Here is a 239,750-nt window from a genome sequence, read left to right as displayed (position 1 = left end):
CCGTTTTCTCCAAGCGCCTCCTGTCTCCATCTTTTCCATCCCTTGTTTCTGACCCACAAAATTGAGTCCATGTCAAAACGGCAGCTTTAGTGGACCCTGCTTCCTACGTGGAGGTGAGACGGTGGAGCCGGGTCGGGCCCCCGGACGCTTCCCGAGGGTCAGCCTTCAAAGCTTGGCCGCTTCCACGTGGACGTGAAGAAGAGAGAAAATGCCCCCTAGCCCCGCGTTGTCTTAGCTGACCCCTGCTTCTCTGCACAACTGGCCTTCGTTTCAAACTCCTTTCATGGACGAAGGCCTGGAAGAGCCTCTGTGCCCCACGCAGCTCCATGGGAGGCCTCGAAGAGGCCTTAGAAACGCGGGTGGGAAATCTGTGTGATGAGAAAGCTACATGGAATTCAGATCTTTCCGCACCAAAACAAACACCTTGTAATTACTTTTTCCCCACAAACTTTTGGAAGTGCTTTTGTCAGGCAGGTAACCAGGCATGAGAGACTGGGGAGGAGCCACAGACTCTCCTTCAGGGGTCAAACCAAGGATCCTGGGCTCCCTACCCCCAACCCCTGCCAGGACTCAGCCAACACTGCCCACTGTGCCGGTTCACTAGGGTTAAAGTACCCTGATAAAGTGGAGTTCAGCCAGGAGCTGGCGTTGTGGCCCGGCAGTGCCATGTGAGCACTGGTGCAAGTCCACGCTGCTCCACTTCTGATCCAGCTCCCTGCTAACGCACCTGGGAAAGCAGTAGAAGACGGCCAACAAGTGCTTGGGCCCTGCACCCACGTGGGAGACCTGGCCCCAGCCCTGGCTGTTGCGGCTGTTTGGGGAGTTAGCCAGCAGAAGGAAGATTCTCTCTCTCTCTCTCTCTCTCTCTCTGTGTGTGTGTGTTTACCTCTGCCTTTCAAATAAATGTTTAAAAGGGGGAGAGGGGCTTAGACCAGATGTGCAGAGAGCCCAAAGATAGGCAACTCCCTGATGTCAATCACAAATTTCAATCATGAGCATCATGGCCAGCTCACCAGTGAATGAACACCCTAAGCTTTAGGGATAAAAGCCTCAAACCAGGGAGCACGGGTGCCGTGTGCACCCTCAACTGGCCCATTCTTTCCTTGGACTACACGTTAATAAACTTTGCCTTCTTATCCCTACTTCCATCTGCCTGAACTGTAGCTCATTCTCCATCGGCAAAAAAAATCACAGGAAGCCAGCCGCCACCGGTGACCCCCTCATATCGCCTCTCCCCGTTGTCAGCACCACCCAGTGCCTTCGGGGAGAGCCCAGCAAGACCATTAGAGAGCATTTTTCTTCTACAAGGTCCACGTGACTCGCAGGAAAGACGCATCCAGGAAAGGACTGGACTAGAGTGTGCCTCGAGATCTCTCTCTCTACCCTCCCACCCCTCTGTCATCTTCTTCCTCTGAAATACAGAAGGGACCCACTAGCAGCAGTGCCGATGGAACCGGTCGCCAACAAGGAAGGAACACGGTGCTCCCCTTCCGGTCGGTTCCACCAATACCTGGGAGAGAGAGTTGCACAGCCTCCCTCGGGTCCGTCCCTTCCCTTCAGGTGCACCGTGCTTCCCGCGAGACTGACGGCCTCCTTTCGTGCCTTCCCCTGCCTTCCCAAACAGACTGGGAAGGAGGGAATTGAGCAAGTGTTTGGGGGAAGCGGGGCTGGATCTGTGAGTTTGTATGGAGTCCTGTGGAAAGTGGCCCCAGTGCTAGGTGGTTTTTGTTAGAAGGTGGGGGGCTGTGCCTGTCGTGAGCCTAGGTGCCAATTCTGGAACCACAGGAGAGGGCCATGAAGCAGCCCTAAGTGGTTTCCATGGTTCTCAGCGGTAAGGGTTGAAGTGTGTGTTCCCTACACTGCCAGCACTGCTGGTCTCAAAGCTTCAGCTCAGTCACTCTCCAAAACTCCCCTTAGTTCAGGAAAACCGCCCTGCCCCAGGTCATTCATGCTCCATTCTCGGGGCACCGCGAATTAACAACTCATTGATCCAGGAAATGAAAGCTGCTTCCCTCACCGCAGTTTAGGACTCCGAAGGACCCTTCCACCACGGCATTGGTATCCATTGCTGTGTAACGGATTACCCCAACATTTAGCAGTTTAAATAACAAACGTTATCTCCAAGAAGCTGTGGGTCAGGAATGCAGCCATTGGGGCCATTTGAGGAGTGAGGCAGCAGGTGCATGACCTTCCCCTCCCCCCATAAACAACCAAGCCGCTGTCCTATTTCAGTGAACTGAGCCTGATCAAAACTACCAAAACTCTAACCACCTGGCAGTTAGACGAACTTCTCCAAAATGTTAGATCAAGGAAGACAGCAACAAGAAAAATACCCTAAGTGGCAAAAATTAGCAACATGTGAATCCTTCATACCAAGACCTATACGGTGGGGAGTGTGGGGGCTGCCAAGTAGGACCACCTGGGACACCCACATTCTCTATCGCAGTGTCTGGGTTTGGTCTAAGCTCTGGCTGCCAATTCCAGCTCCCTGCCCTGGGAGGCAGCAGGTGATGGCTCAAGTTCTTGGGTCCCTGCCAGTCATATGGGAGACCTGAACTGAGTTCCTGGCTCTTAGCTGCCATCTGGCCCAGCCCCAGCCCCAGTCATTCCAAGCATTTGAAGACTGGGACAGGAGATCGGTTCTCTCTCTCTCTCTCTCTCTCTCTCTCTCTCTCAAATAAAATAAAAAAATGAACACCTTAAGAAAAACATATGACATACAGCCAAAGAAGGGATCCTCTAAAAAATTATTAGAAAACAGTTTGTAAATGCTGTATCTGGGACTTGCTTCAAATAACCGCAGGAGGAGAAAAAGGGGCGGGGGGGAGTTTCAGCTGGGCCCTGGGATACTGGAGGCAAGTGGTGCTCACTGCTGAACTGGGTGTCGCCGCATGGCTTGTACTGCGGCATCTTCTCCATCTCTTTGTTTACTTGAATTCCATCATAGCAGACAAGACACATGCACAGGGGGTCGATGTTTTCAAGAGATGAAGCTAACATATATTTTTAATTCCTTATAATCTCTGGTAGGTGCCCCCAACTTTCCCTCCACCAAGTTTGCACTCTAACTCACAAAAGGGGTGCTAAAGAACACTTTTTCTAGCTGGGAAGATGACCCAGAGGTCAAAGTGGAAGGCGTGTGGACAGCTGCGGGAGCTGCAGAGGATCCAGGGGCGTGGTCTGCCTGCCCGTCCCTGCAGGGCTGTCCCAGCTGGGACAGGACTGAAAACCCAGAAAACTCAGTGGGTGCAAGGCCGAGAGGTGGGCAGGATGAGGAGACCCTGGGTCAGCTGGGGGGTGCTCAGGTTTACTGTGGCACTCCCATCCGCGCCGTGCTGCCAATTAGTGCAGTGCGGGCACTGGCAGACCTCGCGTTTTGAACCATACCCCCCTCTAGCCTGGCAGAACACATTGAGGTGGAGTTTGGGGAGGGAAAGAGAAGGCAGAGAAAAATCCTCAGCCTAGGGTCAGCGCTGTGGAGCAGCCAGTTATCACCCTAACTTGAAGCGCTGGCGTCCCGTATGGGTGCTGGTTCGAGTCCCGGCTGCTCCTCTTCCAACCCAGCTCTCTGCTGTGGCCTGGGAAAGCAGTAGAAGATGGCCCAAGTCCTTGGGCCCCTGAACCCGCATGGGAGACCCAGAGGACGCTGCAGGCTCCTGGCTTTGGATCAGCGCAACTCCAGCCATCGCAGCCATCTGGGGAGTGAACCAGCGGATGGAAGACCTCTCTCTCTCTGCCTCTACCTTTCTCTGTAACTCTGTCTTTCAAACAAATAAAAATAAAATCTTAGAAAAAGAAAGAAAGAAAGGAAAAGCCCCGGTCAGACTGATCTTCCCGCCCTCAGCAGAAATGTTCGCTGGAGAGCAGAATTAGGTTAATTTATAGAGAAATGAATACTGTTCCTTCCCGGCCATTGCTGTGTTGTGCCTGTCAATTTTAAAACAGCTGCATATACAACAATTAATAGGCATTTTATTTAATAGCAACAACCAGTTAGAAAATAGAATGGAGATAGGACATGTAAGAATTATTGAGAGAGAGAGAGAGAGAGAGAGATCTTCCATCCACTGATTCATTCCCTAAATGGCTGCAACAGCCAGGGCTGGGCCAATCCAAAGCCAGGAGCCAGGAGCCAGGAGCCAGGAGCCAGGAGCCAGGAGCCAGGAGCCAGGAGCCAGGTGTTTCTTCTGGGTCTTGCATTTGAGTATAGAGGCCCAAGTACTTGGGCCATCTTCTGCTGCTTTCCCAGATGCATTAGCAGGGAGCTGGATCAGAAGCGGAGCAGCTGGGACTCGAACCAGCGCCCATATAGGATGCCGAAACTGCAGGCAGCAGGTTTATCCACTATGCCACAGCACCAGACCCATGTAATATAATTTTTAATGAAGAAATTTCATGAAATTGTGGCAAAATTCTTCTGAAAAAATTAAGGGATGTTTAAAGATTACATATTTTTTAAAAAGTTGACTGTAGAGGAGACAGCCATAGTAGACTAAAATACTAAAGCTATGAGAATTAAAACATCACTGGACAGAACACATTGCTCAGAACAGATCCTAACATTTTAATGTATAAGATTTTATTTTTGGTTGTATGTATAAGTTTTTCAAAATGATTTATTTATTTGAAAGGCAGAGCACCAGAGAGAGAGAGTGAGATCTTTCATTTGCTGTTTCACTCCCCAAATGCTTCCAACAGCAGGAGGTGGGCCAGGGGGAAGCCAGGAGCCAGGAACTCCATCTGGGTCCAGCATGTGGGTGCCCAGGCCCAAGCGCCTTGGCCATCTTCCACTGCCTTCCCAGGCACGTTAATAGGAAGCTGGATCAGAAGTGGAGCAGCCAGGACTCCAACAGGCACTCCAGCATAGCTTACAGACATCCCAAGCAGCTGCGTAACCCATGTACCACGGTGCCACCCCTAGTGACTTATACTTAATTGTAGCTAAGATTCTTATAGGTGGAAAGTGACACCACAAAACTATAAAGAACAAAGGACCGGGGTCTGCGTTTTGTGGTGGCTAAGTTGCTGCCTAAAATGCCGGTATCACCATGGGCACCAGTTTGTGTTCGGGCTGCTCCACTTCCGATCCAGCTCCCTGCTATGACCTGGGAAAGCAGCAGCAGATGGCCCAGGTGATTGGACCCTTGCCGACCTGTGGGAGACCTGGAGGAAGTTCCTGGGTCCTGGCTTTGGCCTGGTCCAGTACTGGTTGCTGCGGCCATTTGGGGAGTGAACCAGCAGGTGAAAGATCTTGCTCTGTCTCTGTCCCCACCCTTGCCTCACCCCGCCATGACTCTGCCTTTCAGATAAATAAAATAAATCATAAAGAGATAGAGAGAGATAGAGATAGAGAGAGAGAGAGAGAGAGAGAGAGAATTAGGGGCCTTTGCTGTGGCTCAGCTGGTTACACAGCGCCGGCCCTATCATGCCATACCCTTGGATACGATGGTAGTATTAAAGAATGTTACATCTTCCCTACTTAATTTCTAAATTTAAAGCAATACCAGGGGTGGGCATTTGGCCTAATGGTTAGCAGCCTGGTTGGGATTCCCACCGTGCCATGTTGCAGTGCCTACGCTGGAATCTCAGCTCCCCTCCAAATTCCATCTTCCTGCTAATGCACAACCCAGGAGACGGCCTGTGACACCTCAAGTACTTAGGTCCCTGCCACCTGTGTGGAAGACCTGAATTGAGTTTCTGGCTTCTGGCTTTGGCCTGGCTGAGCTCCAACTGTTACAAGCATTTGGATAATGAACTAGCAGATGCAATCTCTCGTTCCTTCTCTCTCAAATTGTATAATTTTTAAAAATAAAGGCATCCTAATAAAGTGTTATCTTTTTTTTTTTTTTTTGACAGGCAGAGTGGACAGTGAGAGAGAGAGATAGAGAGAAAGGTCTTCCTTTGCCATTGGTTCACCCTCCAATGGCCGCCGCGGCCAACGTGCTGCGGCAGGCGCACCACGCTGATCCGAAGCCAGGAGCCAGGTGCTTCCCTGGTCTCCCATGGGGTGCAGGGCCCAAGCACTTGGGCCATCCTCCACTGCACTCTCTCCTGGTCTCCCATGGGGTGCAGGGCCCAAGCACTTGGGCCATCCTCCACTGCCCTCCCGGGCCACAGCAGAGAGCTGGCCTGGAAGAGGGGCAACTGGGACAGAATCTGGCGCCCCGACCAGGACTAGAACCCGGTGTGCCGGCGCTGCAAGGCGGAGGATTAGCCTAGTGAGCCGTGGTGCCGGCCAAAGTGCTATCTTTATTTCTAGAGAATAGTAGGTTGATTTTAAAAGTTTATTTGGAGGGGCCAGTGCTGTGGCGCAGCACATTAACGCCCTGGCCTGGAGTGCCGGCATTCTATATGGGTGCTGGTTCAAGTCCCGGCTGCTCCACTTCTGATCCAGCTCTCTGCTTTGGCCTGGGAAAGCAGAGGAAGATGGCCCAAGTCCTTGGGCCGCTGCACCCACGTGGGAGACCCAGAAGAGGCTCCTGGCTCCTGGCTTCAGATCGGTGCAGCTTCTGGATGGAAGACCTCTCTCTTTCTCTCTCTCTCTTTGCCTCTCCTTTCTCGGTGTAACTCTGCCTTTCAAATAAATAAATAAATAAATCTTTATTTTAAAAAGTATAAATAATAATGAATAATAAATAAATAATAAGAAATAAGCAAGAATAGCTGGGATAAGTCCCAATAAGAGTTGAGCAAGTGGAGAGGAAGGAGCCGGGGGCTTGTTGTACAGAGAGTGACACATGTGACTCACTTGAACCAGTTAGCCTGCAGCCAGAGTTCTGGGCATTTAAGGGGTCTGGGGACTTCTGCTTTCATGTTTGGGAGCCCAGAGTCTCTGATGCAGAGACTACAAGGAAGCACCACAGGAGAAAGGCCCTAGACCATGGGAGAGAGAAATGAAAAGGGGTGGGGGGCGCTCCAGGACCCAGCATGTGAATGACACCATCTTGGAATTTCCACTCTCACTGTATGGTTGTGCCAAACGTGAAACCAGCCAGAGACCCCTCAGCTGGGTCTCAGTCAACCACAGAAGCGTGGCAGGGGGTAAAAATGGCTACTGTTTTAAACCACTGAGTTTTGAGATGGTTTGTAATGCATGATCAAATAATGATTTCCTAGAAGGAGGGACAGGGCAGGGTAGAGGGTATGGGGACAGAAGCTAGACTGCTCTGAATACAGCGTGTCTTCAGATCTGGGTGGCGGAACCCTGTCGATGCTTGAGTTCATTGTTGAACCTCACTGGACTGGGACTGCGATGCAGGTGCTTAAGCTGCTGTTTGGAGTGCCAACATCCCATATCAGACCAAGGCCCCCTCAACTTCCAGTCCATCTTCCTGCTGATGTACACCCTGGGAGGCCGCAGGTGATGGGCCAAGTAATTGAATTCCTACCACCCATGTGAGAGACCCAAATGAAGCGCCTGGCTCTTGGCTTCAGCCTGACCCAGCCCTGACTGCTGCAGACATCTGGGGAGTAACCTGTAGACGGAAGATCTCTCTGTGTCTCTGTGCTCTGTCTCTGCCATTCAAATAAATGCGTGCATATATAAATAGGTCCTTAAAAATTAGACCTCACAAAAATCTAAAAGTACAATTGCAGATTTATTTATTTTTATTTTTTCCTAACTATTATTGAAGTATAAGTGACAAACTTGTAAAAATTTAAGGTATACAAGGGGATGATCTGTATACATATGTTATAAAATGATTGCCATCCTTATAACTGAATTTTTACAGTCTTCAGTGGTGTTGAGGCTGGGGTTCTAACTGGAGACTGACAAAAATATCACAAAGAAAAAATAATCAGCTTAATATATAAAAATTTGGGGAGCCAGCGCTGTGGCATAGCAGGTTAAGCCACCACCTGCAGCGCCGGCATCCCATATGGGCGCCAGTTTGAGTCCCGGATGCTCCACTTTTGATCCAGCTTTCTGCTATGGCCTGGGAAAGCAGCAGAAGATAGCCCAAGTCCTTGGGCTCCTGCACCTGCATGGGAGACCAGGAAGAAACTCCTGGCTTCTAGCTCCTGGCTTCAGATCAGCTCAGCTCTGGCCATGGTGGCCAATTGGGAAGTGAACCATCGGATGGAAGACCTTTCTCTATTTCTCTCTCTCTCTCTGCCTCTCCTTCTCTCTTTGTTTAACTCTGACTTTCAAATAAATAAATAAATCTTTAAAAATGTATTTTATTATACATAAATGGGAAAACTCATGGTAAAAAGGAAAGGACATAATGAGGAATTTATGTAAAAATAAGGCAAGCAAAGGGCAAAACACCTTGATTATGGAAGGTGTACATGCTATATTTTATAGCTGCACTGCAAGTTATCACAACCTAGTGACTTGAAACAGCACCCGTTAGCAGTCCGCAGTTCTCTGGGTGGGTTCAACTGAGGTCGTGCAAAGCTGAGCCCGCAGTGTCTGCCAGGCTGGAAACGCTGAGGGAGGCACCCACTTCCAACTCATTCAAGTCACTGGCTTCCGGAATGAAGGTCCTGTGGTTGCGGGATGGTGGCTGTCAGCAGGGACCCTTCTCAGCATTTAGTGACGGCTCTGGTCCTTGCACCAGCCCCTTCTGTCATCCGACTCAGCCACGGTGTGGAGAATGCTTCCGGCGCTTTCTGTGGCTGCTTCCTTTCCTCCCCTCCTTGCTGCTACCACACAGAGGAAAGTTTCTGCTTTTAAAGGGGTTGTGATACTAGATTAGGCCCACCTGGAAAATTTCTCTATTTTAAAGAAATGCATGCTGTGTATAATGCAGTCTTGGGAGTGGTGCGTCATCCTGTTCACAGCTTCCACCCATGCTCAAGAGGAGTTGATGACCCAGGGGTGAAGGTCACTGGGGGTCGTCCTTGGACTTTTCAGTACCAGTCTATAAGAACTGTAAGACTCAGCACATAAATAAGTTTGCAAAACAGGAAACCAAGTGCTAGGCAGACATGGAAACACATTTAACTTTAACAACAACAACAAAAAACAACTAAGAAACGCCAGTAGAAATCTTCTATTTCACAGACTAAATTAACGAAAATACCTAATAATGGCAGATTTGTGGGGCCAGCGCTGTGACACAGTGGGGTAAGGCCCTGGCCTGCCGCATGGGCATCCCATACGGGCGCTGGTTCGAGTTCTGATCCACCTCCCTGCTAATGCACCTGAGAAAGCAGTGGGGGATGGCCCAAGTCCGTGGGCCCCTGCACCCACGTGGGACACCCAGAAGAAGCTGGCTTCTGGCTTTGGATCAGCTCAGCTCTGGCTGTTGTGGCCATTTGGGGAGTGAACCAATGGATAGAAGACCCCTCTCTCTTTGTGTGTCTCTACCTCTCTCTATAACTCTGTCTTTCAAATAAATAAAAATAAATCTTTTTTAAGAAAAAGATTATCTCTTTCTCTTCTGTAACTGTGTCTTCCAAACAAATAAAATAAATCTTTTAAAAAGATAATGGCAGATTTGTGACCAAACAGGTATTTTCATTCACTGATGATAGCAATGTGAATAGTACAATCCAGGTAGAAATAATTTGAAAGTATATACCAAAACCTTTAAAATATTTATATTCTTTGGCCCCATTTTCTGGTGACTGTGGATCTATCTAAAGAAAATAATTGTAAATGGGGAGGGAGTCTGCACTCTAAACACCATGATATTCACAGAAAAGTATTAATAATGAACAAAGGAAGCAAAATGGGTGTGGGGAGCAACTCGGACTAGACTAAGTTACTGGAATTAAGACTTATTCTATGCATCTGCTCTCCCACAATATGGCGCTGGGAGAGGAGAAAATAGCTTCTACCCAGCTGCCTCTCACCAACTTGACAAGCTGCAGGACCTGCTCCTGATTGGAGGAGAGCAGCGTACTTGGCGTGTGGGCAGCCGAGTTGGGATTGGCGGAGGAGGACTATAAAGGAGGAGAGAGACGGCATGCACCAGGAACATCTAAGGGGAACACCTGTGCAGCCCCCGAGAGAGCCGGCCGGCCGGCGGTGTGCCACTCCCCCGCGGAAGTGGGGAATGCGGCAGGGGGAACCGCCCTTCCACGGAGGTGGAAGGGTCGGTAGCCAACCCGGGAAGAACCAGCAGCAAACCCGGGGAGGGCCGAGCAGACGAAAGAACAGCGCAGGGTCCTGTGTCGTTCCTCCACGACGAGGGGGAGCGACAATGGGTAATTGGTAAAATGGGTGTACGTTGACAGATTCAACCCAAAGAGGTATAAAGTAGATATTAAAACCACGGTTATGAAAACTTATCATGTTTACAGAGCACAAGACGCAAGATGCCAGTTGTCCGCTTGGTGCAATCCCGTTTAGTAATCCCTGTAGCCATTGCTGGGGGGGGGGGGGTGACAAACTAAGATAAGCATCGAGATGATCGCGCAAAGGACCTGGAATAGTTGACACAATTTTGAAAAAGACCAGAACCGGAGATTTTCCAACGCTCGACTGCAAGACCTCATATACAACAACGATGGTCACGGCTCACAGACAGGAAGTCGAGAAACAAACATGAACAAAGTCATACATGATTTCAGAGGTGCTGAGGGAGTCTCCTAGAGAGAGAAGCTTTTCCCCTGGATGGTGCTGGAACCAGATTCCCACAGGGTGAAGCAGACCACACCTCTCAACTCACACACACACACACACACACACACACACACACAACAATTAGCTTGAAATTGATCACAGACCAAAAAGCTAGCACTATAAAGGCCCCTGGAAGAACACAGCAGAGGCAATCCTCCTACCTTTGGGGTAGACAAGGAAATTCTTAAGACATAAAAATAATTAATTATGAAAAAAAAATCAGTAAATTCAACTTCCACTCTTCGAAATATACCATTACTGCAAGCAACGAACTGCGAGGAAATAGTAGCAGGGCACGCACCTGACCCAGGAGTGTTCAGAATATAGGAAAAAACTCTCCCAAATCAACAGCAGTCGCATTAATACATGGTCAGAAGATTTGAGAAGACTTCACAAAGGGAGAAATGGGAACAGCCAATAAGCCCGTGGAGAGAGGCTCAGCCCTGGGAGCCGTTTGGAACGTGCCCCTGGGAATCACGCTGAGATCCACCACGCAGGCTGGCATTGAAAAGTCAGAGGAAGTGGAGCAGCTGGGACTCTGACGTACTGCGGGTGGGAGTGCAGAACGAAGCCACCCCTCTGGAACACAGCTTGGCACTAGCCACACTGGCCACATGGCTCAGCACGTTCAGTCCTAGGGGTTTACCCAAGGAAGTGAAAACATATGTCCAGGCGCATACTTGTACTTGTTCATCATGGCTCACAACAGACAAAACCTGGCAAAAAAACAAAGGCTCAGCAGGTAGTGAACGGACGCAGTGCAGTGTGTCCGTAGAACCGAACACTACACGATACCAAGCAAGAGCTACTGAAACACACAGCAGCCTGTGTGAACCTCGAAACACTCTGAGCTACGAAGCCAGCCATCAGACACTATGCACTTTCTAGACCTGGTCTGTTACATTCCAAACAGGAAGCAGGAATCCCGAGTGACAGGAAGCCATCCACATGGATGCCTGGGAGGGGGTTGGGTGACTGGCTACAATAGGTCCAGACAGAATTTGTCCGGTTCTTGTTGCGGGCAGCTGAAACACAGATGATTCCCTAGTTAAAACCCAGCAACCTGTAATGGGTGTTTTCTTTTATATAAAATTTACCTCCTTAAGTTAACTTCAGAAGCTGAATAATATATCTATGAAGACCATTTTCAAACATAGCAGATGACTGTGTTAAATAACAGCTAAAGAAGGACACAGAATCATTTCAATGATTATAAATGTGAAAAATAGACAGCAAAGAAAATACACATGGTGTAAGTCTATAAACACACACACACAAGGATACATCAGAAAGCTTCAGGGAGAGGGGCCGAAACTGTGGCGTAGCGGGTGAAGCCACCGCCTGCAGTGCCGGCATCCCATATGGGCGCTGGTTTGAGTCCTGGTTGTTCCACTTCCAATCCAGCTCTCTGCTGTGGCCTGGGAAAGCAGTGGAAGATGGCCCAAGTCCTTGGGCCTCTGCACCTGTGTGGGAGACCCGGAAGAAGCTCCTGGCTTTGGATCTACAGCTCTGGCCATTGTAGCCATTTGGGGAGTGAACCAGCCGATGGAAGAGTCTCTCTCTCTCTCTTTCTCCCTGCCTCTCTGTAACTATGACTTTCAAATAAATAAATCTTTTTTTAAAAAAGTTCATGGAAAAATGAAACTAAAAGAGAAGTAGGGTGGGCATTCAGCTCAATAGTCAAACCCCCCCCCCCCACACACACACACTGGAGTGCCTGGTGGGAATCCCCTCCTGCTTCCTGGAAGACAGCTGGTGATGGCTCAAGAACTCAATTCCCTGCACCTGTTGGGGAGATCCAGCATGATTTCCTGTCCTCTGACTTCAGCCTAGCCCTGTCCTGGTTGTTGCTGGCATTTGGGGAGTGAACCAGCAGATGGAAGACCCCTCTTTCTCTTTTTCTCTGTCCTGTCTGCCTTTCAAGTAAAAAAGAAAAAAAAGAAACATAAAAATATTTAAATTTATGTATTTGTGCTGCAAAAATTTTAAATCTATGTGCAGTTTTTTCTATAATACTCATATTCTGTGAACTTGTTTTTAAAAGATGTATTTATTTTATTCGAAAGGCAGAGCTACAGAGATAGAGGGAGAGACAGAGATATCTTCCAGATATCTGGTTCACTCCCCAGATGGCTGCAACAGGTGGAGCTGGGCTGATCTGAAACCAGGAGACAGGAGCTTTCTCTGGGTCTCTCATGTGGTTGGCAGGGGCCCAAGAACTCGGGCCATCTTCTACTGCTTTCCCAGGCACATTAGCAGGAAGCTGGAGAGGAAGTGGAGCAACCAGGGCTGGGTCCAACACCCATATGGGATGCTGGCATCACAGGTGGTGGCTTTGCCCGCTATGCCACAGTGCTGGCTCCATCTTGTTAAATTTTAAAAGAGTGAAAAGAAATTAACAAGGGCACAGTTAGGATTATTTCCACTGCACAAGCCAGAAACCCAAGGTCTTCAGCAGAATGGTCGTATTGGCATCCCTCACTGCAGCCGGGTCCAGCGTGGAGCTGATTTCAGTCCAAGCAGACACAAAATGAAGTCGCTGGCTTCGGAGACTGCTCCTTGCAGAGAATCTTTACCATTTATAGGAGAGACATTTAAGCATCCCTGCTGTCTAGTGGTTAGGATTCAGCGCTCTCAAATAAATAAATAATTCTTGGGGCCGGTGTTGTGGCATAGTGGGTAAAACCTGAGCCAAGGACGCCCTGCACCCAGCATGTTCACGAAAACCAGCAACACTGACAAGGAACGTGGGTAGATGGAGCCCAATGTTAACCTTCCACAAGTTGAGTTATTGTAATCTGTGAGAATGAAATCCATGCAATAGAGAAAATACATGGTTTTGACTGTTGTCCTTGGCTTTGGAGATGGCGTTCTGTGTGCTTTGGAGAGCCTGCCAGCCACTCCCACCCCGCCCGAGGGCTGTACGTTGGCGTCCTAGGCTCAGGCTCCCACGGAAGGCCTTGATAAGTAGCACAGCCCAAATTCACCAAAAATATACTTGAAAACTCTGTGCTATGGGCTATAGCTAAAAATGCTTTAAAAAATAGAATGCATCATTACGAGGAAAATTTCCAAAGTGAAATTGCTCATGAGTGCCTAGGAACAGGTCAGGGAGTGGGGCTTACTGTGATTTGAACCTGACCATGGTCAAGTCCTGGGGACAAAAACACATCACAGAGTAGCCTGAGCCGATCCCAGCTGCTGCACCTAAATCCTCCTCCCATCACTCAGAATGGCTCATTAGCCTGCACTTCTGTTTTCCTTCAAGGACCACTGGATTTTCCAAGAAATCCAGGAAGCCCAGGAGGCAAATTGGAGTCACATGATACCCCAAGCCCGCAGGGAAACTCCAGTGTTGGCCCCCGATCCACCCAGGCTGTCTCTGACCCCCAGGGTGCTGCCCCCAGGACTTCCCACCAGATAAAGTGCCCTATGTTGCCTTCAGTTCTGGTCTATAGCTTTATTTTCTGCATTGTCAGAGAGCTCTTCTTGAGCAGTTTCTGTATCAATCCTAAACTAACAAGTGTTTTATTAGATAGCATTTGCTAAATATAGTTATAAATTGAATACAGGGGAGGATTTGGAATAAGAAATGCCAAAAAACCACACATGGCTCCATGTTTTAAATTCCAGATTTAGGGGCAGGTGTTTGGCCTAGCAGGTAAGTCTCCTGCATCCCCATATCATAGTACCGAGGTTAGGTACCTGGTTATGGCTCCTGAATTCCAGCTTCCTGCTAATGCAGACCACAAAGGCAGTGGTGATGGCTCAAGTAGTTGGGTTCTTGCCACCCACATGGGAGACCTGGATTGCGTTCCTAGCCCCTGGCTTCCATCCCAACCCCGCCCTAGCCATCCCAGATATTTGCGGAGTAAACTACCAGCTGGGAGCTCTGTCAGTCTGTTGGGGGTGGAAATCACAATAGAATCATTTACTATATAATTTATAGGTATTAAAAATAACACTCTTCCATTTGGTCAGTTTTCCTACAACCATTTCCTGGATGCCAATTATACATCATGTGAAATCCTGAAGACTTAGTGAGGGGAACAGAGCCGGCCTTGCAGGGGAGAGAGGTGGTGTTGCAAGCAACCCCAGCAGGGCGGGTAGCACTGGGAGGGCGTCTTTGTGTCAGTGGTGGTGTGGTCTCTCCCCACCTCTGCCCAGTTCACTGGCTCCCTCCTACCTAGGAGCAGAGCCTCTACCCAGGCCGTCCTTAGGCGGTGACTTCAGTTCTGCCCATTGGGCAGCCCTCCGGCCAGATCCCAGCTGGTCCCAACATGGGCTAGGAGCAGGTGTTCAGGGGATGCTTAAGCTGTTTAAGGCTGACGATGGCCAGTCTCAGTTTTTCATCCACCAGTTACCAGTTGCTTTTATGAGCTAAGGGGTATGTCTTAATAAATAAACAAACAGCACGTGGTCTTAGCACGTGTGAAGCTTTCCCGGATTTCTGTGGTGCCTCCATGTGTTGCTGAACTTCTGCGTGTCTGTCATGGCACCTCCTTCCTGGTCCCGCATGAGACACACTTGCATCCTGGGAAGGTAGCGTATTAGATTGACAGGTGAAGGGATAAAGTTACCAATGCAGCGCCAGCAAAAAATTCCAGCTCATCTACCCATACCCACCTCCCTGCCTACTTTCCCCACACCACTTCTTCCGAATAAGGTCAAGTTTGCTAGCTCTAAGCGGACATGCCATTCTGGGGCAGGGTTGGGGGGAGCACCGTTCAACCCATGAGAGGTGCATATGCCCCACAACTGAGAGTCTGGCAGCACACACAGCCTTGTTAACACATATGGACTGGCTTTGCCAGAATATAATTGCCTGCTTCCTGAGTACAAACTCTCCCCTGGATCTCCAAATCGTCTGTCCAGATGACCCGGCTAAATGATTTCTTCCTCTGCTGTTAAGGAAATCAGACTGGACTGCAAGTGCAGGTGACGCAGCAACTCCTCACACGCTCCCAAATCTGTTTAGCAAGGTGCAGCCTTCCAGGCTCACTTCTGATGTGGCGTTGAAAAACGCGGGGTGCAACCAGAACAGTGGACAAGAGACTTGGTCCCAGAGCCTTATCCTGATGGGCTGACCAAGGAATTTACTGCTAGATAAATGCCCTCGCCACTCCTGCGAGGTCAGCATCACCTCCAGGACCAAGGATAAGTTTGGGGGATTCCCAAGATCACTCTCACTTTCGGTAATTCAACAGAAACTCACACAGGAGTCACAGAAGGCTGTGGAACTCGGGGCTCTCATTTCTACAGCCAAAGAACATGCAATAAGATCAGCAAAACAGGAACACGGGGGACAGAGCTCAGGAAAGCTCGCAGCACAGAGCTGCCACTGGCCTCTCCCTGTGAAGTCACGGACAGCGTTGCCTTCTTGGCCCCCGTTATGCTGCCAACAGAGACGCTCACCCAAGCTTGGAGTCCACAGATCTCATGTAGTAATGATCGATTTCCCAAGTGACTGATGTCAGTCTCCAGCCACTCTGGGGGCTGAGCTAATCATCACACAATCCCAACCCCAACTCCCCTCCCCCAAATCACACTGTTTCTGCTGCGGCCAGCCTCCCTCCTAAAAAACAAAAACAAAAACAAACAAACAAAAAAAACCAAACTCCCATCAGGCATCGCTTTCCAAGGGCTTACAGATCTCCTACTAGCAGCTTAGGGCAAAGATGGGACTTCCCTTTGGGCACTGTGAAACACTTTGCCACAGAGATGCTCTTCAATAATGGAACCCCAACTTCTAATGGGGCCCCCAGAAACTAGAATCTCAACCTCGACCTCCTGTGACCAAGCGACCAAACGCTAGCCATGGGGGTGTAAGGGGAGGCGGTATTTGCCATTTTTGGGAAGTGTCCTAAAAAGGACGGGGTTGGCTCAGCTCTGACTTCTTTTCGCTGCCCATGTGGCTTTGAGGAGCCACCTTGGCCCACAAGGTGATGCTTGGTGGAGCGACAGGTGGAAGGGAGCTGGGTCCTTGTGGACTGAAGTGCCCTTCACACGAGCATTCGGCTGCTGAACCAAGGCCATCCTGTTGGTGCCACCACTGCCTTGGGGTTTCTGTCACTTGCAAGAGAGATAATTTGGACATTTGTTTGAAACTTGCATTTATATTGCCTACATCCAGGTTAGCAAAATTCTGCTCATCGCTCTTAGATTCCATCTTTAATCCAGCGAGTGCTCACGCTATCAGGTCATTGCTCCTTCATGGTAACTCTTGCTTCTCGAGAACACTGGTCTTGATTTCAAGCCTTTATCACACCCAGGCATTTCATTTTCCATTTATAGCTGAGGCATGAGGACGGCCAGGCATTGTTGTCTGGTTAAATAACTGTCATACTTTCCCTTGGCTAACCAGCTAGGGGTTAGACTGAATTTTACTTCTAAACTTTATCGTATTATATAAACTTTCAGGTCAACTTTCTTGATATACTTCTGAAAGCTGAATAACAAATACTTTAAAAATCAAAATGGCGATTTATAGACCTGATATTAGCAAAATGTGTTCGGTTGCTTTGCATTGTGCACACAGAGAGCAGGATAAACACTGAACCTTAGCTCTTTATTATTTTGATTTTGTCATTCTTTTCCTTCTTGAAAATCTTGTTGCAGCTTTTGCAAACATCTCTAAGAAATTCATCGTTAGTCTGCAAAGGACGAACAGGTACTCCTTTGTAAATATCCCTTCCCTCACTTAAGAGCCACAGGATGCGGGGACATGGACAACATATGACCTCTGTTGCCGCCTTCACTGCCCATGGCCTTGGACTTGGAGGTTGAAAGAGAATGGAAGAAGGGGTCTGAGGACCCTAAAGACCCACTCTCCTCTCCCTACATTAATGCTCTGATTTTCTTTCTTATCTTCATGGTGAAGAGGGATAAATATGAAAGTTAATGTTCTCATTACCACCTAAACAACACCAATGCTCAAAACTTTAATACGCAGAGGGAGTGGGAAAGGGGAGGGATGCGGGTGGGAGACACGATATGGGGGGGAAGCCATTGTAATCCATAAGTCGTACTTTGAAAATTTATATTCATTAAATAAAAGTTAAAAAAAAACTTTAATACGCATCAATGACTTCTTTCTTACTTTCTCCACTATAGAGAGAAAAGTTCTATGGGTCTGACACCTGAAGAATGGACAAGTCTTCAAGCCTTAGTAGAGTTATAGCAATTACTTATTTATTTAATCTATTTTGGAAGATAGAGAGATGTAGAGAAAGAGAGAAAGAGAGATCTTCCATCCACCAGTTCACTCCCCAAATGCCTACAACAGCCAGGGCTGAGCCATACCAAAGCCAGGAGCCAGGAACTCCTCTGGATCTCCCACATGGGTGACAGGGACCCATCCACTTGAGTGATCACCTGCTGCCTCCCAGGGTGTGCGTTAACAGGCAGCCGAGCCAGGACTTGAACCCAGGCCCTCCACGGCATGGGGTGCAGATGTTAGGCAGCTTCTTAACCACCGTGCCCCTCACCTGCCCCCAGCAGTAACTATTTTGAGCAAGAGACTCTTGCCAAGGAATCATGTTTTCAGTGAAAAAGGCCTTATGGGATTTTCTTGTTGAAAGGAACCCAACAGTCCTCTGCTTTTGCAGATGAAACAATCAAGGCTTTGGGAGGGGGAAGTGCAAAAATGCACCCTGCTTGTTTGCCACAAAGCCAGACTCCGCCCCCGAGTTGTTCTGGCCCCTGGGTCAGATTCTCGATGACCATCTGTGTCCTCTTCGTGATAGCTGCAGAGGTAAGCCTAGATGGACGATCTCGCGAGTGGCAGAAGTGCTTAGAAGCGCCCTCAGAAAACAGCTGGGACCAAGCTCACTCTCTTCTCATGGGAAAGAAACTTAGACTCTGGGGAGGCAGAAGGTTTCCGACCCCAGAGCAATGCAGAAAGTATTTTTCTACCAAACCAAAACAATGCATGAAGATTTGGTTTCCCAAGTTCATCAACCATACACAGATCACCTCTAAGGAATAATGCCAAAATCCTCTCTTCTCTTGTAGGTTGCCAATTCCCTGAAGATGAGAATTTGCAAGTTTGTGTCTCGCAGCCCTAGTTGGTGCTGAAACGTCTCTCTAATGGATGAAACATACAAATCATTGCTTTACACCTTGGCACTGTGCCCTTCTGAAAGGGAGCACTTCACAGACATGTGTCTAAATTTCCTGTGCTGTCAGAAACATTATTTAATCGGGCTGTTAAAAATAAAGAACTCCAGGGCCCACTGAATTAAATTCTCCAAACCGCTAGCTGCTCTTTCCTCTTTGGGCGGCTCAGCTGTGCAGGCGGAAATGGAAGGTGGGGAGAGGAGCCACCACTCTTCTGCAAATACCCTGGAATGTTGGCTATGTCAGGAAGTGTTTGCAGAATGCCCTGAAAGCTGAGAAAACATTCCCAAAGCAATAGACACGCAAAGGTATTTGAGCCAGAGAGCAAGCACTCAGAAATAGATGTGCGGAGAACATTCGCAGACTATCAAGTCGTCACCAGGGTTAGGAGCTATAGGCCAATGCTCTGAACCCGAGAATTAATTCAGGTAACTGTAGAGCGTTAGGTGCCACACATGGTTATGCTTGCAAGAGGTCGCTAAGCTTTGTATTGGTCTTCCTAAGGGAAAATGCATGTAAAATTGTAATTAAGCTCACAGATGTGTTATAAATGTAAACTGAGAAATGATGCTAGCATGTCGCATTAAAACAAAACAAAACCAAAACCAAACTCTGCCTAGGACCTACTGTGACGCGGTGGGTTAAGCCCATATCAAAGCATCAGTTTGAGTCCTGACTGCTCCGCTTCCTGTCCAGCTCCCTGCTGCTAACGGCCTGGGAAAGCAGCAGAGAATGGCCCAAGTCCTTGGCCCATGCCCCCCACACTAGGACCCAGATGGAATTCCTGGCTCATGCTTCAGTTTGGCCCAGACCTGGCTACTGAAGCCACCTGGGGAGTGAACTAGTAGATGTAAGATCTCTCTCTGTCACTCTTTTTTTTTTTTTTTTAAAGATTTATGTTTTATTTATTTGAAAGTCAGAGTTACACAGAGAGAGAAGGAGAGGCAGAGAGAGAGAGAGAGGTCTTCCATCCGTTGTTCACTCCCCAGTTGGCCACAATGGCTGGAGCTGTGCTGATCTGAAGCCAGGAACCGGGAGCTTCGTCTGGGTCTCCCAGGAGGGTGCAGGGGCCCAAGGACTTGGGCCATCTTCTCCTGCCTTCCCAGGCCATAGCAGAGAGCTGGATCAGAAGTGGAACAGCCGGGTCTCAAACCAGCACCCATATGGGATGCTGGCACTGCAGGCGACAGCTTTAGTGGTTACGCCCCAGCCCCAGCCCCTCTTTTTTTTTTTAAAAAAAATAAGATTTATTTATTTATTCAAAAGGTAGAGTGACAGAGATAAAGAAAGAGAGACATAGAAAGAGGGAGAGAGAGATTTCCATCTGCAGGATTACTCACCGCATGGCTGCAATGTCCAGGAACGGGACAGGGTGAAGCCAGGAGCCAGGAGCTGCTGCTGCTGCTGCTGCTTCTTCTTCTTCTTCTTCTTCTTCTTTTTTTTTTTTTTTTTTTGACAGGCAGAGTGGACAATGAGAGAGAGAGAGACAGAGAGAAAGGTCTTCCTTTGCGGTTGGTTCACCTGCCAATGGCTGCCAAGGCTGGTGCGCTGAGGCCTGTGCACCACACTGATCTGATGGCAGGAGCCAGGTGCTTCTCCTGGTCTCCCATGGGGTGCAGGGCCCAAGTAATTGGGCCATCCTCCACTGCACTCCCAGGCCACAGCAGGGAGCTGGACTGGAAGAGGGGCAACCGGGACAGAATCCGGTGACCCGACCAGGACTAGAACCTGGTATGCCGGCGCCGCAAGGCGGAGGAGTAGCCTAATGAGCCGCGGCACCGGCCAGGAGCTTCTTCTGGGTCTCCCACTTGGGTGCAGGGGCCCAAGCATCTGGGCCATCTTCCACTGCTTTCCCAGGCACATTAGTAGGAAGCTGGATGGTAACTGGAGCAGCCAGGACTCAAACTGGTGTTGATATGGGATGCCAGTACTGCAGGCTGGGGTTTTAACCCACTGAGCCACAGCACTGGCCCCATAAAATAAATCTTAAAAAAAAAGGAGGGGGCAGCGCTGTGGCATAGTGAGTAAAGCCGCCACCTGTCGTGTTGGCATCCCATATGGACGCCAGTTCGAGTCCTGGCTCCACTTCAAATCCAGCTCTCTGCTATGGCCTAGGAAAGCAGTAGAAGATGGCCCAAGTCCGTGGGCCCCTGCACTCATGTGGGAGACCTGGAAGAAGCTCCTGGCTCCTGGCTTCAGATCGGCGCAGCTCCAGCCATTGCAGCAACTGGGGAGTGACCCAGAGGATGGAAGACCTCTCTCTCTCTTTCCCTCTGCCTCTCTGTAACTCTGCCTTTCAAATAAGTAAATAAATCATTAAAAAAAACTTAAAACTTTCATAAACCATTATTTCTTTGTAAAAAGATATATAATGACTTTTCATTGTAAAGTAGGTACAACAAAGGAAATCTAAGAACACAAGTCAAGGAATGAAGAAACCTACCCTTCCTCTTCTTTTTTTTTTTTTTTTTTTTTTTTTTGACAGGCAGAGTGGACAGTGAGAGAGAGACAGAGAGAAAGGTCTTCCTTTGCCGTTGGTTCACCCTCCAATGGCCGCCACTGCAGCCGGCGCACCGCGCTGATCCTGGCAGGAGCCAGGAGCCAGGTGCTTTTCCTGGTCTCCCATGGGGTGCAGGGCCCAAGCACCTGGGCCATCCTCCACTGCACTCCCTGGCCACAGCAGAGAGCTGGCCTGGAAGAGGGGCAACCGGGACAGAATCCGGCGCCCCAACCGGGACTAGAACCCGGTGTGCCGGCGCCGCAAGGTGGAGGATTAGCCTATTGAGCCACGGCGCCGGCTTACCCTTCCTCTTCTCCACCAACCTACACATCACAATGGTAGGCAGGGCGCCTGTCCACTAATAACACTGGATAGTAAGAAATCATCTAGGTGTGGGTCTGGCATTGTGGTGCAATGGGTTAAGCCGCTGCCCTCAATGCCAGCATCCCGTATGAGTGCCGGTCTGAGTCCTGGCTGCTCCACTTCTGACCCAGCTGCCTGATGCTGCACCTGGAAAACAGCAGAACCCAACCCTGTGGAAGGTCTGGATGAAGCTCCTGGCTTCAGCCTGGCCCAGATCCAGCTACTGAGTCCACAGGAGAAGTGAACCAGTGGATGGAAGATCTCTCCTCTCCCCTCCCCTCCCCTCCCCTCCACCCCTCTTCCCTCCCCTCCCCTCCCCTCCCCTCTCCTCCCCTCCCCTCCTCTCCTCTCCCCTCCTCTCCTCTCCCCTCCTCCCCTCTCCTCTCCCCTCCTCCCCTCTCCTCTCCCCTTCCTTCCTCTCCTTCCCTCCTCTCCTCTCCCCTCCTCTCCTCTCCCCTCCTCCCCTCTCCTCTCCCCTCCTCTCTTCTCCTCTCCCCTTCCTTCCTCTCCTTCCCTCCTCTCTCCTCCCCTCCTCTCCTCTCCCCTCCCCTCCCCTCCTCTCCCCTCCCCTCCCCTCCTCTCCCCTCCCCTCTTCTCCTCTCCCCTCCTCTCCTCTCCTCTCTTCTCTTTCTGTAACTCTGCCTTTCAAATAAATAATCTTGAGAGAGAGAGAGAGAGAGAGAGAGAGAGAGAGAGAAATGGTCTAGGTTTGGCATTTCTAGTCACAGGAAAGTTCCAGCCATGGCAATCTATTTTTAAAAAATATTTTATTTATTTATTTATTTATTTATTTGAAAGGCAGAGTGCAGAGAGAGAGGGTGGACCAGATGGCTGCAAAGGCCAGGGTTGAGACAGGCCAAAGCCAGGAGCTTCATCCAGGTCTCCTGTGTGGGTAGTAGGGCCCAAGGACTTGGCCCATCTTCTGCTGCTTTCCCAAGTCATTAGTGGGAAGCAGGATCAGAAATGGAGCAGCCAGGGGGCCGGCGCCATGGCTCACTTGGTTAATCCTCCGCCTTCGGTGCTGGCATCCCATATGGGTACCAGGTTCTAGTCCCGGTTGCTCCTCTTCCAGTCCAGCTCCCTGCTGTGGCCTGGGAGGGCAGTGGAGGATGGCCCAAGTGCTTGGGCCCTGCACCCGCATGGGAGACCAGGAGAAGCAGTGCGCCGGCCGCAGCGGCCATTGGGGGGTGAACCAATGGTAAAGGAAGACCTTTTTCTCTCTGTCTCTCTCTTTCTCTCACTGTCCACTCTGCCCAGGAAGAGGCACCTGGCTCCTGGCTTCGGATCGGCACAGTTCCAGCCGTGGCGGCCATTTAGGGGGTGAACCAACGGAAGGAAGACCTTTCTTTCTCTCTGTCTCTCTCTCTCTCACTGTCTAGAACTCTACCTGTCAAATAAATAAAATAAAATTTAAATAAAAAAAAAAAAAAAAGAAGTGGAGCAGCCAGGATTCAGACCGCTCCCACATGGGATGGTGGTGTAGCAGCTGGCAGCCTTACTCACTATGACGCAATGTTGGCCCTGCCATGGCAAAGTAGAGCATTCTGTTTCACTCCAGAGTTAAAGAGCAAATCAAGATCTTAGAAGGGTGGCCGGCGCCGCGGCTCACTAGGCTAATCCTCCACCTGGCGGCGCCGGCACACCGGGTTCTAGTCCCGGTTGGGGCACCGGATTCTGTCCCGGCTGCCCCTCTTCCAGGCCAGCTCTCTGCTGTGGCCTGGGAGTGCAGTGGAGGATGGCCCAGGTGCTTGGGCCCTGCACCCCATGGGAGACCAGGAAAAGCACCTGGCTCCTGGCTTCAGATCAGCGCGGTGCGCCGGCCGCAGCGCGCTGGCCACGGCGGCCATTGGAGGGTGAACCAACGGCAAAAGGAAGACCTTTCTCTCTGTCTCTCTCTCTCACTGTCCACTCTGCCTGTCAAAAATAAAAAAAAATAAAAAAAAGAAGGGCCCACTCATTGCTCCTGTGTGATGAAAAGGATTGTCTCTGTGTGCAGCAGAGTGGGTGAGCCCCAGATACGTGTGCCAAAGGAGAAATGTCAGACACAGAAGACCGTGTAGGGGACAGGTGCATTGATATGGGAGATCTGGAGAAGGCAAGACTGAAGAGACATAGACTGGGCCAGTGATGGCCTGGAATCATGGCTGGGATGTACCTGGCCCAGAGGAATTCGTAGAGTGGGTAGAAGTGTTGGGAGACAGGGCCAAGGCGCTGGCTCCTGACAATAACAGGTCAGGAAAATGCATCCAACCATGCCCTTACAATGGGTCACATTTACCATCTGTCCATCATACCTCAACAAATCTGTCCTAAAAGAAAAAGGATTTTTAAAAAGAGCTATCCAGAGATGGCTTGGACGAGCAGGTGGCCTCCCGGCTCACATTCATGATGGCCTTCCCACTTCCCCAGTGTGGGAGACTCTGGAGCCGGGGAGCTCACAGGTACAGATCAAGATGCTGTGACATCAAACCAGGTTTGGTGACATTTCGAATATCACAATCAACAATTTCTAAACACAATCGCAATACCCACACCAGGGCCAAGAATACCAGTCCACTCACTGGGGGAAGCAAACAGCATTGCCTGAATTTGGGGTGGGGGGATGACAGGGAGCCAGGGCCAGCTTTGTGAGCTTTTCTTGAACTCTGCAGCTGTTTAGGGCAGTGCCTGGCACGAGCGGTGGTATTTAGGGTGTAGACTTAAATGCCTTCCCTAACAACTGTGGTATTGCTGACTGCACACATCACCGTCACCGCAGAAATGTGGGCAAATTATATTAGGAAAATTCATCTCACTCAGGGGCAAAAGAATGAATGGAACATTCTGGGTCCACCTGACTAGCGTTTCTGTCCACAGCAAATGGGTCTCCAACGGGGGTGTGCATCCACGTCCTTCTGACTTGTTCACCAGCCAGATTCCTAGGCCAGGCCCCAAGGCTGCAGAATTAAAGGTCTGGGCACAGAGGGGCAGCGTCTGAGCTCTGATGAGCCCCGGAAGTGATTAAAACACAACTCCAGGAACCCTGGGCTGCAGAAACAAAGCCGAAGAGCCTTGGCAGGCTCCTCTGTGTAGGCTCCTTGGCTGCATTTCAGATCGCTCCCTTCCAACTCTCTGCCTTTGTCTCACAGCGCGTCCCACGCTGCGCCTCGGCCCTCACCTGCCCCATACCTTTGATTTCAGGTGCAGGAGTCCCACCGTGGTGGACTAGAGACAAACAGGAGAACACTTCAAAATTCATGAAAAAAAATCGAATTAAATGGTGCAGCCAGTTAGGGCGCCAACTCCTACATTGCCTGCATCCCACATAGAGTGCAGTCCGAGTCCTGGCAGCTCCACTTCTCTTCCCGGCCCCAGCACCGGGGAAAGCAGCAGATGACGGCCCCAGTGCTTGGGGCCCACCACCCTCGTGGGAGACCAGGGTGGGGTTCCAGGCTCCTGGCTTTGTCCTGGCCCAGCCTCAATCGCTGTGGCCATCTGGGGGGTAAAGCAACAGAGAAGAGATCTCTGTCTCTCCCTGTCTGTCTGTTACTCTGCCTTTCAAATAAATCAAGCAAGTCTTTCACAAGTAAACAAACGATACGTTTATTTTGGTGCAAATATGTTTTCAGGAACTTTTGGAAGACTCCTGGTAGGAATGGATTTCAAATTTCGTGCAGCAAAATAAAGCAAAAAGCTTACTTTTTGACTCTATTTTCTACAAACTTTGTGAAGTACCCCATTACTCTAGGGTTTTCTCTTGCATCCTCCACTACAGGGCAAGACCATTTTTTTTTTTTTTTTGACAGGCAGAGTGGACAGTGAGAGAGAGAGACAGAGAGAAAGGTCTTCCTTTGCCGTTGGTTCACCCTCCAATGGCCGCCGCGGCCGGCGCGCTGCAGCCGGCGCACTGCGCTGATCTGATGGCAGGAGCCAGGAGCCAGGTGCTTTTCCTGGTCTCCCATGGGGTGCAGGGCCCAAGCACCTGGGCCATCCTCCACTGCACTCCCTGGCCACAGCAGAGAGCTGGCCTGGAAGAGGGGCAACCGGGACAGAATCCGGCGACCCGACCGGGACTAGAACCTGGTGTGCCGGCGCCACTAGGCGGAGGATTAGCCTAGTGAGCCGCGGCGCCGGCCTAGGGCAAGACTATTAAAAAAGAAAAAAGAAAAGACCTTTGAAAGGCAGAGTCTTACAGAGACAGAGACAGAGACAGAGAGAGATCTTCCATCTGCTGGTTCACTCTCCAAATGGCTGCAAAGGCCAGAGCCAGGCTGATGCGAAGCCAGGAGCCAGGAGCTTCGTCTGTTTTTCCACGCGGATAGCAGTGACCCAGAGACTTGGGCCATCTGCTTTCCCAGGCACATAGCAGGGAGCTTGGATCGGAAGTAGAGCAGCCGGGACTCGAACTGGTGCCCATGTGGGATGCCAGTGCTGCAGGCCGTGGCTTTATCTCCTATTCCACAGCACTGGCCCCAGAGTTATCATCTTTTAAAGGCTTAGTTCTGGTGAGCAGTTAGTTTTCTTGAATAATGCCGAGGGCAGGATTACTCCAGAGACTGATAGAGCCTCTGCCCATTGGCTGGTAGGGTGGTTTTCTCTTTGGAGCCACCAGAGAGGAATCCACAGGGGAGTCTTGGTTCTAAAAGCCCGTTGAGAGTGAGGGAAGTGCGGATGTGGCTAAATTTGACCTCGCAGCCCAGGAGAGCCCTGTGCAGTCACCTGCTCTCTTGTCGCGTGGGGAGAGCGCGATGGCTTCCTGCCTGGGTGGCCTGCACTCATGCTTTTCTTTATATTTATTTATTTACCCATTTGAGAGGCAGAGAGAACGCCCATCTGTAGGTTCACTCCCTAGAATGCCTGTTGGGGCTGGGCCAGACCGAAGCCTGGAGCTGGGGATGCAGCGTAAGTCTCCCACGTGGCTGGAGGAACTCGATGACTTGAACCCCTACCGTAGCCCCCCGGGGTCTGTACCAGCAGGAAGCTGGAGGCAGGTGCAAGAGCCGCATCCGATGTGGGTGGCAGGCGCCTTGATTGGCATCTTTACTGCTACGCCAAATGCTGGCCTAGCTCATTTTGGTTCCTAAGCTCCTGAGATGCTCTGCTCTGAACCCTTGGCAGTGGCACAGCCCATAACAGAAGCCCTTGATTTTCTCTGGGCGAGTCCACCCGCCCACCCCCGTGGGTATGCCGTGGGCAGCCATACTTGTAATGTGTGGCCTCAGTCACTGTCGATTGGACCAGGAGTGGCGCTCACTCACACGGAGCCCCTTTTCCTAGAAACTTGCCATTATAAGTAAGATGTTTCTACCTTGGCACGGGTTAGTTTACTCAACAAAAGAGTAGGAAAAATTCAGAGGTTTTGGGATTGCTCTTCAGCCCTGAGATGCAAGCAGTGTTAAATCAATGGTGCAGGGAGCCCTTGTTTGGGACTAAGCTTCTGCACTGGGCCCCAACACACCAGGCTAACAGTAAAGATGGAGTCACTCACGCCAAGGTTCCAGGTCGCCAACGTGAAACTGAGTGGCTACCTGAGCTTCTGAAACTCAGGGTTTGCGAGATAACAGTGAAAGTTCCCTAACCGGCCAGAGCCCAGGAGCGTGGGGACGAAGCTCCCAGCTCACTCCTTACACAGAACGGTGACCTGAAGTGACCTGACGCTTACCAAGCGCTTCTGCCTCCCTGGCCCACCTGACAGCAAGGTAGCCTTGAAACAAGCATGTTGTTTTTCTGTTCGTTACTTTTCCTTTTGTCAGCCCCGTTCTGTCGGTAAACCTAACCTGCCCGGCCCGTCCGGACACTCGCTCCACCTGCAGGACCCAGCGTTGCCTGAATCTCCAGTGTAGATTAATGTTGGTGAAGATTTCCACCCAGCAGTGCTGCGGTGTCCCTCGGCGGGCACCTGGGAGTCCCCAGGAGAGAGGCCCAGTGTGCAGAGCTGTGTGGGGCACAGGGTGGCCCTGGTGTCAGCACCACGTCCCACAGCGGGCCCCACAGGCGCCCGTCTGAGTTCCTGAGTTCATCCCGGTGTGGTCGAATAAAGGGTCTTTGATTGTTGTGGCCAGGCCTGAGTGGCGGTCAAAGAACCCTCGCTCACACAGGGCGATCACGTTTCCCTGCGCGTACCTGTCCTCATCTGAACCGGCCCCCCTCCGTCTGCAGACAGGATGGCAAGCCACATTGTCTTCCTTATGGTGCGAAATGGAAGTTTGCCGCAAAAACAGATTTGGTTTGAATTACCGACTCCGTTTGTGACAGTAGGAAATCAGTACTAATGTTTAAGTGCAAAAGTAAAAACCATGAATAGGCTTTGCTTTTTAAAACGTCCTTGTCTTTTGGAGGTAAATATTGCAATCCGTGTGCCTAAAATGAGACGATGGCGAGACTTATTGCAAACCAATGCCAGAGGACAGGGATTGGCTGCCGGTACAGGTGCAGCATGGCTGAACCTGAGTGGCTGAACTCGGTGATGAGAGTTTATTGCAAGTTCTAGTCTGCTGACTTTTGTATATGCTTGCAATCGTGCCTGATAAGAAGTTTTCGGGCTGGGGTTGTGGCATAGTGGGGTAAAGGGGCCACCAGCTACGCCAGCATCCCATATGGGTGCTGGTTCATGTCCTGCCTGCTCCACTTCTAATCCAGCTCTTTGCTAATAGCCTGGGAAAAGCAGTGGAAGATGGCCCAAGTGCTGGGCCCCTGCATCCATGTGGGAGACTAGGAAGAAGCTCCTGGCTTCTGCCTGCCCCCTGCCCCGGCCATTGCAACCATCTGGGGGAGTAAACCAGTGGGTAGAAGATCTCTTTCTCAGGCCAGCGCTGCGGCTCACTAGGCTAATCCTCCACCTTGCGGTGCCGGCACACCGGGTTCTAGTCCTGGTCGGGGCACCGGATTCTGTCCTGGTTGCTCCTCTTCCAGGCCAGCTCTCTGCTGTGGCCTGGGAGTGCAGTGGAGGATGGCCCAGGTGCTTGGGCCCTGCACCCGCATGGGAGACCAAGAGGAAGCACTTGGCTCCTGGCTTCGGATCAAATAAATCTTAAAAAAAGAAGTATTAAAAATATTGATTTGGGGAATACCTGTGAAATAAAAGGAAACCACGAGTGTTCAAACACAAAAAGAAGCTGCTTAAATTGGAGATCTAAAAGTGTGCTTCCACAACTGCTTCCCTCGACAGGCGCGCTCGTGCACTGTGCTCTGCTGGTGTGCGAACAAAGACACAGAGGCTGGGGTGAGCTTTTGGTCTAGCATTTGAGATACCCTGGCCTGCAGTGCCGGCATCCCATATGGGCGCTGGTTCGAGTCCTGGCTGCTCCACGTCCTATCCAGCTCTCTGCTGTGGCCTGGGAAAGCAGTGGAAGATGGTCCAAGTCCTTGGGCCCCTGCACCCACGTGGGAGACCCGGAGGAAGCTCCTGGCTCCTGGCTTTGGATTGGTGCAGCTCCAGCCATGGTGGCCATTTGAGGAGTGAACCAGCAGATGGAAGACCTCTCTCTGCATCTATCTCTCTCTCTAACTCTTTCAAGTAAACAAAATAGATCTTAAAAAAAAAAAAAAAAAAAGGAAGATACCCACACTGGGGTGCGTGAGTGGGATTCCCGGCTCCAGCTCCTGACTCCAGCTTCCTGCTGATGTAGACCGTGGGAGGCATCGGAGCTCCAGCAGTGGGTCCCTGCCACCCACGTGGAAGATCCAGTCTGCAGCTTTGCCCCGCCCAGCCGCGGCTACTGCAGGCATTTGAGGAGTGAACCTGTGCTTGGAGGGGGGGCTCTCTCTCTCTCTTGCTTTCTCTTCCTCTCTTTCTCACATAAATAAATAAAAATAAAAATAAAAACTCCCAGCAGGCGTGTGTCCCCTTTCCTTGGATGAACACAGCAGTTATGGCTTTGTGTTTAATTCATCTCTCATGTCATGATCCAAAATGAATCTAGGATTCAGCTTTCTTTTATACTAAACACGTATGCAGGCACACACACACACACACACACACACACACACACACGCACTTCACCATCTACTCTAGTTCTTACTTTATTAAAAATTCCTTGGTAGGTTTAAGAGTGGGAGCATGCCTAAGCTGAACATTTCCCTAATAGGTTTAAAGCATATGTGTAGAACACAGAGCATCTTGGGAGTTCTCCAGAAGCTATAAACAGCGTGATGCATCTAGGCAGACCTTATTTAGGAGACCCGTGGGAGGGAGGAGGTGGTGGGTGCGTGTCGAGTAGTTGGGAGCGTCTGAATGATTTGTAATGTATTCATTATGCCTAAGAGGGGTCTTTCCTGGGGAGTGTGGATCTGAGGGGAAAGCATCAACGCTTTGCTTTTACACTGGTGGGGTCCATGGCACAGACTTCCTGCTCATTCTCGAGTTCTGATCCTGCGTGAGGACCCAAGGGGCTCACTTGCTCCGTGTATCCTGGTCACGGTTCCACGGTTCACCTCCCTCCGAGGGCACTTCTAGGAGCTCACCCTTGAGAGCAGGAAGCCCTGCCCGCTCCTCTGATGTCCGAATGCCCGTCCTTTTCGTCGATGCTGGACCGTAGCTCCATCAGGCCTGTTTGCCCCTTCTCGCCATTCCAACCGCAGCATCCTGTACAAGGCAGTGCTCCGATGCTCTTCCCGGAACCCATATTGAAAGGTACCTGCCACCGGCAAGGTACCGGGAGGGGTGTCTTTAAGAGGTGGCTGCGTCACGGGGGCTCCCCTTTCACAGTGGGTTAGTGCGGTTCTCTCCAGAGCGGGTTAGTTATCTAGGGTGTGGTTCTGTTAGAGAAGCGAGCTGCTCACCATCTCTTGTTCTGCTCTCCCCCGTGGGTGCCTCCTCCACGGGATGACACAGCAACGAGGCCCTCAACAGGCTCTGTCCTTCGAGACTGCACTTCTCAGGCTCCAGCACTGCGAGAAATAAATGACAGGTTTTTAAGAATAAATGATCCAGGCCGGCGCCGCGGCTCACTAGGCTAATCCTCCGCCTAGCGGCGCCGGCACACGGGGTTCTAGTCCCTGTCGGGGCGCCGGATTCTGTCCCGGTTGCCCCTCTTCCAAGCCAGCCCTCTGCTGTGGCCAGGGACTGCAGTGGAGGATGGCCCAGGTGCTTGGGCCCTGCACCCCATGGGAGACCAGGAAAAGCACCTGGCTCCTGGCTCCTGCCATCGGATCAGCGCGGTGCGCCGGCCGCAGCGCGCCGGCCGCGGCGGCCATTGGAGGGTGAACCAACGGCAAAGGAAGACCTTTCTCTCTGTCTCTCTCTCTCACTGTCCACTCTGCCTGTCAAAAAAAAAAAAAAAAAAAAAAAGAATAAATGATCCAGTCTGTGGTATTCTGTTACAGCAGCAGAGAGCAGGCTAAGATATGCACCTTGACTGGACTTGCGATAATCCTTTTCCAACTGGTGTTTCTACTGGGGCCTCCTGCTCTTACAATACATGAGCATCCAGAGCGAGGCATCCCCTCTCCATAATGGGGCCTCCTTTGGGACCTACTCCCTGCCTCACGGGAATGAGAGTTTGTTGGTAAGAACTCTGCTCCATCTGGTGTGGTGGTGCGCCAGGTTAAGCCACCACCGGAGGTGCCAGCATCCCTTAGGGGCACTGGTTGGAGCCCTCGCTGCTCCACTTCCAATCCAGTCCTTGCTAATGTGCCTAGGAGGGCAGCTGAAGATGCTTCAAGTGCTTGGGCCCCTGCACACCCGTGGGAGACCCGGATGGATGTTCTAGCTTCTGGTTCCAATACTGACAGCCCCCATCAAACTGCTGGTGGCTGGAAAGGGATCAGAAGGGGGCCAGCGCTGTGCCGTAGCAGGTAAAACTGCCGCCTGCAGTGCTGGCATCCCATATGGGCACCGGTTCGAGTCCTGGCTGCTCCACTTCCAGTCCAACTCTCTGTTATGGCCTGGGAAAGCAGTAGAAGATGGCTCAAGTGCTTGGGCCCCTGAACCCACGAGGGAGACCCCAAAGAAGTTCCTGGCTCCTGGCTTTGGATTGGCGCAGCTCCAGCCATTACAGCCAATTGAGGAGTGAACCAGAGGATGGAAGACTCTGTCTCTGCTTCTCCTTCTCTCTCTGTGTGCTGACTTTCAAGTAAATAAATAAACATTTAAAAGAGAGAAAGAGAGAGAGAGAGAAAGAGAGAGAGAGCAAGCAGAAGATGATGCAGGTGCGTGGGCCTCTTTCACCCAACCTGAGATCTGGGTGAAGTTCCTGGCTCCTGCTCTCCGCCTGGCCTGGACTTGCTGTGAAGGCCGTCTGGGGAGAGAGCAGTGGATGGAAGATTTCTGTCTCTTCCTCCCTTGGTACAAAATGTCTTAAAAATCTTTAAAATAATAATAGAAACCACTACTCATTAAAATATTTGAATCAAGAATCCCATTTGTCTACTCAGGGGCCTGGGGAGCCTCCCCCTTGTGCCCCCAAGTGCCCATGAGTTACAAGAGACTGAAGGTTTGGAAGGACTGTAGTAGGTGACCTTTTGTTACTTTAAAATACCTGAGAGGAGTTTCTTAGGAAGCAAAACGGTTGTGAAGGTTCGCAGCCCACGGTCCATCAGTGCTGTTGGTTCAGGCGTCTGGGGAGACCTGGGAGGGGTGGAGGGACGACCACGCGGCGAGGCAGGAAGAAGAAACACGGGGGGAGTGTGGGCTTCCTCCCTGTCCGGCGTCTGCTGCTGTAACCAACACGATCTGATCACAGAGCTCACCCCTAGCGACCTAACTGAACCCAGCAGTTCCCAAGGCCCCGCCTTCAGACTCCAGATTGGGGGGAGGCTCCGCCCTAATCCATCGACTATTAGCGTTAAGCCAATAACAGAAGACTTTGAGATTTAAATGCCTGCATGAGTTTGGGGAGCCAAATCCTATACAAACCATAGCAATTACAAACATGGTATTTAAAAATATTTGATATCTAAATAATAAAAACGTTTAATATTTTTAAAGTAAAGTAAATAACACAGCTGAGTCATGGACAAGTTAATAGATGACTTTTTTCATGAAGCCGTTTCTTTTCAGAGAAGGTGTTACCAATAAGAAGTAAAACTGAGCCCAGGCCACTCATCACTTTGTCCCCAACTCAAGTTAACTTCTGTCTGAATTGTACATTTAAGACCTTAAAATAATGCTTCATTTAAAATAAAATGAATAAATAATAAGTTTAAAAGTTCAAAGAAAAATGCAAAGCCTTTCAAACCACAATTTCTTCAATGGATTGAATCTCCACACATTTCTACGAGACAAGGAACTGAAATTATTTAGAACATAGGACAGGGGCTGGCAATGTGGCGTAGCAGGTAAGCCGCCGCCTGCAGTGCTGGCATCCCTTATTGGCACCGGTTCGAGTCCCAGCTGCTCCACTTCTGATGCAGCTCTCTGCTATGCCTGGGAAAGCAGTGGAAGATGGCCCAAGTGTTTGGGCCCCTGCACCTGCACGGGAGACCCGGGGGAAGCTCTGGCTTTGGATTCACCCACCTCCAGCCCTGGTAGCCGTTTGGGAGTGAATCAGCGAATGGAAGACCTCTCTGTCTCTCCTTCTCTCTGCATCTCAAATAAATAAATAAATCTGGTTGACCACCTGCATGGCCTCTTTAAAACAAACAAACAAAAAGAACATAGGACAATGACTTAAAGTTAGACACAACAGCAATTTTGCTGAACCTATTTATTATATGAAAAAAATAATTTTATATATTAGATGAATAGATTTTTTTAAAAATTATTTATTTATTTATTTGAAAGGCAGAGTTACAGAGAGAGGAAGAGACAGAGAAGAAAGAGACAGAGACAGAGACAGAGAGACAGAGAAGTCTTCCATCCACTGGTTCACTCCCAGATGGTTCCAATGGCTGGAGCTGGGCCTATCCGAAGCCAGGAGCCAGGAGCTTCTTCTGGGTCTCCCACATGAGTGCAGGGGCCCAAGGACTTGGGCTATCTTCTACTGCTTTACCAGGCATAGCAGAGAGCTGGGTTGGAAGTGGAGCAGCCGGGACTTGAACCAGTGCCCATATGGGATGCCGGTACTGCAGGTGGTGGCTTTACCTGCTTATGCCACAGCGCCGTCCCAAAAAACACATGGTTTATATAGCAACAACACAAATATATTTTATATACAAATAAGTACATTAAACTATACAAGGAAATAGTTAACTTTCTACCTAAATATTCAGATATTTCCATTATATTCTTTTCTTCCTGTTAAATGTTTGTCATGACCCCAAAAGCTGGTTTCACAACCCACTATTGCAAAGGCGCAGTTGGAAAGCATTGCTTTTGTTGAATACGGATCTATAACAGTTAGTGAGAGCAAACAGCCATGTGGTCATCACCCGGCCCTAAGAGACCCTAACACTTTGCCATGCCTGCTGTGAATTGCGCTTTTAGATGGTGGGCGAGGCCGGCGCCACGGCTCACTAGGCTAATCCTCTGCCTTGCGGCGCCGGCACACCGGGTTCTAGTCCTGGTCGGGGCGCCGGATTCTGTCCTGGTTGCCCCTCTTCCAGGCCAGCCCTCTGCTGTGGCCAGGGAGTGCAGTGGAGGATGGCCCAAGTGCTTGGGCCCTGCACCCCATGGGAGACCAGGATAAGTACCTGGTTCCTGCCTTCGGATCAGCGTGGTGCGCCTGCCGCAGCGGCCATTGGAGGGTGAACCAACGGCAAAAGGAAGACCTTTCTCTCTGTCTCTCTCTCTCACTGTCCACTCTGCCTGTCAAAAAAAAAAAAAAAAAAAAAAAAAAAAAGATGGTGGGCGAAGGTTCCCGTGTATCCCTCTGGGGTCCAGTAGATCTCCGCTCTGGGCAGAGGCAAGCACTATGGTGAATTTGGTGTTTGTTGACCTCATGCCTGACTGTATATAATTACAGTCCCATGTCACCTAATATTGGGGGCACATCCTGCATTGTTAGGAATGCACTGTTATGGGGCCGGTGCTGTGGCACAGCAGGTTAACGCCCTGGCCTGAAGCACCAGCATCCCCTATGGGCACTGGTTCTGGTCCCGGCTGCTCCTCTTCTGATCCAGCTCTCTGCTGTGCCCCTGGGAAAGCAATAGAAGATGGCCCAAGTCTTGGGCCCCTGATCAGCACAGCTCTGGCCGTTGCGGCCATCTGGGGAGTGAACCAGCGGATGGAGGACCTCTCTCTCTGTCTCTACCTCTCTCTGTAACTCTGCCTTTCAAATAAATAAATCTAAAAAAAAAAAAAAAAAAAAAAAGGAAATGCACTGTTAGGCAATTTTGTCTTTGTGCAGACCTTGTGGAGTGCACTCACACGAAGATGGCTGTGACATCACGAGGCAATAGAATCTTGTGGCTCACTATGGTAGGTATATGCTGTCTGTCATTGGCTGAAATGTCATATAGGGTACATGACTGTATTATAGATATATGGATCTATGGGCCATATGCGACACCTGTTTTCATGTTCAGAGATTTAAAACAAAGTTTCTATTTTATTGCAACATTTTTTCCCCGCGTGTTAAAAGTCTTCAAGAAGCTCATGGAGAATGTGCATTATCTTAAATCCTTTTTTCCAGGAGATATCTATTTTTTGAGAGACAGAGAGAAAAGGAGACAGACAGACAGACAAAAAACGCTCATCCTTGGTTCATTCCCCAAATCCCCCAACAGCTGGCAATGGACCAGGCTGAAGCTTGGAGGCAACAATGCAATCCAGGTCTGCCGCATGAGTGACAGGAGCCCAAAGACTCGAGCCCTCACCTGCCAACTCGCGGGGCGCTTGTTATTAGGAAGGTGAAATTGGAAATTGGAGCCAGGACTGGGATCCAGGTGCTCCAATAAGGGTTGCAGGCACCCTAACTGCTAGTGCACACACCATGAACTTTTTGAAGTACACTCATGTTCTGTGTTTACGATTTTCCTGTGTTGCTGCATTGTTTTAGTACATTCATTTGAATTGCTCTGTGATGTTCCACTATGTAAATATTCTATGCTTCATTATCCATTCTTCTGCTAACGCCGTCTTTCAATTGTCTATTTTATTATAACAAACAATGTGGCAAAAGCATTCTTGTGCATGTCTCATTTTGTATCCAAGATACATTTTGCAAGGATACAGACACAGAAGCCAAATGGACGGATAACAAAGTGACCTGCTACTGCCTGGGTGTGAGCTGCCACTTCCTCTACATCTCAACCATCTTGCAGAGTGTGTGCCTCTGGGTCACTGTGCCGGCTGTGGCCTCAGCAGAGAATTCCCACTTGCTATCCAGCTGAGTGCTTCTGGATGGTGTGGGACGTGATTACATTGGCTTTCAGGGTTATGGTCCACTGTGCTCCTTTTCTGCTATGAAGAGGATCCCTGGCTGGATCGGTATTCCATGGGGCTTCTTATCTGTAGATTAGGCACACACTAACCCCTGGTCAGGGGTGTGGGCTGGGGCTCTGTAAGTAGGAAAGATAAACATATGCATAGGGGCCCGGCGCCATGGCTCACTTGGTTAATCCTCTGCCTGCAGCACCAGTATCCCACATGGGCACCAGGTTCTAGTCCCGGTTGCTCCTCTTCCAGTCTAGCTCTCTGCTGCGGCCTGGGAGTGCAGTGGAGGATGGCCCAAGTGCTTGGGCGCCTGCACCCGCATGGGAGACCAGGAGGAAGTGCCTGGCTCCTGGCTTCGGATCGGTGCAGCTCCAGCCGTAGCAGCCATTTGGGGGGTGAACCAAAGGAAGGAAGACCTTTCTCTCTGTCTCCCTTTCTCTCTCTCTGTCTGTAACTCTACCAATAAATAAATAAAATCTTTAAAATCCATACACATAGTAAGAGCCATGCCTGTGAGACTGAATCACTGAGTGGAAAGGACCTAGTGTAGACCGTCGGCCGCCATGAGAGGGGTTGCTGTCTTTGATGAATGATGTCAGACTAGGGGCTCAGCGTTGTTCTCCACAGCTGGCTACTGGACAGCTAGAAGTGGCGATCGCTTGCCTGGCCTTGCTATGTGGGAGGCCATGCCATTGGATCCTCATGTAGCCTCTTCTTATGCCAGACGCTACTCTTGTTCAGGTTCCATTGCCGTGGACTGATCAACTGTGTCTCTCAACCCGCAGTGTGTGATGGTGTGAGGAGGTGAGGGCTTGGGAGAGGATTAGGCCACGAGTGGGGCTGGCAGATGAGTGTGATTATCATGAAAGGTTGTTGCATTTTACCAAATGCTTTTGTTAATTTTTTTTTCTGCATGAGACAGGGAGTAAACCAGTGGATGGAACCCTGCCTTTCAAATAAATAAATAAATAAAATCTTTAAAAATACAAAAAACTTGTGGGCTGCAGAGAATTTTATAGTAAGAAATGCATATGCAAGTATCATAAAAGAAAAACATCTAAAACCAATCATCTAAGCTTCCACTTTAGGAAACTAGAGAAAGGAAAGACTAAAGTAAGCAAAAAGGAAATGCAAATTAGGTGAGAAAGTAATGCAAGCAAAAGTAACAGGAAAGCAACAAACCCAAAACTGTGTCTCTGAACAGTCAATAAAACGATGAACTTTGAACCAAACTCACAAAGAGAAGAAAGGGAGGTGGGGAACCCCAGTTATTAATATTAGAAATAGAAAAGGAGCCATCACTACCGATCTTCCAGGCAACAAAAGACAATAAAGGAATACTATAAACAGCTCCATGCCGTGAATTTGATAACTTAAATGAAATGCATTAATTCCTTAAAATACACAAATTACTAAAATTATGCCAGAAGAAATAAATACTATGAGTAGCTCAAGAAACTGAATCAATAACTAATACTTTCTCCCCCAAAAGCCACAGGCCCAGATGGTATCATTGGTGAGTTCTAGATGTTTGAGAAATGATACCAACCCTTTGCCATCTCTTCCAGAAAATGGAATATACTGTTTATTTATTTTTCCTATTTTATCTTTTAAAAATTTAAATCTGGGGCCAGCATTGTGGAGAGAGAGGTCTTCCATCTACTGGTTCACTCCCCAAATGGCTGCAATGGCCAGAGCTGCGCGGATCCGAAGCCAGGAGCCAGGAGCTTCTTCCGGGTCTCCCACACAGGTGTAGGAGCCCAAGGACTTGGGCCATCTTCTACTGCTTTCCCAGGCCATAGCAGAGAACTGGATTGGAAGAGGAACTGCCGGGACTCGAACCGACGCCCATATGGGATGCCAGCACTGCAGGTGGTGGCTATCCCCGCTATGCCACAGCACTGGCCCCTAAAAGGTTTTTTTTTATTTGAGAAGGAGAGAGACAGAGTGAGTCAGACAGACAGTGTTCCAGTCCATTGTCCTACTCCTCAAATAACTGACACTGCCAGGCTCAGAAGCCAGGGGCTGGGGACTCATTTCTCATGAGTGGCAAGGGCCCAGCTACTTTTTTTAAAAAAAGATTTTACTTATTTATATGAAAGGTTGAGTTGCTGAGAGAGAGAAGGAGAGAGAGAGAGAGACAGAGACAGAGAGACAGAGAGAGACAGAGATCTTCTATCTGCTGCTTCACTCCCCAAATGATTGCAATGGCCAGGACTGGCTCAGGCTGAAGCCAGGAGCTTCTTCCAGGTCTCCCACATGGGTGGTTGGGCCATCCTCTGCTGCTTACCCAGGCACATTAACGGGGAGCTGGGTTGCAAGTGGAGCAGGAGGAGTTGAACTGGCCCTCATACACGACTCTGGTGTTGCAGGCAATGGCTTGACCGGCCATGCCACATGGCTGGCTCCGACCCAGACACTTGAGCCACCACCTGCTGCCTCCCAGGGTGTGCATTAGCAGGAAGCTAGAATGGGGGGCAGAGCCAGGGCTCAAATGCAGGCACTCTGGTATGGGATGTGAGTTTCCTGTGGGGAGCAACTGGGAGCAACTCGGACTAGACTGTTACTGGAATTAAGACTTATTCTACGCATCTGCTCTCCCACGATATGGCGCTGGGGAGAGGAGTAAGCTTCTACACAGCTGCCTCCAGTTCAACCAATAAGCAGCAGGACCTGCTCCTGATTGGAGGAGAGCAGCGTACTCAGCGTGTGGATAGCAGAGTTGGGATTGGTGGAAGAGGACTATAAAGGAGGAGAGAGACAACATGCACCAGGAACATCTATCTGAAGGAACACCTGTGCAGCCCCCGAGAGAGCCGGCTGGCGGCGTGCCGCTCCCCCGCGGAAGTGGGGAAAGTGGCAGGGGGAACCGCCCTTCCACGGAGGTGGAAGGGATGGTAGCCAACCCGGGAAGAACCAGCAGCAAACCCGGGGAGGGCCGAGCAGACAAAAGAACAATGCAGGGTCCTATGTCGTTCCTCCACGAAGAGGGGGAGCGACATTTCCCAATTAGCAACTGAATTGCTAGAGCAATGAACCACCCTCGAAATAGTCTTAAAGGTAGAAGATTCTATACCCAATAGACACAAAAAGCTGAAAACAAGTCAAAGTTCAACAAGAAATGTTTGAGACCCGTGAGAAGAAAACTGCTGGCATCGCTGGAGGACTCTGAGCATCTGAGCGAGGCGTCTCAGTTCTTGGGTGGGAAGGTTACACTTCCTGCACACTTGCTATGTGACAGGCTCTACGTGACTCACTCTGTACGCATCATTCCATTTAATTCTCCTAATAACCCCATGACCTGTGTGCTATTATTACTTCTGCTTTAAAGATAAGGAAATAGTCGATTCCCAAGATTAACTGCCTTGTCAAAGCAGAAGAGTTGAGTGTCTAGTGCTTGTCTTTTATTGAAATCTTACTTGAGCAGGAGAGAGAGAGAAAGAGAGAGAGAGAGAGAGAGAGAGAGAGAGAGATCCAGTTTGCTGGTTCACTCCTCAAATGCCCACCATGGTAGAGGCGGAGGCTGAAGCTGGAAGCCAGGCATTCTATCCAGGTCTCCCAGGTGGGTGGCTGGAACCCAGTGATGGAACCCATCACTGTTGCCTCCCAGGGTCTGCATTAGCAGGAAGCTGGAATTGGGAGCAGAGCAGGAACCTGTAGGCTAAACTCCTCCCCAAGCATGTATTTTTTAAACCATTGCGGCGTCATCCTGGCTTCTCCTTTCTCCCTAAATTGTTATAGATTCAATGTAATTTCTACCAAAATCCTAACAGAGAGTTTTTCTTTTTTATTTTTAAAGATTTATTTTATTTATTTGAAAGGTAGAGGTACAGAGAAGCAGAGAGAGAGAGAGAGAGAGAGAGAATTTATTGAGGTCCTGGCAATTGCTCTGGGGCTGGACCAGGCCATAGCCAAGAACCTAAAACTCCACTCAGGTCTCCCATGGGAATTAGTGGCAGGGGCCCCAGCACTCGGGCCATCCTCTGCTGGTTTCTCAGCTCCCAGCAGGGAGCTGGATTAGAAGTGGAGCAGCTAGAACTCTAACCTGCACCTATATAGAATGGTGGTGCTGCAGGTGGTGGCTTAACGCACTAAGCAGTGCCAGCCCCAAATGAATTGAAATTCTAAACAAATAAATAAGACCACTGAGGGAAAATATGCATAGGAATGGTCTGTCCAGCTCTCAAACCGGCGGCCATATGGGATGCCGGCACTGCAGGTGGTGGTTTACCCTCCACGCCACAGTGCTGGCCCCTCCTTGTTTTTTGTTGAGTGGAAGTAGTTACAGAAAGGACAGTGGAAAAGCTTCCTAAGTGCTTCATGGCCATCTTTTGGTTATTTACAACATGGGGATAATAATTCCTACTCCATAGAGTTGTTGAATATGAAAAACCAGATTCATAAGTTTTCAGCAGGACACTGGACAGCTTATGAGCAGCAGTATATGTTTTGTTCTTGTTATTGTTACCAGGAACACAGATTATTTCCTAATGATAAAGAAAAATATGCCTAGAAACATACAAGGCAGGAAGACTAGTGGCAAAGAAGTTATAAGGAGAGAATTTGCTAGAACACTAGGGCAGGTGACATGGCTGCTATTTTGAACTTGGTGAGTATGGAAAAAGCCCAGGCATTTTTTGCCAACCAATTTAACCTGGGTTATGCTGTCATCCGTGGTCCAGAAGCCACGTGGGTGTTCATCTGTCTCCTCGGAGGTCACTGGAGTTTATCAGCTGTTGTGTACACTTGGCATGACTCAGGAGGGTTCTGGAGGAATGTCCTTCTCGTTACAAGCACTGACAATTCAGTTCGACGATGAATAAACACAACATAACCCACGCGCAGCGCGCCCCGTCCCATGCAGAACGCGTCTTCCAGAGGGTGGAAGGCTCCGGGGTCGTCTTTATTTCTTCGAAGGATTCTTTGTTATTCACGAGCCGGGGAGCGAGGACAACTTGTTATGCCTGACAGCAGATTTCAGGGCTGGAATTTTGCGGTGTGATTCGTGGAGCTATATTTAATGTTTGCAGAGTCACAGCGTGACCTGTCACAGCCCAGCAAAGCCTCCCGCCACCCCGGGTGACTCCCTAACCCGGCACAGGCTCTGCTTAGAGACCCTTGGAGGGTGGTGCCGGGTCCCTTCTTGCTCCCTGCGGTGCTGGTCCTAGCACCGCTCCAGCGTGCAAACGCACCGGCGGCTCCCCATCAACACACAAACGTTGATAAGAATTTACTGCTCTTGACCTTGTTCAAGGCCTGTAACCAGTTCAGAATTTTTAACTCCCGGGGCCTCTGGAAGTTTCCTGAGCTCAGAGGGCAGAATCCCGGAACAAGAAAAAAGGCAAAGAAAAATCAGATTTTTTTTTCCAAAAATGTGTGAGCCTGTGAGCCTTAGGAGAGGATGTTGTATTGAAACCCACTTCTAACGTACTTGTAAACATGGATGGCATAATATTTAAATAGCAAAAGACGTGGCTTCCTGGGTTGCACTTTAAAAGCTTTCAAGGAAAGAGATAAAGGGGTAATGTGGCTGATAAAGTATTAGAAAGGAAAGAAGCATTTTCTTTTTGGCTTCACAATCCGCCTGGAAGCCTGGGAAATAAAACAACACAAAATAAAATAGCTGGGTGGCCTCAAAGGTTTTGTGTTTTTTTTTTTTTAATTTTTTTTTTTTTACCCCATACCCTTCCCCAAATAAAAACTAAGAGGGGAAATAAAATTGCTCAGAATCATCACAGGGGAACATAGGGAAGAATTAAAATATTGTAACTAGACGTTCAGGCTGCTTTTCATGCAAAGCCAGAACAAGAAATAAAGCCATAAGATAAACTCATAGGGCAATAAGCATATTTTCAGAGATAAAATACAGTAAATACAAAAGCAGCATAAAGGAGACACGGAGTCGGATGTCACTTATGACAGCAGAGATACCAGAGCTTTTGCAACAGCAAATGAGATGTGAGATGTGATTCAAATAGGTGACAATATTTGCATTATTTTGCGAAATACATTATCAAGTTTCCTCTCTCTTCTCCAGTTTCCCGTTCCTTCTTTTTTGCCTTAAAAATGCAAGCGTTTATTTCTACCCAATATACCTGGGGGGGAGGGTTCCTCAAGTGAAGGAACACCCACAAAGCATGCCTTCTCCATCCTCGCTTACTGTCCAGTTAGGACGAGATCTGGCCGCCCTGGCTGTCACTTCCAACAGCCGTGTGGCACTGAGAAAGAGAATATCACCATAAACTCCGGGCGCCCATCCCTGGGCGTCCTCCGCCTGCAACCCCTCCCATCCCCACTCAAAGTGTTTGGAAACCAACACACACATTGTATCATTTCAGAAAGAAGGCCTTTCAAACCAACACCCACTGCACTGCACCGCAGTACCGTCACGGCCGCTTGCAACGACAATTCTTTCCCGTCAGCAAAATCCAGTCAGTGTTACACTTGCCTGATGGTCCTATAATTTTTTTTAAGATTTATTTTAGGGGCTGGCGCCCTGGCATAGTAAGCTAAGCATGGGGGAGTGAACCAGTGGATGGAGGACGTTTCTCTCTCTCCTTCTCTCTCTCTCTGTAACTCTACCTCTCAAATAAATAAATAAATCTTTAAAAAACAGATTAAAAAAAGATTTATTTTGCTTGTTTGGAAGGTGAAGAGACAGAGAATGAGATCTTCCACCCGCTGGTTCCCTGCCCCAGTGGCTGAAATGGGTGGAGTTGGGCCAGGCCGAGCCCAGCAGCCAGGAACTCCACCTGGGAGAGAGACGTCAGATGGGGTAACAGGCAGCGAGTGGAAGTTGGGGCGCAGAGTGCTTGCTTTCCCCAAGGGGTCTCTAGCAAGCTCACCAGCGCCTGCCTGCCCTCTCCTTGGGCTTCCAGTTTTACCGTGAGAACCCAAGGGCGTGGCCATTGCACCCTCCAGAGCTCCTGCTCAGTTTATTGGGAAAACAAGTGGCCTCTCCCACCCTTCGGGATGGCTTTTTTGTTTTATCCTGAGCAAACCAGACGGGATAAAGGATTGTAAATCACGTCTTTTGATGCATTTTTGTCCCTGCCTTATAATCGAAAGTCCATCTGATTGTCAAGTTTTTGTGCTTTTTTTTCCCCCAAAAATTGTGCTTAAAAATCTCACTACTGCTGGCTACTTCAGGTTTTTCCCTCTCTTGGAACTCCCCCACCCCACCCCCCCACCCCCCACCCCCCACCCCCCGCTTCATGCTGCTTGTAGCTGGAGGTCTTTGATGCTAATAAGTCTTGCTTTTAAATCTCTCTGTGCACTTGGAAATTCTTCTCCGGAGCCATCTTCTGCAGCTTTCCCAGTCGCATTAGCGGGGAGCTGGGTTGGACACGGCTCCTCTATATTTTTTTAACTAAGTTGGATGCAAAAGAGGTCCATTCATGGTGATGGAAAAACTGGGGGGACTGACATGGTCCCCTACACTGTCCCCTGTAGCTCCCTCTCCCCCGCCCCCTACCCCAAGGCCAGCACGTCTGACCCAGGACCCAGGGACACGTGGCCACCTCAGCTGTGGTCTCTGACCTTCTTCCCCGTCTCTTCTCTCCAGACACTTGGAGGACCTGGCAGAGATTGGAGGACCTCGCAATGAATGAGACCATCTGAATCACGAAGGGGGTTTTCACACTCCTACTCCGAGGCCTGGATCCTTCGCTGGTATCAGGAACATGAAAATCACTCCTGCGGAAATTTCTCTGGAAATAGAAAGGAGCCCTGTCGGTAATGGCATCCTTGGAGGATACCGTAGAGGGGCAGATCTTTGCAAAACGGAATCATAAGCAATTTATGTTATTACCTCCAGGGTAGCCATAAATTAAGCCAGATAATTGTTCACGGCTCTGAAAACTCCAGGACGAGAAGTGTGGCTGGGAGCCAAGCAAGAAACAAGCGGATGTGTTCCTGATGTCCACTTAAAAGAGGAAAAGCGATTAGGGAGCAGCCTCTGGGCCTGAAGGAAGGTGGAGAAACACTGTTCAGGCCACACTGGCAAAGCCGCACCGGAAGATGACCGCACAGCGAGGCAGAGAGCATTCTCCTGCCTCCCCCTCCAAAGTTTCAGAAATCACCGTGTGGAGCGGTAGAGAACTGTAGAGCCAAATTAATCTAGCACCCCCATCTCCACCCTTTTCATGGATGAGAGAATGGGGGCCTAGGTGGGCTATGAGGCATGCCCAGCATCAGTCACTTAGGAAGAAGTGAACAAGTTCATGGGAAATGTGTGTTATGAAAAACCATGCCGGGGCCGGCATTAAGGCATAGTGGGTAAAGCCCCTGCCTGCAAAGCTGGCATCCCATATGGGTGCTGGTTTGAGTCCTGGCTGCTCCACTTCAGTCCAGCTCCCTGCTAATGCACCTGGAAAGCAACTGAAGATGGCCCAAGTGCTTGGACCTCTGCCACCCACATGGGATACCCAGTTTCTGGCTCCTGGCTATAACCTGGCCCAGCCCTAGCCTTCACAACCATTTGAGAAGTGAATCAATGGATGGAAGATCTCTCTCTCTCTCTTGCTCTTTTTCTTTCTATTTGTTTCTCTCTCTCTCTCTCTCTCTCTTTTTAAGATTTATTTATTATTTGAAAGGCAGAGTTACAGAGATGCAGAGGCAGTGAGAGAGAGAGAGAGAGAGAGAGGGAGAGGGAGAAAGAGAGGTCTTCCATCTGTGGGTTCACTCCCCAAATGGCAGCAATGGCCAGAGCTGGGCCAATCGGAAGCCAGGAGCCAGGAGCTTTCCAGGTCATAGCAGAGAGCTGGATCGGAAGAGGAGCAGCCAGAACTCAACCAGCGCCCATATGGGACGCTGGTACTGCAGGCGGCGGCTTTACCTGCTACACCACAGCGCTGGCCCCTCTCTCACTCTTATTCACACTTTTGTTCTCTCTCTACCTGGCAAATAAATAAACAAATACATCTTTAAAAGAAAGAAAGAACAACTATGCAAGGATTTCAAGGTTTCTTTTGGGGGGCAGGATCAGAATAAAGTTACCTTTTTTTGATATTTAAAAAAAAATTAATTGGGACACACACACACACACACACACACAGAGTTCCCAGATACTGATTCACTCCTCAAGCATCTGCCATGGCTTGGCTGGGTTGGGGAGGAAGTTGGGAGCCAGGAACTCAGCTCAGATCTCCCAGGTGGGTGGCAGGGGCCACCTGCTGCCTCCCAGGGTCTGCGTTGGCCTGAAGCTGGAATCAGGAGGAGCCGGGAATTGAGCCCAGCCGCTCTGACACAGGATAAAGGTGTCTTCTTCCTTCCACTCTTCCTTTCTCTCTTTCTTTTTAAACATGCATTTATTATTTATGTGAATGGTAGAGTTACAGAGAGAAAGCTCTTCCAACTGCAGGTCCACTCCCCAAATGGCTGCAATGGCCAGGACTGGGCCAGCCCAAAGCCAGGAACCTGGAACTCCACGTGGCTGGCAAGGGCCCAAGCATTTGAGTCATCTTCCACTGCTTTCCCAGACACATTAGCAGGGAGCCGGACCAGAAGCAAAGCTCATAGGGAATGCCGGCCTTGCAGGTGGTGGCTTAGCCCACTGCACCACAGCACCTGCCCCAGGACGCAGGCGTCTGAACCACTAATTGCTTTTGCCCACACGCTTTTTGAAGTCCCCTCGTAGATCAGCTGACACCTAATCCAGGACACTGTCCATCTTTTCCCCCTTGTTCCTCTCAGATTCTGGGAGAGAATGTACAACAGGTTTGTCACAATTTTGAGGCGCTAACACTAGCAATAACGTCACCTGCCATCACCGACGGTCTTGAACCTGGAGTGCGGGGAAGAGCACTTCGGTCTCCCAGGCTGTGTCTCGGAGCATGGTCACACCTTGAGGTTTCTTGCACACTCGCTGCTGAACACACGCATGCCATGCATCACTGGCATGACCTCGAACCCTGACCTTCTTTGCAGCTCCTTCAGAACCGTAGCTTGAAAAGTCCCTTTCTTATCACTTATTCTAGTGCCTTCTTTTCTAGATAAGAACTCTGGAGCCTGGAGAGCCGCCAGGCTGGCTCAAGGTCACCCAGATAATGAACAGCAGGTCCACCGCGCTCTGCCTTCGGATCTGGTTCATCCTGCAGGAGAATCAAATCTACCCAGCTCTAGGGGATTTGGGCCGACGCGACTTCCATTTGTGGAGGAGATAACTGACACTCTAAGAGTTTTCAGTAACAGGATTTCTTGGGTAGATGAAGTGGGGAAAAAATCCCCACTGGGAACAAATGTAAAATGAAAAGCTGTGAAAATGCACGCATCTCCGAAAAAAAGGTGTTTAACCTCCTTCGTGGAGTGACTTGTATAGGGAGCGGGTTAGTAAGCACATGCTGACCCAGTTAACACAGGAAGGCATGCAGCTCCAGCCCCAGGCAAGCTGAGAGAGGAGTCTTCTCTCAAATACATGTGCGCAAAGGCCATCCTCGTGTCTCCATGTAAAGCTATTTATTAAAGTAATAGATGCACCTAGGAGCAGTTCCAACAGGAGCTTGAGTTCAATCCTGGGGAAACACCCAGCCTGGGAGCCACTGTGCAACGTGATGTCACTTCTCTTCAACACTGCCAACGGCACAGGAAACCAAAGCTGGCCGTGGAGAGCAAGGGACTCCCACATACTTGGAAAAGTCCAAAGACACCAAACAGCCAAGTGCAAAGTGTAAAGTGTGACTGCATCCTGGATGGAAGGGATGATGTAGACGGGCATCTGGGGCCCTCCAGGAAGCTGGGCTGTACATCACAGATCGCGGGGGGCTGACCAAGCATCCCTCCCTGTGACGAGGCCCTTCTGGGCGTGGGGTCTGTCTGGTTGTTGGGACACACCAGCTGGAGATTTATGAATGAAGAGTTGTGATGATCTCAACTCCCTTCAAATGGTTCTGGGGAAAAAAAAAAAAAAAAAAACATGGGAGAATCCATGGGTAAATGGCTTCATGGTATTATTCTTTAACTTGTATATAGACGTGAAACATTTCAAAATAATTGCCGGCGGGGAGGGGGGGAATGTCTAGTGCAGAGGAGCTCTGTGCAAAAAACGAGATGGCCCTCCTGTTCCCTAGGAGGTCTACGTTCAGTGTAGCTAGTTGTTTCGCTGGTATTTACCGCCAATTAAAGATAAATGCAAATATTGCTCTTTCTTGTGCGTAGTAGGCAACAGTTTAGGTCTTTTGTGCCCCTGTTTCTTTTTTTGACAGGCAGAGTGGACAGTGAGAGAGACAGAGAGAGAGAAAGGTCCTCCTTTGCCATTGGTTCACCCTCCAATGGCTGCCGCGGCCAGCACGCTGTGGCCAGCGCACCGCGCTGATCCGATGGCAGGAGCCAGGTGCTTATCTTGGTCTCCCATGGGGTGCAGGGCCCAAGCACTTGGGCCATCCTCCACTGCACTCCCTGGCCACAGCAGAGAGCTGGCCTGGAAGAGGGGCACCCGGGACAGAATCCGGAGCCCCGACCGGGACTAGAACCCGGTGTGCCGGCGCTGCAAGGCGGAGGATTAGCCTAGTGAGCTGCGGCGCCGGCCTGTGCCCCTGTTTCTTTCACTCAATCCTTCCAGGATTTTTATATCAGGTTTTATGTTGGGGGGCAGCACTGTGGCTCAGCAGGTTAAGCTGCTGCCTGTGATGCCAGCATCCCATAGGAGCACCAGTTCGAGTCCTAGCCGCTCCACTTCCAATCCCAGTCCCTGTTAATGCACCTGGGAAAGCAATGGATGATGGCCCAGGTACTTGGGACCCTGCCACCCATGCGGGAGTGGATGGAAGGAGTTCCAGGTTCCTGGTTTCTGTGGGCCCAGGCCTGGGCAAATGTGGCCATCTGGAGAGTGAACCAGCAGATGGAAGATCTCTTTCCCTCTCTCTCTCTCTCCCTCCCTGTCTCTAAGTTTGCCTTTCAAGTAAACAAAATAAATCTTTAAAACAATTTTTATGTTTCAATCCATACTCAATGTTTTTATTGTAGATAAACTATTTAAGATCGTATAGTGATTAACAAAAGAGTACACAAAATGACTATATTTCCTTTATTGTAAAACCTGATTTTTAAAATAAAACTTAACAGTGGAAGATGGCCCAAGTGCTTGGGCCCCTTGCACCCACGTGGGAGAGCCAAAAGAAGCTCCCGGCTCCTGACATCAGATTGGCTTAGCTCCGGCCGTTGCAGCCAACTGGGGAGTGAACCAGCGGATGGAAGACCTCTCTATCTGTCTCTTTCCCTCTGTAACTTTGCCTCTCAAATAAATAAATAAATAAATAAATCTTTTTTGAAAAACTAAACTTAAATAGTTTATTTCTTTTTGTTAAACGTTCCCTCATTTACAGGTAACAATTCTGGGGCAAGTGCTTGGTTTAGTACAATGCCTGCATCAGATACTGGAGTGCCTGGGTTTGATTCCTGGCCCAGCTCCTGACTCCGGCTTTCTGATGCTGCAGACCCTGGGAGGCAGCAGTGAGGACTCAAGTAATTATGTTCCTGCCGTGCACATGGGAGACAAGGACAAAGTTCCAGCCCCCTAACTTCAGCCTGGTTATTGCTGGCATTTGAAGTGTGAACCAGCAGAAGGGAGCAACTTAATCTCTCTTTCTCTCTCTCTTTTTAAAGATTTATTTGATGGGAAGAGTGACAGAGAGGAAAAGACAGAGAGACAAATCTTCCATCCACTGGTTTATTCCCCAGATGGCCACGACGGCTGAGGATGAGACAGGTTGAACCCAGGGGAGCTAGGAGCGCCATCCTGTCTTCCACGGGGTTGGCAGGGACTCAGTTACTCGAGCCATCATCTTCCGCTTCCCAGAAGCATCAGCGGGGAGTTGATTCGGAAGCAGAATAGTCAGGACTCAAACTGGCACTCTGACATGGTGCGCGCGCATGCCGAACTGTGCTCAACTCAGAGTCACACCGCCTGCCTCCCCCACCCATCTCCCCAGTAAACAATCAAAAACCAAAAGCCAAAACAAGAGTAGTTCTGTTTAACCCCACTCAATGTCATTTCCACGGGGATCATCCCCATCCGTTTCACGAGTCTTCTGAGTCCTCTGCCATGGAGCCCTCTGACCCCGCCCCGGGCTGGACTGTCGCTCACCACAGCGCTGCACAATGATTAACTGGGGCTTTCCTTCACCACCACCCCCGGGAATTCCCATGGCTCTCTCCTGCTTTATCCCTGAGAGTCTGGGTCCCATGCTCTCCCGGCTTCCTGATCTTACAGGTGTCAGTGTTTGGTAGAGAAGTCAAATTCCATTCCAATTCCTGACCCTTACTCTCTAAAAATTCTTGGGATATTTTCTTCTGTCTGATGTCCTGAAATGACACCCTGGTCTTCTCCGGGGTTGGCCGTTTTCATTCACTAGGCGCTGAACACCTGGCGGCCTTTGCATTTGGAAGGGCGTGTTCTTCAGTCCTGGGGAAAGTCGCTGAGCTATTTATTCAATCATTTCTCCTTCCATTCTCTCTGGTCTTCATGTCATGGTGCTCAAGTTTCTGCTCGATGTGACATCAGCTCAAGAGCTAAAATAGCGTCAGATCGTGGAGCATTTAGCATTTGCAGATCAAGGACAGTCGGACAGTATGATCTATGCAAATGTTCCGAAACTGGAAACACTTCTGGTCCCAAGTGCTCCAGATAAGGGATACTAAACATGGTTTAAGGAAGAAACTGGGGGGCTAGCGCTGTGGCATAGAGGGTAAGGCTGCTGCCAGCAGTGTGGGCATCCCACATGGGCACCAGTTCGAGTCCTGGCTGCTCCATTACCGATCTTGCTCTCTGCTATGGCCTGGGAAAGCAGTAGAAGATGGTCCAGGTGCTTGGGCCCCTGCACCTGTGTGGGAGACCCAGAAGAAGCTCCAGCCTCCTGACATCAGAATGGCACAGCTCTGGCTATTGTGGCCATCTGGGGAGTGAACCAGCAGATGGAAGAGCTCTCTCTCTCTCCTCTCTCTGTGTAACGCTGCCTTTCAAATAAATAAGAATATATCTTTAAAAGAAATAAAGAATGAAATAATACAACTCAATGCATTTATATGAAGGTACTTCAAAATATTTGCAGAAAATGAAATTAAAATTGTGTTTATTTTGGTGCAAAATGTTTTCACATGCCAAACCATGTTTTTAAAGTCTTTTAAAATGCACTTATTTTTTAATTTTAGGACTTAATCATTTTTAACATTTTGCCATTTCACTTCATATGTAGAGATTATATGTATACACATATATACGAGTTTCCTTGAAAACAGAGATATTAATATCACAAGGTACAAAAATGTTTAAGTCCAGGCATAGTTTTTCTTTCTTTTAAGATTTATTTTTGGCCGGCGCCGCGGCTCACTAGGCTAATCCTCCGCCTTGCGACACCGGCACACCGGGTTCTAGTCCCGGTCGGGGCGCCGGATTCCGTCCCGGTTGCCCCTCTTCCAGGCCAGCTCTCTGCTGTGGCCAGGGAGTGCAATGGAGGATGGCCCAAGTGCTTGGGCCCTGCACCCCATGGGAGACCAGGATAAGTACCTGGCTCCTGACATCGGATCAGCGTGGTGTGCCAGCCGCAGCACACTGGCCGCGGCAGCCATTGGAGGGTGAACCAATGACAAAGGAAGACCTTTCTCTCTGTCTCTCTCACTGTCCACTCTGTCAAAAAAATAAAAATAAAAATAAAGATTTATTTTTTATTTTTATTTGAAAGTTGGATTTACAGAGAGAGAAGCAGAGGCAGAGAGAGAGAGAGGTCTTCCAACTGCTGGTTCACTCCCCAATTGGCCGCAACAGCCAGAGCTGTGCCAATCTGATGTCAGGGGCCAGGAGCTTTTTCCAGGTCTCCCACACAGGTGCAGTGGCCCAAGGACTTGGCCTGTCTTCTACTGCTTTCCCAGGACATAACAGAGAGATGGTTTGGAAGTGGAGCAGCAAGGACTTGAACCAGCACCCATATGGGATGCCGGTACTGCAGGCAGCAGCTTTACCCGCTGTGCCACAGTGCCAGCCCCAGGCATAGTTTTTCATATTACACATTTTGCCATGAACTTTCTAAAGATCCATGTATATTATATGTTCTACATAGCTTTGTATTTATTTAAAATTAGCTTTACATTTTATAACTATGTAATACATTATTTTATTATATAATTAATTACATACTGTAATAAAATATATCCATACAGACGTAGCTTAATTACAGCCAGATAACCACCACCCAGATCAAAACAGGAAAAATTTCCAACATGCCATTAGGTGGCCCTTGAAATAACCACTAAAGTCATCTCTGTGACATTCTTCAATTTTTTTCCACTGTGAACATTTAGAAATATATATATATATATATATATTTTTTTTTTTTGACAGGCAGAGTGGACAGTGAGAGAGAGAGACAGAGAGAAAGGTCTTCCTTTTGCCATTGGTTCACCCTCCAATGGCCGGCGCGCTGCAGCCGGCGCACCGCGCTGATCCGAAGGCAGGAGCCAGGTGCTTCTCCTGGTCTCCCATGGGGTGCAGGGCCCAAGTTCTTGGGCCATCCTCCCCTGCACTCCTGGGCCACAGCAGAGAGCTGACCTGGAAGAGGAGCAACTGGGACTAGAACCCAGTGCCCATATGGGATGCTGGCACCGTCCAGGTCTCCCACGTGACTGGCCGGGATGCAGGTGCTTGAGCCATCACCTGCTGCTTCCCAGGGTGCACATCAGCAGGAAGCTGATTGGAATCGGTGAGCTGGAACAAAGACCAGGCGTTCCAGGGTGGGATGTGGGCATTCCAAGTGATATCCAAACAAGGGTGCCAGATGCCCCTCTCCTCGGTAAATTTAAGTTAGATATTCTATATACTTTTGGTGAGAGAGATCACAGTGGGCATCTTAGATCTATGATGGTCTACCTTGAGTTAGTAGTGTTGCCACTCACAAACTGCAAGAATCTAGCAACAATTGAACTCTTTTAGCCCTCTGAGGGCTTTCTGCTGTGGTTACTGTGTAGCGAACGCCCGCACACTTGCATACTATGGAGTGCGTAAGACAGTTTTATTATTATTATTGATTCCTGCAGGGGACATTGCTTCAGATTTTCCCATGTACACCCCTTTTGGTGCTCTGTGATGACACTGGCATCTCTCTTTCAGAAGTAATTTTCCTCCAATTTCATAAGCTTGCTATGGTATTTCATTGAGGTCTAATGGCAATCTCCCCATTTTTCTTTGTCTAAAACAGGGATGGGATGGGGAATGTCCAGCCATGGACCTTCTCATGTCCTTCAAGTCTGTTGGTTTGGCCTTGCTAAGGCAACCACGGGCAGGACTCAAAATTCAAGAAGCAGGATAATCTGAAGCCAGGAGCTTCTTCCAGGTCTCCCACGTGGGTGCAGGGACCCAAGCATTTGGGCCATCTTCTGCTTTCCCAGGCCATAGTAGAGAGTAGGATCAAAAGTGGAGTGACTGGGACTCGAACCAGCATCCATATGGGATGCCGGTGCTGCAAGCAGCGGTTTTACCTGCTGTACCACAGTGCTGGCCCCTTCTTCTTTCCTTTTTTTAAGATTTATTTTTTATTTATTTGAAAGGTAAAGTTATAGAGAGAGGGGGAGAGAGAGAGAGAGAGAGAGAGAGAGAGAGAGAGAGAGAGAGAGATTCCAACCACTGGCTTGCTCCCCAAATGGCTGCAACATCCAGGTCTGGATCAGGCTGCAGCCAGGAGCCCGGAGCTCCATCCAGGACTCCCACAAGTGTGGGGGGACCTAGGCACTAGGGCCATCTTCCCCTGCTTTCCCAGGTGCATTAGCAGGGAGCTGGATTGGAAGCAGAGCACCTGAACTCAACTGATGCTCTGATGTGGGGACACAGGTCTTAACTCACTGCCCCCCATCCCAGCCCTGCCTTCATTTCTGAAGGACATTCTCACTGGGTGTAGAATTCCTTACTGTCAGGCCCTTCTCCCCTCCCCTCCCCCTGCTTTCAGCACTCTAAAGACGCCCTTCTGTAGGGCAGGCATTTAGCACACTTGTTAAGAAATTGCTTGGGAGAGTCACTTCCAGTCCAGAGTGCCTGGGCTCAAGTCCTGGTTCTGCTTTTGATTCCGGCTTCTTGCCTGTGTGCGCCTGGGGGGCAACAGGTGATGACTCCAGGACTTGGGTCGCTGCCACCCATGTGGGAGACCCAGATTGAGTTCTGGGCTCCTGGCTTCAGCCTGGCCCAGCCTGGGATATTGTGGGTATTTGGGGGAGTGACCCAGTGCATGGAAGATCTCTGTCTCCAGGTCTCCCACACGGGTGCAGGGGCCCAAGGGCTTGGGCCATCTTCTGCTGCTTTCCCAGGCCATTACAGAGAGCTGAATCAGGGGTGGAGCAGCTGGGACATGAACCGGTGTCCATATGGGACGCCAACACTGCAGGTGGCAGCCTTACCCATTGTGCCACGACACGGGTCCCTTTACTGCCTTTCTAAGAGTTACAAAACACCTAAAAAGCTGTCACCTAGAGGTTAGTGTACTGCCAGCACACACACACTCGCATCAGTGGTTGGTACACTAAGACCCAGGAACCTGTGCCCTCTTCCTTGTAAATAATGTTTTTTAGAAGGCAGTCACTTCTGCTTATGCATTGTTTGTGACTGTTTTCACACTTCAGTGGCAGATATGCCTAATATTAAATATATATTTATAATATATTTACATTATAAATTATATATGTATATATGAAATATATATTAAAGGTTTATTTATTTGAAAGACAGAGTTACAAGAGGGAGAGACAGAGAGAGAGAGAGAGAGTCAGAGAGAGCTCTTCCATCTGCTGCTTCACTCCCCAATGGCCACAGTGGGTGGAGATGAGCCATGTGGAAGTCAGGAAACTGGGACTCCATGCAGGCCTCACATGGGTGGCAGGACCCAAGGACTTGGGCCATCTTTCACTGCTTTCTCAGGTTGTTAGCCGGGAGCTGGATTGAAAGTGGAGCAGCCAGGACTCGAACCAGTGTGTCATGGGATGCAGGTGTCCCAGGCAAGCAGCTCCACACGCTGCATCACAACACCAGCCCCCAAACCTAAAACATTTACTACCTGGTCCTTTACAGATGAAGTTTGTCAGTTCCCATATTAGGCCCTGGTTGCTTCTGTGCTGAACTTCTCTCTCTCTCTCTCTCTCTCTCTCTCTCTCTCTCTTTCTGAGAAAGGTAGAACTAGATTAAAAAGCAAAACAAAATGAAACCCAGCTGCCTTCTGCCCTGTCTTTACAAAATACCCGAGGAGCTCAGAATAGTTCCCAAGGTTGTTCCTGCTTTTTAAACACCGGAAGTGCACGTCAGGAAAGCCAAGGCATGGTATGGACGTGGCATTTAGAGAAGGAAATGGGGCTTCCATTGTCAACCAGCCTTGGCTTCCTGCGAGCAGAGAGCACACAATGCGACCCCTGGGTTCCCCACGGCAGCTGGCGGCTGGCTGACCGCCTGCAATCCCGGGAACTCACATTCTCTGTTCCTGTAGCTTGGCAGTCTCTCTCTCTGTGGCACAGGCACAGGGGCTTTATGGACCTTGAAGATTTCTCTCCTGTTTGGCCAGGGACACCTTCTAGCCTATTTGACCATCACTTTGACTCATTCAGTTCCTTTTTTTTTTTTTCCCCAAAGATGAATGAATTTATTTATTTAAAATCCAGAGTTAGATTGAGAGAGAGAGAGAGAGAGGGAGAGAGAGATCTTCCATCTGCTGGTTCATGCCCCACATGGCTGCACAGGCCAAGGCTGGGCCAGGCTGAAGCCAGGAGCTTCCTCTGGTCTCCCACGTGGATGCAGTGGCCCCAGGACACAGGCCATCTTTCGCTGCTTTCCCAGGCAGGAAGCAGGGAGCTGCATCAGAAGTGGAGCAGCCAGGACTGGTGCCCACGTGAGATGCCCGTGTTGCAGGCAGCAGTTTTACTGGCTATGCCACACCACCGGCCCCTCATTCAGGTGGTTAGCCTTGAGTGCATAGTCTGGTACCACTGAGGCAGCTGGAGCCATGGGGATTCTAATGTGTTACTCCTTCTTCTATAAAGGGTGGCTGTTTGCGTTCATCGTGGTTGGCAATGGACTAGCCTTGTCAAATGACACAAGTTTTCTCACCGGCATGAAGATGAGGAGGCTGAGAAAACGACTCAGTGTTTTTTACCCGCGTGTTTGTCAGTTTTCCACCCCTGTGGACGTAGGAGATACTAACACAAAGGAAGCCGTCTCGGAGTGTAGGATGAGTGAAAAGTCTCTCACACGGCAGAGACCTCTGCAGTCACCGTGAGTGACAGAGGGGAGGGCGCTGTCGTCTAATGCACACTGAATGCCGCTCTGTGTGTTCGTGGTGCCGGGACCTATCCCTGTGAGGCCAGAGGGGACAGGAGGATTTTCTCCCTCCTTTGATCTTGGACTTGGCAGGTGACTTGGCTGTAGCCAGAGGAGTGTGTGACGCACATGGTCAGAAGCACCAATGGCCGTCACGTGCTCTTTTCCCTGTGAGGTCCTGGACTTCAGCAGGTGTAAGGCAGGGCCGGGTGGCCTGGGAGAGACACGCATTGTGGGGGGGAGTGAGGAGATTGCTGGGGGTAAGGCACTGGGATTGGGGGGGGTGGTTTGTTACTATAGTGTGACCTCAAGAAAGCTGGACTTGAATTCTTGGCGATCTGCCTATGGGTCTCAGAGCGTTACGGATATTACATTCCCTTGGCCAAAAACAAGCAAAGTGGGGGAGAAAGGGGCTCAGATACTTTAACTTTAGTGCTACATAATCCACCAGTCGTTAGGATGGGATCTACAATTTATCTGTAAAATTCACTAATGCTTCCTAAAATCCTGAAAGGCCCCGTTGGTGATAACTGAACTCTCTCCTCAGGTCATTAAGGAGCAACGTGGATAATGTTACTCCTCAGTATTCCCATAATCACTTTTCGTCATCGGTAAAGGTAAGCTGGGGCTGGCGTTGTGGCACAGCAAGTCAAACCACCACCTGCGACACCGGCATCCCATGCACACAGGTTCGAGTCCTGGCTGCTCCACTTCTGATCCAGCTTCCCGCTAATGAACCTGGGAAGGCAGCATACGATGACCCAAGTGCTTGGATTCCTGCCACCTACTTGGGAGACCTGGGTGGAGTTCCTGGCTCCTGGTTTGGCCTGGCCTCAGCAACTGTGACCATTTGGGGAGTGAACCAGCAGGTGGAAGATCTCTCTGTCTCTATCTCTGCCTCTCCCTTTCTCTGTAACTCTGTCTCTCAAATAAATAAATAAGTCTTAAAAAGAAAAAAAACTTGTGCATCTTCATGTGGGACAAGCACATTTTTAAAAAATTATTTATTTATTTGAAAGAGTGATGGAGAGAGGAGAGAGGAGAGAGAGAGAATCTTCCATCTGCTGGTTCATTCTCCCAAATGTTTTAAATGGCCAGGGCTGGGCCTGTACTCCATCTAGAGGTCTCTCCTCCCACGTGAGTGGCAGGAACTCCAGCACTTGGGCCCCCAGACTTGGCAACCCAAGCAGTGGCTTAACTCCCTGTGCCACAACGCTGGCCCAGACAAAGCCATCTTTTTTTGTTTGTTTTTGTTTTGTTTTTAAGATTTATGTATTTATTTATTTATTTGAAAGCAGAGTGACAGAGAGAGAGAGAGAGAGAGAGCGCTCTTCCATCCACTAGTTCACTCTGCTAATGGCTGCAATGGTCAGGACTGGACCAAGCTGAAGCCATGAGCCGGGACCTCCAGGAGCTCCGCCTGGGCCTCCCACATGGGTGGCAGGGACTCAAGGACTTGACCATCACCTGCTGTCTCACAGATGCATTAGCAGGGAGCTGGATGGAAAGCACAGGAACCTGACCTTGAACCAGCCTTCCAGTATGGGATGTGAGTGTCCCAAGGGGCACCTCACCCCGCCACGCCACAGGCTTCCCTGACAAGGGCATCTCAACAGCCTTCTTAGTGCAGCAAACTTATTTATTTATTTACTTACTTGAAAGTCAGAGTTACGCAGAGAAGGAGAGGCAGAGAGAGAGAGGTCCTCCATCTGCTGGTTCACTCCCCCAAATGGCTGCAAGGGCCAGAACTGGGCCAATCCAAAGCCAGGAGCCAGGAGCCTCTTCCAGGTGTCCCAAGTGGGTGCAGGGGCCCAAGCACTTGGGGCCATCTTCTACTGCTCTCCCAGGCCATAGCAGAGAGCTGGGTCGGAAGTGGAGCAGCCGGGACTCAAACCAGCGCCCACATGGGATGCCGGCACTGCAGGGCGTGGCTTTATCTGCTGCGCCACAGAGCCGGCCCCAGCCAGCCACTTTGAGCACAGGTTGGGCGATGACAGTGGAAACGCCCAGCTTTACCTACCCATGGTTTTGGAAAGACCCCTTATCCTCCGACTTCTTACTTCTTCCGGTGAATCCAGAAACCCATTTCTGTTCACGTTGCACACGCTGAAACACTGAAGAGCTCATTTTCTGAAGCAATCCGATCTTTGGACTTCTTGTGACTGCCCACCTTTGGTCCCCCGCCTCCTCTCGTCTCAGGGCCCTTGGCCAAGCCCTCTCCTTGGCCTTCCAGTGTTAGGGGTTCCTCAGGAATTGTGCTGGGTTCTCTCCCTCTCTCTTCATGTCTCTCACCCATCTCCACAGCTTCCAGAGTCGTGTTAAGTCACAGGAATTCCTAAACCTGTCTCTAGCACACTCGCCTGTCTACCCAACATCTCTGTTAGGCTCAAACTCAGAGGATCACAAAGTGAGCTGGAAACAGCCCCTGGCTGACGCTGCAGCTCTTGGTGTCCCCCAGCTCAAGATGTGACGCTGCTGCCTGCTAAAAGTCACCCTTGACAATTTCTCCCTTACCCTCCCAGGCCCAGCCCACCCCCATCCCCGTGCCCGTGCAGTCACCAAGGGTCGGCTCCCAGGGAGTGCAGTGCTGTCCAAGTGTCTCCCTACTGCTAGCAGTCCAAGTCAAGTTGTCATGTTTTTCGCTTTTGCTTTTTCACTCAAGCTGCTATGATCCATTATCTCCAGGCTTTCTGTAGAGTATTTCTGGGGGGAATACTGTGGTTCGAATATTTGTGTTTCCCAAAATTTCATATGCTGAAATCTAATGTCCAAGGTGAGGGTTTTAAGAGGTGGAGTTGGGAAGTGATAAGGTGAGTAGGGTGGAGCCTTCCAGAATAAGATTAGAGGTGGGAACTTGGCCCAGGGGTAAGATGCTGGCTGAGATACCCAAGTCCCATGCTGGAGTCCCTGGGTTTGATTCTCAGCTCCGGCTCCGGATTCCAGCTTCCTGCTACTGCGCATCCGGGGAGACACCAGTGATGGCTCAAGGAAGGGAGCTCTGTCACCCTCTTGGGAGACCTGGATTCACATCCTTGCTCCTGACTTTGGTCCAGCCCGACCCAGCCCCAGCCATTGCAGACATCTGGGGATGAACCATCAGATGGAAGCTCTCTCTGCCTCCCTAATAAATAAATTTAAAAAAATTTTTAAATAATATAATTAATGCCCTTGTGAAAAGGACATGGGAGGGATTGTTTATTTTATTTTTAATTTTTTTAAAATTAAAAATTTTTATTTATTTAATTTTGTTATTTGAAAGAGGGAAAGGGGGAGAGAGAGAGAGAGAGAGAGAGAGAGAGAGACTCTTCCATCTGCTGGTTCACTCTCTAGATGCCTGCAACAGCAAGGGCTGGGCCAGGCTGAAGTCAGGTTCCCAGAACCCCATCTGTCTCTTACGTGGGTGGAATGACCCCAGGTACCTGGGCTGACATCTGCTGTCTTCCAGGGGCACCAGCAGGAAACTGGATCGGAAACAGAACTGGACTTGAGCCTAGGGACTCCAGTGTAGGATGCAGCTGTCCTGAGCCGTGTCTCAGCTGCCGTACCCAACTCATGCCCCAGAGAGCACACTTGTGAACAGAGGGTCAAGAGAGCTCTTACGTCCCCCATTTGAGGATGTAACCAAAAGGGGCCATCTGCAAACCGAGAAGCAAGCCCTCACCTGACACTGAACTTGCCGGCTTGGGCTTCTGGCCCCCAGATCTAGGGGAGATACATTTCTGCTGTTTAGAAGCCACTCAGTCTATGGTTTGTGGTAGGAGCCCACGTGAGCTAAGCCAGGGGGTACATTGGCAACATGTGACACGCGTGAAACAGAATCGGAGTTGTTCTACAGATGAGAAGTCGGGTAAGCCTGGACTTCTGCCTGCTCACAGGCACAGCCTCCTGCTGGGTTCTCACGCAGCCTTCTAGACATAATCTCCAGAAATACAAGCCTTTTCCTGCGTGTTCTCTTTTAGTTCTTCATACGGTTGGAGGGTGCACTATGCATGTTTCTTCACTTGCTTTTCACTTACGTGAGCCTGCCGTATTATAGTTCACGTGGCGTCGCATTTTATGCATACACAAAATTTATTCAATCAGAACGTCGTTTAGATGGTTCCCAGTCTTCTGCTACAAACAGCGCTTCAGAGCACAGAGTCACACCTGAGGCTTCCGACTCTTGTGACTGCTGTGTTTCCAATCTGGCAGACGTTTTACAAGTTCACATAGTACATTTCATCAGTCTTTTATGGTTTCAGAGTTTTGTGTCATATTTAGAAGGACCTTCCTACCAAAATTTATGTAAAATTCTTTTTTTTTTTTATTTTTTGACAGGCAGAGTGGACAGTGAGAGAGAGAGACAGAGAAAGGTCTTCCTTTGCCGTTGGTTCACCCTCCAATGGCCGCCGCGGCTGGTGCGCTGCGGCCGGCACACCGCGCTGATCCGATGGCAGGAGCCAGGTGCTTCTCCTGGTCTCCCATGGGGTGCAGGGCCCAAGCACTTGGGCCATCCTCCACTGCACTCCCGGGCCACAGCAGAGAGCTGGCCTGGAAGAGGGGCAACCGGGACAGAATCCGGTGCCCCGACTGGGACTAGAACCCGGTGTGCCGGCGCCACAAGGCGGAGGATTAGCCTAGTGAGCCGCGGCTCTGGCCATGTAAAATCTTACATATTTTCTTCTAATACTTAAAAAGTTTATTTTCGGCTTTAATATTTTGTACTTGTCAACAATTAATTTTAGCATAAAATTGAACTTCATCCTTATCCACACTACTGTTGAATAATGTGTCTGCTTCCCACTGTTTTAGGTCCTCTGGTTGGACATAAAGAACTCCTCTGTACACAGCTCTACACTCAGTCTATTCTGGTGTGTCTGTACTTTCTTACTTTTACTTATTGTAGCTTTGTAATGTGTTTTTACATGCGATAACTTGTATTCCCCTATTACTCTTCTATTCCAGAATTGTCTTTGTTTTGGTAATGATAACTGTTTTCACCTAAACTTTAGAATTAGTTTGTACAGCTAAAACAAACAAAAAAACACAAGCAACAACAATTTATAAAAAGCACTGGTTTTTGAGTGTTTTGTCACTTTAAGTGTGTATGTATAGGGAGCAGCTGTTTGGCCTGGCAGTTAAGACGCCGGTCTACACTGGAGGAGCCGAGTTCACTGCCCGGCTCTGGCTCCTGACTCCAGCTTCCTGCCAGTGTAGACCTTGACAGGTAGCTCAAGGTCAAGTCCTTGGATCCCTGCCACCCACATGGGGGATCTGGATTACATTCCTGGCTCTTGCCTCTGACCCTGCCTCAACCTTGGCTGCTGGTGGGCATTTAGGGAGTGAATCAGCAGATGGGAGCTCTCGTTCTCTTTCTGTTCACTCTCTGCCTCTCAAATAAATTTTTAAAAATTAAAAGCTGTAGACATGTGTGTGTGTATATATATATACATATATATATATAAATTAGTGGAGGATTATTTATATCTTTATACTGTTAAGCTTACCTACCTAAACGAAAGATTGACTTTCCACTAGCATTAAACATTCTCTTTATCTAATCATTACTCATTTCATGGTCAGTTAATTTATCATTATTTGGAGCACTTGGAAGGGATGTCCTCCAGTAGGTTATCTTTTTGCATAAGAAGACAACAGATTTCTTTGTATTAACTTTCACCCAGCCACCTATGGAAGTCTCTTATTCCTGGTAATATTTTTTCCTCTCCTTCTTCTAGGTTTTCTAGGAAAAAAATCATATCATCTGCTATACAAATTACCTAAATCAGTATTCTCAGAAAACTCTGATATAATGGTTATGCCACAGCATCCCTATTTCACTCCTGACTTAAATAAGCGTGTGCCGCATTTAGGCGGAGACTTTAAAGATTTACAATGTTTTGAAGTAGTCTTTTTAGCTTTTATTTGATCAGGTTGTGAATTAGCTTTCTGTTATGTTTATTAAGAGTATTTTTAAAAATAAAAAATGGTTGCTACCAAGTGCTTTCTCAGAATTTATAAACGTACTTGTCCCTTTATTTCCTTGACTGCACCCCCCCCCCCATTCAGGTGTAATGCAGTGGCCACTCCTTAGTCAGGAGAATGTGTTTCAACACCACCAGTGGGTGCTGGAACCTGCCCTGATGGTCCGTGGATAGAACCAAACCCTGGACACACATAATAATGCTCTGGTCAATGACGGACCACACCTAAGACAGGCCCCGGGGATGACATTGCTGAGTGAGGTCACAGCTGGTTTAGTACACTGCATGACGTTCATGCAACACAGATGTCACCTAATGGACTCTAGAATGCACCCCAATCGTGAAGTGACTCCTGACTGCACTGCGTTTTCTCCAGCACATACGTAAGATAGTTACTGAGTGCTGGTTCCAGTCCCGGCTGCTCTACTTCCATTCCAGCTCCCTGCTACTGCTCCTGGAAAAGAAGATGGTCCAAGTGCCTGGGCCCCTGCACCCATGTGGGAGACCTAGAAGAAGTTCCTGGCTCCTGGCTTCGGATTGGCACAGCTCTGGCCGTTGCAGCCAACTGGGGAGTGGACCAGCAGAAGGAAGACCTCTCTCTCTCTCTCTCTCTCTCTCTCTCTCTCTGCCTCTCCTCTCTCTGTGTAACTCTGACTTTCAAATAAATAAATCAATCTTTTAAAAAATAAATAAATCTTTTAAAAAAGAGTTTACTTTACAAATTAGGCACAATAAGATTTATAGCAGTAGTAAAATAGAACAATCATAATATACTCTTTTTTTTGTTTGTTTTTTTGTTTTTTGACAGGCAGAGTGGATAGTGAGAGAGAGAGACAGAGAGAAAGGTCTTCCTTTGCCGTTGGTTCACCCTCCAATGGCCGCCACGGCTGACGCAATGCGGCCAGTGCACCGCGCTGATCCGAAGGCAGGAGCCAGGTACTTATCCTGGTCTCCCATGGGGTGCAGGGCCCAAGCACTTGGGCCATCCTCCACTGCACTCCCAGGCCACAGCAGAGAGCTGGCCTGAAAGAGGGGCAACCAGGACAGAATCCGGCGCCCCGACCGGGACTAGAACCTGGTGTGCCGGTGCCACTAGGTGGAGGATTAGCCTAGTGAGCCGCGGCGCCGGCCCATAATATACTCTTTTTTTTTTTTGAATAGATATAATTTATTTATTTATTTATTTATTTTATTTAATGAGCGTAAATTTCCAAAGTACAGCTTATGGATTACAATAGCTTCCTCCCCCCCGTAACTTCCCTCCCACCCACAACGCTCCCCTCTCCCACTCCTTCTCCCCTTCCCCTTCACATCACGATTAATTTTCAATTATCTTTATATACAGAAGATCAATTTAGCGTATGTTAAGTAAAGATTTCCACATTTTGCTCCCACACAGAAACACAAAGTGTAAAATACTATTTGAGTACTAGTTATAGCATTAATTAAACACCTAAGAGTAACTGTGTATGAATTACAGAGTTCAACCAATAGTTTTAAGTAGAATATAAAATGCATATTTTGTATTGTTGTGGCTTCCCCCCCACGACCTCCCTCCCTCCCGTGGCCCTCCCCTCACCCACTCCCTCTCCCATCCCGCCCTTCATCACGTTTCATTTTCAATTACCTTCATATACTGAAGATCAACTTAGTGTATACTAAGCAGGGATTTCAACACGTTGCACTCACACAACCGAACCAGGTATAGGGTATTGTTTGGCTAGTAGTGTTGTTTTTGAGTTTCATAGTTAAACATATTAAGGACAGAGATCCTGCATGGGGAGCATGTACCCAGTGACTCCCGTTGTTGATTTAACAATTGGCACTCTTATTTATGACGTCAGCAATCACCCGAGACTCTTGCTATGAGCTGTCTAGGCTATGGAGGCCCCTTGAGTTCACCAACTCTGAATTTGTTTAGTCAAGGCCGTATCACAGTGGAGGTTCCTTCCTCCCTTCAGAGAAAGGTGCCTCTCTCCTTCATGGCCTGATCCTTCTGCTGGGGTGTTGTTCACCAGGATCCTTCATTTAGATTGCTTTTTGCCACTGTGTCATGGCTTTCCATGCCTGCGAGACTCTCATGGACCTTTTAGTCAGATCCGAATGTCCCAAGGGTTGATTCTGAGGCAGGAGTGCTGTTTTGGGCATTTGCCATTCTATGAGTCTGCTGTGTGTCCTGCTTCTCCCGCAGGATCATTCTCTCCCTTTTGATTCTATCTTCCATTAGTTGCTTACACTGGTCTTATTTGTGATATCTCTTCCACACTTATCCTATCTTTTTGATCAGTTGTGTATTTATATTTGTCTCTTTACCAAGTGTGCTGGCATTGGTACCTGCCTCCTTGGTAAGGCTGAGTTGAAATCCCCTGGCACATTTCTAGTTCCACCATTGGAGGTAGGTCCGAGTGAGTATGTGCCATCCTATATATCTCCTCCCTCTCTTATTCCCACTCCTATGTTTCACAGAGATCAATTTTCTGTTAATTTTTAAACGCTTAAGAATGGTTGTGCATTGATTGCAGAGTTCAGCCAGTGGTCTTGTGTAGAGCAAACCGAGCAACAACAACAACAACAAAAATACTAAAGGAACAAAATAGTAAGTTGTTCCTCAACAGTCTAGCCAAGGGCTGCTCATGTCATTGTGTCTCATAGTGTCCATTTCACTTCAATGGGTATCATTTTAGGTGCTCGTTTAGTTGCCATCGATCAGGGAGAGCAAGTGATATTTGTCCCTTTTGGACTGGCTTATTTCACTCAGCATGATGTTTTCCAGCTTCCTCCATTTTGTTGCAAATGCCCGGATTTCATTGTTTTTTTACTGCTGTATAGTGTTCCATAGAGTACATATCCCATAGTTTCTTTATCCAGTCATCCGTTGATGGACATTTAGGTTGATTCCATGTCTTAGCTATTGTGAATTGAGCTGCAACAAATATTGAGGTGCAAATGGCTTTTTCACCCCTTTAATTCCATTTGGGTATATTCCAAGGAGTGGGATGGCTGGGTCCTGTGGTAGTGCTATATTCGGGTTTCTGAGGATTCTCCAGACTGTCTTCCATAGTGGCTTTACCAGCTTGCATTACCACCAACAGTGGATTAGTGTCCCCTTTTCTCCACATCCTCGCCAGCATCTGTTGTTGGCTGATTTCTGTATGTGAGCCAATCTAACCGGAGTGAGGTGGTATCTCATTGTGGTTTTGATCTGCATTTCCCTGATGGCTAGGGATCCTGAGCATTTTTTCATGTGTCTGTTGGCCATTTGGATTTCCTCTTTTGAAAAATGTCTGTTAAGGTCCTTGGCCCATTTTTTTATTGGGTTGTTTGTTTTGATTCTGTGGTGTTTTTTGATCATTGTGTAGATTCTAGTTGTTAATCCTTTATCTGTTGTGTGGTTTGCGAATAACGTCTCCCATTCTGTTGGTTGCCTCTTCACTTTCCTGACTGTTTTCTTTGCTGTTAAGAAACTCTTCAGGCCGGCGCCGCGGCTCACTAGGCTAATCCTCCGCCTTGCGGCACCGGCACACCAGGTTCTAGTCCCAGTTGGGGCGCCGGATTCTGTCCCGGTTGCCCCTCTTCCAGGCCAGCTCTCTGCTGTGGCCCGGGAGTGCAGTGGAGGATGGCCCAATTACTTGGGCCCTGCACCCCATGGGAGACCAGGAGAAGTACCTGGCTCCTGCCATCGGATCAGTGCGGTGCGCCGGCCGCAGCACGCCGGCCACAGCGGCCATTGGAGGGTGAACCAATGGCAAAGGAAGACCTTTCTCTCTGTCTCTCTCTCTCACTGTCCACTCTGTCTGTCAAAAAATAAAAATAAAAAAATAAAGAAACTCTTCAATTTGAGGTAATCCCATTTGTTTATTTTATCTTTGATTACCTGTGCCTGTGGGGTCTTCTCCAGGAATTCTTCACCTATTCCAATATCTTGAAGGGTTTCCCCTATGCTCTCAATTAGTTTCATGGTGTTGTGGCACATCTCTAGTTCTTTGATCCATGTTGAGTGGATTTTTGTATAAGGTGTAAGGTAGGGGTCTTGCTTCATACTGCGACATGTGGACATCCAGTTTTCCCAGCACCATTTGTTGAAGAGGCTGTCCTTGTTCCAGGGGTTGGTTTTAGGTCCTTTGTCGAATATGAGTTGGTTATAGATGTTTGGATTGATCTCCAGTGTTTCTATTCTGTTCCATTGGTCTATCCATCTGTTTTTGTACCAGTACCAGGCTGTTTTGATTATAACTGCCCTGTAGTATGCCTTGAAGTCTGGAATTGTGATGCCTCCGGCCTTGTTTTTATTGTAAAGGATTGCTTTAGCTATTCTGGGTCTCCTGTTTCTCCATATGAATTTCAGCATCATTTTTTCTAGGTCTTTGAAGAATGACTTTGGTATTTTGATTGGTATTGCATTGAACTTGTAAATTGCTTTTGGGAGAATGGACATTTTGATGATATTGATTCTTCCAATCCATGAGCATGGCAGGTTTTTCCATTTTTTTGTGTCGTCTTCTATTTCTTTCTTTAGTGTTTTGTAATTTTCATGATAGAGGTCTTTGACCTCCTTGGTTAAATTTATTCCAAGGTACTTTATTGTTTTTGTGGCTATCATGAATGGGATTGATCTTAGTAGTTCTTCCTCGGCCCTGGCATTGTCTGTGTATACAAAGACTGTTGATTTCTGAGTGTTGACTTGGTATCCTGCTACTTTACCAAACTCTTCTATGAGTTCCAGTAGTCTCTTATAGGAGTTTATCGGGTCCCCTATATATGGTATCATGTCATCTGCAAATAGGGATAGTTTAACTTCCTCCTTTCCCATTTGTATCCCTTTAATTTCTTTTTCTTGCCTTATGGCTCTGGCTAACACTTCTAGGACTATATTGAATAGCAATGGCGAGAGTGGGCATCCCTGTCTGGTGCCAGTTTTCAATGGAAATGCCTCCAACTTTTCCCCATTCAATATGATGCTGGCCTTTGGTTTATCATAGATTGCCTTAATTGTGTTGAGGAATGTTCCTTCTAACCCCAATTTGCTTAGGGTTTTCATCATGAAAGGGTGTTGTATTTTGTCAAATGCTTTCTCTGAATCTATTGAGATAACCATATGATTTTTGTTTCTCAATTTATTAATGTGATGTATTACATTGATTGACTTTCGAATATTGAACCATCCCTGCATACCAGGGATAAATCCCACTTGGTCCGGGTGAATGATCTTTCTGATGTGTAGTTGGATTCGGTTTGCCAGAATTTTGTTGAGTATTTTTGCATCTATGTTCACCAGGGAGATAGGTCTGTAGTTTTCTTTCTCTGTTGTGTCTTTTCCGGGCTTAGGAATTAAGGTGATATTGGCTTCGTAGAAGGAATTTGGAAGGATTCCCTCTCTTTCAATTGTTTTGAATAATTTGAGAAGAACTGGGGTTAGTTGTTCTCTAAATGTCTTGTAAAATTCGGCAGTGAAGCCATCCGGTCCTGGGCTCTTCTTTTTCGGTAGTGCGTTTATTACTGATTCAATTTCTTCCATGGTTATGGGTCTGTTTAGATTTTCCATATCTTCACAGCTCAGTTTAGGAAGGTTGTATTTGTTCAGGAATCTATCCATTTCTTCCAGGTTCCCCAATTTGTTAGCATACATCTCTTTGTAGTAGTTTCTGATGATTCTTTTTATTTCTGTTGTGTCTGTCGTTACATTTCCATTACTATCTTTGATTTTACAGATTTGGGTCTTCTCTCTCCTTTTTTTGGTTAGTTGGGCCAATGGTGTGTTGATTTTGTTTATTTTTTCAAAGAACCAGCTCCTGGTTTTGTTGATCTTTTGTATTGTTTTTTTTTTTGGTTTCAATTCTGTTTATTTCTTCTCTGATCTTTAGTATTTCTTTCCTCCTTTTGGATTTGGGCTTGATTTGCTGCTGTTTTTCTAGATCCTTGAGGTATATGGAGAGTTCATTTGTTTGGTTCCTTTCCAGCTTCTTGATGTAAGCACTAATTGCTATAAACTTTCTTCTTAGCACTGCTTTTGCTGTGTCCCACAGGTTTTGATAGGTTGTGTTATCATTTTCATTTGTTTCTAGAAATCTTTTGAATTCTCTCTTTTTTTTTTTTTTTTTTTGACAGGCAGAGTGGACAGTGAGAGAGAGAGACAGAGAGAAAGGTCTTCCTTTGCCGTTGGTTCACCCTCCAATGGCCGCCGCGGCCGGCGCGCTGCGGCCGGCGCACCGCGCTGATCCGATGGCAGGAGCCAGGAGCCAGGTGCTTTTCCTGGTTTCCCATGGGGTGCAGGGCCCAAGCACCTGGGCCATCCTCCACTGCACTCCCTGGCCACAGCAGAGGGCTGGCCTGGAAGAGGGGCAACCGGGACAGAATCCGGCGCCCCGACCGGGACTAGAACCCGGTGTGCCGGCGCCGCTAGGCGGAGGATTAGCCTAGTGAGCCGCGGCGCCGGCCTGAATTCTCTTTTAATTTCTTCGATGACCCACTGTTCATTTAGGATCATGTTGTCCATTCTCCATATATTTGCATATGGTGTAGAGATTCTTGGGTTGTTGATTTCAAGTTTCACTGCGCTATGGTCTGAGAAGCTGCATGGTATAGTTTCAATTTTTTTGAATTTGTTGAGGCTCCCTTTATGGCCTAGTATATGGTCAATCCTAGAGAATATTCCATGTACTGGGGAGAATTACGTGAACTCTGTGTCTGTGGGGTGGAAGGTTCTGAAGATATCTATTAGGTCTATTTAGTCTATGGCATCAATTAGCTCTGTTGTTTCCTTGTTGAATTTCTGTCTGGTTGATCTGTCCATTGGTGACAGTGGGGTGTTGAAGTCCCCTGTTACTATTGTATTTGAGTCTATATCTCCCTTTAAATCCTTTAGTAATTCTTTCAGGTAGACAGGCACCCTGTAATTTGGTGCATATACATTTATAATAGTAATGTCTTCCTGTTGGATAGATCCTTTAATCATTATATAGTGCCCTTCTCTGTCTCTTTTAATAGTTTTTATGTTAAAGTCTATTTTGTCTGATATTAGGATGGCCACACCAGCTCTTTTTTGATTTCCATTAGCTTGGAGTATCTTTTTCCATCCTTTCACTTTCAGTCTGCGTGCATCTTTGCTGATGAGGTGTGTCTCCTGAAGGCAGCATATAGATGGATTCTCTTTCTTTATCCAATCAGCTAGTCTATGTCTCTTTGTAGTGGAATTAAGACCATTCACATTCAGTGTGATTACTGTTAAGTACTGTCTTTTCCCCTTCATGTTTCCTGAAATGAGCTGGTTATGTATTTTGAACTTTGTTTGTGGGTTACTCTACGTTCGCTTTTTTTTGCAGTGAAGTTCTTGTTTTTGTATTTCTGTGTGTAGCACGTCTTTGAGCAAGTGTTGTAGGGTTGGACGCGTGGATACAAATTCTTTCAGTTTCTGTTTGTCGTGGAAGATCTTTATTTCCCCTTCATTCATAAATGATAGCTTTGCAGGATATAGTATTCTAGGTTGGCATTGTTTGTCTTTTAAAACTTGAAATATATCATTCCATTGTCTCCTTGCCTGTAGTGTTTGCAATGAGAAGTCTGGGGTAAGTCTGATTGACTTACCCCTGAATGTGATTTGTCGCTTTTCTCTGGCACATTTTAGGATTTGTTCTTTGTGTGTCACTGAACTGAGTGTTGCCACAATGTGTCATGGTGAATTTCTCTTCTGGTGTACTCTGTTCGGAGTCCTGGCTATCTGTTGTATTTGTGTGTTGTTATCCAGCTGCCTCTGTTTGAAGTTTTCTGATATTATTTCGTTGAAGACACCTTCCAATCCATTCTCTCTTTCCACCCCCTCAGGGACTCCTATTATCCGAACATTACACCGTTTGATTGAATCTTGTAGGTCTCCGACCGTATTTTTTAATTTTTTAATTTCTTCTTCCTGTGTTTGAACTGACTGTATTATTTCTGGAAGTTTGTCTTTGAATTCTGATATTCGGTCTTCTATTTCATCTGTTTAATTTCCGAGGGATTCCACGGTGTTTTTTATATGGTCAATTGAGTTTATCAGTTCTAGTATCTCATTCTGGCTTCTCTTTAGGATCTCTAATCCTTGGGCTTGTTTTTCATTCAGCTCTTGACACTGTTTCTCATTATTTATAAGTATTCTGATTACTAATTTTCTGAATTATTTTTCTGGCATGTTTTCAACTTCTTCTTCTTCTGCCTCTTTTATGGTTGGTTTAGCCTGCTCCATTGGCAAGTTTATATGTTCTTCTATATTCTTATTGTGGGTTTTTGTTTTGTTTTTTGGCATACCATCTGGGTGATTTTTCAGGTTGATTTCCCTCTGCTATAGGCTGCTGTGAGTCTGTACCAATATCCAGTGTAAGCAGGCTGCTCTACACAGCCCGAACGTAAACAGACAGGATGGCTGCTCTCTGCCCACTGCAGCTCTGGATCCTGCCCCCCCACCCCACCCCGGGCAGGCGCTATTCAGTTGTTGTTTTTTTTTTTTTCTTGTAACTTGAGTAGATGGGTGTCAGGGCTTTGAGCTGCCCTCCCTTGAGCAAGAAGTGTCCTGTTGTTCCGCCCATAATATACTCTTAAAACTTATGTGAATGTAGTCTCTCTCTTTCTCAGAAGAGGGAATTTCTCATTTAATAATTTTGGACTGCAGTTAACTTTGGGAAACTAAAACTGTAGAAAGCAAAGCCTCGGATGATGTGGGCACTGCTCCAGGATTCTTGCCTTGTCAGCCTTAAATTATGTGACTCTGTAATTCCCTTCCTGACTGCTGTCATAGTTGAGTTTTTATTTTAATATTAAGTTAATGTCACAAAAAAGACTTAAGGAGATTCCCATCACTTTGCAATCTAGAACAACTTACCAGTATTAGAGTCATCCAGTCCTCATGGTTGGGGAGAATTCCATTGCTCAACCACCTGGTCACAGCTATGGGGCTGAGGGTCTGGGCAGGGAGGGGGTGTGGGAGATTTGTCTGCTTTGGTTTCTGGTCTCTTCTAGTGTCAATTAAAAAAATTACTGTATTTAATTGAATAGCAGAGTGACAGAGAGTGAGGAAGAAAGAAGGCGATCTTCCATCTAATGGTTCTCTCCCCATATGACAGCAACAGCTGGGGCTGGGCTAGGCCAAAGCCGGCAGCTTGGAATTCAATTTGAGTTTCTCACATGGGTGGCAGGTACTTGAGCCGTCACCTGCTTCCATCCAGAGTGTGCATTGCAGGAAGATGGATGAGAAGTGGAGCTGGAGTTTGAATCCAGGGGCTCTGGAATGGGCTGTGAGTGTCCCAGGCAGTGACTTAAATACTGCACCCAGTGTTTGCTCCCTGAGTCACATGTTAAATGTAAAGGCAGTGATGGACCGGAAGAATAAAGATGGAAAATGACAAGCCATGTAAGCACCAACTGAAAAAGTTGCTGTGGCAAATTAATCTAAAAAAAAAATAGTTGGAAAAGCAAGAGGTACTGCTAGGGATAAAGAGCGGTATTTCATGATAGTAAAAGTAAGTTCAACAGAAAAACATAAGAATCACAAATGTGTATGTATCTAATAAAATTGAACAGAAAACAAAAAAGAAATAAGCAAATCCACCGTCAAGCAAACAAAAATCAGTAACAACTCCAAAGATTTTAGTTGCACTATTAGCCAAACTGATAATTGACATTTATAACTGCAGACTAAACACTGTTTTCTTTGTTTTAATTAAAAACCAATATATTTGATTGGGGCTGGCCTGTGGCACTTGCATCCCATATGGGCACTGGTTCAAGACCTCGCTGCTCCACTTCCGATCCAGCTCACTGCTAATGTCCTGGGACAGCAGAAGAAGATAGCCCAAGTGCTTGAGTCCCTGCACCCACATGGGAGACCCGGATGAAGCTCCTGGCTCCTGGCTTCGGTCTGGCCCAGCCACTGCTGTATGGCCATCTGGGAGTAAACCAGTAGATGGAGCTGGTGCCGTGGCTCAGCGGCGCTGGCATACCAGGTTCTAGTCCCTGTTGGGGCGCCAGATTCTTCCCGGTTGCTCCTCTTCCAGTCAGCTCTCTGCTGTGGCCCGGGAGGGCAGTGGAGGATGGCCCAAGTCCTTGGGCCCTGCACCCGCATGGGAGACCAGGAGGAAGCGCCTGGCTCCTGGATTCGGATTGGTGCAGTTCCAGCCGTAGTGGCCATTTGTGGGGTGAACCAAAGGAAGGAAGACCTTTCTCTCTGTCTCTCTCTCTCATTGTCTAACTCTGCATGCCAAAAACAAAACAAAACAAAAAAAACCAGCAGATAGAAGACCTCTGCCTTTCAAATAAATAAATAAATCTTTAAAACACACACACACACACACACAATATATTTGAGAGGCAGAGTGATGGAAATGGAGAGACAGACATACAGGGGAGAGCTCTCAGAGCTCTTGGGCCATCCTCCACTGCACTCCCAGGCCAGAGCAGAGAGCTGGACTGGAAGGGAACAACCGGGACAGAATCCGGCGGCCCGACCGGGACTAGAATCCGGTGTGCTGGCGCTGCAGGTGGAGGATTAGCCTAGTGAGCTATGGCGGCGCCGGCACCTTTTTTCTTAACACATACGTTATTTAGAAACGTATTTCATTCATATTTTAAATTGGGATTGGACTGAAGTCAAAGCAGACAGCCAGGAACTCAATCCAGGTCTCCCACCTGGGCGACAGGGACCCAGCTACCTGAGCCATCACTGCTGCCTCCCAGGGTCTGCATTAGCAGGAATCTGGAGTGAGGAGGCAGAATCCAACTCAGGGACTGCCATGTGGGCCATAGGTCTGTTAACTGGTACCTTAAGTCACCCATGGGGGAGATCTAGGCTCCTGACTTTTACCTTGTCTAGCCCCAGCTGTTGTGGGCATTTGTTCTGGGACAAGAAGACTGAAGATCTCTCCTCTGTTGTCCAACTGACCCTGTCTTTGTTTCTGTCTCTATCCCTTTCAAAAAAAATAAAAGAAATAAATTTTAAAAAGAAATATTTAAAATTGAAATAATAATTTAAAATATGAATGAAATATTATTAGCCAAAATGTATGAGATGTAGCTACAATAGGAAACACTTTAATGCACAAACTAGAAGAAAAGTCGAAAATTACTTACCTAACCTTCCATGAAAATGCTAGAAAAATAAGCCACATTTAATCCAAAGGAGCTAGAAGGAAAGAGACATTTAGAAATAAGAGTAGAAATTGGTGAGAAACAGACCAGCCAGAAAGTCAATGAGATTAGAAGTTGGTCCTCCGAAAGGATTAATAAAAGTAATATAACATTTCCAAAAAGGAGCAAAAAAAAAAAAAAAAAAAGAGGAAACACAAACTGTCAGTATCAGTCACGACAATGACAATCCACCACAGAGCTCCAGGTAAGAAAAGGAGAACAGGAGGAAATTCAGAACAGTGCTGCTTCAATCAATTCATCAGTCTAGACGACACGCGGAGACTTCAAAAAATCACTGTATCAGGACAGACATAAGGAGGAATATCACATGTGTTATCAAATCTATGAAAGACGTGGAATCTGTTGTTAAAAACAGAACCTCAGTAAAGACCGCAGTTTGCAGTGGCTTCCCCGGTAAGTTTTTCCAGACATTTAAGGAAGAAACAATACCAAGCTTAACTTTTTCAGGGAATGGGAAAAGGGGGCTATTTCCTAATGCAGTTTTTAAGGCCAGCATAAATAACTTTGATAACAGAACCTGACAAGAACAGTACAGAGAAGCTCACTTACAGACCAAGTTCCTGATGAACACAAACTTAAAAAAAAAAAAAAGTTAGTAAATTCAATCCAGCAATTTGTAACAAGGTTCATGGGCTGTGGGGCCAGCGATGGGGTACAGCAGGTTAAGCCACTACTGTGACACTGGCATCACATATCAGAACACAGGTTTGAGTCCCAGTTGTTCCATTTCTAATCTAGCTCCTTGCTGAGTGCCTGGGAAGGCAGCAGAGTGATGGCCCAAGTGTTTGGGTCCCTGCACCCACATGGGAGACCCAGAGGGAATTCCTGGCTCCTGGTCTACTCCTGGGCCTGCATCAACCATTATGGCCATTTGAGGAGTGAAAAAGCTGATAGATCTCTCTCTCTCTCTCTCTCTCTCTCTCTCTCTGTTATTCTTTCAAATAAATAAATGCATCTTTAAAAGATAAAAAAAGTTAACATACTATGACCCACTGGGTTTACCTTGGGAATACAATGTGGGTTTAGCAGTCAAAAAGGAATTATTAACAGAAAAATGCTAGTATAATATTGGAGGAAAGCCATGTGATCGTTTCAATACAGAAATCACTCAGCAAAATCCAGACCTGTTCATGACACAGACGTGTAGGACTGGATTCATGTCGCTTCTACAAAAGCCTATAGCGAATGTCATACTGAATTGTAAGCTGTGACGTACTGAAGGCTTTCCCCGCCAGGATCAGACGAGACGAGAATGTACCATTATCACTCACATTCCGTGTTGTTCTGGGGGTTCAGGCAGCTGAAGAACAGGACAGCACTTTATGCCAGCAGTTAGGTGCCTGGATTCCACATCAGGGGCCTGGCTTCAACACTGGGCCCTCGCTCCTGACCTCAGCTCCCTGCCCGTGCACACCTGGGGAGGCAGCAGTGAGGCCTCAAGTCGTTGGGTCCCTGCCCCCCACTTGTGAGACTGAGTTGGTGGCTCCTGGCTCCGGCAGGCACAGCACAGCCCTCTGCTGTTACAAGCATTTGGGGAGCGAACCAGTAGATGGGCGTTCTCTCTCTCTCTGCCTTTCAAATACCTAAATAAAATTTACAAAAAGAAATAAAGAATACATAGTTTGAAGATTGATGGTATTGTTCACTGGTAAAATGATTATGTATTCAGAAATTTCAAGAAATTTAATAATAGTTTACGGGAACTAATCGGTGAATTAAGCAAAGAAAATCAATTGTTCCAATACAGCGCTCACAAAGAACTACAAAATGAAATACATAACTCTTATCATTTACTATAATTTTTTTTTTATTTATTTGACAGGCAGAGTTACAGACAGTGAGAGAAAGACAGAGAGAAAGGTCTTCCTTCCGTTGGTTCACTCCCCAAATGGCTGCCACGGCCGGCGCTGTGCCGATCTGAAGCCAGGAGCCAGGTGCTTCCTCCTGGTCTCCCATGCAGGTGCAGGGCCCAAGCACCTGGGCCATCCTCCACTGCCCTCCCAGGCCACAGCAGAGAGCTGGACTGGAAGAGGAGCAACTGGGACTAGAACCCGGCACCCATAAGGGATGCCGGAGCCGCAGGTGGAGGATTAACCAAGTGAGCCATGGCGCCGGCCCCATTTACTATAATCTTTAAAGATTTATTTATTTATTTGAGAGACATAGTTATAGATAGAGAGAGAGAGACAGAGCGAGAGAGGTCTTCTGTCTGCTGGTTCACTCCCCAAATGGCTGCAAATGGCCAGAGCTAGGTCAATCCAAAGCCAGGAGCTAGGAACTTCTTCTGGGTCTCCCATGTGGGTGCAGGGGCCCAAGCACTTGGGCCATCTTCTGCTGTTTTTCCAGGCCATAGCAGAGATCTGGATCAGAAGAGAATCAGTCAGAACATGAACCTGCTCCCGTATGGGATGCTGGCGCCACAGGTAGAGGCTTAACCTATTACACCACAGCGCTGGCCCCGACTATAATATTTTTAAAATATTAAATATCTAGAAATTAACGTAGCAAGGTCACTACACTGAAAACTAAAACTAAAGACCAAAATATAGGTGCTTTTTTAAAAAATATTTATTTATTTATTTGAAAGTCAGAGTTACACAGAGAGAGAGGAGGGGCAGAGAGTGAGAGAGAGATCTTTCATCTGCTGGCTCACTCCCCAGTTGGCCTCAACGCTGGAACTGCACAGTTCCAAATCCAGGAGCCAGGAGCTTCTTCCGGGTCTCCCATGTGGGTGCAGGGGCACAAGGTCTTTCCCAGGCCATAGCAGTGAGCTGGATCGGAAGTGGAGCAGCCCGGTCTCGAACCAGCGCCCATATGGGATCCGGTGCTTCAGGTTAGGGTGTTAACCCTCTGCACCACAGCACCAGCCCCTAGGTGCTTTTTGACTTGTGATGGGGTTATACCCAGGTAAATTCATCCCAAATTGAACGTATCGTAAGATGGAAATGCACTGAATACTTGCAACCCACTGATGTCCCAGCTCAGCCACACAGCACACTGTTCCTGGTGTGAGTACAGGACTGACTAGGAGCTGCATTTGCTGCCCCTGCCCAGCATCCACAGACAGGACCGGACTGCACAGCATTAAGCTGGGAAAAGAGCCACATTCAAAATTCGAAGTTTCAACCGAGTGTGCATTGCTTTCACTCCCTGGCAAAGTCAAACTATCCTAAGTCAGGGACCGTGTGTGTTTGGAGGTAGAGGTTGTGTAAATGGGTTGGAAGACTGACTATTGTTAACATGCCGTTTACTGTTGTGGTAATGGCCCTGAACTTGATCATACCTCTCTGATTCCACGTACTTCAACAGAGCTTCGCGATGACTTGGACCTTGGTCTGTGACTTGATTTGGCCAATGGGGCGAGTAGCAAATGTGATGTGTGCAGAAACTCGGGCAGCCTTTGTGTATTGGGTTTACCTTGGTTTCCTCTGCCCCGTGGACACACCTGGTTAGCCTACTGATACATGAGAGACCATTTGGAAAGAGCTTCTTGGTCAACACGAGGTCTGGTACTTTTTTTTTTTCCTTCTAAAATTTTATTTATTTGGTCGAAAGGCAGAGTGACAGATAGATGGAGAGAGAGAGAGAGAGAGATAGAGACAGAGATATTTCCCATCTGCTGATTCACTCCCCAGATGTCTACAATAGCTGGAGCCGGGCCAGGCTAAAGCCAGGAACCTGGAACTCAGTCTGAGTTTTCCACAGGGGCGGCAGGGACTCAACCACTCGAGCCATCACCGGCTGCCTCCCAGAGCGCACATGAGCAGGAAGCTGGAGTCCGGAGCAGTCCAGGGTGGAACCCAGGTGCTTGCATATGGGATGCAGGGGTCCCACGTTGCCTTCTAACTGCGGAGGCAAACAGTGGCCCTGGTGAGGCGCTTTTCTCTGCACGAGTCGCATGGCAGTGCCAGTGACATAGCGTGAGTGATGATCTGTTCAGTTTTGTCTCTCGGATCGTCGACCAACTCCATGAGACCAAATAGGACGCTTGTTCATGACTGCACTTCAGGTACCTAGCCCTGCGCCTGGCACACATGAAGGGCTCAGAACTGCCTGTTCATCGGTAAATGGGTGAGCGGTTTGGCTCAGACCTCCAGCTTGGCTGCTTGGTAGCTTTGGCTTGACAGTGCTACACCTGGCTTGACACCTTCAGGTTCATCTCCTGCGACACGGGTTCTTGTGAGAAATAATCTTTATGAAAACTCTCTCCTCTTCCCCAAATTCTCACTCCCACTCTCAACTGGCCCTCCCAGGTCTGCCACACACTTACAGCTGGATGACGCATGAGCCAAAGCTCTGGGCCATGGATGTGGGCTTCCTCCAGGCAGGGTTCAGCTGGCTCCCCGCCTCCTGCCTTGGAATCCAACGCGTGGAGTGCATTTGCTTCCATTCGGTCTTCTCCTTTACTCTCGGGCTTTTTCAGAGCTGGAGGCCAATCTAAATGGCCCCCGTGTCCCCAGCACTGGTCAGTGCAGCCTCAGGAGTGCAGACAGACAACAGAAACCTGCAAAGTGAACTAATATCTTACTGCACTTCATTGCAGCTAACCTGTCGATCTGTAGATCTGAATGGTGGCCGAGTCCTTGAGGCATCAGTAAGAGAGGCGGACAGGGAGAGGGTGAGCTCTGGTCGGACACGTTGACACTGGTTTGTGCCATTTGTTTGATCACTCACTGTCTTCACATCCTTTGTGAAAAGGCCCTTTAATAAACAAAATTGTGAATGGTGCATCATACTTGACTTTTTTTTCTTCTCTCCAGGGTAAATACTGCCATTACTTTTGGGGTTCCAGTGACCAGAAAACAGGCTATGTTCTCGTAAGGGTGCCATGTGAATGATGGAAGAATTAACTCCTAGAGATTCTGTTATCATATAGCTTGGGGTTTTATGGCTTAAGAATACTGCAAAATGGTGAAGTTAGCATTCTTTTTAACTTTAGCTTTTTCTTTTTTAAGATTTATTTTATTTACTTGAAAGGCAGAGCTAGAGAGAGAGAGAGAGAGAGAGAATCTTCCATCTGCTGGTTCACTACCCAATGGCCACAGCAGCTGGGACTAAGCTGAGTTGAAGCCAGGAGCCAAGAACTTCTTTCGGGTCTCCCACGAAGTGGGGAGGGGCCCAACCACTTGGGCCATCTGCCTCTGCTTTCCCAGGCCATCAGCATGGAGCTGGATGAAAGTAGAGAAGCTGGGTCTCAGACCAGCACTCACAGGGGATGCCGGTGCCAGCTTAATCCACTACACCACAGCGTCAGCCACTATGTTTAGATTTAGGAGAGATGTACCTGCATCTTGTTGTTGGAGCTAGTGACTATTAGAGACTACGGATCAATAGCCCAGACAAAGCTGAACATATAGTTTAAGTCATTTATCATATGGAATAAAAATTGGGTCATAGGAAGAGGTTGAGAGAAGGTTTATTTCTTTCTTTCTTTTTTTTTTTGAAGATTTATTTATTTATTTGAAAGTCAGAGTTACACAGAGAGAGATGGAGAGGCAGAGAGCGTGCGCGCGAGAGGTCTTTCATCCGCTGGTTCACTCCCCAACTGGTCACAACAGCCAGAGCTGCGCCGATCCATAGCCAGGAGCCAGGAGCTTCCTCTGGGTCTCCCACGCAGGTGCAGGGGCCCAAGGACTTGTGCCACCTTCTTCTGCTTTCCCAGGCCATAGCAGAGAGCTGGATTGGAAGTGGAAAAGCCAGGCCTCGAACCAGTGCCCATATGGGATGCCAGCACTGCAGGCGACAGCCTTACCCACTACACCACAGCGCTGGCCCCAGAAAGAAGGTTTCAAGAGAAGGAAGAACATGTAAATGGTTTCCAAGCCCCTAGTTATGTAAAGAATGAAACAGATTTGTTGAGAGACCACCAGGCTACTGGTATTTTGAGACTTGCTGCCACATATGTTTATTTCTGAAATAAGTGGGAAGAAGCCTGTTCATGATATTCGAGACCTCTAAGGTCTCAGGCTGCTAGGTAAAATTATAGGAAATTGAGTTCTACTTTTTTCTTCTGATGACATATACCTGACTGTTGAAAATTAAAAAAAAAAAAATTGGGACCGGTGTTGTAGCTCAGCTGTTTAAAGCTGTGACCTGCAGTGCCAGCATCCCACATGGAGCCAGTTCAAGACCTGGCTGCTTCCCTTCCAACCCAGCTCAGTGCAAAGGCACCTGGGAAAGCAGCAGAGAACGGCCAAGTCCTTGGGCCCCTGCACCCATTCGAGAGACTTGGAGGAGGCTCCTGATTCCTGGCTTCTGTCTGTCTTAGTCCTGGCTGTTGCAGCCTTTTGGGAAGTGAACCAGCAGATGGAAGACCTCTCTATGTGTATCTCTCCTTCTCTCTCTCTGTAATTTTGTCTTTCAAATAAAATAAATCTTTAAAAAAGAGAAAATTTGTACCACCCAAGGTAAATGTCACAAAGATTAATTTATATATATATATGTGTTATTTTTAAAGATTTATTTATTTTAAGGCAGAGTTACAGAGAGGGAGAGGCAGAGGCAGAGAGAGAGAAGTCTTCCATCTACTGGTTCACTCCTCATATGGCCACAGTGGCCGGAGCTGGTACGATCCAAAGCCAGGAGCCAGGAGCTTCTTCCCGGTCTCCCACATGGGTGCAGGGGCACAAACCTTTGGGCCATTTTCAGCTGCTTTCTCAGGCCATTAGCAGAGAGCTGGATCATAAGAGGAGCAGCCAAGACACGAAGCAGCACCCATATGGGATGCTGGCGCCGCAGGTGGAGGCTTAACAACTACGCCACAGCGCCAGTCCCAACTCTAATATATTTTTATGGGGGCTGGCACTGTGGCATAGAGGGTTAAGCCTCTGCCTGCAGTGTCAGCATCCCACATGGGCGCTGGCTTGAATCCCTGCTGATCCACCTCAGATCCACTCCCTGCTAATGCGCCTGGGAAAGCAGCAGAAGATGGCATAGTCCTCGAGTCCCTGCACCCATGTGGGAGACCTGAAGAAGCTCCTGGCTCCTGGCTTTGGATTGGCCCAGCTCCAGTCACTGCAGCCAGTTGGGGAATGAACCAGAGGATGGAAGACCTCTCTCTTTCTCTCTCTGTCTCTCTTTCTCTCTGCCTTTCAAATAAATAAATAAAATCTTTAAATATGTATATAGTTTTATGTTAAAGTTGAACTCACACAAAATGTACCATTTCACAACTTTCTTTCATCATTTAAAAGATGTGAATGTTGTTCACATGTTGTGAAAGTGTTCGTTATCACGTGATCAATTTCCATCTATTGGTATGCTTTGTTTTTTCTTACCTTGGTTTATTTATTTGAAAGGCAGAGTTACAGCGAGAGAGGAAGAGCCAGAGGGAGAGAAATCTTCTATCTGCTGGTTCATCCCCCAAATGGCTGCGATGACTGGGACTTGGCCAAGTCGGAGCCAGAAGCCAGGGACTCCATCTGGGTCTCCCACGTGGGTGCAGAGGCCCAAGGACTTGGGCCGTCTTGTGCTTTCCCAGGTGCATCAGTAGGGAGCTGGATGGGAAGTGGAGTCGCTGGGACTCAAACCCACAGTCTGGTATGGGATGCCTGCCTTGCCTCTGGCCCCTCACCTGCTGTGCCACAGTGATGGCCCCGGTTCTAACACGGAGTCTCCGCAGGTGGCTGTACGTGTGCGGAGGGTGGGCACTGCTCTGGGGAAACCCATTGGGCGAACTCAGTGTTTTCGGAAAAAGACATTGAGCCCTGGAAAGACAAGACTCAGGCAGGAAAGTCACTGCTTTCTTCAGCTGTCTGAAGGTTGTCATTTGAAAGAGGAGTGAGACCTGGTCTTGGTGGTCCCAAATGGGAAGACTTAGAGACGGGGGAGGGAAAGTGTCGGGAAGTTAATTCATGGTGTGAAAGAAGATTTGCTGTGAGTCCGGCCAAGCCACGAGGGTCTGGGCTGCTTCGGGCAGTAGCAGTTTCCAGGTCCTGAGATTACTCCAACACAGGCCCCCCAAAACCACGTTCATGAGTGTAATTGTTTAACACATTCGAGGCAGACAGACCCGAGTGTGTGGGGACTGCGAAGGCAGTCACTGTCTCAGCTCTTTGTTTATAGAAAGGAGAGGTTTCAGAAGGTCACCCTGAATTCAGTCCTCGCCTTATTTACATCAGGGCTCGGCATTGATACAATGATTTACAGTCTACAAGGTGTGATGAGAATGGGCAAACAGATCCAGAGGTCTGAAGCAAACCACCCAGGTTCCCACTGCCGGAAATTGAGACCAGACTAAACCCCCTGCCCCGTCCCTTCCACCACTGTTCTCCAGTTGCTATCACTGGCGTCAAGGTCAACCACACCTTCTAGAGAAATCCAGAGGGACTGGTTCATTCTTAGTAAGCAAAACTGTCTCAGGGGCCGGCATACCAGGTTACACCTCTACCTGTGTGGCATCTCCTGTAGGCCCCAGTTCCGGTCTGGGCTGCTCCACTTCCGATCCAGCTCCCTGCTGTGGCCTGGGAAAGCAGTAGAAGATGGCCCAAGTCCTTGGGCCCCTGCACCCACGTGGGAGACCCAGAAGAAACTCCTGGCTTCTGACTTCGGATCAGTCCAGCTCCAGCTGTTTTGGCCATTTAGGGAGTGAACCAATGGATGGAAGATCTTTTTCTCTGTCTCTCCTCTGTGTCTGTAACTCTGCCTCTCAAATAAATAAATAAATAAATCTTTTTTAAAAAGAAAAAATAAAATGTCTCCAGTGACCAATGTGAACAAAACTTCCCTGTCTTGTTCCCAGGTGAGCTTTGCTGTGTAGAAATTCCACAGCCTTCTGCCCACAGCCGGAAGAGTTGTTGACAGCTAAGGGGAGCCTCTCCCTGACCCCGACGTCTACAGGTGATTCTGGTGTAGACCACCAGGCAGCCTGGGATGATTTTACTTCTCAGGCTGGTGCTCTGTCCCACGCTCACCCTCTGCTCTTCATGTCAGAACCCCAGAACCCTGGGCTTCAGCGCTCTGCTCCACCTGTCCACTTGCTGAGCACACAGCCCAGGACCTATTCCTGTTTCCAGCACCTGCCTTGGATCCCAGCCTGCACCCTCGCCCTTCAGGCTAGACCACAAGGAGGAAACGGTGCAGTCCCCTTTGGGCTGTAAGAGGGGCCTGCCCCCGTCCGCCATAGCCCTCCCCGTGCTGCCCTCTGGGGAGTCCTTTCCCCTGGAATCTTCCAGCAAAAGCCAGCAGGAGGGTCCAGGTGACCACGCCCAGCCCCTCTGAAAGGCGTCCCCTCTCCTGGCCCTCCCTCCAGGTCCACAGCACTCCCAGGAACTTCGGGCCCAATCTGCAGGAAGCCTGGCCCCTTCAGGGCAGAGCTGGGCCGGAAGCAGATGGCTGCCCCTTCAACCCCAGAAGGAAGCCTGTTCCTCCTGTTCTGAACCATTTCCTGCCTTGAGCCGCACTCTCACTCCGCCGTGCTTGCTGTTTTGCGATTCTCTAGCGACTGTGTTCTTTCAGGAGCGTTTCTTCTGTGTGCAGCAGGCGCCGAGGGGCACATGGTCGGGGCTTCGGGCAGTGCTCTGCAAGGGCTCTGTTCTCCTGGCAGACGGGAGAGGAGGCCTTCGAGGAAAAGCAGGGACTGCGTGCTCTGCTGAGGGAACGCGGCCTGCAGGGAGCAAGAGGTGGCAGGGAAGACCCCAGTGCGTTCTGGGACCCTGCACTGGGAAGTCGCAGCAGAGGCGGCCGGGGAGGTCGGGTGGGGAGGGGACTGGGGGCCAGACTAGCAAGTGCGGGAGGTGGCCCCAATGCAGCGGGGAGACCATGAGGCTTTCGGGGGGCAATGCCATGATGGGATCTTAGAAAGGGTTCCCAGCCACCGAAAGAACAGGGTGAAAGACAGGATGAGGGTGCTGGGACTCTTATTTTGTTGTTTCCTGATAGGTCCGGGTTTTGTAAACCATGCACTTGAATTAAAAAATTAAAAAATTAATTTATTTGAAAGGCATACACATACACACACAGATTTCTCTCTCTCTCTCTCTCTCTCTCTCTCTCTTTTGACACGTAGAGATAGATAGTGAGAGAGAGAGAGAGACAGGTCTTCCCTCCGTTGGTTCACCCCCGAAATGGCCGCCACGGCTAGTGCTGTGCCAGTCTGAAGGCAGGAGCCAGGTGCTTCTCCTGGTCTCCCATGCAGGTGCAGGGCCCAAGCACTTGGGCCATCCTCCACTGCCTTCCCAGGCCACAGCAGAGAGCTGGACTGGAAGAGGAGCAACTGGGACTTGAACCCAGCGCCCATATGGGATGCCGGAGCCGCAGGCAGAGGATTAACCAAGTGAGCCACGGCACCAGCCCCAACACACACAGATTTCTTATCCACAGATTCACTCCCTAAATGTGGATAGCAGCTCCAGCCAGGCCACGCTCAAGCCTGGGACCAAGAACTCCATCCAGGTCTCCTACGTGGGCGGCAGGGACCCAGTGACTCGAGCCATCACCCGCTGCTTCCAGGATGTGCATTAAGGAGGAGCTTAGAATTGGGAGGGGCACTGTGACTAGAGCTCCGGCACCCCAGCATGGGGTGCGGGCCTTTTAAGAGACAGCTAACCTAGCCGCCACTCATCCTTCCAGATTTTTAAATCTTGAAGTCAATGTCATTATCTGCAAAGGTGGATGAGAGGCTCCTTTGGTCTTCGTTGTTACGCTGTCTATGTTATCCACGAAGAAGGGAAATACAACATGTGAGTTTTGCTTCTCAAAGTCTGACCGTAAATCCAGAGATGGGAGTGGACAGATACGTTTACTGTCCTTTCATGCAAGGACTTCTGACCCTGCCCTTGAGTGGCTAACAGTGCATGCAGGGGGCAGGCTGGTAGCTTTGCAATGGGGAAGTAGACATGAAGAGACTCACTCATACCGCTGTGGGGCCTAGACCTCTGCTGGCCAGACCGCCTACGCCTGCGCGTGGTCCGTGGGCTCAGCTGCTGACGTGCAAAGACTATTTGGCTGGAGGACCTCCCCTGTGATCGAACTAAATGCTGAAGTGGTGATCGCTGGCACGACTGCACCTTCTCATGGAGTTTTCTTCTTCTGGCTCTGATGATTACAAAAGTGTTTCCTCTGGTACTAGAGCGAAGTTCTATCCATTTTAAGATAGGACAAACACATTTCTTGCTTCTGTACGATTTCTCTTCAAATTTTATGATTGTGAAAAACTTTATGTAGGATGGGGGAAAATTAGCAGGGACTCCTGGTTCATTTAAAAATGCAAAATAAGGGCAGGCGTTGGGGTGCAATGGTTAAGCCCATGTTTCAGGTCTTGGCCGCTTAGCTTCCAATACAGGTCCCTGCTAATGCGCTTGAGAAGGCAGTGAAAGGTGCCAGAGTACCTGGGCCCCTGCCACCTACATGGGAGATCAGAGTGGAGATCCTGGCTCGGATTAGCCCCAGCTGTTTCGCCCATTTTGGTGAACCGGCGGATGGAAGATCTCTTTCTCTCTCTGCCTCTTCCCCTCTTGCTCTGTAGCTCTGGCCTTCAAATCAATAAAAATAAATCTTAAGAAAAAAATACAACATCAACCATACTTACAAAATGCGTTTAGGATACCAAGATGAAAATATAGGATCCCTGCCCCAAAACCACTTACAGTTAAGAAATGAACACGCAGGCCGGTGCCGCAGCTCACTAGGCTAATCCTCCGCCTGCAGCGCCGGCACTCCGGGTTCTAGTCCCGGTCGGGGCGCCGGATGCTGTCCCGGTTGCCCCTCTTCCAGGCCAGCTCTCTGCTGTGGCCCAGGAGTGCAGTGGAGGATGGCCCAAGTGCTTGGGTCCCTGCACCCACATGGGAGACTGGGAGGAAGCACCTGGCTCCTGCCTTTGGATCAGCGCAGTGTGCCGGCTGCAGCGCGCCGGCCACGGCGGCCATTGGAGGGTGAACCAATGGCAAAGGAAGCTTTCTCTCTGTCTCTCTCTCTCACTAACTCTGTCTGTCAAAAAAAAAAAAAAAAAAAAAAAAAGTGCAAATACTCCTATGGTAGAGTGAATACCACTGCATAACTACATAAATACATTTTCAATTAAACCGATGCAAAACTTGGAAACATGTTGAAGATAATAGCAGTAAATGTGCATAACAAAAAACACCCTAGGAATATTAAGTGCCATCCACTGCATACCTAGATTAAAAAGCCAAGAAAACAAGCTGAAACTCTCAAGAACCACTGCACTAACGAGCCACTGCAGGAAGTGTCTTCGTGGAAGTCTGTGCCTCCTACCTCATTTTAATTCCATGTACTTAATTGTTTTTTGCAGTTTCATTAGGGCATTTTCCCTGTACCTGTTAATTTTGAGGAAGCTATTATATTATATAAAAGTGGGTTTCTTTTTAAGGTGTCCAAAATGTTGCAACAAGGCTATTTCAAGATATTCCAAAACAATGTGAAATACACACTTTACCAACTTCATATTTTCTATTTAGCCTTTACCTTCATGTCACCGGAAGAGAAAACATTAATGATAATTCAGGACATAATATTGGTAAAATGCTTACATGATAGGATGGTAACAGATATTGTCCTGTTAAAAAAAAAAAAAAAAAGGTGCACTTGAACCACATTTGGCATAAGCCAGTCTCGTTGACAACTTTAAGATGCTGGGAGAAATGTGGCAGAGCATTTTATCCAGGTGTGTGGTGGAGAGGAAGTAAGGAGGCTTCCAGGAGGGAGAAATCCAGGCTAGCCCACTGGAGAGATGGCCTGGAGTGGCAAGAGCCACAGGACATTTGAGTGTGTGTTGGGTATATGGTGTTGATACCATAACAGCATATGGCCTTGTTTTTTTTTTTTTTTTTAAGATTTATTTGAGAGACAGAGAGAGAGAGAGAGAGAGAGCGCTTCCATTTGCTGGTTCATGCCCCAAATGCCTGCGATAGCTGAGACTGGGCCATGTTGAAGCCAGGAGCCCGGAACTCCATCCAGGTCTCTCAGGTGAGCAGCAGGGACCCAAGTCCTTGAGTCGTCATCTGTTGCTTCCCAGGGGATGGGTGAACAGGAAGCTGGAATCGGAAGCTGAGTGGGACCCAAATCCAGCCACTTTGATATGGAATGAGGGCATCCCAAGTGGTGTCTTAACAGCTGTTTAGGCCAAACAGCTGTTTCCTTCCGAAGTTCTTTGTCAACATGAGTCCAACTTTTTTTTTTAAGGACTTTTCTCCCTTTATCCGGGAGAAATAACTCTGTGTGTGTCTGTATATATGTTTAATATATATATGTGATGTTTATACAACTTTTTTTGTAATAACAAGAAAAAATGGAAACTTCCTTAAAATATAGAGGAGGCTTAGTGAATGACGGCTCATTCAACCGATGGAATACTAACTAATACTAAGAAAGTCCGGAAGGGTGGATGCTGTTATGAACATACAAAGGGGGTGTGTTCCTGAGTGATGCCTACTGGTGATCCTAGCCTACTTACTGTTTTCTGTATGGTAAAATTGTTGGTAATTACCAGAATCTAATTTTTAGTTTTTGTTTGGAACTTGGATATAGTTGCTTATTAACTTCTTGGTTCATAGCATACCCCTATTGTGAGTTTATATAGGGCCTCTCTCATTTTAACTTTGCTTCTTTTTAATAAGTTTTTATATTCATGAATTACTTTTAATGTCAGAACAACGTTTTAAAAAGATTTATTGATTTACTTGAAAGTCGGAGTTACACAGAGAGAGAGAGAGACAGAGAGAGAGAGACACAGAGAGAGGTCTTCCACCTGCTGTTTCACTCCCCAGATGGCCACGATGGCCGGGGCTGGGCCAAGCTGAAGCCAGGAGCTTCTTCCAGGCCTCCCACTTGGGTCCAGGGGCCCAAAAACTTGGGCCATCTTTGCTGCTTTCCTAGGTGCATTAGCAGGGAGCTGGATTGGAAGTGCAGCAGCCAGGACTTGAACTTGCACTCCTATGGGATGCTGGTGCTGCAGGCAGAGGCTTAACTGATTGTGCCACATGGCAGGCCCCAAAGTCAGAACAGTGAATAACGCTTGTACAAGCAGGGCGATGAAGGGCTTCACTTGTCTGTAAGAACATCAGGGGTGTCAGAAATTGTGAGCGCAGAGATAAGAACACTGGCACCAGTCATCTGGGACCAGGGCACATCATAGAGACCTCCTTTAGTCAGGGTTATCTCTGTGACAACTCTGCTTCCAAACAGTCTGCCGAAACACAGCCTTTACAGCCACACCTGGGTTTGAATTCTGACTTCCCCTGCTCACGGGTGGGCCGGCTTTGGGAGAGTCACTTCAGGGCTTGCTTTCTCAGCCGTATAACCGAGATACAATGTTATAGTGAGGATGAGACCTCTAACAGGCGTGGGAAGAAGTGCAAGCCGATAGTAACTGCCAGTTGGGGGATTCTGCTTCTCCGGATTTTCTTAGGCCATCAAACACCTCTAAGCGAAACCCACGGGGAGGGTCTCTCAGCTCTGCACCACACTGGCATCCATACCAGCGTCCTTCCTGGCTACGTGTGTTCTCTTGTTTGGTGCCAGCCATAACTTGCTGGTAGTGTTTAGGGGAAGCCCACACAAAACGCGTTGGGCACGCAGTGCGATGCTGTCTAAGGCAGTCACGCTGGGAGAGAAATGAGCAGCGTTCTACACGGGAACACTGGGGACGCCTCTGACCCCTGTGTGCCTACGACCTGAAGACTTCCCTCATCCCATGAGCCCCTCGACCCATCTGAGACGAGGATCTACTCCCGGCGATCTTGTCCTATTCTGTCTCGGTTACTTAGATGTGCATTATGCAAGCTTCCTCCATTGCTAGCAATGAAAACTTGACTCGGGAATAACTTGGTGGTCAAGGTGGCACTTGCTCAAGTGTCCGGCAGCAGTGAAACCTTGGCGGATGGGCTGGAGTGGGGAGAAGGCAGGAGAGCAGGTGGAGGGAGGGAGGGGTTGTCTTCCAGGTGGAAGTTTGAGCTTGGGAAGCACTGGGTGACAACCTCTTTCATGAATAGGGACACTGTTGGCCACTTCCTCTTCCTTAGATGCGAAGCTGTATGCAGACCTCAATTACATTAGGAGGGCAAGTTTGAAAACACCAGCAATCCAGAACTTTTATTTTTTTTAACCAGTCATGAGAATCAGTCTGAAGCTAACCACTTGCCTAATTTTTTTTTTTTTTTTTGCCAAATTTATTTAAGGTCTGGTCTGATTACTTCAGGGCCTTTGCTCATTTGAATGATCGCCTTAATATATCAGTGCTGTACCTGCAGACTGTGGGAGGGGAATTCTGCTGGAAATTTACACAGGCTGGAGGCTTTCATTGGGATTTCTCCTCTTACACCTGTGTCGTCTGTCAGATTGTGTCTGTGGCTAGTCTGTGAAGAGACTGAGCCCAAGACCCCGACACGGACACTACCTGCACACGGCAAAGTCAGGCTTAGAAATCAACCACCAGATTAGCGACTTTCGCTGCGTGCAAGCCCGGACGAACGCTGATTAAACACCATTACCTGGGGGGGCGGGGGTGGCACAGCAGACAATTCCCAGCACGCCCAGCATGGGGAGGGGTCCACGGGCTAATGCACCAGGAGCCGGATGTTAGGGAAGGGCTCCGGCCGCGGGCAGCGCAGGACGGGCTCGGCACCCACGCGGGGTCTGCAGTGGGAGGGGGCGCGCCGGCCCGGAGGCTCGGACGTGGGTCCCACGTGGCAGGGCCCGGCCGCGCGTCAGCCGCAGGGGCACCCCGGATGCGGCCGCGGCGCCCGGGATTCCTGGGATGTCTGAGGCGCGCGGGCGGCCTCCTCCCCGCCCCCGCCGCGGCCTCCGTGGGCATTTTCCGGCGAGGGGGGCCGCGAGCCCTTCCGAGAACGGCTCCTCCGCGCGGCCGTGCGCGGCCGGCGCGCTCCCCGGGAATGCAGGCGGCCGCACCGCGGTGAGAGCCCTCGGGCCCGGGCGCGCGGGGGTGGGCTTCCCGGCTTCCCGCCCGGCGGCGGCCCCGGCGCCCCGGCCCCTCTCCGCGCCCCCCCCGCCCCCCCACCCCGCCCCGCGGCCGCGCGCGCCCCTCCCCCCGGCGCGGGCGGGGCTGCGGGCGCCCGACGCGGAAGCGCGGGAGGCCGCGCGCGCTCCCGGGGCCGCAGTCGGCGCGGGCGCGGCGGGCGCGGGGCGGGGCGAGGCGGCCGGGGAGGCGGCGGGCGCTCGCGCACGGGCCCGGCCGCCGCCTCGCCCCCTTCCCCTTCCCTCCCTCGGCCCGGCCGTCCCCCTCCGCACCCCTCCCCCGAGCGAATCACGCGCCCTCCTCTGACACTCGTAGCGGGCCCGAGCTCCGAATTTATCCTTCACGTGACCTGAGGGGGGTTGGGTGGTTGGCTGGGGACCGAGGGGGAGCAGGAAAGGAGGGAACGAAGTCTGCCGTTTCCCGGGCAACAAGCCCCGCCCGCCGGCTTGGGGCCGGGGGGGCGGGCGGAGGACGTCAGCACGTCAGCCGGGGTTTTGCGTTTTGATTGACAGTTGCCATAGCGACCGGGTCGGTCCGTCGCCATTTTGTTGGTTGGTTTTTTTTTAAACCCTTTCGCTTCCCGCCCGAATAATAATAAAAAGCCCCATTGGAGTGAGGCGGGGGTGGCGGCGGCAACCGCGGCGGGGGGATCCGGGGAGACTGCTGCCGTCGCTGCTGCTGATCGCGGCCCAGGTCGGGCTCGGGGAGCGGACACCCCGAGCGGGGGGTGCGGGCGCCGCCGCCGCTGCCGCCGCCGCTTCTGCTGCTGCTGTTCCTGCTGCTGCTGGTGGTGCCGCTGCCGCCGCCGGCCAGCGAGCGAGCGAGCGGGCGGGCGGGCGGGACCGGTGTGAGTGTGCGAGTGTGTGTGTGCGAGCGAGCGGGCGTGCGTGCGTGTGCGAGTGTCTGTCTGTCTGTGCGGGCGCTCGGGGGCGGGCGGTTCGGGCGCTCCTGGCGGAGAAGCCGCCGCCGCCGCCGCCGCCGCCGCCGCTCGGGCCCGGCGCTCCTCGCTGCGCAGGTTTGGAGCGCGCGCCATTTTGTGCGATTTACAAAATCCTCCTCGGGAAGAAGCCGCCGGCAGCGGCCGCCACTCGGCGCCCGGCCTCGCCGCCGCCGCCGCCGCCCTCCGCGCGGCCCCGCCGCCGGGACTCGGGGCCCGGGGACTGCGGTATTTGCCGGGGAGGGGGCTGTCGCCGCCCCGGCCCCCGGCGCCGCCGGACCCGCGAGCGCGAGAGACTGAGGAGGCTGCGGCGCGGCCAGGAGCCGGCCGCGCCGGGGGCGGCGAGAGGCGGCCGGGGCGGCGCTGGCTGCGGAGGCCGCGGCGGGAGCGCGGCGCGGGAGCCCGAGGCTGAGACTCACCGGAGGGAGCGGCGCGAGCGCCCCGCCATCGTCCCGGTGAGTGTCCGGCCCGGCCCGGCGCTCGGCTCCGCCGGGCCCGGCGGAGGGAGGGACCTGCCATTTTAGGAGGAGGCGCCGCGGGGCCCGGGGCCGGCCGCCGGGGGAGGGAGCCCGCAGCCGGGTCCCGGCGGGGCGGCGGGTGCGCGCGGAGGGAAAGTTGCGGAGGGTGGGAGCGGGGGCCGCGGCCTCCCGGGAGCCGGGCCTTCTCTGGTCGCCGGGGCGGAGGGAGGAGGCTGTGTTCCTCCTCCTCCTCCTCCTCTTCCTCCTCATCCTCTTCCCCCAGCTCCTCCCTCGTCCCTCCTCTAGGTCCCCACCAGTGTGGGAGCCGCCGGGGTTCTTCGCAAGGACAATGCACGGGTTAAGGGAAGCGGGGCCGCGCCGGGCGCCGGCGAAGGTCGGGGCCCGCTGGCTCGGCGGCCCTCGGGGGTCCGCGCCGGGTGGGGGTGGGGCGGGGGACGCGGCGTGCTCGGAAGTTGGGGCCGGAGTGCGGGGGAGCGGTGACCTGCTTAAGCCGCCGCGGAGACGCGAATTAAAATTGATACCTGTGTATTGCTACAAAACTTCGCGAGTCTATTTATAGGCACAGACCCGCCGAGGCTTCGCAGGCACCGGGGCCGCCGACTGTCTGAGCATTCGGCGAAGGCCTCCCCCCGCCCCCTCCAGCCTGAAACAGTTAAAAATGGCAAAATTAGTGAGTCAGTGGTTGCCTGTGCCTTTCGCCCGTCCCTGGATCCTAGGACTCCCATACTGCAGGTGCAGCGCTGGAATGCCAGCACCGTTTGCTTCTGGAATTCCGCCCCGACGGTCGGAAGAGACCCCCGTCTGCATTGTTTTCCGCATGTAGAGATTAGGGCAGATGGTGGCTGGCACTCCTCTCACGGCTTTGGGGATATTTTACCCCGTGTGCTGCCGGTAGGAGGTGTTAACCCATTTTACAGATGGGCACATTGAGCCCGGAGAGCGGGCAGTGACTCCTCCAAGGTCACACAGCTGGGGCTCCCGGAGCCAGGGGGCTGGCTAGGTTCTAACTAGCAAATTTCGGAACGACTTGCGTGCAGTGACTCAGGGTTCGATTCTAAGAGACTGTGTCTGTCCACTTACGGTTTCTGGCATGGGATTAACTTTGTAGTTTGCAGAAGTGGAGATGCAAAGCGGAGGTGAGCCTCTTTAATGAGACTTGCCAGCCCTCTCTCCCCGAAGAAAACCAGGCAGTCGATTTTTGAATGGAAGGAATTAATATTCCTTGGTGCTTCTTAGTCTTCACACTTAATTTTAATTATAGACATCCTTAAAGTGTTATGAGTCATAAAGTTTTGTGTAGTTATTTTCAGTCATTTTTCCCTTTGAATATTTAGATTTCTTCTGTACCTCATACATGTGCAAAGTGTTTAATAATGAATACACTTGGTACTTTGATTTCGAGGTATTTTAGTAATTCAGTGGAATTACCTTTAGCCGTTTTTTTAAAAAAAATTTATTCATTTGCTTTAAGAGGATATACTCCTTTCAGATAGGTAATAAATCTGAAGCTAGAGCTAAAATTTGGCACGTCAAGGTTTTAAACTGAAGAGGATTGTTTCAGAGAAACGGTGGTTTAAGGAAGAAGTTTATTTGGTTATAGTCGAGCTGTTTCATGTACGTATGACTTAGGCCTGCCTGGAGTACTCCGGGGCTTTGGGCGCATTTGTCTTGGCATAGCAGTGGTGTTTATGGTAGCTGTCCAAATTGATCTAGACTTCAAACCTTGCCAGAAAGTTAAGGACTCCTGTCAGTGTCTGCACCACGTTCCCTTGCAAAACGGGGCGTAAGCAGGGTCTGTGTGCTTGGGAGAGGCCTAGGCCAGCAGTTAATGACTGTGAGAGGAGGGGTCGCCACTGTGCACTTAGGGTGGGTATTGAAGAAATTTTAGATTTGGAGAAATAGGCTCAAATGAATGAGTCATTGGTAAGAGTGAGAGGAATCTAGTGAGATCGTACTCTTAGAAAGTTGAGATTTCACGACATTTTAGTGGTACCCATTAGAAACTTAACCAGCATGAAAAATTACTGTGTACTGGAAACTGAAACATGAATGTCAGCCCAATTTTTTAGAGGCTGTAACATTCAAGATAAATGAAAATATTCTGCTTTAGTGCAATATCTTGTTTGGCATTGTGGACAGTAAATAAAGACCCTTGAAAATTATTTCCTCTGTATTTTCTGATACCTACCACTTAGTTTTATTTATGGAAAGTTATTGTGTATTGTGTTCATGACTTAACTACGTAGGGCTGGGGAGTGTTTAAAGAACTTGGGTTTTCATAGTATTTTGAATATTTAGCTACAAAGGCAGAGTTGAAGGTAACTTATTACAAACATTGCTACAAGGACCTTTGGCATGCGTTTCGTCTTGTAACCATGCAGAGAGAATGCTGGTTTGTATTGCATTTTGACTGTTACTTGAAAACCATGTTTGGTTTTTTAAAATTATTATGCTGTCATATAACTTCATCTATAAGTACTTAAGTGTTTTTTTTTAATTATTCCATTTATTTGAAAGGCAAAGTTATAGAGAGGCAGAGGGAGAGAGAGAGAGGAGACAGAGGAGAGAGAGAGAGAGAGAGAGAGAGAGAGAGAGAGGAGACAGAGACAGAGTCTGCTGGTTCACTCCCCGATGGCCGCAGCGCTGATCTGAAGCCAGGATCCAGAGCTTCTTCCGGGTCTCCCATGCAAGTGCAGGGGCCCAAGGACTTGGGCCATCTTCTACTGCTTTCCCAGGCCATAGTAGAGAGCTGGATCAGAAGTGGAGCAGCTGGGACTCAAACCAGCGCCCATACGGGATGTCAGCACTGCAGGCAATGGCTTTGAAAAAGAAATATCTTAGAAGTTTAGTTTGCCCAGAAGTGTTTTCATGTACATGTTTATGATTGGCAGGTATCTAGCTAAGGGAAGAAAATTTGGATAGAAGTACTTGCATCAGGGGTAGGAAGGGAATAGTCTTTTACATGACATGAAAAGTAAGAGTAGTGGAAGAGGGGCGTAACTTGTGACCTTGTTGGTATCAGTAATTAGGTTTGTGTCAGTTTATTTTGCTTTGGCCTTAGCTTTCTCCTAACGGGAGAGCTTTCATATTTCCTGTGCTCACCTGTCAGTCCTCCCTCCTCCCTGATACCCCTTCCTCCCCTACCCCCAGGAAAACCTAACCATCCAAACCTATCAAGACCCCAGAACTTCATGGAGTCTTTAATCAAAAACTTGGCACTTTGTTCCCCAAATTATTATTAGTCTTATATAATATCTTACAGTCTTTTATAGAATTCTTGAGTAACTTAAACTGTGGACTAAGAGTGTTTTATTTCCTGGTGAGTGTTTTGGTAATTTTACTTCCATAAACAGTTGTCTTTTTGATTTGGAAGTAAAGATATTACTTGAAACTTGTCAAGACATGGTCGCCTGAAACTTGATCCTAACACAGTGGCCTTGTCAGAAGTGAGTTGTGCGCCTGTGTAGTAAGTAGCACTTAACGTGTACCGAGTGGCTGTGCCTTCTAACAGACTCCTCAGCACATGTTATCTTGGCCATTGGGCAATCAGTAGTTTGATGGTAATTCATAGCCCAAACTTTGCACAAATTTTGGTTAAAAATTTGGGGGAGTTAAGGTTTGTGTTTACTTACATGTAAAAACCCAGCAAATAATTTTTAAATTACCTAAAATTTCTCCTCCGTTTTCTTTCCATGAGGAAATCTTTTGAAGTCTTTCCCTTTGTCCCCTCTGTTTTGTTCAACTAGAATGAAAAAGTCCAGCCCAGGAAGTCAAGAGGCCTTAGGTTCACGTTTTGGTGTAGGAAAGAAACAGTGACTGGGAAACAGTGCATCGGGTAAACCAGCTGACTGTTGTTGAAAAGTTGATGCTTTTGCTTTCAAGTCCTATTGACAGGCTCCATTATGAGTTAACATTTCTTAGTAGAGGTAGTACCTTAACACTGAACATTGAAGTGGTTCCTTGTGGGCCAGCTTTTTGCTAAATATAGAACCATTTTGGATTCTTGTCAATTAGTTCTACCACAGCTATGTGCTGTCTGTTCAAGGAGGTTTTTTTTAATATTGTTAAAACTAAGTTTTGGCAAAGTATATGCATACATGTTATGTGTATTTTTTCTGTTTGAGGACACATGCTCAGTGAGTACTGGTTTAAAATGTGTCTCGGTACTCTTGCCTGCCGATGAATTATTTTGAGTTTAATTTCCCCATAATTGAAATACTGTTTATTTTTTGGAGGGCCTAGTGAACACGAGAGGAAACTGATTTTCAGAATCATTTTTGTTTTAAGTAATAGCTCATTAAGTAATCTTAGAATTTTTCCAAGTTATGAAATTTCCAATAAAGTTTTTTTTTTTTTTTTTTTTTTTTTTAAATTATGGGCATTTGTGGTTAAGGTTTGCATCTTGGCACACGGGTTTGGGTAGAAGATGCTCTAGCTGTGACACCTGTCCAGAGACTGCTGGCTGTCTCGTTATGGGTAGCAGGTGAGGCAGCATGGTCCCATGGGAAGATCTTTGCCTGGGAGTTGGTGAGCTGAGCATCCCGGGCCAGGCAGATCTGTGTGCCCCGAGCTTCTGCCGCTCAGTGGCTGTGTCAGCAGCAGACTGGCGGGTGGGAGCCACGCAAGGGTCCTTGTAAAGACTGAGAAAACGCGTGCACACTTCTTCGTAGCCTCTTCTCGCCTTTCGCTTCCCTGCTGTCCATTTATGCTCATCCTAGGGTCTCGGGGAGGCCTTCCTCAAGCCCCAGTCCAGGTGAGGTTCCTTGGCCATGCATTCTTCTTGGCCAAGAAAGGCCCTCTGCCTTTTTCTAATTATATATTACTCACTTGATGTCTGTCTCTTCCTGTCCGTTAGATTGTAAGGTCTGTTTGGACAGCAGTCCATGTTGATTATGGCTGTGACTCAGTGTCTGGCACACACCCAGTAACAGAGATTGAGGGGACTTGAGAAAGTTTGTGGAGAATAGAATTGAAGTGTTTATTTTAGTGCAAAAAGTTTTTGAAATTCACACACAATGCTTTGATAACATTCACTTCCCGTTAGCTACTTGTAGACCCATCCCATACATGGAGTTGATGAGTTGGGGAACCTGCGTGTTGAATCCTGCCTGGTTAACTCCATGATCTTCGGCAAAACAGCTTCTCTACTCGTCAGTATCCTATAAGCCAAATGTGGTTAGCACCAGTTAGCTTGCTCAGGATTTTGAGCACATAAAATGAGATACTATAATGAGATTCTTTTTAAGAGTGTAAAATGCCATATTAGTTGGAGCTGGTACAATGGTAGTAATCTCAGTTGTGGGGTTTCTATAGGAGGTTTTATTGTGACAAAAAAGGCATTTAGAGTTTTAGCTTTTCTGAGTTGATCAGTAGTGATTGCTTACTTAGTATTTCTTAATAATTTTTTTTTGACAGGCAGAGTTAGACAGTTGGCAGAGATTAATTTAAACTTTCTCTGTGCATTAGTTAGGATGCGGATGGGACTTATGTCTGACTAAATGCAGTGGCTTCCGTGGGAAGTTTATTTTTCCGTCATAAAACAACAGGATAGGTGCTCTAAGGCTGCTGTGCGGCTCCGTGACACAGGGACACTTGGTTCTCTCCTGTGCTTGAGGAGATGCCGTGTTCCTCAGCGCGAGGCTGCACCCCAACACAGCGACAGTCCGGGAATAGGGTACGGGAAGGCACACCCCTTTCCATTAAAGACAGATCTGGAATGGGCATACGTGACTTCTGTTTATATCCTATTGGCTAGAACTTAGTTGTGTGCTATATTTAGCTGCAAAGGAGGCTGAGACTGTGGTCTTTGGCAGGGCGGCTCTTTGTTTCTACTGAAGAATGGAGAATGATGAAAAATACTGCCAGTCACACTTTCAAATGTTTTTGAAGAAACTTCCAGAAACACACTTTGAAATGACAGCTAATTGCACTAATTAATAAATCTTGTTTTCTATATTTGGTTGTTAATCTTTTGAACTATAAAGTACAAATTCAAATAGATCATCTGTTATGTAATATATGTATGTGTATATTTATGGTTAGAAAAATGTAGCTTATGCTTTCAGTATTGCATAATAACATTTTCTGATACTTTTCTGGTATAACACGATTGCTGTGATCATATCCTTTGTAAACAGTATTTGCAACCTTCAGCTTTTAGATCATTGTTACTAGCCCACTGGACGGTGCTGTGTGTTCTTGCTCCTGTCTTCAGCAAGCAGTGCTAGAATAACCCTTGGATCTTGTCAGAATTTCAGTAAATGCTTGAGTTACTGAACATTGTAAGAAGTATGGTAGCCATGATGCTTGAAATAACTTGCTGTCCAGTATCTTTCTCTGTAGTTTCTGTGGCTTTTTTTTTTTAAATTATTTTTTGAGAGAGATGGGGATGAAGGGGGTGAAGGAAGACAGAATCAAAGAGTCAGTCACTCCCCAGATGCCCACAACAGCTGGAAGATGTGGGGGCTGCGGAAGCGACACTGGGAACTCAGTCTGGGTCTTGATTTCACCAGTGCCTCCCACGGTTTGCAACAGCGGGGAGCTGGAGTCAGGATCCAGGGCTGGGAATTGAACCTGGGTGTGGTGGTGTGGGACATGGGTGCTCCAGCCATACATGGGCGTTAAGTAATTTCCAGGCCCAAATTGCTGTGGGTTTGAAAAAAGAGGCAGAGAGTGGATTCCTTTGAACTCAAATGTTAAGTCTAGAGAGGACTTGGGAAAACTCTTCTGGAGAACGTGTCAGGTTACATGGTTCTCGGGCTGGCTCTTTTCTTCTCTGGGTTGGAGTGATGCTCTGGAGCTGGCGTTCCTGGTGAGGACTCCAGGCAGCTCCTCGGCGGTGGAGCATTTGAGAGGCACTGAAGGGAATGGATGCAGATAGCTGAGTGAGTGACCAGTGCCGCAGAATAAATTGGGTGCGTATGGGACGGCGCTGTGGCGTCATGAGTTAAGCCACCTGCGATGCCAGCATCCCATACGGGCGCCATTCAAGACCCGGCTGCTCCACTTCCAATCTAGCTCCCCGCTAATGTGCCTGGAAAAGCAATGGAAGGTGGCCCCTGCACCGATGTGGGAGACCTGGACGAAGCTCCTGGCTCCTGGCATTTGGCTTCAGCCTGCCACAGCCCTACCTGTTGTGGACATCTGGGGAGTGAACCAGCAGCTGGAAGATCTTTCTTTCTAACTTTGCTTTTCAGGTAAATAAAATATAACCTTTAATAAAAAAAAAACAAAGAATAAGTAGTGTGGCACAGGGCTTAAGCCAACGCTTGCCATATTGGCATCCCGTATTGGAGTGCCAGTTCCAGTCCTGAGTCTGGGTTGCTTTGCTTCTGATCCAGCTCCCTGCTGACTTACCTAGGAAGGTGATGAGTGATGGCCCTAGTGCTTGGGTCCCTGCCGTCCGTGCTGGAGACCTGGATGGGGTTCTGGGATCCTGGTTTGGCTTGGCCTATCTTGGCCCTTGTCGCCATTTGGGGAGTGAAAAGATCTCTTTTTCTCTCTGTCTCTCTCTGTTTCTTTGTCACTCTGCCTTTTAAGCAAATAAATCTTAAAAAAAAAATCGGCTGGAATTAGTTTTTTTTTAAATAAAGATTTTACTATATTTGAGAGGTAGAATTACCTACAGTGAGAGGGAGAGACAGAGAGAAAGGTCTTCCTTCTGTTGGTTCAGTCCCTAGGTGGCCGCAACAGCCAGAGCTACACTGATCCGAAGCTAGGAGCCAGATGCCTCCTCCTGATCTCCCACATGGGTGCAGGGGCCCAAGCACTTGGGCCATCTTCCACTGCTTTCCTAGGCTATAGCAGAGAGCTGGATCAGGTGTGGAGCAGCCGGGACTCAAACAGGCACCTAATGGGATGCCGGCACCACAGGCAGAGGATTAACCTACTGCGCCACAGTGCTGGCCCCTAGTATTAGTTTTCATGACTCTTGGTTCTTTGAAAAAGTATAGGGGACAAGGAGTTCTGGGTGCACTGGGATTTTGTATGGATAGATGTCATTCTAGATTACACTGCATTTTATGTATGAGCTCCTTCCTCATGAATGGTTGGCTCACTCAGCTGTCCTTTTTAGTCCTGTAGAAAAAGTGTGATTGAGTGCAATGAATACTTAAAGGTAATGTTAGTATCAGTACTATAGTGGGCAGTATGTATATCAGCATTAAGGTAGATGGATAGGTAAGTATTTTATTTGACATATTTAGAAGGCATACAAAAATAGGTCTTGTCCCCAAATTGTTACGTCCCTTTTCATCTGATTGGTCACAGTTTTCCTGGTTGAAATTCATTCCATGAGATGAAGGTAAGATCTGGATTCCCTAATTTAAAATGGAAATATTTCTAGGGGGACATTATTTACTTGTTGCTTGCTTAACACTTTTTTTTATCAATTAGCTGGTTGTCATTTTAAAAGTTGTAGATTAGCACTTTCATGTTGTAGATTAGCATTTAGCATGTTTGGAAAACATGTCCGGGAGCTTGGCACCTGTGCCCTTTGCTGAGGAGCGTGAAGGGTGTGTTGGAGAAGTTTCGGCTTGCGAGAGTCATGGGGAGGTTCCTGGGAGGCTTCTCCGATGGCCAGAGGTTGGTCTGCTCTACGTCTTCATGGCTTCCTGTTGCTGAGTGTTGGTGTTGCACTGTGGATCATTCTGCCTCCATTCCATTGGTCTTAACTGCTGGGCTAGAGGGACTGTCTCTTCTCTGAGTGTTGGGTAGTTGTTTTTTTTTTAATCACTTGGTTGGGCTTCCTGATAGAGCAGTCCTAACACATACAATGTATAATTTTGATCACCTAGGACATTCCAGTTTTAAAGATGGACCAGTATTTATACTCACAGTTTACACAAAAGTCGGCTCCTCCTCCCTTCTCATGTTCCATAGCTAATAGCTCTTGAGTTTTCCTACCAGGAATTTTCTCTACATATTCATGCACAATTATATATACTTGCATATATTTTATATGTAATATGGATTGTTAAAAATGTGTTTAGTATAGTCCCTTTTGCTTTCTGTATAAGTACATAGACATTGGGGAAGATGTGTTTATGTACACAATATCTCTGCATTTAGCAAATAAAATAAATAGATTCACACTACACAGTTTCACAACCTTAGCTTACTACCTTGCCTGCTTTGGAAATATTTGTTTTTAATCAATTGGTAGAACTTCCCTTGTTTTTTAAAATTTATCTGACAGGTAGAGCGATAGCGTACTCCCTTCTTCAGTTTACTTCCCAGATGTCTGGGACTGGGCTGAGGCATAGTCAGGAGCAAGGAACTGCATAGGTGGCAGGGACCCACCCAGTGGGCAGGCCACCACCTTCTGTCTCCCAGCGTCTTCAGTGCCAGGGAGCACTGGAAGCCAGAGTCAGGTGTTGAACCCAGGCACATGGATACAGGACACAAGACGCAGGTTTCTTTTCTTTTTAAGATTTACTTTTTACTTGAAAGGCAGAGTTACAAAGAGAGGGAGAGAAAGGGGGATCTTCCATCCACTGGTTCACCCCCCAAATGGATGCAACTGCTGAAGGTAGGCCAATCTGAAGCCAGGAGCCAGGAGTTTCATCCCATTCTCCCCTATGGGTGCAGAGGCCCAAGCTCTTGGGTCATCTTCTATTCTTCCACTTTTTTCCCAGGCCATCAGCAAGGAGCTGGATCAGAAGTGGAGCAGCCGGGGACTCAAACTGGTGCCCATATGGGATGCCAGTGCCACAGTAGCTTTAAACTGGCTGTGCCATGGTGTGGGCCCCAGGACTTTGGTTTCTTAACCACTAGGTTAGATGCACACCCCCTCCACCTCCATTTTTTTTTTTTTTTAAGATGTATTTATTTGAAAGGCAGAGTTACAGAGAGGCAGAGGCGGAGTGGGAAGGGAGGGAGAGGTCTTCCATCCCTGGTTCATTCTCCAAATGGCTACCGAGTGTGGAACTGGGCTGATCTGAATCCAGGAGCTTCTCCCACAGGAGTGCAGGGGCCCAAGGACTTTGGCCATCTTCTGCTTTCCCAGGCCACAGCACAGACCTGGATCGGAAGTGGAGCAGCCAGGACTTGAACCAGTGCCCATATGGGATGCTGGAGCTTCAGGCTGGGGCTTTACTCAGTATGCCACAACGCTGGCCTGCTCTTTTGCATTTTAAAGGATTTATTTTCATCTATTTGAAGGGCAGAGTGACAGAGACAGAGAGATCTTCCATCTGTTGTTTGACTCTCCAAATGCCTGCAATAGCCAGGCCAAAGGCAGGAGCCAGGAATTCCCCCCCAGGTCTCCTGGGAGTGGCAGGACTGCAAGTACTTGAGCCATCTTCTGCTGCCTCCGCGGATACATGGGGTCGCTGGGACTTGAATTGGCGCTGTGCTGTGGGATGAGGGTGTCACAAGCAGCGGCTTAACTTGCTGCAACTCAACACTTCCTGTTTTTGATCTTTTATTTTATTTTTATTTTTTTAAAGCAGATCCGAAGCCAGGAGCCAGGAGCTTCCTCCTGGTCTCTCACGTGGGTGCAGGGGCCCAAGGACTTGGACCAGCTTCTACTGCTTTCCCAAAGAGCTGGATCAGAAATGGAGCATCTGGGACTCGAACCGGCGCCCATTTGGGATGCTGGCACTGCAGGCAGTGGCTTTACCCGCTACACCACAGTGCTGGCTCCTTATTTTATTTTTTTAAAGATTTTATTTGAGAGGAAGAGTTACAGAGAGAGGGAGAGACAGAGAGAAAGGTCTTCTATTCTTTGGTTCACTCCCCAAATGGCCACAACGGCCAGAGCTGAGCTGATTTGAAGCCAGGAGCCTCCTCCGAGTCTCCCATGTGGGTGCAGGGGCCCAAGCACTTGGACCATCTTTTGCTGCTGTTCCTGACCATTAGCAGAGAGCTGGATTGGAAGTGGAGCAGCTGGGACTAGAACCGGCACCCATATGGGATGCTGGCACTGCAGGCGGAGGCCACAGTGCCGGGCTGTTTTTGATCTTTTAAAACAATGCTGCAGTGTTCTTCTTGTGCATATAGTTGTATTCTGTGAGTAGTTAGCTATGGAATATATGTTTATAAGAAAAACTTTTAATTTATGGCCGAGTTTGAGCCTTGTCATTTGAACTATAACCCTTATATTTTGAATAATGAAATACTCAGATTTTGGTCAAATGTACAGTTAAAATATTTTGTGAATTTCCTTTCTTTGTTTCTTCTTGGATGAATAAACACTGCTGATCAATTATAAATGCCTACAGGGAAGGGCACTCTTCATTTGAGTTTCCTTTGATAAGATGAGTCAGGGCAGGAGAGAGTTTTGATTGGGGTGGGCGTTGTGACACAGCAGGTTACGCTGCTGCCTGGGATGCCTGCCTCCCACAGTGGAGTGCCTGGTTTCAGTCCTGGTCCTGCTCTCCATCCCAGCTTCCTGCTAATGTACATACTGAGAGGCGGCAGGTGATGCCTCCGGCCTGAGGGCCCAGCCGTCCGTGTGGGAGACTCGGAGGTTTGGGCTCTGGCTTCAGCCTGGTGAGCCCCAGCTGTTGCAGGCATTCAGAGAGTGAACCAGCACATGGAAGACACTTCTTTCTCTCTCCCTCTCCCTCCCTCCCTCTCTCAAATAAATAAAATGAAACGTGTGAATACCCCACATTTTTGACTACAAAAGTAAGATTAGGTTACCTGTGATTGCAGGGTTGAGATGGGTGTCTGATGGTTGCCAGCATGTTAGGGGATCAGCATGTGAGGAGCTAGCAGAGCACAGTGAGGGAAGACGGTTTTGGGGGTTTGAGCCTGCACCGTGGAGGAAATGGGACTGGATCTTGATCTGGAGGAGTGGACAGTGGCTTTACCTGGGGACTGGACATCATCTGGAGGAGGTGATGTGGGCAGCCTATGGTGGTCGAGGTGAGGGTGACAGTGTCACATGCCTGCGTGAAAGAGACGTGGTCGTGCCTGTGCTGGGTGTGCTTGGGAAGGGTTGGGGACTATTGTCGTGGGAGATGAGAGTGGTGAGATTGCAGTATCGCAGGGAATTTGAGTTTGGGGTGATTGCGGTTGGTCAGTAGGGGAACCATGACAGCTCTGTGAGCACTGTGGGGGGAGTCCGGAGGGCAAGAGCATTCTAGGTGTTGTCAGTGTGAGTGAGTCCTAGGAAGTGGTGAGAAGTAGAGGACAGATGGAGAACACCTTAAAAACTCTTCGGTATACTTAAGTATACTTTGATTTTCAGCGGAACAAAGCGGACACTTCTGGATTTGAGCAGCATTGTGGTCAGATTTTTGGTGGTGGAGGGGAGGAGAACTAAACTGTGGTGGCCTGTAGTGGCGTATGTTTTCTGCTGAGGACCTGAAGGACGGTTAAACTGAAATGGAAGTATTGCAGTTTACGCCTGCCCTCAGGCACAGGTGGGAATACTTTGCGGCACCATTAGGGGTGAGTTAGCCAGTGGGACAGTGGGAGAAGGCAGTGTTTGAAGCCGTGCATCTGGCAAGGGAGAGATAGTTGCAGATTCACAGTTTGGAAAATGTGGAGGAGATGAGCACGGAGCAGTGGGACTTCTGAGTGCCCTGCTACTAACCTGAGTCTCCCAGTCCGCTGAGCTTTACACGTGTCCTGACGGGAAAGCTGATAATCTAAAAAGCATGGTTGTCGGGGGTGATAGAACTATTTGTTGAGCCCATCTAGTGCCGAACATGGCTGCAGAGCCAGGGCATCGGTTCCGGGACAAAGGCTGCCACTGACTTTGCCATCATGGAAGTTATGTTTTGGTAGGAGAATCGTTAATAATAGTCTTGGAGTAGGCTAAGCACTCAGTCTAGAAGAGACAAGTTGAATTTTCATTAGCTGGAATATAGACTCAATAAAGTTGAATCATTTCTGATGTTGCTTTTTGAAGGTTAAGAATTTTTGGTCTTATTTTAGAGTCCTTTTGAAAGTGAAAATTTTGAGTTAAAAGTTTATTTGGATATAAGTAGGACTCCAGTCTTTAAGGCAAATACTGTCCATTTCTGATTTGATCATTTTCCCATGAAAAGACCTGTCACTGTGGTGATTTGTACTTTATATCAGATGTGTTTCCCTATTGAGAGACACCTCTTTGGTATTACAGATTGTCTTGTAAAATTTTTTCAGAACAGCAGTGGTTAAAAGCTAGTGGGGGCTGGCGCCGCGGCTCACTAGGCTAATCCTCCGCCTTGCAGCACCGGCACACCGGGTTCTAGTCCCGGTCGGGGTGCTGGATTCTGTCCTGATTGCCCCTCTTCCAGGCCAGCTCTCTGCTGTGGCCAGGGAGTGCAGTGGAGGATGGCCCAAGTGCTTGGGCCCTGTACCCCATGGGAGACCAGGATAAGTACCTGGCTCCTGCCATTGGATCAGCTCGGTGCGCCAGCCGGGGCGGCCATTGGAGGGTGAACCAATGGCAAAAGGAAGACCTTTCTCTCTCTCTCTCTCTCTCTCACTGTCCACTCTGCCTGTCAAAAAAAAAAAAAAAACAAAAAAAAAAAACAAAACCAAAACACAAAAGCTAGTGGGATCTCATTGAGTATTTTATAATTAATTTATTTTTTGCATTTCCTTATCATGGTTGCATGGTACAGTTTAACACCAGTAAAGCTAGAATGCGTCGTTTTAGGAGTCGGCCTGAAGACTCATGGTTACTCAGCAGTATTAGTCAGTCATGCAGAGGGGAGACTGTTGTTTGCTGCGTGAGGCAGCAGTACAGCCCTGTTAAGGATGTGGGTGCACAGGAGTCATGGGATGAAGAGAGTCAACTGAATGGGCGGAAGTGGATGAGGGATTTGAGCAAATACATGAGGACTTCAAAAGGTTTGTGGGAAGTGGGATTAAAAGTTCCTTTTGGTGCAAACAATTTTGAAATTGATGGATAGTTTTTTTTTGTTTACATTGGTTTGTATTTATTTATGTTTACTTGGAAGGCAGAGAGAAATAAATTTTCTGTGCACTGGTTCACTCCCCAAATGCGCACAACAAGCAGGGCTGGGGCAGGCTGACGTCAGGAGCCTGGCACTCAGTCTGGGTCTCACGTGGGGCTGGCAGGGACGCGGGGACTAGAGGCGTCACTTGCTTCTGCTCAGGGTGCGCATGAGCAGAGAGTGGGGCTGGGAGCAGCTGAAACGTGAACCCAGGCTCTCCAGTGTGGGATGTGGGCACCCGAGTGCTGGCTTCATGCTGTGCCACACTGCCTGCTCCCATGTGCATGTTCCATAAGCTTTGCAGAAAAGATTTGTTTAGTTGTGTATTTGAATGGCAGAGTGGCACAGAGAGCATGGGCGATTGGCCCATCTTCCATCTGCTGGTTCACTCCCCAGATGGCTGCGATGCCCTGGGCCTGGCCACGCTGAAGCCAGGGGCTTGAAACGCCTCCTCCAGGTCTCCCACATGGGTGGCAGGGTCCTAAGTACTTGGGCCTGCTGCTGCCTTCCCAAGTGCATTAATGGGGAGCTGGGGTGGGAAGTGGAACGACCAAGACGGAACCAGCGCTCCTGTATGCGATGGTTGTGTCCCAAGCAGAGGCTTAACCCACTGCCTCAACAACACTGCCCCTTCCCCTCCCCACCATGGTCTTTCTGGAAGCTCCTTGTAGAGTATTGTGACCTGCAGACCTCCCTACCTGAGTGACCGGCTGCAGCCCGCAGTGTTGTCTCACAGGTCTCTGGGTCATGTGACTGCGTGTGGCTGCGTGGACTCCCGTTCTTGGCCATGTTCTTTCTTGGCTTGGAATCATCACCTCTTTTGAGTTACCTTTCTTTGTCAGTTCAGATACCCCCTTTTTTTTTTTTGACAGGCAGAGTGGACAGTGAGAGAGAGACAGAGAGAAAGGTTTTCCTTTGCCATTGGTTCACCCTCCAATGGCCACCGCGGCCAGCGCGCTGCGGCCGGCGCACCGCGTTGATCCGATGGCAGGAGCCAGGTGCTTGTCCTGGTCTCCCATGGGGTGCAGGGCCCAAGCACTTGGGCCATCCTCCACTGCACTCCCGGGCCACAGCAGAGAGCTGGCCTGGAAGAGGAGCAACCGGGACAGAATCCGGCACCCCGACCGGGACTAGAACCCGGTGTGCCGGTGCCGCTAAGCGGAGGATTAGCCTAGTGAGCCGCGGCGCCGCAGATATCCTTTTGACAGCTCTCAGTTCTGATGGTCTCTTGTCTCCTGTCTGTTGGTCACAGTCACCAGTTCAGTTTTCAGTGCTTATTTGATGAGGCCTTGCAGAGATGGGGCAGTGGCATTTGCTCCCTCAGCAGTCTCAGGGCTTGTCAGGGTGCTTTTCACATGGTGAGCACTAAACGAACACTTGTTGAAGGAATCGGTGAACTAAATATTTGATCTTTACTATAAAGCTGGTCTCAAGGACCAAAGAACTACAGCAGGGGGAGGCTGCATTTGGTGTGAGAGATGAATGGTGAATATAGAAAGCCTTGAGAAAAAAAAAAGAAAAGGTGACGCTTTTTGAAAATAGAATTGGGAAGGTCTGTGGAGTTAGGAGAAAAATGGTTTCTTCCTGCGCTAACTTGACAAATGCATGTGGCACCTACTAAGTTTTAGGAGCTAGATAACTGGGAGTGTGCAGTGGGGAAATGGTGCCTTCTCTATTAAAGGAGTAGTCAGTGACCTACTGAAATCAGTACAGTGCTTACTGGAGAGCAGTCAGCCTGGATGTGCTTCATTCTTGCTGGCCAACAGTAAATTCATTCAAGAATTACAATGGGAATGCAGATCCAGTGCCTCTGGTAGTTTTGAGTGCACACTTAAAATAAGCTCCAGCTTTGATTTAATTTAAAAAGTGACAAGAAAGCTCTTTTGGCTTCAAATTCTGCTTCAGGTTTGGAGAATGAGTCAAGATGGTTGAAGGAAAGTTTATTGTGTGGACAGGTTATAAAAGAATGAGTCTAGTAGTTAGAAAATTCCTGAAGCTGTTGATTGTGTCAGGTGAATGAGCTTTTTAAAAGTTTATAAGAAATTTATACCGTAAATTTGTAACCTTTCTCAATGACTAGTTTTTCTAGTAAATATTTGCATTCATATGATTTATTAAAAGTCTGCTCTCTCTGTTTGGTCATGTGGTAGGCCCTTGGGACATAGTTGTTAATCAGATGACTACGTGGTCCCTGCCCTTGGTAAGCTTTTCCACATGGTCAGAGTGCACTGGAAAGAAACCTAAGGGAAGTGTGGCTTGGATGAATGGATCTCTCGCTACTTGTCTGTTCTTGAACTTGGTTTTGATGGCAACAGGCAACATTTTAGACTACTTTAAGCTAAATGTTGCTTTATCTGTTTACAATACATATATATGGGTAACATTTGTAATACCAAGGTAAAACAAAAACTTCAACCTCCAGGGCAGTTATTATTTTTTTAATGATTATTTTTTTGAAAGCCAGAGTTACACTGAGCAAGAAGCAGAGCCAGAGGCAGAGAGAGAGAGAGAGAGAGAGAGAGAGAGGTCTTCCACCTGCTGCTTCCACTCCCCAGTTGGCCCAACGGCCTGAGCTGCGCCTATCTGAAGCCAGGAGCCAGGAACTTCCTCCAGGTCTTCCCACGTGGGTGCAGGGCCTCAAGGACTTGGGTCATCTTCTTCTGCTTTCCCAAGCAGGGAGCAGAGAGCTGGATTAGAAGTGGAGCAGCCAGGACCCAAACTGGCACCCATATGGGATGCCGGCACTGCAGGTGGTGGCCTCACCTGCTAAGCCACAGCGCCAGCCCCTTAGGGCAGTTATGTTTTAAAAGAAGTGTTCATAGAAGTTTCAGTTTTGTCTCTTAAAAAATAGGCTACTATTTAATCATCACGGAAGCTAATATTAGCAGATATTAACCGTTACCTGCTATAGGTCAACCACTGTGCACAGTCGTTATTAGTAACTTGGTATTTTTTGCAGTCCTACAAGGTGGTTGATGTTTCTGTTTAAGTTAGAAAAGTAAGATGCAGGGAAGTACATGTGCGTTCTTCCTAGTAGGGGGCATGTGCTGCCTCCAGATTATAAAGCCCAGTGAGCAGTGAAGTGCCCTGAGGTTAAACATTGGGAGAAAGGAAAGAAAAACGTGAAACTTCTGTAATCCATTCGTTGAAGACATGGATAAAAGTTCAAGCATGCTGGGATTGATGCCTTGTGCTAATGGTTCTTTAGTCTTTTGGATGATAAACAAGAAAATCTGATACCTTGCTTTTGTGGAATTCTTTACCACATGGCCAGGAGGTAGAGAGTTGTTTGCATTATGAAAGCCAGTTGCTCACTTTCCCTGTCTTTTGCAGTTAGCATGCAGTCATGTGACCTGGGGCGCCCACTCCTGAGTACACCTGACTTCATCAGAAGTCAGTGATTTGCAGAAGCAGGCAGAGCTTTGTAGGATCTGTGTCTGTGGTACAAGGGAGGCAGTTGGCAGCTCCCTCTGCTTTCCAGAGGCAGCAGTGACAAGAGTGTTCAGTTGCAACATTTAGTTCTTGGGGTCAGTGCTGTCAGTGCAAGCCGCAGTGACTGAATCTTGTGTTGTCTTCATTGGACCAGATTGTGGTTTGGATTTTGGGTGCTCTTTACTACGTAGCTTTCCAACCTGGTCCCACTGAAGTTTTATGAGTCGCCTAATATACTTCAATAACTTCCTTTTTGACTTAGACAAAGCCAGAGCTACATTTTGTTTGCAGTTTAGACAGTGGTAGTTAAGATTATAGACAATTCAGGTTTGCTTGCATCTAGATTGGAATTTATTAATGAGAAGAGTTTATATATTAAGTGAAATATCTAAAAAACAGCTTATTTATTGATTTAATTGACTTGCTGAATTTCAATGCCTGTTGTAGGCCAAACAGGTTCTAGGTGTTGAGGATACAGGAGGGACAAGATAGGCAAGAGCCCTGCAGTCCCAGAGCTTCCATTGTAGGATGTGGGATAAGAAAGCAAGCAGCGTAGTTTCAGAAAGTGATGAATGTCAAGAAAGTGAGGATGGACTAATGTGATTGGACTAATGTGATTGATTAGTGGGGTGTGTGTGTGTGTGTCTGTATGTTTACAAGTTGTGTCTTACACGACATTTAGTTTGTATTTTAGTGTCAGAAATCATGACTTCTCCTTTTCACTGTGAGGTGGTAGCATTCTGAATTTGCCCTCCCACCATAAACATGTGGAAGACTGGACAGAACACGCGGAATCCCTGTTTTTGGATACTGAATGACTAGCACAGGACTGTGTTCCCTGACAGATCTTGGTGTCCAGTTTCTGTTGGAAAGCAGGGAGGAGGATCCCAAACAGAGCCACGTGGAGCAGAGACTGATATTGTGGGGGAGACCAAGAGGTTCTTCTTCTTTTTTTTTTTTTTTTAAGATTTATTTATTTACTTGAAAGTCAGAGTTACACCGAGAAGGAGAGGCAAAGAGAGAGGGAGGGAGGGAGGGAGGGAGGTCTTCAGTCTTCCATCTGCTGGTTCATTCCCCAGATGGCCACAGTGGCCACAGCTGGGTTGATCTGGAGCCAGGATCCAGGATCCAGGAACTTCTTCCACGTGGGTGCAGGGGCCCAAGTCCTTGGGCCTCTTCTGTTTTCCCAGGCCATAGCAGAGAGCTGGATTGGAAGTGGAGCAGCTGGGACTCGAACTAGTGCCCGCATGGGATGCCAACACTGCAGGCGGTGGCTTTACCCGCTACGCCACAGAGGCAGCCCCGGCCAAGAGGTTCTAAAGTGAGGAGTATAGCTCCGGAGAGAAAGGAGCTGTGTGGAGAAGGAATCCCATGTATCTTGCTTACTGGTATTTGACTGAGTACCAATGTACACATGTCTTAGGTGGAGTTTCATAAAGGAGCGAATTCTGGGGAAGCTATAAGCAGAACAGTTCTCAAGGAGCTTATTTGATTATTTTACAGTCAGAGTAGAAAGATGTCATTAAATGCAGGACCATTGAGACACCAGAAGGGTTAAACAAGTCCTTAAGTAAAGGCCACTCCAGGTCTGTCTGGAAATGTAGAAGGAAGCCTTAAAGGAAACAAACTAATGGGAAAGGAATGTAATTGCCAGTCGTTACAGTGTCTAGCACTCTGAAAAATAGCATTGCCACACTCCACAATGGAAATGTCCAACATCCAGTGAAAGGATACTAAATAAATAATAAACAGGTCAATGTGACTCATAATTGGAGATCCGTCAATTGAAGCCAATCTAGAACTGACATAGATACCAGCGTTAATAGACAAGAACATTATTATAGTTGTATATTTTAAAAAAGAGACATACAAGGTATAAAAAAGACCTGGATCAAATTTTCAGTGGTGAAAGCTATGACATAAAAAACTGGATTTGGCCGGCGCCGCGGCTGAACAGGCTAATCCTCCGCCTACCGGTGCCGGCACACCGGGTTCTAGTCCCGGTCGGGGCGCCGGATTCTGTCCCGGTTGCTCCTCTTCCAGGCCAGCTCTCTGTTGTGGCCCGGGAGTGCAGTGGAGGATGGCCCAAGTGCTTGGGCCCTGCACCCCATGGGAGACCAGGAGAAGCACCTGGCTCCTGCCTTTGGATCAGCGTGGTGCGCCGGCTGCAGTGCGCCGGCCGTGGTGGCCATTGGAGGGTGAACCAATGGCAAAGGAAGACCTTTCTCTCTTTCTCTCTCTCTCTCTCTCTCTGTCCACTCTGTCAAAAAAAAAAAAAAACACACAACAACAACAGCTGGATAGTATTAGTGGCAGATTAGACATAATAAAAGAAAAGCTTAGTGAACTTGAAGACATTGAAAGTTAAATAGAAATAAATGGTAGAGATGATGGGATTTAGTAGACAAGGTTGTTAAAACTGGTGTTATTAAAATGTAGGGTTAGTTGGGGTTAATGTTGACATTTTGGTGTAACAGTTTTGCTGAAGAGTGATTGTCACTACAACCTGAAGTTGGCTTCATGTGTAGAGTAGTTTCAGATAACTCAGCAAAACAACAGTGTATGATGGAGGAATTTCATTGTGTAACAGTGTATTTATCTCTTGTTTCATAACACAAAATTAGTGGCTTAAAACACACACATGTATTTATTACGCCAGTTTCTGTGGGTGAGGTGTCTGGGCACAGTTTAGCCGAATCCTCTGCTTTAGAATGTTAGAAGGCTGTGAAGATGTTGTTCAGAGCGGTGGTGTGATCTGAGAGTTCACTGGGAAACGTCTCTGAAGCTCACGGTCCTTAGGCTGTCAGACTGAGAGCCCCTTTGCGGGTACCTCCCCTCAGTTCTGCCCTACAGATAATCGCTTACCTCAGCTCTTAGCTGCTGCTTTGATACACTGCTCTGTTTCTTAATCAGATGCTTGCTATGTGCTTGATACTTGGTTGCGAATATTGAGACCCTTCCCTAAGGTGGCTTCAAATAAAGGGCTGTAACTCAGAATGGGAGTCTAAGGTAGAATGAGCTCATGGACAGATTGAGTTGGTGGCATAATAATGTCTCCAGGGCCTCAGGTTTTACATCTCCCTCTTGGTCGCTCAGATTAATGACCTGGCTGCTGCGTTGGCAGGAGTTGTATTCATATCCAGTGTTGTCCATAGCTTGATAAGAATGGAAACTTGACCTGGCCTTTTTTGGCAGACTTAACTCCTGGGTAAAATGCCTGTTTCTAAAACACCAAGAAAGAGATGGGATTCCATTTAGACCAGTTAGGTCTCCTCCTGGGACTGGGCACCGTTTCCCCAGCACCTGCTTGAGTGGGGGTGGGTGTGCAGGTGGGTTCTGCAGGGAGTGAGCTGCTGTCACGGAGGAACACCCGCAGTTTGGAGGCTGAGTGGGACTGATTCTACTTCAGAATTTGAAGACATTACTGACTTCTTGTTAAGATAGGTGCATATTTAACTAAGCTACCTGTGTCATATTTTTCTTCTACACATTATAGTTACAATGTTTTTTTTTGGTAACTCAATATCCAGTACCTAACTGTGACTCTGTAAATCTTTTTCACAATAAGCCAAATTTCATACTATGACTTTATTTTTCTCCTGGTACAGTTTTGTTTTTCCTAGAATTAGCAATTGTCTTATGTTTCATTTGCTTTGCTTTCTAGGTACTTGTGACTAAGTTTTCCCCAATTCCCTCTCAGTACAGTTTTGTGTAATCAGACATATCAGATGATTGGTTGTCCTCCTCTCTGCCCCCTCCCTCAGGCTGCCGGTCTGAAATTCTAGTTCTCCAGGCCCAATAGGATTCCTTTCACCTAGCTCCAGTAGGTATAGGTGTGTTCCTGTCTCTCTGGCCTTTGTATTTTCTGTTTTTTATCCATCTTTTTGCTGGAGCACATCTTTATTTCCTGAGCTGTGGGTCTTTGGGCTAGTGGTTAAGCTGTCTGGTTGGGGTGCCTGTGTCACCTGTGGGAGTGTTAAGGGTTCAGTGGCTGATTCTGGCTCCTGATTCCAGCTTTCTGCAGGTATGGTCCTTAGGGGAGGCAGCGTAGTGGTTTAGGTACAGGGCAGACTTGCATTGTGCTCCTGGCTGCCCACCAAGCCGGCCCATACAGGCATTTAGGGACTGAACCAGAAGATGGAGAGTGTTCTCTCATCTCTCTCTCTCTTGGTGTGTCTTGCTTTCTCTGTCTCTCATGTAAAAAAGAAAAATTGTGTAGTAGGTAAAGCCGCCGCCTGCATTACTGGCATTCCATATTCGGGTCCTGGCTGCGCCACTTCCCATCCAGCTCTCTGCTGTGGCCAGGGAAACCAGTTCCCTGCTAATATGCCTGGTAAAGTAGTGGAAGATGGCCCATGTCCTTGGGTCCCTGCACCCACTTGGGAGCCCGGGAAGAAGCTCCTGGCTCCTGGCTTCAGGCTTCAGGCTTCAGATAGGCCCAGCTCTGGCCATAGCAGCCGTCTGGGGAGTGAACCAGTGGATGAAGGACCTCTCTCTCTGACTCTTTCTCGCTTTCTCTTTTTCTCTTTCTCTCTTTCTGCCTTTCCTTCTCTCTCTGTAACTTTTGACTTTCAAATAAATAAATATATCTTTAAAATAATAAAAAAATTATTTGCTTGAGAGGCAGAGTTACAGACAGAGGGAGAGTCAGTCCTTTGTGTTCCCTGTTACTTGGTGGTAGCGTCTGGATGCTTGAGAAAGATGCTGCTTCTGTGTTTTTTCGGTTGGGGGTAGTGAGGGGGGAGAAATATTATAGGTAGTATATTTTCATTCAGGAACACAAAATGTGTGTGATGTTGCAGCCACTAGGCGATGCATAGATGCAGAATTCATTAGGAGTTTTGGGTATGACCCTGTCCCTTCCCTCCTCTCTCTGGGGGTGAGATCTCCACTTTCTCTGTTCTGGAGTTGTGCAGTGATGTGTCTTGGCATAGGCGTTTTCGTAGGATTGGACCTGTCCTTTCACTTTGGAGACAAAACTCCTTTAATTCTGGAAATTTTCTTACTGAATTTACTAAATGATTCCTTCTCTCTTCTCTGCTTAAGTGACATGTAGTTATTTGGAATATTTTCTGTGTTTCTTTTTAAAAATCTCTGGGAGATATTCTTCTGCTTTTATCTTCTGTTAGGATATCTTTTTGTGTTAAGATTGCTCATTTTCCCCCCACTAGCATTTAGTTTTTACTTCATAGATAGGTCCATTTTATCTCTCCAGCTGTACTTATAATATAGCTAAATTCCCTTTTTTCTCCCCTTCGTACATTATCTGAATTTCCTCTGGAATTATGTTTTCTGCATGCTTTGGTTTCTTTTCTTTTTCTTTCCCCCCTTCCCTTTGTCCTTCCCCTCCCTTCCGTTTCCTTTCATTTGAAAGGTAAAGAGACAGAGAAGGTCTTCCATGCACTGGTTCACCCCCAAAATTCCTGCAGCGGCCAGGGCTGGGCCAGGCTGAAGCAGGGACTCACTCCGGGTCTCCCACTTGGGTGGCAGGGACCCAACTACTTGAGCCACCACCTGCAGCCTCGGAGTGTGCTTGAGATGTTGGGTCAGACGAACAGCCAGGGCCGGAACCTAGGCGCTGTGATTCGGGATGCAGGCGTCCTAAGCAGGGACTACGCTGCTGCACAAATGCCCACCCCCGGTTTCTGTCTTTGACGTTGGCAGCTTCCTTAAGTAACTTGCGTCATGTAAGGTGGCTTGTAGTTAGGAGAAAGGTGTGATAAAGCCAGTGGAATTCCTGTGTGGAGATGAGGCTTGTTCACTGGTCTGGTGGGTGATTGAGGGACCGTGAATAGGAGTAAACGGAGGGTCTCATTGCAGGGCTTGTAGTGTCTCGCCTTCAGGTCGCAGCTCGGCGGGCAGGGAGTGTGCCTGTTGGTGATGCTCCAGGCGGACTGGGGAGGGAGCTGCAGTGTGGATTTCTTTCTTCTGCCTCAGACTGTTTTCTGTTGCACTTTCTGTCTCTGTGCAGAGTCTCTATGTCTACTTTTTTCCAGAAAATTATACCTCTGGTGTCTGAGGGCAAGGGTAGTTGCTAGCCTGTGGGATTTGGGCTGCAATTTGGGGTCTTACTACCTTAATTTGTTTTTATTGAAACTAACTGAGAAAACTTGGAGGCATAGTACTAATAACTTATTTCCCATATATTGGAAATATGACATGAAGTCTTTCTTTTTGAGTGCTGTAAGTGCATGTTTCCTGTCAACAATGGGGTGTTGATGCGTTACTGCTGTTTAAACCTGAAGACTCTATTCACCTGTTGACAGCTGCCCTGGTAGCGTTCTTCGTAGGGAAATGGTACAGTCGAGGATCACTTCCTATTTTATTGTCAGGTTTTTAAAAATTGTCTTTATCTAGGACGGTTTCTCAACTAGGCTTTCTTTCATGACATTGATTTTTTTTGAAGATATTAGCCAGTTATTTATTTATATTTTAAAAGATTTATTTATTTGAAAGGTGGAATTACAGAGGGAGAGGCAGAGGCAGAGAGAGAAGTCTTCCATCCACTCGTTTATTCCCCAAATGGCTGCAACTGCCAGGGCTGAGCTAGACTGAAGCCAGGAGCCAGGGGCTTCATCTGGGTCTCCCATGTGGGTCGCAGGGGCCCAAGCACTTGGACCATCTTCCACTGCTTTCCCAGGCCTATTAGCAGGGAACTGGATTAGAAGTGGAGCAACTGGGACGAGAACAGGTGCCCACATGGAATGCTGTCGCTGCAGGTGGTGGCTTAACCACTTCACCGGCCCCTGGCCAGTTATTTTATGGAGTCACCCTCAATGAGGGCTTGATGTTTCTTCATATTAGATGCAGGTTAGACATCTTCGGTGGGAATGATGCTGAATTTGGGGTTTTGATGAAGTCAGTTTTTTTTTAAATTACATTTTTTGCTAATGGATTATGTATTTGTTGCCAAGTCTGAAACTCTTTGCCTGGTGCCTGGTTCTTTTTAATGGAGAATGGCATTTATTTATTTATTTATTTACTTGAAAGTCAGAGTTAACACACAGAGAGAAGAAGGAGAGAGAAAGGGGTCTTCCATCCTCTGGTTCACTTCCCAGTTGGCTACAACAGCCGGAGCTGTGCCAAACTGAAGCAAGGAGCCAGGAGCTTCTTCCAGGTCTCCCATGTGGGTGCAGGTGCCCAAGGACTTGGGCCAACTTCTTCTGCTTTCCCAGTCCATAGCAGAGAGCTGGATTGGAAGTGGGCACCCATACGGGATGCCGACACTGCAGGCGGTGGCTTTACCCACTCTGCCACAGTGCTGGCTCCTGCATCTATTTTTTTTTTTTTTGACAGGCAGAGTGGACAGTGAGAGAGAGAGAGAGAGAGAGAGAAAGGTCTTCCTTTTGCCGTTGGTTCACCCTCCAATGGCTGCCGCGGCCGGTGCGCTGCGGCCAGCGCACCGCGCTGATCCGATGGCAGGAGCCAGGAGCCAGGTGCTTTTCCTGGTCTCCCATGGGGTGCAGGGCCCAAGCACCTGGGCCATCCTCCACTGCACTCCTGGGCCACAGCAGAGGGCTGGCCTGGAAGAGGGGCAACCGGGACAGAATCCGGCGCCCTGACCGGGACTAGAACCTGGTGTGCCGGCGCCGCTAGGTGGAGGATTAGCCTAGTGAGCCGCGGCGCCGGCGCATCTATTTATTTTTAAAAATTATATATTTCTTTGAGAGGCAGAGTTAGAGAGGATACGGAGAAAGCTGGTTCACTTCCTCCTCACATGACTGCAGTGGCCAAGGCTGGGCTAGGCCGAAGCAGGGAGCCAGGAATGCCAAGAACTCCATTAGGGTTTCTCATAGGGCATCAGGGACTGACTTAGTACTTGGGCCATCATCCGTTGCTTTCCCAAGCGCATTAGCAGGGAGCTGGATTGAAGGTGGGGTAGCCAGATCTTGAACTGGCAGTCATAAGAGATGCTGGCATTACACTGTGGCTTAACTTGTCGCACCTCAATGCCATATTTTTCTTGATGTGTAATGAATAAGCATTTGTTTCTGGTATCTTATCTGGATTTTTTTTTTTTTTTTTAAGATTTAGTTTGTTTATTTGAAAGAGTTTCGGAGAGAGAAAGGTCTTCCATCCATTGTTTCACTCTCCAAATGGCTGCAACAGCTGAAGCTGAGCTGGTCGGAAGCCAGGGAGCCAGGAGCTTCATCTGGGTCTCCCATGTGGGTGCAGGGGCACAACGGCTTGGGCCATCCTTAACTGCTTTCCCAGGTGCATTAGCAAGGAGGTGGATCAGAAGTGGAGCATCGAAGACTCCAACCGCCACTGGTATGGGGTGCTGGTCCTGCAGGCCAGTGCTTTTACCCACTGCGCCTCCGCACTGGCCCCAAAGATGGAGTCTTGATCCACCTCCCTCCTGGTATTAACTATCCAAATTGTTAAAAATGCTGAATTATTTGTTAAAAGAAGTACGCTGATACATTTTGTTTCAAATTCAAGGAGATGAAGTATTTCAGCAGAGGCAGAATATTTACTTCCAGTTTTCAAGCAAGTCCATTGTGGTCCCCCTCCCATGTTAGCAGGTGACGTTTAGAGATTATCTATTGCTACTTCACAAACCTTGGCAAATCAAATGACTTGAAGTAACAAGTCACTTCTTCGCTCAGTGTTTCAGATTGGGTGGGGTTTGCATCGCATTCCGCATGGCCTTTGCTGGCATTGGAAAGTCCAGGATGACCTGCTCCCTCACAGGTGGTGCCTTGGCTGCTGTCATCCATGTGACCCTTTCTCTTGGCTAGCATGGGAAACAGCGTGGTTTTGGTGTGTTTGGACTAATTACAGGGTGAGTGGTTTCCTCCAGGCCTCCCTAAGGCTTATCCCTGGAACCAGCACAGTGTCCGTTTTACCAGATTCCTTTGGGAAGAATGGTTTGTTGGGGCATCTAAGCAGCGATATAGCATGCAGGCCAAGTATTTTTTTGAAGGGGAAAAATGAAAACTCACTTTTTTTGTTTTCTCTTTTTAAAAATTGTTCTTATCTTCCTTGCCTTTTTGTAATTCAGTAATGTAATTGTGTGTCTAACTCTTCTGCTGCGTTGAAATAGCTGTATAATGTTAATGCGGCCTTCAAATTCAGTTAAACTTTATGTTTGTACTTTTGATAGGGTTCATAAACAGATTTGAGAGTGGGGAAAGGGAATAAGGAGTATGTGGTGAGTTACTAAGCTCCAAGTTGCACCTGAGTTAAAGACCATCAAAGTACTAGATAAAAACCTCCTCTTGGATCACATGTTGCCAAATCCCTAGCATGTCTCGGGCATTTCTGCAGTAAGCGGGGGTTGTCCTTTGTGCAGGGGAGAAGGGGGGGCAGCACCTCCTGTTGGAGGCACCCCCGCCGCTCCAACAGATCTCTTTCAATGCCCTGGGTGTCACAGTGTTTAACTTACTTAAACAGCTCTCTTGGTGAGTCCAGTCTGAGGGATGGCCATGCTGTGATGTTTGGGTGCACTGTGGAAGTTTGTCTCGCACTTGGAGAGCGCGTTAAGTAAGTAGTGCAGGTCCTTGAGTCCAGCCTCACGCTTGGTGCATCAGAGTTGGAGGCTCCTGCTTGCTCTGTCCCATCCTCACTGAGGAGGAGATCCCCCTCCCCCACTCCCTGCCCCGCCTGGGAGGTTGGTGTTAGAAAATAATACAGATATTACGACCATTTGTAGCCCTCTGAAAATCAGCCTTCACTTGAAAAAAAAAATGTATTTAATTTCTCTCATCAGGGAGAAATTTATTGTACTGGATTTAAATTAACTTTTTCTGGGGGTGAGGATCATCCAGAAAGAGGTTGTGAACCATTGGCCTGTAAGAATTACTCCTGTGCCACTTCTCCTGGCCTGTGAAACCTTAGGGATAGGCTTTGTTTCCTTTCTAAAAAGATTTATTTATTTATTTATTTGAAAGGTCGTGTTATATACAGAGAGGAGAGACAGAGATATCTTCCATCATTGGTTCATTCCACAAATGGCCGTAACAGGTGTGACTGAGCCTGACTGAAGCCAGGAGCCAGGAACTTCTTCCAGGTCTCCCGCATGGATGAAGGGGCACTTGGGCTGTCTGCTGCTACTTTTCTAGGTGCATTAGCAGGGGGCTGGATTGGAAGCAGAGCAACTGGGGCTCGAATCGACACCCATAATGGGATGCCAGCATCCCAGGCAGTGGCTTATCCCACTGTGTCATGATGCTAGCCTCAGTTACGTGGTTTTGATAATGATGGTTTTAATGCTAAGTTTTTACCTATATGGTAAACAATTTTTTCTGCAAAAACTTAGAGGAGTGAAGGCATTTACTTTGAAATTTTGCATCCATGCCAATGGATTTTACGCTGATGAAGAAAACTCTGTTAAAATGAACTATGTTTTGGGATTTGGGACTTTTTATCTTGATAATGATAGTGTACATGGAAACATTCTTCATGTCCCCTGACTTGTTAACATAAGCCAAGGATCCTGTATGCCGTAGGGCTCCCTTAGAGACCTGCCCACGCCGTTCTTGGCTCTGCTGGTGGGGAGGCTGTTCCGTGCTTCTGTCTCCTGGATAGTGCAGGCCAGTGTGTAGGGTGGGGGAGACAGCCCCATGCCCTTGCTCTTGCTGGAGGACCGTGTAGGAGTGGTGTTGGGGGTTTGTGGTGTCTGGCCCTGGGCTAGGTGCACGTGAAGATGCTTCTGTGAGTAGTGGGGTGGAGGACCGGGGTTACTGCAGAGCAGCAGTTGTTGCAGAAGCAGAAGAGTGGCTTCTAACAGAAAACCCCCAAGTTTTGATTTGTTTTTCAGGCTATTTAAGGAGTGTTGACTCCTTGTTTTTTTGTAACTGGTCCAGGCACAGGAGAGGTAAAGATGTAGAACAGCTTGAGAACTGTAGGCCTCTGTAAGGCGCCCTTCCCCTGAAAATGCATCGCTAGGCCGCTGGCAGATGCTCAGGTACATTATTTGTTGAGTCAATGAAATTAATACAAAGGATATTTTTTTAAAAAAATCTTTTTAAAATTTTATTTTAAAGATTTATTTATTTATGTGAAAGAGAGGGAAAGGCCAGCGCCGCGGCTCACTAGGCTAATCCTTCGCCTGCGGTGCCGGCACCCCAGGTTCTAGTCCTGGTCGGGGTGCCAGGGTCTCTCCCAGTTGCTCCTCTTCCAGTCCAGCTCTCTGCTGTGGCCATGGGGTGCAGTGGAGGATGGCCCAAGTGCTTGGGCCCTGCACCCGCATGGGAGACCAGGAGAAGCACCTGGCTCCTGGCTTCGGATTGGCGCAGTGTGCCGGCCGTAGTGGCCATTTGGGGGGTGAATCAATGAAAGGAAGACCTTTCTCTCTGTCTCTCTCACTGTTTAACACTGCCTGCCCCCCCCCCCCCCCAAAAAAAAAAAGAGGGGAAGACAGAGCTTCCATCTGCTGGTTGGTTCACTCCTCAGATTGCTGCAATGGCTGGAGCTGGGCCAGGTGGAAGCGAGGGCCTGGAACTTCAAACAGGTCTCCCACATGTGTTCAGAGCCCAAGCACTCAGGCCATCCTCTGCTGCTTTCCCGGGCGTGTTAGCAGGGAGCAGGATCGCAAGTGGAGCGCCTGGGGTTTGAACCAGCCTTCCATATGGGATGCTGGTTTTTCAGGTGGTGTCTTTACGTGTTGTATCACAATGCTGGTCCCTCTCTCTCTTCTTAAAAGCATTTGTTTGAAGGAGAAAAAGAGACAAAAATCTTCCATTCAGTGCTTAACTCATCAGATGCTCCCAACGGCCAGGACTGGCCTAAGCAGGCAGCATCCTGAAGCTGAATGTGGGTCTCCCAGCGGGGTGGCAGGGAGGCAGCCACTTGAGCTGTCATTACTTGCTGCCTCCCAGGGTGTGCATTGGCAGGAAGCTGGCACTCCTAACCCAGGCGCTCTGATATTGAGTTGTTGGCATTCTTTTTTTTTTTTGACAGAGTTATAGACAGAGACCGAGAGAAAGGTCTTCCTTCCCTTGGTTCACTCCCCAAATGGCCGCTGCACCGATACGAAGCCAGGAACCAGGTGCCTCCTCTTGGTCTCCCATGTGGGTGCAGGGCCCAAGCACTTGGGCCATCCTCCACTGCCTTCCCGGGCCACAGCAGACAGCTGGACTGGAAGAAGAGCAACCGGGACTAGAAACCAGTGCCCATATGGGATGCTGGCGCCGCAGGCGGAGGATTAACCAAGTGAGCCACGGCGTCGGCCCCGAGTAGTTGGCATTCTAAGCCATGTTTTAACTTCTGGACCCAACCCCTGCCTCTTAATTTTCTTTTCTATTATTTTAGATTATATTTGAAAGGGGAGTTAGAGAGTTCTTCCATCCACTGGTTCACTCCCCATTTGGCAACATTGAAGGCTGGGCCAGGCCCCACATGGGTGGCACACACCCAGGTACTTGGACTGTTTTCTGCTTTCCCAGGTGCTTTAGCAGGGAGCTGGATTGGAAGTGGACCAGCCGGGACTCAAACTGGTGCTCATAAGGGATGCTGGCACTATAGGCAACAGCTTAACCCACTGTGTCAGAGTGCCAGCTCCAAAGGGAAGCTTTTTACTTAACATTTTTGTTTGGCAAAAAATTCTGTATTTGGGAAAGAGAGGTAATAAATTATTTTGCAAGTGAAAGATAACAATACTAAGAGTAGTGTATTGAGACACAGATTTTGAAATTAAGTAGAAACGAAAAAAAAAAAACAACCAGCCCTAACTGATTACATCTTTCTCTCCTCAGTGTAGAAACAGTGAAGAGCATTCCTGGTACTGCTTCAAAGATTATTTATTTATTTATTTGAGAGGTAGAGTTACAGACAGTGAGAGGGAGAGACAAAGAGAGAGGTCTTCCTTCTGCTGGTTCACTCCCCAAATGGCTGCAATAGCCAGAGATGGGCTGATCCAAAGCCAGGAGCCAGGAGCTTCTTCCAGGTCTCTTACGTGGGTGCAGGGGCCCAAGCATTCTTGCTGTCTTCTGCTGCTTCCCCAGGTTATAGCAGAGAGCTGGATCAGAAGAGGAGCAGCGAAGACTAGAACTGGCACCCCTGTGGGATGCCGGCCTGGCCCCTATGCCGCAGTGACAGCCACCGCGGTACTGCTTTAGTCCCAAGCAGCGTCTCTTCCAGGGGAGTAGCCTAGAGTGTAGTCCAGTACAGCTGCTTATTAAATAGCGTCAGGCCCCCTGGGGCTGGATTTTTATCATAAATCCTGAAATTTGGCCATGTGTCAGAATTGCCTGGGGTAGTTTTTCAAAATACAGGTTCAGGCTCTCCCCTCTGGAGATGTGATGGTGATGTCTCTGAACCTGAATTTTTTAACAAGCCCCTCAGGGTGATCTTGATGCAGCTGAGGGTGGAGTGGGAACTACTGCTACCTCAGATAGTCGACGCCTCAGTCGCCTCAGCTGTGGAAGTGCGTAGTTACACCTGCCTGGCTCCCCCACCCTCCCAGGGGTCAGAGAACAGCACGTGATGTGTAGGAAACTGTGTTGTAACTAGAGTGCCATAGAAATGCAAGGAGAATGATGACGTGCTGCTTTGCACAGTGGCCGGAGAGCTGAACGCTGCTGGGCAAGGACAGGTGGAAACCCAGGCGTCCTGATTTTGCATAAGTGAACAGGGACTCAGAAAAAGTTATCTGCTCAGGGTCACTCCCAATAGCAGAACAGATTAACAATTTACAAATAGTTGTATTTATGCGATAGCAGAAGTCAACTTGCTGCCTTCCATTAACCACATGTGCAGTGTCAGCTGTGCCAAAGCGAGTAAGAAACCGTGCCAGTGAGAAAGTCACGTTCCAGTAGGGGAGCGGAGCTGCTCGGGCAAGTCCCGTAGTCGTTCTTGAGAGTGGCTCGCCTGACCCGAGGAGGCAGCTTCGGTGGAAGAGAGCGTGGGGTGAGCTGCTGAGACAGCACAGCTTGAGTGGGGAGAGACTTCCTCCTCTTCCTTCTTTGAAAAAAAATTTTTCTTTTTGACAGGCAGAGTGAACAGAGAGAGAGAGACAGACAGAGAAAGGTCTTCCTTTTTGCCGTTGGTTCACCCTCCAATGGCCGCCGCGGCTGGCGTGCTGTGGCTGGCGCATCGCGCTGATCCGAAGCCAGGAGCCAGGTGCATCTCCAGGTCTCCCATGCAGGTGCAGGGCCCCAGCACTTGGGCCATCCTCCACTGGAAGAGGGGCAACCGGGACAGAATCCGGTGCCCCGACCGGGACTAGAACCCGGTGTGCCGGCGCTGCAGTTGGAGGATTAGCCTAGTGAGCCGCGGCGCCGGCCCTCCTCTTCCTTCTTACCAGGAGGGGACAGTCTCTGTCAGGTAGCTGGAGGACTCCGCTCTCCCCTTGTGCGGTTGCTCGGACCTTGTTGGCAGTGCAGTGTTTGAGAAACTCCGGGTTAAGGAAAAGTTCCCTGCCCTGGCGTTGAGGAGAGCAGAGCTATAGTTGTTCTTGGCCACCCCACGCTCAGCCTTGGTGCTGTCACTGCAGCCGCCCCACAGTCCTGCGAGCTGAGAGAGACGGTGTGCTTCAGTAGAGCGTGTGTGGGATTTCTGAAACCTGGAAGCAGTGGTGCCAGATCTGGATCGAGCCCAGATGCTCAGATGGCCTTGCTGGTGGGACAGCTTGGAGACACAGCAGAGCCTGCCTTTCTTTTCAGCGTGTTACATTTGGCTTGCTTTTGTCAAAGGCGTAGTTGCTGCGAACCCCGTGTGACGTCAGGGGTGGTGATCTGTGGGTTCATCGTGGAGCTGCAGGGTATAGCAAGGCAGAGCTGGGCAGGGGCAGTGTGGAAACCCTCTCAGCATCTGCTGGTTGGGAATCTACAGGTAGCAGAAGTGTTGATTGGACAGAGGTTGTGCCAGATGTTAGGAAAAAAGGACAAATACAGTTTGTGCCTTCATGTCATTGATCTTAGTTCAACATTTTAACATTTGCTGTTTGTAGTACAGTCTGTGAGAACTTTTTTGACTGGTACTATTCAAGATTGGGTGGCTCAGGACTGGGTCTCAGTGAGCGTGAGAGTGTCGAGATTTCAAATTATAATATGTCAGTGGTTGTGTCATTTCAAAGCTCCATGGGAATCACCAGAAAGTAATAAGATTGCAAATCATTCCAAATGGGGTAGTCACATGAATTAAGCATAGTTTTCCAGCCAAGAATGTGAACCATCCAAGAATATGAATATAGGTTGGAACATTTCTCATAGATGACATTTGTAGAATGCATGTATTTTCAGAAGATTTGAAAACTTTTTTCTAAAGATTCATTTATTTGAAAGGCTGGGTTGGTGGGGAGAGAGAAAGGGGGAGAGAGGGAGATGGACTTTCTGTTCTCTGGTTCAGGGCTGGGCTGGGCCAAAGTCAGGAGCCTGGAAATAATTCTGCTCTCACACATGGGTGGCAGGGGTCCAAGTGCTTAGGCCATCTTCCACTGCCTTCCCAGGAACATCAGCAGGAAGCTGGATTGGAAATGGAATGGCCAGGACTTACATTGGCACTCTGATACAGGCTATGGCCTAACCCAGTGCAACATAGGACTGGCCCCGGAAGATTTGAAAATGCTTAGCAAAAACTTAGTGACTGAAAACAGCGGAACTTTATTCTCACACTTCTGTAGGTCAGTGGTATAAAATCAGTATCACGGAGCCTAAATTAAGGTATTCTGCAGGGCCAGAGCCATGCTTCCTCAGGAGGCTCTGAGACCTTGACTTTTCTAGCTGCTGGTGGCTGCCAGCACTTTTTTTTTTTTTTTTTTTAAGATTTATTTATTTATTTGAAAGGCAGAGGCAGAGAGAGAGAGAGAGCGAGTGCAAGAGCAAGAGATCGAGATCTTCCATCCGCTGGTTCACTTCCCAGATGGCCACAGTGGCTGGAGCTGTGCCAGTCTGCAGCCAGGAGCTTCCTCCTGGCCTTCCTAGGCGGGTGCAGGGGCCCAAGGACTCAGACCATCCTCCACTGCCTTCGCAGGCCACAGCAGAGAGCTGGATCGGAAGCAGAGCCACTGGTACTCAAATCAGCACCCATGTGGGATGCCGGCACTGCAAGCAGCGGCTTTCCCCGCTATGCCACAGCGCCGCCCCCTGCCAGCACTTCCCAACCCATGGCTGTTCGCATTGCTTGACTTGTGGCCATATCACTTCAGGGTTGTGTCAGCTCTTCATTTGTGTCAGATCTCCTTCTCCCTCTATCTGTAAGGACACTCATGTTGGCATTTAGGGCTCACCTTGATAACACAGGGAATCTCTATCTATCCCCGCCTTTCAAATAAAATAAATGTTTAAAAAAATAGTTAATGTGGATCAGTATCCTCATCTGAAGGTCTTCATCACATCTTTGAAGACTCCTTTCCAAATAAGATAACATAAATAGGTTCTAGGAATTAGGATGCTTGTAACTTTGAGAGTCCATTTTTCATTTTACCATACTCTGGTGGTTTATTTGGAAGAGTAAGAAGAGTGTTTGTGAAACAGTAACTTAGAGATATCATACGTATACTTGCAATTATATTAAGAATTCACAATATGTTTTGTAAGTTTTCAGTCTTTGCTTGGTGGTCCAAATTTGGGATCGAAATCAGGAGGCGCTCTCAATTTTATCACATGTTGTTTAATAGTTTTGAGCTACTTTCTCTATAAATAATGGAAGTTATTATTTTTTTAGTGGTGACAATGGTAACTTTTATGAAGTATTTTTAAAAAATGAGTCTAAATTTAGGGAGATGATATAAATTCTTGTAAATTTTTTTTAGCAGTTAAGAATTTTCATGACAGAAAGCAGATTTCAGAAGAGTAGCGTATGATGTGCTGAGTGTGCTTTCTCTGAAGTGGCTTGGTTAAATCAGTGTTGAAAATATGTTGTTATAGGTGAACTGTCTTTTTCCTGTTATGTTGTGTTACAGGCAGTTAATTGTGGACTGGTTTGTTTAGCTCTTTGAGCATGAGCATTTGTTCAGTGTTGTTGTGAGAAAAAGTGAAGGCATTCCTAATTGAAAGGGAGAGTTTTTGCAGCCATGAGCCAGTCCTGAACAGAATGTGTGTGTGTGTGTGTGTGTGTGTGTGTGTGAATACTTGGTTTATTCCTGAACTTGCCTATTCCTTGCTTCCCTTTGAAAAGATGGATACTTTCCTTTTAGTTCTGTAAACATGTTAAGATTATTTTGAAGACCTTTTCAGATAGTCTTCTTCTAGTGTCTTGTTTGTTAAATTTATTTAATCTGGTGAAGTAAAATTTCTATGTGTGTCTTGTAATTATTGTGTATGAACTTCACATGAACTTCTGAGGATGCTCTGTATTTTGAGGAATGTGCCCGTAAGTTTTCAGATATTGAACTCAGCATTGTTTGATTCCACTCCAGACTTGACGCTTCCTTCCCGTTGCCCACTTCTCAGTGGAAGTAGCTGCAAGCAGCACTGACCCTGACTGCTCCTCTCTGGTGCCATTGTTGCCATTTTGTACTGCTGATTTGTAAACTCCAGCTTGCAATCTTAGTATTTCTTGCTTTAAGCACCTATTTTAAACAACTTAAGAGTTTTTGTTTTAAACTGTTTTAATGAAATTATGAGAGGGGAAAAAACAGTCATTTTTGAAAATTTGACCACTTACTATTTCTGGCTCTCTTCATTCCTTTGTATAGATTTGAATTTCCATCTGGTATCATTTTTCTTCAGTCTGAAGAACACTCTTTTAGCATTTTTTTTTTTTAGGTCTGCTGGCAAGGACTCTATCAAGTTTTTATTTTTTAAAATTTTATCTGCACATGTCTTTTTTTTTAGCCTTGTGTTTGAAGCTTGTTTTTACTGGATCTGGAACTCTGGATTGATGTTGTTTACCGGCATGTTAATAGGGACATTCCATTGTCTTCTGGCCTCCATTGTTTCTGCTGGGATGTCAGTAGTCATTACTGTGATTGCTTCCTTAAATAGACTGTGTCATTTTTTTCTCTTGCTGCTCTTAAAATTTTCTTTCTCTTTGGTTTTAAGCTGTTTGCCTTGTGCCTGGATGTGGTTATAATTCGAGAGATTTTTAGTCAGCATTTCTTCAAATATTTGCCCCTTCATACTACTTTTTCTGATTGTATTTATGTGTGCACTAGAAAATTTGCTATTTCCCATAGATCTCAGCAGTTTGTATATTTTTGTTTAGTCTTTTTTTCCCCTTCTCTCTTTAAATTGAATTATTATTCTTGAGCCATCTTCAAATGTAGTGGACTTTAAGTCCATCCAGTGCATTTTTCATTTTTGGTTATTTTTTTAATTTCAAATTTTTATAAGTTTATTTTTTTCTGCTGAGATTCTCTGTTCACACATTAAAGATCAGATGTTTCTATACATTTCTGAACAATTTCTCGTAATTCCTTGAAAGTATGGAATAGCTGCCTCAAAGTTGTTGCCAAATCTAATATCTAGTTTAATCTAACATTGGTTTTTATTTTACTCTTCCTTCTCGCCTTACCTGTGGATCACGTTTTTGTTTCTTTGTTTGCCTGCTAGGTTTATTTATTTATTTATTTATTTTAAACACTGGTAGTCAATTTATTAACGGTTGGCTTAGGCATCTGCAGTGGTGACTTCCGCTTCTGCTGGCTCAGCGCTGATGGAGTGGTCTGGTTTCCAATCTCAGAAGGACTGAGTAAGTCACTGAGCGGCTTGTGGATTGTCATGTGGCGCTGATCCCAGTCTTAACCTTCCCGCAGGGTGTTTTTCTTGTAGTGATTGGCGGTGTCTGGGTAGGCTTCCGAACTGATCTTTTCACCCCGGATTCTTTTTTTGCTCCTTTGACCAGGTCAGCACAGACCTTGATCGCTGGGGCTTGACGTTGCAACTGGCCAACATGATCTAATTCAGTGAAAGGCCATCTCTGGTTCCATGCGCGTCTTTCTGGTGTCTTTAAATCCACGTCTATGGCGTAGCTTCCTGGCCACCATGTTCCTTGGTGAGAGTGAGCAGTGGTGAGCCAGGAGCAGGAGCAGGAGCAGGCGGGGGTGAAACAGCACTCTGCAGCTGATGTTACCACATCTTTCTAGAAAGTGCCTGCGAGTTTTTGATCGAAAATTGTTTTCTTTCTCATAAAGATTATTATTAATTTTTGTTTTAGAAGTCTTGTTTGGTTACCTTGAACTTGTATAGGCTTGGTTTAGTGCTGTCTTAGGCAGGATCTATGAGAAGTTCACTGTGACTCCAGTGCCTGTCTAATGCAGTGTGGCAGGACTTCCACACTGGGTCTTCCTGTGGTTGGGTCTGATTTTAGACATTATTTGTACTGTTCTGGAGTAGGCTGCACTCTGAGATGTTTTCTTTAGTCTTTGAAGGAGGAAGGGAATTTTAAGGAGGTATGTTTTACCCAAATTTTTTCCGAGACATGGAACCAATAGGAGATACATGGTCATTTATTGTAAGGAACTGGCTCGTGTAGTTATAGACACTGAGCTGTATCAAGACACACAGATATTCTTAGAATAATGTGTGACTAAATGTGTGGACAACCTGTAGCTCAGTCAAGTTGACATATAAAATTAGGTACCACAAGATGTTAATGAGATTTTCCACCGCATCTGGCCAAGGACTCCAAAAATCCCCCAGCCCTGTCCATTCTTGTCACTTTTTGTTCTACTCTGAACCCTGTAAGCAAGTCACTTTCTGCTAAGCATCAGGTGGTGTTAAACTGGACATGTGCACTCCAGTCTCCCTGGGTCCCCTCTGCAGACTGTCGGGGCCCCTCGTACCACTCTCTTTACTCCGGTGCCTTGTGCCGCCAAGGTCCTAGCTGCTTTAGCTGCCTGCAACTCTGTGCTCTACCTGCACGTCTCCGCAGGCTGCCATGCGGCTCCTTGCAGTGCTGGGGGTCGTCCCCAGAGAACCAGGCGCTTGTGACCCTTTCTTCAGGGGCCACAGTCTTTTGCTGCCCTTTGTGCATTGTTGAACAGTTGCCTCAGATGCGATGTTCAGTTGTGCAGTTGTTTGCTGTGGGAGAGCCAGTCTCTCAAAGCCAGAAGCAGGATATTTGAAGATTACTTACTACTAAACACCTGGTAGGTGCGCAGCTCCTTTGGAACGTGTTTGGAGGAATGTGAATATTAACACGATTACGTTTCTTTTGAGCAGGGTTGGGATGGGATTGTGAAAATGCAGTGTATGGATTCAGAAGGTTCAGTATAAACTAGTATCTAGCTTCAAGGTTCCGAATTAAAGTTTTGTTCTTACTGCGTGAGAATTCTTAGAAAGTACAGAATCTGGGGGGCAAAAAAAATTAGGTTTAATGGAAGAGAGATGATTCTTCTAGGTTTTATTCTTCTGAAATCTGAAATGCTGTAAAATCTGAAACATCTTGAGCATTGCCATGACGCCACTGGTCTGGTGGCTCAGTGTTTACAGGCTTTGTTTAATGTACAGGGGTATTAGAACCTAATGTATAAAGTTACTTTTAGGCTTTGGTAAATGGTGTGTATAAAACATAAATGAATTTTGTGTTTGGATTTTTGCTGTCATCCCTAAGATACCTCATTATATATATGTAAATATTCCAAAACTCAAGGCTCTTATGATCTCAGAGGCATTGGGGATGAGGAATACTCAGCCTGTAATATGTTAGTGATGCGGGCCGTTAAGTGAAGGCCAGGCCAGCTGCTCGGATTCTAGTAAGAACCCTGCCTCCCACCTCACGGGGGAACCATGGCCACGGCAGGTGGTGTGGGTCCCAGTTTGTGCAGAGTGACTGGGGGCTGCTACTAAGGAAGCAATGCTCCTGTTATCCTGTGCCTTTTTTTTTGATTTAGTCTCCGTCTACTTTCCTGTAACATCGTACTTATTCTTGGTTTTAGTCCTGTCTTCAACTACAGGGAGCAAGTCAGCTCATTGCTTCTTTGTGGTGCTTGTTTAATTTTTGAAAACATGTATTTCTCAGTCTTGCATTGCCTTGATCAAACAGGCTGGTACTTCCAGATCCCCAGCTACTTTTCATTTTCTCACCAGTTTTTTATGTACAAATGAAAAGAATTGTGAACTTGGAAAAGTTTACAAAGACTTCAAATTCAGGCTTACCAGTCAAATTCTTGGAAAGGCTATTTCTTATACTTCCCCTTACTCAAATCTAACTAGTTTCTCTACTGTCTCTTGTAGCCATAGCATGGTTTCCAGGGCACCACTTGGGTGATTTTGTTTGTTTCTTTCCCACATTGCACTCTGAGGGCCATGAGGGGAGGCATGGTGACAGGAAGTCCCGCCCTGTGCTTCTAGTACTTGGTGCTTATTTGTTGAAATGAATGATGGATTTAACTGTGTTCTTGTTGTGACATAATCTGATGTTCTGGAGGTCATTTGTATTCAGTGATGCAAAATTAATTTGTTTATATTAACAGGCATAAAAAAGTTCTCAATATAGAAGTTACGAAGTGTATACAGGTGTGTGTGTGAGATTGTCCTTAGGTCCGTTGTCTGGACTCCCGCTCTGTTGCCCCTGCAGTCTCTTTCCCATACTATTGTTAACAATTGCCTGTTATCTTTCTGGACATCTTCTGGTACATATTCATTTTTGTATAAGTGTTCTTGTTCTCGTTATATGCATATATTTAAACATCTGTGTAGCGTTGTAGTTTGATGCACAGTTAAAATGGCAGTTGAATAAATACTATTTCACTTCTGTCATTGGTTTAATAGTCAAACCTTTTCAATGTGTGTTACTTAAAAACTCTCTTACCTTTGTTGACATTACATTTTTTTTTCTTTTTTTTAAAGGTGTATGTGTTTTATTTCAAAGAGCAACAGAGAGAGAAAGGGAGAGATAGAGATCTCTTACCTGCTGGTTTACTCCCGAAATGGTAGCAACGGCTGGGGCTGGGACAGCTGAAGCCAGGAATTCCATCCTGGTGTCCCATGTGAGTAGCAGGGACCCAGGTACTTGGGCCATCTTCCACACCTTCCCAGTGTATCAGTGGGGTGCTGGATTGGAAGTGGAGCAGCTGGGACTTGAACCAGGGCTCATAAGGGATGCCGGATCACAAGCATAGCCTGACCCGCTGTGCCACTATATGTGCTCCCATGTTGCTGTCATACACGCATCAGTAAGGCACAGAAACCTTGCTAGACCTCACTTTCCACTTCTAGTAAAGGAGTGATGTGAATGAAGCGAAATGAAAAACTCTATTTCTAAGTCTGATAAGTTCTACGTTGTTATGTGATTGATCTGTTTGAGATATCATGAAGAATGTATTATTCTGTATAATATGAAAAAGTATAGAAATCACATGTGACTGGGTAGCAAATGGAAATTGGGGAGAGGTTAAAATATGGAGGAGTGACTGCAGAGTGGCACACTGACACTAGTAGTGGGATCTGTGTGTGCTGTGGACTTGGCAGCAGGTGGTTTGAGCTGTGTGGATCCCTTCAAGGGGGCTGATGACATCCAGTTTTACTTATACTCCCTGAATTTGCTCAGTAAAACTTTACCTTTGTTAATACAAAGAATGCTTCTTTTTTATTTATTTATTTATTTATTTTTTTAACAGGCAGAATGGACAGTGAGAGAGAGAGACAGAGAGAAAGGTCTTCCTTTGCCGTTGGTTCACCCTCCAATGGCCACCGCTGCAGCCGGCGCACCGCGCTGATCCGATGGCAGGAACCAGGAGCCAGGTGCTTTTCCTGGTCTCCCATGGGGTGCAGGGCCCAAGCACCTGGGCCATCCTCCACTGCACTCCCTGGCCATAGCAGAGAGCTGGCCTGGAAGAGGGGCAACCGGGACAGAATCCGGCGCTCCGACCGGGACTAGAACCCGGTGTGCCGGCGCCGCAAGGTGGAGGATTAGCCTATTGAGCCACGGCGCCGGCTCATGGTAAATGTTTCTCTGTTTCCTAAAAGAGAGGCTAACAAAAGAACAAACAAAAAGCCCTGCAAGTTTTGCTCAGTCATAGTGTGTTTGTAAGCTCTGCTGTGATAAGTGTCCCTGAATCATTAAATTTCTTTTAATTAACTGCTTTTGCCTAATAGGTCACTTATTTTTTTTAATTTTAAAAAAGATTAATTTATTTGAAAGAGTTACAGGGAGAGGTAGACACACACACACACACACACACACACGGGGTGGGGGGTGGGGGAGGTAGATAGGTCTTCTGTCTGCTGATTCACTCCTCAAATGGCTGCAACACCCAGAGCTGAGCTGATTTGAAGCTGGGAGCCAGGAGCTTCTCTGGGTCTCCCATGTGGGTATAGGGGTCCAAAGACTTGGGCCATCCTCCACTGCTTTCCCAGGTGCATTAGCAGGGAATTGGATTGGAAGTGGAACAGCTGGGACTTGAACCTGGTGCCCATGTAGGTTGCCAGTGCTGCAGGCCAGGACGTTAACTTCTGCACCACAGCGGCAGTCCCAGATCACTGGTTTTATAGTTTAAGGATTGCTATACTGTTATTTGAAGATTTACTTACTTTATATTTGAAAGGCAGAGTTGGAGTGGGAGGCAGAAAGGGGTTGGGGAGGAGAGAGGGAATTAGTCTTCCATCTGCTGTTTCATTCCCCAACTGCCCATATGGGATGCTGGCATTGCAGGGGGAGACTTCACTTGCTACACCACAATGCCCACCCTCATCTTGAAAATTTAACTCACTTATTTGAGTTAATAAAACAACCCAAAGTAGATGTCTTAGCAGATGAGTTGGTGTGCTGATTATGTTTTCTTCTGTTAACAGTCAATTCTAGCTGAGGAACTGGTCTTCTGGAGGGTGAGATGAACAGGGCTTTTCCTGCTTTGGGGGCTGGATGTTAGCATACACCTGGTCAGGTGAAGGTGCAGTGGCGTCCCATGGTCATCACGGTGAGATGTCGCCTGGGAGGGGTTAGGAGGCACTCAGGTCTGTGTGAGTATGGGAAGAGACTTCACAGGGGAGAAAGCACTGGAGTTGGGTTTGGAGCATGGTATTGATGGGCAGAAATGGCAAAGGAAGGTTCATGGGAGAATTTGAGCAAAAAAGTGGTATTTGGGGAGTGGGACTTTGTCCATTGTGGCTGGGGTATGGGCTGGAGCAAGTGTGTGCTCAGGGAGGAGACTGAAAAGGTGCAGCAAATAGTAATAGAAACTGTAACTGCATAAAGAAGCGAGCTTGTGTGTGTTGGAGCACCTACTTGGCAGTGTCTTAATTAAATAGGTTGCTGCGGGCTGTGTCCTGGAGAATCTGAAAGGAAGTTTTGTGGGTCCAGTTAGTGGGGTACCTGGCAGTTGAACCACAGAGGCTCACTGTGGCTCAGGCTTTGAATGCCAGGCTAAGCACCACCAGGCACTTTTCTATGGATGGTGATAACCTAGCAGGATGTTAACTGATTTTTATAAAGGAGAATCTTTGTCTATTATCACAAGCTTTTTACCTCTGTTGGAGTTTCAAAAAGTGAAACTGCTTGGTAGTTACTGTCATGGTTGTGACCTATAGCTAGATTCCATGAAGAAGTGTTATTTTATGTTAAGATGAAAGCTAAATTTCCTAGGTAAGTGAATTTCTTAGGTAATGCATATTTAGAAAAGCTATGATGCATTTGTATAGAATTTTTAGCCAGGAACATTCATTATGAGTAATTCTTTATATTCTAGAATTTTTTTTTCTGTTAATTTATTTTACTCTTTTGAGACCGTGCTTTGGGGAATGTTTTGGGAGTCCATTCCAATATAACATATGACTTTTCCCCTGATGTACAGTAGTTATTAGATGAACTTAAAATGATACACAGTGTTGTATCACGTGGGTGTAGATAATCTATATCACCTTTATGGTGAATATTTATTATTTCTAATTTATTTAAATTATTTTTATTTACCCGAAAGGCAGAGAGAGAGAGAATCGATCTTCCACCTGCTACTCATTCCCCAAATGCCTGCAATAGCCAGGGCTGGGACAGGCTGAAGCCAGGTGCTCAGAACTCCATCCAGGCTTCCCACGTGGGTGCCCGGGACCCAAGGACTGGAGCCATCACTGCTGCTTCCCATGGTGAGCAGCAGCAGGAAGTTGAAATTGGAAGTGGAGCCGGGACTTGGACTCAGGCACTCCAGTCAGTGTGTGATAAGGACATCCCAAGCAGCATCCACTACACCAGTGTCTGCCCCGTAGTTTAGTTTAAAGATTAAAATGGATTTCTAAAAGCGGAGATTCAACAGGGGCAAACTAGACTGCAAATGAAACATGAACCAGTGCTGTGGACGTAAGCACTTAAAATGAGAGAATTGTGTTGGCATAAGTACTGTTGCCAGGGCCCATGTGGGTATCAGTGTACTGTGTCTAGATTGGTAGGTCATAAATTGAGCAACAAACCATGACATTTGAATATGAAAAACCTGTTATTTGTTAAGATTTGAGAAGAGAGAGCGAGACCCTCGCTGTTGAGCTGAAGCGGAGGAATAGATCTAGAAGGAAAGTGTTGTGTAGGCGCTGTTTTCTGTTTCTTTAGACTGCAGGAAAAACAGGGTGAGCTTAAGTTGGCATGTGGGGATTTAGAATATGGTTTGTGACCAAATATTGAAAGTTACTGGAATAGTTATCAGGAGAATCCTTTGAAATGGGTAAATTTACATTGTACTTAGGATTTTATTCTGTTTAAAGAGAGACTGGTTTAATATTTTTTGAAAAGGCTATTTCAGACTTTCATTTGTAAGCTTTATATTTTTCCAGTTTTCTTTTTGTGTGTCTGTTAGTCTTAAATGGAACATAGAAAACAGTCATGCTATATTAGTGTTTTTCTATTTACTTGAAAGGCAGAGAGAGAGAGAGAGAGAGAGGGAGGAAGGAAGGGAGGGAGGGATATCTTTCATCCGCTGGTTCTTTCCCCAGTTCACTGCCACAGCCAGGACTGGGCCAGGCCAAAGCCAGGAGGCTCATGCTGGTTGCCCATGTGGATGGCAGAGACGCAAGCACTTCACCCGTCCTCCACCGCTTTCCTGGGCACCTTAGCAGAGGCTGTATTGGAAGTGGAGCGTCAGGACTCTAATTGGCGCTCATATGTGATGCTGCTGTTGCAGGCAGTGGCTTAACCCACTGTACCACAATGCTGGCCCTGAGTGTTGGTGGTTTTGACCGAAAGAACTACCCCAAACAGGAAGACAGAATTCCACCCGTGTAGCTAGAGATCATGTCCATGTGTATTGAGTTGCTTTCTAAAATTGAATATTCAGTTTATTGATACCAGTAGAATTTGAAGTATGAATGTGGAAATGTTGACATTAACAAATAAATCGTGTGTGTTAAGATTGTGTGACTGCTGATACAGTGCCATGCCTAATCACTTTTATAGAATTTTCATTGATCACTAAAATTCTAGGTTAAAGATTTTGAAGTTCAAGATTGTGTTTTATTACAAAATACACATTCATTGTAGAAAATGTAGAAAATGTAGAACAGAATAACAGTTTTCTGCAGTTCCTTTCTGCAGAGATAACAACTATTTGCATTTTGTGTAAATGTAAATTCTGCCAATTTCTTCTGTGCATAACTTTTTCCTAAAAAACAAATAAATACCACATGGTATCTGAATACTGCTTTTTTTTTTTTTTTAAGAATCAGTTCTTTTATTTTATTTATTTATTTGAGAGATAGTTACAAATAGAGAGAGAGAGAGAGAGGCAGGCCTTCCATCTGCTGGTTCACTCCCCAAATGGCCGGAGCTGGGCCGATTGAAGCCAGGAGCTTCTGTTGGGTTTCCCACGTGGCTGCAGGGGCCTAAGCACTTGGGCCATCTTCTACTGCTTTATGAGGCTGTAGCAGAGAGCTGGATTGGAAGTGGAGCAGCCGGGATTCAAACCTGTGCCCACATGGGATGCTAGCACTACAGGTGGTGGCTTTACCCGCTACGCCACAGCGCCGGCCCCTGCATGCTGTTTTTATAACCCATTTTTTGTACACAAGATGAATCTTTCCTTTGTTTTTACTCCTCAATGTCAGTCTGTTTGTGGAACATGTACTGTGATATGAAAGGATATGAGACCTAGTAGTACGTCTCACCAAGCAGTAGATATCACTTGACTGTGTATACAAAATAGCTTCCAAGGACTATTGGTAGACAACTAAACACAAGTTCAGAGGATGGGATGGAGTGACTTTAAACTGATGGAAGGGACTTGACGTGATCTTGAAGATGGTTAAGCTTAGGTAAATAGTGGGTAAAGTTTACATGGCGAAATGGCTGGGCCATTGTGGGTATGAGGAGGTTATGTACATTTTATGTAATGATAGAATGCCACCTTGAATTCTGAGTTCAGCACAATAAGACTTGGTCAGATGCTCTTACATGATGAAGGGATTAGACACAGGTTGAAAGTCATGTTTCAGGAAGGTAGTGTAGCAGCTACATGCAGAGTGGACTGAGGCAAGGGCTAAGATGGCTTTAAAACTCAGTGGTTCCCAACTGGTTGTCTTGAGGAATCACCTAGAAGGTTGTTGTTATTTTATTTTTTAATAAATTCTAGTGTCCTTGTCCATCCTTCCTGAATCTGGATCTTTAGAGTGGAGTCTGAAATCCAATTACGGGAACTCTCCCATATTGCTTCTCACACACCAGCAAGCCTGGGTTGTACTTAATTCCAGAAAGCATCTGTCATACCTTGGGCGAGGACCTGGACCACTGTGATTAAAGTGGGCGTGGAATAGAGTGCAGAGGGGTGCTAAGATTCAGCAGTAGATGCAGAAGTCAGCAAGTGCTAATGAATTCTTGCACGGATGGTGGTGCTGGGGGGTAGAGATGGGGAGTTAGACCAGATGCATTTTGGACATAGTGAATTGAGAGGCAGCTGTCCAGCAGCTTGTTGACATTAAGTAAGGAGTTAGAGAAAAGAGGTCAGAATCATTAGTTCAGAGTAAACCTTTGAAAATACTTCTTCTGGGCCGGCGCCGCGGCTCACTAGGCTAATCCTCCGCCTTGCGGCGCTTGCACACTGGGTTCTAGTCCCGGTCGGGGCGCCGGATTCTGTCCCGGTTGCCCCTCTTCCAGGCTAGCTCTCTGCTGTGGCCAGGGAGTGCAGTGGAGGATGGTCAAAGTGCTTGGGCCCCGCACCCCATGGGAGACCAGGAGAAGTACCTGGCTCCTGCCATCGGATCAGCGCAGTGCGCCGGCCATTGGAGGGTGAACCAATGGCAAAGGAAGACCTTTCTCTCTGTCTCTCTCTCACTGTCCACTCTGCCTGTCAAAAAATAAAAAAAAAAAAAATTGATAAAAAGAAAATACTTCTTCTGAAGGGAAATATGTACAGAGAAATGATAGAGGGCCAAGGATAGAATGAGAGATAACATGAGGTTACAGGTACATGTGAAGGAGAGATGGACAATTTGGAGGATAACTGATTTCCCAAAATAGTGACATACATTTTAAGAATTTTCTCAAAATGTTTGTTTGTAGATTTATTTTCATTTTTTTATATAAAGGACACAGAGAGAGACTGAGATCTTCTGTCTACTGGTTTCCTTCCCAAATGCCTGTGACAGCTGGGGCTAGGCCTGACTGAAGCAAGGAGACAGGAACTCAGTCAAGTCTCCCAAGTGGGTGGCAGGGACTCAAGTACTTGAGCCATCACCTGTTGCCTCCCACGGTGTGCATTAGCAGGGAGCTGAAATCACAAGTTGGGATTTGAATCCATGTTTTGAGCATTTGAACATGTGTCCAAGCAGCATTTTACCTGTTGTACTAAAAATCCACCCCAAATTTTGATAATTTTTAAGAGGGTGGAATTTCTATACAAGTTAGAGGGTAGCAAACAAAATTAGTAAATCTAAACTACTTTTGCTACCCTTAGCAATGGACTTGGTGGAGGATATATAATCTGTTAATGATATATTTTTTTAAAAGATTTATTTATTTGAAAGGCAGAGTTAGAGAGAGGTAGAGGTTTTCTATCTGCTGGTTCACCCCCGACATGGCTGCAACAGCCGGGACCTGGGCCAATCCGAAGCCAGGAGCCAGGAGCTTCCTGTGGGTCCCCCACGCAGGTGCAGGGGCCCAAGCACTTGGACCATCCTCTACTACTTTCCCAGGCCATAGCAGAGAGCTGGATTGGAAGATGAGCATCCGGGACTCAAAATGGTACCCATATGGGATGCTGGCACCACAGGTGGTGGCTTTACCTGCTACGCCACAGCATCTCGTCTTGATGTGTTTTTGGTTAGTTCTGGGTCTGGTGGTTTTTCTGTTCTTTTGAAATGCAGAGATAATTAATAGCAGTGGCTTATAAAACCATATATAATTATATACCTATAAAAGTACCTAGAACCAACTAGATATATTCATGTACTGAAATAAATTAGTTATATATTTTATATAGAAAACTGTATATATTTGTATATGTTGCACATTAGACAGTTCTGTTTAGGAAATTCAGTTCTTGCAGAAAAAAGAGAATAGGGCAATTTTCCAGTGCATTTTTTAAAAGCTAGTTATGAGAAGGGCCTGCAGGCTACTGGTTGAATATAATCTTCACATCTCTTCTGTCTGATACAGTGCTTTGTTTAGGGAATACATGCATAAATGGAAGTACCTAGCACCAAGCACAGAATTGAATCTTGATTCATTCCCAGAGCACCCAGAGGTTAGCAGTCATGGCTTTTAAGTTTCTCTTGTGATCTAGAACTGATTTGAATAATAGAGTTTAAGCACAGGGCAGGTGTTTGGCCTGCTGGATAGGGCACTGGTCATGATGCCTATGTCCTGTGTTGGAATACTTGGATTTAAGTGCTGTCTCTGGCTCCTGATTCCTCCCTCCCTGCTGATACAGATCTTGGCAGGCTGCTATGATGGCTCTGTTGTGCTACTGCCACTACATTGGAGATCTAGATTGAGTTCATGAAACACAAAATGAAAAAAAAAAGTGGCAGTAAAAAGATTTGTAAGCACCACATCAGTATGAGATTGAACTGTGGGCAAGCTTGTTTCATTCTGTGTATAACTAAAATAGTACTTAGTGTTGACTTTAAGCAAACTTAGAATTGAACCTTCTGGAACTTAGGTCTGAATCATGGGGATATTTCCTGGTCTGTATCCTAGGTCTGTACCCCAGGGATATTTCCTGGTATCTAATGTATATGGTACTCTGTGGTAGTGGGAGTTTTCCTGAAGAGTTCTGTGGTCTGAGAATTCATGTTGGGAGGAACTCAATAGAAGCAAATAGATAAATATGTTGATAGCCATGGGTTATTGGAAGCCTATGCAAATCATTATAGATGTTTTTATATTTACTGATGGGAGACAAAGATAGCAAACAAAACAGAATGTCAGTGGTAGTTTGCACATTTTGAATTTTAGTGACATGGTATCTGGTCTTTATGCCAACTGAAAGTTGTCAGTTTCTCAATCTCCCACTAGTTTGAGAAGACGTGTTTGTCAGTGAATCATACATTGTTGCAGATAATGTGCTGTCCCTTTTCTCCATGAGTTGCTGTATCCCAACACTTCATACCTGATTCAGCCTCAGTGGGCCCAGATGCAGTCCTGGAGACTGAGTCATATACCTGAGATAGCAAAAGTTGTGGTCAAAATTAATTAATTAAGAAGATTTATTTATTTATAAGATTTATTTATTATTTGAAAGGCAGAGTTACAGAGACAAAGAGACAGTGAAGGAGAGAGAAAGGTCTTCCATCCACTGGCTCACTCCCCAAATTGCCACAACAGTCAGAGCCAAGCCAATCCAAAGCCAGGAGCCAGGAGCTTCTTCTGGGTCTCCCATTTGGGTGCAGGGGCCCAAGGACTTGGGCCATCCTCCACTGCTTTCCCAGGCCACAGCAGGGAGCTGGATGGGAAGTGAGCAGCCGAGGCTTTATTTGTGTGAAAGTCAGGGAGAGAACGAGAGGAGCACGAGCACTTCCATCCACTGGTTCCCTTCTTACAGCCGCAGTTTCCAGGGCCGGGCCAGGCTGAAGCCAGGAACTTCTCTCAGGTTTCCCCTGCTGTGCCACAACACCGGCCCACTGGAATTTATTTAATCCACTCAGCTGTTCTCGAACCTCCTCCCTAGTGCTTAGTGGAGATTATATGACTTCTTCTCATGTAATTTCATGACAGATCCCATGCAAGTTATTTTCAGCTACTCTCCGCTCTCTAGATGCCATTGCAATAGCATAATCCTAAGACCCAGGTGTATCATCCTTTATGTTCTTGCCCAAGACTTTCATGCAAAAAAGAAACAAAAAGACTCATCTGCCATTGGTTATTGCTTTTTCATAAACAGAATATATAATAATTGTTTTATTTTGGAATAAAAATTTCTCTACTGTCATTGAGACAGAAAGTGAGTATGGGATCTGAAACCAGCCTTCGACACGTTGTTCTTGCATCTTTGTGATTGTCCTCACAACCATTTCTGTGATCTCTAATGAATGGAAGCTTCTTTGTAGTATGTGATGGAGCTTGCAAACTGCACCCTTACACTAGTCAGATTCTTTCTGACCCTTGCTTTCCATTTTGGTGAGGTGGGAGTAACACTGCAACCTACTTGTGGGGCTGTTTGGAGATGTGATGTGTCAGCACCTGCACAGCCTCTCTGCTGAGTCACTGGTTTGGAAGGCGTGTTCAAGCCGTGTCTGCTCCCTGTAGGTTACTAATGATTTTGGTGGAATAGCACATTTCTAAAGTCTTAGGCGTTCACTGCCCTCTCCTGCTGAAGGTTGTGACTGTCCAAGGGATTTTGTTGAGCACGGTGAATGTTCGTGGCTTTAGGATTTCACTTGAAATCCCCGGTTAGTATACTTTTCTCTGTAATGCCGCTTGACCTTCTTACTGAGAATTAGAGGTAAGGATTTCTGTTTTCTTGTGTGTTAGGTAGAAAAAAACCATGACATTTCCCCAGTTTTTTCCCTTTGACCATTAGAATTCTAGAAAATCTATTTCTAATCTTACTACGTAGAAAAAGAAGCCTTATTTTCTTGTCACTTTAATCTGTTAGTGTAAATGAGCCAAAGTTTATAAGGGATTTAAGTTTTAATTATTGAATTTTTAAAAATATTTATGTATTTGAAAGCAGGAGGCAGAGAGAGGAGAGGCAGAGGCAGAGGCAGAGAGAGAGAGGTCTTCCATCTGCTGGTTCACTCCCCAGATGGCTGCAATGGCCGGAGCTGGGCTGATCTGAAGCCACGAGCCAGGAGCTTCCTCCTGGTCCCCCACGTAGATTCAGGGGCCCAAAGACTTGGGCCATCTTCTACTGCTTTCCCAGGCCATAGCAGAGAGCTGGATCGGAAGTGGAGCAGCTGGGACTCGAACCGGCACCCATATTGGATGCCGGCACTGCAGGCAGCAGCTTCACTCGCTATGCCACAGCGCCGCCCCTGCACTTGCCATTTTAGTTCCATTTCTCCTCGATTAGTCTGGACTTGCTATATCACACCAATGCATTCATTTCAGTCACAGTCTTGCCCCTCTAGATGTTTGTGGATTTGTATTATAAATATCAGTCACCGATGCTTTTGTATTTGTTAAACTTGAGAGAGGGAAAAAGAGCAACTTCCCTTCCGGTGGCTTCACTTTCCAGAGACCTGTGCTGGCCAGGGCAGGGCCAGGAGCTGGGAATGCAACCTCGGGCTCCCATGTGGGTGCCTGAAACCCAGCTGCTTGAGCCATTACTGGTTTCTCTCAGGGTCTGCCTTGATAGGAAGCTGAAGCTGGGCAAGAGGTGGAATTGAACTAAGGCACTGTGATGTGGGGTGGGGCTAAACGCCTGCTCCTGTCGGTACTTTTTAATTAGGTGTCTTGTCCATGACCCCCACCTCCAACTAAGCTGGCTACTTACCTGAGCATAACATGTGTTTATTAACGGGATGTTGAAATTGCACTGTCCCTGAAGATAAGCTGCATACCAATTTTATGCAGTGATTTTCAGACAACTAAAAATGGTTTGTAAGTTTTGCCTCAAAAAACCACTCCTGTTCCTGTGGTAAAGATCAAAGATTTTTTTTTTTTATTAGCATCTAATTGTTACCTGACCATTTGTGAATGACTACAAAGTAGAAATGATGAAAACTTACTGTATGTTTTTCTTTGAAAAAACTTAGAATATGGCTAGGTTTGTAAACTTGTTTAGGAAAATATTGTGCATACAGTTTGTAAAATATTTGGTGTTTGAAATCATCTACTTACTTTCATAAACTAATGTAATACGAGCTTTGTTTGTGAAGAGCAGTTAGAGGACTGGTGTTGTGGTATAGTGGGTTAAGCTGTGACCTGTGGTGCTACCATTACTGCTGAGCGCTACCAGTTCGAGTCCTGGCTGCTCCACTTCTGGTCCAGCTCTCTGCTGATGCCTTGAAGAGCAGCCTAGACCAGCACTTGGGCCCCTGCTACCTACATGGGAGACCTGATTGGAGTTCCAGGCTCCTGGCTTCTGCTGTTTAGGGAATGAGTCTCTTTCTGACTTTAAAAAAGAAGAAGAAGAAGAGTGGTTAGCCTGAAAATGAGGAATCATCAGCAGATCTAAGGAGCTTATCATTACTAAGTATGAGATAGCGTAGCTGCTGTCTGTCAGCAACGTATTTTATAACTCATGGAGATATTATGCCTTTCGCTAAAGAGTCCTTTCCAAATGAGCTAATGATTAATGGGTGACATTTCTAAAAGGTGTCAGAAGATTTTGATGTATATTTTTCTCAAAAATTTTTAAAATTTATTTTCATTTCATGGAGGGCAGGAGGGAAGAAAGAGAAACAGATCTTTCATCTACTGGCTTACTCCCTAAATGCCCACCAAGCTGGGCCTGGGCCTGCCAAAGCCAGAAGCTTTGGAATTCAGTCTGTTCCCCATGTGGGTGGCAGGGACCCAAGTGCTTGGGGCATCACCATTGCCTCTGCAAGAACAGGAAGCTGGAACCGAAAGAGGGCATGGTGGTGCATCTCAAACCCAGTCGCTCTGGTATGGAACGGGAGGGTTCTGAGCAGTGTCCTAACTGCTGTCTGTCCCTGATGTCTGTCTGTTGCCTTTGATATTCAAAACAGTAATGACCAAGTACTTTGGCCCCTGCCACCTGTGTGGGACACCTGGATGGAGTGCTTGGCTCATGGCTTCTGCCTGGCCCAGCCCTGGTTGATGGGCCATTTGGGTGATTTTCAGATGGATAGTCTCCCTCTGTCCCTCTCACCTCCTTCAAATATGTGAATAAATCTTAAAAACAAAGGGGTAAATCTTGAAGCCCAGTAGTGTGATATCTTACTTGATTTTGCTTTCTTCATCTAAAGAGCTTTTTTGTCAGTTATTTATTTCCATTGAAACCATTCAGGTTGTCAGGATGTAAGTAGCATTGTACCAGTATTTTATAGAGGTATAGATGAAGAAAATGTTGTTGAGAACCTAAAGGATTTAACTGTCCATAGTGCTCACAGCTAGTGATTGAATTAATATTTTCTTTTTTTTCCCGTGATGCCAGAAATTTTTTTTCTTTTTTTTCTTTTTTTTGTTTTTTGTCTTTTTTTCTTTTCTTTTTCTTTTACTTTTTCTTTCGTTTTTTTTTTCTTTTTTTTTTTTCTTTCTTCTTGTGTGATGCCAGAATTTTAAAGACTAAACCATTCCCTGGTGAAGATTTGTTAGAAAACGGTGCCTTTTCTGCCCAAATAGTATAATCTCATTGATTTGATTATTATTATTATTATTTTTTTTTTTTTTTTGACAGAGTGGACAGTGAGAGAGAGAGACAGAGAGAAAGGTCTTCCTTTGCCATTGGCTCACCCTCCAATGGCCGCCGCGGCCGGCGCACCGCGCTGATCCGATGGCAGGAGCCAGGAGCCAGGTGCTTTTCCTGGTCTCCCATGGGGTGCAGGGCCCAAGCACCTGGGCCATCCTCCACTGCACTCCCTGGCCACAGCAGAGAGCTGGCCTGGAAGAGGGGCAACCGGGACAGAATCCGGCGCCCCGCCCGGGACTAGAACCCGGTGTGCCGGCGCCGCAGGTGGAGGATTAGCCTAGTGAGCCGCGGCGCCGGCCGATTATTATTTTTTAGTAGATTTTTCTCAAAGGCATAGTGATAGGGCTGAGGGCGGGGAAGGAGGGGGAGGGGAAGGTTGGGATCTCCACCTGTTTGATTTCTCAAATGCCCACAACAACTGGGGCTGGACCAGGCTGAAGCCAGGAGCTAGGAGCGCCACCTGCTACAGGATACGCTGCAGGAAGCTGCACAGAGGCGCCGTGGCCTCGCTCGAAGGCGCTCCAGCAGGAGTGTGGCTTCCGTCGCCGTGCCCATCGCCCACGCCTTGATTATTATTTTCACAAATGAAACTACTCTGATGCAGGACTGTAATATTCAGCCACCCATCTCTCCACACAACCCCAAAACTAGGCCCCAGTTACTTCTAGCTCTAAGGTTTTACTTGACTCCATAGCAACTTCTGGCAGGAAAGAGAATTCTTTAGTAACACAGTCTGGACTATACGTAATGGTTTCAGACACAGGCAATTCCTGATTTAAAAACAATCCCTGCGTAATCCCCTGGCCTTGAGCTTCACCTCAAGTGCTATTTGGAGTACAAAGTTGGAGCTTTAAGTTTTCAAAGTAGTAGAAAAATAAGTGATTTTGGAGCAACAAATACAGAGTCTATATTAAGACCTGTAGGCCTAAAAATTTTATTCTTCAAGCTACCTTCTTTTTTTTTTTTTTTTTTTTTTTTTTTTAAAGATTTATTTATTTGAAAGAGATTCTCTGTCTGCTCATTTAGTCCCCAGACGGCCAGGCCTGTCAGAGCTGGACTCTATCAGGGTCTCCCATGTGTGTTGGGGCCCAACCTCTTGGCCATCTCCTGCTGCTTTGCCAGTCACATTAGTAGGAGTGATGCTCTTATGGGATACCATCGTCGTAGATGGTAGCCTAGCCTGCTGTGTCACTGTGCAGGCCCCAAAAGATTATTAGTATTATTATTTTTAAATTTTGCACCACTATTTGGAATTTACCAATAAGAGGTTCATTTGGGCTAACTGGCATCCTTGATGGAAATTGCCAATACAAGTACTGATGTGAGTTGTTTCAGTCTGGTTGATTTCTTTCCGTAATCTATCTGAAAAGAACTACACTGAGGCAGTGAGAGTTCTGGATGGTGATTTAAGCTGTGCGACAAGTTAGGGACAAACATTAAGCAGGATGATTGGGGTGCCATAGTGTATCATTTAGGGAGTTACAGGCTTCGGAAATTCAGAGTGCTTTCAAAGGAAAACAACTTAGTTTTAGGATTTGTCCTGAGGATCTAGAATGGGAGAGTTGTTGTATTTCTGCTGCAGGGTCCTCAGTGCTGTGACTAGTAATGTCTTTTGGGTTCAGTAGATTTCTTTTTGATATCTTGGGAACATAAGCAAAATTTGATTTGGAATATCTGTTTTATTCTATGGTATTAATTTAAAAAATAATTTTCCCCACTCAGTTCAGTTATAAGCTAGGTTTAAAACTGTTCTTTGCTTCTCTTGTTTTTCTCAATTGATAACAATGAGAGTGCTTTCACTGTCCCATCAGTCATTATGGAATTTGCTGGTTGATTATAAAATATCAGTGGAAGCAGTAAGTAGGAAGTACTGTAAAAGAATTAAAGTAACACAAGAGAAACCACTTGGAGGGTGGGAGAGGGCTCGTGGACTTGTGAGAAGTGACTAGGACTTAATTTCCAAGCAACCTGTAGGTTCATGTGTTCTCTGGGTACAGCACCTTGTTACCCCTGGCACATTTATAGTGAGTTGTGATGTGATGAAGATCAGGGAGTGTAGATCCTCCGTCCCTGCTAAATTAAATGGAGTAATAGAATATTCTGGTTTGTTTGATACCTAGAGGACCTGAAATTTTCAGTGGTAATAGGCACATTTTGGAACCGTTTTTCCTTTTTACTCACAGTTGAACACATTTTATATATAGTTTATTTTGACTAGTGAAGACTAGTGAAAATTATTTTCAAGTAAGGTTATTAGTTAGCAAATTAATTTTGCAAATGTAGAGTAATTCTCTGTATGTGTTTGGGGATTCTAGCTACGTTAGATGCTCTTCAGGTAGGGGTAATTGTTTTGCATCATTATGTCTTATCATAATCTGTTTTTCTTCACACAGTGTTGTAGTTTTGCCGCTGGACTCTTCCCTCCCTTCCCCCACCCCATCAGGATGATATGAGACTTGAAAGAAGACGATGCATACAGGTGACTCAAGTTTTGAAATACAGTAAAACTATGGCTAAGAGAATGTGGGAACTGCTGGTGTATTTTGAATTCGGGAGCTTTCTGATAATTAGCATTGTTGGGGGGATTATTTAGATCAATAAATGCAAACATAGCTGGGATATTTTTGACTTTGAGGCTCAGAAAGATAAGCAGTGATTTATAGTGATAATACAAATACAGCATTGTGGTTGCTAATACTGTAACTTTGTAAAAATTGTCTAATACTCTGGGAATTGAAATTTCTGATAATAAAATAAATATTATATTCACTTTTATTATTGAACCCATATCTAACCTAAGTTCCTATGAGCATACAACATTTTAATAGGACTAGATGTTAGTTTATGAGACTCTTGACAACTAAGTTAAGGATATTATACCCATATTATGGTTCCTTAACAAAATGTGGTCTGGGATTTTGTTACTTCTTTGTTTCTTCCCTACCTGTGTCTCTGTCTTGCTCTTTTTCCCCCACCCCTCCCTTCTTTCTTTTACCATTTGTATTTATATATACGTATAGCAATGTGAAGATGTTTTTGAAAGAATAATTTTGGTTGCTTTTTTATTAATCGAGGTGATCTTATTCATATATGAAAAATAGAGACTATTCCATATGTGGCAATGTTTAAACTGAAGATGCATTGTAGAGTGGGTGAACTTGTATGTTCTTAAATAGGCATTCTGTGAAAACAAGTGATTATATTTTGTAGATGTTGTTAGGGGTAGTTTCAGCTTGATCATATTTATGACATAATGCTTGAATATGCTGTCTTTAAATTTAAAATAAGTAATTACATAAATCTTGAATAGGCATCTAATTACAGTAGTGGTATAGTTGTTAATGCTTTGTGGTTGGTTTTAACTTTTGGTGATTTGGAATTTTTAAAAGGAAAAAAATATCTTTTGACTTTAGAGTGCGATTTTAAAAAGTAATGTTTCATGTGTGCCAATTTGTTTGAAGAAATGTGCTTGAATATGGTATTTATAAGTTATAGATCAAATAATTACATTCTTGAAGGAGTCACGCTTTGTGAGACTATGCTGGTAATTCTGTTTTAAGTCCAAGGTGATTGAGTAATTATCTCCCTAATGCATCTGTCATGTGCACACAGGTGTGCACTAAACATGCCTGTGCATGTTACAGGCGTGCTAGAGACACATTCTGAGTGGCTGATCATTGAAATCAGTGTGATGTTGCTGAATAGCAGCATCATAGAAAATACATAGGAATATCTGCAGAAGCATTTTTAGAATTTGATGAACATTTTGTTGTCAGATTTTACACGTTTGACCTTTTGGTGCAGGAACAGTTTCTCAGCACTGTCAGCTCGCGGCTTGCTCCTTGGGCACTACCCTGCACATGGGCTATACCAAGTAGATGCTCACTTTCAACTGAGGTCAGTAGAGGAACAAAGTATTTTTTTTTTTGATATCTCATAGATTTATCTATGAATGCTAATGCTTTTGGAGATTTCCCTCATGAAGTCTTGAGGTGACAAAGTGGCTACTTTTCCTCACAGGATATGAAGGGTTTCCAAATAGCTCTTTTTCTTGAGAGGTTTCTGGCCTCGATGGAATGAAATAACTGAAGAGCAAGTACAGTTTCATGCAAGTTCACTGGCTAGTTTTCGGAATGCTAGCGCAAAAACACTTTCTGTGCATGAGGTTCGTGATCTGCTGAGGCTGCTTGCTTGGCCTTGTTTCCCTTCAGAGGAAAAGATAACCCAAGAAAGACGCTCTAGCTCTCTTATATATGTACCAGCTGTTGGTGTATTTCCCTTTCTGACAATTTGGAGGTTATAATTGGTTTTGAATAAAAATTAGCATCTTTCTTAGTCATTAATTAATGCAGCAGTTTGCTCTTAGATTACTATGCACACATTTATTCAACTGATAGAATTTTAACACAAAAAAGTTCTTGAGTTTTTTTACTGACAGTTATTTCTAGAACACGTATGCGTATTTGCAAATGAATATTCTGCCTTCCACAGGCCTTGTCTGCTCTCCGGGCATTGTTGGCGGTGCTGACTGTCACGCAGGTTAGGTGGGACGGTAACTGTCTCACACCATGGCAGTGATGCGTCCCAGGTCCAGGGATGCTGAAGAGAATGTTAAGTCAGCGTTGGCTGACTGACCTTTTACATAATACATAGATTTTTATGAGAATGATGTGAGGTGATGGATATGTTAATTAGCTTGATTTTGGGAATCAGATTACATCCACATAGCAAAACAGTTGTATGTCATAAATATATACAATTTTAATTTCCCAGTTATACCTCTGTAAGACTGGAAGTGAAAGAGGAGTAACAGGTATCTTGTGAACACCAAGCCAAAGCCTAACTTTGGATCTCCAGGACATACGTGGATGGGTGTTCCTGTACTTGCTAAATTTGCAGGGCTTTGTGTCATAGTTTTAAATGTAATTAGACCAAGAGTGAAGTAAACTCAGATTTTCTTTCTGAGTTTTGGAAGAAAAATCACTGCTAACAGGCATGTATCCAGCTAACATGTGCTTCGTAGAGGTCCTGTCAAGGGTGCTCCGCCCCATGGATTCCTGCGCTTCGGGGGCCAGCAGGGGCTGGATATGTAAACAAGTAAAACGATGCCGTGACCTTGTTGGATACACTGCTGGGACTTCCCTACTGGATACACTGCTGGGACTTCCCTACTGAGTTCAAGGCCTTTAGAGTGAAAGTGGAAACGCTCGTGGGTGATGACATTCACAGTGATGCTTCAGCTGACGTCTGTAGCTCACGTTACCAGAACCTTTGTTTGTGTCCCAGCGGCTCTCCCAAACACCACACTCCAGGAACTGTCTCCTGGTGCTGCTCCCACACACGCCCTCCCTGCCCTTCTGATTGCCTTGGTGATGAAGATGCCCCGTTCCACCCAAGCACACCATCATCCTGGGAACATACAAGTAGACAAATTCAGGTTCTTCGGGATATAAATTCACTTATCTGGGACTGGATTCGGAAAACGCATTGCCTCAGAAGTTACCGAGCACGTTGACATAAAGGCTCTTGTTTGAAGGGAACCTGCTTAAGCCAGCAGGTTTGAAATTTGTTTGAGTAAGGGACTTCCCTTCTCTTTTATTTTTAACTTATATGTATTAACATCCCATGGAACATCATTGGAAAATATTACTTGGATACAGCAATTGATACCACTTTTTGTTCTGTTGAAATGGACTTCTTTAGTATCTAAAGTTGTTTTCCAACAATGATAATGCTGGTCGCTTTAGAATTTGAAATAGTGCCAGAATACTTAAGAGTATAACTTTTTGAAAATGAATAACTGTAGAAAATTATTTAAAATGTGCTGATTTGTTCATATTGATTTTGTCTTAAGTTTTGTATAGGAGAACTTAAGTGCTTAAACCCATTGGTGGCAGTTTTAAATTTACATTCTATAACTTGTTTTAAAGCGTGAACTTGTGGGACAAAATTGATTACACTCAGTGATTACAGAAATGTGACATATTCATTACAGAGCAGTTGGGATCCAGTGATCATAGACACGTAATCTGTTAAGGTAGAAACCTTAGCCTGTGGGTTGTTCTTTACCTCCTGTCACCTGGGCTTTCTGTATGTCTCTGATTCACTAGCTCTCATTTAGTTCTTGACGTAAGCAGTTTGAGTTTACTTTTACTGATTTACTGAATTTCTTCTGTTTTTTCTTTTCTTTTTTGGTAAGTGATAAAGGTCAGTGGATTTGTTTTGCTGTCATGTTTTTACTTTCTGACTGTATTTCTGAAATCTGTTAGTCTACCAGCTTGTACTCACTCACATGACAGGAATGTGTCTCTTTATCAGGAGATAGTCTGTTGTATATTTATATCAACATTTACATATTTACACATAATTTGTGGGCCTTAAAAAACTTTGAACTTAAAAATTAGCCTGTTATAGATTTATTGAATTTAGAATGGTGCCTATGGTTGCCTTGGCAAGGCTGGACTGAATGATTTCATGGATTTTACAAGGCCCGTGGGCTGAATGTTCCCCCTCTGTGCTTTATATCCTAGTATTGAAATGGCTGCAACAGCTGGAGCTGCGCTGATCCAAAGCCAGGAGCCAGGAGCTTCCTCCTGGTCTCCCACGTGGGTGCCAGGGCTCAAGGACTTGGGCCATCTTCTACTGCTTTCCCAGGCCATAACTGAGAGCTGGATCAGAAGTGGAGCAGCCGGGACTTGAACCGGTGCTTATATGGGATGCCGGCACTGCAGGCGGTGGCTTTACCCGCTATGCCGCAGCGCTGGCCCCAGAACATTTGATATTTATAGGAAAGATAATGGGAAACCTGAGGTTTGACATATTGTAAAGTTGAATTTCTTGGGCGTTAGTGCTTTTATGAAGACCCAGGTGAGTAGATTTAAATTAATTAGTTTAGACTTTCAGATTGCTTTTTAAGTGTATTTTTAAAAGAATGAGTTCTAGGAAGATGACAGTGGAAGTTTTTTCATCTTTCCAGTTTTTTGTAGAAACAGCAAGTAGGATGGCAGAACCAAAAACTGACAAGACTAGGTGAACACTGTTGTCCCCACAGACCCAAATACAAATGGTGGAGCAAGTCTCCCAGAGCTCCGCGATCTGTGTGGTACCGGCATTTGTGCAGAAAAACATTCTTAGGCAACCAAAAGACTATAGGAACATTGAAGTGAGGGGACCATCAAATAGGAACTTAGGGGATTTAAACCGAGTGATGGTTATGAATGTGATGGTGTATGGAATGGCTGTGTCTGGGCAGTGAGAATCAAGGTCAAATACGAATGGCAGAGGAAGAATGAGGTTGCTGAGTGCTTCGTAGTCAGATAAGAGTGAAAAGATCTCAGATCAGATGCTTAGGGGAGATGAAGGCAGAGGAGGAAAGGCTACTAAACTACATCTCAGTGTTGTTCTTACATTGGGAATCAACTCTACCGTTAGACGTGTAATGGCGTAGAAAGGCACACAGAAGGGGTTGTGGGTGTGACACACAGGCATTGCTGCCAAGGCAGCCGTGAGAACAGAACAGAAGTCTGAAGATGCAGTTTGTTCATGTGGAGAATCAGCGGCAGAACAGTGGCGATCATGCCTCGCCGCACACTCCCGCCGCAGACAGCGCGTGCCCGCTGGACAGGCTTTATTTCTGTGCGGTTGTTGCTGTGTAATTGGTGCAAGTTTGGAGCTGCGCTTCTTAAATTTCCCATTTATTTGAAAAATTAATGTATGAAATTACGTGTTAACATCTCATTTTATTTGTTCTTCTCATGTTTGTTACCATACTTAACTATTCAAGTTCAAATTCATATCATTTGCATAATTTAAAATTTGTGTTGATGGGCTATTCTGTTTAGTAGGCACTATCATTATGCTGATTTTTCTATTTATCTGACATTGCTTTGTGGCCCATGATTTAGATCTGGGTTCATTCAGAAAGGATTACCAGGAATAGGGTTAATAGGGAAAAAAATGTGACCTCAGTGAAGGATTTCTGGGAAACGAGTTAGCTGAAAAGTTATTTGTTTTTCATACTGATTCAGTTGAGCTGGTTCACTTGTAGAACCCATTTTTGCATGAATATGGTAGAAAAATGTTTTGTTGAAAGAGACCTGAAATACTTAAGTTCTCACTGTCCCCATTTAATATAGCATGTTTGTAGTTTTTTCTATCTTTGAGGGTTTTTTTCACCTCTCACCTCTCTAGTAAATTGTGTATATGTGTATGCACATTGTATAAAAATCCCTTGAAACATAATTTCCCATGAAATTTTCCTACTTTACAAGAAAGGTGGCATTCTTGGTGAATTTATATAACTGTGCTTCTGTCATCACCACGGTCCAGCTTTAAATACATATTTTAACTGAAAATAATTGAAGTTCCAAGGGGGGCATTGGGCCTAACAGTTAGGATGCCAGTGTGGATGCCTGTATTCCGATGGAGTACCTGAGATTTGAGTCCCTGCTCCACTCCTGATTCCAGCTTCCTGCTCGTCTGTGTTCTGGGAGGCAGCAGGTGTTGACTGAAGTGCTTGTCTCGTTCCTCACTTCAGCCTGGTCCTGCCCCAGCTTCTGTGGGCAATTGTCGGCCGGAGCTCTCTGCCTGTCTTTGCTGCTTTGCTGTCTTTGCTTTGTTATATATAATAACATTCAGATAGAACATTCGTGTAAAAACAGAAATAAATTGCCTATAATCATAGTTTCATTATATTTTTGTAGATGTTTGCTCATTTCTTCATGTATGTTTGACCCCTTCAAAGAGTATTTGAGAAACAAATTGGTATGATATTTTACATTTTGTTGTCTGCTTTTCATACTTAAAGATTTCCCTCATTATTATTATTTTACAGCATTATTTTAAATAATATTAGTATTCTATAAATCAGTTAATATTTAACCTTTTCCCCATTTTTGCTAATTAGCTTATAAATAATATTTAAGTGGACAGCATTGTGACAGTCTTTGTGGTTATCTTTGATTTACTGCCTTAGGTCTAGTCTCTAGAATTTGTTGAATTAAAGGGTATGTTTTTAGGACATTTAATACATACTTTCAGGTATCTTTACAAAATAGAATTTCTGCTACTATTAGCTATATCAAAGTTTTTCTTTCTTTTTATTTAAAGATTTATTTTTGTTTATTTGAAAGAGTTACAGAGAGGTAGAGGTAGAGAGCTGTCTTCCAGCCGCTGGTTCACTCCCAAGATAGCTGCAATGGCCGGAGCTGAGCTGATCTGATCCACAGTCAGGAGCCAGGAGCTTCTTCCGGGTTTCCCACGTGGATGCAGTGGCCCAAGGACTTGGGCCATCTTCCACTGCTTTCCCAGGCTATAGCAGAGAGCTGGATTGGAAGAGGAGCAGCCAGAACTAGAACCAGCCCCCATATGGGATGCCGGCACTTTAGGCCAGGGCGTTAACCTGCTGAGCCACAGCACCGGCCCCATGTTTTTCTATGCTCTAAAATCCTATCTTAAAAAATTCCAGTTTGATAGACAAAGCATAATTTAGTATTTTAATTTAGATTTAAATATTAATGGACTTGACTAGGTCTCTAGATTTGTTACTTTTGTGAGCTTCCTTTTAGATTTTGCTTTGCATTTTAATTTTTCTCTGAATCTATAAGAGTTCCTCAGTGGATCCTTACTATATGCCACAGGCTGTTCTCAATGATTTACGTGCATTAACACATTTACTCTTGATGCTGACTTGGCCTAGGTTAGGTAGCCTGCCCCAGCTGCCGCAGCCGTGAGGATGGGCTGGAGTGCAGATCTGGAGTAGGACTTGTTACTCGGTTAAATGTCAGCCTTGATTACTGCTGATAGTTCTTCCAGTTTGTACTTGTCTTAATTTTCTTCATAGTATATTTTACTTATTTTTAAATTTTTATTGGTATACATAAGAGAAAGAGAGACAGACAGATGAACACACACAGATCCCATCCACTGGTTCACTCCCCAGACGCTTGCAGTGGCCCACCTGGGGCTGACGTCAGGCACTGGCAAGGCGGCCCAGCTCTCCCACCTGAGCGGCATGAGCCTGATTACCTGAGCCATCACTGCTGCCTCCCAGGGTCTGCAGGAGAAGGAAACCGGAGTCAGGAGCCAGAGCTGGCAGTTGGGAATTGGAGCTCTGTGTGTACTCCAACATGGAATGTGAGCTTACTAGTCACCGGGCCAGACACTGGCTCATATAGTACGCTTCTATATACGAGGGTTAGGCTTTTGTATGGAAGGATTAGATTTTACTAGTGTAGCATATTAGCTTCTCACATATCTTTCTTGAAGAAGTGAGAATAAAACCATTAACAGTCTGTTCTTGGTGATGACCTTTTGTGTAATATATTTTCACTTTTAAGGGCTTCCTAATAGCTTCATAACTAGCTTGCTCAGTCTGATCTTTTCTGGAAGTTGTGTGGAAATCACTGTTTTAAGAAGGAACATATGTTTTTAGAAAAGCAAATAGGAATTGTAAAGATTATATAATAACAATGATTTGAATTGTAAATTCAGATGACATGTCATACTCTTTGGTTCTAGGAGTAATTTGATTTTTTTGCTATTTTTAGAAAATGAGTAGATTTGGCCATTGTTCAGAAAAAGTTCTGAATATGTTTTGCTTTAATTTTGAGGTAAGATTCTTTTTTAAAAGGAAGGTCAAAAACTACAAACTTAATATAAAAAGTTAAATTATTTAAGGTTTGGATTATGTAGAATAACTTCTGAAAAGCTGTAATTTTTATTTGACTTTTCTAAGTACTCTTTTTCTTTCTTTCTTTCTTTCTTTTTTTTTTTTTTTTTTGAAAAGATTTATTTATTTATTTGAAAGGCAAAGAATTAACAGAGAGTCAGAGAGAGGTCTTCCATCTGCTGGTTCACTCCCCAAATGGCTGCAATGGCCGGAGCTGGGCCGATCTGAAGGTGGAAGCTCAGAGCTTCCAGGTCTCCCATGCAGGTGCAGGGGCCTGAGTACTTGAGCCATCTTCCACTGCTTTCCCTGGCTGTATCTGAGAGCTGGATCAGAAGTGGGGCAGCTGGGACTTGAACCCGCGCCCATAAATGGGATGCAGCTGCTGGCTGCAGCTTTACCCAGTGTGCCACAGCACTCGCCCCACTCCCTTTTCCTTTCATTGATTGCTACTAGGCTGTTTAATGATGTCTCTTTAATTTGATCTGGGCCCTTGTATCCTTTAGTTATGTGGGGTGTATTGAGTGCAGTGGTTGAGTCACACACACATCCCATATTGGAGTGTCTGGTTCCAGTCCTGGCTACCCCACTTCCGATCAAGCTTCCTGTCGATGTGCACCCTGAGGGGCCTTCAGTATAAACTCAAATAGTTGGGTTCCTCCGACCCACATGAGACACCTGTATTGAATTTTATGTTCCTGGCTTCAGCCTGGGTCAGCTCTGGCTGTAGAGTCATTTCTTGGAATGAACCAGTTGATGGAAGATCTCTCTCTGCTTTTCAAATTAAAAATGAAATTAGAAAAATAAATGGCCAGCGCCACGGCTCACTAGACTAATCCTCCGCCTGCGGTGCCGGCACACCAGGTTCTAGTCCTGGTCGGGGCGCTGGATTCTGTCCCGGTTGCCCCTCTTCTAGGCCAGCTCTCTGCTGTGGCCTGGGAGTGCAGTGGAGGATGGCCCAGGTCCTTCGGCCCTGCACCTGCATGGGATGCCAGGAGAAGCACCTGGTTCCTGGCTTCGGATCAGCGAGGTGTGCCAGCCGCAGCGGCCATTGTGGGGGTGAACCAACGGACAAGGAAGAACTTTCTGTCTCTCTCTAACTGTCTAACTCTGCCTGTCAATAAATAAATAAATAAATGAGTGAGTGAATGAATGAATGAATGGACTGGTGCTGTGGCGTAGTGGGTAAAGCCGCCGCCTGCAGTGCCAGCATCCCATATGGGTGCTGGTTTGAGACCTGTCTGTTCCACTTCCCATCCAGCTCTCTGCTGTGGCTTGGGAAAGCAGTAGAAGATGGCCCAAGTCCTTGGGCCCCTGTACCCGTGTGGGAGACCTGGGGGAAACTCCAGACTCCTGGCTTCAGATTGGCCCAGCTCTAGCCGTTCAGCCTTTTGGGGAGTGAACTAGTGGATAGAGGACCTCTCTCTTTCTCTCTGCCTCTGCCTCTGCCTCTCTGTAGCTCTTTCAAGTAAAATAAAGAAACCTTTTTTTTAAAAAAAAAGAATATATTAAACACATTTGTATTAGAAATAAAAGGTCAATTTATTTAAAAATATTAGCTTATGAAAGTTCTGGGAGTGATAGGGAACCCGATGTATATGCCACCTGTGCTGGGTGTAAAACGTGACGGACAATTTGTTTTTAATTTTTTAAGGAATACAAATTTCACAAGTACAAGTTTAGGATTATAGTTATTCTTCCCACCATAGCCGCCCTCCCACCCACATTCCCACCCCTCCTCCTCCTCCCTCTCCCCTTCCCAGTCCCATTTCCCCATTAAGATTCATCTTCAATTAACTTTATACACAGAAGACCAACTTTATACTAAGTAAAGATTTCAACAATTTGCACAAACATGGACACACACACAAAACTGAGAACTAGTTTTACAGTTAACTCTCACAGTACAACTCATTGAGGACAGAGTTCCTGCATGGACAGTTAGTGTACAGTGATTCCTGTCGTTAATTTAACAATTAATACTCTTATGTATGACGTCAGTGACACCCGAGACTCCTGACATGAGCTGCCTAGGCTGTGGAAGGAAGCCTGTTGAATCCAGACTCTGACCAACAGTTTTTGACCCCTTCTGCCATTAAAGGTGGAAACTCATTTCCCTTCTTCTTGCATGTGGGCTGGCCCTAGTGACTGTCCTAATGAATGGAATACGGTAGAAAAGATGCTGACATGCATACTGCTACCTCTGTGTTGTGCGGAAGCCAAGCAGCCACATGGGAAAACCATGTGTAGCCATCTGGCCCAGCCCCACCGAATGTCCCAGTCAGCCACTGGCCATGTGGGTGAGCAGGCCTCAGCTTTTCCTGACCTCAGTCTTCAGGCCATCTGACCAGCACCAAGTACAGCAGAAATCATTGTTCTTGTCGAGCCCTGCCTAGATTTCAGATTCTAAGTTTGGGGCGACTGCTTCCACAGTAACAGAGAACAGCAGGTCTGTGGCTGAGAGTGCCACCTGCACTGTGCTGCAAGGGTGCTGCGTGGAGGTCCCCAGGCCACCCTTGTTGGGCCTGTGAGGAGGAAGAAGACAGGGCAGCCAGCCGACAGAGTCCACATGCGAGCAGGATGGCCTGGCTCTGCAACCTTGGGCTGGCTTCCTAGGCGTTCAGGGCCGCAGTGTCACTTTGAAGGAGAGCAGGAGTGGTACTTGGTTTATGGAGTTGTGAGGATCAAACAATGAAGACTTGGGAAGGATGGGCATGCTGCTGGCTCCCCCATCGCTCTTCTCCAGTGAAACTCTTTCCTTCATAGCTGTTACCACTGTGTGATCTCATCTGATGGGTTTATCTGTTGCTTCTCTGCCATCTGCCTTCCACCTTGCTTCCCAAGGGTTGGCAGCTTGATTCTGGAAAGGCATTTTTTCTGTCACTGGACTTTGGTGCTGGGAAGAGTGTCTGTTGAGTTCATGCCACACCTTCAGTGGGTCCGTTTTGAGCCGTGAGTGGAGAGACTGAGGTCATGGTCAGAGGGCAGAGACAGGTCCTCACCTAATGCGAGTGCAGAGTGAACCCATGAGAGGACGGCAGGCCACAGGGTTCTGGAAAGGAAACAGACCCTACTAATTGAGAGGCTAGGAAAGGCTTTGGGGGAGGTGTTCTGCGGGGAAGAAGGCTCTCAGGAGCTGAAGATGTGGGGGAGACGTGACTGCAGGGAGAGCGTGTGGGAGCCTGAGCCCCTGTGGGAACGAAGCATGCTTCACAGACGCCAGGGTGCCCCAGGCTGGTCCTCGGGCAGCAGTGGGGGCCGCGGCCAGAGCTGTCAGGTGTGTCTCTGGAGGGTCAGGCACTCCAGTTTTCAGGCGCAGGACCCTGCCCCCAGCTCCATCTGGACTTGACCCTTCCCATGCCTTATGATCCTGGAGTGATCTGTGTGTCACCCTCGGGCCTGGAAGGATCCCAGGAGCTTTCATTCCCTCTTTTTATTAAAAAAGATTATATTTATTTATTTGTGGTAGAGTTACAAAGAGAGGGAGAGGCAGAGAAAGGTCTTCCACCCTCTCGTTCACTTCCCAAATGTCTGCAATGGCTGGAGCTGCGCCGATCCAAAGCCAGGAGCTTCTCCAGGTCTTCCATGCGGGTGTGGGGGCGCAAGCGCTTGGGCCATCTTCTGTTGCTGTCCCACGCCATAGCAGAGAGCTGGATCGGAAATGGAGCAGCCAGGACTCAAATCGGAGCCCATGTGGGATGCCGGCACTGCAGGCGGAAGCTTAGCTCACTATGCCACAGCACCAGCCCCTCTTTGCTTTTTTTTAAGAAGATAAAGTACAGACATTGTGTTTTCAGTTCTGAATTCTGATGAAGAGAAGACTTCCCACCTTTGGAGCCGTGAGGCTCTCCCAGCGCCATTGACACCTGTGCAAGCCAAGCACGTCTCCAGGGCTGTCCACAAGTGGCCACGTTCTGCATATTTATCAGGGGGATGTGTCTTCTCATGGGGACGTGTGGGACACAATGGGAACAAGTGTTTTCACCTTGTTCATTCAAAACCAAGCTTGCTTGATACAAAATCACAATCAAAAAGTTGTTGAGTACCAGCTGTTTGACAACCTAGTGGTTATAGCCGTTCTTGTTTCCTCCTACCAGCAGGGTTATTCTTCAGGCTGTGGCCTGGAGATTTGTGCTCTATATTAAGCATTAATGATTTAACGAATGTTTGTGTTACTACTGGGAAGTAAAAGTTGAAAATTTCTCTTTTCCTCATTCTTACTCTTCGGGCCAGCCCCTCTTAACTCTTCAGTGTTTGAATTTTCATGGTTTCTTCCATCACTGTATGTACAGTGACATGGTTGTAGCTCTGGTTTATCATTTAAGAAACTACCTACTGTCATCTCAGATATCTGACACCAAATAGTTCTGTAGGCTACCTTGTTTTCTGCCAGTTTCCATTTTTTAAAGATTTATTATATTTATTTGAAAGATAGTTACAGAGAGAGGTAGAGACAGAGAGAGGTCTTCCATCTGCTGGTTTACTCCCCAGATGGCCACAATGGCTGGAGCTGCGCCGATCCAAAGCCAGGAGCCAGGAGCTAGGAGCTTCTTTTGGGTCTCCCATGTGGATGCAAGGGCCCAAGGACTTGGGCCATCTTCTACTGCTATCGCAGGCCATAGCAGAGAGCTGGATTGGAAGTGGAGCAGCCGGGACTCAAACCTGCGCCCATATGGGATGCCAGTGCTTCAAGCCAGGGCTTTAACCCAGCCACAGAGCTGGCCCCAATTTCTATTTTTTTTTTTAAATTTTCTTTATTATTAAAATTTTGTAAAATTGATCTAACTTTTCCTTGACCCATTGATTTTGGACAGTTATTCTTGATTTCCCAAGATAAGGAGAGCTTTAATTCCCTTTACATATATTTTTAAAAGGTATTTTTTAAAAAGATTTTATTTATTTGAGAGGCAGAATTAATAGACAGAGGGAGAGACAGAAAGGTCTTGCATCTCCTGGTTCACTCCCCGAATGGTCACAACCGCCGGAGCTGGGCCGATCCAAAGCCAGGAGCCAGGAGCTTCTTCCAGGTCCCCCACGCAGGTGCAGGGGCCCAAGGACCTGGGGCCTTCGCGGGCCATGGCAGAGAGCTGGGTTGGAAGGTGGAGCAGGTGGACTTGACCCTCTGCTCGGATGGGGTCTGGCGCTGCCGGCAGGAGCGGCCTGCTCTTCCTCAGTGCTGGCCCGGTTCCCCTGTAGTCTTACCTCAGCCCTTGCCTAGCAGCTGCTTTTCCATTGCATATGGATCTGTACACGCATACAACTTTCGTCACCTAAAACTGAATTCTATGTTTCAGTCTTAATATTTTCAGAAAATTGAAAACAGAAAACCATTCTGGAAGGACTCCTGGTGTATGGGCCCATAGAGAGGGAGGTGTGAGACTGTCCCCAAGCTTGTTCCAGAAATGGGCAAACTATTGATGTTGGGATGGGGTGTAGTGCAATGTAATTATTTAAAAAAGGATTTAATTGTATGACGTGTGTTCTTTAAATCTACAGTGCTTAGTGATGGTTGATGATTTTTCATCTGTGAGCCACACACGGCTTTTTTCAAAGTAGTCTAAGAACAAATTCCTGCTGACTCTAATCGCCCAACTCGAGCAGAACTTCCCGTGCCATCCTCTTCTTCCCTCCCAAGTGAGGAGATGGAGCACAGGTTAGATGTTCTTCGTGGCTGAGACATGCGGACTGAGAGGCTCATTTAATGTGAACGAATGGGACCCTGGCAGGAAGATTCACTTCCATTCGTTGCTAGGGTGAGGTGGCTTGGCTCCCTCCAGCAGTGTGGGCCCATGCTGTTGCTGCTGTCTGACCCTGCATAGGCAGGTGGGCATTCCTCTGGCTTCGGCCTGGGAGGACTGTTAATCTGAGGTTGAATGGCTGGGACGCAGCATGTTGACTGGTGAGTGGATCATCTCTTCAGAGCCGTAGGTGGCGGCTGGCCATGCAGCAATTAGTTGCTCAGTAAAGCAAGCCACCGGGAATTGACTAGCCACATCCCCTGTGATGCTTGGTGCCAGCTGTCAGCTCTGTGTCTCTGACATGTCTTCAGTTACTGGAATGATCTCCTTTGCTCTTTGTTCTGCACAAAGCTGTCAGAGTCTCATTTACTGGTATGTCTGCACCCCATGCTTTAATTCATTTTGTTTTGTGGTTCTTGAATGCCGTTTTGGTGGGTATTATGGAGCATACGAATCCACATGTTTAATCTGCCAGGGCTCTAGATTTTTTGGATTGAAGAACCTCCTCCAGTTTATGAAAGTGAGCTCCCAGGTGTGCTGTTGACTCTTGCTGTTGGTGTTACAGGCGGTCTTTTGTAAACTCCACTACAGTGTGGCCCTCTTTGGTTCTTACTTACCTGGGAGTTCTGGAACTTTCTTGTCTAGCGACTTTTGGTTTGGGCTCTGTATGTGCAAGCAGTGTTGTTCTCTGTCCTGATCTCGTTGAAATCTTTGGCCCATTACTTCTGACGTTGCCTGTCTCTCTTCAGTGCTTCTCACCCCAAAGCTCTTGAAAAATGAATTTTTTTTGTATTGTCCCTTTTCACACATCAGACCAGATGTACTCCTTAAATTTGTTCACAGGTTTTTGTGTGGTATGAGAATAGACGAGAAAATACTCAGTGCGATTTGTATAGATGAAGATGCTTGAGAATGATGCCACTGTTACTATGTATTGCCTTGATAAATTTAGTACAAAAAGGATTTTTAACTCCCCAAATGAATCTTTGTTTTAGTAACATACTGTTATAACTTTTAGCTGAGTAAAAATTTAGCCAGTCAACTTTCATATTCCTGCCATACCTGGATGAAAGAACAAAAGTATGTTTAATGTGCAAAGTATTCATGATATTCTGAGTGATGCTTTTGTTTTGGGAAGGGAGAAAGGAAGAGTAGGCAAGCATTCCCCAAACGTGCATTACGTTGTCCAGAAGAGTAAAAGACCATTCCAGCATTTACAAATTTGAATGCTTAATCCATGTTTAAATAACAGTTTACCTTCTGACTTTGTAACTCACAGAGTTTGAGAAGTGAGGGGGAATAAAAGCATCAGCATTGTTCCTAAGTTGGAGAGTATAGACACCTGCTATGCTTAATCTGTTGTAAAAGGTGCCCAGCAAAATTATATTGTGGCACCCTCACTTTGTGGAGTGAGATTGTGGCCCACAATTTTTGGAATGTTTTTCCAAATAAGATGCTTGAAATTAAGATAAAAGAAAATTTACTTTGATTTTTCCAAAACTATTGTTACATTGTATAAGTATTTCTCCTCAAAATACAAGATTACTGGTGTGATATGATTTCTGATTTGAGATAATCTTGGAAAATACATCACTGGGCATAACAGTAGCATTATGATTGAGAGGATGAAGATTGTGTTTCTGTATCTTGAGCTTATTAACTTTGAATGAGAAGTAACAGTTACTCTGAATATATTTCGTGTTACAATATAGGGAAGAAAACATCCGGATATTATATTTTTTAAAAATGTATGATTACTCATACCTACAACACTTGTTTTCTTTACCAGGAGTTCTAATTTATATATTTTATGTGAACGTTTTAAATGTTCGACTTCTGATTCTAAAAGTAGTATTATTGATTCTTTCTTACACTCCTTAGGAAGAGTTTTTGCTGAGCTGAACAACATTGACATTCAGTGTTTCATGCCACACGGCATCTGTCACCAGGCAGGCGGTGTTTCCTTGTGTCTCTGCTCCCCAAAGGAAAGTGGGAGCGCCAAGGTTTTAATTTTTTCCCCTTCAAGGACAGGAGAAATTTGTGATGTGAAAGTGTTTAGGAGGTGGAGCAGAACAGTCCTTGTTTTTATGGAAAATGCCCTTTTTACTCTTGTATGTTGGAAGACAGGCTGGGTTAGGAGCTCTTTTTCAGTGTGGAGGAAGTAAGAACCTGGGAGAAACTACCAAAATACTAAAGGTTTGTGGATAAGGGGATGAATGAAAGTTTAAAAATCTTTCTCTTTTATTTCTCCTCTTGTTTTTATCCTTTTTAATTAAAGGAGGCTCCTAAGGGTTCCAGTGGTTCACAAACAGACCAAGTAACGTTCAGAGTTTGCAGTAGTAAGATTGACTCTTTCAGGGAATGGATTGAATACTCTGGGCGTGAGCGTGGTTTTCAAGCCTTTCTTAAGCCTGATTAGTAGATATTTATGACAGCAGGGGCAAGATTCTGTCCTGGGCATGTTTGAGCATTCACATGGAAATAGATGTTTCATATGGATAAGAGACTTACTGATACCTGGCTGATGATTGATTTTTTTCTCATAGGTAGCTGTTAGATGATAATTTGAAAGGGCTTTGGTTTTATCTGTAGTGTCGGACCTCTATCTTATGTACAATGTTTATAAAAATGTAGTTTTTCTTTTAAAAAAAAATAGAGTGAGGGGTTAGTATTGGTTAATCATTGAATTTCCTTCCAGCTTTATAAAGTTGTTGTTGGTCCCTTTTCACCCTTTAAGAAGCAGACATTTTCAATCTTGTTTTCTGGTTTTCATCCAGAATATTTCAGTAGAGAAAACATAGAAACGGAAGACAGTTGTAGGTGCTGGGTGGTGGGGGCAGGTTGGAGATGGTGGAAGGTGGCTTCCGTTTTCTTAGAGAAGAAGATCCCAAGAATCTCATGCTCAGAATTTGCTCTGTGTCTTAATCTATTTTTGCAAAATCTAGAAGTCTGGAGACATTACAGGCATTCTGTGGAAAATACATTTAAAAATCACTAACATGGCGTAGGAAGAGTCTGTATTCCATTTAGGAGGAGATAATTGCTAGGGTAGGTGGGACAACTTGATATATTTTAAAATACAACTGTATCTTTTGTAAGGTGCAGATGGGAACTGTGTCTCCTTGACATGTTTAAAGTATTTCTCTGAATATGTGAGATTAAAGAAATCCTCTCAATCACTTAGAATTGTCAGACACTGATGTTCTTTATCGCTGTAGCTGTTAGTATGTTCTGACAGAGTTGAATTTTAAATGTTTTATTCATTATTAGAAATTGTACATATGGATATAATAATGTGTTTATGTTATGGTTACATCTTAATTGAACTTGGTTCCCATATAATGGATATTATTTACTGGTCCAGATTTGTGTATTTTAAGCCCTGTGATTTAATGCTTAATCTGGATTTTATTATTTTGAAATTATACATTGTATAATGAGCTGTAATTGCATATTATTGCACATTAAGGGATGTCATGATAAAAAGCAAAAGTTATGTTTCTTGAACCTGAGCAAAGCTTATTGGAGACGTTAGTGAGCCATGCTTTCTGTTGTGCCCACCCCTTATTTAGTGTGGTATTTCCAGTAGAAAGCAAAATGCCTTGTAGGATTTCTCAAATGGTCGTGTTTAAGAATCTGGTTGAATGTATGGAAATGCATTTACATAATGTTTTGAGTAGGTGGGGGGAAAAGTTGAAATGCTGATGGCAGCAGCTGTTAGGAAAACTCCTATCTGTGTAGTAGAAACAAATGCGGTGCTGTTACTGTATTCTGTGTGTATTGCGATTGGATTGCCTTTAGAGTGAAAAGTAGAATATGATTTTAATCCTTTATAGTTCAAGTTAATTTTGTTCTAAACCTGAAAGTGTTAACAGCAACTTGAAAATGTGACAAAGCTCAATTTTATTTCTTGTTTATTACTTGTTTTCCTATTGGACAATTGGAAGTAGCTCTGCCCTGGCAACTGAAATCGGCTATTTGCATAACCTCGTTTGATTGGCTAGCGGCCTGACTAACAGTTCCAATCATATGGTGTCGGTTTGGTGGTAGGCTATGCTAATTAGCCGCTGTTGCTGGGGTTCAGGATGGTTTCTGTGTGCTGTTCTGCTGCATTGTGTTGCCTGGTGAGAGACATTGATAAATGAGTGTTTAATGATCTGCAGCAGTTCCCACTCACTGCGGGCAGGCGGATTTTAGAACAGAAGTGGAAATAAGGATTTAATTGCTCTGTTAAATACCTGTAACTAAAATATGGGTGTTAAATTATAGAAATTAAGTGGTATAAAATCTTTATCTGATTTAATAGTTTATAACAGAATCAGGAAATGCCTTAGCTTTGTTTTTCTCTTAAAATACAACTCTTAGGTAGCAGTACTCACGCAGGCATTCTGAAGTTCTATTTAGTGAAAGTGATCTTTTTTCTTCCAGATTGAAATAGTTCTGTCACAATAAGTAGCGTATTTGATTTTCCTCATTATTTTGACCTTTTGGAAAGATGTATGTTTTATATAAATTGATGCAAGCTTTTTTGGGGGAATGTATCTTGTGCTACCCATGCAGCGTAGGCAATAGGAGCATGAACTTGAATTCCCTGTTCGCGTTGTCCTTTTCAGTTTGAAGATCAGTTTGCTATTCAGCACCTCCTGCTATTACTACCTTCCTAATTTAAGTCAGATGTTTTAACTCTTACGAGTACTGCTATCTTTAGTGTACATTAAGTTTTTATTTGGTGCTGCTTGGTGGGAGGTTCTTCGGGAAATGGAAAACTCAGTTCTTTGCTCGAGGCCTGTAAATGAAGAGTGAACACACGCAATGTGAAGTCTGACTGTAAGATGACCATACAGGAGTGCTGTGCAGGTCTGTCTGGAGGGGAGGAAGGGCAGCACCAGCCGGCTGTCAGCCTGCAGGGACGTGGAGAAATGGATTGAGTAGTCTAGGAAGGTCTTCGAGGAAGCATAGATCTTCCGTTAAGGTTTTAAATATGATTCAGGATTCAAATAGCCGAAGAGTTAGGGGCTGGAAGAACATTTTAGGGTGAGGAATAGAAGAGCAAAAGCAACATTTCTAATACTGGATTCTCAAATGCACTTGGTTGCAACTGCGTTGTGTTTTAGGTGCTTCAGCGCGTGAGCCTCCAAGGAGGCTGGAGTCACTCGTTTCCTTCAAGTGGGAGGAGGCGTCTGAGTGTCCAGCCAGCCTTCAGCGCTTTACTTGGTTAAACACAGAACTCTTTTACCTCCCTCCCCTTGGCCCTAGAGCAGTGAAACACAGTCACTGAAAATAAATCTTTGTGAATTTAGATGTTTTTATTAGATTTTCTAAAAAGTTTACCCGTTTAATTGTTCTGTTCTTTATTTAAGAGCCTAAGTTAGACAGATGAACTAATTGGGACACTCTTATAATCCTGCAAAGAACAAAAACAAAATTAAACCTTAACATGTGATTATCAATTGGGCATAGTACTGGAAAAGTAGTTTCAAATAAATTTTAAGAGATGCTTTATTCAGACACAGAGTCTGAGAGAACTGATAACTTAATGGAGGTGTGTGAAGTATGTCTGCACGTAACTGCGACAAGGTGGAGTACTTGTGCTGCCAGAGGCAGACATTGGGAGAGGGAGCGATTTTTGGTGGAGATGGTATTTCACACGTCTTACAAAGCAGATAGGATTTTCACAGGTCGCGTGGTATGGAAGATGTTGCAGCAGCTGAAGGTGGACGCCTGTTTAGAAAGTTGAGTTTTTTAAGGGAAGGAAGGAGACTGTTGTTGAGGAGCTTACCTTAAAGATTGTATAACATAGACTTCGAAATTTTTCTTATAAAAACTGGAGAATTTTTGAAGTTAAAAAAATATTTATGAAAGAGAGAACTCCTATCTGCTGGTTTATTTCCCAAATGCCTACAACAGCCAGAGCTAAGCCAGGCTGAAGCAGGAGCCAGGGACTTCATATGGATCTCCCAAGTGGGTGGCAGGGATCCAATGCACTTGACCATCACTGGCTGCCCCCCTGGGGTGAGCAGTAGCAGGAAGCTGGAATTGATCTCCAACCCTGGCATTTGATACGGAGTGCTGATATCCCACACTGTGTGTTAACCACTGCACCATCCCTGATTTGGAATTCTTTACAGCATTGTCTTAACCAGTGTAAATAAAAAAGCACATGCCCAGTGTGTTTGCAAATTTCAAAATAGACATTTCTTCATTTTTATATAGGAAAAATATATTAATTCCAATGTGTTTGGTTTAAGCAGTAGGAATACCATCTGAGATGCGTAGACCGTAGGAGAGACAGATTGGAGGGGCGAGGATGTGCACTTAGAGGAGTAAAAGTTTTGAATGATTAAAAAAATTTCTAACCTGATTGTGTTAAATTTGGCATTTAGTGAATTTCATGTGACAGCCATATAATTTGATTAAATTTACAGGTATTGTGCCAGAAACTTTGGACACAATTGAGATAACAGACATATTTCATCCCCTCAAAGTTTCTGTATGCCTTAATGTAATCCTCCTCCTCTCCCCTGACCCTGTCCCTAGCTAACTGTAGATATGCCTCTTTTTTTTTTTTTTTTTTTTTTTTTTTTTCTGACAGGCAGAGTTAGAGTGAGAGAGACAGAAAGAAAGGTCTTCCTTTGCTGTTGGTTCACCCCCCAAGTGACCACTGCAGCCGGCGCACCGCGCTGATCCAAAGGCAGGAGCCAGGTGCTTCTCCTGGTCTCCCATGGGGTGCAGGGCCTAAGCACTTGGGCCATCCTCCACTGCACTCCCAGGCTACAGCAGAGAGCTGGCCTGGAAGAGGGGCAACCGGGACAGAATCCGGCGCCCCGCCCGGGACTAGAACCCGGTGTGCCGGCGCCACAGGCGGAGGATTAGCCTGTTGAGCCGCGGCGCTGGCTCTGTAGATATGCTTTTTGTCATGAATCATTACTTCACCTTTTCTAGAATTTTATCTAAATAAAATCAAACGTTTTCCTTTTCAGGCTTTTGTTTTACTTAGTATGATTTTTTTAGTGTCTTTGTGTTATATATAGTTCATTTCCTTTATAGCTGAATAAGTAGTTCATTGTGTGGCTGTACCACAGTTTATCCGTTTACTTGTTGATGGACATTTGGGATGTTTGCAGAGTTGTTAAGGACAAGGCTGTTACGAATATTAATATACTACTCTTCTTATGGATGAATCTTTACTTCTCTTGAGTAAACACTTTACAGTGGAGTGACTTGAACATGGTGGGCATATGCTTTAAGAAAACTGCTGGTTTGTTTTCCAGTGTGGTATCACCATTTTGCCCTCCCGCAGCGGTGTAGGACAGTTCTGGTTCCTGTCTGTCTTGCTGTATTTGGTGGTCGGTCTTTATCATTTTAGACCTTGCACAAGTGGCGTAGCGATGCTTCATTGTGGATACCAGTCAGTGACGGCTGAAGCCGGCCATCTTTGCGTGTGCAAATTTGTCCTCCACGCCCTCTTGAGTGAAGTGCTTGTTCGGATCTTTGGTTAATTTTTGTTACTGTGGCTTGAGCTGTGCGTTCTCTTACTTATTTTGGATGTGAGTCCTTTACTGAATGTGTGGTCTGCATGGCATTTTCTCTGTCCTTTGGCTAACCCTTTTTCTCCTCTTGGAATTGTCTTGAAGATCAAATGTTTTAAAATTTTTATTAAGCCTAATGTATCAATTTGTTCTCTTATGAATCATGCCTTTGAAAAAGCTTTTCCCTAATTGTCCCAGCACCACAAAGATTTAGTTCTGTGGTTCCCCCCTAGATTTACAGGTTTAGATTTTACATTTCAGTCTGTGATCCATTTGGAGTTAATATTATAGACGGTGCTGCAGAGTAGAGATCAGAGATCACTTGTTTTTGGACAGATGCAGATCTAGTTTGGTAAAACTGTTCGAAGAATTGTCCTTTCTCCACTGAATTGCTTTGTACTTCTGTTGAAAATCAGTTTTCCGTATATGTGTGGGATGGCTTAAGAGGACTTATTAATGTTTGTCTTTGATATCAGTGCTGTAGTATATTGATTACTGTAGCCTTATAATACGTGTAGTAGTAAGGTAGTGTTAACCCTGCTGCTTTTTTTTTTTAAGTTTTTTTTCTTTTTTAATTTGGGAGTTAAAGTTACAGATAGAGAGGTCTTCTATCCACTGGTACACTCCCCAAATGTCTGAAATAGCTGAGGCTGGGCCAGGCTGAATCCAGGAGCCAGGAGCTTCATTTGGGTCTCTCCACATGGGTGTAGGGCCCTAAGTACAGGGACCATCTTCTGCTGCTTTCCCAGGCACATTAGCAGGGAGCTGGACTTGAAGTGGAATACTTGTACTGATAGTTGGTGGTTTAATGTGCTATACCACAGCACCGCCTGGTCTTTATCTTTTTTTATACATTATTGCTATCATTTTTAAAGATTTATTTATTTATTTGAAAGGCAGAGTTATTGGGGGGGGGGGAGGGAGGGAGGGAAGAAGAGAGGGAGAGATCTTCCATTCACTGGTTCACTCCCAAATGTCCAGGAGCCAGGTGCTTCTTCCAGGTCTCCCACACGGATCAGGGGCCCAAGGACTTGGACCTTCTTCTACAGCTTTCCCAGGCCATAGCAGAGAGCTGGATTGGAAGAGGAGCAGCCAGGACTCAAACTGGCGCCCATATGGGACGCCAACACTGTAGGCGATGGCTTTACCTGTTTTGCCACAGCGTCAGCTCCTAGCAGAGTTCTTTAGACTACAGTATGCTTTGATATTGATATAGCCATTCTGCCTTAATTTTGATGTTAGCATGATAATGCCCTTCCCAGCTGTTCACTTATGTTTTAATTTGGGAGGGAGAGAGAATGACAGCAGGCCACATAGAGATCTCACATCCACTGGTCACTCCCCTAATTCCCTGCAGTGGCCATGCTCAGGCCTGAGGTAGAGGCAGGAGCCAATCCAGGTTTCCTAGGTGGGTGGCAGGAGCCAGAGTCAGGAATTGAACCCCCTGGACACTCAGATGTGGGACTGGGGCATCTCAGCTGCTAGGCTAAAAGCACCTGTCTCCTCTCCTTTTGTTTATGTTTGAAATGTGTTTCTTGTAGGCAACATAAAAATGTGTGGGTTTTTTATTCTTCCCAATCCAAAAATCTCTGTTTTTCAGTTTTGATATTTAGACCATTTGCATTTAATGTGATTAGTGGTATGTTTGGTTGAAATATATCTTTTAATTTTCTGTTGGTCCCCCCCCCCCCCCCCGCTGCCGCCTTTGGCCTAGCTGTGTGATATTTGTGACTTGATATTTTCCCTCCCTCTTTCTGCTGCTTATTACTTCTTTTTTTTAAATTGAGGGGCTGCTCCTTACCTTGTCACAGTCTGCTTTCAGTGATCATTTCACAGAGGACACTACATTCCTTGCAGGTGTATTGGCTTTATCATAATATATTTAATACATTTGAAATTCTCTCATCTTAGTCTTTTCAGTGAGTTTTCATAGGTTTTGTTTGTGCATATGATATTCACACTGTCTTACTGTTTAAACAGTTAAATGAAAAAACATTTAAAAAATCATGTAGCTTTTTAAAAATGATTTAATTCTTTGGTGTGTGTCCATAGTTTTGGTGTAATTTTTCTTCATTCTGAGCATTTGTTACATTGTTTTGTAATGCAGGTCACTAGTGACACATTGTTTCACCTTTTGTACTTGTGGAAATGTCTTTTTTGCTTTTGACAGATACTTTCACCAGCTGTAGAATTCTAGGTGGTCAGGTTTTTTTTTAGTAATTTACATATTTTACTCTACTGTCAACTTACTCGTATTGTCTCCCTCTCTTTCTCTCTCTCTCTCTTTTTTTTTTTTTTTTTTTTTTTTTTTTTTTTTTTGACAGAGTGGACAGTGAGAGAGAGAGAGAGAGACAGAGAGAAAGGTCTTCCTTTGCCGTGGGTTCACCCTTCAATGGCCGTCGCGGCTGGCGCGCTGCGGCCGGTGCACCGCGCTGATCCAAAGCCAGGAGCCAGGTGCTTCTCCTTGGGCCATCCTCCACTGCACTCCCTGGCCACAGCAGAGAGCTGACCTGGAAGAGGGGCAACCGGACAGGATCCGGCACCCTGACCGGGACTAGAACCCGGTGTGCTGGCGCCGCAAGGCGGAGGATTAGCCTAGTGCGCCGCGGCGCCAGCCTCGTATTGTCTCTTACTAGAAGTCTCCTGTTCTGGCTGGCACCCTGGTGCACTAGACTAATCCTCTGCCAGCGGCGCCAGCACCTCGAGTTCTAGTCCGGGTCGGGGCGCCGGATTCTATCCCGGTTGCTCCTCTTCCAGGCCAGCTCTCTGCTGTGGCCCGGGAGTGCAGTGGAGGATGGCCCAAGTGCTTGGGCTCTGCACCCCATGGGAGACCAGGAGAAGCACCTGGCTCCTGCCTTCGGATCAGCACAGCGCACCGGCCACAGCGGCCATTTTGGGGTGAACCAACAGAAGGAAGACCTTTCTCTCTCACTCTCACTCCCTCTCTCTCTCTCTCTCTCTCACTGTCTAACCCTGCCTGTTTAAAAAAAAAAAAAAAAAAAAAAAAAAAAAGGTCGTCTCCTGTTCCTTTGGGTGTAGCTCTCCTCTCCCCCAAGCTCCTTTAAAGGCTGTCCTGCTTGTGTTCATTGTTGGGCAGTGTGTGCTGTGCTAAGTCGCTTTCTTTGTGCTTGAGGTTCCTACAGTTCTGGGGCTGTTGATCTGTAGTTTCTGCCAGATTTGAAGAATTTTTTTTCGGCCACTATTTTTCCAAAGCTGTTTGTTCTCCCCCTGTGTATCTGGGCCTTTACTTACACGTACGTTAGGGTGTGTGAGGTTATCCCAGAAATCAGTGAATGTCTGTGAAGTACTTTATTTCTCCAGTTTCGTGTTTTCTGTTTTGACACCCAGTCTCAGTGGTTAAGTCGTCATTTGGAATCCTGAAATAGCTGTTCCTGCTGTGTCTTCACAACCCGTAGTCTTCTGCAGTGGCACTGTAGTCACTCCTGTCCATTCTGCTCTTATCTTTCCGATTGTGTCTTTTCTTTCTGCAAATTCAGTTTGGGTGCTTAGATAGCAGTTTCCTTACCTAGCTTTAGATATTTGATTATGTGGAGTACAGTTAGAATATCTATTACAAAGTCCTTGTGTGTTAATTGTGACAGTTCTGTTGATTCTGGGATTTGCATTGATTCACACTCTGTGCCCCGCCGCCATCCCACCGGGTTGTGTTTTTCCTGCTACTCTGCACGCCTGATAAAGTTTTGATTGTGTACAGCTCTTTATGAGTTTTGTTGGACGTTGAGTCCATTATATTCCCGCAACTTTTCTTGATGTTTATTCAGAAATAGACAACTTGGACATCTTTTTACTCTTCCATTGCAGATTTTGTAGGTGTTTTGGCCAATGATAATTATTCCCACTGGGGAGAAAATACTGCCCTGTGCAATTTATCTGATGCTCTGTGGGTCTTGATGCTTCGCAGTCTGCTTGGTGGGTCTTTGACCTCGCTTCTGGGGTTTTGCTGGCAATCCTGGGCCTCCCCAGGCTTCCAGGGGATGCATCACCCCATCTCTGCCTCCATCCTCACTTGGTGTTCTCCCTGTGGATATGTGTCTGTGTGCCCAAATTTCTCTGTTTTATAAGAACACTAGTCATGTTGGATTAGTGCCTACCCTGATGACCTCATCTTAACTAATTACATCTGCAGCTAAACTGTTTCCAAATAAGGCCACATTCGGAGGTACCGGGAGTTAGAATTTCAACATATGAATTTTAAGAGGACACAGTTGAACCTTGTAGCCCTCCTCCTCCCTGCCAAGGCGTGTTTTCTTTGTGTGCCACTTCTGTGTTCTTGGGTGTGTACCTGTCTTCTCACAGCTTGCTTTGCCACCTTTTCCTTTCCTCTGCTTGTCTTGCTTAAAAAACAGTTGCTAATTAGATGTAATTTAGGAGATTTAAAAAACTGTGCTGTTTATTGTGAATATTTATGTAGGTAATTCTTGTTTGTACAACATTACTTGAAACGTTTTAGAAGAATTGGATGGAGTCTGTCCCATCCTCCCCTCCCCCCCCACCTGTAAGACTTCGTAACTGGTGGTTACTTGAAGTGAATTCCCTAGTAAGTAGTGTGTGTGAGCCATCGAGTTGGAGGATTGAGACATTGTGAGAGACATGCGCGGCTTCAGGAGGGACTGCAGGTTTAGTGTTTGGAGTTAGAGAATTCATTTGGGTGGAGTTTATAGTAAATCTGGCATAACTTGGTTAACATTAATTCAGCCAATCAAGTATGGAACCTTTTCCTGGGATTCGAAGTATACCTGCAAAAATACCAGTCTGCCTCTGTCCTATGGACCTCACTTTGCTGTGAACAATTAGGAGGTGAAAGAAGAGAGAGAATGAAGATGAAGGGTTTTCCCAAGGAACCTAGAGAGAAGGTGGAGAATGATTCACCATGCTGGGGACAGGACGGGGTTTTTAGAAAATGAGAAGCCTGGATGAGTGAGAGAGGATTGTCCTGGAAATGGAGAGCCAGGAGAAGGTATTTGTCATTGCAGAAGAGAGAGAAAGTAGTTTGCTTCTTGGGAAAAATGGGGAAAAGGTCTAAGTAGAAATTTCAGATTGCAGACAATTCAAAATTAATGGTGAATTGGTAGACATTCTTGCTGTGCCACGAAAGGGTGGCAGGTGAGAGAGAAGAGCTGGGTGGAGGGGGACGAGCATTGCGATTTTTCTGGTAGATGATGTACCAGATATGTTTGAAGAAAGATTGAAAGTAGAGCCGGCGCCGCGGCTCACTAGGCTAATCCTCTGCCTAGCGGCGCCAGCACACCGGGTTCTAGTCCCGGTTGGGGCGCCGGATTCTGTCCCGGTTGCTCCTCTTCCAGGCCAGCTCTCTGCTGTGGCCAGCGAGTGCAGTGGAAGATGGCCCAAGTGCTTGGGCCCTGCACCCCATGGGAGACCAGGAAAAGCACCTGGCTCCTGGCTCCTGCCATCGGATCAGCGCGGTGCTCCGGCCGCGGCGGCCATTGGAGGGTGAACCAACGGCAAAGGAAGACCTTTCTCTCTGTCTCTCTCTCTCACTGTCCACTCTGCCTGTTAAAAAATTAAAAAAAAAAAAAAAAAAAAAAAGAGAAGTGGGAGGTGACGCGATGATGGCTGACTTCCCAGAGGAGGAAGGCAGGGCACAGCGAGGTGAGGACAGGGATCAGCAGCTCAGCTAGCACGTGGGGTCAGGGTCAGCCCTGGAGCTCCCAGCGCTGGGGCCTGTTCTCTGTGGCACCACCTCCTGCTGCCTCTACTATGTTGTTTTAAAGAAGCCCTTCACTTATTTTATATGTAGTGTTTCTTTGAGGGAAATTAATGTTATGAAGTTGCAACATTAGCCTCATTTGTTACATTCTATAACTTTTCTTGCCTCTCAGTTTACTCATTTTACATAAAATGGATGACCCAGCCCTGTCTTACTTTAGCCTCTCCAGAGAAGTAATGTCTCTGGAAGCATGGCCTGATAACTTCTTGTGGAACACATTGAAGTAACTGCAGTACTGTTACGATAAATACTGCAGTGGGTGCGACTCAGAAAACAAAGTTAATACATTGCATTAGGAGAAATTCATAATGAAAACAGATATGTGGGAATTTTTTATCATTTCAATATATTGTTTTTATCCTATTTAATGAAAGTCACTGATGGGGAAATTGGCACTGCTTTCCAGATTTTAACATATTCCTACATCTCCACTATATAGGGATCTCTACTGAGCCTTGGAAGAAGTTAGGATCACACAGTGAATTAGTGGAGCTGAGGCTACAGTTGGTTTATTCTGTCCAGTGTGGTGTTTGCTGAGTGCATGTTATAAGCTGACGTTACCAGAGAGATCAATAGTGCTAAGTCCTGTGCTGGTACTACTGCTTATGGCTGACAGGGTGTAGTCTCCAGAAAGGCGGCAGTTTTGTTCTCGACGTACTTATTTAATTTTTTTAAGATTTTATTTTATTTGAAAATCAGAGAGAGAGAGAGAGAGAGACATAGAGATCAAGATCTTCCATTCGCTGGTTCACTCCTCAAATGACAGCAGTAGCTGGGTTAGACCAGGCTGAAGCCAGAAGACAGGAGCTTCATTTGGGTTTCCCAGTGGGTGGCAGGTGCCTGTGTACTTGGACCATCTTCCACTGCTTTCCCAGGCGCATAAACAGGGAGCTGGATCAGAGTGGAGCAGTGCACATACAGGATGTGAGCATCTCAGGAGGCAGTTTGATCTGCACCACAGCTCCTGCCCCCATGTGTTTACTGTGGTCTCCAGGTATGTGTTAATTCTGTGTGCATTAAGGTAGGTCAGCTGGTGTGGCAAACATACTTACCTAACGTTTTAGTACATGTTTGTTTCTAATGACTGTCACATGAGAAGGTATCGGCACTGTTCTCCAGTTATTTGGAGACCAAACTGTTGACTTATTTCCTGTCTTAAATATAACATTATCCAAAGGTTGTTCTGGGTTTTGAGTCGTTGAATGGAGGTCGCCTGGAAATTTTCTCTTGGGAAGTTTTGGTGGATCAGGCCTACTAGTGCTGTTACTTCTGTTGACATTCCATTGACCATCTGTGGTCACGTGGCTCTGCTAACTGCAAGGGAGGCTGGGGACGTAGTCTGTGTCAGTCAGGAAGAGAAATGCTTTTAGGTATCAATTAGCAGTCTTTAGATGTGGAAATGTAGTGACTATAAACATCACCAGCAAGACATTGGCATGTGGTGTATCTCAAGTCTGCATAATTACTTTCTTAGCTTCCCTTGATTTTGCTGAATTATCCCTCCCCCATCACTCCACACTGGTCCCGTTTTTGGAGGATTGTGTCCTCCATTGTTCATTTACATGTGATATTCAGATCGCTTGGTTGTGGTCAACAGAAACCCATCCCTTTCTAACTTGGGCAGAAAATGAATTGATTGCAAGGTTAAAAGTCGTTCCACAGAATAGAATCTGAAGCTGGAGACTGCTAGAAAAATAAGTGCAGTCCAGAGTGGCAGGTTAAGGGACACAAGCAGGCCTGATTGCTCCATAGGTCAGTCCAGGCAGGGGCTGTACCTGGTGTGTGGCATGGGATTGCTGCGTGAACCTCAGCCTTCCTGCCCCCGCTGGGGACGTTCTCTCTCTCTCTCTCTCTCTCTCTCTCTCTCTCTCTCTCTCTCTCTCCCCACACCTGGTAGCAGTGACCTCCCAGGATGCAAGTCCTGAGCAGAAACACGGGGCTGTCCAAACTTCTCATTGACCAAGCCTTGGAGATTGTACTAGGAGGCATGGCTTTCCTGCCTCCCACGATTCCTGTCTGCAAGCTATTCAGACATCAGGTGCCCCCCAAATGACAGATACCTGCTTGAGAGCCTTTTTTATCAGGAGAAGTATTTTGTAGGGTAGGAAATTGTGTTCCTCTTGATTTTGCTACTGACCATTTGGGGTAAGTTTGTTTGTTTGTTTGTTTGTTTTTTTAAGATTTATTTACTTATTTGAAAGAGTTACACAGAGTGAAGGAAAGACAGAGAAAGAGGTCTTCCATCTGCTGGTTCACTCCCCAATTGGCCGCAACAGCCGGAACTGCGCCCATCGGAAGCCGGGAGCCAGGAGCTTCTGGGTGTCCCACATGAGTGCAGGGGCCCAAGCACTTGAGCCATCTTCTACTGCTTTCCCAGGCCACAGCAGAGAGCTGGATTGGAAATGGAGCAGCCAGGTCTTGAACCGGCACCCATCTGGGATGCTGGCATTGTAGGCGGTGGCTTTACCTGCTGTGTCACAGTGCTGGCCCCTGGAATAAGTTGTTAAATCTCTTGATTGCTGTTGCCCTCTGCATAAGTTGAGACGGGGGATTTAGATGTCTGACAGTGTCTGTTCACTTATTCACTGATGGAGTAAATACTTAGTGAGTGTCTCTCATGTGTTGGCAAAAAGAATTGAGTACCAGACCCTTACCTGTTGTGGTGGGCCGGTGAGCAGAGTCGTCGTTCTAGTACAGTTGGGGTGACGTGTTCCAGCAGTCCAGCCCCGGATGCTGTAGGACCTCACAGGGAAGAGTGTTGTGGCAGGGGATTCAGGGCTCACTCTGCTGCTTTCACTGGTTCACTGGTTGTCTGCTTTAAGCCTTTGTGTTGTTGCAGTTGTGGGAACATAGCAGTACAGGAGACCAGTGCCCTCCCTCCAGGCACTAATTGTGGGGCTGTTGTGGCCGGCAGCTTGCTTGGTGCTGTGGCGACTTTGAACAGCCCGCTAAGGATGGAGCAGGGCAGCAGTTCCCTTTAGGACTGTGGGAAGTTTCTTAGACAAGATGACGTTTGCTCTAGTTCCTGGACTTTGAGCTCGAGATTTCAAGGAGCATACGAGAAGCGAACAGGGACTGCTGTGCTGGCACTGTTGCAGAATGGCGGTGTTAGTTCATCAGATGGAAGGGGTGTCACGGGAGAGCAGGAGAGCAGCAGGGGGGCCAGTGCGGTGACAGAGATGTCGACTCTCCCCTGAAGCCTTTGGGTGTTTAACGTGTCATGGATTTGACCCTTTTTTCAGGCCATGAGCTTCGATGGCAGTGGGGAGAATGAATGGAAGGCACGGGGTCTGCGTAAGGAAGTCTCTGCAGAACCCCCCCCCCCCCCAACACACACACCCCGGGCCGGCATCTCGTGAGATTTTCACAGAGTATGGGCATAAGCAGCTGGGGTTGTGAGACATTCCAGAGGCCAGAGTCACAGAATGTGGTCAGACTGGAGGAAAGGGATTGGAGAGGTGGAGCTGAAAAAGTGATAGAGGGGTGGGGATGCCGTTTATAGAACTGGGTCAAACTTGGCGCTCCTGCCCGCTCCCAAGCCTAGGCAGACGTGGTTAAATATAGTATGCCGTGCTTTCCAGCTGAGGCTGAAGTTAGCTTTGGAATCTTTTCTATGATAGTGAGCGCTCCAGCCAGCCACTGCCGGTCGGGGCACTTCACTGCTGAGGGCCATGCCTGGGAGGGGGTGTGGGGGAAGGATCTCACCACTTCTGGTCCCCTTTGGCCCTGTTTTATTTTCTTCAGAACACTCATCGCTTTCTGCAGTTGTCACATTCCTTTTTTTCTGTTGTTTTTGTTTATTGTCTGAGGATTGCACCCCCCGGTAAAACACAGTGCGTGCCGGAATGCCTGAATCCCACCTGTCGTCTTCACATTCACATCCTGAACGCTGAAAATAGTGTTGAGAATGACACTGTCCAATAGAAATACAATAGAAACCATTTATGTTATTAAATAATTTTTACCAGTCATATTTAGAAACAAGTAAAAAGTATATGGAAATATTATTTTAATTTGAAATTTGAACAGATGATAATGAGATCATTCACATCCTTTTTTGGTCCCTCTCTGAATCTTGTAGTTATACATCTATAGCACGTCTCAGCTTTGACAACCTCGTGTCAGGTGCTCAGTAGCCACGTGTGACTGTTGGCTACCACATAGAATGGTGGAGGTCTGAAGTATAGCAGGGATTTGATAGGTGTTAAATACATGAATTTGAGACGAGAATTAAAGGCTGCATATAGAATCGAGGAAGGAGTCTGCTTTCCTGGTGAGGCAGTTGAGCGTATTGATGTGCTCACGCTAGAACTGGGAGAGTGAGCCGGAGAGAGGAGGATGTGGGACACTAGCTGGAGGAAAACGGGCCTGCGGAGGTCGCCACTGGGCCGGAGATCTGCAGCCTGTTGCTGCCTGTGTCTTGCCGTCTCGTCTCTTTTGAAGAGCGTCTTCAGTTACATTTTAGAGAACTAAACCCAAGTTATTTAGCATAATTTTTTTTAAAGATTGATTTTATTTGAAAGGCAGAGTTACAGAGTGAGGGAGGGAGAGAGATATCTTCCATCTGCTGTTCACTCCCCAAATGGCTGCAACGGCCAGGGCCAGGCCAGGCCAGGCTGAAGCCAGGAGCTTCTTCCGTGTGGTGGGTCTCCCTTGTGGGTGGCGAGGGCCCTGGGACTTGGACCAGCTGCTGCTGCTCTCCCAGACACGTTAGCAGGGGGCTGGATGGGAAGTGGAGCAACCAGGGCTTGAACCGAAGCCTATACGAGAAGCCGGCATCGCAGACTTTTTACACCACAGTACTCGCCCCTAGCACAAACTTTTAATTGGATTGGATTTACTGTTCCCTGCATTTTAGATATTAGATAGTTTAGGGTCATTTTAAAAGCCCTTAAGTATTTTCCTTGATGACTTAAAAGACAAAACAAACATTTATTTTTTAGTCAGGAGGTTGGAAAAATGCTATTGGCTTGTATCAGTGTTTTTACTTTGGGTACCATTCCACTAGAAAAAAGTACTTTCTGTATTAAAATGTTTATTGACTCAGATTTTTGTCATTGTTTATGTTGGGAATTATTTGAAGTCTGTGTATTGCATGTGTCTGAACATTCTCCCAAATGGTGCTGGTTAGGACGCCACGTCCGTGTCAGAGCGCGAGCCTCGGTGTCCTCCGGCTGCACCTTGGCTTCCTACTGATGCTCGCACTTAGTGGCAGGGGTGGCGGTTCAAGTAGCTGGATTCCTGCGCTCTGCTGGGAGACCTGGGTTGAGTTCCCAGCTCCTGGCTTTAGCCTCCAGGTTGTAGAAGACGTTTGAGGAGTGAACCAGTAGATGGACTCTCTCCTTTTGTGTCTCTGCCTCTCAAAACAAAACACCAGAGACTGCCTCAGAAAGGGTGCTTTGGAGATGTGGGAGGGAGGGTGTTCTGTTTATTTTGACAAAGGGACAGCGATCCTGTGCGTTATTTGCGAGGGACTCGGGCTGTTTGGACAGGTGATGTGTGTTTTTCAGTATCACGTAGCTGACCTCAGGAGCCAGGACTGCAGAGGCGCTGGACCTGCGTGCCCCGGGCCAGCTTCATTTCCCTGCCAGTGCCCTTTCCTTTCTGATGTGACGTCTTGGCTGTTGCATGCCTGCTGAGATGAGAGCTGCTGGGACACACGAGGAAGCTGCCTTTGGGCTCCGAGTGCAGGACAGTAGGAGGGTCAGCACCCGCTTTAGCCCGGTCTGACTTTGTGATAGTCACCACCACTCTTCCCGGTCGCCTGACCTTCCCCGCCTACACAGGTTTCCCAGTCCTGTCAGTTCTGACCTCTCCTTTTTCCTCTCCTGAAGGTCTGGGTCCCATGTCTGGCCTGTGGAAGTAAGCACCTACCTGACCTGTGCAGTTACTCCGTTTGCATCAGCACTGTTGTTTCTGTACGCCAGATGCCATGCTGATTGTTAACTCTTCAGTTTTCTTAGGACTCTCGAGATTTAAGTACTGTTATTAACCCATTCTGCAGATGGAAAAATAGACACACATTTCACTTACGCAGTCACGCAGTGGCCAGCTGGTGCTCCTGAGTGGCCAGACTGAATCCAGACATTTCAGAGTCGTCGTTACTGTAGCCAAAAGCATAACTGGAGCTGACACCCTGCAAAGCCTGTTCACAAAATCCAGATTCCTTCCTCAGGCTGCCACTGAGGCTCCTCTGACCCTGCCTACCTTTCTGGCCTTAATCTGCTCCCCCATCTGTATGGTCTGTTCTGCAGCCGAGCTTGAGCTGCTATTTAAACCACTACTTGAAAGAGAGCCGGTGGTCCAATAGGCAAAACCGTTGGAGGGCTAGCAGAGAATGTGCTGGAGAGCAGCTGCGGCCGCCGTGCAGGAGCTGCAGCCTCCAGAGGTAGCGTCAGCCCGCTATGTTCTCCCGGGTGTTTTTGTGAGCTGGTCACAAGACTCATGGGTACTAAGTAACTAGCTCTTCATTTTAAAATTTTTGTTATTATTTGAGAGGCAAAAAGAGAAGGAACATATGCTGGTTCACTCCCTAGATGCCCACAACAGCCGGGAACTCAGTCCGGGTCTCCCACAGGGATGGCAGGAACCCAGTGATTTGAGCCATCAGCATTGCTTCCAAGGGTCTACATTAACAGGAAATTGTGAGTCAGGAGCTGGGGCCAGGTACTCTGATACGGGCTGCAAGTGTCCCATCTGGTGTCTTCAACTCCTAGGCTGAAGGCCTGCCCACTCTGATTTTTTGGGTAATTTCTAAAATTTGATATAAAGTTTATTTTTTCTTGGACTCTTTATTTTTTAAAAATTTAATTGTGCAGTTTTGAGAAGTACAGTGTGATACTTCAGCAGGTTTATGTGTGTGTAATCTTCAAATCTGGTAGCTAGCATTTCCATCTCCTTAACCTTCAAGCTTCTTAATGAACATGTGATTGTTGCACTTCAGATTGGTTCTGGGCATCCTAATTGCGCTCCTTTTTGGCCAGCGGTCTTTTCACCTGAGTTTGGGAAGGACATTCTCAAGCAGGATGCTGTTTCTTAGGCACCTGCTGGCTCTCTCCCCGTCGTCTTTCCTCTGCAAGGGCTGCACAGTCTTGTCTTTGAGGAGGGTTTCCCACAGGTCGCAGTGGCAAAGCAGGCGGACCTAGAGATGCAGTCCGGGGAGTGCTGTGTGGGCACTATGGACTGGGGGCTGCCACACTTATGGCTGCTCGGGGCTCTGCACCTCAGTTTCTTCCCATGTAGAATGTAACAAATACTGCCATAATACGACCAAATCCATGGGGCTTTGAGGGTATAAGATATGCTGGTAGCAGTCTGGCATGGGGTAAGGGTTCAGTGAATGTTATTACTGAATCTTTACTTTGTAACTGCAAAACTACCCAAAGACTCTGATTAATGGTCCTAGAAACTTTTTTTTTTTTTTTTTTGACAGGCAGAGTGGACACTGAGAGAGAGAGAGACAGAAAGGTCTTCCTTTGCCGTTGGTTCACCCTCCAATGGCCGCCGCGGCCGGCGCACCGCGCTGATCCGATGGCAGGAGCCAGGTGTTTCTCCTGGTCTCCCATGGGGTGCAGGGCCCAAGCACTTGGGCCATCCTCCACTGCACTCCCTGGCCACAGCAGAGAGCTGGCCTGGAAGAGGGGCCACCGGGACAGTATCTGGCACCCCGACTGGGACTAGAACCCGGTGTGCCGGTGCCGCAAGGCGGAGGATTAGCCTAGTGAGCCGCAGCACCGGCAGAAACATGTTTTATCCATGCTGTTACTGAGGGTATTTTTTCTGGTTTTCTTTGAGGTTAAAGATTAAATCTGTTATTTTACTACTTTCTTTTTGTTGTTTTTGTTACTACTTTTTAAGAAAAGATGTATTAATTTATTTTTGAAAGAGTTACAATGAGAGAGAGAGAGAAAGAAAGAAATCGATCTGTCTTTTGGTTCACGCCCAGATGACCACAACCCCCAGGGCTGGGCCAGTCTGAAGCCAGGAGCTTCAACTGGGTCTCCCATGTGGGTGGCAGGGGTTCAAGCGCTTGGGCCATCTTCTTCTGCTTTTTCCAGGCCATTTGCAGGGAGCTGGTTGGGACGTGGAGCAGCCGGGACAAAAACTCGTGCCCATATGGGATGCTGGCATTGCAGGCAGTGGCTTTAACTGCTATGCCTCGACGCTGGCTCCTATTGACTGGTGATTAGTAAGTTTGAAAGTGTGGCCATGTACTTACTGGTTTGTGAGAATTAAGTTTTTTCTTCTCCTTTCCCCTTGCATCCCCCTTCTAGTAGGAGTGAGGGACCCTGGTGTTTTAAGCTGTATTGTTAAAGTGCTTTCTTTGTATGTTAAGGATATTGGAACACAACATTTGGTGGATCATTTTGGTTTAGTGTAGAACTGAGATACTGCTCAGTGAGTTAACCACTTTCGCATAGTATATAAGAGAGAGGAAAGAGGGAAAATTATAAGCTTTAAAATTATGTGCTTGTTTACTCTCTAAATATACGTTTAATGAAGGGCTACTTTTCTAATAAATTTTAGAATCATTGTTGAACAATTAATTTGCCTGTGCTTAGCTTTTAAAATGTCTCTGGTCAGATGAATATCTTGCCCTGTAAGTAGTTTGTAATGGAAAATTCCCATAAATATACTGTGTTTTAATTGGAATTACCATGCCAAATGAGTGCCTCATTGGATAAATTTAAGTATTAAGCTGCAATTCAATATAGGTGCTCAAGTACTTAACTGAGCTTAAAAATGTCTTCTGTGTTGAACAGCTGTTTAGCTCTACCTAAAAAAGAGTAAGTAAGGAGTATGTGCATGGTCCCCCTCTTGTTTCCCTGGGAAGAAAGAGGGGGAAAAGTAAAAAAAAAATTCCCCCCCACAGCTGCCGTTGCTGTGTCTGCTGTTGAAGAAGACAGCAGAGGTCAGGGAGGCTCGAGGCCCTTTCCTTTCCCAGGAAGCCTTATGTGCGTGAACCTTGGTAGCACCTGGAGACCCTTAGAGTCGCATGGCTGTGGCCCGTGCAGGTCCCGGGCCTGCGGGAGGTACCATTTCTACCTGCTGGAGGAGTGCGGTCAGCTCCGCACATGCAGTGGTGCGGTGCTGTGGCCTAACGGGCCTGGCTCTGACACGACTGCCATCCAGGGAGCTGCAGTCTCGGTGGGGGACGGCAAGTCTTCAGTCATTACGTTTGTTTATATACACACACGCACACACACACACGCATTATGTGTGCATATTATTTAAAAATTTGATTGTTTTTACTGTCTTTGTTTAGATTTTTAAAAAATGAACTAAGTTGGAGTCTTACCTATCATTTGTTAAAAATCTCTCCTTTAAACTTGAATCAGAGGCCGGCGCCGCGGCTCACTAGGCTAATCCTCCGCCTAGCGGCGCCGGCACACCGGGTTCTAGTCCCGGTCGGGGCGCCGGATTCTTTCCCGGTTGCCCCTCTTCCAGGCCAGCCCTCTGCTGTGGCCAGGGAGTGCAGTGGAGGATGGCCCAGGTGCTTGGGCCCTGCACCCCATGGGAGACCAGGAAAAGCACCTGGCTCCCGGCTCCTGCCATCGGATCAGCGCGGTGCGCCGGCCGCAGCGCACCGGCCGCGGCGGCCATTGGAGGGTGAACCAACGGCAAAGGAAGACCTTTCTCTCTGTCTCTCTCTCTCACTGTCCACTCTGCCTGTCCAAAAAAAAAAAAAAAGAAAACTTGAATCAGAGACTCCAGGTCAGCATGTAACATTTCCTGTCTGTGGTGTTTGCCAGGGGAAAGAGGACTTTGGGCTTGTGTGTGATTGGATGGGATGAGTCCTGTCGTTTCGCATGTGAGGAGATGCACTGACTGTGGGCTGTGTTGACACAGGTCCCAAGGCGAGCAAGAAGAATCTCTTCACTCCAGCCCCATGGATTTCCACACAGCACACTGAACCTTCCAGATGTGTTTCTTGTTTTGTCTTGTAAACAGCTCTGCGAATCAGAGGCAAGGCACAGGCGTGCAGTGTGCGCATGAGCAGCCGCAGCCTTACTTGCGTGTTCCTGTTGTGGGTGCTGTCCCTCAGCGGTCGCACAGGCGACTCTGACCGTGCAGAAGCTCTGATGACTGAAATGGCGGGGGCCTCGACCTGGAGTTGCCCATCAGGCTTGCCGGTTTCATGTGCTGATGACTGCTTTTATGTGTGTGTGTTTTGAGATTTATATATGGGGGTTGGCACTGCGGTGTAGCGGTTAAAGCCGCTGCCTGTGGTGCTGACATCCCATATGGGCACCTGTTCAAGTCCTGGCAGCTCCACTTCCGATCCAGCTCTCTGCTATGGCCTGGGAAAGCAGTAGAAGATGGTCCAAGTTTTTGGGCCCCTGAATCTACGTGGGAGATCCAGAAGAAGTTCCCAGCTCCTGGCTTCAGATCAGCCCAGTTCCAGCCATTGAAACCAACTGGGGAGTGAACCAGCGAATGGAAGACCTTTCTCTGCCTCTCCTTCTCTGTTTAACTCTGACTTGCAAATGAATAAATAAATCTTTTTTTTTTTTTTTTAAACAGGCAGGGTTAAAGAGTGAGAGAGAGAGAGAGAGACAGAGAAAAAGATCTTCCTTTTCCATTGGTTCACCCCCTAAATGGCTGCTACAGCTGGTGCGCTGCGGCCGGCGCACTGCGCCAATCCGAAGCCAGGAGCCAGATACTTCCTCCTGGTCTCCCATGCAGGTGCAGGGGCCCAAGCACTTGGGCCATCTTGTGCTGCCTTCCCAGGCCATAGCAGAGAGTTGGACTGGAATAGGAGCAACTGGGACAGAATCCGGCGCCCCAGCTGGGACTAGAACCCGGGGTGCCGGCAGCGCCGGCCTCTTTTTTTTTTTTTTTTTTTTTTAAAGACTTCTTTATTTGAGAGGAGAGAGAGGGAGAGAGATCCTCTTATCTTCTGGTTCACTCCCCAGATGTCCACAAGGGCTAGGGCCCAGCCAAGCCAAAGTCAGGAGCCAATGACTTCTTCCGGGTCTCCCAAATGGGTGCAGGGACCTAGATACTTGGGCCATCTTCCGCTGCTTTGCCAGGCACATTAGCCCTACCATCCACTAGTTCATTACCCAAAAGCCTACAACAGTGGGGGCTGGGCCAGGAATGCAATCCAGGTCTCCCACAGGGGTGGCAGGAACCCAACTACTTGAGCCATTACTTGCTGCTTACCAGAGTACACATTAACAGGAAGCTGGAGTTGGGACAGAGCCAGGACATGGACCAAGGCATTCTGATGTAGTATGTGGGTATCTCAAGTGGCTGCCTAACCCACTGTGGCACAACACATGCCCCATTGTGAACTTTTTGAGCAGTTTGGTCATGTCTGTAGAAGATTGAATATACTCTTTTGGCTAGGGGGATGTGTGTGGGCGGGGGGGGGGGTTGGAAAGTGTGTGTGTGTGCGCGTGTGCGGGTTGGAAAAGTACCTGCGTTCTGTAGTGACATATCTTGGCCACTAGAGGGTAATAAGAAATCAGTTGATTCTTCCCTGACATGAGATCAGTTACTAGCTACTCCCTATTAGCTATGCACATAGTCCCTTTGTAGTTTCACTTTAATTTATATCAGTATTAATGTATTTAATTAATATAGTGGAGTCATACCATACACTCTGTGCTTGAGATACAGAAGGGAGCAAGATGATTGATGAGATGCGACTGTTCTTTATTTCTGACTCCTAAGTCCCTTGTTTTCAAAGTATTTTTTCACTCTTATCCTTTTCAACTCCCTCCTCCCTTTCTCCACGGTTTCTTCATAGTCTAAGCACTGCTGATGGACTGAGTTTGTTCTTTGAGTGCACAGTTACTGAGTCCTGCCTTGTTCCGGCGCTGTTCTCGGTGCTGGTGATGCCATGGGGCACACACCTGACTCACTCTCGGACTGGGCTCCTCACGTGCCTGTATTTCAGCTGTCCCTTCGACTTCTGTCCTCTTCACAAGGGACCTTGCAGGTTTCTCCCTTGTAAGCTGGGCCACCCATCACCCCTCTCCTTAGAACCTTGCCCTCGTAAGAGCTTCTGTATTTGGATACTATTGTTTTACCTGAATGACCTCCTTTTTGTCAGTTATTCTTTCATTTAGCTGTTTGTCTTTAAACTCTGATATGCATTAATAATGGCACAGGAATGATCCCCTGGCAACGTTCTCACTAACACGCTCAAGTTAGCTAAGTCGTGCACATTGCGACCCACAATAGCTGTTTGGACTTGTCATTTTACTCAGTGTCTTCTCCTAGGCTCATTTGCTATTCCCTCTGTGTGTCCCACTATCTTTTTGGGTCTTACCATGTCCCAGTGTTTGAGATCTCTCCGTGAAATACGTGGCTGTTGACTAAATGCTGCTCCCTTTTAATACTATGGTCTCTACCTATTACAGTTTTTTGGTAAACAATAGTTACTTGACTGAAGTGAGAAAACTACTTTTTTTTTTTTAAAACTAAGATACTTAACAACAAACCTTCTATGAATTTGAATTTTTAGGAATTCATAGAAACGTGCTCATGGTAAAAATGATCCCTACAGTTAAGTAGGATATAAATAGTGCATGAGACCCAGCGTGCATGCATTGCCCCCAGCTTGCTGTTTACACTATCTGACAGTAATTACAAATATTTTGGTATTGAACTCCAGACAGATAATGATTTTGAAGATTGTTTTATATTAAGTATGTTTATTATACGTTGTAACATCTGATATCGTGATATGTATTGTATGTTCCCGGGCTAAAATGTAATAGCTAATTTTTTGTTTAGTTTAATAATAAAGATTATGTGTAACATGGTAGATACCAAGTTGAACCATACGAAATTGTGTTTTATAGACCAAACTGGGTCAACTATCAGCAATTTCAGAGGATTCCATGTGATATTTTATTATCATTTTTGCTGTAATCTAAACTGTATCCTCTTTTCCCATTACATTTAAATTAAAAGGGAAAATAGAAACTTAGAGTGCAAATCATGTGATTTGCTTAGAAAGTGGAGTTGATAAGAGAGAAATGCCTATATCGTCTGTCTTGTTTAAGTCCTTCATAGGAAAGGCTGGCTGAATGAGTGGCCGTATGGGGGAAATTAGATTTCTGGATGTCATGCATGGCACCTGAGCTAAGAGAGGGGACAGTGCACATGGGGTAGGCACACCTGTAGGCAGGGTCACTAGTGTCCCTGAGCTAAGAGAGGGGACAGTGCATACGGGGCCTGCACACCTGTAGGGAGGGTCACTAGTGTCCCTGAGCTAAGAGAGGGGACAGTGCACACAGGGCCGGCACACCTGTAGGCAGGGTCACTAGTGTCCCTGAGCTAAGAGAGGGGACAGTGCACACAGGGCCTGCACACCTGTAGGCAGGGTCACTAGTGTCCCTGAGCTAAGAGAGGGGACCATGCACACGCAGCAGGCACACCTGTAGGCAGGGTCACTAGTGTCCCTGAGCTAAGAGAGGGGACCGTGCACACGCAGCAGGCACACCTGTAGGCAGGGTCACTAGTGTCCCTGAGCTAAGAGAGGGGACAGTGCACACAGGGCCTGCACACCTGTAGGCAGGGTCACTAGTGTCCCTGAGCTAAGAGAGGGGACCATGCACACGCAGCAGGCACACCTGTAGGCAGGGTCACTAGTGTCCCTGAGCTAAGAGAGGGGACAGTGCACACGGGGCCTGCACACCTGTAGGCAGGGTCACTAGTGTCCCTGAGCTAAGAGAGGGGACCGTGCACACGCAGCAGGCACACCTGTAGGCAGGGTCACTAGTGTCCCTGAGCTAAGAGGGGACAGTGCACACAGGGCCTGCACACCTGTAGGCAGGGTCACTAGTGTCCCTGAGCTAAGAGGGGACAGTGCACACGCAGCAGGCACACCTGTAGGCAGGGTCACTAGTGTCCCTGCTGCCCCTTGCAGAGGCTTCATTCATCTTGCACTTTACTAAGCAGCTGATTGTTACTAGCTATGTATGGTAGATGGTATAATAGCTTCAAATCCCAGAAATGCAAAACAAAAATGATTTATTAGTCCACATTCAGACTACCCCCACAAAAATTTAAAAGAACATTGCATTGTCACCTAGCACACCAATCTTATACATAGGAATATGTTTTGGGCTTAATATTGGGGAAGAAAGTCTTTTAGTGTGTTACGTAGTCAGAATACAGTGACTGTATTAGTCAGACAGCTTGTCTTAGGTGCTACTCAAAACAGCATTGGCTTCATTCAGTGGCTTCCTAGAGATTTAGACTCTGAAGCCCTAACTATATCTACTGAATCAGAATCTACATCCTAAACAGGAATCAAAGACAGTTTGTAAGCTTACTAAAATTTGAGAAGTGCTGTTTTAGCTCATGAATGGCATTGTGGCTCCCATGAGACAATGCCAGTGTAGCCCCCAGAAAGTAAGTACTTGTTGAATTTAATGCATGATTACTGAATCTAGGTTGAGAAAATGAACTAAGATTCTCATCATCGTCGTCATCATTGAAGAGCTGCCTTTCTTGATGTAATCCTTTCCTGGCTATCTGGCTAAAAGGATTATCATCTGCCCTTCCAGAAGCATCCTGGAGTCAGAGTCTGCCCATACCAAGTGGTCAGTTTGATGTCTTATGAAAATACGTAGTATAATTGAGAGCTTATGAAAATAGAAATTGAGGGGTTGGCACCGTGACACAGTAGGTTATTCCTCTGCCTACAGCGCCAGCATCCCATGTGGATGCCGGTTCTAATCCCAGCTGCTCCTCTTCCAGTCCAGCTCTCTGCCGTGGCTTGGGAAAGCAGTGGAAGATGGCCCAAGTCCTTGGGCCCCTGCACCCACATGGGAGACCAGGAAGAAGCTCCTGGATCCTGGCTTCGGATCGGCACAGCTCCGGACGTTGCAGCCATTTAGGGAGTGAACCAATGGAAGAAAGACCTTTCACTCTGTCTATCCCTCTCACTGTCTGTAACTCTACCACTCAAATAAATAAAATCTTAAAAAAAGAAAATAGAAATTGATAATATATATATAAATTAAGGAAGCAAATAAGTTTTAGTGCGTAAAGAAATGTGTAATCCAATGTGACGTAAGGTAATTAGAAGTCATGTGTATGTGGGAACATAAAAAGCTTAGTTGAACACAAGGTAAGAAAGGAACAAAACAGTTGGAGCAAACAGAAAGATTGTTGGTGTTCTCACATAATTAAAACCCAGCTGCATGCTGTTTATAATAAGAAGCATACCTAGAACATAAGGAAACAGGAAGATTGAAAGTAAAAAGATGGGCAAAGCATACTACGCAAAACTTGAAGAAGACATAGCTTGATGTAGTCACACTGATATCAGCAAAGCAAAAACATTATTGGAAATGAAGAGAACAGTTTATAATGATGATAGATTTAATTAATCAGAAAAGTGTAGCAGCTCTAGATTTGGGTTGTCCAGTAACATAGCTTAAATGGGAGAGTTTTAACACACCTGTTGGTAACTGATGGAATAAGATGAGAGCAGAAATAAAACAGTGCGCATGCGTGCGCACACACACACACACACACACACACACACACACTCATTCTTCCCCTCTGTTATTTGACATTGAGGTTTCTGGTTTTTTTTTTTTTTTTTTTTTGGCTGTAAAAAACATTGGGAGCAAAGTTGCTCCATGTAATTGAATCAACCGAATGTGTTTTTTGTTTGTTTATTTAAGAGGCAGAGTTACAGACGGAGAGACAGAGAGCTCTTCCTCCTCTGCTTCGCTCCCCCAAAATGGCTGCAATGACCAGAGCTGGGCCGATCCAAAGGCAGGAGCCAGGAGCTTCTTCTGGGTCTCCCACGTGGGTAGCAGGGGCCCAAGCACTTGGGCCATCTTCCACTGCTTTCCCTGGCACACTAGCAGGGAGCTGGACTGGAAGTGGAGCAGCTGAGACCCGGACCGGCGCCTGCATGGGATGCCGACGCACCGCAGGTGGAGGCTTAACCTACTGTGCCCCAACGCCTACTCCGTGTTTTTCATTTCTGAATAGTGAAATGATTAGAAAGGTCATGCTATCTGTCATCGCAGGTCCTCTGCTCTTTCACTCACTTAGCAGGTATTTACTAGTCACGTAGCGTGGGTCAGTTAGGGTCTCACAGCACCCGAGTCATGGGGAGAGACAGAAACTGCGCTCCGAAAGCTGCGCTCAGGGCAGGTGGTACTCAGACTGGAAGGGGTGCGGAATTCAGATGTGTGTCTTAGAACACTGTAGCCATCCATGTGGAAGACACACAGAGCTACAAACAGGCAGAACAGAGAAAGCTATTGGATGCCTGCTTTGATCATCTTAGACCTGTGATGATGAGGATGGGAGAAAGGGTTGTATTTGAATGCTCTTGTACGAGATGGAACCAGCAGAATGAGTGGCATGAGGTGAGCTAGGGAGGAAAAAAATTCTAATGCGATTCCTACCATGTGATTCTGGTCAACTGCATGGTGTTTGCTGTGGGAGAAAATAGAAGCAGAAGTGTCTGGAGGCAACTGAGCTTTGCTTTCTTCAGTTTGCAGAATCTGTGCAATGTTCAAGTAGTGGGTCTGCTCTGCAGGAACAGGCGCCATGCCCATGTCCTTAACTACATCACAGGATGCTCACAATGTGGTACGGTTACTAACTGCATTGATTGTCAGTGCTGTTCTGAGTACTCCCATGTGTTAGAGCACTTAGCCCCAGTCTCCACTGCAGGTAGGTATCACCGATACTAGCAACTAGCAGGAAGGTGGGTGTGCACAGCCATGCAGCCCCGGAGTGGTGTGGAGCTGGCACGTCTCCCCTGGCAGCCTGGTTGAGAGCCGGTGGTCTCACTGTGGAACCCATGCTGCTGCTGCATGTGTCAGAACAGTGGGCATCAGAAAAAGTGTCCTGGTGCTGGACAGTGTGGGCTGTTGAGGGGTGGGAGCTAGTTCGTCCTGTGTCTAGATTTTGGTGCTTTGTTTTGGCTGAATGTAAGAACACAGGTCTCTCTCTGTTCTCTTGCTGAAGGAAGAATTACCTTTTATTAGTCAGCTACCAATACTTTTATGGACGCCATTTCTACCATGGATATTATGGTCATGGTTCTGGTCTACCCATGGGCTATTTATTAAGATTCTTATTATTTTTATTTACTTGGTGGCGAGCTTGCCAGGTCTGGGTTCTCTGAGGACTGTGTTGGAGAGGTCCCTCAGAGGAAGCCACCATCCTTGAGTTGAGAATTGTAGTTCTGTGCTTGTGTGTGTGTTTCTCCAACCTTTCGTGACCTGTAACAGTAGGATGGGGTTCCCCTCTGGTTTGGAGGATGCTAGGAATACCTGGCAGGTGCAGAGCAGCATCTCAGCGTTGTTTCGAGTTGATTTGTGAGCAGCGGATCCGTTGGAGTCTCCCTTCTCAAGAATTCACAGTATCACTCACATAATGCTTCTCCGTTGAGAAGTCTTGTGTGTGAAAAATAAGTATGAAAGGTTACTGCTGGTGCTTTACAAAAAAGGTTTTCTTAGTATTTCCTTGGCACAGATTTATAGATAACTTGTTTAAATCACTATATTTTTGCCATTTAAAATATATAATATTTATGTTGAGTGGCATATAACTGTAGCTGTAAAGGTTTTTTTAATACTACTGAGCATTTTAATGTCCTTGTTTAAAAGAAATACCAGAATGTCAAGCAATACAAACATTAGGAAATGAATATCTCCTTAAACCCCATGTATCTTCTTGTAGGAGGAGAGACTTCAGCATGCAAACCTTCATCTGTTCGGCTTGCACCGTCATTTTCATTCCATGCTGCTGGCCTTCAGATGGCTGGACAGATGCCCCATTCACATCAGTACAGTGACCGTCGCCAGCCAAACATAAGTGACCAACAGGTTTCTGCCTTATCGTATTCTGACCAGATTCAGCAACCTCTAACTAACCAGGTAAGTTCATGAAGCATAAGAAAGGACCATTGGAGTGTTAGTTTATATCCTAAAAATTTTGAGACATTAATTGGGCAGAATGCTTTGTTTGTTTTAGGTTGTACCTGCTATATGGGATTCTGAGTTGACAAATCACTCTGTATTAAAACAGTTTGTTGATATTTTCTTTTACTTCATATTTTACTTTATTACCAAACAGTCATAAACATATCCATGGTCTCTGATTCTGGAATAGAGGAAAATGTCATTTCCAAAGGAAGAGAAAGCTTACTTTTTATGGAATATTGGCAAAGTAAAAGCCAAAAAATCAAACAGAAAAAGCTAACTTACAGGAAAACAAGATTCAATTACAGCACATTTAAAGAACCAATTTTAGTGTTATTATACATTACTTGAGCACATTGAAAAGTTCATGGATAATGGAATAGAAACATGCATTTCCTATGAATTTTTGGAAGTATCCTCATACAAAAACAAAAGTAAAACTCTTTAAAAAAACAGCTATGCAAGTTAACCATGCTATTCATTCTAATAGACTAGAAATTCAGTTTTCCATAAAGTAGATGGTATTAATGAGAATAAATGCTGGTACATCTTAATAAAGATAGATAAACATCTTAATAAACATACAAACATAGACACAATGTGTGTGTTTTAAATATCTTTATGAATGAATGAACTTGACTCTTTGCATTGATTTTTGGTTTGAGGAGAATTTCCTTTATGTTTTATTTTTTTAAATTTGAGAAGGATGGAGAGTTGAGAGAAACCCAGACTCGCTTGTGCAGTCCTCAGCTGAGTGCAGAGACCAGGCTGGAGCCATGAGCTGGATGGCAGGAACCGACAGCTACTTGAGCCAGCGTGGCTGCATCCCAGGGTCTGCCCAGGAGCGGGAGCCAGCTGTGGCGTGTGGGCCTCTGAAGCAGTAGCTGAACCACTAGACCAAGGGCCTGCCCTGAGGAGGATTTTCTTATTAGCTATACCCGAAAAGAAGTTTCTTTCCCCACAGGGTTGCATGTGTGATGAACACTGAAAATGACTGCCCTTCCATTGCCAGTATTTAGGTGGCTGATAACAGGAAGTAATGATCAAAAGCTTCCAAAGTTTCTCACGTTTCATTAGAAGGCATCATCTTTCCTCTAATTCAGTGATACAAGGTACTCCAACAGGTTTAGGAAACGGACTTAAAAAAAGAGATTGATTTATCTATTTGAAAGGCAGAGTCAGAGAGAGAGCCCTTCCGTCCGCCGACCCACCTCTAAATGGCCGCAACGGCTGGAGCTGGGCCGATCTGAAGCCAGGAGCTTCCTCCAGGCTTGGGTGCAGGGGCTCAGGCACTTAGGCCAGTGTCCAGATGGGTGCTGGCACTGCAGGCAGAGGCTTCTCCTATACCACAGTGCCGGCCCTTGCATTATGCTCTGAAGAAACAAAGCATGGTTGGATTAATTTTCCAGTTGTTTAGAAGTAGCCTGTCAAGCAAAGTGCTATTTGTGATGGACTTTTCCAGCTGAAGACACTGGGCCCCCCTTGTGGCTTCTCCAGTGTGCAAGCAGTCAGCTTCGGCATCCAGCCCAGGCTTCCGTCTTCAGATACTGTACTGTTTGACATCTAACTTCTGGGAGCCTCAGAGGCCGAGACAAACTCCTAGTCTGTTAAAGTTATTTTAGTAATTTAGTTAGAGTGCCAGCCTTTATATGCAGCTAACATCTTGTTTGGGTTTGGATTATTTAAAACATGAGAGATATTTCACTTCGTATATGTACTTTAAGCTGTAAAACATTTAAAAAGATCCATATGGTATAAGAAACTTGCCTTTTAAGTAATAATAACCAGCCAAATATTTGTACCAAAATCCTCAAGTTCCTGAGCTGATAACTTACATTAGAAGATAGCTTTCTCAGAACTGACAAAGTGGCTGACGTAGTATGGCCTACAAGGCACAGGCTGTGGGCTCCTGTCTTTGAGTCGGGTCAGCGTGGACCCTTCAGATCTGTTCCTTGAGTGTGAAATTGGTACCCTAGACCGCACCCCCTGAAGCACCTTGTAGTACAATTTTCTGTGATTTCACTGTGACTTGTATTGATTCTTGTCATCCTGTCAGTGTCTTTCAAGTAAGATTTCTTGTATATCGAAATGAACTTCATTATTTTTAGAAAGATTTGGGTTTTTATTTATTTGAAAGGCAGAGTAAGAGAGAGAGAGAGAGAGCGTTTCCAGTTGCTGGGTCACTCCTTGGATGGCCTTGGTGGCTGGGTCTGGGCCAGGCTGAAGCCAGGAGTCCATAGCTTCTTTGGGTCTCCCTCCTGAGTGGCAGGGGCCCAAGTACTTGGGCCATCTCCCCTGCTTTTCTGGGTGCATTAGCGAGGAGCTGGATCAGAAGTAGAGCAGCCAGGTCTTGAATCGATGCCCAAATGAACTGACTTTAACTTTTAATTCTGGTGGTTAATCTTTGTTATATGAAAAATTTTGTCCAAAAATAAATTTAGGAGACAAGATAAATGTAGTAAAGGTAGTGTGGAAGAGCAAGGCCGGTGTTTGGAATGCCGAGTGTCTTTGGGCTCCCCCGGTTTTCTGCCAGTACCCTAGACATGTGTGGTAGATGCTAGTCAGCTTTAGTAATAGCTCTCAAAATAGCAAGGCCGGCAGGATATAGTGTTTCTGATTCTTTGTTACATATGAGATATGAGGTCAACAGAAATGAAATGAATGAAATAGATATTAGCAAACTAGAAATAACTTTTGATAAAAGTCCTAGGGCTTTCATTGTAGAATATTCTGGAAAAAAGGAGTTAAAGGTTGTTTTAGCTTTTAATACTGACATAAGGAAGTGCAGGTGCTCTTTCGCTTTGTGGTCTGTGTGAAGAGACCGGGCAAGAGATGTGAGCACTGTGGGCGGGTGTCCAGTGCTGGCAGTCGGGGAGCTGAGGCCGTAGGTGACGTCTCATCCAGTTTCCTGTCTGCACGTGGCTCTTGTGTTGGGCCCTTTGTGTATCATGGGCTTGCTTTTCAGCTTTGGAAGGGAGGGAGGAGGGGAGCCACTGACTGCATCACTCTGTTCTCTTGAGTTGTGACTGTAAGAAGCAGGAGGTGGGGAACACACCCAGCGCTTAAGGCGGACCTTGAGTCTTGGTATAGATGTGGAATTGATATTTAGAAAAGTTGTTTTCTAATTCTGGATTTGTACTTCTGTCATTGCAGCAGTACAAAACAAAATTTGGTTGATTAGTATGAAACCCCAGTAGAAAGGGAGTGCTGTTACTTAGTAGAAATTAAGTTGTCCTTTCCTTGTATTTTGAGCCCTCTGTACAAGGTAGTGTTTGACGCACTGAAATAGACTCTGGTCGTGTGCATGGTAGGCATCTGCTTGATACATACAGATGCCCCCAAAATAGTAACTTCTGTTGCCAGGACCGAAGTAAAGTGCTGGGCAGCAGCCACTGGATTTGGCCTTGCAGGTGGATTTTGAGCAGCAGGCCAAGGCTAGTGCCCTTGGGAAGCGCTGACATTTGGGCAGAAGTGTGATCACAGGACACGGTGCTGCTGATGTGGCTTTGTGTGTGTACTGTATGTGTGCCATTATTTTCTTCATTGGAATTTTGGTGTTCTCAGTGAGCATCATTACCCCTGGATGTAGCCACTGATTATTTTTTCATTTAGTTGCAATACCAGTGGGACTGTAAATGGGTCAATTAAGAACCTGAAGATTTTGACTTTTTTTACCTAATTAATTTTATAGGTACATATGCTTATTTCATGTATGCCTCAATTATTTTGTCTAGCAAATAGCCTAAAAATGACTTACCTAAGATAGAAGCCTAAAATTGGAAGGGAGCTGCTGGCCAAGGGCCGGTTCCGGCAGGGCTTGGCAGGGTCACCTGAGCCGCCTCTGCTGGACTCCTTGCTGGCTGTAGGCGCGGTGGTCAGGTCACTTCACTCAGAGCTTCAGCTTTCTCTGTGAGCTGGTGGCTGGAATAATACTTCCTCATGGTGCTGTTGGGTTGCATGCCGGCCATGTAAAGATGTGCATGCTAAAAACAGTGTTTACTAAATACTTGGCCACTGTTATTTTATTATTGACAAGTTAGTTAGTTGGCTTCACCAGTGGTAATACTTCCTGTCAGCTTTTATTTTGGAAGTAATGAAAGATTTCACTGGTTAAGATGTTGTGAAACCTCACACTGAGGCCATGCTGTAGAAGTCCAAACAGGGGCTTTGTTTGCAAACAATGTCAGGAACTTCAGTAACTTAAGCAAAAAACAAAAATGGAAACTTTGTTCGTTGCCTTAAATGCTTATATTGTTCATTTTCATAACATGAAAAGAATTGACATGTTGATCATTGATATTTTTCTTTTGATAAAGGAATATATAAAATATCCTATGAATTTAGCTTCACTTATTGTTTCCTTTTAGAAAAATAAAACAATGTGTATCTGAAAAATTAAGTGACTCAGGTTGATTCTGATGATCTGTTCAGACAAATAATTAACAATCCTGGAGGGTTTCCATCCCCTCAGACCTTATTTGGAACTGTAAGATCCTAAGATGCTCTCTTGGGAAGAGATATTATTAACTTCATTTGATAATCCAATGAGTTTGCCACCGGGATAACAGCTTTGTAGGCTGAGATCCCTGCAGAGAAACTGCGGTTAACACTGGTGGAGGAGGCAGCACCTAGGTCAGAGGTAGCGGCACTGCAGCTCTTCAGGCGCAGGGATGGTGCGGTGTCCTGCTCTGCCCTGTCGGAGCCCTCCCTTCCTTTGTTGTTAGTGTAGGTTAGCTTAGCAGAGACATTTCTGTGAGGTCTTGGTATGACGGGTTTGTTCTTACTCTGCTCCTGAAGTTGACCCGAGTGTCCTTTGAAGAAGGCCTGTGGTGTGGACTTCTGGCCCAGTAGACTTCGTGGTATGAATGTGTTTAAGAGCTGGAGGCAGGAACACGAGCATGGGCGAGGGCGCCTTGAGTGGAGGTCGCAGGTTTTGAGGATCTCTTGACTGCTCAGAGCCCCTTTGGGAACCACATCACTTGGGCATGGCATTTATGGGAAGAATGGGCCTTGGACAGCGGTCTGAGGTCATAGACAGGCTGATAGATTGTTGAGAGGGTGCTGTCTTCATTATCGCAGTGCACATGTGAAGCAGGAGCCCCTCCCTGCCTACTGGATAATGGAGGGAACTGTGGTTTAGGGATAGGTAAGAGGGAGAAAGGTGTGAGGGAAAGGTTGGGGTACTCCTGTGGGTGGGATGTTTTATTTACTTCATTGTATGGGAAAATGATGGTAGGGCCTGATGGTGTCAGGAGCTGTAGTTCTTCAGCCCCAGAAGTTGGAAGGAAGGGGGCTCTACTGCCAGCTTGTTTTGGGGGGCTAATTGGATCTTGAAGTTCTGTTTTAGGAAACTGGAAGTTGCTTCCAGTGGCTGTTTTTTGTTTCTGTGTTTTGTATGCCTGTTGCAAACCAGGTCAGATTTGTAATAATTCAGAAGAAATTTTTCTGTAGGCTAATTATGTAGTTAGGAAGCCCTGTTTCTCTCCTCTACCCCGTTTTAGAACGAGTAAAGGTTTTTTATTAGTGCTTTAGACTGACTCATAATTGTACATATTTATGAGATGTGATAGTGGTACTTCAGTACAAGTATACAATGTGTAATGACCAGATCAGCTATTGGCATATATACCACTGCAAACACTGATCATGTCTTTGTTTTAGGGACATTCAGAATCCTTTCTTGTAGCTATTTTGAACTATAAACAGATTATTGCTGACTGTAATCACCCCACTGTGCTTACGGAACACCAGAACTTACTCCTCCTCTTCTCCAGGCAGCCCCTCTAGGCAGCATTGCGTGTGGCTCCTGCATAAAGGGCATGTCTGTGATTCGCTGTTTAAATTTCAGGGCAGCAGGTTGAAGCCTTGGGCAACTGTGTGTGTTATCTTCTAATTCCATTTATTTATTTCAGTCGTCATCATTTATTTATTTCAGTGGGATCCAGATGAAAGAGATACCTGACAGAGAATGTATAATCTTGTAATTTAGAAATCTGTTTTTTTTTTTTTAATTTATTTATTAATTTATTTTTTTAGTAGTAACATGCAGGTTACTGAAGAGGGAATTATGCCAGTGCAGTCTGGTTAAAGAGTTAGTCTTTTCTGTCTATTTAAGGTGATGCCTGATATTGTCATGTTACAGAGGCGGATGCCCCAAACCTTCCGTGATCCAGCAACTGCTCCCCTGAGAAAACTTTCTGTTGACTTGATCAAAACATACAAGCATATTAATGAGGTAAGACTACTGATTGATTCCAGTGGCGTCTATCTTGCCACAGGTCAGGGGTAAAGAGTTATTTTGTGGCCTCTTTAAACATCCTAGACTTGGTTTATTCCTACAGATTGTCATATTGGTGGTTATTTAAAAGGCCTGGTTAATGGTTTATAGATACTATAATTATAACTATGTTAAAAGGTATACTGACAAGGACTGCTAAAAATAGATAATAATAGATACCTAATCTTTTTCAAAGGTGTATGTAATATGCTGAGTTATCATTTTTTTAAAGATTTATTTATTTTACTTGAAAGTCAGAGTTGCGGGGCGGGGGGGGGGGGGATCTTCCATCTACTGGTTCACTCCTCAATTGGCCGCAAAGGCCGGAACTGCACCAATCCAAAGCCAGGAGCTTCTTCTGGGTCTCCTACGAGGTAGCAGGGGCCCAAGGACTTGAGCCATCTTCTACTGCTATCCCAGGCCATAGCAGAGAGGTGGATCGGAAGTGGAACAGCCGGGTCTCGAACTGGTGCCCGTATAGGATGCCGATGCTTCAGGCCAGGGCACTAACCCGCTGCGCCACAGCGCTGGCCCCTGAGTTATCATTTTTATAACTGTTCTCCAAAACAAGGAAGAGAAGGAATAATGGCTGTAGAGTACTCATGAGTTGAGAGTTTTGCTTAAGTTAGGTCTGTGCATTTCTTTCCACTGTGGCCATGAATGTCAGAAGCTCTGAGAGACATTTAAGACTCAGTTACAGGCATTTGGCTAGTTTCTTCGATTGGTCTGTATTTCTGTAGTTTTATTGTCTTCTAAAACTTTGTGTATGTTCTTTTCTATCTTTTCATGATGGAAGAAAATAAAAACAGCAAGCACTTTGAATTACTAGTCTTATAATTGGATATTTGCCACCAAAAATGATTTTCCTGGTAATTTAGACCTTTGATTGACTGCCATTTTCTTCTGGCCTCACTCAGCTCTGGGATTAGTTATGAAATAAGCCTTTCGAGAAGAGAAAAAGAGGAGCCCCTGCTTGCTTTTCTCTTCAGTAGGAGCCCTGCTTTGACATGGAAGACCTCTGCTATCTTTAGAGCCACTTAGCTAAGAAGATGTTCTTACATCACCGTATTATTATATTAGCTATATATTGTGGCAATGAAAAATCACAGTGCACTCAGTAACATTTCTGGGTTAGATTTTATGCATATATACATATACATATACATATATATATATAAAATAAAAGATATACCAAACTTCTTAGAATTACCAGAAATACATAATAAATTATTACCAATATGGTAATATGAGTTGGCTAATATCTGATAAATTGTTGTCAACAAAGCATGAGATTTATTTATGTATTTATTTGAATGGCATAATGTCAGAGAAGGAGATATGCACACACACACACACACGCACAAGAGACAGAGATGGAGACAAACAGCCACGGGTTCTTACTGCTACTGTTTCACTCCCTAAATGCCCATGACAGCCAGGGACTGGTATAGGCTGAAGCTGGGAACCAGGAACCCATCTGGATCTCCCATGAACATGGCAGGAACCCCTATACTTGGACCATCACCTGCTGCTTTCCAGGTGCATTAGCAGGGAGCTGTGTCAGAGGCATGGAGGAGCTGGGACTCAGACCAGGCATGCCAGTGTGGGATGTGGGTATCTAAACAGTGGCAGTGAGATGGACATGACTTTTATGTTAATCTTATTATTGACTTGAGAAACTGAACCTGTCTCAGTGGGCCTTTTTTATTTCATCTACATCAGGGATGGGAAGTGCTGGCCCACGGCCTGTATAAGGCCTGTGAATGGACTTTCCTTGCCAGAGCAACTACAGACGGGACTCAAACTTCCATGCAATGTGGCATGCTAATTTTTAAGTTGATAATTTTGTGTGGCCCACAAATGATGTTATAAATACTCAAATGGCCCTTGGCAGAAAAAAGGTTCCCTACCCCGATCTACATTGAGACTTTCATTTTTAGTCTTTTCCATACGATGGGCACAAGAGCACTTGGGAATGTGAGGCTGTGAAAGGGGGTTTCTGCGGTCTGACGTTTGCTGTTGTATCGCAGACAGATCTGTCACTGTACCTCGCCTTGCATAAATTAGACCTTAATCTAACAAGCAGAGGCTCACCAGCCCCTCTGTTCTTTCTGAATGGGATGCTTTGGGCCAGTCATTTGATATCTCCTGTTTATAAAATAAATAGGCAGTATAATTATAAAGTGAATCTCATTGAAAACATTGTTCATTGATTATATCTAACAAATATTTATCAACTGTAGAAAGCTTTTTCATCTTTTGTATTTGTTACAAAAAATAGCGACTCAGCAGTTTCCTGCTGATAGATTTATCTGTATGAACTTGACACATGTTCTCTACCTTAAGTGGTTTACATTATTTACTTAACACCACGTGTTCTCATTTCAGGTTTACTATGCAAAAAAGAAGCGAAGACACCAGCAAGGCCAGGGAGACGATTCTAGTCACAAGAAGGAGCGGAAGGTTTACAACGATGGTTATGATGACGACAACTACGATTATATTGTAAAAAACGGAGAAAAGTGGATGGACCGTTATGAAATTGACTCCTTGATAGGCAAAGGTTCTTTTGGACAGGTAACTTAGTGGAAAATGCTGCATTTCATGCATTGGAAGGAATTCCTAGTGAATCTTTCCTCAGTGGTACACTTCAGTATTTTTAAAATGATCTAAAAAGGGCTTTCTAAATATTTGTGTTATCATAGTTCTCCATAGATGCTATGATTGCATCAGCTGTAAAAACTCCATTACTTTTTTAAACTTTATATGACTACCAAGTGCTTATTTTACTAATGAACAAGTTGTTACTATTTTTATTTACATTTTGATTTTGTTTATTTGAGAAGGGGAGAAAGCACACATGCTCCCCTTTCCACAGTTCATGCCTCAGATGTCCCCAGCAGCCGGTCCACGCTTAGGCCTGGCGGCCAAGAACTTAATCCAAATCTCCCGTGTGGGCAGCAGGGACCCAACCACTTGAACCTTCACTGCCGCCTTCTAAGGTCTGCGTTAGAAGAAATCTGGAATTGAGAGCAGAGCTGGGCCTCAAACCCAGGTGCTCTGAAATGGGATCTGGGCCTCTCAGTTGGTGTCTTAACCACCAGGCCAAATGCCCAGCCCAACTTAGTGGTGGATTTTAATCTTTCATTTGAACTTTTTATAGTTTGTGGATGATTCCTCATTGTCTGCGTTAGAGATACTTGCCTTCCTGTCTGATAGACCTCTTCACAGAGAAAAGTATTCACATTTCCAGATGGCATGGTGGTTGCCACCTAACTTTTCTGGAGGTTTCAATGTCTTGGACTGTGCCCTAAGTTTCTCTTCTACCCCATCTTCGAATTATGTTTGCCTCTGATCGGTAGCTAGGCTCCCGTCCCCAGAGACCAGCACTGCCGCTGCGCTTGGGCTAATTCTGATGGAAAGGATCATGCCAGGAAGGGGTTCACAACAGACCTGTTTTATTTTCTTCATTCTTGGCCTCTCTTTTTCACCTGCTGTTCTTCCCTCCTTACCTGCCACCCGACCTCTGTGTGAAGCACAAAGCTCTAGATGACGTTGGTCCCTTGGATCATAGTATCCAGACCAACACCTCCAGTCAGTCCCAGCTCCCCAGCTGTTCCCGTTGGTCACTCCTGTGGCATTGACTCAGAGCTTGCTGCTGTTTCAGGTCAGCGTGATCTGTCGGAGAGGCAGGTACTGACCTACGATGCAGAGATTGTTGACTTTCAGTGATGAGGGAGAAGGGGCTCACAGTGACTTTTCCTTTTCCTTTAAAAAAGATTTTATTTATTAATTATTGAATGTCAGAGTTATAGAGAGAGAGCTTGTGTTCACTGGTTCATTCTCCAAGTGGCTGTAATGGCCAGAGCTGAGCCAGTCCTAGCCAGGAACCAGGTGCTTCTTCCTGGTCTCCCACATGGGTACAGGGGCCCAAGTACTTGGGTCATCCTCCACTGCTTTCCCATGTGCTTTAGCGGGGAGCTGGATCCTAAGTGGAGCAGCTGGGACTTGAACTGGCACCCTTATGGGATGTTGCCATTGCAGATGGCGGCTTAACCTGTTGCGCCACAGTGCCGGCCCCCTCAGTGGCTTTTTCTAAATTGCCATTTGTTTTGGGTGGGGGTGGTGTTTTGTTTTGTTTTGTTTTGTTTTGTTTTGTTTTGTTTTTTACTTGTGGAGCCTGCATATGCTTACTCCTCTGTTTCTATCCCAAGAGAAGGTAAAGGTATCTGCCCCTTTTCATCCTTTGAGGGAAAATTCCTCATGTGTAAACTGCAACCACCCAGGACAGAAAGTCCTACAGGCCATGTGCAGTCTGAACTTTGGAGAATCTAAGCTGTTAAACATGTAAGAAAATATGAACAGGCATGTTAGAGGTCCTGTCACTCTGAGGTGGCCCTGGGATCGTGAGCATGACATGTCTGCGCCTTCCCACAGCGTGAAGGAGCTGTGGCAATTGTACATAGTCTAGGGGTCTTTTCCTTGATTTGTAGCCTCTTTTCTCCCGAGTAAGGAGTTTCTCAGTGCTTGTGGAGTCCTTTAGTATGAAGGGATTCCCGTTGTGTCAGATGCAGCTTCTGCCTCTCTGTCCCAGCCTCTCAAGAAACAAAAGCATTTCTTATGACCAGCGCTTAACCAAGAATGTGAACACCCTAGATCTAGAGATTGTCATCACCACCTTAACATTGAGCCAGTGTTTGGGCTGTGACTCTCAGCTGTACATTTCAGTATACTGTGACTTCCACCTGAAAATTCTGGCCATACATTCGAATCCCTTAGTTGAGTTGTCCTTGACTGACTGCTCAATCTCCATGAATAGTTAGGTTTCCCCCCTCTCCTTGCACCTTAATTTTCTCAGAGTATAGCACATCTTTGAAAATTTGGGCCTATTTGACATTACACTCCTCATGAAGTCAGACTGAGTGTGTCCTGGGCTGAGATGTTGTGCAGTGTCCATGTGTTCTGGTTCAGGACCTATCACTCACCAGAATAATACCTTCATATTGACTTGGTCAGGCTTTCTCTCAGATTTTGCCAGGTCCTTGTCAAGTAAGGGACTTCTCCAATTCTGTGGCTAGTTAACAATCCTGATTATACACACACACACACACACACACACAAAATGACCTGGGACTGATAACTCAGCTCCAAACCAGTAAACAGAATCCTTGTGGCTGGGTTCTGGGTGTTTATTTATTTTAAATCCCTTTTGAATTTATAATTCAGGATCAGAAAACACTGCTTTCACATTTAGCCAGTTAACTATTTGTCAAGTCAGTCAGTACTGGGGTCCCTCTGAGTGGCCTTTGTCCTGGACACCATTAGGATGTCAACACTGAACTCCAGCTCTTAGGCAGTCAGTACCTCAGTGACTCAGAAGACAGAGGTTTACGTGGGTAACCTCCGGTAGAAAAGGTGTGGGAGGATTGGGCGAAATACAAGCTACTGCTGTTGATCTGTTTATAACCTGTCGTTCACACTGTATTTAACCTTGATGGTTATAGATCTTGGAGTATTCTCTTCCTCAAATTAAATGGTCCCCAGCCTATACATTGGAGTCATTTGGCCTTTGACCCCCACCCCCAGACTTTTTGAAAGTACAGGAAAATGTATCTGGAATGATCACCTGTTCAGGCTGTATCTGCTATTAGAAGTGTAGTTTACATTCAGTCAGTTAAAATGCTACCTTCTGCTTAGAGAGTCTTGAAACTGTCATGAGCTCTGAGTGTGAGAATACACTATAGAATTTTTCTGGTGATTTGTATTACTTTTTTTGTAAGTGTAAACTAAACTTTTTTTTAATATACCTGTGTTATATGCAAAAAATATAACTTCAAGCTACGAAGTTTCTGCTTTCTGAGATGAAATTGAACGTATTAAATATCTCGTATATACTCTTGGGTTTTAAACTAGGTTTTTCTCTCATTAGAAGAGTAGTTGGATGAACTGTTTTATAGTGGTACTTAGTAAGAAAGACAAAAGACCAAACCACTTGTCAAGATTCATAATTTATTTCTGAAGGAGGAAAACAAACTAATTTTTTTTTGAAAAAATTGCCTATTATGGATATTTAGAAGTATTGAAAGGCTGAGAGAAGAAACTCAATTCATAAGGTTGACTGAATATTACTGTATAAATAGATCATACATTGAATAGAAACAAATAGGATGTTTTCTACTTCGGAAAGTCAGAAGAAAGAATTAGAAAACAGTTAAGTGAGAAGGAGGTATGGTAGCATTGAGGTGAACTGTGAACTGCTGCGGAATTGTTGCATTGATGAACTAGGAATGACTCATCTTTTCCTCTTTTAGGTGGTAAAGGCCTATGATCGTGTGGAGCAGGAATGGGTTGCCATTAAAATAATCAAGAACAAGAAGGCTTTTCTCAATCAAGCCCAGATAGAAGTGCGACTTCTTGAGCTCATGAACAAACATGACACTGAAATGAAATATTATATAGGTAAGCAAGTAGGCAAGCAATGCTGTGTGCCCCAGCCTCGACCGGATGTGTGAGTTCATGGTTATTTTTGTATCAGAATATGTGGATTTTATCTTAAAGTGGTTCATTAAAGATTTTGTTATTTTGGTTAGGGGGCACACATCTGTTTATGTAAATTACTTATCTGGCAGTAGTATTCCACAGCTCGGGGAATGTGCGTTGCAGACAGTGTATGATTTCGAAATAGGAGCCAGTGTCCTCCTGCACTGCACAACTGAACAAGAGCCATTGTGGGTGTCGGTGATGCCCTTTCATCCAGAGGGTCCTCTTTCTGAAAACCTGGGCCATTTCTGATCTGCCTCAGACACTAGACAGTCATCCCTGGCTGTGGGCCCCTTTCTGGAATATCTGAACCAGCTTCTCCCCAGGCTATTGTCAGTTTGGCAGCATTTGAAGCTGTTAGAGTTACCACAGCAGAAACGAGGTAACAGCCCCACTTCCTGAATGCCCGCCGTATTCCTTTTGCTTTTCTTCTGTCGCCTGTAATAATCATAGCAGTCTTATAAGGAAGATGGGGGAATCCTGAAATACTGTACAAGAAGTAGTATACCCAGGGTCACAGGCCTTGAGCTGGGATTGGGCTCTACCCCGTCTAACTCCACACCCACATTTGTTCCATTGTCGCACAGTCTTCCTTCTAAAAACAACAGGGCCAAAGGATACATGAACAAAACATCTAGTTATACCTTCTTTCCTACTATTTTGAATCAAATCTAAGATGTCAGTGATTTTAAGACACCATTATTTTGGCTGGCGCCGCGGCTCACTAGGCTAATCCTCTGCCTAGCGGCACCGGCACACCGGGTTCTAGTCCCGGTCGGGGCGCCGGATTCTGTCCCGGTTGCCCCTCTTCCAGCCCAGTTCTCTGCTGTGGCTAGGGAGTGCAGTGGAGGATGGCCCAGGTCCTTGGGCCCTGCACCCCATGGGAGACCAGGAGAAGTACCTGGCTCCTGCCTTCAGATCAGCACGGTGTGCCGGTCATGGCGCCATTGGAGGGTGAACCAACGGCAAAGGAAGACCTTTCTGTCTCTCTCTCTCACTGTCCACTCTGCCTGTCAAAAAATTAAAAAAAAAAAGACACCATTATTTTATGTCCTACCATGAAGAGTATCACTGCCATGTTTACGTATAAGATACCATCAACTTTAAGATACAGAACTTAGGATCAGTAAATTACAGAGTTCCTGCTGGCACAGGTACTTAGTAACTCATGTTCAGAAATACTGTTTCTTGCTTGATAAACTGAAGTTTACATTTTATTTACCAGACTCCTTTATAAAGAACAGGGAAGTTCCTCCAACTGGTTGAAACCAGTAGCAGAGGTTTAAAGGTACAAGCTTCTGGGATTTACATCAGGTTTCATGTGTGAGATTTGCTTCCTTCCGCATCCGCAGCAGGGATGAGTTGCACCATTCATTCCCCTCTGTGAATACATGCTGTAAGCCCTAACAGGAACATTGTCTTCTGAGACTTTTCTCATCACGTTTGCCGAGACTCTGCTGATCACCATCGTTTGTGAGTTAGTAGGGTAGAGCCTGTTTCCATTCAAGGAGGCATTCCAAGGATGCTTGACTGTGAACGGGTCTCTGGATGCCACCATCATCTTCCTCCTCACACTTGGGTGTAGCGGGCAAAATGTTAATAGCATTACTATAACATTTTCATTTTGTGTTATTTAAAGAAAATGTGGCTGCCGTGGAGTAGGTTTTCAAATCCATGTCAGCTACTAAGTAACAGGATAATGGTTTTCATTTTTGTGTTTAAAGTAATCAGTGCATGTGATTCTGAAAGTTGTAGTATTTTACCTAAGAACGTTGAGAGCTCTTTGGAGATGATGTTAGCCTAGGCTTCTCTCTGAGTGACCAGGGTCATGTGGACCCCACCTCTGGCGTCCGTCTCCAGCTTCTTGCTAATGCCGCCTCTGGGAGGAGGTGCTGATGACTCAGGTAGTTGGATTTCTGCCTCCAGCATGGGAGACCTGGACTGAGTTGCTGGCCCAGACTCACCTGATGTCCTTTGGGGACTGAAACAATGGATAAGGGCTGTTGAACTGGCACTCATAGTGGATGCTGGCACCACAAGTAGCGGTTTTATCTGCTACACCATAGTGCTGACCCCTCTACCTTTCAAATAAATAAAAAATAAGCCTTTAAATAATTCTGCTTCTTTACCATACAACATTATTTCTTACCTGGGCTATGTAATATCTGCCATGGTCTCATTAAAAGAAAGTTCAATTTAGGTAGGGATCAAATTCTTGCCAACTCCCCTTCTCTCCAAAACTCAATTTAAAAAAAATAAAGACATAAGTTTGTGTTGAGCTTTCTTTGACAGTGTGTTGTATTCAGGACATTGGAGGTACTTGGTAAAAACTTGGCATTGTGAGGTGACACCGAAGGAACTGAAGGAGGATTAGCAGGAAGCTCAAATTGGAAGTGGAGAAGGGATTTGAGCCCAGGCACTCTGACACGGGATGCAAGTGTCCCAGGCTGTGTCTCGACCACTAGATCCAACGCCTGCCCCGTTCTTAGTTTTAAATCTGTGAACTGAAGTGACTAAGAGTGTATATTGTACATTCTTGTGTCTGGCAGTGGGATAGACTTACATAGCCGTGCACTGTTTTTATTGTGTCGCTTACCCCAACCCCAGATGACCTGTATCACGAGTGGTGTGAAAGCTGTGTTTATTACCAGGAAACACAGCACTTGCACAGTGCTCAGTTTGTAGATACTGAATACTGTTGTGTGAGTGAAACACCCAAACGAAGGAACCTTCCTTGACAGATGATTGCTATGTGGTTCCAGTGGAGTTACAGGTGCTCATTTTGGTATATGGAAGAATGTAGTGAAGGGCAGCATTTTTCTGTATTGAAATAACCTAAACTGCCAGCCAGCACTGTGGCGTAGTGAGTAAAGCCACCGCCTGCAGGGCCGGCATCCCATATGGGCCCCAGTGTGTGTCCCAGCTGCTACACTTTTGATCCAGCTCTCTGCTTTGTTCTGGGAAAACAGTAGAGGATGGCCCAAGTAGGTGCACCCACATGGGAGACGCACAGGAATTTCTGGCTGCTGGCTGCAGATCGTCATAGCTCTGGCTGTTGTGGCCATCTGGGGAGTGAACCAGCAGATAGAAGACCTCTCTGTCTGACTCTGCCTCTCTGTGACTCTCTGCCTTTCAAATAAATAAATAAATCTCTAAAGAAAAGAGAAGACATAACCTAAACTGGTGTGAAATCAGTGCTAATACTTTCTAAGACGCAGCCTTTGGAGCAGTTTTAGTGAGGATTAAGCCTTCTTAGGGGGTCAGCAGTTGTTGATACCATGTTTTCTATTATTTACTCATTCACAAGTCTATTCATTTCTTCTTGTGGTTAAGTTTTATTTTGAAGCGTGGCCAAGCATCAGTCATTTTTGTTTGTTTGTTTGTTTTGTTTTTTAAGATTTATTTATTTGGCTGGCACCACGGCTCAATAGGCTAATCCTCCGCCTGCAGCGCCGGCACACTGGGTTCCAGTCCCGGTTGGGGTGCCGGATTCTGTCCCGGTTGCCCCTCTTCCAGGCCAGCTCTCTGCTGTGGCCAGGGAGTGCAGTGGAGGATGGCCCAAGTACTTGGGCCCTGCACCCCATGGGAGACCAGGAGAAGCACCTGGCCCTGCCTTTGGATCAGCGCGGTGTGCCGCTGCAGCACACCGGCCACAGTGGCCATTAGAGGGTGAACCGACGGACAAGGAAGATCTTTCTCTCTGTCTCTCTCTCTCACTGTCCACTCTGCCTGTTTAAAAAAAAAAAAAAAAATTAGAGAGAGGAGAAGCAGAGAGAGAAGTCTTCCATCCACTGGTTCACTCCCCAACTGGCTGCACCAATCTGATGCCAGGAGCCAGGAGTTTCCTCCAGGTCTCCCACATGGGTGCAGGGGCCCAAGCACTTGGGCCATCTTCCACTGCTTTCCCAGGTCATAATAGAGAGCTAGATCAGAATTGGAGCAGCTAGGACTCGAACTGGCTCCCATATGGGATTCTGGAGCTGCAGGTGGTGGCCTCACCTGCTATGCCACAGCGCCGGCCCCAAACCTTCAGTCTCATATAAGATTTTTTCATGTGCCAATTTCATGATCAGAATCAGATTCCTTGAACATGAACTTCTATACCTTCCAAAGCATGATTTTCAAACACTGGCACATTTGCCTTAAAGTAAAAATTGTATGCTAATTTGGTGATCGTTAGAGGAAATGACTGGTTAACACTATTAGTGCACACAGTTATATGCTCATAGATGGAAACCCATACAAGAGAAGGCTGCCTCATACACAGAGCAGAGTGTCTAGTCGGTGAAACAGTGCAGGTTGTGAGGTAGCAGCACTCTCAGGAAGTAAAAAATGTTCTCTTTAAAAGGAAGTTAAAGTTGCTGAACTATCCTCTGGATTGTTTGTTCATTTGTTAGCTTGCTGCTCGTATCCTTTAGATCTGACTTTGTGTTTTGGTGTGTGCGATTTTGGTGGTATTTCTTGTTTGTGTTGCTCATTAAGAGATGTTGCACCCAGTTGATTCAGCAGAACAGTTCAGATTATTCTTAATAAAGATCTCCAAACTTTAACTTGGCTCTCACTCTGCACTTGACATTGTGATGCTACAGATTGAGAGTGCATGTGAGTGTAACACTCATTTTATATCGAGTGTATAATTTAAAATGAAATTTTATTCTCTTTCAGTGCATTTGAAACGCCATTTTATGTTTCGAAACCATCTCTGTTTAGTTTTTGAAATGCTGTCCTACAACCTCTATGATTTGTTGAGGAATACCAATTTCCGAGGGGTCTCCTTGAACCTTACGCGCAAGTTTGCACAACAGATGTGCACGGCACTGCTTTTCCTGGCAACTCCAGAACTTAGTATCATTCACTGTGATCTAAAACCTGAGAACATCCTTCTTTGTAACCCCAAACGCAGTGCAATCAAGATCGTCGACTTTGGCAGTTCTTGTCAATTGGGGCAGAGGGTAAGTATGATTTCAAGACTTGGCAAATTAAAATACCATGAGGTGTGACAGTGCGGTTAGATGAGAAATGTAATTAATGTGTATACAGTTTGGAGGCAATCACAGGATGGTTATTTATCTTGGAAATGTTACATTTGAATCACCTTATGTTGATACCTGTTTTGGGAGAACTGCCTTTTAAAAGGTGAATAGTCATACTTTGAATCTGAAGGTAATGATTTTTCAAAGTGAGTATATTTTAAACTGTGTATGCTAAAAGATTGAAAGAGAATACAAAGTGAGAGAATGAAACGTTAGATGATTCCTAACTGTATTTCCCAACGAGAAGTTTTAGTATAAATTTGGGGGATATTCTAGTACTACAATGGCCAGTCAAGATAAATGTTTTTCCCCTAGGACTGATGGGTTTAAAAATAGAGTAATTTTTCATTGGTCATGGTGCCATCGAATAGGAATTAAACAGTGATAGACATTCCTATTTGGATAAGTTTATATCTTATTTCTCCTGTAGTAATTTAGAATTTATATAAATTCTGACACATGTCCAAGCTGATTTTCTTTGGACTGCTAAAAACAGACATGTTGATGGTGATAAATTGTCTAGCTGATATAGGAAGTCAGATTTTTCCGACTTTGAAAACTATTCTAACAGTGTGTTTTGCATGTAAAATAGAAGTTCTCTTCTTGAAAGAATCATACTTGTTAACATTTTACCCATTTTCAGCAATTAGATTTCCTTGAGAGTATTTAAACTGTGTTTCGTTAAAGTAGCTAGTATTCAAATGTTACTGCTTCATGTAGTCTTTTCCATTCTTGTTTTTGCTAGTTGGAGTTTTCTGTCCTGCCCAGCTCTTGTCCAGGCCACACACAAAGCAGGCTGATTTAATCGCCCAGGTTCTGGCCACTGAACAGGATTGTCTGTCATTTTCTGCAGGTTATCTTAGCGTAGGAATGCTATGATCATTGAAATAATTTTTATTAATTGCACCAGGGGGCCGGCGCCACAGCTCACGAGGCTAATCCTCCGCCTGTGGCGCCGGTACTCTGGGTTCTAGTCCCGGTTGGGGCACCAGATTCTGTCCCGGTTGCTTCTCTTCCAGTCCAGCTCTCTGCTGTGGCCTGGGAAGGCAGTGGAGGATGGCTCAAGTCCTTGGGCCCTGCAACCCACATTGGAGACCAGGAGGAAGCACCTGGCTCTTGGCTTTGGATTGGCGCAGCGCGCCGGCCGTGGTGGCCATTTGGGGGGTGAACCAACGGAGGGAAAACCTTTTTCTCTGTCTATCTCTCTTACTGTCTAACTCTGCCTGTCCAAAAAATTAAAAAATAAAAATTGTACCAGGGAGCAAAGTTTATGGTTTCAAATGCCTATGAAAAATCAAGAGGTTCTCATACTTAATACTGGATAAGAATACATTATAAATGGGGGAAAAACACGCTGTGTTGAGAGTAATTTTAATACAGTTTAGACTTGGGAAATTTTTTCCCCTCTTTAAACCAAATCATTTGTTCTGTCCTAATATCAGAATTTATTGTCAGCTGAACTGTGTTGGCTGTCCATTTATGTAATTTGGTGAGTTTTAAACTATGTGCGTTAAATTGCTTGGAGGGGCTGGCACTGTGGCATAGCAGGTAAAGCTGCTGCCTGCAATTCTGGCACCCCATGTGGGTGCTGGTTCGAGTCCTGGCTGCTCCACTTCCGATCCAGCTCTCTGCTATGGCCTGGATGGCAGTGGAAGATGTCCCTACTGCTTGGGCCCCTGCACCCATGTGGGAGACTTGGAGGAAGCTCCTTGTTTCAGATCAGCCCAACTCTGGCTGTTGTGGCCATTTGGGGAGTGGGCCAGTGGATGGAAGATGTCTCTCTGTGTCTCTCTCTCTCTCTCTGCCTCTGCAACTCTGCCTTTCAAGTAAATAAATCAATCTTTTAAAAATATTTGCATGGGAAATAATTTCCAAAATACCTAGTAGTGGCCCTGCCCCTGGATCTGTTGCCCCAAGAATCAGAAGGTAGCAGGGCAGGAGTGTTGCGTGAAGTAGTTCCTTGCCGAATTTTGGTGCACAGTGTTATGTCACAGGCCCTGCTGTAACCACACTGAACGGGAAGTGATGGACTGTGGGTGATGGCTGTGCGATAAGGCAGTCTCAGTAGCAGAGGGTTCATGGCTGAGAGTGACAGGGATTTGACTTTGCAACTTGGAAATAGAATATACTAACCCATTCCACAATGTTTGGAACTGGAAGTATTTTCAGATTTTAGAATTTTTTGGACTTGGGAATATTTGCATAGCCTCTACCAATCAAGTAGTGCTAATCTGAAGATACAAATTGCTCCCAAATTCAGAATTTCCTGAGCTATGGTGTTGGTGCTAAGAAAGTTTCATATTTTCAGATTAGGGATTTTCAACCTTTTTTTTTTTTTTTTTTTTTTTTTTTGACAGGCAGAGTGGACAGTGAGAGAGAGAGAGAGAGAGAAAGGTCTTCCTTTGCCGTTGGTTCACCCTCCAATGGCCGCCACGGCTGGCGTGCTGCGGTCGGCGCACCGCGCTGATCCGATGGCAGGAGCCAGGTGCTTCTCCTGGTCTCCCATGGGGTGCAGGACCCAAGCACTTGGGCCATCCTCCACTGCACTGCCTGGCCACAGCAGAGAGCTGGGCTGGAAGAGGGGCAACCAGGAGAGAATCCAGCGCCCCGACCGGGACTAGAACCCAGTGTGCCGGCGCCGCAAGGCGGAGGATTAGCCTAGTGAGCCACGGCGCCGGCCAAATAGTCTTTCTTCTTAAGATTGAGTTGGTCGAGGCTGGCACTGTGGCGCAGCGGGTTAACGCCCTGGCCTGAAGTGCTGGCATCCCATTTGGGCACCGGTGCTAGTCCCGGCTGCTCCTCTTCCTATTCCGCTCTCTGCTGTAGCCTGGGAAAGCAGTGGAAGGTGACCCAAGTTCTTAGGCCCCTGCACCCACGTGGGAGACCCGGAGGAAGCTCCTGGCTCCTGGCTTTAGATTGGCATAGCTCTAGCCATTTCAGCCATCTGGGGAGTGAACCAGCGGATGGAAGACCTGTCTCTCTGTCTCTACCTCTCTCTCTGTAACTCTGTCTTTCGAATAAATAAAATAAATCTTTAAAAAACAAAAAGATTGGGTTGGTCAGCCCGTGGAGGCCCGGGACAGTTCTTAACATCCTGGCTGCAGTCCTCACTGATCCCAGGGACGGTGAGAAGTTTCATGGCAGATAGCCCGGCTGCTGTCCTCACTGGTTCCTGGGGAGAAGCACAAGTTCTCATAGCTGCATGGTTTAATGTTAAGAAAGAAAGTGTAGGAGGAGGATTTTGTTTCTTTTGTTAATGACACTTCTAGATACACATTTATAATGAGTGAGTGAATTGAATCGGTCTGTTAAGGCATTCTCAGATTATTTCACTGAAAATAGTCCATTTCAGGATTTTCTATCTCTACATTGTCTTGAATTGAGGTAGATGGGGATGAAATAGAAAAGAAATGACAATACAGAAATGACTCCCAGTTGACTCTTTAGGTAACGACATTTAGAGGATTTACCTGTGAGCTGGAGTACTAGTGTCTGAATTGTAAATCAGATTGTATTGAAGTTATTTGGCTCATAATTCTGAAATGCTTTCTTTACGTTAGTGTGGGTAGAGTTTAGCTGTTAATAGTAAACCAAGTGTCAGTCCTAGCCGAAAGGAATGATTAATATGGAAAAAAATCATTCTAAATATATATTCTTCTAATAAGGCATAATTTTTTATTAGGATAGGTTAAATGAAAGGGCTTTAATTTTTATATATTTTGCATTTCAAATAACCAGTCCCTTGAAAATTGCTGACTCTTTAAGCAATATTGATAGTCTAATGTTAAAAATCAGTAATTAAGTCCGTCCTTACTAACGTTCTCTGCTAAATCAGGCCAGTATTCTGAATCCAGCATTGAGCACAACTATACACAGCCTGAGTGATTGCTGTTTGGAAATCTTTCAGATATACCAGTATATTCAGAGTCGCTTCTACCGGTCTCCGGAGGTGCTGCTGGGGATGCCGTACGACCTCGCTATTGACATGTGGTCCCTCGGGTGTATCCTGGTCGAGATGCACACCGGAGAGCCCCTGTTCAGTGGCGCCAACGAGGTGGGTCGCACGCCGCTTCAAAAGTGGCTTTGTTTTTACCATTTCTTTCAGCCCTTCATCTGTGATAGTGTAACCCAAAAGTTGTTTACCGGCCAATCATTCAGATGAGAGGTCACTGTTGAACTTACTTCATGTTACCCAGTCTGTCATGTCATTTATCATACAGGTAGAAGTGAAAACATGTTAACTGCTGATGAAGAACAGTGAATTAGAGTGTGTTTAGTATTTTGCTGTGTGCTTTGTGGGTTTTATGTTGAATAACAGAAAGCTTAATGATAAGAATGATAGAGAAAGGGGCACCCTGAAACGTGGGTAAACGTCAGTGTACACTTTGAGCTGGGATTTGGAATTACAGTAATGGTTTACAGACTCAATGGACACTTGATCTGCATAATTCAGCACAAACTAGGGTCTCCCCGCTGTAGGGCTACAGAGACCATGCAGTTAGTTCTGTCCCCGGTTTTCAGCTGTGTTTCGGAGACTTTGGTTCGAGATAGAGGCCAGGAGGTAGTACAGAGACCTAGCTCCCCACAGTCAGAAGAACTGAGCTTTCAAAGGAAAAGTGGCCTCTGTCGGTGCTGCTGAGTGTTTTCCTTTATAGATGAGAGTGAAGAGGCCAGCGTGTGGACTGAGGTGTGCTGGACACTGCAGCGTGAGCAGGGGTCCAGAAGCTTGTCCTTTCCCTTCAGTTCAACTTGAGCAGCTGCCATTGTGTTTGTTTTTGTTTCCTTCTTGTATAAATGACTTTACCCTGCAAATTAGTATCTTGGGTTTAAAGAATATTAAAATTACCTAAAACTGGAGTGGCTTTCCACGTGGCTCAGTGTAAAACCCGAGTCCTTGGCACAGCTCACACAGCCTGCTCTGTGGTCTGGGGAACCCTCGTCCCAGGTGAAGCCCTTTGTGTTTGTTTTCCCTTGTTTCTGAAACAGTCTTTTCTAGATGGCAGCTGTCTGCTCCGTCCCTGACATAAAGTCTCCCTCCAATGTCGCCTTCTCAGGAGAAGCCTTGTACAACCCCCGTTTAAAGCCGCAGGATCCCTTTTCCCATCCCCTCTTAATTTTCTCAAGAGTTCTTAGTCATCCTCTGATAAAATATATTTAATTACTATGGGCCTTCCCTATCCTACGGATTCAATCAACATTGGATCGGAAATATCTGAAAAAATTCTGTCTGTAATGAGCACATGTAAACTTCTATCCTTGTCATTATTGCCTAAACAATGCAGTACAACAGCTAGTTACATACTGACATTTGATTAGGTACCGTATGTGGTACAGGAATGATTTAAAGCCTGCAGCAGGGTGTCAGCACCACGCCTTGCCATATAGGGGATGTGAGCACCCACAGACTTTGTTACTGTCCTTGGGGTGCTGAAACCAGCCCCCAGGACCTCTCGGGGTGACTGTTTCTCTGTATCGTTGTTCTCCTTCCCACTGTAATAGAGACTTGTTTCTGTCTGTGTGACTTGCTGCTGTATTTTGCTGAGGGTTGTGTCTAGAAAATAGTAGACCCTCAGTAATGGAGTGGATGATTCTGCACTTTTTAAGAAGAAGTTGGGTGCACGCTGTATTATGCGTGTGGGTTTCCATCTATAGTGGTTTATAACTAAAATGGGAACCTTCCGCCTTCCGCCCACCTTTCCTTGTCCTCGTATTTGTGACCCCTGACGTACCGCATTGACGTGTGTGTCTGAGTTTTCTGCCTTACCTTTTGTGGAGCGTTCACTTTCTGGGGAGCAGAGACTTGATGTCTCTTAGGTTCGTTGCTATGTGTTCAATGCCGAGAGGAGTGCCTGACACATAGAAGATGCTGAATTTACTTTTTTATAAATGAATAAATGAGTGGATGAATTGATGAGCATCAGTAAGATTACAGTAGCAATTATAGGCTTTATTTTTATTTTTATTTTTAATACAGGTAGATCAGATGAATAAAATAGTGGAAGTTCTGGGTATTCCACCTGCTCATATTCTTGATCAAGCACCAAAAGCAAGAAAGTTCTTTGAGAAGTTGCCAGATGGCACTTGGAACTTAAAGAAGACCAAAGATGGAAAACGGGTAAAGTTAGAGCTCCTTAATGTTTAAGCCTGTTATTTCTTCACCAGGGCTGTCCTTTTTTATAGCTCCTTTTGTATTTACTTGAAATCAGGTTTCAAGTTAACTAGGTAGACTTTTTATTCAAAAATTGAATACAGTTTGAACTATCTGTATGGACTAGTGTTTGCTTAATGCTCAGAGTTTTCTCTCTCTCTCTATCTTTAAAGATTTATTTTATTTTTTTAATTTTTATCTTATTTTTTTAAGATTTTATTTATTTATTTGAGAGACAGTTACAGACAGTGAGAGGGAGAGACAGACAGAAAGGTCTTCCGTCCATTGGTTCACTCCCCAGGTGGCCGCAACACCCGGAGCTGCGCCTATCCGAAGCCAGGAGCCAGGTGCCTCTTTCTGGTCTCTCATGTGGGTGCAGGGGCCCAAGGCCCTTGGCCACCCTCTACTGCTTTCCCAGGCCATAGAGGAGAGCTGGATTGGAAGAGGAGCAAACGGGACTAGAACCGGTGGCCATATGGGATGCCAGCGCTGCAGGCAGAGGATTAACCTACTGTGCCACGGCGCCTGCCCCAAAGATTGATTTATTTTATTTGAAGGTAGTTAGAGAAAGAAAGAGAAAGAGATCTCCCATCTGCTGGTTCACTCCCTAAATGGCCCCAACAGCTGGAGCTGGGCCAGACTGAAGCTAGGAGCATCTTCCAGGTCTCCCATGTGGGTGGTGAGGGACCCAAGCATGTGGACCGTCTTCCGTTGCTCTCAGGCACGTTTGCAGGGAGGTGGATCGGAAGAGGAGCAGCTGGGACACGAATCAGAGCCTAATGTGGGCTACTGGTGCTGCAGGTGACAGCTTTACCCACCACACAGCACTGGCCCCCAAAGTTCTCTTTTAAGCTTCATTTTAAAAACCATATACCTGTATTTGAGATATCTGATCATATCACTTGCTGGTTTCAACATTAGAATCAGGAACTTTGCCATTCGTCACTCATAGCTTGGCAACTTAATGAAGTCACAACTGACAATATACCACAGCTGTGGACAGAAGTTACAATTTGTAGTGAGTTTTGTCTTGTTTTAATTTAGCTGGTGAAATATGTAAGAAGAGAATTTTGAGCCATTTTTTTTTTAAGGATATAATTGACTCTGATCCTCTGATAGATTTCAGATTGCTAGCTCAGTGACCCAGATAGCAGGAATTTCACATCTCTAAAATCTTCAGAAGTAAGGTATTTTAAAACACTGGGTTAATTTTAGAAATTTTCTTTTATCTGAGGGCTTTTTTCAGATGTCTACACTGTCTCAACAATAGAATAAATGATGGCAGTGTTGCGTCTTGATTTTCACTTTTGTTTCTGTATCTAAGTTTGCATATATATTTGTGATCTGGTTTGGTTGCAGTACTGGATGACTACTACATAAATAAGTGACTGACTGTGGCATATGTGTTTTATATGCGTGTACACACACATCCTCTTGGGCCTCGGTGCTGCATTTCAGCATTTCGGGGACTTTAACTTGACCCCACTTTACTGCTTTTGGCTCTTGCATTTTAGTGATGCTGCCACCAGGTGTCATTTTTAGTGAACTGAAGATGCTGGTGATTTGCTTTAACTCATTGACACATAGCTATGGAATTTTAACTGTTGATATCAAACAATATACTTTATAATATTCAAAAACATACATGAAATTGTATTTCACAGCTGATTTGTGACATATTGCCTTCTGCCTTATTTAAAGTCGAAGGCAGCACAATTTCCAGTTGCTAAATTATGCCTGCTTCCCATATCGTTAGCTTTATCCAGATAGCGTACAAGAACATAGCGCGGGAATGCTTAGCGTCACTGCCGGTCAGGGTGGCTCCTGCAGTGGAGTCGGTGTGGAGGGTTTGAGACATCCTCTGTGCTTTCTCTCGCTGTGGTAAAGGCTGGGACTACTTTCTGCGTTTTTGATCTTACTTACTTATTTATATTTTTGCTCCTACTATTTTTTTTTCTAAATAAAACTTTGATTCCATTCCATCTCTCAAATGTCTCTTAAAAAACAAAGTCAGGGCCATCGCCGCGACTTACTAGGCTAATCCTCCACCTAGCGGCGCCGGCACACTGGGTTCTAGTCCCGGTCGGGGCGCCAGATTCTGTCCTGGTTACCTCTCTTCCAGACCAGCTCTCTGCTGTGGCCAGGGAGTGCAGTGGAGGATGGCCCAAGTGCTTGGGTCCTGCACCCCATGGGAGACCAGGAGAAGCACCTGGCTCCTGCCATTGGATCAGCGCGGTGCGCCGGCCGCGGCAGCCATTGGAGGGTGAACCAACGGCAAAGGAAGACCTTTCTCTCTCTCTCTCTCACTGTCCACTCTGCCTGTCAAAAGTCACAAACAACTGTGGACTGTTGCCTACCATTTCATCCCAACTGAACTGTAATTATATTTAATTAGTTCAGGATATTTCAGAAATGAACAGATCAGTCTTTCCCATTTATATTGAAAGTAAGTATCTTAATTAATATGTATTAATGTAGATTAACTGTATTTTTGTGAGGTTTCCCTTAGTTTCACTTAGCAATTGACTTAAACTTAATTTTTGAGTATGAAATAATTAATATCTTAACAGAAACATTTTTGTAACAAGAAATGCAGTCTGTATTCAGACATATTACAAAGGATACATGAGGGATTTTAAGCAAAGATATAAATAAGTGCACACACATTATCATTGGTTATCTTCGTGTACTTTATTCACATAGTGATTATGTTTCTATTTGTATCATTTTGTGTTTCAAAAGTACACATCAGAGTTTTCCACAAATGAAATCTATACCTACTATGTGTTCTTTTCTTTTGATGGTGATGAGGGATGAAGAAGTAAGACTCTAAATGATGTTCTTTTGTTGAAGAATAATTTATAGACAATTCTAATATTCTAATGCTGTTTGTTGAGTTTGAACCTCTGTACTGCGTCCACTGACTCACATGAGAGAAGGGTACTTCCATGATCCCAGAGTTGTCTTGGGGCCTTTTTATGTCTCCCCATCCCTGCTCTGTCGTTTCTGTCATCATAGATTGGTTTGCCTATTCATTGGCAAGCTTTATAGAAACAGAATCATACAGTGCTTTTTATTTTGTTTTCTCTTTCACGTAACAAAACGATTGTTTTGGAAGTTTCATTCACATTATTGTATGTCTCCACAGTCACTTGATACCTTCCTAGTTTCTTCACTGAGTGTATCGTAACGTATCTGCATTGACATGGAAGGCATGTGTTTGTTTCCTGTTTGGGACTGTTAGGAATAAGGTTGTTACTAGAAAATTCTCATGCATGTTTTTGTGCATGTGTGTTTTTATTTCTCTGGCAGCACTAAGAGTAGCCCTTCCTGGTTGTAGATATATATGTGTTTGCCTTCTTTTTTTAGTTTGTTTAATATTTAAATTATTTTTAATTTAAAAAAATTTTCATTTACCTGAAAGTTCCGGAAGTCTGGAACTCAGTCTGGGTCTCCCAGGTAGGTGGCAGGGACCCACGTACTTGACCATCACTGCTGCCTCCCAGGGAGCTGGGTGGGAAGCAGAGGGACTGGGACTCAGACCAAGGACTCCAGTGTGGGACGTGGGTGGCCCAGATGGCATCATCACTGCTGCCCCAGATGCCTGCCCTGATTGACCTTCATGAAACTATCAAAATTGTCTTACCTGTTTGTATCCTCAGGATGTATGAAGAAGTCCTCATCATTTGATAGCTGGTCTAACCATTCCTGTTAGCTCTGTAGTGGTTTGTCTTTGTGTTTCTCCATGACTAATGAGAATGCCTTTTTTTAAAGATTTATTTATTTATTTGAAAGTCAGAGTTACAGAGAGAGAGAGGAAAGAGGGAGAGAGAGAGAGAAAGGTCCTCCGTTCACTGGTTTGCTCCCCCAGTGGCCGTGATGGCCTGCGGTGAGCTAGCTGATCAGGAGCCAGGAGCTTCCTCTGGGTCTCCCACACGGGTGCAGGGCCCAAGCACTTGGGCCATCCTGCACTGCTTTCCCAGGCCACAGCAGAGAGCTGGATTGGAAGTGGAGCAGCCGGGTCTTGAACCGGCGCCCACATGGCACCCCAGCAGGCCTGAGACTGCCTTTTCATGTGCTTTGTGTTGAATCTTTATAATCCTTTGCCCATTTATTGTTGGGTCTTGAGTATTAAGTTGTGAGGATTCCTCTTATAAACTGAGTGTAAATACTTGGCCATTATATGTCAGTATTTTCTGCTACACTATGACTTTGCCTATTCCTTTTCTTAATATCTTGATAAGCAGGAAATTCTAATACTGATATTGTTAGATTTGTCAAATTTTTTGAAAATACACAATTGTGTAGCTGAGAAATCTTTGCTGCTTACTTGTGAGGATAGTCTCCTGTCTGAACATCAGTGTAGGTCAGATGGCTTGTGTTCTTCCGTCTTTGTATGTCTAGATGCTTTTCTGTGTGTCTGAGAGAGGAGTGTACATCTTTACTTAAATTTTGGGATTTGTCTTAGTTTCTGTTTAGTTATATGTACTTTCTGAAACTCGATTGTGTATACCAATTAATTTTTGTTTTTTTAAATATTTATTTTATTTATTTGAAAGAGAGTTACAGAGAGGAGAGGGAGGGAGGGAGTTCTTCCATTGCTGGTTCCCTCCCCAAATGGCCACAATGGCTAGGGCTGCGCCAGTCAGAAGCCAGGAGCTTCTTCTGGGTCTCCCATGTGGGTGCAGGGGCCCAACGACTTAGGCCATCTTCTGCTGCTTTCCCAGACCACAGCAGAGAGCTGGATCGGAAGTGGAGCAGCCCGATCTCGAGCTAGTACCCATATGGATGCCAGCACTGCAGGCCAGGTCTTTAATCCGCTGTGTCACAGCACCGGCCCCACCATTTAATGTTGTTACGACTTACTAATAGATTGATCCTGTTATCTTCATGAAATGCCCATCTCTGTAATATTTGTCTTTAGGTCTACTTTATCTGTTTAATTTTACTACAGTCATTGCAGCTTTCTTATTTCTTAGATTATCATGCCATGTGCATGCACACATGCTTACCTTTTACTTTAAACCTGTCAGTACTTTATATTTAAAGTGATATAAGGTGTGACTTGTATAGGCAAGTTATGGTTGGGTCCTGTTTTCTAATCTAGTCTCTTCTGCAGTCAGTATTCAGTCTATAGGCTTGTGTTTAATTGTTTATTTATTTATTTGAAAGACAGAGTTACAGAGAGGCAGAGACACAGAGCTTCCTTCAGCTGGCTCACTCCTTGAATGGCTGTGATGGCTAGAGCTGGGCCAGGCTGAAGCCAGAAGCTGCTTCTGGGTCTCCCATGTGGGTACAGGGGCCCAAGCTCTTGGGCCATCCTCCCCTTCTTTCCCAGGTGCATTAGCAGCAAACTAGATTGGAAGTGGAACAGCTGGGACTTGAACCGGCGCTCGAGTTGGGATGCTGGCGTTGTAGGCGGTATGGTGGCTTTACTCCCCACACCACAGCACTGGCGCCATAGGCTTGTGATTGACTACTGTCTTATCTGCACTGCCTTAACTGTTCTTGGTACCTTGTTCCTTTTTTCCTGTCTTCTTTTGGGTTTATTGAATACTTTCTAGTATTGTATTCCATTTGCTCTGTGGACTTTTCCTTACTCCTTTAGTGTGGTGTTTTTATACACCTTTACAGGCAGAGTGGACAGTGAGAGAGAGAGACAGAGAGAGAAAGGTCTTCCTTTTGCCGTTGGTTCACCCTCCAATGGCCGCCGCTGCAGCCGGCGCACCGCGCTGATCCGATGGCAGGAGCCAGGAGCCAGGTGCTTTTCCTGGTCTCCCATGGGGTGCAGGGCCCAAGCACTTGGACCATCCTCCACTGCACTCCCTGGCCACAGCAGAGAGCTGGCCTGGAAGCGGGGCAACCGGGACAGAATCCGGCGCCCCGACCGGGACTAGAACCCGGTGTGCCGGCGCCGCAAGGTGGAGGATTAGCCTAGTGAGCCACGGCGCCGGCCTGAGTTTTTATACACCTTTAATATCATTTGTTTTAGAATAATACCACTCAATATCACTGTGTAGCAGTGATTCTCTCAAACCCTCTAACTCTCTTCTACCTCTTGTGTACCTGTTGATGTACATTACTTCTATGTAAGTCATATTCCTCGTGATACATTATTAACTACTTAAATAAAAGTGAAAAATAGACTGTAAAAAGTTTTGAAACACATAGGAATTGTGCTTATTTTCATTCTTCCTGAGGTTCTTTGTTTCTTTTTGCAATTCCTGGCTTTCATCTGATATTATTTTCCTTCAGCCTGATGATCTTTATTTAGCTTCTTGTTAAAGCAATCAATTATCTGAAAGTATCTTTATTATTTTTAAGAAAATATTCTCTGGCCGGTGCCGTGGCTCAATAGGCTAATCCTCCGCCTAGCGGCGCCGGCACACCAGGTTTTAGTCCCGGTCAGGGCGCCGGATTCTGTCCCGGTTGCCCCTCTTCCAGGCCAGCCCTCTGCTGTGGCCAGGGAGTGCAGTGGAGGATGGCCCAGGTGCTTGGGCCCTGCACCCCTTGGGAGACCAGGAAAAGCACCTGGCTCCTGGCTCCTGCCATCGGATCAGCGCGGTGCGCCGGCCGCAGCGCGCCAGCCGCGGTGGCCATTGGAGGGTGAACCAACGGCAAAGGAAGACCTTTCTCTCTGTCTCTCTCTCTCACTGTCCACTCTGCCTGTCAAAAAAAAAATAAAAAAATAAAATAAAATAAAAAAAAGAAAATATTCTCAGTGAGTCTAGATTTGAGTTTTCCAGCAAAGGAGAAAAGTGTTAGAGCTTACTTTCTGGATTACATTGTCCTGAAGAAGAGTCTGTGTTTCTTTCCTGGCTGATTTAGTGCTGGCTTTCGGTTTCATTTTCAGCAATTTGTTAGTTTATCTACATCTGGTTTCTTTGTTTTTTTCTCCACGGACTTGTCTGAGTTTCTTGGATCTGTCGATTGGCCTCTTTCATTAGTTTTTGGAATTCTTCAGACATTATCTTTTCAGATGTTTATTCTGCTTCAATCTTTCCTTGTTCTCCATCACTGTCTTACAACACATGGTGTTATCCCGGAGGTCTCTGAGCTGTCCACTCTCTTGCCTTTTGAGTTTTTATTTTGGATAATTTCTTTGCTCTGTGTTCTAGTTCACTGATTTTTCCCCCCATTTATTGAATCCAGACAGTTTGCTGGTAAAACCATTAGATTTTCCTCTTTTGATATCATATTTCTTATACATTTCTTTCTTTCTTTTTTTTTTTTTTTTTTTTGACAGAGTGGACAGTGAGAGAGAGAGACAGAGAGAAGGGTCTTCCTTCCTTCCTTTGCCATTGGTTCAACCTCCAATGGCTGCCGCGGCCGGCGCGCCGCGCTGATCTGAAGCCAGGAGCCAGGTACTTATCCTGGTCTCCCATGGGGTGCAGGGCCCGAGCACCTGGGCCATCCTCCACTGCACTCCCGGGCCACAGCAGAGAGCTGGCCTGGAAGAGGGGCAACCGGGACAGAATCCAGCGCCCCGACCGGGACTAGAACCCGGTGTGCCGGCGCCGCAAAGCGGAGGATTAGCCTAGTGAGCCACGGCGCCAGCCATATTTCTTTTTTTTTTTTTTTAAAGATTTTATTTATTTATTTGACAGAGTTATAGACAGAGAGACAGAAAAGTCTTCTTTCCATTGGTTCACTCCCCAAATGGCTGCAATGGCCGGAGCTGCGCCGATCCGAAGCCAGGAGCCAGTGCCTCCCCCTGGTCTTCCATGCGGGTGCAGGGGCGCAAAGACTTGGGCCATCTTGTGCTGCCTTCCCAGGCCATAGCAGAGAGTTGGACTGGAAGAGGAGCAACTGGGACTAGAACCTGGCGCCCGTATGGGATGCAGGTGCTGCAGGCAGAGGATTAACCTAGCGTGCCATGGCACCGGCCCTCTTACATATTTCTGCTTGTCCTTTTAAAAAAGTATATGTTTTTCTTCTGAAATTTCCCTTCTATTCATAAATATTGTCCACCTTTTGAACTGAATGCATGTACTTGGAAGTGCCTCACTACCAGTTTCAACATGTGGGCCGTTTATTGATGTGGATCTTCGATTAAGTGTTTCTCCAACTTGGTTATGGACTCTGTTTTTCTGTTTGGTCCATGTGTCTTTCATTGTTGTTAATGTATGCTGAACTTTGTGTTTAGAAACAAACTGTTGAGGTGGAAGTGCACCGTACTTCCTGTTGCACAGAGGCATACATCTTGCTCGGCAGGGTGCTGGTGTGGGGCGGGGTCAGTCTTGTTAGCAGCTTCACTGCTGCTGGCCTTGCTCAGCCTCGATTTCACTACTCTCTTGATTTTTTTTTAAGATTCATTTATTCATTTGAAAGTCAGAGTTAGGGAGGAGAGAGATCCTTCATCCAGTGGTTCGCTCCCCAGATGGCCACAGTGGTCAGCACAGGGCCGATCCAAGGCCAGGGTCAGGAGCTTCCCTTGGGTCTGTCACCTGGTGCAGGGGCCCAGGCACTTGGGCTCTCTTCCGCTGGTTTTCTCAGGCCATTAGCAGGGAGCAACTGGGATGTGAACTGGCACCCATATGGGATGCCAGTGTCACAGGCAGTGGCTTTACCCATATGTCACAGTGCCAGCCCCTCCTGATTTGTTTTGAGGTGGAACCAGTGTGTGTCCTGAGCACCAGGGAGAGGCAAGCTGTCGGCATGTTTCTGCCCAGCCACCAGCCCCCTCTGCTGACTCACGCCTGGGAGCTGCTTCTGCTGCTCTGCGCCATCCACACCGGCTTCCTCCCAACACAGGTCCCTTCTCTCTGGAGAGAGGCCTCTCTAGACTTCAGTTCATTCTGGTTCCTTTGGATGCCTAGCTCTGGTGCGTTCCTAGTAAGCCATGATTTTGTGACCAACCTCACTTGCTCTTGCTTTTAAAATGGGGAGTTATCTTGTAAATTTCTACATCGCCACTAGAAGCAAAAGTCCAGTAGTGCTATTCTGAATAAATTCAGTATTTGTAGACATTTTAAAGATTATACCATTATCTATTTAACAATGAGTTTTCAGAAATCCCCTCTGGTGTTAAAGAGATGCATTATTGAGTGTATTTTCTGAAGGGAGACATAGAGAGCAACCTGATTTTTTCACCCTGGACAGGTAGGGTTAGACCAGTGCTTTTCCCTCCAGTGAGCCGCTGTTGTGAGGCAGGTGTGTGTGAGCGCAGGTAGAAAATGCGTTGGCTGGCTCAGTGTGCTTTTGGCCTGTTCTCTGACGTTGTTTTTATTCCCTGTGAGAGTACAGAAGCCGGTGTGGCTGCAGTCGCACCCAGACAGGCGCTGGGTCAGGGCCGCGTTTGCTGACTTCTGAGATCTTCACACTCACCTTTGGTCTCAGAGGAGCACTGAGTGAACGTGCAGGGGATGTGAGCACAGCACATGCCGCACGCCATCTGAAGTCATTATGTAGGCTTTACCTGTCCATCCAACTTAGAGAAAGCCTCTCTCTTCTCTTCCAGGAGTACAAGCCACCAGGAACCCGTAAACTTCATAATATTCTTGGAGTGGAAACAGGAGGGCCTGGTGGGCGACGAGCTGGGGAGTCGGGTCACACGGTAGCTGACTACTTGAAGTTCAAAGACCTCATTTTAAGGATGCTTGATTATGACCCCAAAACTCGAATTCAACCTTATTATGCCCTGCAGCACAGTTTTTTCAAGAAAACAGCTGATGAAGGTACAAATACAAGTAACAGTGTGTCCACAAGCCCTGCGATGGAGCAGTCCCAGTCCTCAGGCACCACCTCCAGCACGTCGTCCAGCTCAGGTGTGTGCCCCTCGCCCAGCCAGGCTGCGCATGCGGGGTGTTCTCTGCTCGGGGTCGGAGTCTCTCAATGTGCTTATAAGCTGGTAAATGAGATCACGAGGAATTAGTTTATTTCCATCTGTTTTTCGTGGTTCGTTGCAAATTCATCTCTCTACTGGATCCCTTGTTTAATCACGCACAAAATAAAACCTCCTTGGTAGTTGGAAGCAAGTATTTATTAGCCAAGTTTTATCTTATGTATTTGAAAGGCAGAGAGACAAAAAGAGATCTCCTATAAACTGGTTCAATCCCAAAATACCTACAACAACCAGAGATGGACCAGGCTGAAGCCAAGAGTCAGGAATTCTGTCTGGCTCTGCCACATGGGTAACAGGGACACAACCACTTGAACCAGAAGCTGTTCCCACCTTGTGTGTTCCTGTTAGCAGGAGGCTGGTGTGGAGAACAGAGCGGGGTTTGCACTCTGACACTCTGATACGGGATGCAGGTACCCCACGGGATGGCTTAACCACCGTATCGTATGCTCATTCCTGAATTCTTTTTCTAATGAAATTGTTTTATTCACATCCTTTAATTTTCCTGTAATTGAAACCAAACTTGATTGTATTTTGATTCACTGGATTTTTTTCAGAGATTTATTTTATTTATTTGAAAGAATTACAGAGTGATCCATCTGCTGGTTCACTCCTTTAATGGCCACAACAGCTGGACTGGGCCAGATCAAAACTAGGAGCCTGGAACTCCATCCGGGTCTCCCTCATGCGTGGCCGGGGTCCAGGTACCTGGGCCATCTTATGCTGCTTTCCCAGGTGCGTTAGCAGGGAATTGGATTGGAAATGTAGCAGCTGGGACTGGAAGTGGCTCTCCTGTATGATGCTAGCGTTGCAGCTAACTACTTAACATGCTGTGCCACAATGCTGGCCCTGGCTCAGTGGTTGATTTGGGAGAACTTAGAGAAACTGATGACTTTACGATATACTTTAAAGTTAATATTTAAATTTTTTAATTATAAAAAATTTTTGATTGGCAGTCACTGTACCTATTTGTGTAGTGTGATAATTTGATACATGATACTGTATGCACTGCTCAAGTGTGCTTTGAGTTTTAAAGTCACAAGTTGCTTTGTGTCGTGGTGTTGAAGGTGGATCATCGGGGACGAGCAACAGTGGGCGAGCCAGGTCGGATCCAACACATCAGCACCGGCACAGCGGAGGCCACTTCACGGCCGCCGTCCAGGCCATGGACTGTGAGACACACAGTCCCCAGGTAAGCTCTCACGTCGCCCGCGTTGGACGCGGAGGCTCTAGAATGACTCCCTCATGTGCCCCTGTTTGTCTTGTGGAATCTGGCTCTTGCAGCGCCTCTCCTGTGAAGGGCTGGCTGGTGCTGTTGGGTGCGCACCTGTTGTCCCGCATGCTTTCTTCCTGTGTTCACCTATTTACTGTCGCAGCGACGTCTGAGACTGCCTGGGTTAGGTGACTTTCCCTGATCCCCATCTTAACTACTACCCCTCTGCCTTCCAGGGCCTGGTACTCGTCATACTCCTGGATTCTGAGTCCATGTTTTTCTCTATGCTTTTTAAACCTTTTAAAGAAGTAATGTTTAAAATTGGGGTGAGGAGGCAGATGGTGATGGTGAAAATATTTAAATACTCCTGTAAAGTAGTAAGTTAGTTCCCCCTGAGCCCTGCTCTGTGACATGGGAGGCCAGCCTGTAGTTCCGGTCACTGCCCACTCCCCAGACTCGGGCAGAAAGTGCTGGCACAGCCGGGAGGCTCCCAGGACGCCTCCAGTCACCATCTCTCTTCCTGCCTCTTAGCAGTCCTTGCTCCCCTTGCCTGGAGTGGGAGCTCTGCCTCCGTGTGTGCACTCGACCACATTTCTCCCTCACCCTCCCCAGCGCTGGGGCGGGCCTCCTGCTCCCCTGTCGCCCGGGCTTTCTTGGGACTGTGCTCTTGGTCACCCTCTCTACCCTGTTCTTGGCCTCTCCCTCTTATTTCCTGTTGATCAACATTTGATGAAACCCGGTCTCTGCCATCTTGAGCAGAACCTCTGTCTGACTGCCTGTCTCTCTGACTCTGCCTTCGGCCACTGTCGTCTCCGTCTCCTCACCGGCTAAGGTCTGCCACATTAGTGTCCTGCCTCCTGCCCCACTGCCACCCTTGAGTCCAGTGGACGCCTAATGCCATCTAATGTTTTGCTTCCTGGCCATGTTGGATGCTGTTGACTTCTCCCTGTCCTCTGAGGGCCACCTCTGGTTTCCATGGCAGAATGTCCACTACCCCCACTTCTCCGCCCTCTGCTTCACTGACCCGGCTTGTAGCATCTCCTCTCCTGCTCCCCTGGACACCTGGCGTTTCTGGAGGTCCAGCCTGTGACCCGCCCCTTCTGATGACTGCAGTCACCACCACGTCTGTGATTCCTAATCTGCTTCTGGCCGAGATTTCTTCCCTGAGCCCCAGTGCCTTTATTTCTGAGTTTTTAAAGATTTATGTATCTTCATTTTACTTGAAAGGCAGAGGGACAATGAGACATGACAGGAGCTGTTCCACTCGCTGGTTCACTCCCCAAATGCCTGCAGTGGCCGGAGCAGAGCCAGGCCAAAGCCAGGTACTTGGGCCATCTTATGTTAGCACTCCATCTGGGTCTCAGACTCACGTGGGTGGTAGGCCCTGAGGGTTTGGCTTTTCTGCCTCTCATACCCTCTCTAGCATTCTGCTGAGTCGTCGTACACCCAGTTCCGTTGGCCTGTACCACCACTCTCACCCCTGCAGCCGAGTGAGGCTGACCGAGCAGACTGAGCTCGCTGTTCTCTCTGCGTTGAACCACTCTTCGCCTTCCCCTTGCACCTAAAATGCAGCTCAGACCTCTTGCCAAGGTGCCCAGGAGTCCACGCCCTGGGCCCATGCAGGCTGCTCCTCCTCCTTCCCACTGCACTCACACTGCTGCTTGTGTGCCGCGTGTCACGGCTCTTCCTCTGCTGCCTGGGCCAGGTCTCGGCCTGGGTGCTCTGTGCTGCTCAGTCTTCTGCTCTAGGTCTTGACTTAGCATCGCTCCTGCCAGGGACTCCCCTGATTCTCCATCCTTCCCCCTTCTCAGTACAGCGAAGACGGAGACACCAGGAGCACCCACCCGTGTGCCTCCCACTCCTTCATTGCTCAGTGTCTGGACGGTTGATGCAGTCATGGTGAAAGGCAGTCAGTTTTATGGAGGACTCCGTGAAGTTGGCCTTTGTTCCATGTCCTCTAGCCACCCAACTCTAATAAAAACTAACATTAATTAGGGTTTTGTAGCCATTTTTGGTATCTCTTATGCATACACCAGCAAGTATGATTGTCACCCAGTTTCTGTACACAAATAGTAACACACCATACACTCCTTTTAACATCTTAGTTTGTCCACATTTGATAATATATTTTGGAGCTCTTTTTTATTTTTTTAAATATTTATGTAATTATTTGAAGGAGGGAGTTCTTCCATCTGCTGGTTCAGATGCCTGCAATGGTCAGGGCCAGGCCAGGCGAAAACCAGGAGTTTAATCTGGGTGTCCCACGTGGGTGGCAGGGGCCTAAGGACTTGGGCTATTTTCTAGTGCTTGCCCAGGTGCAGTAGCAGGGAGCTGGATTGGAAATGGAACAGCCAGGACTCGAGCTGGCGCCCGTGAGGGTCTGGCGCCCTGGAGCCCTTCTTTGTCAGTAAGAGACAGGTGCTGCAGCCTTCAGAGGGCTGGGGGCGGAGTTGCAGGGTTCTACACTGTTTAGATATTCTCTAGGTCGTGCTGCTGTTTCCCTGTTACTGAATATTTATTTCATTTCCAATATTTTTTTACTATTATAAATAATGGTGCAATCATCCAGAGTATCTCAGTTCTGGGAGACTCAAAAAGTTCATGGAAACTGCCTGCCCCGAGAAAAGCATGCATGGATTTCAAAAATCATCTTTTCATTTCGTTTTCCATGAACACAAAAGACCTCTCCATAGAGGCACACGTGTAAGTGCCCTGTGGTAGGGATTGCCGGGTCAGGGGTAGTGTCAGCTCCAGGAGTCGATGCCGAGTTGCCTCCCACGTGATCGCCCATTCAGCGACTGGAACGGCTGCAGCGTTTAACGTCCTTGGCAGTGGTTCTCCCATGTACCTATGGTGAACTGTGGCCCAAAAATCTAAAATGGAAAATTACTGAAACGGTGTGTAAGTTTGAGATTCTGCAGCATTCTGAGTCGTGTGCTGGACTCTCGCCAGCCTGTCTGGGACCTGTGTCATTGTCTCCTGGCCGCATCCGTGCCCCGGGTGCTGCCTGTTCGTGAGTCCCTCGGTAGGCATCTTAGTGTGACAGGTGCCACTCAAATGTGGTGCCTGTGTTCAGGCAACCCTGGTTTTACTTAGTAACGACCCCAAAGCTCGGGATTGGGTGCTGCCAATTCAGAGACGCCAAGGAAAACCATAAGCGCCACCTTCAATGAGCAGGTCAATGTACACCAAGCTATTTGGAGAGAGCCCTTATTCACGTAACTTTCACTACACTGTGTTGTGTATTCTGTTACTGTTGGTTACTAGCGATCTCTTACTGCACCAAGTATACTGTCTAAGCTCAAGTATCACACAGGGCGGTGCTGTGAGAAAAAGCACGGTGCAGTCAGCCCCCGTGGCTGTGGGTCCGTAGCCACCGACCCCCAGCTGCAGAGCGGAGACACTTGGCAGACAGTTGGATGGATGTGGGCTAGACGTGCTCAGACTTTTTTTCTTGTCATCATTCCCTAAACAATACAGTAGAACAGCTGTTTGCATACTATTTACACTGTGCTAGAGGTGATTCACAGGGAATGGGAGTGCATGGGTTTGTGCCCACTTCCCAGCACGGACTTGCACGTCCGAGAATTTGAGTATTCATGAGGTGGGAGGGAGGCTTCTGGAGCCAGCTCCCCCCAGGTACCGAGGGACCCCTGTTACATACGGGGTTGATGCTAGTCACCGTTTCCTGCGTCCACTGGGGGTCTTGGGACATCCCCCTCATTTACAGGGTGGCTGCTGTTGTGTGTTTTATCTGAGAACTGCCAGTTACTCTATTGCACTGTTTTCAGTGGTGTCTCTGAAAGTTTGGTTCTCAGGCCATCTGTGTTGAATGAAACTTAACCAGTTTGCACTAGTGACTGGTTACAGACAAGTCTTTGCCTTCCTAGAGTTTACAGTGACATAAGTAAATAAATTACAAGTAGGCCAAACTCTGGGGCTGGTGTTGTGGTATAGAAGGTTTATCCCATATTGGAGCACCCATTCAATTCCTGGCTCCTCTACTTCTGCTGATCCAGCTCCCTGTAATGCACCTGGGACGGTAGCAGATGATGGCCCCAAGAGCTTGGGCCCCTGCACCCATGTGGGAGACTTGGACGGAGCTCCTGGCTCCTGGCTCCTGGCTCTGGCCTGGCCCAGCTCTGGCTGTTGCAGCAATTTGGGGAGTAAATTGGCAGGTGGAGACATGGTCTCTCTACCCTCCCCCCAGTCTCTCTCTCTTTCTCTGATGTTCTGCTTTTCAAATAAATCTTTTTAAAAAAATGTCGAACTCTGATCAAAAGATAGCCCCCAAAATGTGTTAGCTTAAAGGCACGAAGTTTCTTTTTTTTCTTTTTTTTTTTTTTTTTTTTTTTACTCTAATAGCACAGGGTAGACATTCAGGTTAGTGGCATACCTGCCTTCCTGTGTGTTGGTCTCAGACCATTTTGTGACTCCACTGTCCCCTGAGGCCTGGTTGTCCACTGCATTCAGCAGGCACACATGAGAGGAACTGTGTGCCAGGCTAGCAGTGACCTCCATGACGTTCATTTGTATCCCATGCCACGCTGAGTGCAAGGGGAGCTGGGAAGTGTAGTGTGGCCCTGTGCTCAGGTACACGTGTGCGCACGTGCGGTGTGCGCTGTCAGCAGGTGTCTTCCACAGACTGAAAGAGGCATCCTGGCAGAATAGAAGGAAGCGCGTGCTAGGCAGAAGGGCGCTGTGAGTGTGAACACCCCGTGGCGCTTGATAGGCAGAAGGGCGCTGTGAGTGTGAACACCCCGTGGCACTTGAAAGCTCTCAGCCAGTGGAAGAATGCAGACAGCGCCCTCTGTGCTTGGAGCCCACAGCCGGGGTGGGGTGGGGTGCTGGCTGGAGAAGCGGCCGTGGGCCAGGTCACGCAGCTGTTGCGCGTTTGGATCATTTCATTCCTGCAGTTGTAGCGAGCGGCCTTTGAGAAAGATTTTAAAAGGAGAGATTGGGTTTGTGTTTGTAGGAGATTGTGCCTGCTGCCCTTTGGTGCGTGAGCTGGAGAAGGGTCAGGACAAAGGTGTTAGTGTAGGCCTAGCCGCAGGTGGCTTGGAAGGAGAGAGGGTGGAGGAGTTGGAGGAGAGACCGGGTTGGGATCTGGTTTGAAGGCCGGCTCGGCAGTACTTCCTGATGGCTCGGATGGAGGGATTGTTAAGCACTGGATAGGACCAAGACAGACGGAGAAAGGAGGGGCTTCGGGGGAGGTAGCGAGTTCCTTCTGAGCCTTCTAGAAGTGCTGTCTGGCCCTTAACTAAGGAAGGTCGTGAACAGGACTCCTGTCACCAGTACCGCTCCCAGGAAAGGGGCAGCGCTCGAGGTGAAATGTGTCACTCTGGAACCTGTTTTCGATTTGTGTTATAGAACTGTGTAGTGTTAGAAGTTTGAAGCCCGTCTCTGATTCATGTAAATGTGAGCGTCAGCGCTTGTCGGGGGAGGAAGGCTGAGAAGCAGTGCTCTAGTAACCTTGTTCTCAAACTGTCCTCGCAGGTGCGTCAGCAGTTCCCTGCTCCTCTTGGTTGGTCAGGCACTGAAGCTCCTACACAAGTCACTGTTGAAACTCACCCCGTTCAGGAAACAACCTTCCACGTAGCCCCTCCGCAGAACGCACTGCATCATCACCATGGAAACAGTTCCCACCACCACCACCATCACCACCACCACCACCACCACCATGGACAGCAAGCCTTGGGCAACCGGACCAGGCCGAGGGTCTACAATTCTCCAACGAATAGCTCCTCTACCCAGGATTCCATGGAGGTTGGCCACAGTCACCACTCCATGACATCCCTGTCTTCCTCAACGACTTCTTCCTCGACATCGTCCTCCTCTACTGGTAACCAAGGCAACCAGGCCTACCAGAACCGCCCAGTGGCTGCTAGCACCTTGGACTTCGGACAGAATGGAGCTATGGACGTCAATCTGACCGTCTACTCCAATCCCCGCCAGGAGACTGGCATCGCTGGACATCCAGCATACCAGTTTTCTGCTAACACAGGTCCTGCACATTACATGACTGAAGGACATCTGACGATGCGGCAAGGGGCCGACAGAGAGGAGTCCCCCATGACAGGAGTGTGTGTGCAGCAGAGTCCTGTAGCTAGCTCGTGACTACATCGAAACTTGAGTTTGTTTCTTGTGTGTTTTTATAGAAGTGGTGTTTTTTTCCAAAAACAAAGTGCAAAGCTGCTTGAGTCAGAAGGAGATTAACAGACACACTGAACCGCTACAAGAGGGCAAAGCTGGCTTCTTTTTTAACTTGAAAAGATTGCAAAGGGACAATGAAGTTTTTACAGAGCCATGTCCAAGCCCATCTTCACGGGTCGCTCCGAGCTGTCCTCGTTCAGCCTCCCTCATTTCACTTGCCACATCCCCGTCATCGTGGGTTTTTTTGTCTTTCTATTCAACAAAAGTTAATGTTCAGATGTTGGTCTTGGTCATTTGCCAACTAATTTTAAAATAAAAAGGCACTGCACATAATTTGCATAAAGGGCCCCATAAGGGTGATACTTTTTCCCCTCCTATTTTGCCCCTTTTTTGTTTTTGTTTTTGGTTTTGGTTTTGGTTTTGGTTTGGGTTGGGGGTGGGCTGGGGTGGGAACTTTGGGTTTTTAAGTCCTCTAAACACTCTCCCGGGCACGGAAACCCAGTACTGTAAGGAAGAGGGCCTCCAGCTTCCACAAGCGTCGTCTTCGGCTGTGTGCGGGGCCTGTTGTGTTGGAGTGTGTCGGGCGCACTGAGCGAGCCGAGTGGCGGGGCTCAGGACTCTCCTGTCTGAACCTACTGAGGAGCAAAGCAGCAGTGACACGGGATCCTGTGGGTCTCCTGTGCAGACACCACAGTGAGATAGGAACGGACGTGACTGGTCTCCCAACCAAGGTGCACTGAGAAGCAATCAGCGGGTCGCTCGTGGCCAGTCCTGGGGAGGTCTGAGTGGTGGTCTTTGGGATAACCTTTGGCCTTATGGATTTGGACTCGAAACTAGAAGAGCCTACCATTTCAGATGCAATCACTTCGGACATGCGTTCGCAGACAGTCCTTAATGCTGAAAACACAGAGAATGGGTAACTCAAGAGGCCTTTCTTTTAGAATAGACTTTGTGACCCACTAATTGTAAGGTATCGCAAGGTCACTTTGCGTGTGTCATAAAGCTGGCTTCCTTATTGGTTGAAGGTCACAGAAGTAGTGGTTTGCTTTGATGGAAATAGCTACAGCTGTGTCCCTTCCCGCTTTTTCCTTTTCCTTCCTTCGGCTTTTTCTCGGCACGTGGTATCTCCACCGTTTCTTCTGCACAAAGATGTCTTCTGTTCATCCTGAACATTTTTAAAGAAATGCAGAATTTTATGTGACTGCTTTTTTGCCTCACAATTATGCTGTGAATTTTACAAAAATTTATTTTCTTTTTTGATAATTTATTGTACCAAAGCTGTTTTTATAGCACATAGATGTCTGTAACCAATAATGTAGCAGTTCTGCACTTTGACACAAGGTGTAACTAGACCATTTTTAAATGTCAGTTGAAAATTATGGCTGTACTATTGCTTAAACAAAACTGGAACTGTTGTCGAATCCATAGCCAATACATTTACAGCAATCTGTGTACTGAACATAATAGATTGACACCTAATTCAAGATTACCACATCTGTTACATTCTCAGTGTGTTCAGGCTTCCGAGGGTAAAGGGACACTGGGTCCAGAAGCTGTGGAACAGCAGTCGATTCTTGCATTCCTGAGTAACCACTCGTACACTCGAGAGCAAGACCTTGATGGCACCCGCAGGTCCCCCCGAGAGCGGGAGGGAAGCAGACCCCGCGCGTGAGCCGAGCGCGAAGGCTGGCACTTACCAGGCGCCTCGTCTTCGACTACGCTGCCTTAATGTCACGCAGTCTGGCGGCTGCTCACATTTGACTTCCCATTTTAAATTGGCCAATTTGAGGGTGTTAGCCTTCGGAGCAGTTCAGTCGGGAGAAGGAAGAGAAACAGTTTTACCTGTCCAGGATCAAAAGGAGCAGTAATCTACCTCTGCCGAGAACCCTGTTCAGAACAGCGCAGCCCAGCACCGCGGTTCTTTTCATTGGTCAATTCCATGTGGCTGACTAGGTCAATTTTTTCTGAACAAAAGCAGGTTTTTATATGTGAACAGTGACAAAAGGCTGAAAACTATGTAAATGTGAATGAAACTTGGAAATACCCGTTTTTATAAACCACAGACATTTTTCGTTGTAGATCAGGAAGTCCATATTTATTTTGTAATTCAGCGTCAAGCCTGTGGATGATTTTTTTTGAACTGGGTAGTTTACCGCGAGTGAAAGGATATCCTCTCGAGTCTAGCAATGCCGAGGAGTTCAGTAGTTACTGCTGCTTGGGAATGTAAGGCTAAGATCTTACGTGGGTCAGGTCATTTTTTTTTTCCTGTGCTGGTTGCCACATCTTAGCAAGCACCAAAAAAACAAACAAAAACCTAAAGCAGTTTTTAAACCGATACTTACATCAAGGAGATGGTGAGATGCAAGGCTTCTGCATACTGTGTCACGTCACAGTCCAGTTTTGTGTGCTTCACTACACAGTTTGGTTACAGGACTTCTGTGCATTGTAAACATAAACAGCATGGAAAAGGTTAAATACCTGTGTTCAGATTGTAAGATCTAGTCCGGACTTGCTGTGTATATTGTAACGTTAATGAAAACAGAACCCCCCTTTGTATTATAGTCATGCGGTCTTATGTATGATAAACAGTTGAATAATTTGTCCTCAGACTCTTTACTATGCTTTTTTTAAAACTAAGTTAAGAAAAATGTAAACCCAGTAAAAATCTTCCTATGCAGTTACGCTGGTCCAGGTCTGGTAGGTCCGCGGAGGCGCAAGGCGGCGCTAGCACAGGTTTCTTGTCGATTTCAGGTCGATTTCTCGGAGGGGTGACCAAAGCCACAGAAGTCCTCTGGGATTCGGAGTGCTACTATTCCCGCGGGGGGCGTGCCCGGGGGTGTGACCTGCTTGTGACCTTGCGGGCTTGGACCTGCTTGGGTGAAGGAGGAGTCTGGGTACCCTTGTCCCCGCCCCGGCCCTCACCGCACTCCACACCAGGGACTTGGTAGAGCTGCCAGTGAATCGGTGTCGCACCTGGTGTCCTCTCTTTCTGCGTAGATAGATATTAAGGTGGCTCTCAGAAGGTAAGACGTTTTAAGGAATGAGGTTTGGGCTTCATAAAAGTTGAACTAGCCACATTGTGAGAAAGGGAAACAACTTTAGTATTTTCTTAGGGCGTAAGAATTTTACTTAGATAAGCACCTTTTGTGATACTGTAGGAAAAAACATCAGAACTGAATTTTTATTTAATGAGTGGTGTGACCACGTGTATAAAATCATTACCTGCGGCGCAGAGTGACAGCTGTGTTTGCCCCTGTGCTGGGTCCCAGCTTGGACGCAGCTTAGCATCGCGTTCTTAATAGGAGACACGCGCAGACCCGTGAAGGTGCGGCCGGAACACCGCGGCGCCTTGGGCGCGCTGCCCAGTTTCCTCTCGCTGTTGCTTTCTTTTGTTAGCCCACACACCCCAGGCTCGGCGCTCCACTTCCTGGCCCTGTTTTTGTCTTTGCCTTTGCTGTGTGTGTGTGTGTGATGGTGTCCATAGTAACAGAGCGGATGGTTCGTTCCAAATCCACGGCCTGGCCTTGGTGCCACGTGTGGGCAGGACACGGGCTGCGCACAGACTGGGCACATCGTGGCCGTGCTCGGCCGTCTTCCATGTACTTGGAGCAGTGTTGCAGACGTGGAACGTTCTTTGTTGTCAGGAAGCGTGGAGCAGCGAGTCCTGACCTAGGCTTGTCTCCCAGGATGAAGACATCGGCCCTAGAAGAAACCCTGAGAAAATAGCTTATTTTGTTTGTTATCATCCTTTGAATGCCTGAAAGATGCTCCGTAAGTGCCTCCACCAAGAGCCATCCTGCGGGTGCCAGCGCGGCCCTCCCCTGCACGGGGAGTTCTCCCTGGTCCCTGTGGGACGCACTGGGTGCTTGCTGGGAGGAGACGGGATGAGTGTGGTGAGTGGCTCCCCGCGTTGCCGGCTCCCAGAGAGCCTGTGCCGTCAGGGGACGGGATCAGGAAGCAAGCCGTTCCTGTAACTAAGAATACTGCAGAGCACTGGCGAGTGGGGGGCGTGTGCGGGCACCTTAATGGCCTCCTAATTCCTCACCTTAAATCTTCACCCAACGGCGTTTCTCCAGGGGAACTGATTTAAGACACACATAGGCACCACCCACAGATTTCAATACACTGTTTACCTGAAAAAAATTTTTTTTAAGATTTTTATTTATTTCTTTGAGAGGTAGAGTTACCGAGAGGGAGAGGGGTCTAACATCTGCTGGTTCACTCCCCAGATGGTCCGATCAGGAGTTAGGAGCTGCTTTTGGGTCTCCTCCGCGGGTGTCGTCTTCCACCGCCTTCCCAGGCCATAGAGAACTGGATGTGGATGGGAAGAAGAGCAGCTGGGACACGAACCGGCGCGCATAGGAGACGTTGGCGCTGCAGGCAGCGGCTTAGCCCACTACGCCTCAGCACCAGCTGTTTTTAAAGTCTTAGGGGTGAAACCCAGCTTCTATCACTGGCTCACTCCCCAAGGGGCCCCATCAGCTAAGTCTGGGCCAGCAGCTCCATCCAGGTCTCCCACGTGGGTGGTAGGGACCAGACTCCTCGGGCCATCCCCCACTGCCTTCCCAGGCACGTTAGCAGGGTGCTAGATCCCAAGCGGAGCAGCCTGGACCAGTAAGCAACAGCTTAACCTGCGGCAGCACCACGCCAGGCCCCTGCGGACTTTTGTCTTCATAATTTCCCGCTTTAGGGTATGTCCCTCTGCTTGAAAAGGAGAGGCAGTTGGGGGTTAATGTGGGTAAGTTTCAGCCTCAGCCTTGTATGCATTTCCAACCGCCCCCACTTTGCAAAACTTGGGGGTGCTGCTTAAGAGCAGCAAGGAGGTGTAGACCTCAGTCATTTCCTTGTGCCCACGGGGGGCCGTGCCTTCTTAAGGCTCGGCTTGATTCTGGAGGAGCAGAGTTCTGGGCGGGGGGGAGCCGTGCTGGCCGACAGCACAGCACGCGCTTTGAGCGTTTGGTCAGCACAAGTGAAATTGACGGAAGTGGCCAGTGAGTGGAGCCCAGCTGTGTCCGCAGCCCGGCTGCTGCCCTGGGCAGGGCCCAGGCACACCTGCTGTGCTCGTGGGTTGCTTTGGTTGGGCCGTGCACAAGGATGGTGTAGATACAACTTGGCATTTCCTGTTGGAAAGACTGGTTTATTTGTTTTTCCAATTGATTGTCTGAAATTGCTACCTTTAGGATGGGGTTGGGGGGGAGGAGAGTTATTTGCTGGTAAATCTTTGCTCCCTGTATCTACTCAGTGACCCCTGACTGCTCCTAAACTTACTTTAAAAGCTGACACTGTTGGCTGGTGCCGCGACTCACTAGGCTAATCCTCAGTCTGCGGCGCCAGCACACCGGGTTCTAGTCCCGATCGGGGCGCCGGATTCTGTCCTGGTTGCTCCTCTTCCAGGCCAGCTCTCTGCTGTGGCCCGGGAAGGCAGTGGAGGATGGCCCAGGTCCTTGGGCCCTGCACCCGCATGGGAGACCAGGAGAAGCACCTGACTCCCGGCTTCGGATCAGCGCGGTGCGCCGGCCGCGGCGGCCATTGGAGGGTGAACCAACGGCAAAGGAAGACCTTTCTCTCTGTCTTTCTCTCTGTCCACTCTGCCTGTCAAAAAAAAAAAAAAAAAAAAAAGCTGACACTGCATTAAAAGAGATCGAGATGCGAGCCAGGAGCCAAATCAAGCAGCTGGCAGTGGGTGTGGGTGGGCAGGGCACAGGAAGTCCGCGTCGCCGGCCTGGCCGGTGGCCTCAGCAAGGTCTGCCTAGAGTAGGAAGTGCGGAGGTGCTTGGAACACAGCCTGGAAGACCAGCTGGGGACCCAAGCAGCGGTGGGGTGAGGCTGCGGCGTGGCAGAGGTCACTTCCGGTGATGTGAAGCGGGCGTTTGCGGTGGTAACAGACTGAGCTGGAGGAGAGAGTCCGTGTGGACACCGTGGGTGAAGCCAGGGGTCGGAGGGCGTCCCCCTCGGCACCTCTCGCGCTTCGTGGGCAAGCGCATTTCCAGGCAAAGGGGTGTGTGTGTGCCTCCAGTGATCCCGCCCCTGAGTCGTCCTTACCCGTTCAAACGGGTTCAGCCTCGCTGCTGAAAAACTTAACAAAATCACATTTGTCCCTTGCGCGTTCTCTCGGATTTGGGCTAGGGCCTGGGCGTGTTACAGGTGATTCTGAACCCACACCCAGGGGGGACCCAGGGCCAGGAGAGGCAGGTGGCTGATGTGACCAAGTTTGAGTTGAAGAAATCTGAAAATGGAGCCACAGCCAGGAAGGAATAGCTCACAGCTTCTGTTGTGTTACAAATGTTACAAATTCAGGCCTCCCTGGGAGGCAGCAGTGGCCAGATGTAAGTATGTAAAACTTTGCAGCTTTCTTGTTACCTGTCCTACAGCCCTACCGCAGCGGGTCCTTGTGCCAGCCCATGTGTTCCGGTGTCGCAGGTGTCCCATGAGAATGGCATGTGTTAAATTTATCTCCCACAGCAGGACTGGGTTTGCTCCTTCAAATCCCAGCCTTTACACTGTCGCCTGGGACATGCTGTTTCATGTCTTTCATTTATTTATTTATTTGAAAGGCAGAGTTACCAAGAGAGGGGGAGAGAGAGAGAGGTCTCTCATCCGCTGGATCACTCCCCAGATAGCTGCAACAGCTGGAGCTGCGCCGATCCAAAGCCAGGAGCTTCTTCTGGGTCTCCCATGCAGATGCAGGGCCCCAAAGACTTGGGCCATCTTCCACTGCTTTCCCAGGCCATCAGCAGGAAGCTGGATCAGAAGTGGAGCAGCCGGGACTCGAACCAGCGTCCATATGGGATGCCGGCCACAGGTGGAGGCTTAGCCCACTATGCCACAGTGCCGTTCCCTGCTGCTTTACTTCTGCAAGCCTCACTTTCCTCTGAAAAACAGGTCGCTGTGGTGCTCGCATGGGGATGTGTGCATGCTGAAAATGCAGGTGAACTCCTATATGGGAAGTGCCCGAGGAATGGGCTACGCGTGGACCCCACGTCCCCTGCCTGAGCAGAGCCGGCCTCTGCTGTGTGGCTTTCCAGACCTGATGTGGGGAAGTGAGGTGAGGTTGCTTCCAGTGACTTGTATTTCTGGGGTCTCTGACAGGACGTTATCAAGCCTGTGCTAGTTGGTTTTGCTACCAAAGACTCCCTCCCAACATGGGGTCTTCAAAAAGGTTGTGGAAAATGCGCGTTAGCTTTTAAATCCATTTTTCCATGAAATTTTCAATGCGCCCTCATGTCTGGCTTAGAATCTTGAGAGTGGATTCTTTTTCAGTTGTGGTTTGCTTTGCCTTCATAGAATGTGTGATTTCTAAATGTTAGAAAACATTCTGGGTGATGACACAGAAACAGAAGTTGCAGAGACAAAGAATCTTCCTTCTGGGTCATTCCCCAGACGCCCGAAACAGCCGGGGTGGGCAAGGCTGAAGCCAGGAGCCCAAAACTCCATCCGGGTTTCACACATGGGCAGCAGGGCTCCAGCCCTTGAGCCATCACACTGCTGCCTCCCGGATGGGTTAGCAGGAAGCTGGACTGGAAACAGAGCAGCTGGGTCTGCAACCTGCACTCTGCCAGGGGCTGCACGTGATGGTCTAACCTGCTGTGCCACAGCAGCTGGCCCTGCTCAGGGTTTGGGAAACGTCAGTTGCAGGTGTGGGATGATCTGGATAGCATGCTGCATCCCTGGGAGAGAGCCCCCGCTGAGCAGACCCTGGTCAGCTGGACCACGTGTCAGCATGCAGCGCAGCGGGGTGGTGAGGAGGGACATAAATCCTCTTCAGGATCAAATCCAGGTTGGGAGGCGACAGCGAGTGTCAGGATATTGCCCAAGGAAACTTCTAGAAGCTGCAAACTGGCCCTGGGATAGTGACCTGCTCACTCCTGCAGCAAGGCGGCGGCTGCACGGGATGCCTGCCTGCCTGCCTGCCTCGGGTGCTCCCGGGCAAGCCAAATGCCCAGCTTTTCCGGGGAAGAGGTGCACCTGTGTATTCGCCCCTTTCTTACCTTTGCCGTTGAGTGCCAAGAAAGGGTCCATTCTTGTGGGGCCCAGGCTCTCCCAAGCCGCACCACCCCAGAAATCAAGGCAGGACTTCCTCAGTTCCCTCTCCTCATCCTGCACCCCACTTCTCCCCAAGCCGTGTCCTCCCTGCTCCCCCGCCTGGCACCAGCTGCTGCAGCCACCCTGCTCTGCTCTGCGGCGGGGCCCTGCTGGGGTCTCAGCATGCCTGGTCCCCTATGACGTTCGCTTGCCATGGTGGCAGCGCTGGGCGGAGGGGCCCGGGTAGGTGATCAGGTGCCCGGGAGGGGCTGCGTCCTTTCCCACGGGGATGCGTCCCTTCTCCCCAGGAGGGTGGTTAGGAAAGCGAGTTTGGCTTCCCCGGCTTTTGTGTTGGCACTCGTTTGCTTGCTTGCTCTCCTCTGTCATGTCACCAGAAGTCAGCCTCCAGGGCCAGGAGCCAGAGGAACGGCTTTATAAATGACCTGGTCTCAGACGTTCCATTCCAGCAACAGAAAGTGGACTAAGGTGCCGAGGGCACGTCCCTCCTTGGCCCAGGCCTCCCATCTGTGGAGACGGTGGAGCAGCAGCTGCCACCAACATTGGATTGCCCGGAGCTGCCTTCCCAAGGATGGACAGAGGGGCAGGGAAAGGTCAGAGCACACCCCACCCCAGGGCTGCTCCTGACAGGGCCACCAACTTGCTGTCCTCAGCCCTGGTGATGGAGTTGCTCCTCCTTGCCCTGCAGGTAGTATCTGGCAACTGCTGGGTGGCCCTGGCCAGCGTCACTTAGGTGCTAACAGCATCAGGCAGAGCTGGATGTGCACGTCCGTGGGTGAAGAGTTTGACTTGGGTGCCATTTTTGGTATTTTATAGAAAATTTTTCTCTAAATTCTGACTCTAAAATAGTTCCTAAATGTGATGAGGATAATAAAATGGCAGTCAGCTTTGCAAACAAGAAGTGTTTGCTTTATGAATTACCAGCAAGCCTTGGATTTTATCTTTTTTTTTTAACTGAAGCATGGTGTTTTATCCCCAATTACTTCAGTGTTACTATTAGCTTCTTGTCACCAGGCCAAAATAACTGAGAGAAGCTACTTAGCAAGTAAAGAGGTTGTTTGGGCTCACGGTTTTGGAGATTCACAGTCCAAGATCAGGGTCAGCCGTGGGTGAGGCCAGAGGGTGGTGCTGGCAGAGCAGGTGCAGAGGAGCAGTCACACACAGTGAGCCAGGAAGCAGAGAGCATGGCCGGGGCCACCTTGGCTTTTACAACCAACCCTCTCACCAGAACCACCTCCCAGGGACTTGGGGACCTCCCGTGAGACTCACCTCCTAGACACCATAAATGTTACCATCACTTAGGGCTTTGGGATCCAACCACCTGCACAAGTCTGGGCACCCTGTCCTATTCGAACCGTAGCGTTTCATCCCTGGCTCCCTGAAACATCTCACGTGCCACCTGCAGGCACGCCAGGGCACGGGCTCCGCACAGACAGGTCTTTCTGTGAAGCAGCGAGCACGGCTGC

General features: G+C 46.9%; 2 protein-coding genes and 1 long non-coding RNA gene across 9 annotated transcripts; 2 read left to right on the top strand and 1 right to left on the bottom strand.

Moving 5' to 3' along the window:
- Positions 1 to 85,809: 85,809 nt before the first annotated feature.
- Positions 85,810 to 87,787, bottom strand: LOC149126885 (uncharacterized). Its single transcript, XR_016232987.1, has 2 exons — positions 87,648 to 87,787; positions 85,810 to 86,207 (listed from the first exon to the last, which is right to left on the bottom strand). It is a non-coding gene; the product is annotated as an uncharacterized LOC149126885 (long non-coding RNA).
- A 100-nt stretch (positions 87,788 to 87,887) lies between these two features.
- On the top strand, positions 87,888 to 232,853 carry DYRK1A (dual specificity tyrosine phosphorylation regulated kinase 1A). 7 transcript variants are annotated; one of them, XM_070071824.2, is made up of 13 exons: positions 87,926 to 88,069; positions 143,830 to 143,915; positions 145,241 to 145,333; positions 188,798 to 188,994; positions 195,155 to 195,274; positions 197,705 to 197,893; positions 201,628 to 201,775; positions 206,522 to 206,808; positions 210,797 to 210,943; positions 212,864 to 213,004; positions 222,498 to 222,804; positions 223,946 to 224,070; positions 229,588 to 232,853. In XM_070071824.2, exons 4-13 carry the CDS (start codon positions 188,875 to 188,877, stop codon positions 230,206 to 230,208), a joined length of 2,205 nt encoding a protein of 734 aa, XP_069927925.1. In that variant the 5' UTR covers positions 87,926 to 88,069; positions 143,830 to 143,915; positions 145,241 to 145,333; positions 188,798 to 188,874; the 3' UTR covers positions 230,209 to 232,853. The 7 variants fall into 7 exon arrangements, with proteins under 7 accessions (XP_069927926.1, XP_089187532.1, XP_069927925.1 ...); XM_008274878.5 differs by lacking the exon at positions 145,241 to 145,333; XM_017350781.4 differs by lacking the exons at positions 87,926 to 88,069; positions 145,241 to 145,333 and adding an exon at positions 88,802 to 88,825.
- On the top strand, positions 88,709 to 135,025 carry LOC149126884 (uncharacterized; the record flags this gene model as incomplete). The annotated part of the gene is made up of 3 exons (XM_089330549.1): positions 88,709 to 89,524; positions 128,556 to 128,695; positions 129,326 to 135,025. Coding segments are annotated over 2 exons (903 nt in total), but the record flags the coding sequence as incomplete, so codon positions are not given.
- Positions 232,854 to 239,750: the final 6,897 nt, after the last annotated feature.

Source organism: Oryctolagus cuniculus, chromosome 4, assembly GCF_051225735.1.
Source record: "Oryctolagus cuniculus isolate XC-2025 breed Fujian yellow rabbit chromosome 4, ASM5122573v1, whole genome shotgun sequence".
Lineage (NCBI taxonomy): Eukaryota > Metazoa > Chordata > Mammalia > Lagomorpha > Leporidae > Oryctolagus > Oryctolagus cuniculus.
The sequence above is the reverse complement of the archived record's forward strand: the minus strand, read 5'-3'. Positions and strand labels throughout refer to the sequence as shown.

Bases quoted from the DNA above. Each gene is read 5' to 3' on its own strand.
- DYRK1A (XM_008274878.5), top strand. The intron at 195,275-197,704 runs GTAAGACTACTG...TTCTCATTTCAG, and splicing joins CATACAAGCATATTAATGAG to GTTTACTATGCAAAAAAGAA. The intron at 206,809-210,796 runs GTAAGTATGATT...GAAATCTTTCAG, and splicing joins CTTGTCAATTGGGGCAGAGG to ATATACCAGTATATTCAGAG.